Source organism: Typopeltis vanoorti, chromosome 15, assembly GCF_054136105.1.
Source record: "Typopeltis vanoorti isolate ZY-2024b chromosome 15, IOZ_Tvanoo_1.0, whole genome shotgun sequence".
Classification (NCBI taxonomy): domain Eukaryota; kingdom Metazoa; phylum Arthropoda; class Arachnida; order Uropygi; family Thelyphonidae; genus Typopeltis; species Typopeltis vanoorti.
The window spans coordinates 10,697,142-10,985,499 of record NC_143563.1 but is presented as its reverse complement, the minus strand read 5'-3'; the positions used below and the strand labels follow the sequence as shown (position 1 = coordinate 10,985,499).

Here is a 288,358-nt window from a genome sequence, read left to right as displayed (position 1 = left end):
TTGAGGTTATACAATAGACTATTCACCTCCACTTCATTCACCACAATTCCTGTATAATCTATTGGTTCATTATTTCTACAATGTCACCACCCGGATGATATATTCTTGCAAAGTGCTCACTCAGTAACTCAACTATATCAACTGATTCGGTTATCTCCTTACCATCGGCATTCTTTAAAATCATTCTGCCATATACATTTCTGTTTAGGATTCTCTTTAGCCTGCATGGCCAATGTTCTTTCATAATCCTTTTTTGCTTTTCTTACCACACTCGTTACCCTTCTGGCCTGTGCTTTATACCGTTCATGTGCCTGCTGGTCACCTTTCTCCTTAAATTCCCTCCATAGTTTCTTTTTTTGCATCTCAAGCTTAATGGTGTTATTCATCTATTTAACCCCTACTTGATTTATTATTTGGACTCTAGGTATACAGTCAGCCATTGCCTCATGCAAACACTTAACTGCCTCACATGCACTATCAACATCTAGCCCTTGCAGTTGTACATGCCATGGCACTGAACTAATCAAACTCCTAAGCTTGTCATACTTACCAGCCTGATAATTCACATGTACCCTCTCTTAATTGTAAATTCCACACTTTTAGCCACCTCCCAAGTCAAGACCCTATGATCACTCTCACCAGTTGGTGGCAATGTGGTCATATTTGTTACAGCCAAATCCTCAGATGTAATTACTGGGTGACGTACTCTCTAACCCCTAGAGTTTTCCATTACATGCTGTCGCAGATAGTTATCCCTTAATAACCGCATAAAATCAAATTCCTTCTTCCCCGGGTGTCCTCTCCTCCTTCCAATCAATGCGACCATAGTTGAAATCTCCCATAATAATTACCCTCCTTCCACTCATTTCTTCTATTTGCTTGTGCATACTGTCTCCATGATATTTTCCATCACCTGGTCTATAGCTGCACCCAATTGTATATTTTGTTCTGCTAGCTATAATCTTGCATCAAATGGCCTCAAATGTGCGCTTTTCTCCATCCTGCAATTCAGCTTTTATTCTCCTTGGCTGGAGCTCATCAGCTATCATCAACAATACTCCTCTCCCCATTTTATTCTCCCTGTCATTACTGAACACACTATATCCATCGCATTCAATCCCACTAGCTATATCTAGATACTATCCCATTCTGATTTGTTGTCCTTATTTGCTTGGGCATATCATACTCGTTTATACACTCAACTGCCTCCATATGGTTTGCATATCTACTCTCCCCCCTTAATAAATCTAGTTTCCCTGATTCTGCACATCCACTTTATTCAACACTTTCAAGTCTCCTTACACTGAATCCATTCAAATGCAAGCCATCCATCTTATATAGATCCTTTTGCTCATATGATGGGGATGTCTCTTAAATCTTCCCATGTGACATTAAAAAAGGTTGTGAATGGTTGGTGTCCCACTAGAGAATGAGATTGAAAGGGGAGTACTAAATTGTGCAGAATGATAAAAGGAAAAAATGGCTGACAGCTGAATTGGTAGCTCAAGGCAGGTATTATTATTCATGACACCTCCAAGGAGTCCTTGGAGGTGTCACGAATTTGGAAGAAACAGGCCTTGTGCTTTGTGCCATGAAGCACAAAGAGGATAAGTAGTAAGATTAGTGGTTGAAATAATTTAAGCCTGTTCTATTGTTACATATTTAGCACTTGTAGCATAACACATTGTTTGATAAATACTTAAAAAAATTTGTTGCCAAGTTCAACTTGGGTACCTATTCTTAAATTGCTAAACTGGATCAGACATTTAAGGGATTTCAAATAAGTCCATAAATCTAGTTAATAACTAAAATGAATAGGGCAGTTCTTTAGAAGAATGCCAGGAGCTGGGTATAGTTTTATTATGATTTAGTAGTGTGCCTTGTGTTATTGGATGTGAAATTTGAGGATTTCTGTATAGCAATGTTATTGTAGCTTAAATTTAGAATAGATTTATCCTAAGATAGGCATGGAAAAGGTACTCTGCAATTTACCTTTTCAATGTTATTAAACTTCCTGCAGTTGGCTCAAGAATAAGTTATGCTACTTAAAGTATTATATCTGACCTTCAAATGGAGAATTCAGAGAATTGAAATACTATTACATTCTCTATAAAGAAGTTTGTCAGTTGAAGGTTGTATAAACAATAGGTTATTGTAAGTCTACGTTTAAATTTGTTTAGATTGCCATTAGTGTTTTGAGGGGATTGTACCTCTAGATCCTGTCACTCTTAAGCTGATTTTTTTGCACTTTCAGGATGTTTTTTGTTTTGAAAAGTGCATTAGAAACTAACCCTTCCCGTTGTACTAAACTTGTGCATACAGATTACCAGTGTGCATTGTATGTTTGTGTCATTGGTTGCCAGTGTATGCAGAAATTAAATGACAGGTGCTATGTTTGTGGTGCAGAACCATGCACTGGGAACGCGCTCCCTGTTGTACATTAGTTCAGTTTTGGCTAATTGGTTGTGAAACCAATAGAATTTAGCAATTTTCTTTTTTTGAATGTTTTAAAAGGATCCTAATCTAATACTATCTAATCTAATTTCTGATCCACATGTGATAAGCTACTTGACCTATAACAGTGCTGTGTGTAGGCAAGAGGTCAATGCTGCTGGTCACTAATCTAGTGTTCATCACAATGGGGGAAAACAGGATTTTTTTTTGAGTTCAGTAAAGGAATTATTGGAGCCACTTTGGAAAACAGCTCAACCTAGTTGAATGAGCAACATGTCAACCTATGTTGCTTGTCTGATAGTCAACTCCCTAAATGGGCTGTTAGGAACAAGATTAATGTATAAGCTATTATGGACAAACTGCTGCAGCTTACTTGCCAAAGTAACTGTCAGTTTCATGCCTATATGAAAATAAGTTTCTAATTCAGTGCCTAGTAGATATAGTTAGCTTCCATATTATTATATGGGCACATCTATGGAGTCAGATTCAATCTATCATACCTTTCCTTAAACCCATTAACAGAAAAAGCACAACTGATTGGCAACCAGTTCCACTCTCAAAGCAAAAAAATATAGTCCTCGCCCTCACTGACCATACATTTATTCAATCTCCTTTTTCTGGTCCCTCTAGCCAGATGCCAAGACATTTCCCTTGCATCTGTCATATAAAATCCTTTAAGCTGCTTAGTTTGTCATCCTCTTTCTCCTACAAGCCACAAACCTTGCTCTATCCTCATAGAGCACATTCTACAGGCCACAACACTATCTTGGTACTTGCTTCTAAATCCTCTTCTTCTTCCACATCACCAAGAAACCCAGGGGGTCCAACTTTGAGCACAGTAATCCAGATGTGGGCATATCAAGGCCTTATAAAGAATTAAAACTTATCTAATTGTTGTTCTTCATTAGGCAATATCCTCTAAACTTAAGTGTCTACCACCACCACCCCTAAATCTCTAGCTTCATCTATTTCCTCAAGTGCAGTGTGATACACAGCTTATTTATCCCAAAATGCATAACTTTACATTTCTCAACATTAAATTGACACCATTATCTTTTGCCCAAACTGGTAGCCTGTTTAAATTGTCTTAAGCTCTCCACATCACTTTTGATTAACTATTACTCTACCTAATTTTGCATCAGCAGCAAACTGAATATTTCTTTTCAGGTTTTTTCTTATAAATCAAACAGCAATGCTCCCAGCACTAAACCTTGTGGTACACCACTAGTCACCTGCTTTTGCCTTGATTCTGCCCTTCCTAGTACCACTTTCTGCTGCTAGACAGCAGAAAAAGTGGTGCTAGGAAGTCTAGTAGAAGTAGTAATCTAGCAGCCACTCTTTTATCTACTTAACCAGTGTCATATCCATCCCCCATTTGCTCTAATTTGCATAAGTGTTTCATGCGGCATTCTGCAAAATCATGTAGCCATTTCTTTCATCCAACTCGCCTCTTACCAAGGCATGACTGATCCTTCGTATCCATGTTGACCCTTATCATTCTTATCTACCCATTCTTGAATTCTCTTTTACTAATTTTTCTAATAATTTTACTGCCATGCTGGAGATACTGATTGGTCTATAATAGACTATAGTCTTAGAACCCTTCCCTTTATGTAAAGGAATAATTTTGCTCTTTCCACTCCCTTGGAATGTCAGAGCTGAGAGTTAAATTTAACAGCTTAGTCAAAGGCATTGCTAGTTCTCTTGCACATTCTTCCAAAACCCTAGGCCTTATATCCCATCTAATCCCATAGCTGTATTTACATAGAGATTCTGCAATATTGTAAGAACCTCCAATTCCATCCATCTCTGTTCCCACATTAGTGTTACATAGGTTAAAGCAGTAGCCTCACTAGAAATATACTTGCAGAGCAGTCACTCAGTAACTCAACTATTTTATCTGCTTCAGTCTCCTCGTGACCATCGCTAATTAAAGTTGCCACATAATGAAAGAACTCCTTGGGATTTCCTTTGGCCTGGTCAGCTAAATTCTTAATCTGCTTTTGCATTGCCATGCTGGTCATCTTAATCTTTATATACTTCAACAGCATTTTCTTCTGCAGCTCATGCTTAATGATATTACTCATCCATCTAATTCCTACTTGATTATCCCTCCTTTCCTGAGGTATACAATTTAATACTGTTTCCTTTAGATGATCCTTAACTATATCCCATGCATTACTAACATGCTTATCCTGCAGTGTTTTATGCCATGGTACAGATTTAAGCTTCTTCCTAAGCATGTTATTACCTGCTTTGTATTTCCACAAATACCCTTGATAGATCATGTTTTACAATTTCCAAAGTCAAGACTGCTTGGTCACTTTCACCAATTGTAGACAATGTTCTGATCTTATGACCCAAGTCCAATACTCTCCCACCCCTATTCCCCTCACTTGCTGCTTTAAGTAATTATCTCTCAGGTGTATAAATTATTTCCTTTCTACCTAGTGATCTTTCTTTCATAATAATCACTTGAACTGTACTCATTATACTAATTTAAGGCTGCATGCCTTCCAGATATGGAATTCCCTGGCCTGTAACAGCAGCCAACTGTATATTTTGTCTTATTGGTCTTAATCTTATACCAGATTGCTTTAAATGAACAGTCACCCTTTTTCTCCTACTTGTTTCCTATTTTGGTTGCAATTCATCTGCTAACAGTACTTTTCCCCTCATCCTATCTTCCCTGAAAATATTAAATCCTTAACATGCCTAACCTTTGAGGTTGCACTAATTGATACCAAAATCTCATCCCTCTTGTTCCTGATACTTCTAGCATTACTATATAAAAACAGCAACATCCCTTTATTCATCAACCTCTTTACTTTCTGGGTTGACTACCCTATTCAACATTTTTGCTTGGGAGACTAGATTCCTCTCACTTGCTTTATAGGTTGGCTTCACATATTCACTTGCTTCCACCCTAATTGCTTAAGTTTCCCTGAATAGTCAGCATGCTTGGTGAACAAAGCTCTCTAGACAACACCAAAACCATTCAGATACTATCCATCTTCATTATACAAATCCTGTCAAACAGGCCACAGATTCACAAATTCTACATTTCTTTTGCATAATCTATATAGATTATTGGCTATCAATGCCCTCCTTACAGTCTTCATCTTCTTGCTCTTCAGTTTTGCGTCTTCTAACAACTCCTTTACATCCCCCCTCATAGAATACTTTTTGCCTCTCAAATCATTGTTGCCAACCAAGGCAATCATTACCTTTTTTGGATCTGGATGGTGTGGATTTTTGCACCCAGGAAACAAGATTTTGAAATACTTTTATCCAACCACAAAGTACTTCCCTGATTATACAACACTTACATTCTGTTTTACTTGGCAACTCAGTGTGCATTGCTTACAAACTAGCCTTTTTTGCTAACCTTAAGGCTTTACAATATTAAATATATTATGACAGTTTTAATGACAAATTGACTGATTAAGATATTTTTTCTTTTTCAGACCCCAGATGCAGGCAGCTGCATTCTCATTTTCTACTGGAGAAGTCTTCCTAACAAGAATTGGTGTTGGATGATCTGTTTTCATGTGTGAAATGTAAATTGCATGTTATGATTTCTGCCATAGCACTTGGCACACTCAGTCAATGAAAGGTTTTCAGCTCTGCAGAAAGGGAGAAACTTGACTAGTGAAGAATTTATGGAGACATGCAAGAATTATTTCTAATTGAGAAAATAACCCTTGATGTTTCAACCTCTATTGGGGCTACATTACACCAGATAAATTTGAATGCTTTGTTAATCATTTGCCCTAGCTTATTCTAAAAAAAAAAAGTTTTAATTAAAAATATATATAAATTATACAAATATACTCATAGATATAAAAAAAAATGTCTAGTATAACTAGATTAAACATCTCAACCTTATTTTCTTGTTGGGGTTTTGCCATGTTCTGGATGTTATACTGATGGGTCCTCCAGATGCTTGGAATCTTTTTCTGCTTTTAATAGTATTGTGGAGGATCTTTTGAATTTCAACCATTTTTTGTAAAAAAAATTTTGGCTAATAATTTCTTTGTTCAATGCCTGCTGACTGGAGCAAATTGTTAGGGCTCTGTTCAAGGGTGACAGGAATGTATTTGTTTTATAGCCATGGAGCCAATGGTGAAAATATCACATGTTGCTTGGATTTGCTGAATCTAGAGCTTGTTGCTCACTCTTTCATGTAAAAGTTGGGGGGGTGGCATGGCTGAACTATCTTATTTTTGCAGGTAGCATTTATTTTGGCATATGAAGTATGTAGATGAATGTAATGATATTGGACAAATGCTTATCATTGATTGGGACATAAAATTTTTATTAGTACATGATCAAAATGGATGTTTAAGGAATTGTGGGCATCATCCAGGAAACTTGCATTGTGTAGCTCTGCTTTCAAAGCTGTACTATCTGAATAGAGTTCCACTATCTCCATGTGCTGAGGCTGACTTTCACTTGAACAGCTGTCCATTTGCATAGCCTATACCACTTGCTGGGTATGGGCTATGCAAAACTGCATGTAATGCCAACCCAAAGTTACCTTCTGAGATTTGCAGCTTCATTTATCATTGGTATGCCAACAGGTATTGTACTGTAAATCTTTTTTGTGCTGCAGAAGTACCTGTGCATGGATTGTCATTCCCATGCAGGGTGGGCCCTTCACAACTTGCTCTATCCATAGAGGGGATTCTTTGCAGGGTGGCAAAATTTTATTGCAACCAGTTTATTTCACACATTTAAAGAAGCTAGTGATCAGCTGTGATCACCAAAATAAAAAAATAAAAAAAATGGTGGTACAACATGACAAAATTTCATGGAACTAGCTGAGGAATTAGATAACTACCAGATCAACATAATAGGTGACTGAAACAAAAAAAGACCAACACTGGCAAGATCCTTCTGAGCAATAAATACAAAATTCATTCAGGCAATGACAATCAAGGAAAAGGAGTAGCCATAGTATTCAACACAAAATAAGAGGCTAATCTTGATTGGCAGTCAATCGAGTAATGTGGGCAAATATCAATGGGGAACTGGACAGTGGCACTTATTTGTGCCTATGGTTCCACAGAAGGTTCTACTAAAGTAGAAAGTTGAGGAATTTTTTGAGGCTTTAGAAAAAGCAACTGACAATGAAAAATGAAAAGTTGGTCCTTGTTGGGGATCTAAATAGCAGAGTAGGAAATGATTGAGACATACAAAAATATTTTGGGAAAATTTGGAGAAAAGAGCAAAGCTAATAATAATGGCAAATATCTGTTGGATTTCTGCTCAGGACGACTGGGTATTACTAACACCATGTTCCAACATGAAAATGTGCACATTCACATGGAGAGAAGAGGCTAGGAATAAGAAAAGTCTCGTTGACTATGTTATTGTTGATAGTGATGTTTTCTCCCTGGTGCAGGACACCAGACTGTACAGAGGATTTGAAATTGGAAGTGATCACTATTTAGTCTTGAGCAGGATAAAATTGAATTTCATATTGAAAAGAATAACATAAAGTTTTATAGTGAATAAAAGTTGAGCTGCTCTCAGATGTGAACTGTAAATACAGAAAGATTATTGAAAAAAAAATGAGTTTGAGAACAGGAGTCAAACCTTGGAGATTCAGTGGCAAACTCTGAAGAAAACATTGATTCTGCCAGAGAGGCATGTGGTGAGGTTATCTGCAAGGATAAAAAAATTGGAAATCCCTGGTGGACACAGGAAGTTAAAGAGGCAGTGAAGGAGAAGAAAGCATATCAAAAGTTCCTAGCAAATAAGTCAGCTTGTGCTCTTAGAGAATATAGACAAATGCAAGAATGCTAAACAAGTCATGGGAGGACTTTGGCAAGAATATAAAAAATAAATATCAAGAAGGTGGCAAAATATTCTGGTGTTGAAGAAGCTTAAGAATGGAGGAAAGAGTGCTATAAAAGGAGTTAGAAATGAAGGTGACATGAAAACTGGAGAAAAAGATATCCTTGAAGTATGGAGTAATTACTTTGAAAAACTGCTAAATGAAACAAGCAGTGATGATAGCACAGTGGTAAAAAAACACTGACCAGGAGGAATACATATCCATACTTGAAGTAGAAAAAGCCATCAAAGGCTTGAAGTGTGGAAAGGCAGCAGGAGTAGATATTCGACCAGAAATGCTGAAGTATGGTGGTATAAAAGTCTTGGTGGCTGCACTGCATAGTTCAGAAAGCCTGGACAGAGGGATGAATTCCTGATGATTGGAGTAGCGCTCTCATAGTACCCATTTATAAAAAGGGAAATAAAACAATGTGGGAATTAGAGGTATTTCCCTACTGAGTGTTCTTTGCAAGATCTATGAAAGCTTGGTGAAGAACAAGTGGGATTCAGGCCAAATAGAGGCTGTCAGGATCAGATCTTCACTTTACAACAAATAGTTGAGAAAGCATGGGAATATAACAAAGATCTGTATTTAAGTTTTGTCGATTTGGAAAAGGCATATGACAAGGTGCCAAGAGATAAGCTATTCAATATGCTGCAGTTATATCGTGTTAATGGGGCATTATATGAAGCAATACTTAGTCTTTATTTGAGATCTAAGTCATCAGTTAGAATTGAAGTACTGGAAGATGGTTTAATATTAAATCTGGTGTGAGACAAGGATGTTCATTAGCCCCTCTGTTATTCATGATCTATATGGATCACATTATGGAGGAAAGTGGTATTAAACATGATATCAGAATTGCAGATGTTAGCTCTTTGCTTTATGCAGACGATGTTATTCTTCTAAATAAATTGCTAAAAGTTTGCAAGAAATCCATGACTAAATTGAATAACTGTTGTAATAGATATGGTATGAAGGTCAGCATGACAAAGACAATGAAAATAGGTAGAATCATTAAAAATGTCAACTGTATTGTGAATGGAGACCCTGTGGAACAAGTAAACCATTTCAGCTACTTAGGCACGATTTTTACTGAAGATGGAAAATTAAATATAGAAATAGACAACAGAATCAGCAAAGCTGGTATTGTGGGAAGTCAATTGAATAAATTAATATGGAATGAGAGAAATTAGTCAGAACAATAAATTAGCTGTATACAAGACAGCATTCAAACCAGTTTTAACTTATGGATCTGAGAGCTGGGTCAGAAGTAAAACACTTAACCAAAGACTAGAGACTGCAGATATGGGAGTCCTGAGAAAGATTATTGGCGTGAACAGATGGCATCAATGACAATATCATATTAAAAACGAGGATATTAGGAAAGAACTTGACATTTTCAGCATCCAGGAATGCGTTAGCAGAGCTAATCTCAGGTGGTATGGTCACTTAAATAGAATAGGAGAGAGAAGAGTAGCAAAACAAGTGTTCTCTGCCAGGTTGGCAGGAAAACGACCCAGAGGAAGACCAAGATATAGGTGGATTGATACGGTACAAAGTACTTTAGACGATAGAAATATTAGATCTGAGATAATGTTGGAGTCTTGACAAGTAACAGACTGATTTGGAGGAAAAATTGTAGATAGGAAGTTAGTAATGATGTAATTTTTTCATGTAGTACTATCATATCCTGTACACCCCTTGAGGGTACATGTCAGGAATTTGAGTGATCAACTGTGCAGTTTCCCACTGTATGGCTGCCTTGTTCAGTTGTTACCAATTCCTATAGGGAGACTTCTAGCTCTTGGAATTTCTCAGTTGGTAGAGCAAACGGTCTGAGCCTAAGTCTGACCAGCTGTGTTGTGAACATGCTGTACAAAGGATGTAGTTTGTGTGTGCATACTAGGGTGAATAATGTACAATATGGCACAGTACTAAACACTGAGCACATGAATGCACATTAGTAGAGCATGTGTAGTCTGCATTTTGCTGTAGCAATGGTGTTCATGTTGGAAGATTTATTGAGCAATATTTTTGTGCATATGGGGGGGGGTTGATAGAGTAAATAGTCCAATCCTACATGTTTGTGAGCAATTTGCTATTTCAGTAAATTTATCCAAGAGCAACCAACCTCTTCACAGTGAAGGTCACTGCATGTGCAATTTCTGGCCATTGAAGAGGGTGGTGTGACCATGACCTTCAATAGTGATTGCTACATAGAATGTGTTGGTTCTGTTCACCCAGTATTTGCATCGAATGTCATGCAAAAAACACTTCATTTCATGCACAGGTAATCCAACAGGATGGAACAACCTGTTGCACATCACATGGTTCTAGAGCCTGTTGATCAGAACACTTCTGCTGGGTGATCACCAGATTAGAATTCGCCCTGAAGCAAACTATTAATTGCCTCTGATGGATTATAAGACAAATCTCCAATTGCTCCTTTTTTATTACAAGAGAAACATTAATGCAAAATGATTAAATAATATTGTTTACTTTATAGATATTGCACAATAACACTAAGCTTCAATATACTTCCTAGACCAACTAATCTTTCTTAGGTCATTGCTGTTTGCAAATAATTTTCAATCAGTAAGTTTGGAAAAACTTGCTACGCCAACAGGAATTGGTAGCTGTTAGCATAGTGACTGCTCATCATAATAACAGCCTACTGCAATATGGCTGAAAGAGTGCCCTTAAGCTGCACTGTGAGGCAGGCTGCCTTTGTTACACCCTGTTGACAGTACTATCCTGGGAAGCATGTTTCAAGGTTCACAGAATTACTGTTCCAATCTCATCACCTGATGCATTTCTTTTGGGATATGTTGAAGAAATTAGTATTCCACCTTGAACTAAAGAATGAAATTTCAATGTCACAATTCTCCAAGAAGACATGTGCTAAAAAGCCTGTCTTGAAGGTGTGATTTGAAGCACATAACCTACTGTCATTAATGCTTTATTTGGCCAAGATTCTGATAATTGTGGATGTACATACTATGCATAAGCATATTTCTTTAATAAACTCACTTATTCCATAATATTGTAGTTACTTAGTACCTTTTTTCTACTATACTATATGCTTTTTACTTTTCTCCTTATGGAAAAATTACATCTACATTCAATACATCATACAGTGCCCCTTGTAATTTTGAAAATGGTATTGCTCTGCATATTGCACAATGTATTGTCAAGTTTTGCAGCATTTGGATCAGTGAGTGATGCTCCACAAGAACTTATACATACATGGATACTTTAATTTTGATAATTTTGATTGCCTTTTATTGCATGAGGGTATTTCCCTGGTGGTCCATATGGTTGATATGGACCGCCTAAGCCTTTACAAGTTTATAGTGATAAATGCAACACCTGTGAGCAGATGGATGGGTGACATGCCTAGCAAACATCTGGTATGCATAACCCCAAAAAATATGAAATTCAGAGGTAATGTGGTAGTCCTCTGTCATGCCACAAACATTGAACTGTGGTATAAGAACATTGATGCAATTTCTACTTTTCTATGGGATGGAGCATAGGCTTTTAACAATGCACTGTTATACTCCTATGGTTTGTGCACATCACCACACTTGACTAGCTTCCATAAAGCCCCGAACTCAAACTTGTTATGGGGAAGACACCCCTTGACTTCACCTGGTGCATCCAGTTAACCTCACAATGCTGAGGATCTCATCACCTGCCTACAGGAATGGGCCAAAATTCTTATTGCTATTATATGCTGTGGAAAGTGACTGCTGCAGGCTGTTCTTCATGAAAGTGTATAGCTGATTTATCTTAAATAAATATTACTATGCATTATGGTAAGGATAACTACCTAGACTAGTTTGACCTTTATTGATGTCTAGGTAGTTATCCTGTCCATAATGCATAATGGAAACCCAGTTGAATACAGAAATTTACTGTACAAACAATTAAAATAAAAGTTTTAGACCTTTATTTAGGTTTATTAACCCGAAATGGGTTAATAAACCCTTCTCAGAATCCCATACTCGAACCAAAAGACGTGCTGTCACAGTGAGATGGGTCCCCCAAAGGGAAATTCCAAGGATTTCCATACTAATATATATATATATACACAGAATAACAGCAAACCAAGGACTGATGGTTGTAATACACCCCTGGTTTTTTATTAATCTTTGTACTGATTATGGGCAGAACTACCCTTATACATCACATCCAGTCATGAGATATAGCCTTTACGAGTGTTTTACCCTATGTCTATTCTAGTTATCATTCTTTGGTGGCAACATGTCACCAGTGTCTTGTAGGGCTCTCAAGGAAATAACTTTAATATCCTGCATAACCCAAGCTTTTCTGAACTCTAAAAGCTATGTAGAGGTGGTGGTGCTGGTAAATCTCAGTTGCCCCATGCTCCTCTTGTATGTATCTTACTAACTAGATCTTCGTTATACTTGTAATAGTATAATACATTATTATAATATAATACATTATTATATTATGGCTATAGGATAGTAGGCACCCTGTTCCCACCACCTGGGCGTCAACTACCCAAACGTCATCTCTTTAAACCTCCCAACCGGCCGGTGTGGATGACATAGTCAGCTCTCCCTAGCTTTTTTCATGGATCAAAACTTCGTCGGCATTCTACCTTTTATCATGCCATTACCTTCCACCGCCGTTAATCTCGTTACGGCTATTCTATAGCATTAGTGGATTAACTGTTGCTGAGTGACCTTTGTGTCCCCTCCCCCTGTCTTTACGTCTATTGTGTTGCTTAGAATTTCATTTACTGTCCTAAGTTATTTGACCTTTCTTGCCTCTAAAATGATTTATTTTGTCTCTTCCCGAAAATTGAAACCAATTTCACATATGCGAAAAAAAAATCAATCCTGAAATGCCCACTGATCAGCTTTTGCAATGAATCTATTTAGTGATAGTGAATTTGGTGTATTTTATTCTACAAATCAGTGCACCGGAAGAGATGCACTGATTGTTCTTTCACTTTATGTATAAAAATTGAATAATTTTTTTTCGAATTTTAAAATTTTCAAATGTTTGCTTTGAAAATATTATGTCAAATATTTATATTTTTAAATATTTATTGAAATAAATGTCCTTTTTTCTTTCGTTTCTAGCGAAATAGCATTATATGGATCATCACATTTCAGATTTAGAAACGATTTTTTGTTATTCATAAAGACAAAATAAAAAAAAATGTTAAAATGCTAAATTGCCTTACTCGGTTTCCGATTGTGTCTTTTTGGTATCAAAAATTTATATCCAATGATATTTTAGCAGTGATTCTTCCCCTTCGTCATTTATTTATTTATTTGTATTATGCATATTACGACAATATCTAGTGCATAACTTCGTAGATATGTTGAAAATATAATGTGAAAAATATCATATACGGAATGATTCAACATTTTTGCTCATTTTGAAGATTTTCTAATGTCCCCCCCCTCCTTATTCTCTCCTGGAACTGAATTGCATAACTACTCTAAATTTCTATACAGGTTTGAAAGCTTTTCTAGACAGCATTCAAAATCAGTTACTTAATTTTACCATTTTGACAAAAGATATACGGCAATCAGATTGTATCGTGAAGCTTCTAAATCTGTTCTATTTATTTGCAATCTAAAACCAGCTGTTCTACTGCCCGCTGAAATTATGTGAAATTTTAGAAATAATATGCTATATTTTCACCATGCAAAATTGTTTATATGCATACCACACAAAAGAAAGTTCAGTAGTATTATTTGTGTTTGTTTTTCTTTTAAAAAAATCTAAATATTACTTCTGCTGCTGGAAGCTATTTCTGAAATAATCTACGTCTTATAAATACTTGGTAATTCTACAAATCAGTGCACCGGAAGAGTTGCACTGATTGATCTTTCACTTTACGTATAATAATTGAATAATTTTTTTTCGAATTTCAGAATTTTCAAATGTTTGCTTTGAAAATATTATGTCAAATATTTATATTTTTAAACAATATTTATTGAAATAAATATGTCCTTTTTCTTTCGTTTCTAGCAAAATAGCATTATATGGATCATCACATTTCAGTTTTAGAAACGATTTTTTGTTATTCATAAAGACAAAATAAAAAAAAATGTTAAAATGCTACATTGCATTACTCGGTTTCCGATTGTGTGTCTTTTTGGTATCAAAAATTTATATTCAATGATATTTTAGCAGTGATTCTTCGCCTTCGTCATTTATTTATTTATTTATTTATTTATTTGTATTATGCATATTACGATAATATCTAGTGCACATCCTCGTAGATATGTTGAAAATATAATGGGGAAAATATCATATACGGAATGATTCAAAATTCTTTTTCATTTTGAAGATTTTCTAATGCTTCCCCCCCCTCCTTATCCTCTCTTAGAACTCACAGGTTTGAAAACTTTTCTAGACAGCATTCAAAATCAATTACTTCATTTTACCATTTTGACAAAAGATATACGGCAATCAGATTGTATTGTGAAACTTCTAATTCTGTTCTATTTATTTGTAATTTAAAACCAGCTGTTCTACTGCCCGCTGAAATTATGTGAAATTTTAGAAATAATATGCTATATTTTCACCATGCAAAATTGTTTATATGCATACCACACAAAAGAAAGTTCAGTAGTATTATTTTTGTTTGTTTTTCTTTAAAAAAATCTAAATATTACTTCTGCTGCTGGAAGCTATTTCTGAAATAATCTAAGTCTTCTAAATACTTGGTAATGTCCTCTTAGCTGGAGGAAATGTTGAAGGCTTATTACTCTCAGTGCTATTGAGAAGAAAGGGGAGAACACTAAAGTGCTCCAGGCTGTAGTGCAGAATATGTCAAGAATGTCTTGTTTCCTTTTCGATTGTTGATTACCTATATTCTAACAGAAATACTGATATTTCGTTTACATGCTTATACATTATTTATGCCAAAATAATTGCTTAATTTATAATGATCAGTTTCACTTTTATTATCAAAAATTAGAAATTAAATCATACAATTATCTTGAAAAAGAGGATTTGAATTATTTTCAAAGAAAATGTGCATATGCGTTTCATAATCTTCTTTTTTTGGGGGAGGGGTGGGGGATATAGACCTAAGCAATCTGCGGATATTTCAGATAATTTATTTCATAAATCGTTCGCAAGACAGCTGTTACAAACGTAAATTACTTGGGGAACATACCCATTCATTTTAGTGTAAAATAGTAGCAAAGGTTCAGTTACTTTAGATATCTAATCTAGAAGAAAATGTTATGTCTGCTGAGATTAGAATCATACGTGAATATTTTTTCTGACATGATTTCTCTATTTGTTATAATGTAACCAATTTCCAGATTTTTTCCCTCCTGCAGACTTCATGTTGTATGCAGTGATTTCTTCTTTGAACTATAAGAAAAAAAATCAGATAACAGGAGAAAGATATGTAGTATTTTCTTTTCCACTGGCTGAATTTACAATGTTCTTTCTTTGTGTTTTGAAGAGAAACTGCAAATGACTTTTTTCTTACTATTTTTGCCATTATAATATCTCATATAATTATAAGAGTGACATTTTACCGTTTTTCTCCCACACGAGAAACAGAAATAAGGTGGTAATAATATTGTTGATTCTGCCAAACTTCATTGTGGCAGAAATATATATATATATGTATATATATATACATATATATATGTATGTATGTATATTTGGGGATATATGTATGTATATGTGTGTGTATATGTATGTGTGTGTATGTATATGTATATGTGTGTGTATATGTATGTGTGTGTATGTATATATATATGTGTGTATATATGTGTGTATCTACATATCTCCGAAACAAGAAATTTGGAACCCATATCACATCAATGTTGAGTGTTGGCAAGGTGAAAATGTTCCCGTTATTATTTATATATTTCATTTATTAACTAGGGGAGCTATGCCCCCCCCCCCCCCCGTGTTCCGGTATGGTAGACCAGTTCTCCTTCAATTGTGATAACTCGAAAGGGGGTTCAGCCCCTGAATTCTGATGACTCGAATTTTGAAGTCCTGACACTCAGGGTAGCCCTGAGTTTCAAAAGGTTTCAATAAACATGACATAAAAAGCTTATCATTTTATATATATATAGGGTAGATTTTATTTCATTATTTTTTATTGTTTTGATGAAATACTTTACCTGGAACACTCTTTCCAGTTTCTCTGTGTCATAAAAAGAACTTAAAAATTAGCCTTCAAGATGAAAAAGAAACAGTGCATTCGGGTATCCCTCTATCAATATTTGTAGTCCTGAAAAGGACTGTTTTGATGGCCTTGAAAACAACATTTTTTATTTCATACTGTTCAGAATTTAAAATTCTTGAACAGCGTGGAACACCTTGAAGCAAGGATAAACACACAAAGCAGTTTTACACTCAGGGCACCAGATTTTTGTTTCCTTTCTGATATTTTTTTTTATTACATACATAATATTTGCGTGGAGGTTTTTTTTTTATTAGCCGTTGGTGATAGATTTTCAGGATAATGGTTGGGGTTAGCAGCGTTCAACCTCAGATGTCTGACAGGACTTCCTGTTTTTCTGCTTGCTGAAGAAGGTGCATGTGCATGCAGCAATGCTTTCGCAATTTCTATTCTGTATTCTAGATATGTTATGGTAGACAAACATTTTTTCTTGTACAGGAGGAAACTATTCCAAATAACAAAATCCAAACACTTCAAAATTCAAATAACATGTCCAAACACTTTTTTGTAATATTTTTTATGCTGTTTCCTCATTACAGAGTAGAATGATAGCTGCTGATCGCACCTGTCGACTCAACCCATAGTGTCGTTGTATGCACACACAGCAATGGGTTTTTCTTTCTTCAAACCATGCTTCTCCACGGATTCCGCTGATGGATTGTGCAGGGAAGATAACAGAAAAACATCTTTTTTGTCTTTCCAACGTAGTGCAAAGACTTTCCCTCGCTGATAAGTTCGGATTTCCCTCTTCGATAGCTTTCCTGAAGCCAGATCTGGAGGCATATCTCGCCTTTTTGCATTTACAGTACCATAACTATCTGTAAGATGCTGTCACAGCAAATCAGCGAGTTCAGGACACATATATAGTAATTATCCATTATAATACAGTAACCTTTCCCCAGTAAAGGGTCTAGTAACTGCATTACTGCACGCATCGACAAGGGGAGATCCGAATATTTATCGTGCTCGATTACAGTTTGCTTTCCCGTATAAGGTTTGAAATCCCAAAGATATCCACTTTCCGATTCGCAAAGCACAAAAAATTTTACTCCATACTTCGCTTTCTTTTTGGGAATATACTGCTTACATTTCACTCCACCTTTGAATGGCATAAGGCTTTCATCGATACTCAAGTCTCTCTCAGGAATGTAGAGTGATCTACATTTTTGACGGATTTTCATCAGAAAATCATAAATTTTGTTGAGGACTGGGCAAGGATGTGTTGCCTGATCGTATTCTTCCTTATTCTGAAAATGCAAATACTTCATGATGAGACTGAATTGTTTTTCAGTCATAACATCACGAAACATTGGCGTGTTCAGAATCCAGTCTGTAGACCAATACATTTCGAGAGCTTTCGAAACTTCGGGTTTTTCACTTTCTTTATTCTGATATTGCATTTGAAGGATGACAGTGATTTTAAATATTAATTTCACCTGTATCCGAATATCACATAATTTCCTGATTTATAATAATCAGGAAATATGTATATTGTCTGATTTATAATTTGCTAATTTATAATAATCACCACATAGTTTCAGTATCGAAAAATTAAAGTTATGTGGAACAATTACTAGAGAAAAATAACGAATTAAATAAAAACTGTACCTATGTTTCATAACAGTTTTCGGGTGTGTGATAGTAATGCAACGGGGGGGGGGGTTAAACTATCAGAGGCGAAATAAAGTTCAATTCTATTGTAAAATATGGAAATGAAATTTCACATTTGATATACATATTTTGAATGATAAAAATAAGCAAATGTATCGCTTACTTTAAAAATTGGAGAATAAAATATCTGAATTATGCAGAAAATATAAATTTAAATCATAACTGTTAATTTCATTTTGTAATGACCAATTATACAAGGAAACCAAGAAAGTGAAAGTACAGATTACTATACAACGTGAAGAAAAAATTTAGTAATATGATTAAAGAATTTCATGTTATTCTCTATAAAGCAAAGTTGCTCAAGCGTGTCCTAAAGGAAATCTGTTAAGTATTATTCGATTTCGATGATTTTGTACAAAAATAAAATTAATATAACCTGGAACGTCGGCAGCCGGTTTACTTTTCTTTTTTTAAAAGAATATTCCAAATAATTATCGTGAATTAATTTCTTCGAGAACAAAGAAAAATCTTTTGTCTAGTAGCGATTAGAAAAAAATTAGCGCAAAAAAAATAAAAAATTAAATTAGTTAAGTGAAGAAATTATGCAAGACTTTTATTTTGTCCAGAAATTAAAATTGTATTGTACAATAAAAAGAGAAAACAAATATAAATAATTTCTCTATTTTTAGTCTATCATATATAACTAAAATCCAGTTCACCAGCATGGAACAAGAAAGTCCGTTTCTTGTTATAGGCAACTGAGAGGCAGCTACGAACGGGAGATAATCCGATTAACCTTTCTCTTCAGCATGAGGGTTTATCACACCTAATGGACATGACAGTCAAATTGCACTTCTTATCCAGGTTCTTTAAACAGGTGGGCTGAATCTTATCCAGATTTAGTTGGACGTCTATAGACGTCCTAGCCGGTAGGAAGGTTAATCACTAAGTCTGGCCTGATGCCATGGTCTTCATTTGAACAACCGCTTTAAGAACAAAGGTTGGGAGACCAGGTGGAACCACATTATAGGACCATCATGGGTTTGCATAAGCCAGACTTAGTGATTAAAAGAGATGATGACGTATGGGTAATTGGTAGGCAGGGCAATTCGAGGTCAATTCGAACCCAGGGAGGAGTCTGATGCCATCCCTTACCCAATCATGCTGGGGAGGCACCACATTTGACTCTTAAAGGAGTACCATCTACAAAACACGAGATGGGCATCTCTGATGCCCATCTCGTGTGTTCTGCAGGTGCTGACTCAATTAAGATACCTTGATAATGGGACCTGCCTTCTATATTAATATGCTATATAGAGTATCTCTGCAGAAAGGAGATGATAGTTTTAACTTCGATTCTGAACAGGTGTGGATCCCATCTAAGTGATGGACCGTGAGCCTGCCGTCCTTCACCCTCGCGTGGAAAGTAGGTGTCAGGCAGCAGTCGAAGCAATGATCTCACAGCTGAACGGATAGCCCTGTCCATTCGGGACAGCCCTGAGATGTCATACCAACTTGTGCTAAAAGCGAGGTGGGAGATAGTGGGAAAGGAGAAACAGTCTTTGCTGGGGCATGAGAGGAGCTTTCCTCAAAGAAGCAATCCCAGCTTTTGACATGTTAAGTCAGCCATCTTATCTCTGTAAAGAGTTTATAATCCAATCCCATATTCTGCAATGTATGCAACAGTCTTCCATCCTATATATTTTTCAAAAGCCTTAGCAAAAATTCAAGAATATCATGGTATATCCATTGTCTAACTGAGTTAGACAATGGATATACCATTGTCTGAGACAGAATCACAGCAAGCGGCTAAAGCATGACCTTCCCTTAGTAAATCGATGGTTTTCATTGCAAAGGAGAGATTCTATCAACCATTTCTGCATGCGAGTCCTAACTTTTCCACCATTCCTGAGATATTGATTAGTCGATAGTTGGATTGGTCTTTGCACCAGCCTTGTGCAATGGGCTTACCATACATTCTTTCTATGCCTGTGAAATCTTCCCTGTTCTTGACGCAAATAATATATATTCTGGTGAAAGGAATAGCCATTTCAGCTGAAAACGAAGCAGATGCTGATATCATGTCAGTCCATATTGCTGAATTCTTATTCAGTTTATGCAATAGTTCTAGTACCTCTTAATACACCCGAGTTTCTTCATTCACTGAAGAGCTCGGGTGTATTAATTCAATGAACTCAATGTTCCATAGACTAGATGGATAACTTTTAAGTAAATGACTGCTCATTAGTTGATTATTTCTGCATCCAGTAGTTATTCTTTCAAATCCATTATTTCATTTACTTGCATAACGATACAATTCTGTTGGGTTGTCTTTAATTTGGAGAGCCAGTTTTTTTTGTACGCTTTCACTGCAACACTTGCGACTCTTCTGCTTATATATATAATTATCACAACTGACATCCTTGTGCACGCAATATTCCTTCCACATCTCTTGTTTAGATTACACAAGATTTTCACTTCTACTGTTGTTCGAATTCTAGGAACAGATTCTGATAACTCATCATTTAAGTATTTTTTTAAACACTTACCACGCACTACGATATCCTTCCCATCTAATAATTCGCACCCATCGTATTTGAGTCATTTTTTCGTAACTAGCAACCGATCCACCAAGTCTATAACACCACCCTACTTTGTATATAATTTTAGACTCCAGTCGTACCAGATGGCTTCAGACTTACTGCCACATGATAAATTGTTACTAGTATTGCAGTCGTAGGTCTCAAATCGAACTTGATTCAAGACACTTGATATCATTATTAGCAGTATGCCCTCCTCTCCTGTCTATTGTTCCTTAAAAAAATTACTCTTTGCACTCGAGGTCCAATATATTATATTAACCAAGCAATAAACTACTCCTTTGTTTCTGATACGCCTAGCGTTCCTGTACAGAAAATTACCTGCATGCTCTTTCGGATACACTTATCCGTTGTCAGCATGACAGTATGTAGTTCCTTATGTAGACACCGTTATACATTCTTGATCAGAACTTGATCTTCATAATCATTTCCATTATTAGGTTAAATAACATTGTTCACTCTCAGATTCTCGCGATTTCTCCCACCATAATTCAGTTCCTGACTCCATGTGTTAGGTCATATTAATAATTTTTCAACTCTTGATGCCCAACGCGTTTAAGCATAGGCAATCCAATTTTCCATCAAACTTAACTCCACACATCCAAAAACTCTCATTCTTTCTATACAGCCTACACATGTGATCATAGCCCAATAGATTACCTGTCACTTTAAGCAAAATATAGGGGAAGTAACATCACTGCCATTCCTGTCTGTTCTTATCAGCTGTAGATGATTGACTCATTCATGAGAAGTAGATATATACTATGTTAAAGATACCAAGCAATTTTATAAGTAGTTTTTTAATCCTTTTTCCCGAGTAAGCAAACAGACAAGTCAGTCAAGTTTGAGGCAACTCGTTGCAGATCGGAGCTTACTCCAAAGGTGGAGTAAGCTCCGATCGCTTTTCTTGGTATTTTCCCAATGCAAAGCACATCTCCTTGTGGAGATGTATGATGCTATGCATTAAAGGTAATGGTCACTACCCAGACCGGTTTCGACCTTTATTGAGGTCTCGTCAGTGGGAGCCAGACCTAAAAAAAAAAAAAAAAAAAAAAAAAAAAAAAAAAAAAAAAGCCAAGTAATACAGAGCTTTAGATCTGGCTCCCACTGAACGTGTTTTTCCATACGTAAAAGGATGGATTTAGCAGTTTGGCCGTAGTATGGCTTTCCACAATCACATAAAATCTTGTAGACTCCTGGAAACTGAGTGGGAAGATCTTTCTTACAAAAGAAACAAATTGAAAATGAACTCCTTTTTCTTAAAAAGACTTAATAATGGTTTCTCTCCTAATAAGATAAATTTGTTTGTCACTCAACTGCTTCTGAAGATCCTTCTTCCCCCAGATCCTTTATTTTTTTTTGCCTTACATAAGCTCTTTCACCAAAACTAGCTAAAATTCTCAAGAAATTTAACTGCAGAACTTGCTTCTCTATGCTCCCAAAACATCGCTCCGTACTTAGTAAAACTAAAGAGAAATATCTTTCCATTCAGTTTCCAAGAGTACGAGATTTTGTGATTGTGGAAAGCCATACTACGGCATACTGCTAAATCCATCCGTTTACGTATGGAAGAGCATCGTAGAGATTTCCTACAACAGGACTAGAGCCAGTGCTCTCTTTAGCTACGTTCTTTTTCTGCTAACTCAGATGAAGGCTGCCAACACATTGCGGACCGGACACAACGTCTAATATCCATGTGTGCTATGACGAACTTGAAAGATTTTCGAATCTAGAGAAATTACATTAGATTCTTCCCATATCAATAACAGCCTAAGTTTCAATCTCTCTGATGCACACATTGCCTCTTCAATACTGGCGCACTCGTGACAACACGTAGTCAACTTTTATTTGGATCTCAAGCTCGCATTACTGTTTTCAAAACGTACTACTGTCTTTTGTGCTAGTACTGTTAATGCATTTTTTATGTTTTGTATATTTCTTTGATTGTGATACCTGAAGTTGATCCATTCAACAAAACTAGTATCTTTTTAAATAAACCATGTCACCTCTTTATCTCTCAGTATCATTTAAACTAATTAATATATATTAATGACATTGGAAAGAATTTGACATGTAACATGCAGCAATTGCTGATGATGCCAAGATAGATCAGGTGATTAGGAATTCTGCCGATATGCAGTACTTGCAGAATGATTTGAATAGGCTGGAATTGTGGCCATGTAGAAATGGCTGTCATGTCAAGTTATGCACTGTGGTGTGATTAGATATCCAATGTCATATATTATATTGGTGGGATTATATTTGAAGAAACTGAGCCGGCTAGGGAGATCCTGAAATGTTGTTAGCAAGTTGAAGTTCGTGGGCAATGTAACAATGATTGCAATGATGAAACGAACTTTCACATGTAAAGATAATGTCATTTTGCCTCTGAGGCATTGATAAGACATCACTTTGACTATTGCCCACAGTTTTGGTTTCCATGGTGATTCTGATAGTGGGATAGTGCAAATGAGTGTCAAAAATGACACCAGGATTGTGGAATAAAAATTGAGAATTTGCAGGCTGCAAACAGGAGTGATAGGAGAAACTTCTGAAAGGGTTATATGGAATTTTTCATTTTATGGAGGATGGAGAAAGGATGCTGTCAAGAAAGGGGTTGGGGCTAGATTCCTTCATAGCAATGCCTGATTGTAATGGATCGTCATTGGGTGTTCAAGTAGTGTGAATGGATTAAAGAACAGCTGACAACTTGAGCGAGTAGTATGGTCTCCATCGACGAGTTCCTGACTCCTTGGAAGTCTCTTAATGATATTGAAGACCGAAATTGATCATCTTCATGCAGATGAGAATGAAGTGCTGTGGATCTTGTTACCGGAATGTGCTTGCTAGTCAAGTTTTACTATCAACAATGTAGTAACGCTAAATGCTGTAATTCGGCGTTTGAAGGATGGTAAATGTCCATAACGATAGCAAATCTTAGAAAAATTATGATTTGAAAATAGGGGATCTTTAGCAGTGAGGACAGTATGAGGATGCAAACGGATTAGTCCTGAAGTTGAAGTCGGTCAATAAACTTTGACTTCCATGGAAAAGACTATTAAGAGTCGGATCTTACTTTCAGCAACTTACTGAGAAATATTACACCAACTTTAGAATAAACTGCATGAAGCTGCAGGAAAACAAGAGCCTAAAAGTGAAATGGAATTAAGGATGAAACAATACCAGTTCTCTTAGACTAACAGGTATTCAAAAAAAAAGGTCAGAATTACTACAGTCTCTATTCCACATTACATGTCACTCCAATAAACAGTGAAAAGAAGTGCCAATACTACTGTCAGAAGAGGTGGAATAATGCAGTGCATATGGAACAGATGAAATAAGAATATAAGGTGTCAAAGTAGAAATTTTCTTTATACAGCTCTGTCCACAAGTTTCACTTGTGTATGAAACAATTCTGATCCATAAAAAAAGAAATACATGTTGACAGCTATAGGGCAATGTCTCCAGTTCTACCTCCACAATCAAAAACACTGAAAATAACAATAAAAAAACAAAGCAAGCAAGATTTAAGAAAGTATGCTCCACAGTCGCTCATACATAAACCATATTCAAAATACAAAAATATCATCCCAATTTTGTTATTTCTCGATTTCGAGAGAGGCAATTGACGTTGTACAATAGGGCATGTTGGAGCTGCATGAGGCCTGCCGACAAGTAACATGCTGCCCGCCAAACTTTGCAACCAATGAAAAAAAATCTTTTTTTTTAAAGATATTTAAAAAAATATTTCCACTTAAGATTATTTTATACGTCAAACTACTCTGCAATTTCTAAAGGAAATATTCTATTTGTCATTTCAAAAAATCTTCTTACACCACTGCATAAATATCGAATATTAACGTGCAAGACTATGTACGCGGCTACATCTGCTGACCACAGCAATCGGGGTCTAGCCGTTAGCAATTTTCAAGTCGTAAGAAAGTATTTTATTCATAATAAAGAATTTATATAAACCCTTCAACCAGTAGGAGTAAAAAACGACAATTTGAAGAACATCGTAGTTCACAAGAAAAATGGGAGTTCCAATATTTTTGTATTCAAGGGGGAAAAAAATTATGCCTGATATGTAGAAGCTCTATTGCACTTGTGCAAAGAATGTCATTGCGATACAAATAAAGAAAACTATGACGATTTGTCAGAATTAAAGTTCACACTTCAAAATCAACAGTGTATTTACCCAACCTATTGAAGATAATAGAGCTACCGTAAAAACCAGTTATTTGTTATCACAATGATTTTTACAAGAAAGTCAAAATCATTTACTGAAGGGGAATTTATTCGCGAATGTATTACCGGTCATTATGGATCAAATACGTATCCTTATGCGTTTCTTATCCATCTATTTCAATGTAATATCAATGGTATTACAATTTTAATGTGCTCTTCGCATCCATGATAACTTTGACGTCTTGGTGGTAGCGTGGTTAACACTTTCATTGCGAAGCTGAAAATTGGAATTTCGTGTGGTGGCCAAATTTTTATTTAGTTTGCAACGTCCACGCGATAACGCGTGATCGGCCGTTTGGTGAGAACTCGTATCGCGTGATTGGCAATGAACATGTTGAAGTGTCCTGATCAATTAAAGAACTTTAAAAATATACGCTTATCTCGAAATACCATTTGCTAACAGAATTGATATAGTCGGGAACTTAAGGAATCAACTAAAACCAATGCCAACATTTGAGACCTTTCAATTGATGAAAGTACAAATGTACAGGATATCGCTCAGCTGGCTGTTTTTATTCGTAGATGTGAACTTAAAAGTGAAGAACTTCTAGAAATTATTCCTATGCACGATAGGAATAATTTCTAGTACTTTGAGTTTTTTTTATCAAAAATATCAACGGACCACTGGAGTTGATATTTTTGACGCCTTTATGGAAGTTTGGAATAAATACCATTTACCGTTTAGAAAGCTAGTTTGTCTTGCAATTAATGGTGCTCCTGCCATGACTGGTGTCGTAGGAGTTTTTGCAAATTTAAAAGAAAAATGCAAAGAACAAGGTAAAATAATTTTCAACATTTTCATTGCATTATTCATCAGCAAAGCATGTATATATATATATAGCTCAGAAGTGGCGTTTGCACTCTACAGCGCTTGATCGCACGACGAAAGGCGTTCGAATCTAGTCGCTGACTAGAACTTTTCTAAGCCTTTTCTCTACCGGTTCCAGAGTTAGTCGATCTCTGGCACGGGCTAGCGGGTTTTCCCTCGCGGAAACTCGGGTTTTTCGTCCCATAAACTCGAGAAAATCGGCCGTCGAACCCACACTATTTTCAGACATTAAAAATATTGTGTTAGGGTTAGGGACCTCCAGATGGCCGCACTTACTAGCCGTCGCCTTCACTGCGTGCCGATTAAATAGTGATAACCTTGGGCCAGCTATTTCTGATTGGCTACCACCAGTGGGGATTGAACTGCCCAGTCAGTCTCCAAAAGTTAGATAGGGCTGAAAAACGGTCTTGCTTGTTCCCTATACGGGAACATAAAGGCGTTAGCTGATTTTTTTTCTTTGATTTATTCATCAACCAACACCATGCTTCAAAGTTTTAAATATTGGATTGAACATGTCCTAAAATATACCAGTAAAATTGTAAATTATGTTCGTGCGCGTGAGCTTAATCATTGTCAATTTAGTAACTTTTAGAAGATGTAGAAAGTGAATATAGAGATCTACCTTATTATATAGAAATTAGATGGCTTCACTCAAAGGTTTAAAGCGGTTCTTCGAATTTCTGGACGAAATTACCATTTTTTTTTAGAATCGAAAAATTATGAATGTGAAATATTAAAAAATGATCAATGGATAAAGGACCTAGCTTTTTCAATTGACATTACAAGTTACCTTAGTCAATTTAATCTTAAGCTGCAAGGCAAACGTCAAGTAGTTACTATGTTGTTATTTGACAGTATTAACATTTTTAAACAAACTATTACTTTGGAAAATTCAAAGAATTTCTCATTTTGAATGTTGTCAATTATTACAAAAATCACCGAAATTTGGAATTTTCAGAGTAGAAAATGAATTCGAAAGAAGATTCTAAGAAATATGAAAATTGGTTTCACCTATTTACTTCTCCTCTATCGATTGATGTTAAAACTGGTGATGAGAATTTACAGTTGGAATTAATCGAAATTCAGTGTGATTCCACATTGAAACAAATATATGGATGTTGGAATTCAAAAATTTTATAATTTATCAGTCGATCGATATCCCAATGTATTATGGTAGCACATTTATGGGAACAACTGTTTTCAACTTTAAAGAATAATAGAACTGCAGAAAGATCAAGATTAACAGACCAGTATGTGCAATCAATCTTGAAAATAATTACAGATCAACAAAATCAACCGAAATTTGAAGATTTCGTTAATGAAAAATGTCAAGTTTCTTCAAAAAAATATGAATAATTTTATTTAAATATGTAAGCTTTATGTATTTTTGTAAGTTGTATTTTGTACTTGTACTCTAATCTGTTTCCTCTTTACTTCGAGATTTTTTTTTCTGTTGCAGCCCCGCAGCTTGATGTATAAGTCTTAATTTGGCGCTTAAAGTAAACGAGTTAGACATGCCTGCTGTAGAACATAATGCAATTGTGCAGACATTAAAATACGGGGCATTGAACAATCATTAAGTTATAAAACATACAGGCAACAAAACACAAATTACACTTTTTAATAAATTCCTATAAACAACTCTAGGGAGAGGAGTAAGACAATGTTATCTTTCCATTCCTTTTACAGCAACTAGAAAACATTCTGACAAGTGAAGGTTTAAGTATCGAGGGAGAGAATCGTAAAATATCCATCTTTACTGAGGTGGTTCTGATATCAGCTATATGAATTAAATGAAAGATTTGTACTGAGGCGTCTTTTTTTAACAAAGGTGCACAGGATAAACGATTTATTGCATTCACATACCAGTTTTGTCCAGAGCTTTTTAAGCATTTGTCCAGAGCTGTCATATTTAAAATTATTAGACGTAACTGAAAAATGCTGACATCACGGGTAGTTTGATCTTGAAATGATTGCCTCTTTCTGCTCATACACAATTGGTCCATGTTGATATAAACTGCTTTGCTTAAAATTATTCCCCCCAAAAATGACTCCCAAATTCTTTCTTAAAACCATATAATAAACCACCAGTTAGAATGCGAGTGCAATTTTCAAGATTATTAAATTAAATTTTCCTCTTTTTAAGCATTCAGAAGCCGCTATAGCACGATGGAAGTGGCGTTTGCTTCTTTAGCGATTCCGTTCTGAGTTCGAATCAAAGAACTCTAAACGTGACGTTTTCTATTTCTTGGACTGGATCCCGAGAACGGGCAAGTGCGCTTATTTTTCAAGTTAAGGCTAAAACGATCTTGCCTACACCCTATATTGGATACTTTATAGAAACAGCAGCTGACTGAGAAAATTATTGCATTTTCTGGATACTTCGGTGGATACAAAGATGGTTCCAACACTGTAATTTCAAGACTCAAAGGGTTTAAAACGAACAGTCATGTTATTGGCTGTGCTGCTCATGTTCATAATGGTGTACGGAGAAGTGCTGATATTTTGCCTAATGATATCGAAACAACTGTAAATAAAACATTTCATTATTTACACACCGTAAGCGCAGAGGAATTGCAGAATTTCTGTGCATTTACAGAAATTGAATACAAGCATGTTCTAGGTAGTGTACAAAAAAAAAAAAAAAAAAAATTAATCTTTACTACCAGTTGTGAAAAGCATTGACAAGTATGATGGACTCAGGTCTTACTTTTTATTACAAAATAAATGCCCTAAATTAGTGGTTCCCAAACTTTTTCGACGCTTGGCGCCCTTACTTCAAATTCTTACAAATACACTTTGAGAAATAGCGAATAATATTTTTTAATTAAAGGGTTAGGTAAATATAAATAAAACACGTATTTAAGATCACAAAAAAGTTATTGAACAAATTCAACTAATTATCATTAGTGGGATGGATGAGCCTGTTGATCACCGCACATTTTCTCAAATCTTGGTTGATTTTCGCGCGATACTTAATTTTTATCACAGCGCCCATCGAAAATCCAGCTTTGCACAAACAAGAAGTTGCAAATGGGATTAAAATTCTTTGAGCTTTTTCACTCAGGGGACATTCATCTTTTACTGATATCCAAAATTCAGTTAATTCCATGCTGCTAAATTTTTTTTCAACTTATTGTCGCAAGACAACTCAATAAGATTCGCTTCTTCTACAGCAATAAATTTAGTGGAGCACTGGCATTAAATTGATCTTGAATCAATGCAAATTTATCGATATTATCATTTAGAAAATATTTCTCAAACTAGATAGGGTGTGATAAGTGTTCTTCAAAATTGGATTTCATACGGCGGAAGAAATCAACGCCATTGGAGGTCAAAAACTGTTGCAACAAGGGGAAATATTCTTTGCCTCCGTCTTCATTTATTTTTCTTTTCCATAGTTATATAGTTATTGTTTTATATATAAAAGCTGAAAATTTCTCAACCGACTTTAAAAGGTGCATGTTGCATCCCTGCAGGAAGAGATTCAGAGCATTCATATTTTCAGAAATATCACATAAGTATGCTAGTTTTACCAAAAAATCTTCATTCACAAAATGTTTGGTATACTTGGTCTTCCTCTTTAAGAAAAATATAAATATCCTGTCGCAGTTCAAACGTACGAGACAAAACATTACCACGAGAGATCCGGTGCAAAGTGCTATAGTATAACAAAAACGTCTGCTCGGATCTCATATCCTCACATAGTTTTTTTGAAAAACCTTGCCTTCAACGGCCGAGTTTTTATAAAGTTTACTATATTCAATACATATTCTAAGACCTGGTTCAATGTAGGACTGAGATATTTTGACGCGAGTGCTTCCCTGTGAAAATAACGCAATGGGTCCACAGTGCATCAGGGGCTTTGCTTCGAATAAGGGCCTTCAATCCTCCATAACAGCGGGACATAAAACGAGCACCATCAGTACAGACACCAACGCACTTAGTCCACTTCAAATTATTTTCGGATAAAAAATTATCAAGGATCTCGAACAAGTCTTGAGCCTTAGCACCAGCAGTGATACTTTTACAAAAGAGAAGGTCTTCTACAATATTATTACTATCTATATAAACCGTACATAGCAATTCAGGTGAGCATCATCATTATTATCTGTGACCTCATCCAGCTACAACGCAACTTCCTTCCGTTTTATTTTTTTCAATTAATTGATCATTGAGTCCTCTGCTATGTGCTGTATTCTGGGACCGATGGCGTTATTGGACAAAGGCACTTTTGAAAGCAGCTTCCCAGCAGACTCGCCGATCATAATGCTAACCATATCTACAGCAGCCGGTATAATGTATTTCTGCGATGGTATGAGGCTTCTTACATTTTGCGACTCTGTGCCACCTTGTAAGATGCTAGCAAAGCATTGCTTAGTGTTGACGCCTGCTTATAAAAACTACCTTTTTGTTGATTTAACTTTCTGGTAAACTAGTCACGAGATGTACTAACGATGCTGGGATGATTGGTTTCTAAGTTGCGTTTCAACGTACTTGGTAGCATGCACTCTGGTGCCAAAACTGTCATGCACAGTATACACTGTGGCCTCTGTTGACATAAAACCAAAGTCCAAATAACTCTCATCATATTTCAAATATTTACGCTTCTTCACATTCTTGCCACTATTTGACGGTGTGCCCTCTTTATTTTCTCTCTCACAACGCATTTTACTGTTTAGTAAAAACCGATCCATTTTTAAAAATACATACGAGAAGAAATACTTCAAAAACTTCACTTGACTAAATCACAACAATATTCAGTTGATACAATCTCACAAACTAATTCAACACTAAGACCGCAGGAAACCGACAGCTATTTATATTTATAAAAGAACACAAAGTACCGAGAAAGTTCAAGAAACTTCATTATTGTAGAGCGCCATTAACCATTCGTAGAGGCTTCTGCAAACAGCTATTACTAAGGCTAGTTATTACTAAGGGAGTTACTGGTTTGCACCAGGTCCGCTAGATGTCGCGTCCTATCACGCTGAATTGCAAATGGAAATAAAATTTGTAATTGCGGCGCTCCTGTGAGGAAGCCGCTACAAGATCGCCGCGGCGCACACTTTGGCAACCACTGCTTTAAATTGTTGAAATCATTTTTCAGTCACCAACAATCAATAGTTTGGCTGCATTTCGTGCAAAGCAAGCTGAAAATATTTTCAGCAGCAATAACAAAAATAGAAAGGGAAAATATTTCGGCAACTGCAGTGGTAGAAAAATTGGAACTGCTCAGACAGAAAATTATAAATAGGAAAGCTAAGCACGTTCAAACATTTAAAATGTCATCAATTATTTCAGAGGTCAAAGATGAGGGAGTGATGAAAAAGAATTTTTAGACACTACAAATTTATTTTATGATACTTTTCTTGAATATTTAAGCAAATAGACTTATCTCCAGCCATTGAAAGCATTTTCACTGGATTAAGTTGCAAACTCTACTAACGTGGACTGAAGTTGCAAGCAGCCTAAAAGCATTCGCTGATGTTGACAGCAAAATATTCAATATTGTTGATGAAGATGAATTATTTGATGAAGTCAGCCATATATAAATAATGCTGTGAACTCCGAGATGGAAGAATGGAAGGACAAAAATGCTGAAGTGGACACAAAGTAGTGTAATGTGTTTAAAGTGCTCCAAGAAAAAAACATCCACTACAAAAACATACTGCCAGTTATTTTTTTTGTAGCAATCCCAAGAACAAATGCAGCTGTAGAGAGAATTTTTTCTCTCACGAGTTCTTTGTGGTCTGATGAAAAGAACTTCAACACCAAGACTGTGAAAGCAATAATTGTGTTCAAGACCCACTTTGACCTTTTGTGTATTGACTTTTATGAGTGGATTTTGAAAGAACCAATACTTCTGGAAGAAATAATGTCTTCATATAAATACAGACTGGCCATAACTTAACTTTCCCGCTTTGGAGGTATCTGTAGCTAAAACTAATACACGGAATGAAACTACATTTTATATTAATACTTTGGAAAGCATGGGGAGATGAATTCTGCGAAAAAAAAAAAAAAAGATTTAGTACAAAAAGTTGCCGATAGGGGAATTTTGGCACTGGCGGAGCCGAAAGTAGTCAAATATTTTCAGTAAACGCAGGTAAAAAGGATTATGCAAATTTTACTGTGCATACTTTCACTTAAAAAGAGATTAGGAACGTTCAGGCAGTTATTCGAATGACTGCGAATTGTGTGCAATATCTTGCGGCCCTACAGATCCCATGTCAGCTGTAGCACTAAGAGCTATGATTAAGAAGTTTGAAGAAACTGGATCACTAGGAGTTAGACCTGGCAGAGGATGGAAAGCAGTGCAAGAAGAGACAGTAAGAGACATTGCTATGGCGGTGTTCGATGACACAAGGACCAGTACTGGTCCAAGCACTCATGCCATAGTTTGCAAACTTGATATGGCTTATGGTACAGTCTAGAAAATGTTACGAAAAATGCTTCACTTCTATCCGTATAAGTTCAGTCGTATGCAAGCACTAACCACCGCAGATTATGATAAGTGCATGACCTTCGCTCTAACGTTTCTTGCCCGAATGGAGGTCGACAATGACTGGCCTTTGAAGAGTATTGCGGGGGAGCTGAGGCTCATTTTTATCTGAATGGGTCAGTTAACACTCAACTGCAGAATTTGGGCATCTGAACATCCCCAAGCGATCCAGCAAGTACCGCTACATTCTCCAAAAGTAAGTGTGTGGTGTGGTTTCACAACCGATTTCATAATAGGACCAATTTTTGAGCATATTACCCCTACAGGTCCTGTAACCTGCTTCACTACTGGAGAGATTTATTGACGAATGCTGGAAAATTTTGTCATTCCTGCATTGCAGCAAAGACAATGTTTGGACTCCATAATTTTTTATGCCAGATGGAGCAGGGCCACACATTGAACGTTCAGTACAGCGTGTTTTACGCCACCATTTCAGTAATGAGAGGGCTATCAGTCAGTTCTTTCCGACGGCATGGCTGCCTCGATCCATGGATATCACTCCATGTAACTTTTGGCTGTGGGGGTATTTGCATTGCATGTCTTGAAAGAGAACATAAAACGAGCTATTATGAACATCCAATCCGACTCCTTATGTCCAGCTGTAGAGCATGTCGCACACAAGATGCAATTTGTTGTACACAAAAAAGGTCAACACGATTTTCAATATGCTATGTGGTCCAGGGGACCCTGATTCTGATGAATAAAACATTATTTCTTATGAGTTCAATCGCTACATTAATTTCTGTGTCTCTCGCAAGTTGTTTTAGTTTAATTATTATTATTATTATCATTGTAATGCACCAAATATCCAGCTGGAATGAGTGACATGGCACTCGCTTACACCGTCGAAATGTTATTCCATTTTATCTGCCTTTAATGTAATTATCTGCTTGTTTTCGGCTCCGCCAGCGCCAAAATTTTCCCTATTGGCGACTTTTGGTACTAAATCTTTTTTTTTTTCGCGAAAATTAGCTCCCCATGCCTTCAAAAGTCTCTATATAAAATTTGGTCTCGTTTCATTTATTGATTTATCTACAGATGCCTCCAAAGAGGGAAAGTTATTTTATGGCCACCCAGTATAATGATAATGCTGATACTCCATAATTATATTGCACACTTCAGGCCTGTGTACTGTAATTATAATTATATGTTATTCCATTTTTATGTAGAGCATACCAGAAGTATCCCATTTTTGCCCCATTTTTTAATTGCTGAAAAATTCAAAATATCCCTTTTTTGATTTGAAATTCTGGTCACCCTAATTATATATATCTGATAATATTTACATGGGTATTTTAATGAAGTGAAAAGGCTCATTGTGGAATGCGTTTAATAACCAGTAATCACACAATATGAATCATACCTCTCCTTGCACTCATTCACTTTCAATTCAGAGATGAAATAAGAACTAAGAAAGCTGAGTAATTTAGTCATGTTGGGAGCATATGACCAGTTAATCAAATGAGTGCTTACAAACAAAACTGATAAGTACATGCCCACAGGAAGACTCCTGGATAATGGATATGATGATAAAAGATCTACGACAGCTGAATGAACACTACATTAGATGTGAATGAGATTTAGGTGGAGAAACTTACTGATGGCAGTAAGTCCATTAAACTGTTGAGGAAGAGAAATGGCTGGATTATACGCTGCAGAAGAGGCAACTGCATTGAATTTTTTGAACAATTTTAAAACAATGTTTTCTATCATAGTGACAGGCTGCCTGAAGAACCACCATTCTAAGTTTGATTCTGTCAATCACCACAGGAACTTTTAAATTCCTTTCTTCGATCGGTTCGCAATGAGAAAATGGTTTTTTTTTTCTAAAATACGTGGTTTTAATCCCATAAATGAAAATCTGCCATAAAACTCAGACTATTTCAGACAATAATATGTATTTTTATGGACCACGGATAGCAGTATTGTCTGGCAGTTGAAAAAAAGATGAATAGATGAATCAAAAAAAAAAAAAAAAAGAAAATAGATTAATTTATCAAAAAAATAAAAATAAATAAAAAGGAAAAAAAAATCAGCTGACGACTTTATTCCCTTGCCTACACCAAGTAGCCCCATTGATGATACCTTGCATGTAAAAAGTACTATGTTTGTGCAGCTTCTCTTACTATGGACAAACAGGAAGATATCTCAATAAACATTTATCTGAATATCAAGATCATATCTATCTTATCAAACCTCACAAATCTAGCCTGGAACAACATGGGATTGAAAATAACCTCAGCCAATGTTAAAACCAAGCTGTTACATACACTGCTTGGAAAGAAGTCAATGCCCACCATAGTGTGAGAAACAAATAGCCATGTCACCCACGTTAATTATTATTATTATTAGTCATCTCCAGGGAGTCCAAAGACTCATCAAGGGGGGGGGGGAGCAACTCTACAGCTCTGCTTCCACCACTCACAATCCACCAACTGACTGCAACTACAACGGCATCTACCACCAACCACCACCACTAGTATTTCCACATACGATCACAAACATCCATGCATATGACGGGATTCGAACCCGCAGCCTCTTGACTGGCGAGTGGACATGCTAACCACTCAGCCATCCAGGCTGGCATAATAAGATGTAGGACCTCCTTTCACTGTGATAACTTCAGCAATCCTATGGGACATACTTTACACAAGCATACAATAGCGATCAATGGGAATTTTAGATCATTCTTCCTGTAGGCATGTAATGAGGTCCTGAACTGTTGTGGGGTGAACATCCCTTGACCTCACCCATTTCATCCTACAGATTCTCAATACGGTTGAGATCAGGGCTATGTGGAGACCAGTCAAATGTGAAAACTTTCATAACCACAAAATTACAGTGGCAGCCTTATGAAACTATGCATTGTCTTGCTGAAAGAGACAATGGTTAGTTCCATAGAAATGCCAGAAAATAGGAAGCATTGCACTGTTCAGAATGTTCAGATATCTCTCGGAGTCCAGTGTGTGTGGCACTAAAATCAGAAGTCCAATGTCAAACCAGGAAAAACATGACCATATCATCACTGTAACTTACGAATTTCATAGTTGGGGTTACACACTCCGGTAAGTGACATTCACCGGGCATCTGCCGCATTCAGAGCTGACTACCTGCTTTGTAGAGGGGATAACGTGATTTTCCACTCCATTAAACAGCTTTCCAAGCTTGCATGTCTCAGTGTATACGCTCTCTGCACCACTAAGGACAACACTGTATGTTGGTTTGGTAATGTGTGTGTGCGTGCAGGGTTTCGTATTGTAGTCCTACCATGGAAATCCATGTTGTGAGCCTCAGTAGTGAATGCTTTTGAGCAGACTCGTGTTCCAGTCAATGCCCGGAACTACGTATTCAACGTATCGTGGTTTTTATATATTATGCGTTTTAGCATCCTACAGTCACATTCCATGAGTGTGGTAGGTCTTCCATTGGTAGCAGTTGTAATTGACCCCATGCACTTCCATTTCAGTATCACTGATTGTTGATCCGGGATGGCCCATGTTGTCAACAATTTGCTGAACAGATTGAGCTGCCACATGGCTCCCTATCACAACACCTCTTTTAAAGCTCATTAGTTCCCTTTATGCAGCTATTTTACTTGAACAGTGCACTGACTTGGGTGCATCATATTCCTCCAATCAATAACAAACAAGTGACTCGCTACATGGCACAATGCATCTTGCCCATGGGGGTGTCCACTGAATTCTTACCAAGCAGTGTACATCCATATATAAATATGAACATTTATACAAAGTAAGTGCTGAAGCCCTAATTCGTTGACCTAATCTAAATTGTCATGATTGTGTTACTATTTCACAAGTGTGTATAATTTTATTATTATCATTATCTGACTTCTATGGAGTCAGGACATATTGCAGAATGTCGATACTCTCTTGTCAAAAGATCATCAAACCGTGTCTCGAACCCATTCATTTTGTGTACTTTCAGGCAATGCATTACATTTACCAATCACTCTCCATTCAAAGAACCTGCTTCTCACTCCCCTGCTCATCCCTCTTTATACAGCTTCCATGGATGGCCTATAGTTCTACCCTTACCCCTCTACTCTTTGAAATATTTTCTCCATATTAATCTGGTAACAGTCCCACACCAACCTATATATTTCGATCATATCTCCTCATTTATTCCCTCTGTCTCTCCTCATATCTGACATTCCATAGATTTGATACTTACCATAAACCTTCTCTGGACTTTTTCCAACACATCCTCATCCACCGAAATGGGTTTGAGGTTTGATAAGCTGAAAAGGTGAACAAATGTGTGCATAGTAGTCCATACGTGTCCTGATCAAAGCCTTATACAAGACACTCATAATACCACTTTGCTTCTGCATGTCAATGTCCTCATTATCATCATCCATTGGGATGTTATTACAATTTTAACAATCTGACCCCTAAAGTCTCTGTCACCACTCTCATATCTTCATAATTTCTCCAATAATTATATACTCTGCATCCCAACCTTGCTACCAAATTTCAAGACCTTGCACTTTGCAACATTAAATTGATAGCTACAAACATTTACCTACTCAGATAGTCTATTCAGATCCCCCTGCAAGGTCACAATGCCTACTCAACTTTTTATTGCTCTCACCAACTTTGCATCATTGGAAAACAGCTGCACATCTCAGTTATCCAGTCTAATGTCATTAATGTCATTAACATACAAGTTAAACAATAATGATCCCTAAACAGATCCTTGTGGCACTCCACTAGTGACCTTCCTCTTTTGGGATACCATTCCTTCACATACCACCGGCTGATACCTCTCTGACAGCCAATCGGCTATCCAAATTATCTACCTTTCTAGTTTGTTATCTAATCCTATCTGTTTCAATCCTAATCTAGCTTGCCATTTGGCAGTTTATCACAGGCATTTGAAAAATCCAGGTACACTAATATATATGCATCTCCTTCATTGAGTGAATTGTGACTAATGCATAAGCCGATTGCTGAACCATGACTTCCCCCTAACAAACCCATGTTGATCATAAAGAATACTGCCCTTATCAACCCACTTCTAAATGCTAATTCTTGCCAACTTCTCTAATACCTTAATAACAATCCCAGACAAAAAGACTGGTCTATAATTTGTAACTTTAGTCTTATAAACCCCCATTTGTGAAATGGAACAATTTGCCCCACCTTCCATTCCTTAGGTACTTGCCCTGATGCAAAACTCATGTTAGTTGTCGCACCAATGGCAGTACCGTCAACAGGGTGTAGCATAGAGGCAGCCTGCCTCGCAGCACGGCTTAACAAGGACGCTCATTCAGCCATATTGCGGTAGGCACCGTCGCTACAATAACAATTCCTGTTAGTGTAGCAAATGCGGAAAGAAGTTTTTCCAAGCTTAAACTGATTAAAAATTATTTGCGAACCGCAGTGACCTAAGAAAGATTGGTTGGTCTAGCAACTATATCGATAGAAGTGGACAGAGCTTATAATTTAAATTTAGAAGAGCTTATAAACAGTTTTATTGTGCGATATCCCCATAGAGCAAACTTTTAATTAATATTATGTAATTGTTTTGCATTAATGTTTCTCTTGCAATAAAAACAAAATAGCAATTAGAGAATTTCTTATATTTTTGTCTTATAATCCATCAGGGGCATATTTAATTGTTTGCCTCAGGGCACGATCTGATCTGGCGATGGCCCTGACCAAAGGTGTCATTAATTCCATAGAGCATTCTCTCAAGACATGTGGGATATCTGATAGTTGAAAGAGGAGGTGGAATGTCTTGTGCATGAGAGCAGAAGTATGAAAGATAAGATTAGGAGAATGGAAGAGATAAATGCAAGGCGAATCAGAGTAGGAGAGAGAGAAAATTTAGGGAGTATGAGTGAGAGGTATGGGGGTGCTAGAAGAGGAGAGAATGGAAACGGTAGGAGAGATGGAATGAGAGAGAGGTATGGGAATGCTAGAAGACGAGAGGATGGAAACAGTAGTAGGAGAGACAGAATGAGAGAGGGATATGGAAGTGCTAGAAGTGGAGAAAATGGAAACAGTAGGAGAGAGGGAATGAGAGAGATGTATAGGAATGCTAGAAGAGGAGAGAATGGAAACAGTAGAAGAGAGAGGTATGGGAATGAAAGAAGAGGAGAGAATGGAAACAATAGGAGCGAGGGAATGGTAAGAGGTATAATGTATGGCGACTCAATGATCCGTGGTATTCAAGATAGGATGCGTGAGGAGTGTTTGCCAGGAGGAACAATAGAAAGGGTGGCTATGGCAATTAAGAGAAGTGAAAGGGTGGATGAGATGATTGTGATGGTAGGAACGAATGACTTGAGTGGTAAGTCGGGCAGCGAGAGATATGATATTTTTGCTTGAGACTGTACGGAAGAAAACAGAGAGAGGAAAAATAGTGTGCGTGTTGCCTAGGTATGATAACGATGAGCTGAGCAGAAGAGCGGTGATATTGAATGGCATAATAGCGAGAATGTGTGACAAGAGAGGACTGGTATATGTGGATGCTTGGAGTGCGTTTGAGGAAAGAGAGGAATTGTATGCGAGAGACCGTTTACATTTGAATGAGGAAGGACGTAGGCATCTGGAGAGATTGTTGTTCTGAACGAGTCAGTGTGTCCCAGGGAGGATGATAGCAGGGGTGGCCTCTTGTGGGAATGGATACTTGGGAGAAGGGAGACAATGTCAGGTAACACTGAGCCCAGTGGAGTCTAGAAGGGATAATGCTGGGTATAGAAACAATGGCATTTATATGCTTTATACTAATGCCAGGAGTATCCAGAATAAGGGAGAGGAATTGCTGGCGCAGATAGCATCAGCCTGGCCAAAAATTATTGCGATCACTGAGACGTGGTTGACAGAAGGGGATATAACAACAGGAATAGAAGTCGCTGGGTATAGCATTTTTCGTCAGGATAGGAGGGGAAAGCATGGTGGTGGGGTACTGCTTATGATAAGTGATGACCTATGTCCTCTAAGAGTGGAGAATTTGGAAGGAAGTGAGACAAATGATTTTGAGAGCGTATGGTGTGAGGTAGAGGTAGGCAAGACAGGATATTTAGTGGGGTGTTGCTACCGACCCAGGAGCACAGAGGATGGGGACCAGGAGATATTTAGACAGCTAAGTTTGGCAAGTGCAAGAAGAATGATTGTTATGGGAGATTTTAACTTCAGTAGTATAAATTGGAGAGAGGAAGATGCATGTAGCAATAGGGGAATGGAATTTCTAGAATTCTTGAGGGACAAATGTCTTAGGTAACATGTAACAGAGGGAACAAGAGGTTCAAGAGTTTTAGATTTGGTTATAGCATCAGAAGAGTTGATAATAACTGAGATGGCATCTCTCCCACCAGTTGGAGAGAGTGACCATATGGTTTTCACTTGGAAAATGAATAGACATGCAGGAGTATCAAAGAGATGGGAACTTATGTGGAATTATAATGCAGGTGATTATAATAGTCTTAGACATCAACTTTGGGAAGTTTCATGGAGGGAGGAATTGGAATGCCGGGATATCACTAGTGCGTGGGAAATTGTGAAAGAATATTTGTTATCAGCAATGGTAAGTTGTATACCACGAGTGAAGAAGAGGACGCAATTTGGAGTAAAGTGGATGACAAACAATATTAAACAGGAATTGCATGCGAAAAAGAGGCTATGGAAGAGATATAAGGAGACAGGTGAAGAGATGCATGAGGAATATAAGACACAGGCCAGAAGAGTGACTAGTGTGGTAAGGAAAGTGAAATTGGAATATGAGAGGAGATTGGCCCTAAGATCCAAAGAAAATCCTAGGGAATTTTTTAGCTATGTGGCCAGTAGGAGGAGAAATGACTGTGGAAGAATGATATTGTGGGATAAAAATGGGAATAGAGTGACTGATGCAGAGGACATAGTGGAATTGTTCAATGAACACTTTATTGGAGTATTTCATCCTAGAGGAGTCAGTTTTAATGCTAGAGGGATAGGACTGGTTCGAGGTCTGGAGGTACAGGAGGAGAGTGTGTTTCAGATACTGAGTACTCTGGATGTCAGTAAAGCTGTGGGACTGGATGGTATTTCACCACGAGTTTTGAGAGAATGTGCTAGGGAATTGTCAGTGCCTTTAATGTGGCTTTTCAATGAAAGTCTGGCTTTGGCAAAAGTGCCCAGGGAATGGAAGGAAGGTAAGATAGTGCCATTGCATAAGGGTGGTAACAGACTGGAAGTGTCTAATTATAGGCCAGTCTGTGTGTCATCAGTAGTTGTTAAGATCTTGGAGAAAGTAGTGAGGGACCGTATACAGCATTGGGCAGATGAGGGTAATGTTATCTGTGAGAATCAACATGGATTTGTGAAAGGACACTCTTGTTTTAGCAATATGCTAGCCTTTTATAATAAAGTTACAAGAACATTAGATGAGGGAAAGGCATATACTGCAATTTTCTTAGACTTGGCGAAGGCATTTGACAGGGTGCCACATGATAAGCTGATATTTAAGTTGCAGCTCATGGGTCTGGATGTCAGATTGGTCAACTGGATTCAGGATTGGCTGTCTGATAGGTATCAGAGAGTTGTGTATGGTGGAGCAGTTTCCAGGAGGCAGAGGGTTACAAGTGGGGTCCCACAGGGCTCAGTACTAGGACCTATATTGTTTAACCTTTATATCAATGACATAGCCAGTGGATTGCAGGGGGATATTCAGTTGTTTGCGGATGATGCGAAGCTGGGAAGGATTATTAGTAATAGTGCAGATGTGGTACCCCTGCAAGAGGATTTAAATAAGCTAGATAGATGGGCAAATGAATGGGTTTATCGGTTTAATGCAGCAAAATGTAAGGTCGTGAGGTTTGGGAAACATTAATGGGACACTGCATACTTTATGGAAGGAGTTATACTGGAGGAAGCAGGGGAGACAAGAGATCTGGGGTTGATGATTGATAGAAACCTGAAGTTTAGGGGACATATTACAAAGGTGGTGAAGGTAACACAGAGGATTGCTGCTATTATGAGAAGGACACTGACCTGCAGAGATAAGAGGGTTATCATTCCGTTGTATAAGTCTCTGATCAGACCACACTTGGACTATTGTTCTCAGATTTGGTCCCCAGGATTTGAAGGGGATAAATTAACTGTGGAAAGGATACAAAGACGGATGACAAAGATGGTTTCAGGACTGTACAAGGATAGTTATGAGGATCGGCTGAGAGAATGTGGACTGCAGAGTTTGGTGGATAGAAGAAGGAGAGGTGATATGATTGAGACTTTTAAACTGTTGAGAGGTGGTTACAGGGTTGACACTGGGGAGTTCTTTCGCTTGGTTGAACAGCGGGAAGGAGTGATGACAAGAGGCCATCCCTGGAAGTTACGAAAGGAAACTGTGAGCAAGAGGGTAAGGAGTGGTTTCTTTGTGTGGAGAGTGGTTGAGCCGTGGAATGCATTGGCTGATGGAGTGGTGGGAGAGAGAACGGTCAGTGAGTTTAAAGAGTGGTATGATAGACTTTGTGTTTCTCAGGGGGGGGACCTCCCCTCGATGAGTCTTGACAGACTTTATGTCTTAGGAAGGACCTCCCTTGATGAGTCTTTTGACTCCTTGGAGGCCTGAATAATAATAATAATAATATACTGTCAAATCCTATTGCCTCATTAACATCAGGTTTATTTAACTCTTCATATACTTTCTACTCATTCATTATCATTCCCTCCTCTGCCATACCCTATACACTTCAACTTCTCCAGATGTTGCCTTTGCAAGGATGAAATACATTGATAAAATAATCATTGAATAATTCAACTATATCCTCCACACTGGTTACCAGTCCGCTAGGGTTATCAACCAGCATCCTCCTCCTGTTATCATTTTCCCTTCTACTTGCCATATATTGAAAGAACTCAATAAGATTTGTCTTAGCTTGATTAGCTAATTTCTTTTCGTACTTCACTTTTGTTGCCATATCTGCAATTATCCTGAACTGTATTAAATAAATTTGTAATTTCTCATATTTTATTTTCATCCTGATAGTTTTAATCCATGAAGACGCGATTGTATACATACAGAAATTCCAATTTAACACACTGCTCTGTATCTTTATTCAAATTACTTATTGTTGTTCATTGGTTGTACTGATGTCTTATGAAACGTAAGACAAAATATCTGAATAATCAATTTAATTTTTACTGTGATTAAAATTCTATAGTTATAATCTCCTTACTTCTACAGGTGATTGTCCTCATCATTGCCAGACTTTGCTGTGTTTTCTTCACAATATTGGCAATTCATCCTCCAAATTTTTGGTCCTTATTCACCATCACTCCTCAGATAGCAACATTGAATTAGCAACCCTACTGCCATGCTCATTCACTCAGTCTTTTCAAGTCATCTTGTAAAACCACAACATCTGCTCTACTACTCACAGTTTTCCCCAATTTTTCATCTCAGCATTCAACTGAATATTTCCATTCCAAGCAAAATGTCAATCACAGACAAGTGGATGATGTCTGTGAGGAATATTTCCTGTTATCTACCTTGATAGTCATTTGTGGACCATAGGAGGAAGAATTACTAGGCAACTGTTTCAGAACAGGCAATTTAGATGGTAGAGATAAGAAGTACCTGTAGTCTTCAATATCAAAGAGAAGCATTAAAATAGTTCAAAGGTAGGCAATTTCTAGTAGAACGATGCTGACAAATTTCAAAATGGGAAATTTGTCAGCATCAGCCTGTGATCCCATAAAAGTTGAGAAGAAGTAGAGAAACTTTTGGAGTCATCAGAGAGAGAGAGAGGGGGCAACATGCACAAAGAAAAACAGGATGGTTCTTCCCAGAGATATAAACAGCAAAGTAGAACATTAATACCAGACATATAGGAGTCATTTGGGAATATTTGGAAAAAAGAGCAAAACAAATAATAATGGTAACTGCTGTGTTTGTGCTGAAGCCATAGACAGCTCACCACCAAAATAATGAAGATACACAACAAAGACGTTCCTAAGAAATACACCTGAGAGTTCATAACACACAGTCTTATAAACTAAGTTAAAGTTGATATCTTTACTTGGTTCAGTATACATGTGTATACAAGGGATTTCAAATAAGAAGTGATCACCATTTAGTTGCGAAGGATATCATATTTAAAAGAAGAATGTGTAGGAAAGTTTAAATGGAATTGCAATGTTTTTCTCTATTATTAGTGATAAAAACAAAAAAAAGTCTGAAAACAAGATTCAGACTGGAGACCAGTGGTAAAATCTGAAGAAAATGAATGCTGATTGATTCATCTATGCCAAGCATGTGATGAAGTTGTATCCAGGGATATAAGAATCCAACTTCAGTTGTGAACTCCAGAAGAAGTAGTCTTGGAAAAGAAGAAATCATATTAAAAGTGCTGAGTAAATTAGCAGGTGTGTATTCTTAGACAAATGCAGCAAAAAACATAAGGAAGGTAAGCTATGTGTAAATATAGTCAAACAAAAAATCATAGGAAGACTTTGGCAAATAAAAGATAAACATATCATGATGGTGGTAAAATTTTCCAGAGGCTTTTGAAAAAAACAACTTAGAAATGAAGGAATAAACAATGAAAAGGAATCGGAGGATAAATGTGACAAAACCTGAAGATATTTTGGAGTCTAGGGTACTTTCAAAGATTGTTAAATGATAGAACAGTTGTAGAAAATATTCAAGAGGAATGCTCATACTCCTCATTGCATTCCTCTTGAATGCAAACTAGTATTTATCCAATGTCATTCATATTTCTCCCATTAGTCTAATGCCAGAGTTCTTCTGAAAAGAGATGTTATCTTTCAGATATCTCAAAAGGTTACAAATTACCTTGCTTACTTAAAATTTTATTCTTTCAGCAATATGGAGAATGTGGTAGAGAATGTAGTGGAAGCAGTGAATGATAGTGCATCAAATACAAATAAGAGTTTGAAGGAAGTGGTCGAAAGTAATAATGTGGATGATGAGATGGTATCGTGGAAAGAAATTGCATGCTTATGCAGACTCCTTAACAGAAAAAAACGTGAGCTCAAGTGACTGGAGAAACAATTGGTGTGTGGTACATAAGGATGGAGAATGAAAGAAAGAGTGAATGGAAAACACATAAAAGTGGGAGAAAACAGATAGTATTGTATGGAGATATGATAAGAAGTATACTTATTGAGAAAGTGATTAAAGCATGTTTTCCAGGTATGAAGATAAAGGATGTTTGTGAAGCTTTAAGTTTACAGAAGAAAGAAGCAAACAAATTAATCGTTTTGGCAGGCACAAATCATTTGAAAGGTGAGAAATATGCAATGAGAGAATATATGAAAAAGTTGTTAGAAGAAGCAAAAATGAAAAGTAAGAAAGTAAAAGTAAGAGTTGTACAATAAGCGTCCTCCCGTTATGAGTCTTCGGATTCCTTGGAGGTGTCATGCATAATAATAATAATAATAATAAAGATTGCAAGTCTGCTGCCTTGGTATGATAGGAGAGAATTGAGAGGAGCCACGATTACCAATGAGAAGACTGTGCAGGAGGAATGTTGGGCAGTTTATAGATGTGCAGAGTGAATTTAATGGATGTAAGGACCTGTATATAATGGACTGCACTAGAATGGTTTTGGAATTAGGTGCTTGGAGAAAGTGTTGTTCAGTGAGAGTTTGGAAGTTCAAAACCAGGGAAACTAGAGATATTAGGGGGAAGCAATCAAGTTTCTAGCTACCCCTGGGATAGATAACTACGAGTGCAACAAGGATTATGAAGAGCTGGGTGCAGTTTATCAGGTTTGGAATCTGAATGGGCATGCAATGACATTATGTAAGGGTAGTTGTGGACCCAAGGGGATATTAAAATGCATATACATAAATGCCTAAAGTATCAGAAATAAAGGAAAGGAGTTTTTTTTTGCATTGGTCACCTCAACTCGGCCAATAACTTTTTCAGTGAGACCTGATGTCAGAAAATGATGTAGTTACTGGGATAGAATGTAATGGATATTGTATTTTCAGAGAAGACAAGAAATAGGGCAGGAGGAAGGGTATTATTAATGATAGCTGAAGAACTTCAACCAACAAAAAAAAAGAAGTCAAAGGAAGATTGTAGATCTAATGGAAATGGTACATTTCAGGCTGTCTGGTGTGAGATAGAAACCAATAAGATAAAATATATTGTGGTTACCATTATAGACCTGGGGGAGACAGAAGAAAGTGTGGACAAAATGCATCAGAAGATTAGCACAATGAGTGCAGGCCAAGCAATTATCATGGAAGGCTTCAACTATGGTGATATAGATTGGAAGGAAGAAAGGGCATGTGAAAAAATGGGAATGGAATTTATACAGTTACTAAGGGATAATTACTTGAAACAGCATGTAATGGAAGGGATCAGCAGTTTAAGAGTCTTGGATCAGTTAATAGCATCAGAAATCAAATCTAATAAGTGGTATCAGTGAAACTTTTTACAGATCCAGAAATGAGCTGTTATGTTTGTATACAAATGCTAGAAGTGTAAGAAACAAGACAAATGAGTTGCATTGATTGAGTCTGTTCACCCAAAAATTGTTGGATTAAGTGAGACATGGTTGGATGAGGACAATATCCTGACAAGAATAGAGATGTAAGGGTATGATGTGTTCCGTGAGGATAGAAAGGATAAAAATGGGTGTTACTGATGACAGAGAAAGAGTTATGTCCATACAAGGTAGAAATGAAAGAGGCAAACAGTGGCAGTGGTTTTGAGGCAGAATGGTGTGAGATGGAGGTGAACAGAATGAAATACTTAGTTGGATGTTGTTATAGAACTGGTAATGTGGATGGTAGTGACCATGAAATGTATAAGCAAATTAGCCTAGCAAATAAGAAAAGGGGTGATCATTATGGGCAATTTTAATTATGGCAGTATATACTAGGATAATGAGATAGAAGCTGGAAGTAAAGAAAGGATTTGAGTGGGAACTACCTAAGGCAGTGCACCTGAGGATTAATGATCTTGGATTTGATCATCTCATCAGAGGATGTTATTATAAATAAGGTGTCAAATCACCCTCCAGTTGGTGAAAGTGACCATAAAGCGATTACCTGGGTGGTTGCCAGCAGTGTGAAGACCTCTGTGAGGGAAAGGGTATATGTGGAACTACAAGGCTAATGATTATGAGAAGCTCAGGAGACAGCTTGCAGATGTAGCATGGAATGAGGAGTTGGCTGGAAAGAAGATCAATCTTTCTTTTAGTGTTACACGGTGATCAGCATTCATTTTAGAAATTATGGACTTTACAACCGTGTTATAAATAACTCTTTTAATATCCCGATGTTCATCATCATCATCATCAAATTCCTGCCATGTACCCTCAAGGGGTGTACAGGATATGACAGTACTACATGAAAAAATTACATCATTACTAACTTCCTATCTACAATTTTCCTCCAAATCAGTCTGTTACTTGTCAAGACTCCAACATTATCAGATCTTATATTTCTATCGTCTAAGGCACTTTGTACCGTATCAATCCACCTATATCTTGGTCTTCCTCTGGGTAGTTTTCCTGCCAACCTGGCAGAGAACACTTGTTTTGCTAATCTTTCCTCTCCCATTCTATTTAAGTGACCATACCATCTGAGATTAGCTCTGCTAACGCATTCCTGGATGCTGACAATGTCAAGTTCTTTCCTAATATCCTCGTTTTTAATATGATATTGCCATTGATGCCATCTGTTCACGGCTATAATCTTTCTCAGGACTCTCATATCTGTGGTCTCTAGTCTTTGGTCAAGTGTTTTACTTCTGACCCAGCTCTCAGATCCATAAGTTAAAATTGGTTGGAACACAGTTTTGTATACAGCTAATTTAGTGTTCCGACTAATTTCTTTCTTATTCCATATGAATTTATTCAATTGACTTCCCACGATACCAGCTTTGCTGATTCTGATGTCAATTTCTATATTTAGTTTACCATCTTCAGTAAAAATTGTGCCTAAGTAGCTGAAATGTTTTACTTGTTCCACAGGTTCTCCATTCACAACACAGTTGACATTTTCAATGATTCTGCCTATTTTCATTGTCTTTGTCTTTTTATTGCTGACCTTCATACCATATCTATTACAACAGCTATTCAATTTAGTCAGAGAATCTTGCAGACTTGTAGAGGATTTATTTAGAAGTATAACATCATCTGCATAAAGCAAAGAGCTGACATTAACATCTCCAATTTTGATATCAGGTTTAATACCACATTCCTTCATAATGTGATCCATATAGATAATGAATAACAGAGGGGATAATGTACATCCTTGTCTCACACCAGATTTAACATTAAACCATCTTCCTGTACTTCCTTCAATTCTAACTGCTGACTCACAACTCAAAGACTAAGTATTGCTTGATATAATGCCCCATTGACACCATATAACTGCAGCGTATTAAATAGCTTCTCTCTTGGCACCTTGTCATATGCCTTTTCTAAATCGACAAAACTTAAATACAGATCTTTGTTATATTCCCATGCTTTCTCGACTATTTGTCGTAAAGTGAAGATCTGATCCTGACAGCCTCTATTTGGCCTGAATCCAGCTTGTTCTTCACCAAGCTTTTCTTCCACAATTCTTCTCAACCGTTTCTCAAGTATACTTGCATAGATCTTGCCAGGAACACTCAGTAGGGAAATACCTCTGTAATTCTCACATTCAGTTTTATTTCCCTTTTTATATATGGGTACTATGAGAGCTCTACTCCAATCATCGGGAATTCGTCCCTCTGTCCAGGCTTTCTGAACTATGCAGTGCAGCCACTGTAAGACTCTTATACCACCATACTTCAGCATTTCTGGTCGAATATCATCTACTCCTGCTGCCTTTCCACATTTCAAGCCTTTGATGGCTTTTTCTACTTCAAGTATGGATATGTATTCCTGACTGCATGCCTGGTCAGTGTTTTTAATCACTGTGCTGTCATCACTGCTTGTTTCATTTAGCAGTTTTTCAAAGTAATTACTCCATACTTCAAGGATATCTTTTTCTCCTGTTTTCATTTCACCTTTATCATCTCTAATTCCTTTTACAGCACTCTTTCCTCCATTCCTAAGCTTCTTCAACAACCTCCAGAATATTTTGCCACCTTCTTGATATTTATTTTCTATATTCTTGCCAAAGTCCTCCCATGACTTTTGTTTAGCTAGTTTTACACACTGTTTAGCTTTCTTACATTTGTCTCTGTATTCTGTAAGAGTAAAAGCTGACTTATTTGCCAGGAACTTTTGATATGCTTTCTTCTTTTCCTTCACTGCCTCTTTAACTTCCTGTGTCCACCAGGGAGTTCTGATTTTTTTATCTTTGCACACAACCTCACCACATGCCTCTCTGGCAGAATCAATCAATGTTTCCTTCAGAGTTTGCCACTGAATCTCCAAGGTTTGATTCCTGTTCTCAAACTCTTTCATTTTCTTTTCAATAATATTTCTGTATTTTAGTCTACAGCTTACATCTGAGAGCTGCTCAACTTTTATTCGCTTTAAAACTTTCTTACATGTTATTCTTTTCAATATGAAATTCAATTTTATCCTGCTCAAGAGTAAATAGTGATCACTTCCAATTTCAAATCCTCTGTACACTCTGGTGTCCTGCACCAGGGAGAAAACATCACTATCAACAATAACATAGTCAATGAGACTTTTCTTATTCCTAGCCTCTTCTCTCCATGTGAATTTGTGCACATTTTTATGTTGGAACATGGTGTTAGTAATAACCAGTCCATGTCCTGAGCAGAAATCCAACAGATATTTGCCATTATTATTAGCTTTGCTCTTTTCTCCAAATTTTCCCAAAATATTTTTGTATGTCTCACAATCATTTCCTACTCTACTATTTAGATCCCCAACAAGGACCAACTTTTCCTTTTTCATTGTGTCAGTTGCTTTTTCTAAAGCCTCAAAAAATTCCTCCACTTCTACCTTAGTAGAACCTTCTGTGGGACCATAGGCACAAATAAGTCTCATTGTCCAGTTCCCCATTCTCATATTTGCCCACATTACTCTACTTGAGACTGACTGCCATTCAAGAAGATTAGCCTCGTATTTTGTGTTGAATACTATGGCTACTCCTTCTTTTCCTTGATTGTTATTGCCTGAATATAACATTTTGTATTTATTGCTCAGAAAGATCTCACCAGTTTTGGTCTTTTTTGTTTCAGTCACCCCTATTATGTCGATCTGGTACTTATCTAATTCCTCAGCTAGCTCCATTTCTTTGCCATTCAGGCTTCTTACGTTGATAGTACCGATCTTTAACTCTGGTGATGTTGAGTTGGGGTTTGTTTTCAGATTTGTTCCAGTAGCTGACTTTTCGCTGTTCGCCCTGGTTCCCTGGCGAAAACAACGGGGGCCTTGCCCGATGTTTCGATCTTCATATTAAGATCATCATCTGGAGCATATACAAATATACAGGAAGCTAGGTTACATTACATACAGTAAGCTGAGTAAGCTACAGTAAACTTATCCTGCATATTTGTATATGCTCCAGATGATGATCTTAATATGAAGATTGAAACGTCAGGATATTAAAAGTTATTTATAACACGGTTGTAAAGTCCATAATTTCTAAAATGAAGAAATGGATGAATGAAGAGATTTAGCATGCAATATTGGATTGCAAGGAGATATTCAGTTGTTTGCAGATGATGTGAAGCTGGGAAGGATTATTAGTAATAGTGCAGATGTGGTAGCCCTGCAAGAGGATTTGAATAAGCTAGATAGATGGGCAAATGAATGGGTTTATCGGTTTAATGCAGCAAAATGTAAGGTCGTGAGGTTTGGGAAACATTAATGGGACACTGCATACTTTATGGAAGGAGTTATACTGGAGGAAGTAGGGGAGACAAGAGATCTGGGGTTGATGATTGATAGAAACCTGAAATTTAGGGGACATATTGCAAAGGTGGTGAAGGTAATACAGAGGATTGCTGCAATTATGAGAAGGACATTGACTTGCAGAGATAAACAGGTTATCATTCCATTGAATAAGTCTCTGATCAGACCACACTTAGACTATTGTTCTCAGATTTGGTCCCCAGGATTTGAAGGGGATAAATTAACTGTGGAAAGGATACAAAGACGGATGACAAAGATGGTTTCAGGACTGTACAAGGATAGTTATGAGGATTGGCTGAGGGAATGTGGACTGCAGAGTTTGGTGGATAGAAGGAGAGGTGATATGATTGAGACTATTAAACTGTTGAGAGGTGGTTACAGGATTGACACTGGGGAGTTCTGTCACTTGGTTGAACAGCGGGAAGGAGTGATGACAAGAAGCCATCCCTGGAAGTTACGAAAGGAAACTGAGCAAGAGGGTGAGGAGTGGTTTCTTTGAGTGGAGGGTGGGTGAACCATGGAATGCATTGCCTGCTGGAGTAGTGAGAGCGAGAACGGTCAATGAGTTTAAGGGGTGGTATGATAGACTTTGTGTTTCTTAAGGGGGACCTTCCCTCGATGAATCTTGACAGACTTTATGTTCTTAGGAAAGACCTCCCATGATGAGTCTTTGACTCCATGGAGGCCTGAATAATAATAAGAATATATACAGGAAAGAGATAACATAAGAGAGATAATAATCAGTTCCATAAGAATTACAAAGAACAGGCAAGGAGGGTGGCTTGTTTGGCAAGGTAGCAAATGTGAAGCATGAGCAGCAGTTAGCTAATGAAGACAAAAAGAATCCTAGGGAGTTCTTTAGATATGTAGCCAGCCAGAAAAAAAAAAAAAAAGATTACGGAAGGATGACATTGATTGAAGAAAATGGTATAAGAACAACTGCATAGGATATAGTTGGGATATTTAATAAGCAATTCATAAAGGTATTTCATTCTTGTGAATGTGACATCATGGAGAGTTTGAGAGCAGTTGAGTGTGAAGAGGAGCGACTGACTGTGAGTAAGAGGTATATGGAGAATTGCTCAAATTTCATATTAATAAGGCTGTGGGACTTGATAACATATAATCATATATTTTGAAGGAAGGTGCCAGGGAATTGGCATCTGCCTTGACATATTTAATATGAGTCTTGCAGTGGGGCAGGTTCTAAAGGAGTGGAAGGAAGGCAAGATTGCCCTGTTTCATAAGGGAAGTGACAAAACTCAAACATCAAATTATAGGCCTATCTGTGTGTCAGATGTTGTGTTAAGTGTTGGAGAGGCTGATAAGAAACAGTATCAAGAATTGGGTTGACAACAGTGGTATTATCTTTGATAGACAGCATGGATTTGCTGCTTTGCTAAAGGGAAGTCATGTTTTAGTAATCGACTTATTTATTACAATAAGGTGATGGCTTCATTGGACAAAAGAAATGGATATACAGTAGTATACTTAGATTTTGCAAAGACTTTTGATAGATTACTGCATGATAAGTTGATAATCAAACTAGAGCCAATGGGGTTGGATATTAGATTAGTGAAGTGGATCGGAGAATGTTTCTTATGGGTATCATATCACTAAGTTGTGTATGGGGGCAATATCCTGTAAGGGGAAAGTCACTAGTTATGTGCCACAGAAGTCTGTTTTAGGGCCTTTGCTGTTTATCCTATATGTTACTGATATTGGAGAAGATTTGGATGGGGATATTTAGTTCTTTGCAGATGAATTAAAGGCAGGGGTGAATTCTCCATGCTTGCTATGCAAGCTCATTAATTGAGAAAGAAGTAATATTTATTTGTTAATAAATGCATGCATTTATAAGCATTCCATTTAGGCTTTTATTTTTGTAGACAGAAGACGTCTCAAGCTTGCATGGCAATAATTGAGCTTTGAGTTGTGTATCATAGGCCGATGCTTGCTCGTCTAGTCAAAGTTACCTTGGCTTGCTCAGTTGTAGGAGCTTCCAGGGCTTCGAAGCAGCACTGTGATTTCATGTGAGTGCACAGCCATTTCTGCTCCCTTCAGGTCATCTTATACACAGGCCATATGCAGTCAAAGTAGCTCTCACCAGTGAGCTTCAGCCAGCCTTTACAAGTGTGAATGTTGCTTGGGAAAATTAAGTTACAACCAACTTTTTTATGATGATGTTATTGACTAGTTCATAAAGAAGAACCGTAGGGTAGAATTTGTATTCAAGTAGCTAAATTGAAAAAGATAGAATATCATTTGTAAAATAAATGTTGTATTTGTACGATTAAATGTACATAAATTTCGAAATATATAGTTTTAAATGGTCAGTAATTCATTATTTCGCTAATCAGACTTCAATCACCCGCTCACTCCCTGAATGATAACAAGAGCAAGCATGAATTTCAAGACCAGCATTCGCACCTGATTAAAGGTGGGATGAAGTATGAGCAGTAGAACAGATGTTCTGGCCTTACAAGAAGACTTGAATAGATTGAGTGAATGGGCATGGGAGTGGGGATCCAATTCAATGTTGCAAAAGTAATGTTTTAAAATTTGGGAAACAAAGACGGGATGTAGAATTTACACTTTGTGGGGATATATTGTTGGAGGTGAAAGAAATAAGAGATCTTGTGGTGATGGTTGATAAGGGTCTAAAGTTTAGAGGACGCATTGCCAAAATTGTGAGGACAACACAACGAATTCTGGGGAATGATGCAGAGGATACTGACTTGAAGTAAGGAGATTCTTGTTCCATTGTATAAGGCTTTGATTAGGCCACACAGGGGCATCTGTGCACCAATTTGGTCACCTGGTTTTCAAAAGGATGAAGAGATGTTGGAAAGGGTCCAAAGATGGCTTACTAAGGTAGTTTCTGATTTTTGGAATGTCGAATACGAGGAAAGGTTGAGAAGATGCAATTTCCTCCAGTGGATAGGAGGAAAAGGGGTAATATGATAGAGACATAAGTTGGTAAGGGGTTGTTATAGTATCAATGTTGAAGAGGTTTTCATAAAGTAGTGGGAGATTAGGGGAGAACAAGAGGTCATCACTGGAGGCTGTATGAAGAAGGGATGACCTTCCTAGTTGGGTCTTTGACTCCATGTGGTCTTAAGATAATAATAATAATGACAAAAACAACTGCAGTACAACTTTACCTATGACTGTGGAAAGTGACCATGCAGTCTTGTCCTGGGAGGTTGCTCAACATGTGGAAATTTCGATTAAGAAAGGGTTTATACAGAACTACAAAGCTGGTAATTATGACAAACTTAGGAGGCAACTGGGAGCCGTGCCATAGCATAAGAAACTACATGGAATGGATGTCATTAGTGCATATGAAGGGGATCAAGGATTGTTTGAGAGTAGCAGTATCAGAATGTGTATCCAGGATCAGGAGGATAAACTGAAGAGAGATTAAGTGAATGATTAGCAACATAAAGCAGGAGAAGAAAAAAAAAAAGTTGTGGAAGGACTATAAACAAGGTGATCAGCATACCAACGAGCAATATAAAAATATAAAAAGTATAGTAAGGAAAGCTAAATCAGATTTTGAGAGAAAAGTAGCTGAGCAGGCCAAAGTAAATCCAAAAGAGTTTTTTTTTGGTACATAGCAAACAAGAAAAAGAATGATTATGGAAAGATAACTTTACTGGTGATGGTGGGAAAGTGACACAAGCAAAAGAAATAGTTCAGTTACTAAGTGATTACTTTGCAAGAATATATATATATATATATCCAGGTGGTGACTTTGCAGTTACTGAGGTGACAGACTGATGTGAGCATTGAGTTAGATGAACAGGAAGTACTCAGTATATTGAAAAATATCAATGTGAATCAGTGGTGTGCACTCAGGATTTAATCTTGGGGGGGGGAGCCAAGTTGAGTAGATGATTTGAAAATACACACTACACATTGCATCCGACCTATGACTGAGCATCTTTGGTGATTTTTATTATTATTATTATTATTATTATCATTACATAACACCTCCAGGGAGTCCAAAGACTCATCGATGGAGGGCACCTACTCTACAACTCTCCATCACGACCACTCCACCAACCGCAACTACCTTCATCATCTACACCAACATCATCTACCGTTGAGCACCAGCACCACCATTGCCAATATGTGATACCCACGATCTCCTATGGCTCGGCTTGGGCAAATGAAGTAGTGCTCGGTCCACCCGAGCACTACTTCGTTTGCCTTGCATTCACAGCACCTGTGATTCCTGAGAACTACAGGGTATTCCCACCTTACGTGACCGCTAATTCATAAGTAGTATAGAAATAGAAGACATGACACAACATAAATAAAAAAATGAATTTTAATTAGGATTTTGGAAAATTTTCTAGTGTTGTCTTCCTTTTTCTTTTCGGAGGCAGGGTGCACCACTGATGTGAATACAGCAGTGGGCCTGGACAGAATGTCTGCTTGTGTGCTATGAGAATGTGCAATTGAACTGGCTAAGTTCCAAGGGGGTGGAAAGAGGGTAAGAGAGATGTGTGATAAGTATTGTGTTAATAGAGAGAGTGGGTTTTCTGCGATGGGTCTTTTGACTCCATAGAATGTCCATATAAATAATAATAATAACAACTTAATGAGTAGACAGCTTACCAATGTATGGATTGCTTTGAATTGAATTATGGCCACAATTACATAAAGGCTCCAAGACAGAAGTGGCAAATGAAAATACCACTTAGTATCTCTGGAATGATAGCTAAAGTTTTGGAAAAGTTAGTTAAAAGTAAAATTTAGAAATGGGTTGATAGGAATATGATACTTTATAGAGGGTAGCAAGATGTTGTAAAAGGTAGATCCTGCCTCAGTAATTTATTCACATTTTATAATAAAGTGACAGCAGAATTTTATAAAGGAAATGGCTATATCATGATGATACTGCTGGACTTTGCAAAGGCATTTGACAGAATACTGCATGGTGAACTATTATATAAGTTGGAGAAAATGGGAATGGATATGAGGCTGGTGGCACTGATAGGGGTGGGTGATAGGCAGACATCATAGGATTCTGGAGTGGAATCAAGGTGAATGAGGGTGATAGTAGAGTGCCCCAGGGCTCTGCACTAGGACCACTACTCTTTAATTTGTTTATTAATGATATAGCCAAAGATTTGAAGGGACATTCAGTTGTTTGCCAATGATGCAAAACTAGAAATTAAAGATGTCAAGAAGTTATATTCTAGGTTTCATCCTTTATCCAAGTGTAATTAAGCAAACACAGTTTGCATGTGAAGTCACTTCACAACTGGGCTACTTATATATAGAGGCTAATGACTACATCAATTGCCTTAGCATCCCATAATGCAATGCACATATCCTTATGGGCATTATATATGTCTAAGGACAAGATGCAAAACTAAGGAGGGCAATAGTGATAAAGGTGATGTAGATATCTTACAAGATGATTTAAATAAATTGGCAGTGTGGACAATGGTTGTCAATTCAATATTGTAAAATGTAAGGTAATGCACTTAAGGAAGCAAAGTTACACATTTCATATCATATTGATGGTACTAGTTTACATGAAATTGATGAGACTAGAAATGATGGTGGATAGAGGATTGAAATTCAGAGGAAATACTGCAAGATTTCGCAAAATAGCTCAGAGGATTACTTGGATGCCGAAGAGCACATTGACAAGTAAAGATAGGGAGCTTATTATTCCTCTTTATAAGGTTATGATTCAGCAATATGTTGATTACTGTGCACAGATTTGGTCACCTGAGTTTCTTGGGGATCAGGAGGTGGTGGAGAGGCTTCAGAGACAAGTGACCAAGCTGGTGACTGATCTGTGGAATGTTCCTTATGAGGATAGATTGTGTGGGTTTAGCCAACAGGCAGAGGAGAGGGAATATGATAGAAACTTATAAGTTACTAAAGGGATACTATAAGACTGACACAGAAGAAATTTTTCAATATAGGGGGAGTAGGGGGTAAAGGTATGCAGACTAGGTTCTTCATTTGAAGAACGGTGAATGAGTGGAATGGATTGCCAGAGATGGTTGTGAACACCCCAACAGTCAATAGGTTTAAGGAGATGTATGATAGGTATTTTGTTAATGGAGAGAATGGGTCTTTCGACTCCATAGAATGCCCATATAAATAATAACAACAACATAATGAATAGACAGCTTAACAATGTATGGACTGCTTTGAATTAAATTATGGCCTAAAAAATGAAGGTTATGAGGTGGCATATGTCTACTATGGCAGTATTTTTTGGCTAGTTTTTGTGAGATTAAAAAAAAAACGAGTTTCCAGAAGGAAAAATAATTCTAACAATGTATGGACGAGATATAGTCTCTACATTGTACATCAATATTTGAGTATGGAGATTTATCTGTATATGGGAGTTTGAGTTGAGTACTTAGGCTAGCCATTCAGGATAACTTTCGACGGTCATCTCGCAATGAATGCACCAGTTCTTGTATGATCAAGTTGAGCAGCATTGAGCTCGGTTAGTACCTAGGAGAGTACCCACCTGGGAATAACGAGTACTGTTGGCAGCTTTTGCCGGGCTGGTTGGCCGAGTGGTTAGCGTATCCGCTCTCCAGCCAAAAGGCTGCGGGTTCGAATCCTGCCGTGGGCACAGATGTTTGTGATTGTCTGTGAAAATAATAGTGACAATAGATGGCGTTGGTGTAGTGAGGTTGAGTAATGGAGGCAGAGAGTTGTAGAGTAAGTGCTCTACTTTGATGAATCTTTGGACTCCCTGGAGGTGTCAAATAGGCTGGCCAAGTGGTTAGCATATCCGCTTTCCAGCCAAAAGGCTGCGGGTTCGAATCCCGCCGTGGGCATTCATCTTTGCGATTGTCTTTGGAAATACTAGTGCTTGGTGGTAGATGCCGTTGGTGTAGTTGTGATTGGTTGGTGGATTGAGTGGCAGAGACAGAGCTGTAGAGTAGGTGTCCTCCTGCGATGAGTTTTTGGACTCCCTGGAGGTATCTAATAATAATAACTTCCTTGGAATAATAAGTTCTTCCTTCCTTTTACACCCATATCCTAAATGTTAACAGCTCTCTTCTTAAGGAAATCAAGGATTAATTCTGCATAACCTCTGTAAGGTTTGATCCAATTTCTAAATGTGCTACAAACCTTTTTTAACTATTGGCAATAATCACTTGATCATATTGAGATGACAGATGAGAATTGTTCAATTTGTATCATATTTTGTTCTTCCATATAAATACTGCCACTGTATAAAGCACTAGTCAGACCACACTTGGAATAGCCAAATCTAATACTCTGATTAGATTTGGTCATTCGATTTCATTGTGATATGGAAACAATGAAAAGTTCCAGAGAAGAAGTAATTAAGGCAACAATATCAGGATAACTCTGGAATGTTGGTTATGGAGAGAGTTTAAAGGAGTGTAAATTACAGTTTGGTAGATAAAAGGAAAAGAGGTGATATGATAGAGACATTTAAGTTAGTGAGATTTTAAAGAATTAATACATAGGACACTATAAAAAGAATAGGAAAAGAGAGGTAAAAAAACCATTGAAGTTGTGTGAAGGGTGTGTAAAGAATAGATTTTCTATATGGAGAATTGTGGGTGAAAGGTACAGATTACCAGAATGCATTGTGAATGCAAGGAGTGTTAAGGATTTTAAGATTCAATATGATGAATATGTTATTAGTTGAGTGAACCTACCACAAGTCTGCTGACTCTATGGAGATTGGCGTAAGAATATTTTTAGTGTTAATTTAGTAATAAAACATATGATCCTTTTAATTGTTTGTAGTTTATTTTTAATGGCATTAAAATCTTAAGGTTTGTAATGTATACTGCTCTGAATAATATCTCACTATTAAACATCATACAGGTCATTATAATAAATTTAGTTTAATCCTTTATCCAAGTGTCAGCAAACAAAGTTTGCACCTGAAAGTATCTTCAGGACTGGGGTAAGGTAGTACAACGCTGGGTGACTCGTTGCAAAGGTGGAGCAAGCTAACAGCACTCCTATCTCAATATCTCCCATAATGCAAAACACATCTCCTTGCGGATATGTATAATGTTATGCATTAAGGAAAGGGCCACTATCATACAGGTCACTTAAACAGAATGGAATAGAAAAGGTTAGCAAAAACATTATGCAAAGTGGAGATGCAATGGGGGGAGGAAATAGTAGCAGAAATTTTGAGGGAGATAGATGTAAGATGGAGGTAGATAGAATGAAATATTTAGTTAGATGTTGCTATAGCCCTAGCAATATGGATGGCAATGACTAAGATATGTACAAGCAAATTAGAAAATAATAAAGAGGTGATGTGACTAATTATAATTAAGTTATATAGAACAAAATAAAGAGGTCTGAGTTGTCACTCAGACCTCTTCTGTAGTGCAATTGGAAGAACAACGGTATGTTGCACCCTTCGATTAGAAAAGGCCTAAGTTCATTCTCATCATGACAGGAGGAATCTTTATATGGACTTTTTCAATTGAAGGTGAGCTAGCCGATCTCATGTGGAGGTAGCAGGGCAGGGTTTTTTTCTCTCGGAAACTCAGGTTTTTCCATCCCGTATACAGACAAATCAGCCCTTCAGAACACACGGAACTTACAGACAAAAAATACTAGCTACGGTGGTGGTAGTTGTAGGCAGTAGATGGTGTTGATGTAGGTGATTGGTAATAGAGGTTCTGTGTAGTAGTGAAGATGGAGGGTTGTACAGTAGGTGTCCTCCCATGATGAGTCTTCGGACTCCTTGGAGGTGTGACGAATAATAATAATAACTACCTTGGGAAGTAATAGAGCAAGAGGAGACTTAAGGGTTAAGCTTGGATTTCATCATCTCGTGATGATGTTAATTACGAGATGCCAAATCTCCTTCCAGTTGGTGAGAGTAACCATGACGTGATCATTTGGATGGTAGTCAGCTTTTAACGACTTCTGTGAAGAAGGGATATATGTGCGTGAAGTTATAAGGTGATTATGAAAAGCTCAGGAGACAGCTTGCACCTATATCATGGAACGAGGAATTGGGTGAATAGAAGCTCAATGCTACTTGGGTGATATTCAAGAACTATCAAACGAGGTTAAACAAGATAGGTGTAAAATGGATGAAGAGGTTAAGCATGCAATCTGGAGAAAGAACATTATTTAAGTAACATAAATGGTATTAATTGATTGCATGATTAGCACAAAGAGCAGGTGAGGAAGGTAACTCACTTGGTAAGGTTAGCAAAAGTGCAGTATGAGCAGCAATTAGCCAATGAAACCAAAAAATCCCAGAGACTTCTGATATACAAGGTGGAATCAAAAGGTTTCGAGACTAGGTTTGTAACACGCCAACAGATGGCAGCACAATCACAGAGTCACAGGGAGCACCTACCTTCATAAGTCAGTGTGCCAAAAGACATCATCCTGTGTACATTGGGAGCTGTGCAACTGATGCTATTCTGACCACCTACGTTACCACATCTGCGATTTCATCATGGACAGAAAGTTAGAACAAAAAGCAAATGTGAAATTCACGTTTGAAAAAACGTGAAATTCGAGGATCATTAGCAGTGATGAAACTTCAGTGTACGGGTACGACCCTGAGATGAAGCAACAGTCTTCATAGTGGAAGAGCCCATCATCTCCACGACCGAAAAAGGTGAGGCAGGTCCGCAGATCGACCGAGTGTATGCTCATTGTCTTTTTCGACATTTGCGGCATTGTGCATCAAGATTTGTTCTCAGGAGCTTGACCATCAATAGTGAGTTCTACTGCCAGGTTTTAAGGCATCTGAGGGAGGACATTCGGCAAAAGCAACCAGATCTGTGACGTGTGAAAAACTGGATTCTCCATGACGAAAATGCACCATCACCGAGCTCTCCTCACACGCGAGTTTCTCGCCAGAAACATGATCTCACTTCCGCGCCCACCCTACTCGCCAGATTTGACTCCTGCAGACTTCACCCTCTTCCCGAAGATGAAGATCCAGCTCAAAGGTCACCGTTTTGACACCATTGCAGAGATCCAGCGCAATCGCAGAAGGTGCTTGACATGCTTTGAAAAGACTTCCAGGACACATTCCAGAAGTGGCAAGAACGCTGGGAGTGCTGTATTGATATGCAAGGGAACTATTTTGAAGGTGATAGTGTGCAAACGTAGATATATAAAGTAATTTCTCGTAAACAGAGCTAGTCTCGAAACGTTTTGAGACCACCTTGTATATGGGCTAGTGAATTGAGAAAACTAAGTAGTTGGTGAAAATGACAGAATAACTGCTGCAGCAGTTGGGATATTAAATGATATAATTCATAAAGGTATTTCATCTTTGTGAATGTGAAATCATGCCAAACTCGAATGCAGTGATAAGAGATTCATGGTAAGAGAGCAGGTGTATAAGGAATTGAGAAAATTTTATGAGGTGGTAGGACTAGATGATATATCATTGCATGTTTTGAAGGAATGTTTTAATTGTTAACTGCCTTGACTTGTTCAACATGAGTTATATATTGGGACAGAGGGCAAAATTGTTCTGCTTCTAAGGAAAATTAGAAAACTGAGGATTCAAATTACAGGTCAATTAGTGTTGTCTGGATTTGCAGTGAGCATTGGAAAGGTTAATAGGACTAAGATGGAGAGCTGGGCTGCTGTCAGTAGCATCCGCTTCAACAGCATAGGTTTGCTAAAGGAAGATCATGTTTCAGCAATCAATTTACTAAGAAGGTGACAAATGCTGATTTTGCAAAGACTTTGATAGGTTGCCACAAAGGCCTCTAAATTCTGTATGGATTAGTGCACTGGATTGGAGATCAGCTGTCTGATAGTTATCAGCAATATACTGAAAGAGGAAAATCACTAGTAGTATACTCTGAAGGTCTGTTTTCAGGCTGATGTTGGGAAAGGTTGGAGTGGACACATGCAGTTGTTTGCAGATGATGCAAAGTTGGGAAGAATTATGAGGAGAAGAGAAGGTATTTTGGATTAAAAGTGGATTGCAACAGACTGAATGAATGAGCAAGAGAATTGGGTTATAAAATTTCAGAAGCAAAGATGGGAATATCCAAATGGTAGGGATGTCTTAGGGGAACTGGAGATATGAGATTTGGGGATAATAGTGGATAAGACCTTAAAATTTAGTGGCTACATTGCAAAAATTGTGAGGCATAATGGCTTTATGGCAATGATGCCGCGGACATTGAGATACAGAAGTTAGATTATGGTTCCATTGTATAAGGCCTTGATTAGTGTGCAAAGATTTGGTCACCTAGTTTTCAGCAGGATGAGGAGATAACAGAAATGGTCTAAAGACAAATGAATAAGATAGTTTCTGGTCTCTGGAATGTTGAGTATGAAAAAAGATTTGAGGCAATGCAATTTGCTGTCGGGTGGACAGGAGAGGAATATGATTGAAACATAAGTTGGTAAAGAATTATTACAAAACTAATGTGGAAGTTTTTCACAGAATACAAGGACACATGGGGAGAACAAGAGGCTATACCTGTAAAATGTACAAGGAGGGTGTGAGCAGATAGTAAGCTTTTTTTGCATGGAGAGGAGTGGATGCCTTACCTGAGTCAGTTTGATGAGTTAAGTAACGATGATGAGTTAAGTGACAATGCCTTGACTCATTATGCTAATGCCAGGAGTATACAGAATAAATCAGATGAATTGGTGGCACTGATAGCATCAGCCTGTCCAAAGATTATTAGGATCTCTGAGACAGTGGCACACTCATGATTTAATCTTGGGGGGGGGGGACTGAGTAGTCAATTTGAGAATACACACTATGCATTGCATACGACCTATGACTGAGCATTTGCAGAGATGGCTAATTCATAAGTAGTATAGAAATAGAAGAACGACACAACATAAATAAAAAAAATAATTTTAATTAGGAAAAGATTTTTGGAAAATTTTCTAGTGTTTTTCCCTTTTTCTTTTGGGGGCCTGGGCCCATCCCCCCCCCCCAGGTGCACCACTGCTAAGACATAGTGGGTGGAAGATGAGATACTGATAGGAATAGAAGTAGCAGGGTATAACATTTTTCGACAGGATAGGTAGGGAAAACATGGTGGTGGAGTACTGCTTATGATAAATGATGACTTTATGTTCTCTCAGAGTGGAGGATTTGATGGGCATTGGCACTAATGGTTTTGAAAGCCTGTGGAGGGAGGTAGAGGTGGGCAGGAGAAGTGGGGGTGTTGCTACAAGCCAGAGAGCATGGATGGTGAAGAGCAGGAGATATTTAAGTAGTTGAGCTTGGCAAGTGCAAGAAGAATGATTGTTATGAGAGATTTAGTAGCAGGGTATAAATTGGGAAGAGGAAACTGCATGTAGTAATAAGGGAATGGAATTTCTGGAATTCTTGAGGGTCAAATGTCTTCCCAAAATTTTTCGTCTGTAAATTGTGTGTGTTCTGAAGGCTGATTTGTCTGTATGCGGGATGAAAAACCCAAGTTTCCAGGCCCTGCTACCACCGTATGAGATCGGCTAACTTACTTTCAACTGAAAAAGCCCACATAAAGTATGGTAAAGTCCTGATACCAAAATGGTATCAGGACTTTACAATGTTAGTTATGAAGATAGGCTGAGGGAATGTGGACTGCAGAGTTTGGTAGACAGAAGGAGAGGTGATATGATTGACACTTAAACTGCTGAGTGGTAGTTACAGGGTTGACACCGGGGAGCTCTTTTGTTTGGTGGAAAAGGAGGAAGGAGCAAGGACAAGGGGCTATTCCTGGAAGTTGTGAGCAAGAAGATGAGAAGTGGTTTCTTTGCATGAAGGGTGGTTGAACTGTGGAATGCATTGCTTGATAGTGGTGAGAGAATGAACGGTCAATGAGTTAAAGGAATGGTATGATAAACTGGTTTCTAGTATCTCCCATGATGAGTCTTGTGATTCCATGGAGGCCCAAATCATAGTAGACTATGATTTGGACATTGAGACTTTCCATGATAAGTCTTGACTCCATGGAGGTCTGATGATGATAATAATATTGAGACTTAAACTGTTGAGTGGTAGTTACAGGATTGATACTGGCGAGTTCTTTTGTTTGTAAATTGCTAATAAACAACATGAGGCAATTCGGCAACATGAGGTAGACTCAAGTTGCTGAGTCAATAAGCCAATAGGGATAGCCATAACTTTAACTTATATGCTAATGATACTGGGTAATTTAAATGAAATATGCAGTTGTTTGCAGATGATGCAGAGCTGGCGGGAATTATGAGGAGAAAAATGGATGTTATATGCAGAATATACAATGTTTGATGGCAGGAAAAGATCTAGAATAAGATCAAGATTTAGTTTGATTGATGTAGCTGGTAATTCCTTAGATAACCAAAAAAATGCAAGATCTGACAGTAACAGGGTCCTGATAAATAAGAGATTAATTGGGAAGAAAACTTCATTGGAAGTTAGTAATGTAAACATAATCATCAGAACTTCATAGTATTCTATACATCTCTTGAGGGTACATATCAGGAATTTGTTGACCATAATAATTACTAGTTTTATAATGTCACAAGGTATCTTTCCATATCTAATGGTTTGACATTTTGGATTTTAGCATAAAATATTTATAATCCAAATATCACAGCTGCTTATTTCCAAGCACTAGCTTACCAGCTCTTCCAGTTAACATTTCTGTCTCTAAGTCTGCATAATTTGATTTTAAACTTTCTTAAATTAATGCAGTATTGCATTGGACTGTTTTCTTTAAAATATAGAGTAATGTTTTTTATTGGGAAAATTTGGTTTAATTAAAGAAAGCAGATTTTTTTAAACTCAAATTTTGAATTAAAAAAAAGTTACAGTGAGTGTTTCCTTATTAGGCTATATGCTATTAGTTTGTATTTGATTTTGATAAGAAGCCAAAGAACTGAACTACTGCTAGTTGTGTCAGTTGACAAAGCAACTAAGACAACCAACTGAGATGGGTTTTGTATGCCTCCAAATTGCATATGTTCTTTAATTGACAAGAATAACCACAAACTTTCAATCAATAGGATATCATTGCTGTTAGAGAGATGTTTGGAACTTTCACCTGCATTAGTAAAAGTTGGAACTTAATTATTAAATCAACCAATTATTTAAGAATTATCTGGATTAGCTTATAGATGGCTAAATTTAGATAAATTTGTTTCCAATTTGAATAAATTTTACTTGAACTAATCTAAGTGATTTTTCTCATTTAGTTGTTTCTTATGTAATTCTGAAAAAAAAAAAAAAAAAAAAAAAAAAGCTATTAAGAGTTACTTATGCCTCATGTTTATTTTATTTAGACTGTCCAAAAAAAATTATCATCTGCCTTTATTGCCAAGTATATTCTATGCCTTCTCCCTCCAACTCCAAAAAAAATCAGCTACTAAATACCAGTCTGTTATGTTCATTTCAGCAAAAGCAATTTGAAATAACTAATTATAATACCTAATAAGCAATGATTTAAAATAACTAACCAACCAGTGACTTTTATTGTCCCAGAAGAGAAAAGTACTAATGATGTGCCATAGGATCTGTTTAGGGAGCAATAACTTTAATTTACATGCTAATGATATTGGGCAATTTAAATGAAATATGCAGTTGTTTGCAGATGATGCAAAGCTGGGGGTAATTATGAGGAGAAAAATGGATGTTATATGCAGAATAAATAAATAATCTACGGTTCTTCTTTGTGAACTGGTCAATAACATCGTCATAAAAAGTTGGTTGCAACTTAATTTTCCCAAGCAACATGCACACTTGTAAAGGCTGGCTGAAGCTCACTGGCTAGAGCTACTTTGACTGCGTATGGCCTTGTTTAAGACAACGTGAAGGGAACGAAAATGGCTATGCACGTGCATGAAATCACAGTGCTGCAGTGAGGACCTGGAAGCTCCTACAACTGAGCAAGCCAAGGTAGCTTTGACTAGACGAGCAAGCATCGGCTTTCGATACACAATGCAAAGCTCAATTATTGCCGCGCAAGCTTAAGACGTCTTCTGTCTACAAAATAAAAGCCTAAATGGAATGCTTATAAATGCATGCATTTATTAACAAATAAATATTAATTCTTTCTCAATTAATGAGCTTGCACAGCAAGCAAGGAGAATTTGCCCCTGAATGGTTGCATCTAACATCACAGGGATCTGAGTCTATGCACCCACTGAATTGAAAGAATGATAATGTAAACCTCACCATTATCATTCTTTCATTTCCTTCCTTATATCCTAATAATGCTTCACTTTTCTTTTTACTGAGAATAAATCCATCATGTTTTGTACTATTCCCAGACTAGGTGATTCTTCCACCTTTCTGGCACCAGTGCATGTCTGCTTATCCAAGGATGTTGCATTGATATCACTATCTCCTTGCAAAGAAGTCAGGCTTTCCAGGAGTCCATAAAGTATGGACATTCTACATTCCTACTGATAATATCTCTTGCTAGTTTTACTGCACTTTTTTTGGTAGCCAACCTGTCAATTCAACCTCAATTAGTCAGGTGGGTACTTTGTTTACATAGGCGGTGTTTGAGATGGCATGTACTTTTCCTTTGTGCTCTAATAGTACACCAAATTTCAGTTGTGTTTGTATCACTCATCTGTCAAACCTTAATGGTTTATTTGGCTGTTCCTAACATGGGAAAGAGATGCTGTTTGCAACTATCCATTATGGATAAAATACTACTATTACCCGTTGACACATGTGAGGTATGCAGTATTTCATTTCCTTTCTACCATTCATATCTGAAAAGTGCTCTCTTATCATCCATATTCTGAACTCTGCTTAAATACACAACTTACTACAAGGTTAATTCATAACCTATGTACTATTAAAATACAATTGCACTTGCCTGAATCAATAATGGGGTCAGAAGGATGCAGTTTTACTTTGGCCTATCTAGTGTCCATTATGTTACATCAATGTAACTTAACATGCAGCTGTTTGAATATTTGTTGATTTCTTTCAAACAAGAAATAAAGAGTAATTTTATAGTATTTTATTAAAAAAAACTTATTTAAAACGGAGAAAAAAAAACACGATCTAAAAATATGTACAAAAATGAAATTCAGGAACCATGTAGTATCACAGCTCATCTTGAATGTATTCGTGGTTGTGAAACTGTACAATATACAAAATTTGAATTTGCTTTACTTGCAGCACTTCAAATCAAATGTCAATGTTATTTTATTTTGTGAACTCACTGTGATGGACTTTTTCTCCATAGTACTTCTGGTCCCATTTGTGACCATTAAAAAAAGTTAAACGTAATTTGTATATTAATTTGCATTATAGGAATGTTAATGCCACAAGAAAAAGGTCTTCAAGCTGGAAAAAGTCATCAATTTCCTGACATGTTTTGAGGTAGCCTAATGTCGAGCATTAATTATTTTATGATATGAAAAAATGTAGATATATACATTGCTGATCAGATCCTTTGATTGGTTGGCAGATGCCAAATGTTCATCACTGGTAAAATATTAAGGAATGTAAACTAGAAGCACCCATTTCAATTCCAAAACAAAAAATGTTCTTGTCTTTTACTCATTCCATTCAGATTTTTTAATGGTCACTACTTTTGCTATGCAGCTGAAGCAACTTTAAACTGAAGAAATATGATCCTGGAACCAACTTATGGCTCACTGGGTATCCGATTCTTGACATCTTTTTACAGTATACTGCACAGCACTCTTAATATCATCATATACAGGAACATTTCCAAGTCTGGCAAAATCACACAGATATTTTCGACCACGGTTGAAATCCTTTACTGCCTCGGAAGTTAGCTGAAAGATTAAAAAAAGAAGAAATTAGGATTTTTTTCCCCCCATATCACATTGTTACATCACAGGTTGTTATATTACACAGATATGAGCCAGTAACAACTGTGGTTGGTATATAGCAAACTAAAAAAGTCATTAGACATTATTTTCCATTTGCTGATTCATACAAGTAGAAAACTTTGAATATGAGAGGTATATACAGGATGTTCCAAAATTTTTTATGCAAGGTCATCCATCTTTATAGGAAAAATATATTCTTAGCATTAATATTCCTCGTTTCTTTACAGTATGACCAAAGACACTGAAGAGCTAGAAGAAAATATTCTGAATGTATGCTTCCATGATAATTTTTTCTATGATAAATGTCCAGTGTTTTTCATTTTTAAAAGAATTAATGTATATAAATTTCCTCTGTACATGACTCTGTATATGGGAAGGGTATCACAGAGAGGGAAGGTTACTTGTATGTGTGTGTGTGTGTTTGTGTGGCGGGGGGGGGGGGGGGGGATTCCTGCAGGATTCCACATTAGGACTATTACTGTTCAACCTTTATTTCAATAATATTCTTACTAGATAGAAGAGATGATGTGAAGCTAGGAGGCACTATTAGTAATAGTGCCAGTGTTGTAGCTCCTTAGGATGATGTGAATAAGATGAAAAGGTCGGTAAATGAATGGTGATATCCATTTAATCCACCTAACTGTAAGGTTTGAAATTTGAGATCCACAAATGAAAGGCTATATACTCATTTGGAATTATCTTCAAGGCAGGATAAAAAGGATCTTAGAGTGAAGAGAAATCTGAAGCTCAGGACACTAACCAGTAGAGATAAGAGGATAGCAGTTCCATTGTATAAAGTCCTGTTCAGATCACATCTGGATCACCATGATTAGATCTGCTCACTAGGATTTGCTAAGAAAGATTATATATATAGGCAGATTACAATGGATATCAGTATTGTGGAACACTGATTATGAGGATGCAATTGCAGAGTTTGAGGTATTTACTTAGTTAAATAAGCTGTTGAGAGAGATTGAAAAGATTTTTTCATATGGCCATTCCTGGAAGTTATGCAAGGGAGCAGTGAATTTTTTTTTTTTTTTTTTTTTTTCATGGAGTGGTTGGAGTACAGAATGAATTTCCTGAGTCAGACAGTGAAGGTTTAAGGAGTGGTGTATGATACATAGTCTGAGGTAGACATCCCACAGTGCGTTATGACTTTTTGGATGTCCTGAATAATAATTGTTAAGTAGCAATTTGAATAATAAATGTGTAAAAGTAAAAGAGCCTACACAGCTTAATTGGCTGGCAATGATGATGTCCTCAGAAAAGCCTGGTTCAAATGATCCCACCTAAGATACAAAGAACCATCATGAGAGCTTTATGAGTGAAAGTGAGTTAGCCAGTCTCATATGGTGGCAGTACCTTTTCCCATCCTTGAAACTTGTATTTTTCATCCTGCATGACAGACAAACCAGCCAGAAGACATACTAAATAACAGACATGGTTTCCTAGACACAGTATTAATTGTGTCTAGGAAACCAAGTTAATTGGCCATGACACTATTGAGCCTCATATATGGAGAAAATGTGTCATGTTGTTATGATTCTTACAGGGGTTGCACAATTGCACAGTAGTGAGAAAAGTAGTAGGAACACAAAGTTTGTATCCTAATTAATTTGTTAGGATGTCTATTCCTGCTTTTCTGAAATACTTGCAATACTTGACGGTAAGGTATAACTCTAGATTCAGGAAAGATTTACCAATTATTAACAGTTTAGCAATTTAATGAGCAACTACATAATAACATGTAAATATCCATTGAATATTTACATGTTTACAAATTTACTCAGAATATCTACATATTTACTCAGTCAGATGCCATAACTGGAACTGAGTGCAAAGGATATAGCATTTTTAGGAATGACAGAAGAGGATGGGAAGAACTACTAATGATATCGAATGATTTGAGTCCATTTAAAATACATGCATGAAAGCAATAATGGTAATAATATCCTGTGTAGCACTGAGTTTGAGGCTAACAGGATGAAATACATGATAGAATGTTACTACAGACCTGGAGGTTCATTTGATAGGGATAAAAAAATGCACTGCCAAATTAACCTGATGAGTAATAAACAAGTAATTATTATGGATGACTTAAATTATTTGAATATCACTGTCACCAGCAGTTGGTGACAGTGATCATTCCCGATTTATCCTACTGACCCTAGGGATACAATCTGATACTGCATCCTTTGAACATCTATCTCCCATGGATAATAGGTTTTTGAAGGATGAAGGTATGATGCACCACTAACATTCTTCACTTGCAGATTCTTATGCCATGGGACTAGTTTAATCTGTCTCCTAAGTTTGTCATAATAGAATAACATATGCCACAGTAAATAACCTTTTTATTATGTCAATATTGTGTCTTATGTCTCATAAGGCATTATCAGTACAATGATTGACAACAATAGGAATTGAATTAAAAAAAAAACAGTAGCACGCATGCTTAAATTGCAATCCCTCTACGTATACAGTCACATGTTCATGGATTAAACCTAATAGGCTGAAATTAAAACTAATTAAATTAAATTAAAATATAACAGATAAATTTATTTCATTGTTATCTATAAACTCAACCAAATTTGCAACTTGCTATCTTCTCCAAAAGACAAACTCTCACCAATTTGGCTTCGTATATACCTGGTATATATGAAGCCAAATTGCTAAGCTACTACATAGATCCATATATAAACATGAACATTTATATAAAGAAAGTACTGAAGCCTTCATAGACCTAATCTTAATCCGAACGACTGTCTCACTATTCCAAAAGGTATGGGAAATTGTTATCCTCAATTGTATTAAATAAATTGACCTGTTATATTTGAATTTAATTTAATTAGTTTTAATTTCAGACTATTAGGTTTAATCCATGAACGTGTGACTGTATAAGTAGAGGGATTCCAATTTGCTACTTTTTTTTAGATTCAATTCCTATTGTTGTATGATCATTGTATTGATATCTTATGAGACATAAGATGAAATATTTACTTAATAAAAAAGTTATTTACTGTGGCATACATGTTATTCTATAGTTATGGATACTCCACAGGTTTCATTATATAAGAAAATAATAAGCTTGTCTCCTCAACTAGCTTTTTTTTTTTTTTTTTTTGCTTCTTTCAAGAACTTTAATATCTTCCCTCATACCAAACCACTGTTGCTATAGTACTTTTGTTACAACTTTTTTTGGTTTGTTATGGTGCTTCCAATAGTAAGAATTTTAAGCTATATATCACAGGAGAATGCATTTTCTAAATACAAATGCCAGGAGTATTTAAAATAAGGGTAATGAGTTCGTGACTTTCTCAGATTCAGATGGATAAGGAAAGTGGAATTAAGACCTGATATCAAATCTAGAGATGCTAAACTCAGGTCTTTACTTCCTGCAGATGTTATACCCCTAAATAAATCTGATAAAAGTCTTCAGAATTCCCTAATATAACTGTAACAATTTTGGTATGAAAAGCAATAAAAGATCAGACTGAAAACAGGTAGAAACACTGAAAACATCAGCTGCATCCTATCCTAAATGGTAAACTTATAGAACAAAATTTATAAAAACATTTCAAAAATTTAGGCACAATTTTTTAGTGAAGACAGCAAATGGCAGGGAGTCAGCCAAATAAATTTAGAGGGAATAAGAGAAATTAGTCAAAACACAAAACTAGCTGTATATGCAAGATTCTGTGTATCCAATTTTAACTTATGATCTGAGAACTGAGTTAGAAGTAAAACAGTTGATCAGTGAGAAACATTAGACATGAGAGTTCTGTGGAAAATTAGGAGAATAACCAGATGCATCAATAGCAGAACCATGTTAAAAAATGAAAATATTAGAAAGGAGCTTGACCGCATTAGCATTCAGGAATGTGCGAGTAGAGCTAATTTTAGATTGCATGATGAGTTTAACAAAATGGGAGAGAAAAGATCAAAGCAGGTGTCTGATAACATTCCAGAAAAAGATCCAGAGAAATTCTCAACCTATGGTACGCGTACCACTGGTGGTACGTGAGCCATTGCCAGGTTGTATGAAAACAGATTTACTTACTGGTACATCTAATATCTTGAATTAAATATAGTGGTACGCCACTGGAAAAGGTTGAGAACCCTTAATCTAGGTGGATTAACATGTAGAAAACAGATATAAAATCTGACAACACTGGAGTCCTGATAGATGACTAAATTTGTAGGAAAATTGTCTTCAGGAAGTGGGTCAACTTTCATGTACTACTTATCTGTACATATCCCTTGAGCATACATATCAAGAACTTGATGTATTTCAGTAGCTCATTTATGAATATTGCATTAAAAGTGTAACAGTTAATGAGTTAAATATTTTTTCTTATTATTATAAAGTTTTTATGATTTGGACTACCTGTGGTGTATTATTACCTTAAAAATGATAAGAATTAATAAATGAAAAATCAAGCAGTTAAAAGAATGTCCTATTTTTTGATTAACTGAGATAGAGACTCTTACCTTTTCATCATCTATGCAGACACCTTCTTTAAGATATTGAACACACAGAACAACATTATACTTCTTTCCCATGCAAAAGGCTGCCTGTAAATATATTTATCCATCAATTTCTAAAAAAAAAAATGAATGTCTTTCATTTGAAGTAGTTCTGTTTAGCTAGATAACTTTCATGCCATTATCCAAGGTCAAATATTCAGATAAGCAAACTCAATAAATGGATACTAAAAATGCATAACATTATACTCAGCTTGCACTACAAGCTGAGTATATTATGGGAGTATATTACGGGTCGATTCTATGGAGTTTTTGGCTGCGACTTTTCAGTTTTTTTGTAGTAGGTAAATTCATTTGAATCACTGTCACATGTGAAATATATTAAAAAGGCTGAATAAATTTTTTTTTTCAAATATATAAAATGACTTAAGTTACTCTTTCTAATGAAAAAAATTCAAAATGTACTACTAAAATATGTTAACTATATGATGTATATATCTACTCTCCATCAACATCTGAAGAGTCATTTTTAAAATGTTTTTGTATTAGAATGCTTTTGACTTTTTTAAATCCTGGGTGGTTCAATGATGACAAAATTAGAATCTGTTTTCATTTGGATAAAAAGTAAAAATGCTTCACCTTCCAAAGGAAGAAACCAAATGCTCTGTATTAAAAACAAAAAAAATCAACATTTCAGTATGATTGGTAGCATGAGAAGAGTGACAAAAGCCACAAATGAATATGGAAGAATAGTATAAAGAGTTTCTAATAAGAAGATGAAAAAGAGAAGATTCTATATTGGACACAGGATATTATTATTTATCCCAAGATCCCAGGAATCAAAGACTCATCTAAGAAGTCCCTTTGCCATACACAAAAGCTCTTCATACTGTGCCTTAAACACATTCAAATTCTCTGCAGACACCACACTCTCAGGCAAGGTATTCCAATCATTCACAACTCTGCATGCAAAATACCTGGTTCTTTCCCTTGTTCACATCTTCCAGGGATGGAAGATGTGAACAAGGGAAAGAAGCAGGTTCTGGACCCTTTCTAACATCTATTCATTCTTTTGAAAACCAGGTGACCAAATCTCAGTCCATATGTGGCCTAATCAAAGCCTTATACAATGGAACAAGAATTTCCTTACTTCTACAAGTCAGGGTCCTCTGCATCATTCCCAGAATTTGTTGTGTTGTCCTCACAATTTTGGCAATGTGTCCTCTAAATTTTAGATCCTTATCCACCATCACCCAAAGATCTCTTATTTCCTCCGCTTCCAACAATACATTCCCAAGCATAAATTCTACATCCCATCTTTGTTTCCCAAAGTTTAGAACTTTACATTTTGCAACATTTAATTAGCATCGCCATTCACTCATCACCCAACTTTACATCATCTGCAAACAATTGAATATTCCCCAACCAAATCTTTCCCAATATCATTGACATACTGTTAAACAAGTAATAGCTCTAAAACAGACCTCTCAGACACATCACTAGTGACTTTCCTCTTCTGGGATATTGCAACCCCATTCACAACTTACTGATACCTATCAGATAGCCAATTTCCAATCCAATGCACTAGTCTAATATCCAATACCCATCTGCTCTAGTTTGACTATCAACTTATCATGCAGTAATATATCAAAAGCCGTTCCAAAATCTAAACATACTACTGAGTATCCATCTCCTTTTCCAATGAAGCCATCACCTTATTGTAATAAGCAAGCATATTACTAAAACATAGCCTCCCTTTAGCAAATCCATGTTGTCTATGAAAGATAATACCACTGTTATCTGGATCCTGATTCTCATCAGCCTCTCCAACACTTTAATCACAACATCTGACACACAGATAGGCCTATGATTTGATGTTTGAGTTCTGTCACCTCCCTTATGAAGAAGCACAATCTTGCCTTCCTTCCACTCCTTTGGAACTTGATCCAGTGCAAGACTCATATTAAACAAATATGTCAAGACAGATGCCAACACCCTGGCATATTCCTTCAAAATACATGGTGATATATTATCAAGTCCCACAGCCTCATTTGACACCTCATTTATAATAACACCTCTGATGAGATGATCAAATCCAAGACCCTGAATCCTCGTGTGCACTCTGTTACATAATGCCTGAGGTAGTTGTCCCTCAAAAAACTTGTGAAACTTATTTTCTTTACTTCCAGTTGTTTATATGTATAATTTGATTATACATTTCATGATCACTACCATCCACATTACCAAGTTTATAACATCTGACTAAGTATTTCATTACGTTCACCTTTAATCTCACATCATGCTGCCTCAAAACCACTGGCACTATTTTCCTCTTGCATTTCTACCTTGTAATGACATAACTCTTTCTTTATCATCAATAGCACTATCCCCTTCCCTTTTATCCTTTCTATCTTCACAAAATACATCATGCCCTTCCATCTTCTATTCCTGTCAGGATGTCATCCTCATCCAACCATGTCTCACTTATTCCAACAATTTTTGGGTGAACAGACTCAATTGATGTAACCATTGCATTTGTCTTGTTTCTTACACTTCTAGCATTTGTATATATAAACATAACAGCTCATTCCTGGATCTATAACAAGTTTCACTGATACCACTTATTAGAGATCCAGGAATGAGCTATTATGTTTGTATACAAATGCTAGACATGTAAGAAACAAGGCAAATGCAATGGTTGCATTTAATTGAGTCTGTTCACCCAAAAAATGTGGGAATAAGTGAGACATGGTTGGATGAAGATGACATCCTGACAGGAATAGGGATGGAAGGGTATGATGTATTTTGTGAAGATAGAAAGGGTAAAAAGGGAGGGATAGTGCTATTGATTATGTCGTTACAAGGTAGAAGATGCAAGAAGCAAATATTGGCAGTGGTTTAGAGGCAGTATGATGTGAGATAGAGGTGAACAGAATGAAATCCAACTGTTTTCCCTTGATCCCCTTCCCTTTTTGTCTACACACCCATTCCCATCCTCTTGGAGCATCAGCCTTTCTCATGCTGCGTTCCCTTGTCCAACCTGAGCCTCCCTATTTCCCTCTTGCACACTTACCTCATTTTCTATATTTATACTATCTGCTTCTTCATTCATAACCATCACTCCAATCTCTCCTTCCCTACTCTCCTGCTCTTTCACATCACTTCTTACTTGATTATATTCATTCTCTGCACTCATTTCTCTACCTTCCAGAAGCAGCAGTCTCTCCAAATGACTCACACCAAAACCATTCAAATGCACTCTGTCACTTTATACAGTTCAATTCGTCCTTCAAACTCATTCCTACATTAACACACTGCACTAATTTCTCCTCACACATTTCTGCTAACATATCATTCACAATCTTCACTCTCTGCCTCATTTCATCACTGTCATATATGGACAACACACTGACTACCTTTCCTATAACACTATTGTCTTTTGTTTTTCTCAACAACTTCCTAATACAATCTTACATATTCTTTATTACCACCACCACCACCACTCTTTTTGCTCACTTACTCCTCATATCCAATGCCTCAATCACTCTATTCATTTTACCTCCAGGAAAACAAACATCGCATCTTCTCGTTCACCACACCTCTAATAATCAAATCCCCATACAAAGCTACTCGCAGGAAATTATATCAAAGCCATCAAATGCTAACTAACTAAGAAAGAGTAAGAATTTAATTAGGAAAAACATACGGTTATAAAAAGTGAAATGAATGGCAATTGGAGATTAACAGTTGAGTTTGTTAAATGTAGATGTGGATTTGTATAGAGAAAATGGAATGTCATTGAGGTTGTAACTGAGATGACATTTGTGAAGTGAATGTTATTTAAGGTAAGGTGAAAGTGGGAGGGACATACAACGTGCAGAATGAAATTCTTTGGTAAGACATATGCATGGAAAATTTACGTGAACTCCTCCATAACCTGTGACCTCATCTGTGCCTTCTCCCCCTCTCTCTCTCCCAAAATACTACTTATATTAATTCCCATAATTTCTATCTGATTTGGATCAGGTAGTAAACAATCTGAAATTGTTATCACTAGTTTAGTTTAGTTCAGTCCAGCACATTATCTGCTAGTCTACAGAGTAACCATTTAATAGCTGTATATTTGAAAAAGATACAATGGTGGGATTCTCCATGATATCTGATGTAACTCTGAAAACTTCATTCATACTGCATGTTATAAGAAACATGAGAAAAAGTAACTCAAATTTATTCTAGTCAAACACAATTTTTAATTATTAAAGACTTGAATTAGCATTACAATGAACAAATTAATTCATCTACTACATTCATTCAAGAACTAACAAATAACAGATCAATCTGGAAGATAATTGAATTGATAAAATGAACAAAAAGTAATTTTATTCAGTGATTTACAATTGGATATTATTGAAATCACAGCTGTATGAAGTCAATATATTATTCTATTATTTACATGTGCTCATTGGCTGGTTTGTATGTTTTTATTAACAAACCTTCATGAAGTCAGACCTGTAGAAGGTCCACTCAAATGACTATCATTGTCATTCGATATTACCTTAAAACTGCACCTCATTCACAATACATACATTCTCATAATGTATTCCACTTATCTCATTTTCCATGTAAAAAACATTCCTTCCTTCCTTTTTTGTTCACTATTCTTATACAATTTCCAGAAATGGTTGCTTATTCTTTCCTTCTCTCCCTTCACTATATATATTAAAGATACCAAGAAATTTTATACTTGGTTTTAATCCTTTTCTCAAGTAAGCAAAACAGTTTTGCACGTGAAATATATTCACGTCTAAGCTACTTGTATACAGAGGCTAATGACTTCATATCACTTGCCTTAATATGTATCCCATAATGCAAAGCACATCCCTTTCAGGCATTTATAATGCAATGTATGACTTCTGCATTACTTTGACCTTGGTATCTCCCCCGGGTCTGGCTCCCACTGACGAGACCTCAATAAAGGTCGAAACCAGTCTGGGTAGTGGCCCTTCCCATTATACATTGCATTATACATGTCCGAAAGAGGGGGGGGGTGAATTGCATTATGGAATACATACTAAGGCAAGTGATATGAAGTCATTAGCCTCTATATACAAGTAGCTTAGACGTGAATATATTTCACATGTAAAACTTTGCTTTGCTTACTTGAGAAAAGGATTAAAGCCAAGTATAAAATTTCTTGGTATCTTTAACATATAATACACCCCAAGGTAAAAAACTTTCTATATATATATATATATATATACACACACACACACACACACATAAAATCTGATAAACTCCTCATTAGCTTAAGTCTCTATCATATCATCTAAATGCTAATTTGCATTTCCTCAACTTCACTGCATACTACAATGTTTGTAGTTTACATGCTGCACTAGCAATTTAATACTTATGGAGTTGCTAAGCATAGTAGATATAAATATTTCAACCGCACTCATGCTAATACTTGAATCAACCTCCAGTTCAGTTTCTGGGAAAAAATTCCTGCCACCTCTCTGAGTCAGCTAACTCACCTCCAACTGGAAAGCTATTATAAAGGGTCCTCATCTCAGAATCTAAATCTATACCTTTCTGGTAAAAGGCCAAGTGCTGCCCTGTCTTCGCAAGGCAGCACTTTGCATTGTGAAGGCAGTAATTTATAAATATTATGATTCGATAAAAGATTTAAAGTATGAATATGCTTATGAATATGAATGTATTACTTAGTATAGTAAAAAAAAAAAAAGTTATTTCATAAATTTGGTCAAGTTTGTTAAATCAATCAAACAAAATTTTACTTTTCTTAATGCCTTAGCAAGAACATTATCTGTAGTATTTTAAATTAATAAATAGTATTAAGTGAAGCTTACCATTGTCATTTCCACTAAACCCCAGGAATTGTCTGCAATGACAAAAAGAAGAATGTTACACTGCTCTACAGCGTGCAGTTCAGAACTCAGATTACTACTCTTTAACTTTCCAGGACACTTATATTCCAATCCTACCTGTCTGTATCAGAAAACAAATGAGATAATTCAACTAAAAAGTAAGGCATTTCAAGAAAATTTAAGTTTCTTTAAAGAAAAAATTAATACATACTTTTTTTTTGACAATTAACACATTCATACCAGGAAAGGACAAATCAACATAATATTCAGCTGTACTTGATCTTGGGGTCAGATGCAAGAATTTGTATAATATTTCCAGTGTAATGGGCATGAACACTACAAATCATGGGGTGTGTTTTGATTAAACCAAAATTGAAAATCCCATATTTAGCTGGTATATTTAAATTGCTAAAGGTAATTTACGTTAATCATCATCAAATTCCTGACATGTACTCTCAAAAGGTGTATGGGATATTATGATAATACTACATGAAGAACTTACATCATTACTAACTTCCTATCAACAATTTTCCTCCAAATAAATCCGTTATCTGTCAAGACTCCAACATTATCAGATCTCTTATATTTCTGTCTTCTAACGGCAATTTTTACTCTATCAATCTACCTATATCTTGGTCTTTTTTCTGCAACCTGGCTGAGAACACTTGTTTTGCTAATCTTTCCTCTCCCATTGGTTTTGCTAATCTTTCCTCTCCTGAATCAGGTAGTATGATTCAGGAGGTAATCATACTACCTGAGATTACCTCCTGAGCTAATCTCAGGTAGTATGATTACTTAAACAGAATGGGAGAGGAACACATTCCTAGATGCTAACAATATCGAGTTCTTTCTTAATATCCTCGTTATTAATACAATATTGCCCATTGATGCCATCTGTTTACTCCCCCTAATCTTTCTCAGGACTCTCATCTGTGGTCTCTAGTCTTTGGTAAAGTGTTTTATTACTAATCCAACTCTCAGATCCATAAGTTAAAATTGGTTTGAATTTGAACACTGTTTTATATACAGCTAATTTAGTGTTTTGACTCATTTCTCTCTTATTCCATATAAATTTATTCAGTTTGACTTCCTACCATCGTTAGTACGAGGTGTGTTAGTAGAGGATTTGACAAAATCGTACCAACCTGGTGCGACCATCAAGGATGTAACTGAGTCTATTAGAGAGCAAAAGGAAAGGGTGAAAGAAATGATTGTTGTGGCAGGTACGAATGATTTGAAAGGAGATAAAATGGAACTCATAGAAGACCTGAATGAATTGTTTGAGGTAGCAAAAGAAAAGAGTGAGAGAGTTAGAATGATTAGTCTTTTGCCATGGTATGACAGGGAAATGTTTAAAAGGAGGGCCATAATTGCGAATGACTTTATGCGTGGGTTATGTATGACGAGTGGTGTGGAATTTGTGGACGTGTGGAGTGAGTTTGATGGGCGAAAGGATCTGTATAAGATGGATGGCTTGCATTTGAATGGTTACGGTGTAAGAAGACTTGAGAAAGTGTTGCTGAATGTAGTGGATGTGCCAATTCAGGGAAACTAGATTTGTTAAGGGGGGGGGGAGTAGATATACAGTCCTTAGGGAGGTAGTTGAATGTAAGAATGAATATAATATGCCAGAGCAAATAAGGACAACAAATCAGAGTGGGATAGTTAATATAAGGCATCAAGGTAGGGTTGGGGCTAATGGGGGTCTTAAATTCATGTACACTAATACTAGGAGTATTAGGAACAAGAAGGAAGAGTTTTTGGCCATGGTTGGCACTTCCAGACCACAGGTTATTGGTATTAGTGAGACATGGCTGACTGTAGAGGATATAGCCAGTGGGATTGAATGTGATGGGTATAGTGTGTTCAGGAATGACAGAGAATAAAATGGGGGGAGGAGTATTGTTGATGATAGCTGATGAGCTACAGCCAAGGAGAATAGAAGTTGAACTGCAGGATAGAGAAAAGAGCACATTTGAGGCCATTTGGTGTGAGATTGTGGCTGGCAGAACTAAATATACAATTGGGTGCTGTTATAGACCAGGTGATGGAAAAGATGGTGGTGACAGTATGCACAAGCAAATAGAAGAAATGAGTGGAAGGAGGGTAATTATTATGGGAGATTTCAACTATGGTCGAATTGATTGGAGTGAGGAGAGGACACACGGGAGGAAGGAATTGGATTTTATGCGGTTATTAAGGGATAACTATCTGCGACAGCATGTAATGGAAAATACTAGGGGTTAGAGAGTGCTTGACCCAGTAATTACATCTGAGGATTTGGCTGCAACAAATATGACCACATTGCCACCAACTGGTGAGAGTGATCATAGGATCTTGACTTGGGAGGTGGCTAAAGGTGTAGAGTTTTCAATTAAGACAGAGTACATGTGGAATTATCGGGCTGGAAAGTATGACAAGCTTAGGAGTTTGATTGGTTCAGTGCCATGGCATGTACAACTGCAAGGACTAGAAGTTGATAGTGCATGGGAGGTAGTTAAGAAGTGCTTGCATGAAGCAATGGCTGACTGTATACCTAGAGTCCGAATAATAAATCAAGTAGGGGTTAAATGGATGAATAACACCATTAAGCTTGAGCTGCAAAAAAAGAAATAACTATGGAGGGAATTTAAGGAGAAAGGTGACTGGCAGGCACATGGATGGTATAAAGCACAGGCCAGAAGAGTGACGAGTGTGGTAAGAAAAGCAAAAAAGGATTATGAAAGAACATTGGCCATGCAGGCTAAAGAGAAACCTAAACAGTTTTTTAGATATGTAGCAAGTAAAAGGAAAAATGTACATGGCAGAATGATTTTAAAGAATGCCGATGGTAGGGAGGTAACTGAATCAGTTGAGATAGTTGAGTTACTGAGTGAGCACTTTGCAAGAATATATCATCCAGGTGGTGACATTGCAGAAACGAATAAACCAGTAGATTATACGGGAATTGTGGTGAATGAAGTGGAGGTGAGTAGTCTATTGCATAACCTCAACGTCAATACATCTGTGGGATTGGATGGTATACCAGCTCGTGTTGTACGAGAAGCAGCTAAAGAATTGTCAGTACCCTTGACCATTTTGTTTAATTTGAGTCTCGGGTCTGGGTTAGTCCCGAGCGGGTGGAAAGAGGGGAAAATAGTTCCACTGTATAAAGGTGGTTCCAAGACTGATGTTGTAAATTACCGACCGATTAGCATATCAGGAATCATTGTCAAGGTCTTAGAGAAATTAGTCAAGAAAAGAATACAGGATTGGATAGATGAAAATGGAATATTGTATGGGGGACAACATGGTTTTGTGAAGGGTAGATCATGCCTCAGTAACTTGCTCACGTTTAATAACACAGTGACGGCTGAACTGGATAGGGGTAATGGGTTTACAGTGATACTACTGGACCTTGCCAAGGCCTTTGATAGGATACCACATGGAACCCTAATCAGTAAACTGGAGCAGATGGGGATAGATATAGGGTTGGTGAGATGGATAGGAGGGTGGTTGAAGGAGAGATACCAGAGAGTGGTTTATTCAGGAGTGGAGTCCAAAAGACGTCTTGTGACTAGTGGAGTGCCACAGGGCTCTGTTCTTGGACCACTGCTTTTCAATTTGTTCATCAATGATATTGGAAAGGATTTGAGAGGAAGTGTTCACTTGTTTGCTGATGATGCAAAGTTGGGTAGAGCAATTGTGAGTGCACAGGATGTCAAAATTTTACAGGATGATTTGGATAGTTTGGAGGACTAGGCTAGGAAAAATGGATGTCGGTTTAATGTGGCAAAGTGTAGGGTTATGCACTTTGGGGTGAAAAGAATAGCAGCAGTATATCGCATTGGTGGAACTGTACTCCAGGAGATTGATGAGGCCAGGGATTTGGGAGTGTTGGTGGATAGGGAGTTGAAGTTTAGGGGGCACATTGCAAAAGTGACTAAAACAGCTCACCAAATCACCTGGCTTCTGAAAAATACTTTAACATGCAGAGACAAACATGTTGTTGTTTCTCTGTATTGAGCCTTGATAAGACCCCATCTGGACTTCTGTGCCCAGTTATGGGCACCAGGGTTTCTTCGTGATGGGGAGGAAATAGAGAGGGTCCAGAGACGAGTGACCAAGATAATAGCAGGTCTGTGGAATGAACCTTATGAGAATAGGTTGAGGATTTGTGGGTTGCAGAAATTGGACGATAGGCGAAGGAGGGGTGATATGGTTGAGACATTCAAATTACTGAAGGGTTTTTATAGGATTGATCCAGAAGATATTTTTGAAAATATGACTGGTGGTGGGAGGACTAGGGCCCATGCATGGAAGCTGGGCAAGAGCGTGGTTGACAAGGGTGTTAGAGCTAGGTTTTTTACTTGGAGAGTGGTGAATGAGTGGAATAAGCTTCCAGAGTCTGTTGTGGGTGCTACGACCATGAATGAGTTCAAGGCAAGGTATGATAGATACTGTGAGAATGTTGAATAGTTGTTCTTGACATGATGTTAGGGCCTCCCTCGATGAGTCTGTAGACTCCTTGGAGTTTCCCGGAACAATAATAATAATCTTCACTAAAAATTGTGCCTAAGTAGCTGAAATGTTTTACTTGTTCTACAGATTCTCCATCCACGATGCAGTTGATATTTTCAATGTTTCTGCCTATATTCATTGTCTTTATCTCGATATTGCCAATTTTCAAATTTCAATTTACAACAGCTATTCAATTTAGTCAGGGAATCTTGCAGACTTGTACTGGATTTATTTAAAAGTATAACATCATCTGCATAAAGTAAAGAGCTGAGATTAACATATCCAATTTTGATATCAGGTATAATATCGCATTGCTTCATAATGTGATCCATATAGATAATGAATAACAGAGAGGATGATGTACACCCTTGTCTGATGCCAGATTTAATATCAAACCATCTTTCTGTACTTCCTTCAATCCTAACTGTTGACTTATAACTCAAATAAAGACTAAATAAAGATTACTGTTTGATATATATATATATATGTTAATGCCCATCATAAATGCACACCATGTGGTCACAGGATGCAGCAACTAACCAATTTATGTAACTTGAAATGGAATTACATTGGAGATTTTCTATATCATTAAGATAGTTAATAAATAAATTTTATAAATAAAATTCTACAAAAATTTGAAACCTGGTATGTCACGTATGTAGAAAATTTTGTAAAAATGTGCCTGCCCAACATGAAAAAGACATAATATATAGTATGATCAAGTGAGTTCCCATTTGATACATGCTATGCATCCCAGCATGAATGTGTCAATACTAACATTTCTAAGATGACACACTTGTTTAGTTTACCTGATAAGAGGAACAGCAAGGTTCTCTCGCCACCCACATTTTTCAGAACCAGCTAAGTACACCAACTTTGACTGAGAAGGTTGAAAATTACTTGGATTCACTGGTAATGGATTAAAGCAGGCTAAAAAAAAAAAAGGCAACATACAAAAAATGTTACTTCTTTGTATAGGTTTTCATTATGATAATAAAAGGCAGGACAGGTGCTAAGCTTTCTAACACATGACAAAAAAATGATTTGGAGCATTTTAATTAATCATCTTTTATGAATCAGCCCTTTTTCAATTTGGCATCTTGAGCAAATTCCCTTACTTTTCTAGCCTTAGCACCAATCCTGATAGAAGCAGCTAGAAGTTGTTAACAAAGTGCCAGAAGACAGAAGTATCTTCTGACAAGTGTTAGCAGCTCACTGTAGTAACTTACAGAACATACAAAGAATAATATGCAGATATGAGATTGGGTGACATGATCTCACTTCTGGATTAATTATCTCATTATGAAATTAGTTATTTTTACAGTACTTTGTTATTTAAGATAATTATACATAAAGTTTCATTTGGATCAATTTTCAAAATCAGTTTCAAATCTTGAAAATAAATTTGGAAATCAAAAATACTTTTATTTGTACAGTAATAATAGTGCAATGGCTGGAGAATGATATTCAGCTGCATTGATATACAAATTGAGAGAATTATTTAGAAACAGCATTTGCTTTCTTGTCTGTTTTGCAACAATATTTGAAAAAAAAAATTGGTGTGCTATGGAAAGATGAAAATGGTTACCAGTTTTAATTTTGAAAAGTGTAGACTAGTGTACTCTGGTCTACAGTAACTATTTGACTACCACACTTACTTTATATGTATGATCCTATGTACAGTCTCATCCAAAAAATCAAAATATGTTGGGAACATTGAGAATTTTGACATAACGGTGGTTGTTTAAATTGAACTTTAAAATTACTATCTACCATTTTTCCAGGTGCTTCCACACTTTTAACTTTTTTTTTTTTTTTTTGGTTTTGGTTTTGAAAGGCCTGTGTTTGAATCTTCTCTAGGATAAGGAGCATTTTCATAAATGTTCTGATGACACTTTACAAAAGTGTCAAAGAAAACAATGAATCACTGCAATAGTGAAAAGATAAGGAAGTGGGCTTGTCCAACATACAGTGAATGGTCCACATCCAAACTACTGGTAGTTTCAGATGGGCAGTCTGAATTTCTGTATATGAAAAGATGGTGGAGAATGTCAAGAGATTTAAATGAACAGGACATTTCAATTTATGAAATTTTGAATCTGAAGAAAGAGAAACAACTGGAATATGAAATGTTCAAGTTTGTTGAATGAAAGAAACGAAGAACACATAATAAACATTATACATCACTTTTGTAATCTAAAAGAGATTATTTTAGTTCCAGCAGGCCTCCACAAAAAGTCTTGATTGTACATTCCTCACATCTTGAGATTTTTTTTTTTTTTTTGTACAAAAGGGAAAACAGATACAATGATAGGAGAGCATGCACTGACAATGCAAGAATTTAAAGGACAGAGTTAGAGGCACTGTGGGTTCTAAGACAGATACCCCTACATTCTACTCCATGGAAGTTACATTATAAAAAATTATACACAGATTGGACTATCACTGATTTAGTTATGGAAATAATTGCATGTAGCCATATTTTATGAGTAATTTCTGCTTATGTTTAATGGCCATGGCAATCACATCTTCAAAGCAAATTACACAAGAAAACCAACAAAAAATAAGCCATATAGGATTTAGTGAAGGCATTTGATAGGGTACCACATGATAAGCTGATATTTAAGTTGCAGCACATGGGTTAGGATGTCAGGTTGGTCAACTGGATTCAGGATTGGCTGTCCAATAGGTATCAGAGAGTTGTGTATGGTGGGACAGTTTCAAGGAGGCAGAGGGTTACAAGTGGGGTCCCACAGGGACCAGTACTGGGACCTATATTGTTTAACCTTTATATCAATGAAATTGTCAGTGGATTGCAAGGGGATGTTCAGTTGTTTGCAGATGATGTGAAGCTGGGAAGGATTATTAGTAATAGTGCAGATGTGGTAGTCATGCAAGAGGATTTGAATAAGCTAGATAGATGGGCAAATGAATGGGTTTATCGGTTTAATGCAGCAAAATGTAAGGTCTTGAGGTTTGGGACACATCGATGGGATGCTGCATACTCTATTGGAGGAGATATACTGGAGGAAGTAGGGGAGACAAGAGATCTGGGGTTGACGATTGATAGAAACCTAAAATTCAAGGGACATATTGCAAAGGTGGTGAAGGTAACACAAAGGATTGCTGCAATAATGAGAAGGACACTGACCTGCAGAGATAAAAGAGTTATCATTCCGTTGTATAAGACCCTGAACAGACCACAGAGACTATTGTTCTCAGATTTGGTCCCCAGGATTTGAAGAGGATAAATTAACTGTGGAAAGGTTACAGAGGCAGATAACAAAGTTTCGGGACTGTACAATGTTAGTTATGAGGATTGGCTGAGGGAATGTGGACTGCAGAGTTTGGTGGATAGAAGAAGGAGAGGTGATATGATTGAGACTTTTAAACTGTTGAGAGATGGTTACAGGGTTGACACTGGGGAGTTCTTTTGCTTGGTTGAACAGCAGGAAGGAGTGATAACAAGGGGCCATCCCTGGAAGTTACGAAAGGAAACTGAGCAAGAGGCTGAGGAGTGGTTTCTTTGCATGGAGGGCGGTTGAACCATGGAATGCATTGCCTGATAGAGTGGTGAGAGCGAGATCGGTCAATGAGTTTAAGGAGTGGTATGATAGACTTTGTGTTTCCTAGGAGGGACCTCCCATGTTAAGTCTTGATAGACTTGTTTCCTAGGAAGGACCTCCTGTGATGAGTCTTTTGACTCCTTGGAGGCCTAAATAATAATGACAATCATTATTATTTAAGGAATAATTTATTGTAGTAGGTTTTATTATTCCAATTACCACAGGATATCCAGGGAACCATGAAAGTCATTGTGAATTTCCTTAACTTTTGAGCATACCTTTCTCCCACTACTATGCAAAAACACTGTCTCTAACTCTCTAACTCCTTATTCACCATTCCCTTGTGCTACTTCCAGTGAAGTTCAAATTAGAGCAATGCACTACAATGAAGCTAATTAAACAATAGCACTGTTCATCATAAGAGACTCTTCATACTTCAAAGTCAGGATGTGTACTGTTAAATATCAATAAAAAAAATTAAGAAAGAAGGGAAAACAGTTCCACTGTATAGAGGAGATCCAAGAACAGAGATTACAAATTATAGACCAATAATTAATAATTTCTCAGAAAGGAGATTAAGATATTTTAGATGTTGGATAGATAAAAGGAAGAATTCAGGAATGGTGTGGACATGAATATGATACTCTATGCAGTGGATAGCATAGTTTGGTGAAAGGCAGGTCTTGTCTAAGTAATTTAGTAACTTTTTATAATAAAAGTGACAGTTGAGTTGGATAAAGAAATTGGCTACATGATATTATGTTGGAGGTTTAATGGATTTTTTTACAACACTCAAAAAGAATTAAAATAGAATTTAATACTTCCTATATTTCGTCCTAGTCACTAGGACATCTACGGGGATTACAAAAACAATTAATGTAACATGCACACAAAAACTTACAATACTAAGCCCAACCACGTGGGTGACACTAAAGTCCTATCTAGGTGGAGCGACCAATAAGGGTGGTAGTAGGTGGCCTGGAATGTAAGGTGGGACCTCTGGTGATGAGTGTTTCCCAAATCTTCGGAAGCTTAATGCAACCGTATTTATTAAGATTTGTTTGGTTTATGAGAGCTGCTGCTTCTAAGAAAAGTCTCTCTTTCTTGAATTTGCTGTGGTGGAGCATGGTGGTTTTCTTCCATGATACTCTGTGGGTGGTGTCCAAAACATGGTCAGCCAAGCCTGAATGGCCATAGTTGTGTTTAACGATGTACGACTTGTGTTCCTCCAGGCGGATGGATGCTGATCTGCCTGTCTGTCCAAAGTACGCAAGCTTACAGGAACAGGGTACTTTGTAAACTCCAGGCAGAGAGAGAGGAGGGAGCTGATCTTTCATAGAACGGATAAGGGTAGCAAGTTTGCGGTAGGGCTTATATGCTGTGTGTAGGTTATACTTTTTTAGTACCTTGGCTATTTTTTCCGAAGTGCCTCGGATGTAGGGTATGGTGATGGCATTTTTAAAATCTTGTTGACGAGAGGGACGGGGAATGGGGGAGGAATTGATTCTTTTTTTGATATTGTGTTCGCTGTAGCCATTGGAGAGGAAAGTTCTGTGTATGTGGTTAAACTCAGTAGTGAGGGCGGTTCCAATGGAACAAAGATTGTGAGCTCTCTTGGGAAGAGTTTTAATGATGCCATATTGTTGCGAGGGGTGGTGGTGGGAGAGTTTGTGAATGTATCTGCCGGTGTGTGTGGGTTTTCTGTATACAGTGAAGGCAAGTGTATCATTAGGCAGGCGTGTGACTAAGGTGTCTAGGAAGGGTAAACAATTGTTCTTTTCCTTTTCCATAGTAAACTGGATTCTTGGATGTAGGCTATTGAGATGACTGAGGAAGGAGTCTAATGTGTCTGGGCCATGAGGCCAAATAGAGAACACATCATCTACATATCTTAGCCAGATAGACGGTTTGAGTGGGGCTGAGTCTATGGCTCATTTTTCGAAATCTTCCATATAGAAACTGGCAAGGGGGGATGAGAGGGGGGAACCAATGGTGGTTCCCTCTATCTGCTTGTAGATTTTGTTCTTCCAAGAGAAATACCCAGATTTGATGGCATAGGAAAAGAGATCTAAGATGTCAGAGGGAAAAACGTTTTCTAAGAGAGATAAAGTGTCAGTTAAGGGAATATGGGTAAACAAAGAGGAGATATCAAAGCTTACTAATATGTCTGTATTATTCAAGGTTAAATTTTCTTTACTTTTCTTTCTTGAATTTTCTTAACCCACTTTAAAGCCCTCACAGAAAATTTAACCTTGAATAATACAGACATATTAGTAAGCTTTGATATCTCCTCTTTGTTTACCAATATTCCCTTAACTGACACTTTATCTCTCTTAGAAAACGTTTTTCCCTCTGACATCTTAGATCTCTTTTCCTTTGCCATCAACTCTGGGTATTTCTCTTGGAAGAACAAAATCTACAAGCAGATAGAGGGACTTGCCATGGGTTCCCCCCTTGCCAATTTCTATATGGAAGATTTCGAAAAACGAGCCATAGACTCAGCCCCACTCAAACCTTCTATCTGGCTAAGATATGTAGATGATGTGTTCTCTATTTGGCCTCATGGCCCAGACACATTAGACTCCTTCCTCAGTCATCTCAATAGCCTACATCCAAGAATCCAGTTTACTATGGAAAAGGAAAAGAACAATTGTTTACCCTTCCTAGACACCTTAGTCACACGCCTGCCTAATGATACACTTGCCTTCACTGTATACAGAAAACCCACACACACAGGCAGATACATTCACAAACTCTCCCACCACCACCCCTCGCAACAATATGGCATCATTAAAACTCTTACCAAGAGAGCCCACAATCTTTGTTCCAGTGGAACCGCCCTCACTACTGAGCTTAACCACATACACAGAACTTTTCTCTCCAATGGCTACAGCGAACACAGTATCAAAAAAAGAATCAATTCCTCCCCCATTCCCCGTCCCTCTCGTCAACAAGATTTTAAAAATGCCATCACCATACCCTACATCCGAGGCACTTCAGAAAAAATAGCCAAGATACTAAAAAAGTATAACCTACACACAGCATATAAGCCCTACCGCAAACTTGCTACCCTTATCCGTTCTACGAAAGATCAGCTCCCTCCTCCCTCTCTGCCTGGAGTTTACAAAGTACCCTGTTCCTGTAAGCTTGCGTACTTTGGACAGACAGGCAGATCAGCATCCATCTGCCTGGAGGAACACAAGTCGTACATCGTTAAACACAACTATGGCCATTCAGGCTTGGCTGACATGTTTTGGACACCACCCACAGAGTATCATGGAAGAAAACCACCATGCTCTACCACAGCAAATTCAAGAAAGAGAGACTTTTCTTAGAAGCAGCAGCTCTCATAAACCAAACAAATCTTAATAAATACGGTTGCATTAAGCTTCCGAAGATTTGGGAAACACTCATCACCAGAGGTCCCACCTTACATTCCAGGCCACCTACTACCGCCCTTAGAGGGCGCTCCACCTAGATAGGACTTTAGTGTCACCCACGTGGTTGGGCTTAGTATTGCAAGTTTTTGTGTGCATGTTACATTAATTGTTTTTGTAATCCCCGTAGATGTCCTAGTGACTAGGACGAAATATAGGAAGTATTAAATTCTATTTTAATTCTTTTTGAGTGTTGTAAAAAATCCATTAAACCTCCAACATAATGTCCTCACAGCACTTAAGCCTCTACACAAGAATGGCTACATGATAATGCTGCTGGACTGCAAAGATATTCTACAGGACATCACATGAAACTATTAAATAAATTGGACCAAATGTGGATGGACTGAAGTTTGTGATTGAATAAGAGGATGGCCAATGGATAGACATGAGAAAGTCATATGAGAAGGTTGAATCCATGAAAAGGAGAGCAACTAAGGGTGTGTCACAGGACTCTGTATCTGGGTTGCTGGCATTTATTTTATACATCAATAGTACACAAAATAAGTAAATATCCAGCTGTTTGCTGATGTTGAAAAACTGGATAGAGCAATAATTAAGATTAGCCAGCAAGATGATTTAAATAGGCTTATAGCATGGACAAAGGATAATATATGCAGCTTAATAAGGCAAAGCGTAAAGTTACTCATTCTGTGATGAAAAGATTACAAGTAATATACTGCACTGACAGAACCAGACTGCAGGAAAGTGACGGCACTAAGAGGTATGGAGATTCTGTATAGAGAGCTGAAATTTAAAGGATGTAGTGCAAAAGTGATCAAAATAGCTTATTAGATTACCCTAATGGTGAAAACACACTGGCATGCTGTTGTTATTATCCCTCTTTATAAGGCTTTGATAAGGCCACGTGTAGATTATTGCACACGGATAAGTTCCTTGAGGATGAGAATGCAGCAGAGGATCTAGAGGCAAGGAACCAGGATAGTGACAAAGCTACAGCATGCACCCTGTGAGGATAGACTAACAGTTTGTAGTTTAAAAAATCTAGTTGACAGAAGAAATGATATGATAGAAACTTATAAGTTATTAAAGGAGTTTTGTAGGATTGATACAGAATTCTTTTTCAGCACATGACATGGGAAAGAATTAACAGTCAATCTTGGAAGTTGTAGTTAGTGTAGTTAAGAGTGTAGTTAGTAAGGATGTGAAGACTAGATGAGTTTGAATCCATGGAGATGCCCATGTAAATAATGTAAAAATTATAGCAAAATGTTTCACTATTAAAGAAGAAATATTGCTGTACATAACTAACATAAATATGAATGTTAGACATTTCAGTATGGGATATATATATATATATATATATATATAAACTAACTTACCTTCTTTATTATGCTGTTTTTTTTCTGTATGCTTTCTGCAAAACAAATTAAGATTTATGAGTATTTAAATATCTTCACATAATTTTGACAATGTACACTTCAGAAAACTGAGTAAACAATATTAATATACTGAAGCAACAATTTATGCTTATAAATTTAAAGTTTTTATTATAATTTGCTTTCCCGTATGATATACACTTGAAAAATCTATCCATCCAGTGCTTTTTTCCTGGAAATAAAGGTGCCGGTACTCACCATGAAGATGTTATTACAGCAACCTTCTACACTTTTAACATATCCTCCGATATACCCTCGTGGTCTCTAGATTGCTTCTTGCTTTTGGTATCAACTACAGAATGATGACCTCTGAGCAGCCATGAGTCCACATATTTGCTAGGGTTAAACTGAGTGAGAGGAGGTCCTATTATCCTGATGAACATCAATGCAGAAGTTGTCCGTACAAGTAGAGATGACCTAGATGAAGTTACTATAAGATTCGTCTAAGAGAAATCCCTTTCACATTCACTGGAAGCTATTGCAATTGTGCCGAAATTGTGTTTTAGAGGAAGTAGTATGTCCAGGACTTTATTTTCTTCAAGATATTCACGGAACCCACGAACTGCTTCTCTTTCATTTAAGCGAAATTTGCATGCTAACTTTTTAATTTCAGCTTCACCAAAGGTCAAGTGTTTTCCAGAATTTTCTGGCCAATACATGGAATCTAAAATCTTAGCACAATCAGGCAAATCAGCATCATCTCGGTGCTAGTTTTCTGTTTCACAGGATCACAAGCAGATTCAACAATTTTTTTTTACTCGTTGGCATAAAGTAACTACTTATTTTACTCATTTTGACACTGATTGCACTGATTTAACTTATATTCTCTGTCCAAAAAGAAACCGAACTTTTCAAAAATAGAAGAAACTAATTGCACCACCTGTTGTATCTTTTTGTTGTCAAAAGTGGCAACCTTTATTAGTGTTATGTCAACTGTTTATGGCATTTGTTTCATTAGAAGCTGAGTCATAGTGCCAAGAGTGACAGTGTGTTTTGACGAACGGTTGGAAAATCAGTTTCAAACAGAGCTGAGATTGACTTTTGTATTAAACTTGGTAAACGTTTTACCGAAACACATCAAATGCTTCAAAAAGCATACAATGATGAATGCATATCCCATGCTCAAGTTTACGAGTGGTTTACATGATTTCAAAGTGGTCGTGAGATGCTTGAGGATGACGAAAAGCCGGGCCATCCAAAAACTGGACTGAGCGAAGTTAACATCCAAAAAGAGAGTGATTTCATCAATGAAAACCCGAAATCGTCCATGAGATTGATTGAAGATGAATTGGGGATTCCAAAATCAACTGTGCAACACTTTGACCGAGAGTTTGGGCCTTTGTAAATTAAATTCACGAATTGTTCCCCACAAGTTGACCGACGACCAGAAAATGTATTGAATTGAACACTGTGATTTTCCGACGTTCATCAAAACACACTGTCACTCTTGGCACTATAACTCAGCTTGTAATGAAACAAATGTCATAAACAGTTGACACAACACTAACGAAGGTTGCCGTTTTTGACAACAAAAAGATACAACAGGTGACGCCACTAGTTTCTTCTATATTCAAAAAGTTCGGTTTCTTTTTGGACAGGGGGTGTAGAATAATTCAAAACTCACGTGAATACCTGCCTGTTGCAGATTGAATATAGATACTGATAAACTGATAATGGAAGCAATCGGAAGTGAATACAACTTCCTGTTTCTGGTTGCGTACTAACCTATGAAACAGGAAAGCAGGTTACCAACTTATAGTAATCAAAATTGAAAATTCAATTCATGAACACAGTACCATCTACTTGAATATTTATAATACATTTTGCTGTCAATAAATTGCAAAGTTTTGAAAACTTAAGAAAAAAGGTGCCGGTACTACATACCACCAGAAAAAAAGCACTGTATCTATATATATATATATATATATATATATAAAATGGAAAACAAACATTATTCTAAACTTTCTCATTTTTTTTTTCTTAAATAATATGTACATTTACAAACTGAGGGTTTAATTTTTTTTGGAAGGGGTGGGGAGAGCAATATGACATAAAATAAAAACATCCCATAAAGTTTTAATCTGTAAGTGATAGTCATGAGGAATATTAATCTTATTTCTGGATTCACTCTTGACTAGAGGTGCAATGATCACAACTGCTTTGTATGTAGTTCTCTTTTATACAGCTGTATTTTTTTAATGAACCTCTGCTTTTTTTTTTGAAAAAATGTTGTCCATATATTTAAGAAAAATGCAAAAAATTACTTTTTATTTATTTATTTATTGTTCATTGTTTTGTGTATAATTGAAAAAAGGATGTATAATAATTATTATTAACATCTGACCTCCTTGAAGTCAGAGACTCATCGTGGGAGGTACACATTATCATCACACACAAAGTTCACCCAACCATGTCTTAAAATGATTCAATGTATCTACATTCACAACACACTCAGGCAATGCATTCTACTCACTACCCACTCCATGCAAAGAACCTTCTCCTCACTCCTCTGCCCACACCATTCTTATACAGTTTCCAGGGATGGCCTCTTGTTCTACTAGCCCCCCCCCCCATTCTATGAAAACTCTCTACTATGTCAGCCTGATAATAACCTGACTAACTTATGTCTCAATCATATCCCCACCTCTCCTCCTCCGATTCATGAGGTTTTGCAATTTATATTCTCTTAATCTGTTCTCATACTCCACTTTCCAAAGACCACTGACTACCTTCGAGAATCTTCTCTGGACCCTTTCTAAGATATCCTTGTCCTCTGCATATTTAGAGTACTATCTTCACCAATAATTGCACCTAAATCGGTACATCATTACATAAAAGTTCTTTACTGATAATGAAGTTAATGTTTTCAAAGAATTGTTCCTGACTTCCATCCTTGTAACTTGTAGTATATCCAGTGATTTAAGTTATTTGATGGCAACAATTAACCACACATTTCACTATGGAACAAGTAACTGATTATTGAAAAATAACTTGAATTATAGGACTTTGATACAGACATATCTGCATTACCCTGCAAAAGTTGGTCACCAAGGTCTCTTTACTTTGGATGAAGATGGTAGAAAAGTGACAGAAGCAGAAGAAATAGTTAAACTGCTGAGTAATCAATCTGCAAAAGGCATCTCATCCAAGTGCCGAAAATATAGTATGTAATACCTGTCACATCAGTGTGAGAATAGAGAAAGATGCAGAGTTGTTTAAAATATTCAGAAATATCAATGTGAAAATAGCTATAGGATTAGATGGAATATAAGCCCATATGCTATGCAAAAGTGTAAGAAAATTGGCAGCCCTGATCAGGTTGGTCTCAGCAATGGCAAGATCCCAGGGAGTAGAAAGAGGACAAGGAATAGTGGTTAAGGTACAGAAAAAATGGTTAAGGACAGAATTCAAGAATGAGTAGGAATATGATTCTGTACAAGGGAGCACACAGAACAGGCTTGTGAAAGATAAGCCTTGTCTTAATAATTTACTACGACAAGGTAAAGTGATAATTCAGTGGGATAAAAGTAATCTATATACTATGATACTGCCAAACTTTGTGGTAGCATTTAACAAGATAATTCACATAGCTATTATGTGCAAATTGTCAGCAACATAGTGGATATGAGGCTGGTGATGTGGATAAGAGGATGGCTGATGAAAAAAAAAAAAGACATCAATGAGTAATTGTATGGTAAAGCAGATTCATAGAGAGAAAGCAGGTCACCAATAGTGATTCACAGGGCTCTGTACTTGGACAGCTGTTTGATTTGTACATCAATAATAAATAATCTGTAGTACTTACAGGCTCTCAAGCACCATGACCAGATTGGCTTTTATATTTTGTTTTTTAATGATGATTAGTCATCTAAATGTTTCTTGCATGTAAATTGTTGTTTTCCGGCAGATAACTGCCACCATCTTGTGGAATCAACACACTAACACTCATTGCCTGAAATAATCCATGGTCTAAGGCCCATTTGAGATGCAGAGATAAAACTCTGAGTTTCCAGAAGGGGAGAACCCTACTTGCCTGTGCCATAAATCAACCAACTTGGAAAACAATTCAAGAAAGGCTTAACATTTTTTTTTCTAATTGGCAGCTAAAATAGCACTTATAATGGTCTTTCAATGGGTGAGCATCATGGATGCAAATAGCATTTCCATTAAGTACGCTAAGCACATTAAGTACATTATTAAGCCAATTCAATGTAGCAAATGTAGGGTTATGTACTTTGGAATGAAAAGATTGCCAGCTGTGTATTACAATGATGATACAGGACTGGAAGAAACTGAGGATGCTAAAAATTTGGGGGTGACAGTGAACAGGCAGTCAGAGTTCGGAGGAAAATTTTCAAAATAATTTAAAACAATTTAAAGAATCACTTGGATATTACAAAACATTGCCTAGTAAAGGAAAGATAGTCGTGATTCCTCTATATAGGACTTTGATACAGACATATCTGCATTACCCTGCAAAAGGTTGGTCACCAAGGCCTCTTGGGTATGAGAAAATGTAGTCTAGGATCCAGAGTCAAGTGACTAAGATGGTGACAAATCTATGGAATGCTCCCTATGGGACAGACTGAATGTTTGCTATAAAATTTTGTGGATAAGTGGAAAAGGGATATGACAAAAACATAAGGTACTAAAGAGGAGAACACAAGGCTTCATTCCTAGAAATTATGTAATAGTGTGGTGTCAGGAAAATTTTCTGCTTGGAGAGTAGTGAATGAATGGATTGCCAGAGGAATCATAAATGCACTATCAGTGAATGAATTCAAGAAGTATAATAAGCACTGTGAATAAATACTATGTGGTCTCTTTGCAAGGGTCTAGATTCCACTTCACAGAAATGACCATATAATAATTTAATTAGAAATACTTATAAAAATAGGAATTTCTAAATATAAATTAGGAATTTTGAACTTGGAAACTCTTCTGAATCAGACAAATTTGACTATCAATTAAATTGGGCAGAAACAAGATACATATGTAGGTCCCTGTGCAAACTACACTGTTTTTAAGAAAACTAAAATCTAAATTCTAAAATCTGAAACTAAAACCTAAAACCTAACAATATCTAAATTGATATCTGTGTAAGTCTTCAAATGAATCAAAGACTGAGAGAGACAAAAACACCATCTACCTAGCAAATAACAAACAAATTTTTGAAGAATACCAAACTAAATCCAAACTGTGTTGGACTATTCTATGTGTTCCTTGAGAATACGAAGAAAGAAATATAAATTTTGAAAAAATTCAAGGAAAATATTAAAGCTTTGGAATGCAAGTAGCAAGCTAAAAAATGTAATCTTCAGAGCATGGTAAACCGAAGGAGTAGAGAAGACATCAGGGCAAAATGAGAGTAGTTTATAGTCAGATATTGAAACCAATTAAAGGATAGAAAAGAAAGAGATGAAAGGGTAAGCACATTCTTAAAAACTGTAAAGACATGGCAGCATGGCAGTTCATTCTTGCACATGGAACATATTATTATTATTATTACCCCAAGACCTCATGGAGTCAAAGACTCATCTGGGAGGTCCTTTTATCACACACACATCTCATCATACCGTGTCTTAAACACACTCAAACTCCTTGAAGACACCACACTCTCAGGCAAGGCATTCCAATCATTCACAACTCTGCACGAAAAAAACCTGCCTCTCACTCCCCTACTCACACCCTCTTTATACAGTTTCCAGGGATGACCTCTGGTTCTCCCCTGATCTCCCACTATTCTCTGTAGAACTTCTCCACCATTGATCTTATAAGGTGACTGGAATGCTATGCTAGAAAAGGTGATAACTGACTAGCAGTGAATGAATTTACAACATATGAGACAACAAAGCAGACATCATTCACCAATACATGAAGAATCCAGGTGGTTACAAAATAACAATAATCAGGATTGTATTTTGAAATAACCTACCTGACTTTACATATGCTAGTTCTACGTTTAGATAGAGGACTTGACTTATAAACAGAGTGGCCAGATTGAACAAAATTCTGCACAACATGGTTTAGTGCATCTTCAATGTTATCACATTCAAAGACTTGATAGTGATAGGCCAGCGTTTTCAGGCAATTACGACCTTCTTTTAACTCCTCATATTCCCTGAAAAAACAAAAATGGATATTACTACTGCATGTACCTAAAAAGACTTTCCTTTGTAATAACATAAGTAAAATAACTGTTCATTTTTTTAAATTACTATACTTTTTAGTGGAACTTAGAACTATAGCTCAGAAAATTAAAAAGTACACTTTGGAATACTGTTCCAGGTGGTATGCTATTCAGAAGGGACGAATTTTCATGACAGATCTCCAAATCTGTCAGTATGCCAAATACAGCATTTCAAATACGTGTAGCATTGAAATGAAAGCCAGGGAAGAAAAGGACGCAGTGTTAAAGAGGAGAAAGGACACATATAGCTAAAATTATATCACTGAATTTTAGCATACTAACCATACTCCCTCCCTTATAAAAGGATTACTGTCTAAAATTACAGATAATTCTTGTTCAGCTACAATAATTTTCCATTCATTAGACATAACTGCCTGTTACCATCTAGTAAATTAGCATGATGTGTGCAAGGATATATCAGTTAATTTCCATAGTCTACTATACATGATGACAGTATGTATGTGTGAGCTTGTTTCTCTTTGCAGAAGAAAAAAAAATCCAACTTAGCAGGAAGCTGAAAAATAAAGTTTAATCATGAGAAAAAAAAAAAGTGAACCACCTCCTCTCATCACCAGGTAAGTGACTTGTCATATCTTCATATTTGCAAACTTTATTCAATAGTTATGAAAGGCATTGTATCTATAAAATGCATCATAACAACATTCATCATCACTGTCACAGCATATTACAGATCAACTTTTTTTTTTACTATCCATTTTACTTAAAATTCCAGTTTTCTGGCATTTCAAGTATTGTAAAATGGATTGTACTCACCACCTCTATGGCAATGCATTCCACTTCCCTATTCAAAACACATCTTAATAAAGGTTGAAAGGCTCCTTGGCATTCACATTTAGTTATATTTTAAAGTAACAAACAAGAGCAGTCAGTAATTTTTTTCTAATAAAGATTTTTCTGATTTCAAAGACATTAACAGATTAATGAGTTAAGCTTTCTGTAGCTTGAAGTTACTATGCTTTTGTGTCTGGCTAATACTATGTGCAACCTTTTCAATAAATTATTATTTAATTACTAGTTTCATACATTTTTGTGTATACTTCCTCAGATTAAAAAACAGAAAAAAAAAAGATATACATAAAGAGATTTCTGAATTAAAAACTGTTATTATTCAAATTAAACTTAAACCAGATGACAATCATAGCAAGATGTTACAATGTGCTGTATAAGATAAAATAGCTTAGCTATGGACAGCATATATAAAATACCTGCATATTAATGAATCAGGCTATGAGAGAACTTATACAGCACACTGCAATAATGAGCATGTCTGACATCTTGCTACGATTTTCAACATCCAGTTGAAGTTTAATTTGTATAATAACAGTTAATTCAGAAATCTCTCTTATGTGTATACTTCTCTCCTGTGTATACTTTTTTTTTATATTTATTAATCTGAGGAAGTACATGAAAGTGTACCTTGTAATGAAATATACAAGGTACACTTTGGAACACTGTTCCAGGTGGTATACTATTTGAGAAGGCAAATTTTCATGACATCTCTAAATCTATCAGTATGTCAAATACCTGAAGCATGGTAGTAGTGTTGTGTGTAAGTGGAGTATTAAGTAGTAGGGGAGACAGAGAGATGTGTGCAGTGGAGTGGTCTCACACCATAAGCTCTTGGACTCCTTGGAAACATAAGTAAGAATTAGTAATAATGAGTTATAATTTCTTTTAAAATAAGTTGCACGTGGTAATAGCCAGGCATAAAAGCATGGACATGGAAACATTAACAGATCACCTTATGGCAAAATTATATCATTATTATATTATGTGATACTTTCAAGGTCCAAAGACTCATCATGGGAATGCACTCCATTCAACTAAAACCTCCCTACACACAATACCACAATCCATCAACTACATGCAGCACCATTTACTTAGTATTTTTTTATAAACTGCGTGTGTGTGTGTGTGTACTGGGGCTGATTTGCTTGTATGCAGAACGATAACAATGTTCTAGGAGAAAAAACCCTACTTCTGTATGAGATCAGCTAACTTGCCTTAACTGAAAAAGCCCATATAAAAATTCCTCTTGTCACAATGAGAATCAAACTCAGATCTTTTCTATTAAAAGGCACAATGCCCCATTATTCTTTCAATTGCACTACAGAGGCATTTATTTAAGCTGCAAGAAATAAACTGCAATAATATACATTTAGCAGACTGATATCTGTAAGCTAATAAACACAAAGTATCATACATAAAGAAGTAGTGTTTAAAAGAAGAATTATACTTGGAGATTTCACAAGACTGAGTTATTAACTTGACTATGATGGCAGACAGAATTGAAATTTAGAGAATAAATTGCAGTGATAAAAAGGATGCAATGGTTTCAATGTATTAAGAACACATCTAGAATGGTACACACAGATCTGGTTATCTGAACTTTAGATTTTAAAGAACCTCCAGAATAGTACAGAGATGATTAAATAAAGGTTCTGTTAGGACCACACTGTCAGGAGAAGGGACTGAGGAAGACGATTTCATTTATATTCTCATCTGGGCATCACCATTGATCCGGAGACTTATCGCAGCCTAACTAACTAATATTCAAATAATATCAATCACACCTCTCCTTGCTTATTTGCAGAAAATGCATTCACAACCACTGATGACTTGGTTTCTTTATTCACTGCTCTCCAAGTGAAAAATGTTCGGTTAACTACTTTACTCACATGACTTGCACAACTTCCAAGGATTACCTCTTGTTCTCTCAGTGTCTTAGCCAATATAATATTTTCCTAAGATCTGACAAGGTATTCTCACCAACTTAGGTCTATCATATTCCATTTCCTCTTACTCCTCTGCTAAGCACAATGCCTCAATCTGTCCTTGTAACTAACAGTCCACAGTCTTCCAAGCTGTCTCAGTCACTCATTTCTGAACTTTGTTTCCTTATTACCTAAAATATCCTTGTGACACAATCTGTACTCAGAAATCCAGATGCAGCTTAATACATTATCACTTCCTTATTCCTGGTTGTCTGTTATTTGCATTAATCTTCCTACTGGCCAAAGTGGATTAAATATATGAATCACCTTACAAATTTTAAGGAGGAAAGTATGAGAGCTTTTTGTCTTTCATTTTATAATTATCCTAATTTACTATAAATCCCTTTCTGCTTGAGCCATAACAGAGTTGAGATTGTTTTACTTAACTCTAAGTAAACTGTGTTACTTGGAATTTCTTGTCAAAATCCATCTTTTGATCTTTTAATGCTTTTCTTTACATTTATTTTGTTTGTTTGCAAGAGATATAATTTATTTTATTACTTGTGCAAATTCGTTTTTATATCTATTTGGAAATATGATGACATGAAATCAAATATAGCAACAAATTTATTTATTTATGGAAGATATTTGCAATATTTTATTCAAGTCAGTGCAATGGAAGAAGTTATTTTATTTTAATAAAAAGAATATGGAAATCATTTTCATGCTTTTTCAAGTGCTAGCATTGAAAATAAATTTGCCAAACTTTTTTATAAATGTTTCCATATAATATTGAAATAAATGTAATTTGAATACTCCCTCCCTCCTCTTGCAAAATTCTAAATATATCTAAAATATAATAAAATGAGGATATTAGGAAAGAACTTGACATTGTCAGCATCCAGGAATGCATTAGCAGAGCTAATCTCAGGTGGTATGGTCACTTAAATAGAATGGGAGAAGAAAGATTAGCAAAACAAAATTAGAAAACGACCCAGCAAAGCTGGGTCGTTTTCCTGTCAGGTTGGCAGGAAAACGACCCAGAGGAAGACCAAGATATAGGTGGATTGATACGGTACAAAGTGCCTTAGACAATAGAAATATAAGATCTGATAATGTTGGAGTCTTGACAAGTAACAGACTGATTTGGAGGAAAATTGTAGATAGGAAGTTAGTAATGATGTAATTTTTTCATGTAGTACTGTCATATCCTGTACACCCCTTGAGGGTACATTTCAGGAATTTGATGATGATGATGATGATGATGGTTGTCTATCATTGTGCTTACAGTTTTAGATCATTATTTTGCTCTTATGAGCAAGAAGCAGTGTTAAACCGTATCATTTTATTTCCAAGATTTTGAGTCATTTTTAAATAAATATCACAAATTTATATATTTTTCAGAAAAACCTAGATAATGGTGCAAATGAGAAACTTATTTTTTTTTTAATTTTTTTTAGAATTTCAGTGATAGTATCAAATTCTTAACTGTTGTAAATATATAGATGAAAGTGTCTGAAACATGCATATATGTGAATTAATTTAACTATTTTTATTTTGAGGTAATTTAATCACATCCCCCCCCCACACAAATACCTCTCCATACCATGAACTGAGTTATAAATAACCACTTTTTATCTAATTTTGTATTGGTTTGAAAATTTTGAGAGGAATATTAGTTATGTAGACTATTTCTTGGTAATTTGATTATTCCAGTTATTTCATATCATCAAAAAATTTTAGGAGATAACAAACAGTTCAAATTATTCTAATTTTTACAAATATTCTCCTGTATAAAGATTGTTTATGCCATAAAAAAAGTTAGTTTTGAGTTAGTTAGTTTTAAAAGTTAATTAGTGTTCATTTTCCTTAATTTTCCTGCTGTTCAGTCACATTCATACTTGTTAAAATAAGTACTTGCTCCTTTATCATTCACTGGAAGCTTCTCTAGGGCAGGAAGGATTGTTAGCTAGCATATCAAAGATATAGTTGATTCCAGAAATGGCAACTATTTAACATTTTCTTCCTTAAAAAGAGGTCCTGAATGTTAAATGGTTGCCATTTCTGAAATCAACTATATCTTTGATATACTAGCTAACAATCCTTTCTGTCCTAGCAGCTTCCAGGGTAGAAATTACTGAAAAACAAAAGAAAAGAAAGTACACCTCTCAGAAGGCATACACACACAAATCTGAGTGATTCAAAAGAAAGTCTTAATATTAGAAATATTGTGCTCAAACATTGATACTAATATCTGTCATGTGAAATAGTAGAATGAATATATAGATCATATAAAAATGATCTATGTATATCAGATAATAGAATTCATAACAACATAAAAAAGGCAATAGTAATGAAAAGATGTTTTTTTTTTTTTTAAAGTGACTAATCACCTCCTGTTAAGCAAGATAATCTCATAGTGGTTGAAGAAATTCACTACAGACTAATGACTTTCATAAATGAAATGAAAATTACTTTAATGTGCCATTTAGAACTCGTTTCAGCATTTCCTTCCTTCATAGGTTTTTAAAACATAGCCACATTTTAAAATCTATGAAGAAACTAAAATTATATCAGTAAAAATGGAAAAGTAAATAAGAGAGAAATAAACTTTTTTTTTAAAAAAAATTACCTTTCAGGTATTAGATCTATAGTTCTTTCAAGATCACGCAAAACAAGTGCCAGTTTCTTTTGTGCACCTAAATAAAGAAAAATTTTAAAACTTTGTTAAAACATAAAAGAATAAAAAAAGCATCAAAAAGTACAACTAACAATTTTTCAAGTATTATAATTGCACAACCTCCAGTGAAGTGACATGGGCAATGAACTGCTTCTACAAATCATTTCATCACCATTAAATAATATCTCTTGTTTATTATTGTCATACTCTGCACTCACCACACTCATGTTAATATTGTATACAAAGACTATGCTGTATAGACCTTTAACACCTTGACTACCAACTACGAGATAATTCGTAGTAGGCGATCTGGCTGAGAGGATGAACTACAAGTTATCTCGTAGTTGCTACACTTGCCTTTTGTTGTGCAGCTGCAAGTATATCCATAGTATATAAGAATAACTAGGGATAGTTGGCTCCTCGGAAGAGAACAAAAAATCAAGGCTGACGTACATGAACAGAAAATTTGTTCATGTACGTTACAAAATTTATCTGTTGCATTTGAATTTCTCATTCCTTCTTAATTGTAATGCACTGATGTTTTGTCATACTATTCAAAATGAAATATCTGTTAATTCAATTAAATATATAAGTTACCTTTTTCACTGTGGTTATATGTTTCTTTTCAATATAAATTTTTCTCCCCATCCCAGGTTCTAACTACATTTCTTCTTTCTGTTCAAATAAAACTCCATCTTTTGATCTTTGGTGACCCTTCATCCCACTACAGATGTATTCCAATCAAGGCCTATACCATTTGATAACTACTTTCTTGTTCCCATCCTGTCAACATCTTTTTTACTCACTGCAGCACTCCTGTGTACTAACTGTCTTTACACCCATTCCTAAATGACATTTAGGAGTGATGTCTTTACATTATTCTTAAATTCCTGATTTCCTCTACTTCCTGCAGGTCAATGCATCCTCATATGCATAAGAAATACCTTTCACTCTTTATATTTTTCTTTCTGGACATAAAGGATGATCTGATATGTGATAAAGAAAGAAGCACTCAAAGAATAAGTCAAGCAGAGTAAATAAAGAAAAGAAATCAGTGATATGAATAATGGAAAAGCATGAGAAAGATCACAGAATGAATTTTGGAGGAGGTAAAGGGAATCAGAGATCTGGGAGTGGCAGACAAAAATCGGAAGTTCAGGGGTCATATTGAACAAGTTATCAGATCAGATTATAGCAATGACTTGAAGGACCATGATGTGCAATAAGAAGATTACAGTTCTATTGAATAAGGCCTTGATCAGGCCTCATAATGTGCACTCTCCATTTAGTTTTCATGAGGATATGTTAGAAAGGTTCAGAGAAGATTCGAAAAGGTGGTAACTGGACTTTGGAATGTCTTGTGAATAGGAGAAGAAGGAATATGATTGAAACATATAAGCACCAGGTTAATGTGGAAGAAATTTTAAGGATGGGAAGGGGGTAGAACAAGAGGCCACCCCTGGAAACTGTATAAGAAGTAAATAGCAACTTCTTTGCATGGAGAGTGATTGGCAAGTGAAAATGTATTTCCTGAAAGAAAGTATGGTGAATGCAAACGCATTGAATGAGTTTAGGGTACAGTTCGATGAGGAAGTACATGCTATGTGATAGCATGTACTTCCCCATGATAAGTCTTTGATGCCATGGAGGTATTACTACTATCTAACATTAGTAGTAGTAATAATAATGAAGGGAAAGAGAAAAGAAAATGGAGAGAACAAATGCAGTGAAAGATAGTTGGAGGGAGAAGCAAAGGAATAAGTGGAAGTGCAGGAAAGATACAAGGGTTTTTTTTTATGTGAATCCCTCCCCCCCCAAAAAATCTAATCCTGTTGCATATTAGTACCATGGATGTTTTGAGAGTAAGGTAATCCAGAAAATATGCCTTGCCCTAGAGAGCAAACATAGTACTTTATCAAGCTTTCACATCTCTAATAAGTACAGTTGCAGTCGTGTACTGGGCAATGAAAATCATATCATCTAAAGGATTTCACAAACATTCATGCTATGGTGGGTCTCTATTCTTCAACCTGTGGGTATGAATAAGTCCCACCATCGCTATTTTTCTTAGCCAAACAGGTCAGTAACAAAAGAAAAATGCATGTACAATAAATTTTTTTTTAGATTTTGGAAAAAAAAGTATCTATGAAGGCGGGAAGGGGATCTGGAAAGTTCCGATAAACACCTAGAACAAAATAACATTAAATCAATTGATATATCCACAAGAAAGAACATAGGAGGATATAAGAATATAAGAACATGTTACCTTTATAACTCTGCTACTAGTATGTTCTTTCTTGTGATTATATCAGTTACTTCAATATCAGTTTTGTTCTAGGTGTTTATCAGAACTTTCCAGACCCCCCCCTTTTAATAGGATGATACATTATAAATTACTGTTTATATTAAGAAGTGGGGATGAATAATTAACTGACAGCTTGGACACAGGGATGACTGACTAGTGATGAACTGGCAAGATGTGTATGGGAAATGGGAAGAGTGATGTTCTGAAGAAATGTGATACTGCAGGGTTCTGTTCTAGGACTGGTGTTATTTAATTCATACATCTGATTATTGATGTTATGTTTTTGAGGAGATATAATTGATTGTTTGCAGAGGATGCTGAACTAGAGACAGAGCAATGACAGCTCTGATGTGATGTATTTTTGTCAAAGAAGAAAAAAAAGATGAGATGTATAGGTGGAACTTTAATCATGGGAAGTGGATGAGGTGAAGGATCTTGGGACAATAGTAGATAAGGTGAAATTTTAAGACCACATGCAAAAGTAACTCAGAAAATTGCTACAGAGAATAAAAAGCAGTGACAAATCAGAATAAGGTCAATTTGATTTAGTTGCAGTTACAGCTGTTTTGCAATTAAGTTTTAGTCGAAACCATCACATCTGCTAACTGCAGATGTTCTTCAACTGTATGTCTGTTTTTCAGGATGAGAAATCAGAGTTTCAGGATTAAAAAAATACAAGAAATCTTATTTTTAAAAGGGACCTGTGGCATAGTATAATTATTAAAAACAACACGGAAGTCCACAGTAATAACTTTGATTAATAAATAAGGTAGATATTTCGTACTAAAAATAATAGTACATCTTCAGTGTTACGAACAGATAGGAATAGAATACAAGTAACAAATATTCGGTGGATCACCTATTAAAATACAATGTTGTCGCGAGCTAGGAAATGAAAGAAATTAATAAATAAGTAATATTTAAGATAATTAGTTTTTTGAATGCGATGTGTTTTATTTTCGACAAACTGGCCGTTCTGTGGAAAAAAGAATTAAAGAACATCAATATTATATTGATTACAACAAACCTCAGAAGTCTGGTCTAGCACAACACAGTATTACCACTACCCATAATATCCAGTGGGATAAAGCTATTCTACTTCATAGATGCAGGTTCAAATATGAACGCCTCTTTAAAGAAAGTTGTAAAGCTTTTTTACACCAACCGAATTTAAATCAAAATGATTGCCTCTCTCTCTCGAAGATCTGGGAGACTTTTATTTTATGTAATCATTAAAAAACTAATTATCTTAAATATTAATTAATTTCTTTCATTTCCTAGCTCGCGACAACATTGTATTTTAATAGGTGATCCACCGAATATTCATTACTTGTATTCTATTCCTATCTGTTTGTAACACTGAAGATGTACTATTATTTTTAGTACAAAATATCTACCTTATTTATTAATTAAAGTTATTACTGTGGACTTACGTGTTGTTTTTAATAATAAGAAATCTTACCATTCCCCAGGTGAGATTAAATGAAAAGTCCTTATAAAATTTCCTAGTGTTCCAAGTAAGATTTGAACCAACAACTTTCCAACTGAAGGGCAAATGTCATCTCATCCTGCAAAATGTGCTATGGACGTTGAACATGCAACATCTGAATTTCTGAACAGATCAGGTTGCCTGAGTAAAGGATCCAGAGGCAAGTGACAAGTTGAGACATGTGAGAATAGATTGAACTGAATGTGTATGACAAATAAAAGATTGACATTTATAACTTGATGAGAAGCACTTACTGAATAAATGTAGAGGAAATGTTATATGGGAGACCAGACAGTGTAAAAATGAGAAACTGTATAAAGGTGTTGTAAGGAAATGAAAAGCAGATCTTCTGCATAGTAAATATGGGCACTGATGCTAATTGTTGTAAAGACAAAATATGATAGGTCTGTTGTCAGTAGTGAGTAAAGATCCCCAACAATTTACCTTGTAACTCCATAGAGACTGAAATAATATAATAATCAAAAGGAATATATGTAAGTCTGCATCTTTCTATTCCAAATGCATAGCTCAGTGATACTCAGTATTCATTATTTGGTATCATAAAATACAATGTCCATTGTGTTTGTGAAATTTTGAATATGTGGGATGATATAAATTTTTGACCATTTGTTTTGTAGGCTTCAGCTGGTTAAGATAATAAATCTGATATTTTCCTTAATTTATTCTCTCTTTATAAGAGAGAAAAATATAAAATTATTAAAATCTGTTTAAGCTTATACAGTAACATATGACAAAGCAAATAGACCTACCTGTCAGGTAAGCCACCTCGATAATAGAAGCTACTGCTTTTGTAAACTTGTCAATTACAAAAAACAAGACCTTTGCATTCTGAAAATAAATGGATTTTTTTTGTATAAATTCAACAATTTGATTCCACTTTACCTTTCATATACAAATATGAAATACATAACACACCACAGAATGTTAATCTCTGATTTGTATTTGTGATGCTAACAGAAAATAAAAGTGGTGGGATGGTTAAGGCACTTTTGACAAAAATGGAATGGCATTTCATCCCACTTCAAATACTAGTAATATTCATCCAACATATCCATTTTTATAATTTCATTTTTATGACATTAGGCAACACATTAAGCAAAGGGTTTGATGCAAACAGTAATACAATGATAGCAGTTATCAGGAAAAGTGATTGCACATTCAGGGTTATCAAAGCCCTATATTTAATCAGTTAGTTGCTAGGTGGAAAAGCAAAATGATACATAAATAAAAACTTATTTACTTAGTTAAGTAGATAACAAGAAGATAAAGAAAAGCAAACAAGATAAAATTCCAACTTAAAATTCATAATGACAAGAAACCAATGTCTAATGATTACTCAATTTCCAAAAGATGTGGCAATAACTATGAAGTCTATAATTCTGATACAGTATTTTGATAACTTAAATTGAGTTAGATATCTTCACAGACAATCACTGGAAAGTTCAAAACTTGAACTGAGAATGCAGTTCAAGTTTGAGAATGGAAAACCTACAGAGCAAGTAAAATATTTCAGCTATTTAGGCACAGTTTTAGTGAAGATGACAAATACATATGGAAACAGACAACAGAATAAGCAAGGTAGATATGGTGGAGAGCCAGCTGAATAAATGTATATGGAATAACAGAAAAAATACAGAAAACATTAAACTAACAGCAGTACACAAACATGGTGTTCAAACCAATTTTAACTTATGGATCTGAGAGCTAGGTTAGAAATAAAAGATTAATCAAAGACTGGAGACTAGATAATTCTGAGAAAAATTAGTAGAGTAGACAGATGTCAATAGCAGAATTATATCAAAATGAATATATTAGGAAGAAAACACTTGACATTTTTAGCATTCAAGAATGTGTGAGCAGAGCTAATCTAAAGTTATTACTTAAAGAATGGGAGAGGTAAGATTAGCAAAACATGTTTGATGCCAAAATGACAATATTTCCAATATTAGGAAATTGACAATGAGGATTGTGGCTACTCTAAAATGTTTTTTGTTTTTTTTTTTGCAAGTCCAAATTTCCAAACAGCAGTGGCTTTGGAAATTTGTTGCTTTATTCCAAGTTGCTTTATTTTTCATTTACCTGATTTAGTGGGCAGAGTTACCTGGGCATTTGCTATCACAAAATTGTTTCCATGCCCAGCAGATGTCAATCTGAAATATAATCATTTCTGTGTCGTGATCTTCCACCTAGTGTGAAGGGGATCTTTAACATATCATTCTTCAACATTCACAACCACTTCATTGTCAAGTCCTCAATAAGCAAGGTGATGGTGTGGTATTTCATCACTCAATGAAAAACAATTGAAACAAGAATATAATTTCTTGTCTAGCGTAATTTACCCTGTAATCAAGCAGAAAAATTTTCTACATTTCTACTCTTGTATAATCTTTGTTCTTCTCTGCCAACACGTTTCTTTAACCATAGTATGAGAGACTACATAAAAGAATAAGGCACTTGATTGATTCCTGCATAGAATCCATAAAACAATATCAAAATTATGCAAGATACTAGCAATCTAACAAATAAGGTTTTCTTATCCATCACAATTTCTTCGAAATAGAATTAATTCAAACAAAAATTAAAGCCCTTTCAAAAGTAATTTTATACTAGAATGACTATATAAAGAAATATGTAAAGTTTTGTTAAGGAAATCAGCCATATTGAAATTTCCCAGTTCTGAGAAATTTATCTTCTTAAACAGACCAAGGTTTTTAACAAATATGTAATTTCTTTGCACTTACTTCTGTTAGGCTCGAAAAGTAGTTCTAACTTAGTCAGAGGAGAGCGACTACATTGGTAAGTGATGTGAAAATTGCTCCCTACATTGACAGATTGAGAGCTTGTGGATTGCAGAGGTTGGTTGATAGGCAGAGAAGAGGGGATAGAAACATTTAAATTACTAAAAGGTTTTTATAAGATTGATGCAGGGGAAATATTTCAGCTGTGTGATAGTGATGGAAGAACAAGAGGTCATCCCTGGAAATAAGGAAAAGTGCAGTTAACAAGGGTGTAAGAACTAGATTTTTTGTCTGGAGGGTGGTGAATGAGTGGAATACATTGCCTGATTCAGTTGCAAGTTCTTCTTCTGTAAATGAATTCAAGAAGAGATATGATAGATGTTTTGATAGTTTGGGTCTCCTGTGATGAGTCTACTGACTCCATGGAGCCAGCGTGGTTGGCCGAGTGGTTAGCATATCCGCTCTCCAGCCAAAAGGCTGCAGGTTCAAATCCCGCCATGGACATGGATGTTTGTTATTGTCTTTTGAAATACTAGTGGTGGTAGGCAGTAGATGGCATTGTTGTCGATGCAGTGAGGTGGTGGAGACAGAGTTGTAGAGCATGTGCCCTCCCTCGATGAGTCTTTGGACTACCCGGAGGTGTCAAATAATAATAATAATAATAATAATACCTGTAATAATAATAATACTGCCAATCCACTTGTCATAACGATGGTGGCATATAAATTCTTAAAAAGGTTGGACAAATTAAGTACAAGGCACTTTATAAAGTGTATAAATGTATCCACTTGTGGACATTTACACATTCAATTGTGGATTCTATCATGCATCCATTTATGGATGCATAAATGATGGAATTGTCCTTGGGCAAACCAGTTAAAGTTGCTAGCCTGATGTAATTTAAGTGATGAGAAGATTATTTAATATTTTTGGTTATCTTTTCAGCTGTGTTTTAGATAGAGGGATGGGAATAATCTTGCTTGATCTTTAACATCAAGGATAAGGGAATATGCAATATTTTACCATTCACCAAAAGGGAAAAAATTCACCACTCAATAATAAAAACTTTGCTATAACTGTATTCCATACGAATTTCTACACCCTATTATAGTTTTAACAAATCTAATTTAATAGAACAGTTTAAACAGTGGCAGAAATTAAATTTACTCCATGTAATGTAAGTGCAGAAGTGTCCAACAATTAAAAAGTGTATAAACAAGTTACTAGATAAGTCAATCTCTGTAGTGGAAATAAAAGGGCATGTTTTTTTTTTTAAATATAAAGAGTGCTCATCAATATACAGAGTGTTTCAAAATGAACTGAGCATTTACAAATATTTATTGCTTGGTAATAAGGTTTCATATGAACATGTAGTCTAAACCAATTTATAAAGGAACTATCATGGTTATTGTTATAATCTTACAAATGTTCAATATACTATATGTTCATATGAAATGTGGTTACTGAGTAATAAATATTTAAAAGTGTTCAATTCATTTTGGGACATGCTGTATAACAAAGAATAAGGAGGAAGTATCCTACTTCACTAAGTTCTTTTAAAAATTCAATCATTAAAATGAGGGAAGAATGGTTGGAATTATAGCTGTGAATTACTCATCTACTTGTATTAGGCCAGTGTATCATGTCTCTTAATGCATATGTTCATTTAGATTTATGATGCATAAATTTAACATCCCGAAAGCAATTTGCCTGTTTGCAAAATGAAAAAAAAAAAACAAAGTTTCTGATGGGGAACTCTGCTATCACTACATAAAATTACTTAACTTACCTTCAATTGAAAAGCTCTTAAGATTCTTCACATTCTGGACAAGATTCAAACCCAAGCCTTTCCAACCAAAAGTGCATCATCAACAGTGACAAAACTCAGAGGAGAGAAGGAAGACAAAAACATACAGTTCAGTTACAAATTAAAATAATATCACAGCTGTGTCCCTCATACATCTTTGTAAAATGGATATTCGGGACAAGGAATTATTAAATATAGCTATTAGTTGCAGGGACTGAATGCATAATATAAAAGTTTACTGGTCATCATTAAAAATGACACATTAAGTCATTCAAATGAATGTTATCAGTATAAAGGACAGCTTGTTTAAAGGATACTATTTGTTTGAAATAATGATTAAAGAAATAAATCTTTAACAGCTTTTACAAATAATTTTTTTCAAAAAACAAGAGTTGGGAAAAAAAAAAAAAAATCACCTGTTTGGCTTCAGTTTCTCTTTCTATTAATTCTGGTTTCCACTCCTTTACTTGCTAAATTATTGAAATAAAAGTATAACCTATATTATAAATTTAAATATATATATATATCACTTTATTAAATTACAGTAATTAAAGGAAATTATTAAAATTTCATTTAATTACTGTATCATTAAAATGTATCAGTTATTCAAAATACTTAGTAACAAAAATTTGCCTTAGCACAGATTTATTACAAAACTATCTTTATACTTTGAAGCATTTATCTCACACACACACAATTACAGTGAAACTTATACACATGAATATCAAATATTACACTGTAAGTGTTGGCAAATCATTTAAGATATTACAATACCTTTGGAAAATAATATTTTCTCTGAAAACTGTGAAAGCTGTTTATATTAAGAATAGGTGGAAAGGCTCAGAAAACAGCCCATATTTAAAACTTTGGAAATATATATGCTTGACTGGGAATCTTGCCTGAAACATTCAATAGAGTTAAATTTTAATTCCAGCATTCAGTTTTTATTTCCTTTTTAATGGATAGATACAAGAATTCCACTCTCATCATCTAGAATTCAATGTTCTGAATTATGTAGAGCAGCAACTTTAAAAATTTTAAACTCGATATTTGAGCATTTCTGGTTGAATATCATCTACTTCGAGCTGCATTTTCACATTTCGTGTTTCTAATAGTTTTTTTTTTTAAACCTCAAGTATTGATGTGTACTCCTTATTGCTTTCCTCTGGAATATTTTTTGTCGCTGCTTCTGTCACTCATTTAACAATCCTTCAAAGTAATTATTCCAGATATCAAGAATATTTTCAGTTTTTACATTATCTTTATCATCTAAATCTCTTCACTGAAAGAGCCTCTCCATTTTCTCTATTGAAACAGCATCTAAGTTTTTTCCCCTCCAGAACATTTTGCTACTTTCCCATGTCTTCCATGACCAAAATATTCAAATGGCTTTTGCACATAGTTTAGTTTCAATTCCCCAAAATACAGAGAAAATTGTATCTATTATTATTGTTATCATTATCAACAGACCTTCATGGAGTCAAGAGACTCATTGTGGGAGGTCCCATTCTCATAGACACAGCTCATTGTACCTAGACTTAAATGCATTCACTGTGCCCCTGCACTCACTACACTCTCAGGCAATGCATTCCAATCACCCACCACTCTCCATGCAACAAATCTACTTCTCATCCCCTTGCTCACGCTCACCTTATACAGCTTCCAGGGACGGCCTCTCGTTCTCCCCCTGTCTCCAGATATTCTATGAAAAATCTCATTCAACCTAATCTAGTAAATATCCCTTACCAACTTATATATCTTGATCTTATCTCCCCTATACCTTCTGTCCACTAGGCTCTGTAATTTGCATTCTCAAACTGTCCTCATATTCCACATTCCAGAAACCAACTCAGTGAATCATCTCTGGATCCTCTCCAACATCTCGTCATCTTTTTGGAGACCAAATCTGTTCACAGTAATTCAGAAGTGACCTGATTATTATTATTATTACAGGTATCTCCATGGAGTCAGTAGACTCATCACAGGAGACCCAAACCATCAAAACAATATCTATCATATCTCTTCTTGAATTCATTTATAGAAGAAGAAGAACAACTCACAACTGAGTCAGGCAATGCATTCCACTCATTCACCACCCTCCAGGTGAAAAACCTCATTCTCACACCCTTGTTAACCACACTTTTCCTTAATTTCCAGGGATGACCTCTTGTTCTTCCATCACTATCACACAGCTGAAACAATTCCCCTGCATCAATCTTATAAAAACCTTTTAGTAATTTAAATGTTTCTATTATATCCTACTGTTCTCCACCTATCAACCAACCTCTGCAATCCACAAGCTCTCAATCTATCAATGTAGGAAGCATTTTTTACATCACTCACTAACTTAGTCACTCTCCTCTGAGTGACTAAGTTGGTGATTGATCAAAGTCTTATACAATGGAATCAAAACATGCTTACTTCTATAAGTCAGTGTTCTCTGCATCACTCCCATAATCTGCTGTGTCACTTCACAGTTTTGGCAAAATGTCGACGAAATTTAAAGTCCCTGTAACAGTCTTTCTTTTGGAGGTCTAGCATTATGAATGCAAAAGTATTAACTTAGTTATTTAGCAATCAACAAAAGAATGCGTTATTTATTTATTAATAATAATTATTATTAATAATATTTATTTATTAATAAAGTTATTTATTAATCTTGGTTATTTAACAATCAACAAAAGAAAATGACACTCTCCAGAAACAATGAGTTATACCATCAATTGCTCTATGTGTTTAATATAAAAACATGGCATACTCCCCTATTGGAAGAATTTATCTTTCATTATGCAGGAATTTTATAGTTAGAGAATTTTTAAACTCTAATATCAGTACAATGAAAAACATACACATACCCAATATGTATGCCTAATTACATATTCCCCCCCCCCCCTCTTTCAATACTCATATAGCAAATGGGTACTTACAATACTTGCCAAAACATTCTTTTGGCAAGTAAAAATTGTGCTTCCATGGTTTACATACTTAATTGTCAAACAGAAGTTAATTCTTCACTGAAATTTTTTTTTTAAATATGAAATAAAGTTAAAAAATAAATGTATGTGTTTTTACATTATGAGAAAATATCAAGGATAGTGAGGGAGCTTGCTCCACCTTTGATATGAGTTGCCTTGGTGTTGTACTACCAAGTGGTTACTTACACTTGGATTTGCCAATAGTTTTTCAGTATGAAACTCATAGATCTTAGTCCTAGTTCTTAGAGTTTCGCTTACTGGCAGATAAACATCAAAGGATTTGTATCCCCTTCATTATAATTTTTGTACTATTTTAATATAATAAATTAGAAACCGGTTATGGTCAAGAATAAATTGATAAATAATTGCTGAAAGTTGCAAATGCCTTTGCAACCTTCACAGTTGTAAAGGCGTTCTGCAGATTAGTGGTATAGTGACCACATGATGAGAACTAATAAAAAAACTTTTTTTAAAATCTAAAATATTCTACTAGTTTAGTGTGCTGCTAACAGGTGTGCTTCTTCAGGAGCATGCTTATTTTGCATAAAAGTTACTGAATAGCCTTACCAAAAGAATACAACAGATGTAATTAAAATGAACAATGAAAGCATGCGTATTAGCTGGTTTTATTTCTCTTCTATAACATAATGCATATAACCATTGCTGTAAAACATGACAATAATCTGTTGTGTTCTTTCCTCTGTAGTGCAGTCAGTTTGAAAGATTGCCGTTTAGTTAAAAACACCTTCATTCAAATCCTATCTAAGACTTAATAGAACCTTTAGAAGGGTTTTTCAATTAAGGTGACAGCTATTCTCATATAGCATTGACAAGGTTTTTTTCTCCAGAAAATCTCTAACCAGAAGAACACACAAATTTACAGACACAGCCAATGTAGATAAAAATAACTACCCTATGGAAGAAGTTTTCTAAGAGCCAAGGCATTTGACTGTAACAGATCATTAAGCTTAATATGTAAGGGAAGATGCAATGAGTATTCTTTCCTTGCTTATTGACATTATGTATTTTATGTCTCTGTCTCTAGCTATTTAACTCTTATGTAAAAGAAGCAAACTTCACAAAGTGTACCTAACAATACTAGTCATAAATTTTATTTAACCAAAAATATTTATCGGTTTTTGTCATGTAGTAATTATACTGGTAATTTAAAGAAAGACTTTAAATGTTTACTGATTCTAGATGAAATTCAAAACAGAGATATTTTCTATTACAGAGAACATTAAGAATGATAAACAGACACTACACATACTGCAAAGTATATCCTTCTCAGGGGAAAGTTCAGACCTATCAGATTTTTTTCTAGGATGTGCATTCCACATATGAGTAATAATTCCATATGTGAGTAATATTTCAAAATAATTTTTTATAGTAAACTTTATGATTTAAAGTAAACTAATTTCTTCAAAACTTACAGGATTAAAATAGCTAATTTGCTTGCTTTCTAAGAAGGGAATGGCTATCTTTGTTCTCCACGTTGTTGGATTGCAAGAACCTCCAAGGAATACTGGAAAATAAGATACTTATATGAAAAGAAAACTAAATTACATTTTAATATTTGCTTAAGAACTGATAGAAATAAAACCCAGTTTTATGCTGAGAATTTATTTTAAAAGAAAGTGTTTTTAAAAAAGTAAATAGATATAAATGTTAACCAGTCTAACTGCAAATGAATATAGAGTAATTTGATTATTAAAAAACGTCACATACCTTGATGGGAACTTGAGTCTATAATAAAAAAAAAGGGTAAATTAATAATTTATAATGCAAAGAATAGTTGTAATAAAATTTTATTTTTATACCATAAATGGCAACAAATTAAATTATTTATGCTATTTCCTTTTAATTCCACATTTTTATGAACCTTTAAGTGAAAATAATTTTATATTATATTTATTTAACAATATATATGACTAAATATATAATTCATTCAATCTCACTCCAAATATGAGAAAAATAAAAAAGGAAAAATTAAATTATACTTACTTTCCCTTGTTAGTTGATATGGTTTCTTTATTGGTATATCAGGAGTAGAATTTCTTCGAGATAATCTACATAAAAAAAAGAAAAAGACAAATGTCATCTTGAAAATTTTAATAGGCATGCTAATTAAAATTGCTTTATGCCAAAATGTTGTATTTCCAAACTTACGTTCTTTTGCATCTAACAGGACTTTTATTCAATTTTTCTTTAATATGCAATTTCAACCGTTTTTGCCTTGTTTTTGAGTTTGCTTTTGTTTTCCTGTTACTCCATATATGATGTGTCATCCTGTATTCTGCAAAACAAAAAAGAAATGAGATTAGGATGAGGCCAATAACATGAGGGATAACATATTGCACAACAGTGTGCAACCATTCAAAATGTTGATTTTGTTTTTCTGAGTCAAGTAAGTATGAAGATCCAGTAAAGCACAAGAAACCTGCTCCTAGCAAGACTTTTTTTTTTTTTTCATTCCTTAAAAAGGTATGAGTGTAATTTATTATTTTAAAATCATAACTGAAAACATAGATAAAATGAAAATGGATATATATATATATATTTTTTTTTTTTTTTTTTTTTTTTTTTTTTTTTTTTAGGAAACTTGGACTTCAGTTTATTCACATGATTAAGAAACTTCTATTGAACACAGTGCAAACAGAGTGACTTCTCACACTCCTAAAACTGTTCTCTTTAACATTTTGAAATGAGAAAATTTTATTTATTTCACCAGCAGGTGTTATTCAGCATGAATAACACCTGCTGGTGTTATTCCTGTTTCTATGATCACACAACCAGGCCAAATATTCCCTAAAACAAAGCTGTGTTGCTTCATTATACCACATCAAAATATCAACAAAATATAGTCCTTCAGTTCCTCTTCCCTTTCATCTATTACAATATTCATAATTAGCATAAAAGAGAAGAATCTTCTGCAAGTAGTGAATAAATCCTGGTGATCAATGAGTCAACTTCCAGCATTTAAGACTGTTTTACATATGCAGTCTATAGCAAATATTGTTCTATGGTTCTTAATTTATACTATTTCTACTTAAACCAATGAATTTTCAGAAGCATACTCATTGTCAGTAAACATTAGAGTTATTTAAAGTTTCTAAAAATATACTAAAATCCCAAAAAAATTTTAGGAGATTTCCCTTCCCTAAGAAATCAGGAAAAATAAAATGTTACGACATTCTATGTATAAAATTTGCAGATTTTAGATCTGGAAACCTAACTGTACAAATGAAAAGGTTTTTTTTTTTTTTTTTTTTTTTCCAAGCCAACTTCATCATGCCACTTGATTAGTGGCATGAATTTAATTTAAAGAAAAAAATGAAATGTACATTGATTATTATTTTAAAAAAAAATGGAATTTAGGCATTTTACAATAAAAAAAGAAAAATGTTTGATTATAAATGTTAATAAACATTGATTAATTCTACTCCACCTCAACAAAAAAAAAAAAAAGCTATATATACAAAACTTTAAACAGAATTGTAGTTATCCAGGTCATACACAGCACTTGAGGTTTTGAACCTGTGTGGGTGTTTATAAGGGGGTTTTCTTTCAGTATCCATTCAGATCTACCCTTGGTAAGATTCCAGTGGAATCAATCATTATTTGATAATATGAAATAGTTGTCCCACACTAGTGCAAACCAGACATGCTTGGTCTGATATGCCAAATGTCCCTTTCCTACTTACAAGCTGCGAGTTCAAATTCTATGACTGTTTGAAGCCTAATATTATTTTGATGGTAGATGGTTTTCATGGCGAAGTACAGAGGCATGAAGTGGCTTAAAAAGCACCATGCTTGATCTCTGAAGCAGGGTTACTCAGTTATCTAATATTTAGCTTCCTTACAGAAGCTTTGTGATACACAAAGATGATGCAGTGGAAGGGGACCAATCGTTCAATGCTGTTGGCACACTCTCCCTCGATGAGACTTTGGACTCCCTGGAGGTGTCAAATAATAATAACAAATCACAGAGATTTTTTTTTCTGTTTTGCATTATCTAAAATTATTTCATTTTGAAATCTGCTTTTATGTACTTCACTTTACTACTACTGCATGCAAAAGCTGCAAATGGAATGTCCTATTCTGCCCATATAATGCCCATCTCCACAATTATATAGCTGGGTCTCTAAACGAAAGTACACAACTAATACAAAACACGAAGAGAAACATTTAGATGTGTGGGCAAAATGTTGAAAAATGGAAAATTGGTCAATGGCATAAAAAATATATCTAGGTCATACTATCCACAGATCTCTCACTACAGTCTAGACAAATTTATGAAATGCTTCAAAAACCTTTATAAAATATAATTTCTAAGAATCCCTTGAATGCAACATGTCTTTACAGTAAGGATGGCCCTTTGCTAAGAACTATCCCAGAAAGTGGTATAAATGGAGGGGGGGATAACAATAAATAAACACACCATGCATATATTATTTTTGAAATTAACTTAAAAATAATCCCAGAAAAAGAAAAGTCATTAACAAACATTTTCTAGAATTAACTGCAATTACAATATTACGAAAATGCAGGTTAATCATTTTATTAGTATAGTTAAATACCTATTTCACTTGCTCAAAGTGTAAAAACGATCGATCATGCAAACAGAAAACTAAAAAGAGAACCGATTTATTACCTCTTTTGAAGAGGTAATAAAAGGTATGAGCAACAGGATGGCTAACACATCGATGCTAGACGTTTAAATACGGCATTAAGGTTGGTCCAGTTCTCCAAACCGTGTTACATCTATCAAAATTACCCAATTTATTTCTACTTATCTGAAAAGACCATTTGCAAAATGCAGGAAATCGAAGGCGGAAGGGTGTGCAGTTTCCTTTTAAATTCTGGACAGGCAATTTGTGTATCATCACTTCTCATTTATTTCAAGATTATATTCCAAATAAACGATTAAAAAGTGATTGTGTTTTAAATTAAAAAATAAATAAAGCGGGCCTTTCCCCCTCCTCCAGAGAACGTCGGCGACCCTTAGCTAACCTTCTGGAAATCGGCTGGAACCTGGACAATACGATCTAATGGCCGCCTTGTATTGAGGACAACACAAGAATATGACAAAGCTGCGTATTTCTAATCATATGTGTAGTAGTATATCGTGCGAATTCTACGGTAGACTCATTTTTTTTTTTTTTTCCTTTTTGAAGGCTGGAACTACTTAGTTGTGCTAGGGAACTTGGACTGACAAGACACGTTATTTCTTCTGCCAGTCTAGCACCATAACATTATTATTATTACCTGCTTGAAAGAAAAAAAAAAAAAAACAGGGACTCGCGGAAGGACACTCCACTCTACACAACCCACGGTCTCCACTATTTATTGTTAATCCTAACTAAATTTTTGGCAGCCAATCTCTTTCCCTCAGCCTTCACTAAAGTGAACCTAAGTTATCGATGAATCATGACTTTCGGAAGAAGAGAGAACGACATCCGGTTGCTGCCATTCCATTGTACTAAACCCTAAAACTCGTATATGTGCGGTCGTATTTTTGAAATGCAGAATTAAAAACTAGAGTTTCCGGTTATATTACGATATAAGGGGGCCTTATGGTTCATGTATAGTAATGTCAAGAAGCATTAAGAATTAATACGAGTTTTCGGTATTCGTTACCATAATTTGGCCAAAAATTTTCAGAGAGAGAGAAAAAAAACAACAACAACAGGATGGGTCTTGATATTAGTGGAGGAATTCTTTATGGGAGCAAGGAATAAAAGTATCATACCGGCAGGAAAGCAGTAATATCATAAGAGGAGTGCACTTCGAACTGCAAGATATATCAACCAAGCAAAATCTGAAATTCTCAAAAACTTTATACAGGCCTGCAGGTGCAAACTTTCCCATCAACCAGATTTCTAATTTTGTGTCAACCACAAGAGGCGAACTTTCACCTCTATCGGCATTCAGATTTTTTGTAATTTAACATATTACGGACAGACTTGCGCTTGATAATAGAACTGAAAATAGAAGAAAAGTATTAGTGCAAATCAGTACTACATTCGGTACCTTAATCTCATAGCAGGTCTCGAGCACATTATAATTGGAATAAGCCCTCCCCAAATTCCTAGAAATATTTATAAATATCAACTTCTGTTCATGAAAAATTTAGAGGCTTTATACTTTCCGAATCAAATTGCAATGGATTTAGCTCGGACACGAAAGTTTTTGGGCTTATTATCCTTTTTATCCTCAGCAAATAAATATTTATCGTTATCTGTTTGATATTACCCTTTGTGTCATGGCATTTGCTGTTTCTGGTTAACCGATTGTTGTATTCACTTTGCATTCTGTGACATTTAACTGTCTTTTATTATTATTATTATTCCATACTGATAATGTAATGTTAATTTCGGTATGACTGCTAATCATACTGAATTATCAATAAAGCTGTTTAACGTATTTTTATATTACGTTAAATTCATTATACCAACCAATAAACACATCGGATAGGATACTGCCTGGAAATCCGTTAGTAAAGCAGATTAAATATGATACAAAACTGATGAAATAGAATAAGAGGTGAATGACAGATGCAGACCTCGAGAAGAAGGCAAATAACCAGTTGTGTAAATAACCTGCTGGGAACTGTACATCCACTGAGAAGGGGATTATATTCTTTGGTTAACCGAGCTCTCAACCTATTTATTCACTAGAGAATCAATCAGCATGATAATTAAATTAGAGCGGAATGCAATCGTTAATTATATTTTAAATAGTTACTGATAGATCAACTGCTAAAATAAAATAAAATAATTTCATAGTAAACGAGGCGACTGCTGAATTCCAATCGGTCACAATTTTTTTTTATCTTGCTGACAGAATCTAATATGAGGGTCTGTCTATGGAAAAATAGGGGACTCTGGCAAGTACAAAATACTGTTTTGATAAAGATAGCGAAACTTCAAATAGCTTTAATGTTCATTCTAAACTATTTAAAATTAACATAAATTACGTCTCTTAAAACGGTCTCTTAGCCTAAGAGGAAAAATCTTGTCCTGTATGAGGGGTGTAAACGTTTATCTGTATAATTTATCTTCAGATGAAATTAGCTTTCCGCCTGAAAGGTGGCAACCATATGAATTCCATGAATTACCAAATATCTAACTGATATCTTTCCAACAGCCATAACTCTAGGCTAACTCCGTGTTGGGAAATATTAACATCAGGTGAACCATATGCTGGAATACCACCATAGTGCACAATCAATATGCATGAAATTCAACCCTACATAGCCATCTTGTATGTCTTGTGTGTATTCATACTCAATGTATCATCTCCTCTCCTCCATTTTCTCATATACTTGATCTTTATACATTTTTAATATACATAATCAACACACTAGGTCAGCAGAAAAATGACTTTTAGAAACCTGGCGTTTTTATTATATAACTAAGCTAAATGACTGTAGCACACAAACAAGTATGTGCAAATAAATGATAGAGTTATTTACCCATTGTAGTGCAGTGAGTAATACAGAGGACTTAGATTTTTTTTTTAATCGAAGTCTTTTCATTCAAATGACATTCTCCATCCAAAGAGCTAGTTTTCATCCAGATAAGTTCAGTCTATAATCCGTTGCCCAAGAGGAGGGAGGGAGGGACGATGAATTTATTATATTCAGTCTAATTCTCTTCTGTATTGTTTCTTATTAATGCTTTTAATACATTTTAGTTCATCTAAATGTAATAAACTCTATGCGCCCGATTCATGTTTGAACTACAAATATTCGAGATAAATTAGTAAACACCATTAATGATTTTCTCACGAATACTCGATTTCTGTTTTTATTATTAGAACGTTCCCACTTTAACAAAGGACTTATAGTTGATATTACAGCCTACAATCTTTTCAGTCTATAATACAGAATCTGATGCTTGGCAACATTATATACTTGATCCTGAAACGTCAGAGTATTATCAGTCTTCTTATCTCTCTCTTAACTTTGCAACATCAGCAAACAACTGTATACCACTTCAACTCATTTATCATACTATTAATATGCAAATTAAATAGGCGCCCCACGAATCAAGCCATGTGAAACCAGATTTGTTATCGTCATTCTGTTTATTACTTTATAATTTTTTTTTAACTGCTATTTGACAACCATATAATCAGCTTATCATTCATTCCCAAACACTAAGATTTAAGTTAGCTAAAAGGCATTGCAAAGTGCACTAACATCACTCGATAATTAGTTCTTATCAAACTCGGTTGTCCCCATTATAAAACTGTAAATAGATTGCTAAGATATCCTCTGAACAGACATGTTCCTCAAATATTCATATTTCTGATCCTAACCAATACTTTTCCAAGATCACTCCAGAAATACTAAGTGGCCTATTAATTTGCTGTGTGCTTCACACTTTGGTACCATACTGGTCCAATGGGAAATACATTACTTTTGTTCCACTCCAGGAGTACTATGCTCGAGTTAAGATTTAATGTTAACAGTTATGTCCAAAAGATATTACAAATCCTTTGCATATTCTTCACACATTGATATTCCATCCAATATCACTTTGTTTGCATTGAAATTTTGAATTATCTTTAAGCCTTCATCTCCATTCTAATTTATTCTGTAGTCCTCATTTTCCTCTCCCATTTTACTTACCACATAAAATAATTACAGGAATTTAATTTAGTTTTCTTTGCTTATCATGCTTGTTACGTTTTTAGTCTATGTTCGGGAATTACTTTTTTCTCTAAATTTCCTACACATTAGTTTCTTTTTTATGGGTTGGTTGGAATTACAGCCGAATTAACTAAGGCTATGAAGAGTGTATGATATCACTTAATTGCATATGATCTCCAGTAGTTTGCCTTATTTGCAGAATAAATAACAGTGATTCTCCAGAAGAAAACCCTGCTACCTCGATATGAGATACTTTAGAGGATTCTTTATTTAAATAATATAAAGCCTTTTTTTATTTTCCAAAAGGAATAGGCAGAACTCCTTTTAGCTCTAATTGACTTTTTTGGAAATGGTTGGGAAAACCCGGTATTATCATTATTACGGGCAACTCCAAGGAGTCGACAGACTCATCGAGGGAGGCCATAACATCATGTCAAGAACAACTATTCGACATTCACGCAGTATCTACATACCTCGCCTTGAACTCATTCACAGTCATGGCACCCACAACAGACTCTGGCAACTTATTCCACTCGTTCACTACTCTCCAAGTAAAAAACCTAGCTCTAACACCCTTGCTAACCACATTCTTGCCCAGCTTCCATGTATAGCCCCTAGTCCTCCCACCACTAGTCTTATTCTCAAAAATATCTTCTGAATTGATCTTATAGAAACCCTTCATTCATTTGAATGTCTCAATCATATCATCCCTTTTCCGCCTATCAACCAATTTCTGCAACTCATAAATCTTCAACCTGTTCTCATAAGGTTCATTCCATAGATCTGCTATCATCTTGGTCACTCGTCTCTAGATCCGCTCCACCTACTCCCCATCAAGAAGAAACCCTGACGCCCATATCTAGGCACAGTAGTCTAGATGGGGTCTTATCAAGGCTCGATACAGAGGAACAATAACCTGTTTGTCTCTGCTTGTTGAAGTATTTTCCAGCAACCAAGTGATTTGATAAGCTGATTTAGCCACTTTTGCGATGTGCCCCCTAAACTTCAACTCCCTATCCACTAACACTCCCAAATCTCTGGCCTCATCAATCTCCTAGAGTACGGTTCCACCAATATGATATACTGCTGCTAATCTTTTCACCCCAAAACGCATAACCTTACACTTTCCCACATTAAATTGACATCCATTCTACTTAGCCCAGTCCTCCAAACTATCCAAATCATCTTGCAAAATTTTGACATCCTGTGCACTCACTATTGCTCTACCGAACTTTGCATCATCAGCAAACAAGTGAACACTTCCTCTCATATCCTTTCCTATATCGTTAATGAACAAATTGAAAAGTAGTGGTCCAAGAACAGACCACTGCAGCACACCACTAATCACAGGCCGTCATTTGGACTCTCTGGTATCTCTCCATCAACCACTCTCCTATCCATCTCGCCAACCCTATATACATCCCCATATGCTGCAATTTACTGATTAGAATTCCATGTGGTATCCTGTCAAAGGACTTATCAAGGTCCAGTATAATCACTGTAAACCCATTACTCTTATCCAGTTCAGCCGTCACTGTGTTATAAAACGTGAGCAAGTTACTGAGGCATGATCTACCCTTCACAAAACAATGTTGTCCCCCATACAGTATCCATTTTCATCTATCCAATCCTGTATTTTTCTCTTAACTAATTTCTCTAAGACCTTGAACGATTCCTGATATGCTAATCGGTCGGTAATTTACAACAGCAGTTGTAAATTACCGACTTGGAACCTCCTTTTTGCAGTGGAACTATTTTCCTCTCTTTCCCCACCCCCGGGAGTAACCCAGACCCGAGACTCAAATTAAACAAAATGGTCAAGGGCACTGACAATTCTTTAGCCGCTTCACGTACGACACGAGCTGGTATACCATCCAATCCCACAGATGTATTGACATTGAGGTTTTGTAATAGACTATTCATCTCCACTTCATTCACCACAATTCCGGTATAATCTATTGGTTCATTCATTCATTCCTGCAATATCACCACCTGGATGATATACTCTTGCAAAGTGCTCGCTCAGTAATTTAACTATATCAACTGATTCGATTACCTCCATACCATTGGAATGCTTTAAAATCATTCTGCCATATACATTTTTCTTTTACTTGCAACATATCGAAAAAACCGTATGGGATTCTCTTTAACCTGCATGGCTAATGTTCTTTCATAATCCGTTTTTGCTTTTCTTACCATACTCATTACCCTTCTGGCCTGCGCTTTATGTCGTTCATGTGCCTGCCGGTCACCTTTCTCCTTAAATTCCCTCCATAGGTGTTTCTTTTTTTGCAGCTCAAGCTTAATGGTGTTATTCATCTATTTAACCCCCACTGGATTTATTATTCGGTCTGTAGGTATACAGTCAGCCATTGCCTCCTGCAAACACTTATATTAACCGCCTCCCATGCACTATCAACATCTAGCCCACGCAGTTGTACATGCCATGGCACTGAACCAGTCAAACTCCTAAGCTTGTCATACTTACCAGCCCGATAATTCCACATGTACCCTATTTTAATTGTAAATTACACACCTTTAGCCACCTCCCAAGTCAAGACCCTATGATCACTCTCGCCAATTGGTGGCAACGTGGTCATATTCATTACAGCCAAATTCTCAGATGCAATTACTAGGTCAAGCACCCCTGACCCCTAGTATTTTCTATTACATGCTGTCGCAGATAACTATCCCTTAATAACTGCATAAAATCCAATTCCTTCCTCCCATGTGTCCTCTCCTCTTTCCAATCAATGTTACCATAGTTGAAATCTCCCATAATAATTACCCTCCTTCCACTCATTTCTTCTATTTGCTTATGCATACTATCTCCACCATCTATTCCATCACCTGGTCTATAGCAGCATCCAACTGTATATTTTGTTCTGCTAGTTTCAATCTCACACCAAATAGCCTCAAATGTGCTCTTTTCTGTATCCTGCAGTTCCACTTCTATTCTCCTTGGCTGTAGCTCATCAGCTATCATCAATAACATTCCTCCCCCATTTTATTCTCCCTGTCATTCCTGAACACACCATACCCCTCACATTCAATCCCACTAGCTATATCATCTTCTGTCAGCCATGTTTCACTAATGCCAATAACCCGTGGCCTGAAAGTGCAAACCAAGGCCAAAAATTCTTCCTCCTTGTTCCTAATACTTCTGGCATTAGTATACATTAATTGCAGAAGCCATTTGTCCCATCCCTATTTTGATGCCTTATACTAACTATCCCATTCTGATTTGTTGTCTTTCGTACTCGCTCGGGCATATTACACACATTCATACATTCAATTGTCTCCCTAAAGTCTGCATATCAACTCCCCTTCAATAACTCTAGTTTCCCTGATTCTGTACATCCACTTCCACTTCATTCAACAACATCTTTTCAAGTCTCTGTACACCAAATCTATTCAAATGCAAACCATCCATCTTACATAAATCCTTTCACCCATCGAACTCACTCCACAAATTCCATACCACTCCTCCTGCATAATCCACGCATAAAGTCATTAGCAATTATGGCCCTCGTATACTCTTCACTGTCATACTGAGACAACAGACTCACCATCCTAACTCTCTCACTCTTCTCTTTTGCTACCTCAAGCAATTCCTTCAAATCCTCTCTCATAGCCATTTTGTCTCCTTTCAAATCATTTGTACCTGCTACTACTATCAGTTCTTTCACCCGCTGCTTTTGCATTCTAACTGACTCGCTTACATCCTTAAAGTTCGCACCAGGTTGGTACGATTTTGTTAAACTCTCAACTATCACACCTCTTACTAAAGAATCTCCATATCCATTGTTAGTCTGCACCGATTGCTAAGCCTGTGCATCAGGAAGAAATTATGGTTGACTGCTGCCATTTGGTGATCCTAAATCCTAACAGATATTGTCTAAGTTCAACGGCTAATTTTTCTTATATTACTTATTACATTCAATGCAGTGCGTACAAAAATGTCATTATAGAAACATCGATTGCGATAGCAGTTCTCTACAATGGCGACAGTATGAACTTCACGAATTTTATTTGAAGAAAGTTTTATATATAGTATTAAAGTGCTTAATAATGTAGAAAAAAGGAAGTTTCCCTTATAGAACATCTATGAGGATTCCATAAGGAAAAGGTACTTTTCTATCAGTAAAAATTTGCAAGCATTTTTTTTTTTGTAAGGTAAAAATGAAACTAAAATCTTAGTTTAACTAAATTACCGACAAATAGTCAAAGCATGTTTATACAGATAAGGATATAGGCGTTACATTTAACACTTCCTTGTCATTTCATCTCGAACAGATGTAGTAAAGCACAGATTTTTTTTTACTTTATATTTAAGAAAAAGATATCATTTTGCATTTATTTTCTATTTTGAGAAAAGCTCAAAATGCAGTCTAACTTAGAAATCTCTGTCGCTCATTTCTCTGCAATCACCACTTTAATACCTATTCTGAAAAGTTAAGAGTTAAAAAAAAATATATTTTTAATAAGTAGACCGATTACCTTCTACTTAAGTATTGTACATCATGTGGCATATGCTACAAACGGATTTAGAAACCAATTCCAGCACTACTCTCCCCTAAGTCTAAACAGACTTTTATATAATGGCGTAATGCTCTTATATAAAATATTTAACAGACATACTGATTATCACCTACTCCAAGATATAATTCCATTTAATGTTCCCTCCAACTTTTTTTTTTAAATCTCCAACAACCATTCTTTCCACCGATCTTTTTTATTTTATTATTATTATTATTATTATTATTTTGTTGTTGCTGCTTCTAACCCTTGGATTTTAAGAGTCGAGAATGGCTATTCTAAACATTTAAATATCTTTACTACTGACAACTATTTTATGGGAACATAAAATATGGGAATTTTCAAGTTGTGCTTGTTATATTATGTACATTCTGGATGTATTGTGATATTTTAATAGGCTTTACTCATACAGATGGTCATAAAGAAACAAATAAAATATCTGTGTCAATACTGTGTCCAAATTTTTGTTAACAATCTAGATGTAGTAATGTTGTTAATAACAAAGAATACAGGAATTATCATATCAATGAAATCACGTGACTAAGGACTGAAATATGTTGCTTTTTTTTTTCTTCTTATTTTGAACAAAGTTCAAAATTCTGTGAATATTCTTGGTGCTAGCAACTTTCACACAAACAAGAGCTGGTATATACTACTGTATCAGGGGTTAAATAAAAGAAAATATGACAACTCCTATTTGGTCAGAGCTTCATGTCCAAGATTTTAAACGCCATTTTAGTTTTAGGTGGATGAACACACCCACGACAATTATAACTTTTCTTTTTTTCCCCATCATCACCGAATTCAACCCTCTATTATTACGTTCATTTTTATGTACTGTAATCTGTTAAATATATATATATATATATATATATATATATATATATATATATATTGCTTTGAATATAATAAAACGAATTTCAGGAAAAGATAGGATTTATGAAAGTCTGGAAGCAGGAAATCAAAAATTCAGCCCTGAGATCTATATTTCGCCTTGAACACAGATGCCCTCTCTGAGACAAGTTAACAACTTCAAAGATTATTTAAACTGCAGGCTATTTAAAAGAAAAAAAGCTACACAGCAGTTGAGAAACGAATCCTTTTTCTGACTTATGAGACGTGGAAAAGACACATTCATCGTTGAATGAGAGGCATTTTTTACACTTTCAGCAGACTTCGATCTCAAGGTTCTTTGGAACAGTGTATACAACACCCTTCTGTGGAATTCGATGGTTCTCTGTCACCTAACTTTCAAGGCTCCTTAAATGGCTTAGACCTTAGATGCAACGAAGACGTTAAAAGGAACTTATCCGTCACATACGACGTCACGCTAAGCTGTTTTGATAGGTAGCTATACAACATGCTGCCACAAACTTCTCGGGCAGGAGACTTCGCCTTCGTAAGAGCAACGCTCTCTGTGAAGGTCAGCATTTCGGAGCTTTTAAAAATGCAAGCAAGAAATAATATCTTTCTCACTCCTCCTCTCTCTTATTGTTCTCCTTGAACAGCTGAACTATGCACAACTGGGATCACATTATATATGCGTAATGTGATACACGTGCAAATCGTATAACAAGTAAAAATACGGAGAAAGTAAAAAATACAAAATTGCACATCAAATGCATTTAATGCTAACTTTAAACACCTCAAAAAAAGTCTAAATTCCATTGGAGGAACTATTCTCTTTCTTCCCCTTCAATCTCCCTCTCCAAGGGGAATATTTTCACTTTCTCAAACTCTTACCAGTATGTTTCAGGAACAGTCAGCTTTTCGTTAAGGAGGAGGGAGAAGCAAAGTCATTAGAATGCCTTCTGGCGGTTCAATAAGGTATCAAAGCTGTTTGGTAAAATCCTAAAATATAGGATTAGGTTCTGCATTTAAAAGAATATATCTTTTAAATGCAGACGATTGTGTGAATTTCTGCATATTATTATCATTTTTTTTTAATTAGCTAAAAGAAAATTTTAAGTCAACATGTTTAACCTAATAACTTAGATTTTAACTAAATACAACAGTAACGTGCTCATGATCCAAAAAACAAAAAACAAAAAAAAAAAAAGCAAATAGATACAGAATAAAGATAGCATTCTTATCTTTATCCTCTATACATAAGTGATATGATGCAAATCCATTATTAACGACGTCACAGCTTTCAAAACATATGGCGTATAATACCTTTCGAAAGATGTAGTAACTGACAAACATGCGAACTTTTAATATAGAGTTAATATCAAATCTACAGGGAAAGAATGTAATTCTGTACTGATATTTAAGAGTCAAACTCATTTTCAAAATTAACTTAATAATTAAAATGCATTATACAACACAGAATTCATTGAATCCAACTTTTGATGGAAAAAAAAACAAAACAAAAAAAAAATCAGTTCTTTGTTGTTATTAAAGGGCAACAGAACATGATGCAAACAAGAAAAAATACATAAATAAGAAGACAAAAATTTTGAGTATTAATGATAAAATACACGTTATATATTATTTATATAAATATAAATAATATATAATAATAATATAATATAAAAATATAAATAAAATGTGTAAATAATTTAAGAGAGATTGATTTTATTTTGTAATGTAACTTTAAATTTGAGATTTGAGAATAAAGTACGGCATGGATATCTGAACGTGTTTGCTGAAGTCATTGCGCGGAGTGAGGCCACCTGCTTACTGACAGGCTTGCATTGGCTACAAAAGGTTATATGCTTGATATCTATAGCGTACGATTTTTAATAGTCGGTAATTATATTTAGGAATTCGACAATCCCTGTGAATCTACATACAGTCTCGTCAAGAAACATGATCGATGTAGTGAATATGGCCAGTCTAAAATGAGTTTCGAAAATGAATACAGAGATAGGATCAACAGATACAATCACAGGAAGACTACTTTCAATGTTCTTCAAAAGGTAAACAGTTTCAATGCCCATAATTATGTTTTTAGTTAGATCTTTAGTTAGATCCATTATTTTTTGATCATTTCAGACCTAAATATTGTATCTTTTGCTCACACCAAGTTACGTTTTTTTGTAAGAAATATCCTACTTAAAATGACAAAAATTTTGGAATTAAAATGTAGTTGAAACAGGAAAGAAATAACGTACTCGTAGAAATTACTTACGGAATACTAGCAACAAATCATAAAGCAGTTGATAAAACACGTAGTTACTCAAGCGCCACCTGTCAGATTCAAAGTTCAGAGAGATAAATGTCACTTCCTTAAAAAAATTTGCAGTGCAGTATTTTAGCTTGCCGAAGTCACTGAGGGTTATTGTAAATTCTTTCTCTCTGCCTTCCATATATATACACGGCGCTATCGGAAGATTAACAGATGACATCACCATATTTGCATATGATTGATTATATACACCTACTTTGTGTTATGAAAGCTACTCTTAAATGGCATCGTACATGTGATATCCTCTTCTACTGAAATTAGATACTATTTATAATTTGTTTTTAATCGTAATCAAAATAAACTATTAAAATAGAATTCACGACAGCATAAGATCAGACTGACGCACTAGTTTTGAAAGGCATTAAAAAACATACTCAATTGGGATAATAGGTCAAGGTTTCCGAATAACGGAATTTTATGAATGGAAATCTGTATCCTGATGTTTACTAATTAAAGTTGTATGACGACTCTACTTGTTATCGTTGGTTAAAGGATCATTTCCTGTTTTCATTCTGACAGCTGAGCAGACAATAACTATTGTAAACAGTAATTTAATAAGTGATGATTTAAGCTTTAAATTACATTTGTATTATACAGCAGATTACAGTGAATCCGTTATTGATATCACGTATGAAAAACAGCGAATTTAAATTATCTACATTATATAATGCGATTATAAATTCAGTTATGTAATGATTATCTAGTTATTTCTATAGCACAATAAAATTCAAATTCTGTCGTTTGTTTTAAAACCGTTTGCTGAATATTTAGTATTGCTGGACGTAACACTAATTTGCAGTTCGCATACTTGTAAATAAGACGAGTATTTTCCTCAAAGTGCTTTTTGAGTACAGTAGTGATTGATAATAGTCACCAAGGCTCAATGGAATTTACCTTTCTGCTTGAAGTTTATGTTTGACAGTTTGTTTTGGATTTGTGGCCAAAGCAAAGTCTGGGGTCAGTATAATATACGCGTATCTGTAATTTTCGTATGTTTTTCTGACCGGTCTGCCCATTTTGTGGGATGAAAACGTTTTCACAGCCAGTCAGGCTTTACTTTACGTTTTTAATTTGAGATTTCATTTTTATTTAAATCATAAAAATGAAATTTCTATTCGCCAACTAGTGGAATTTTTTCTAACCCTTTCTTCTGCCAGTTCCCGAGTTAGTCGATCTTTGGCAAAGGCAAGTACAGTAGGTGCCTCTAAGAAACTCTGGCTTTTACTCCTCTTCTCCGTTGCTCAATAAATCGATTGCAGAACTGGCATTTCAGTGCCATCTCGTGGCCTTAAAGCTATTAGGATTTAGGGTCACGAGATGGCGGTACTTGTCAGCCGTAATCTCTTCCCTGAAAACCTTAATTGAAAACTTTGAATTCACTTTTAGTGACGACCAAAGGGTGGAGACATGCTCACTACTTATCTTGGAAAAGTTAAGGGTAAAGTTCTTTCTTTTGGGAATAAAAAAATGTTAGAAGACATTTGATTTTTTTTATTCAGCAAAAAAATAACATAAGAAGTATACATGCAATGCTGATTGTTGAAACTTTTTTTAATTTATTGGTAAACGTAATTTCTTCCCCTCCAAGTACTTTATTAGAAGTTATTCATTAAAAATAATTACTGGGAGCGTGTGTATATAGTCATGAATTATTTTGGAGTCATGTATTATGGCTGAAGCATTGTGAGAAGTTCAAAAATTTTCATTGATTTTCAATATTAATATTGTCTCCCTAAGTTTGTCAATCGAATACGATTACTAAATATATAAATATGAGTAATGAGACAGAGTAAGAGGGTTTCAGTTTTTCTACTATGTTTCACTATTCTCCTAATGTAATAAATCTTCAACAACTTTTTATTTTATTCCCCAAAGGTCGTAATCTCTTTCGCTCTATTTTTAAGGGGAGGGGGGAATCGGTATATATTTTTTTTCTGAATAATAAACAGAATCCCACATTATATATGCACTTTATTTTTTTCAAGTAATATTGAGATTTCTGATTAACAATACTGATACATTTATACTGTTTTTCCGTAGACATTTCCAATCGAAATTATCCTTAAAACCAGAGGAAAGTGGCGTAACATGAAAGAAAATGATCATATAATATATAGTTTACTATTAAAAACGAAACAAGTAAGTATTAATAATAAACAGAATCACCCCAAATACACTAACTAAAAATAAGGGGTAAAGAGGGAGATCAGTGTAAGCAGATGTTCTCCGCTACTCAAAAAGAGAACTTTCAGACAAGCTCCAGATATAATTGAAGGTTGCTGATAGCATTCAAGGAACTAGGTGACTACGTTATAATTAGGGCCCGAAACTGGAATGACAAGCATTCGGCAAGAAGTACAAGCGACGATATTCACAAAATGTACAAGCGACGATATTCACAAAACTTGTCAAAGTTTAAAAGTCAACTAAAATGACAAGAGGTTACTGAAAGTTCAGAACAATTTTTGAAGTTGTGGACAACAGGTAATTATTTGTTTCTTAGATGTCAACTTTAAATTGTATTTTATGAGTAGTGTTTTGGAAATATTGAACTAGAGATTCATATTAACCAGTACTAGATCTAAATTATATTAATTTCAAAAAGGTACATTAAAAAGAAACAAAGGATTTACAAAAATACTTAAATATTTTACGTAGAAATTAATTATATTTAAATCGTAAAATCGAATTTTTAAAACTTCTATGACTTTCAAATAATTTCTAGATCGCTGGTACCATGGGTGGGTTAGAAATTAGGTTATGCGTGATTCTGCAGAATATACTAAATTGTATAACTGGGGGAAAATAAAAAGAAAAAAGAAAGAAAGAAAAAGAAAGGCAAGGTGGACTAAATGTACCATTGCAATAGCATTTACTTTAAACTCATAACTTTGATTTTATTATTTAGGACTGGTTGAGCCCTACTAATGAGGGGTTAAGTACGTATTTTATGACTGTAGATCCTTGTGTGTGTGTGTTCACGGCCGGTTTGCTTGTTCTGAGGGACGAAAAACCCGAGTTTCCGGTTGAAAAAACCTCTAACCGCACCTTTAATCGAAAGAGACCAGTTAAGAATGTAGCAATGGAATGAGACTCTCAAGGCAAGAGTTCTACAAGTATCACGTTTAGATGAAGATAGCCATCTATGAAAGGTGAACCTCATTTATATTTGAACTGGAACACCGGTATTTGGACGGGAATCGAATCCAGGTCTTGTCGAACAAAGGGCTTCGTCTATACCGACTGAGCTACTGAGGCTCCTAACTGATAACATGACCTTCCCACCACACCACAGCTGTTCCATTCAAGTTACGGCAATTCCTTACAATTTTTCTACGTGTATTAAAAAACATATCCTACGTCACTTCCTTTTCGATCATTATTTCCTGTTCTTTCCCCTTTTTAACGGAAACTGTTATATTTCAATGGAAGCTAGAAATAATTCTTAGATCTACAATTCTTTGTTTAAAAACAAGAATTTCAAAAGATTTGTAGGCTTCTCAGAGAGTCATAGTTCATAAAACATCCGAAAGTCTTTAATTTTATTGACTGAAGGAAATCAATATTAATAGAAAACTGAACTCCATGCAATTTGTAGATGTAATAATGGAATTAGATTCTCGAGGCAAGAGTTCTACAAGTACGTACCATGTTTAGATAAAAAGTTTAGAAGATAGTCATCTATGAAAGGTGAACCACATTTATATTTGAATTGTAACACCGGTATTTGGAAGTAAATATGAAACTTATTTGTGAACAAAAGATAATTCACAGTTCTTGAACTCAGGGAGGAAATGTCGTATGAAATAGTAAAACGAATAAAAAAAGGGAAACAAAACATTTTATTTCAGAATGATCAGGACTGTGTAGCACATGCTATACGATTTTAATGTATCCAAAACTAGACCATGACTTACTGCGTGATTATGCAAAAAAGGAACTGGTTAGTTGCAACTACTTCCCACTTCCCGTGTTTTAAAAATAACGATGCATTTATCTGCATGTCTGGTGCTGCAATGATGCAGCGTGTTATGAATATGAATTTTCTTCAAAACTGAAGAAATACATCTCCTTGACAACAAAATGGCAAAGATTAAAGTAACTCTAATATTACACACGCCGCTGTTAGATTAGTGGGTATGTATTAGAATTTCTACTTTGCTTGAACAGCATGGTGAAATACCATCCGCTATTTGCAATCGCATATGCTGATAAATTACGAAATACCGAGTGATACTGACTTCAAGAATTTTTTCTAACACCCACTTACTCCTGTGGGAAAAGGGAAACAAAGCAGTTTTGGTTTCAGAAAGCATGGTATTATGTAACATGTTCTATAGCGTCTTAATACTGTATAATAACGCGGAAATTAGGATCAAAATTATTTCTTGATTATAGCGGACATCCGTTATTAAGGGAAATTTTCGAGGAACATGAACCCTTATAAAAGCAAATATTGAATTCCAAGGAACCTCTGTGGATATGGGCGCAAGAAATAAAAATTAATGAAATGATTTATAATGTCCTGAGTGAGTTCGATTTCAACACCGTCATGAAAATGTTTTCAAAAAATGTCCACATACGTGAACAGTCGTATAACGACCATATTTGAGTCCTTTCCTAATAAAAAAGGAACTAAATGAATTCCAGTTATTTCAGTAGATAGTCCTAAGGAAGTATCCTGGGATTTTTAGCTGTAAGAAATTTATGGGAGTGTCGGAAAACTGGTCTTCACCTTTAGTCGTCGCTAATAATTGAGTTCGTGACTGCCGATGATTTTGAAGAGCATCTGGGAGAGAGTACGACCGATAGCCATCTTGTATTCCTAACCGTAGCTCGTACTGCTTTACACAATACACAAAAGAAAAGCCTCCCAAAATATAACTGAACATGTTTTGAGAATAGTTACTTCTTAGACTAGTTTTGTAATTGTGAGAAAGAATAGTCTTCCTTTGTTTCATAACAAGGACAGACTCCTTTCTTTAACTAGAAGGTGCAGGCCCTCATTGTCATTAGTAATTAGCAGAATATTATAAAACATTAGAAAAAAAAAAGTCAAGATCCGATTGATCATGACCAACACTCAACTGAAATTCTGCTTTTCACAAATTATATAATACCCACCCTATTTTGGGAGTTCATAATAATGCCGAATCGATTTATTTGACTGCCTATTTTGACTTAATGAAGGTTCGCTATGCTGACTTTATCACAATGAATCGCACGTTTACCTGCCCATAAAACAGAGATGCTTTATACTAAACAGAAAATAAAGAAACTACTATTGAGTTAAAAAATGAAATATTCTTTTAGATGGCTTACTAGCTACACTCGGTGAAAATGAATTTCAGCACTGGCGGCTTGTACATAAGCACTGCGACACTGCAGCACCCCAAGGAAAAAACGGAAAAAAAAATTATTTGTGTTTATAAATAATAACAATGCTTACAACATTATATAAATGCAATACAACATGCTAAAGATTGCAGCTTATGTTTCGACATTGATTGAATAGTAAATAATTGGAATTGATTGATTAATGCTTTAGATTACGAAACAAATGCACCGCGATCTAACGCAGTGTCGGAATTATCACGTTCGGCCAATTGCGACGCTAGACTGGCGATATTCGTTTGCATTTGTCATTGCACGTAATAAGTGAATCCGACACTGCTCATTGAGCAGTGTCGCTACAGATAAGTTGTAATCCTTGTGCGCGTTATTTCTGTGCGAAGTGTTTATTATTGGTGTGTGTTCATGATGATGGTGAAATATTTTTAATAAAGCAATTTTTTAATATGTAAATTTACTTATTAATAAATTGGTTACTGATAAGGAAAAAAATGAATTCTTTTTCTTATTTTCTACATGCACACCCCTACTTAAAAGTTTCACCGGCCGCCACTGAATTTCAGTCCTTTCCATTTTATCTTTTCCAGATTCAGCACTTATATTTGAATATTTCAAACGCTGAAATATAATGCCGCGTTTTTATAATAAACATTAAAAATAACAGTACCGCCTATCTACAATCCTAAATATTCACTAAAGCTGGAGAGTCCTGATGCGCGCGCATACGTCTATTATTTTTTTACATTATCAACTGATCCCAAGCTGCGTATTAAAGTTATCAGTGGAAAACAACTGATGCGATCTTACTAAGATCGGATGATGGTAATGCAACTGCAGATAGCTCCAGTGTTATTGATAGACGAGGGCCAAGTTACGACATGAAATCATCACTTTTATTTGTCAACTAACTGAAATTAATACTTTTAACAGTTTAGACGTATATTTTCGTATCTCAAGGAGAACACTTTAAGCCTAAAATTTGCATCTGAAAAGAAATAATTATGCGTTCAGATGAATATTAAAAGATTAACTGGTGTGTGCATGTAGGCGTCACCAAGGACGGGGTGTTTCCTGATTTCGAGCAGTAATGAGGTCAAATGTTTGGCCTACGTGCTCTGGGAACAATCAGAAGCTAAAAAGCAAGAGGAGTTGACATCACCCTTGTATGCTTACCGACTTCTCAACAAGACAAGTTGAGGCAACATTTTTTAAAACCGTTTTTTTTTTAGTATTACGGGACTATCTCCGGTTAGGCGGGGGCTCTCACCCCCCCCCCTTATCGCTACTTCGCTCTCCTTTGTTTTTGGAGGGATTTCCCCATTTCTATGACCGCTGATGACCTCTTTATTCTTGTGTCCGCTGCAGTCACTGTGAGAAGGGGCGGCCCAGGAGGTTTTTATCGTTGGACGACGCGTTTTGCAGAGTTAAAAAAGGCACCGATGCAATATCTGACCTTCCCTCCAACGGGGTCCTTTGTTCTCCCGCCACTACATGGCCTTGGGACTAATGACATTTGGAGAAGGACAGCAGGATGCCTCTTTGGAAGTAGATTCTGTTCTACGTGTGTGGTAAGGAAGATATTCGTATGTTCAAGGTTCACTGCCCAAATATAAGAATTTTGACAAGTGTACTGATCAGATAATAACTTCGAGTTCTAGAAAACAACGGTTGATTTGGCCTGAGGGAATCAATATTGTAAGATTACTTACTGGTGTAAGTGGTTATGAAGTCCCGAAGAGGATTTGGATTACTGGTTTAGCACTCCCGATCACTGCATTTTTAATTAACAGTTGGAAATTAATTACCAGATACTAGTCCTATTAAAAAAAAAAAAAAACTCATAGCCTAACACTCAAATGCCGGATTACTAGAAATATAAGGGAGTTAAATATTTATTAACACTTGATGAAAATATTTTATTCATATTGATCCCTCAGGAGAGGTTGCAAAACACATAACACATCGGTGCCGCGTCTGAATAAATAGTTAAGCGAAAAGGAACCTACTGGATGTTTTTCTCGAACGTCTGGAAGGTGCAGTCTTTGTGGAACATCACCTAAGAAATGCTGTTTTCAGAGGACAGAGAAAAGGTTATTTATATATAGGAGGATGAGAATATGTAAAGTATGAAACTATGAGGCAAATAGCACCGGCAAAAAATTTTGAATGCAAGCCATTCGTGATATCCAGGTGATTGATAGTCATTCGTGGTCATTAATCACCACCGAATTTGCAAAGAGCAGAAGTGATTAACATGGTAAGTATCATTCTACTAAGCAAGGCATCTTTGCCGAATACCATGAAAATATCCAGAGTCTGCTATGCAATGCTAGTTGGTCTGGTGGTGATCATAGTGTCAGGATTTATACGACAATTGCTGATTAATTAGTAGTCCTCTAGGTGGTAAAGAAGATGAGTGTTGAGAACCTTCGTTAAAAAAAAAAAAAAAAAGACAACGGGAGATGATTTTATGACTGACTTATCTTTTTTCTTTGAATGGGCTACTTGATGCTGTATGATAAATTTCACATGATTTTGACCGATTGTTTCTAGCTAATCTTGATAAATGACTTGGTCGCCTATACAGAAGTTGGAGGAAGGAAGGAGGCCAACCTTCTTTGGATGATGTTGATGATGGAACTTCATGGAAAAGCAGAAGTTGTGCCCAATTGGCTCTGATAAAGAACCAAAAGGCCTGCCAAGGATTTGATATTCTAGTAGGTGGATGGATTAAGTCGTTGCTGAAAACACCTCAGGATTTCTTCCAGCTTGGTCAGTGGAATTAAAAATAGGGTTGAACTGCTTTGAATAACTACCAAGACTATCAAAATAATGAGATGAATATATTATATATGTATATTCAATGGTTAGTTTGTTTATTTTGAACAAGAAGTAATTTGACTGTACATATTGCGTAGCCAGGCAGCGTAGTTTATTGAAGAAACAAAATCAGTCTCGATTTTTTGACCATATCTCATATTTAAGGGCCATATAGCCTCCGTAGCTCAGTCGGTATAGACGAAGCCCTTTGGTGGGAAAGACCTGGGTTCGATTCCCGTCCTTGACGTTAGGAACCCTTATCTGCTCTCTTTTGCCTAAAGGTGAGTTAGCCGGTCTCATAGGGGATAGAGGGTTTTTCTTCCCAGAAACTTAAGTTTTTCGTCCCTCAGAACAGGCAAACCGGTCCCTTGAACACACCCACGAGAGTCAATAAATATGTCCGTCCCCCAGCGGCAGACCCGGTTTGGGGGTTGTACTAACAAAAGTTGCATCAATTGTAACAAGCGGACCCTGTATTAGAAGCGGGATAAACGCGCAGAGGAAGATCTCATATTTAAGGGACATAAAAAGTTCTGTGAACATGATCTGATTTTTGAAAATATGACACGTTCCTACTGTGATATTATTTTCTTTTGCTTTGGAGAGATTTGTTTCACATTATGCTTCAACCTGCTGAATCCTGGAATCTATGGAAAGAGTAGATCAACTTGTCTGTTTCATAGAAAACTGTCTTTCCAAACTCGATCTCACAGCTGTGAGTGAGGTCAAAGGTAGGCAGAAATGTTATTAATTTTATAGATAAATGTCCAGCGAATAAGTGATATACTGGCATTCTTTTGATAATACATTATTGTTTCTCTCATTTCAAAACTTTCGCGAATTTCATTGTCTTTTTCTGTGGACTGTAATTGATCCCATAGGTGACAGAACCTGGGATTTCGAGCGACCATTTTTACACCTGGTTCAATGTCAAATTTTTCTTTTTAAATTGCTGTTCAGTATTACGATGGGGCAACTAAATAATGAGACAAGTTGATTATCTATATCGATTGCATATTCTGGGCGGTTTGGCTGTTTTAGGGTAGAAAAAATCCCAGTTTCCAGGAAGCAAAGGAAAAAATGAAATATATTTGCTTATATTAAAATATATTAATTATAAAGCATCAAAATTATGAAAACATATAAAATAATAATGATCCAAGCTCATCACATCCAGATTAAAAAAAAAAAAAGCTTTCATATTATCGGTAATCGATGCGAGTTAATAACACATCGTTTTTTTGGTGGGAGATGGGAGGAATGATAAGAAAGAGTAAACACGATATTACTAGTATGAACTAGTCTAGAAGTTTCTTTATCTTCTTAAAGATAAACTGGACAGTTATCTCCATAGTGTATTGCGATACTGTGGAATCTGAAATAGGTTAAAGATATATTATTAGATTACACGTTATTTCTGCTACAGGCTGCAACTCTACCCCCCCCCCCCAACCCCCGCGAAATTTTAGGGTATTAGGGGTCTATTGTGCGAGAATGACCTATTTCAGTCATTTTTTGACCAACAAGAATGACCAACGAAATGACTACCGGTTCTTTATTTAAGGGAATGAAAAATAAAAAAAAATAATAATAAAAATAAAAATAAATAAAAGGAGGGAGGGCATTCATGGTTGAGACTATCAAGCAACACTTAAACAATACGATTGTAAACATTGATAAATAACTGAAGTGTGATCTGTTCGATACATATCAGATAGAGTATCATTGTGGTTCAGCCAGCAGCTAATATTAGAAACACTAACAGATATACATGTAATTATGATTTTGCTTCTTAATCAAAGATAAATAAAAAAACAAAAAACAACAGCACCTTTTTTCAAACTGCATAGTTTCAATTTGTTTGGGAATGCTACTAGAGGGCGTTTCAGATAGTTGAAAACATTCCATTATTGTAAACTTTGCGTGTGTTAATTGTAAATTGCAACCTTACAAATTAGACTATTTTTTGAGCTGGCCAGAACTGAATGTCGAATAAAACGTTTAGTCATTTTTATGAAAAAGCAAAGTGACTGTTATTAAATCATTATCTGTACAATAATCACAAGATTTGTTGAAAGAGTCACATTGGTCATGCATAATTGAAGAACTTTTTTCGCAATTCCTTTTATCAAAATTCTGAGGCTTTACGAAATATGTTGAAACAAAAAATGCAAAGTCAGCAAAATGATGCACGGCTATGGCAGCCTTGAAAGACATTTCAATGCAAGATTGGTCTCCTTTGAGGACATAAGAATACATTCCTCAGAGAATAGAACAAATCGTGACTTTTCGTTTCGTTAGTTGAAATGTGTTTTGCTTTTGGTTGTACATCAAACATTTTCGATGGTTTTGTTTTTGCACAAGATTAACAGATAAACCTGTTATAGAACTGACTTTTTTTTTCACGTCGTTATGTTAAAAGATAAACGCCTAAAATTTGCAATCCAGCTGTCAGATAAAAAAAATATTAAATTTTAGTAAATAGTCAGTTGAACAAAAACTACTGATAACCACATTAGGGACGGGAGAATTTAGTTTATGAAAATATATAGGCAGATGTACTGCATATCTATTTTTATATGTTATCATATGAAAAACTGATAAACTAAAAATTACATAAAGAAGTTAAATTTCAACAAAATCATCTAGCGTTATCGTGTGTATATACTGCACTTATAAAATGGTTTGCAGATTTCTCTCACACAAACACAATTGAGCTCATTACCCAAAGTCTATCGTATGCTCATCATTTTTTTGTAACTTATAAACTTGCTCATGACAAGTTTTTTGGTCATGAATTTTTTCTTTCTTCCCCCCCCCTCTCTCTCTTAATATTCATGTTTATGCGAGATTACAACCATTTGATAATTTTAATAATAATAAAACAGACTTGTATTTGAGGATTTGAGAATGAAATTGTCGTTACCGATCCCTTTAGGATTGATTAATAATACTAAGCATCAATTAATGCAGACCAGTTGAGAAGTCACACAATATTTTAACGAATGGCTTATTTACAATAGTTCATTAATAGTCGAATTAAGAAACAGAGACTTGAACGCATAAAATTAGGAGATTAAATTTTGTAAACATATTTTAGGCAACCAACGAAACTGCTGTTTTCCTAAGTGTATTTCTTGCCAGATGAAGTAATCACTGTAATCATTATACTGATATAAGATGATGCATGAGCTAGAGTTGTGTGAATCAGGAGTATACACATTAGGCAATCATAACTAGCAAATAAATCTTGTACATTCCCTCTTAGTAGGCACAAAGTTTATATTTTCTCATTCTGTTGCATCTTCATTTTTTTTTCGGTCCTATTTAACAAACTTAAAGAAACGAAGAAAAAAAAAAAAAGCGAGATTCCAGGAACTAGGCACCTACTTAACTCCAAATGATGTGACATCTCTGACTGATAACCTTGGCACTGCGAATGGCTTTTGAACAGGATACATACAGTACAGTATAGGTGGCAGTACATCTTGTGCTCTTTGTCAGCAGTCAACTATCCCATTCAGGAAATGCCTCCTCTGCTGTGGCAATAAACTAACCAAATACAAACGTCAGTTCGGAGCAGTCGCATATTTCTTAATCATAATTAACATAGGAAGCGATAACATGCTTGACTAATCCATTAAAGTGGTGTCTGCATGTTTTAGCTACATCTGCAGCAACTTCTCTTTAAGGACTGGGGGAGGGAAATTCGTATTCGGGAGTTGAAGTTAATTTTAATCAAGTACTAGAATTTTAAATTCTTTCCCTTTGCTGCTCATGTGAATTTGCTTAATTTTTATTTCTAATCAAATTAGCAATTCAAACAACCTTCTAGAAGGAATGAAATAAGTAAAAAAAGCGTATCCTATTTTCTCTAGTCAAGCCCTAATAGACTGCATTCTTTCGATTAGAAACATTAAATACGAATCTCGTAAATGATGCGAGGAGGTGTTTTTCTAGATTTTTTTTTTTTTTAAGCGATGTCAAATTAGCTGATCTAAGACCGCGGTGATAGTTTCAAACCAATCATCCTTGCTCCATCAACGATAATCTCGCTTGAAAGATTACATGTTATTGGCAATCTCTCTCTCTTTCTCTCTCTCTCTCTCTCACTCACACACAATATGCATCTGTAAATAGCACAAGATAATAGCATAATAGCACAATAATAGCATTAAAGTAGATTTTCTTTTATCTTTGTAATACAGGCTCAACTCTGCTCTATGTTACAGTGATGTCGTGTGCCGTAATGGCGCCTTATATCCTAGCGTTCAGTGAAGTTATGGAATGAAGACCTATGTAGCCCTGTAAAAATGGTGTTTGCATCCACAGTGCTAGGCCGTCAGAAGAAACACTGTTCGATCGTAGAATTCACAATCTTTAATAGTGTGTATATTACTGTTAGTAGAATTATGTTAGGGACTACGTTATGGCAGAAACCATTTGCTGTGTACTCTCCTCCCAGAATGCCATTTAGCCAATCGCAGTTATCTGTGATTGGCTAAGAGTGAAGATTGGGGGAAAAGCTAGTTTTCCGAAAATGTTAATTAAGGCTAAACATCATTGTCTGATCCCATTAGAGAGTAAAAGTCGTTAGTGAATTTAAATTTAAATTATGGAGTCTCTCCTTTTGGCTAATGGCTCATATCTCCTACTTTCATAATTAGTTCTAAAAAGAATTGGTAAGTATTTAGCCTATCGAATAGATAAAGAATGGCAGTAACTAGAATTGCTTAAGATTCGAAGGCCACGAGAAACTACAAATTTCGTAATTATACTGCATGTAATAATAGATAATGAGTTTTAATGGCATCAGTTATGCTGTCTACATCGCCTTAGTTGAAAGTCATAGTGGATTCCAACACACACTTTTAATAAAGAAAAGTCAAATCATCTTCTGGACTTTAACTAACATCACACAAAAAGCTCGCGAGTTCAGTGAAAGAAAAAAAGACCCCCCTCCCAAAAAAAAAAAAGCTCAAACGTGAAAAGCGAAGCGTGTTGGAAGGATTCCCAAATGGAGTTTTGTCAGTGCAGCAGGCTAGAGCTTGGTTGTCAAGTTCCGTTTCCTAATCACCTTTAAAATGTAACATATTTCATCAAACTAGGTTTATTTTCATTTACCAATTACCTTATCTGCTCTTCACATGTCAATAACAAAAACTGAATCCTTCTATAGCAAAATATAAGTAGATTTTATTCATTGTTCTATTACGGTTTTTAATTTTATGTAGATATACCTTAATATTTTGTACTCAGAAAAAACAGAATATTTTTCCGATTTTCATGTTAACAGACTAGAAAAGCTATGTCAAATATGATCTAATGCTAATTACATTTCGACTGAAAGCTGGTGGTTCAAATTCTCGAAGCCAAGTCCGTTTTTTAGAGATTTTTTTCAGGATAAGATATATTATATTACAGATGAGACAGACTTTCTTCAACAGAAAAATCGGTGTATTTTTTTCCCTTCTTGTAAAACGCAAAATTCAGTTTAAAACTTACGCAGTTAGACATAATTATAGACATAATCATAAAGACTGAAAAACAAACAACTTTTATCGAGAACATTTTCCTGGTTACAAAAGATAATATTCTCCTAAGTAAACCATCAAATAAAAGAAATAGGATAATAAGTAAGTTTACTTTAATACGCTTTTACCTCTACAACAAACAATTGGTTATGACCTCAATAATCATCTGTCCATGTATTGAGAATGACAAACGACTGCAAACTGGATGGGATGTCCAGCATACGTAATTCAACACATTCAAGCGAAACATTTCACGAGCAGTTCTTTCACCAAATGTAAACAAAACCATTCATTTCTGAAACTGCAAATGTCATCCGTAGTAATTCTTACCTGCCAACGGTATCCACACAAGGAAATTCATCTCGGCGAGTTGAGCGGCAACCCCTCTGAATGGCCTGAACAGTGGAAAATAACGGTAGAGCAAGCAACTCTGCCAATTGTTATTATCCCCTACTATGACGTCATAAAAGTAGTGGTAAAAAACTTGGCGTGTTCTTTTAACAAAGACTTTCAATCAGGTGATAATTATCACTACGTTTAGCCATTTTTCCCTTGGAAGGAAATCCCTTTAGGATACCGAAACCACAGAAACATTTTATTATCATTAATATTAGCGTTAATGTTTGATGTGGGGAAAAACTGAACATTAATTATTTAGAATCTGTGGGAGGGATAGGTGACGGAAATACTCAACTGTTCCCATGGACTGCACAGTGTGTTGGTCAGTAGCTTTGATAATTAACTATCTCTTTGCGTGTTGTCCGGATGGGTTCGCAAGGTGTTGTTTTCTAATAACAATGCCTTGCGCTTTCCCTCCAGGTGACGGTTAAATTTTACGAGTTAAAAAAAAAATAAAAATAAATAAATAAATAAAAACGGTTTCCTCAGTATTGAGGACAGATGGTAAGACATTGTTGATCAATGGCTGATGTCAGCAAGGTGAAGCAACTGGAAGTTTTTATCAATATAGACTGCCAACTTTGAGGTAAATCTGAAGTGGGTATGTTGGATCCAACCCAAGTTAAGTCATCAGAGAAGTGACACTTATCGCTGTGACATAGCAACAATGGTAAAGATAATACTAAGAACTCGCTAATTGCTGGGGATTATAAAAAAAGAAATCGCTACTGTGTTGCATCCAAGGTTTCTTGTGCAACACTTCTAAATAGGTAAAGATACGTGACAAAAACCACGTCCATTTGAAGCATACTTCATTGACTAAGATGGAACTTGTAATATGTAAAAAAAAAAAAAGGGGGGGGTAGCATCAAATGATTGCACTGGTTACAACAGACTTCGAGGTGTGGTTATTTAACATAGTGATATCCGATGACTTAGAAGTGGTAACATCTGAAGCGACAAAACATCATCAGACCTTAGAAATCCGGATTATAACCAGCTTTCATCTCATCTGTTTATCCTACATATTCTGTTCCATTTAATTTCCTGTTTTAGATATTTTTATGCATTCGTGAATTGCGGCAATAGTATTAACAAACAGTAAACAGATTGTTTCTAGCAATATTACGTACAAGTATTTCAGGTTTTGTATGACATGCATTAGAGTCTGAAAGTCATAAATATTTTAACGTCAGTTACGCTTTAAAATTTACTTTTTACATAATTTAAAAGTTACTTAATTTTCAAATACTTTCAAGATTGATGTTTCTTAATTTTTAAAACTATAATCTTAGTTTTAAGTATTGAGTATAAACTGTAGTCACAATTTAAAATTCAGAAAATTCAGGTGGCGTATCCATGCTTCATAATTTGGACAATATACGGTATATATGTGTGAAATAAATTACAAATATTGATAAACATTTCACCGAGAGGTTGCGCTAATAGGATGTGGCAAATTATGTTAGGTTGGCGATTTCTATGTAGGTTTGACTAAATAATGAAGTATTTCTATCTCTGTGTCCTAAATATGGGTTTGAATTATAAAACATTAAAACAATAATTTATGCTATGTAATTTTAGTTTATTTCTTTCTAGCATTTTTATGATATCATTCGTTCAAATTTACGTAACGACTTCATACTTTGGACAATATACGGTATATATATATGTGTGTGAAATAAATTACAAATATTGATAAACATTTCGCCGAGAGGTCGCGTTAGTAGGCAAATTTTGTTAGGTTCGCGATTTCTATGTAGGTTTGACTAAATAATGAAGTATTTCTATCTCTTGTGTCCTAAATATGGGTTTGAATTATAAAATATTAAAGCAATAATTTATGCTACGTAATTTTAGTTTATTTCTTTCTAGCATTTTTATGGTATCATTCGTTCAAATTTACGTAACGGCTTTTGAAAGCTTATTAAATTGGGCAAGGAAGCGTCTCTAGTTTTTCTGACATCCTCTTCCTAGTGACAAACTAACGCACAATGAGAACAAACTACGTTCAGCTGTACGTACTGTTTGTTCTCGTGCTTAAGAACAAACAGTATGTACAGCTGTGGTTAGGAATACAGGGGGGGGGCTAAATAAATTGCAATAATTTAAATAATATTTTAAAGTCCACAAAAATGAGTTATTTATTTTTTATTGAACGAGAAATTTAAACTAAGTGCATCACGAATAGTGATTACAAATATATTAATTAATAGAACAGTCTCATTAGATTATCAGAAAAAATCTAAATATGTCAACATTTGTATACGTAATATGTCAATATGTCAACATTTGTCTGCGCACACTATATACGTAAGACTTATTTTAATAAGAGTATTTCTGCAAGAAATGAATAGACATGGTATTGAAATTACAACGATAAGTTATCATCTTGTGAAACCATCATTGAGTTAAGAATCTATGAACAGTTTCATTTATGATTTTGCAATATCTGTGAGTGGGAAGAAATCGTGTTTAAAAAAGGCGTAAAATGATTCCAACATGTTTAGTACCGCGGCCAAAAGAGACATAATGACAGTAATTGGCAGATGTCATTCATCGAAAAATTACGAAAAGACCCTGCAAGTATATGAAATGGTCCGTTTGTCATTTTTCCAAGCTAATAATTCATTGTTTTTTTTTTGATGTACCACGTCACTGCATATAATTGGCGTCTTTGTCGCTGAAATGATTCTGTCATAACTTCCATCCAATCAACAGAGTACACTTCTTTCGTTGTTTGGCTACTTATAAGAGAGAACTGCTAAGAGTTGATTTGTCCCTTTGATCTGTAGAGGTTAGCAGAATTGTCTACTCTTAATTGGCAGGATACTTTTGTATTTTAGGTTTGAAGGTTTCGTGGATCGGGTTATCATTAAAACAGGGATGCTGAATCATACACATTTATTCTATACACAATAACGTTTTACAAAAAACTTTTAAGATATTAAAGGGGTTTTTATAAAATTGATGCAAGTGAAATTTTTCAGTATATGACAAATAGAGAACAAGGGGCTATCCGTGAAAGTTGTTTAAGAGTGTGCAGACCGGATTTTTTATTTTTTATTTTATTTTATTTTTTTTGCCTGGAGAATGGAGAGTAACTGGAATGGATTGCCAGAATTGGTTGTGAGTTCTCTGACAGTGAATGGATTCAAGGACGAATTTTAATGAAATTGGGTACAAGCATATATAAATAAAATTACTATGATAGGATTTTTGTGTATGATAGTTGATTTGGGTCTCCCGCGATGAGTCCGCTATGGAGATGCCGTAAATAATAATAATAATAATAACGAAATTAATGTCCATGCACCCGGTGAGTTAACGATTAAAAAAAAAAAAAATGCGTACAAGGTGTGTTAAATTGTTTATATTTTGATCAGTGGCGGCTCGTGGATTGAAATCGTGGGGGGGGGGGGGGGGGGTGCTGCAACTTACGTAATATACATACACACTGTAAGTACAGTATATACATGTTTGGATAAAATATCAAAATTATGGTAAAAATTTAAAAAAAATTAAACATGAAAAAATGTTGTTTATTATCAATAAAATTACACAGTTTCGTATAATTCAAAATGACTTAAAAATAAAATATATTCTTCTTGTTTTGTTTCATGAAAAAAATATTGTTTATTATCGATAAAATTATACAGTTTACTATAATTCAAAATTACTTAAAAATTTTCGATTTTCAATTTTTGGACATTACAATTAAATCTTTTAATTGTAATGTCCAAAAAAAAAAAAAAATAAATAAATCCTTTAATTGTAATGTCCAAATATTTAAAGAGACGGAGTAAACACGATAAGCACTACGAACACTCTACTACTGGCGCAAATTGCATATAAACAACAGTGGAACTGCACGACGGACAGTGCCGCATTATGCTAATACGCGCGTAGCAATATGACACTGTGGTAAACACAGTGCTGCTAGCGTCCTTCGCCCTCCTAAGTGCTACAAGATGGATTTTTATTATTTTTTATGCAAAATAAGAGAATTGTATAGGATTGTTGATGAGAAAATTAAATATTACAAGCAAATATAAATAAATTAATAAATATATTTATATATCGAGAAAACTTGGGGGTGCTGCAGTTCCGCAGTGCCTATGCACGAGTTGCCCCTGATGCTTACATAAAAATGTCGCCTTTATTTATTTACCAATTTTGATTTAAATTAGACGGATAGTTAGTTTAAAAATTCGAACGTCTGGGAAAGATGCTAACTAATAGCTCTGTTCGGACTAGACGAATTTTAATGAAATTGGGTACAAGCAAATATAAATAAATTAATAAATATATTTATATATCGAGAAAAATTGGGAGTGCTGCAGTTCCGTAGCGCCTATGCACGAGCCGCCCCTGATTTTGATTGTAAATTTACAACAAAATCTAAACGAATCTGAAAGCCTCCGTAGCTCAGTCGGAACACACGCACTTTATAGACATAGAGAATAGGGATAAACCATCATATTCCGTCGGATCTGGTTTCAAAAACTTGAATGGTTTACGCAAAAGCGTAAAACAGGAAGGAAGAAAACGAGGCTACAGTGCATTTTTAAAATATCTTTTATTATTATTATTATTATTATTCCATAACCATCTTAAATTTGAAGAAAGCAACATCTAAGACACTTTCACTGAGTAATACTTCTTCAGAAAGATTACAATCTAATGAGAAATTCAGAAAAAATGAACGAATTATGACTTTCATGCTTCCACTTTAAACACACGCTGATTGCAACAGCAAAATTATTCTTATTTCACATGCAGAGATGCGCACGCTATTGAAAAATCTTATACCTTCGATTTTTTTCTTCTTATAATATCCGAACAAAATAAACGGGCAAAAGCGTATTCCGAGATTAATGTTCAAAAAAAAAAAAAAAAAAAAAAAAAAAAAAAAAAAAAAAAAATTCATTCATCCTTTTCGTTTGCAATGTCTGGAAACCAAGCAACAGAAGGACACCGGATGCAAACTATTTTAATTTGCATCTCTGTATTACGCTAGAATTTATTATGATACCGAGAGATGTCCTTCAACTTGGTCGAACTAAATAACTGTCGCTTCTAGTAATAAAATTTTAATATTTTTGTGCCTCCAGCCATTTTATAAATTACAACCAGAGAATGAGGAAATACTAATAAAAATTTTTTTCAAAATTAAGAAAATAATACATTTTTAACCCTAAAATACAGTTGCGATTATTTGATTGACAATAAAAAGTTAAAAAATAGTTCTTAAACAAAAGATAGATTAGGAAACCGAATTGATAAAAAAACATCAAGAAAATTTCTTTCATCTGAACAGTTCAAATCAAACATAGCAATGGTTTGATATTTAATCGCGATGACTGTAGAACCACAATCGATTTCTAAGGGATATTATATTTCATTATATATTGCAGACTAAACAAGACATTTTTCTGTTGCATGACTATTATATTTTGGCGCCATCTACAGGGAGTTTGACACCTGTTCAAAAACCTGATAACTCAAGTTCATTTTGGTATTCTTGCAAAGTATTTATTTAAAAAAAGAAACAATAGTTTCAGTTGCATGTAAATTAAGTAGGTTTTAAGGTAATTTATCAAAACAATCATTACGTGATTGCTTTCGATAATTGAATAAAGCTAACTTTCACATAAAAAAGGTTGAATATAATTGTGTAATCAACGGCTTAGAAACAGCGTGAACCAAATAACATATTTCATATTCATACGATTTAGCAAAACTAACCACTCAACTCTGCTTTTATTGATTTCTATTTACGTCACATTTTACGCCAACACAACCAGAATATGTCACCAGTTACATATTCTGTTTGTAATGTCGTATGTATTTTTCATTTTATTGCAAAATCAGGAAACATCCGATTTTGCGTTGTAACTTTTTAAAATCAAACTAAATAATTGATTACGAAATAGTTTGTAACTTACTTTGACGAGATATTTTTGTCAGCAAATTTTCTTTCCAAAAGGGCTCCTAAAATAGTAAAACATTCTTTAATTTTTTTAATAAAACGCTAACATTATTAAGCCTACAACTGACATTAAAAAGTTTTACTCTATTCCAGCCAGAAGCGCATGCACCAATAACAAATTTCGTCTCGCGCAGATCTGGCAAGATGAAAGCTAACAATAGATCCTCAGTCACAGCCACGTGGGAGGGCCAATCGATGTGCACCTTTAACTTTTTTTTTTGCTTCCAAATATATACTTCCATCTCTTTATAAACAAGACTTAAAACTTGGCATTGTTAGCGTTATCTTTCCAGAATGGTTTCTTAAAAATAAAGTGAAGGGATTGCCCACAGTTCTATTTAATAGAGTGATGTATATCCCCACATGTAAGGATATACGCTGTGTCGTATAGAGGATATCCCAAAATAGTAGCGGCGGTAATATTAAAACAACTAGGCTACGCGCTCCGTGACCTCCCCTTGGGTAACGGTGAATGGGGTGGATTTAAAGGAGGGAGATGAACGGAAGTTTATAATAGCTGAAGTGGCGTAAGATTGTGTGTTCCTGTATTTTGAAACTGGCGAGTAGACAGTTTGCATGTGATGCACTCAAAACTTCCATGCTAACAATATGAACGTCAAACTTAGGATGTACACACGACAGTGACGCACCCAGAGGGGGGATGGTCCCCTTGTCCCCCCCCCCAAAGAAAAAGGAAAAAAAACACTACAAAAATTTCCAAAAATCTTTTCCTAATTAAAATTCTTTTTTTTTTTATTTATGTTGTGTCTATACTCCTTATGAATTAGCGATCATTGCAGATGCTCAGTCATAGGTCGTATGCAATGTAGTGTGTATTCTCAAATCGGCTACTCAACTTGGGTTCCCCCTCCCCCCACCAAGATTAAATCCTGAGTGCACTACTGACACACGACCAAGAAATTTACGCCAGAAACAGATAATGGTTGTTCTTTCAGCAACTAATATTTAGTGCATTAGTTGCCGACTTACTATAATCTGATAAACTCTTAAGAGATGGGGGCCCTTTTAGTAAACATTCGGGGGCCTGTTTGAAGATGCTTACTGACCAACTTTACCTTTTCAACACCATTGCGATAATGTTGGACACAATATTATATCCATATTTATATCACGAAAGAGTATAAATATGGATAAAGCTATTCACTCTCCACTGGGTGCTGTTCACGCTAAAACTCTCGACCTAGAAGAGAAAGAGAGAGAGAGAAGGGGGGGGGATATTTCTTCTATGTTTTCGACCTTCATAAATCGCACTCGAAAAACTGCTTTGTGCCATTTGATTACAAGGCCTTAGATTCTTATTTTTGCAGTGATGCTATGAAAACATTTCTTATGAGGACCATTTTAACTGAAGTCAGTTCTGTGAGGAAGATCTATATTAAACATTGCACTATACATCTCCAAAAATTTTCTTTATAAACATATTGGTATCTCCCCGCCTCAAAAAAAAAAAAAAAAAAAAAAAAGTTAGGCCATATTATACGATAATTTTGTACTTTCAGTATATGTTCATTGTAACCATGATAACCAAAAATTCTGCAAAATTCTCCAGAAAGAAATGAAAGAACAAATGTCTTCAGTGTAGTAGGTAGAACCAAATAATGAGTCAACGATAATTGTAACTTATATACTCTTCCCCCCCCCCCCCCGAATAGTGGGAGGATTTTAAAGTAGAGTTTAGGGATTACACCTCAAGTATGGAAACTTCAGATGAAAAATACGCTGGAAAATCTGAACTTTTTGAATGCCGAGGAATCTCCATATGTAACATGTTTATGCCAATGAAATTAATTATTTGGATGAGAGAAATTCGAAAGTTGTATAAAGACCTGAAAATTGCTGAATATATATATATAATGTTAAAAATGCCAAGCTCTTTAAAAACTGGTTTTACTCCATTTCCCAAGTAAGCAAACAGACAAACAAGTCAAGTTTGCGCCTGCAAGTGTTGCAAGTCTAGCTGATCCTGCACGTAGTGCAAGACCAAGGCAACTCATGGTAAAAGTAGAATAAGCTCTGATAACTAATCTTAATATTTACCCTTAATGCAAAGCACATCTCCTGGAGGAGATGTATGATGCCTTGCAATGGCCCCTTCCTTGCCTTTAATGCAAGTCATCATACATCTCCTCCAGGAGATGTGCTTTGCATTAAGGGTAAATATTAAGATTAGTGATAAGAGCTTATTCTACTTTTACCATGAGTTGCCTTGGTCTTGCACTACGTGCAGGATCAGCTAGACTTGCAACACTTGCAGGCGCAAACTTGACTTGTTTGTCTGTTTGCTTACTTGGGAAATGGAGTAAAACCAGGTTTAAATGAGCTTGGTATTTTTAACATTTATTATACCCAAGGTAAAATACTTTCCACACACACACACACACACACACACACACACACACACACACACACACACACACACACACACACACACACACACATATATACAAAAAAAAAAAAAACAGGGAATTTCACTAGTATTGAAGTGCTTGAATACTTAACATTATCAGCATGCAAAATTAATACAACCTACAAGGTTTGATTTTACTGTATATATGTTGCTAACTGTAAACAAAGCCTCTACATAATTACATGTGCAGCATTATCTTTGTTTGCAGTTCAGTTTACATCGATCAGACTATAAACAAAGGTGCTTTAAATTCAGTACAAGTCTTACCTGCCTTCTAATGAAGTATTGCACAACGCAGTCTACCGGGGTCAGGATGAACTCTTGGAGAAAACCGGGAAGGATGGGATCAGTGAACCTTAGCAACTCCTTCTGCCAGAAATGTTTTAGCGTTTATCGGTAGGAATATACGTATTCTCAGAAGCAAGCCAGTTACTGCTGGATCTTTTCTCTTTAAATGACAACAATGCTTTTCCCCACTGTGTGTCGCTTATATCAGTCATAAAGGGCACGCCTCCTCCACATTACACAGCTGCAAGCGAGCTGTTTGAAAATGACTAGCACGTACTTGATCTCACGTTCGTGTCTGCGAGGTGAACAGCCAATGCCAGCTGAGGACGTTCAAAGGGCGGGAAAGTGAAGTAGTGCAGCCAAACGAACAAAGCTATTCAACGCGAAGTTAAATAAATTTTCAGGGATCAGACTGTATGGCTACTGGGGGGTAGACAGAAATATTAATGTTGCGTAGGCCCCAAGGCTCAACTCCACCTGAATCTGGGAGTGATCGAGGGTTAAGGTGTAGAAGTGGGAGATGGAAAAAAAAAATAAAAAAATGGGTGGACATATAAGGCGTTGATGCACGGATAGAATATTAAATCCCCACGCTCAGGTGAGAACATAAACAAATAAATAAAAATGCAATTTTTCTCTTAAGGCACAAGCGAACAGCGGCAATCTCGAGCCTTGATGTGCAGCTGTATTTAATGTGGGCGCAGAGCTGATAAAGCCTGCAAAACGTGGGTTGTTCGACCTTAAGACATTACGGAGATTGTTAGTTAAAATCGTAATAAAGTAGGTGCATCAGGCCATGGAGTTGTTGTGGTCTTCCTGTTAACAGTGTTTCAGTTTATTTCAAGTAATTCAGTCTATGATCCAACAATTTCTTTAATTTACTAAATACATTGTTTCTTCAAGGTCGGCAATAGTGTAACTGTTTCTTTTTTCTTTTCCTTTTTTTTTTTTTGGTCTGTCAAAAAAAACAGCTGATAATTGAACGCCGTGATGGCAGGAGAGGATGTCGTCGTTTCAACCCAGCAAGATAAAAGCAAAAGCAAAAAAAAAAAAAATAGTGTTGCGGCTTGAAGAATGAGGAACAAATTGCCTGAGGTCATACCAGTACATAACTGCCTTCCCAAGAGAATTATAAACTGTGAATCAACGGCGGGTGACTGGAGAACGTGCTTGGCCTCATGTAAACAGCCTGCATGTCGCTTAGAGCGTAGAAAACAGACGCAATGAAAAACTGTGCCGAAACGCATTTCTTTATTGATAGCGTTGTTACCAGCTTTCACACAAATATGAAAGATGGGGTTGAAACTGAAATTAAATCTTATTTCTGTCATGCTTGTACACAGAAGAAAGAATTGCGACGATTTGGATTTTTAAAATTATAATACAAAGAAAATAAACCTAAAAGTTTTAGGGGCATGTTTTTCCCTTAAAAACATTGTCATGTGATGAACATATCGACTTTATTCTTAATAATAACGTTCCACCAATTTGCAAATTATAAATTGCAAATTATAAATTTTCAATTATAAATTTTTCTTCGACGTATGGCAGAGCTAGAGATTAACAAACAGGAGAGGATAAAAGGGGGTATTAATCCTCTTTAGCGTCACCGTCGAGCAATGTAGAGACAAATGCCCTTGCGATCAGAAGAACCAAATTCCATGCCTCTCGTAGTATGCTAGCCATTTTCATACACAGGGGCGACTCGTGCATAGGCACAGCGGAACTGCAGCACTCCCAATTTTCCCCGATATATATATATATATTATTTTTTTTTTATTTGCTTGTGATATTTACTTTTATCAACAATCCTATATAATTCTCTTATTTTGTATAAAAAATAATAAAAATCCATCTTGTAGCACTTAGGAGGACGAAGGACGCTAGCAGCACTGTGGTTACCACAGTGTCATATTGCTACGCACGCAAGCATATGCACGTCATAGTGAGATGCGAGCTATTAGCGTAATGCGGCACTGTCCATCGCGCAGTTCCACTGTTTTTTATATGCAGTTTGCGCCAGTAGTAGAGTGTTTGCAGTGCTTATAGTGTTTACTCCGTCTCTTTAAATATTTGGACATTACAATTAAAGACATAACATTTGTTATAGTAATTTATAAGTAATTTTGAATTATACTAAACTGCATAATTTTATCGATAATAAACAATATTTTTTAATGTTTAATATTAAAATATTTTTTTTAATTTTTACCATAATTTTGATATTTTATCCAAACACGTATACCCTGTTCTTACAGTGCGTATGTATATTTCGAAAGTTGCAGCACCCCCACGATTTCAAGCCACGAGCCACGTTCATACAGGAGATGACAGGTTCAGAAATGTTTTAACTATAATCCATATTTAAAATTTTAAATGTTATTAGTGAACTGTCCAAGTCAGTTATATCAATTAAACAAGAAATGTTAAAATAACTAATAAATATGGTTCCTAATAAACTATTACTCTTTTCGCCTAAAGAGTAATAGTTTATTAGGAGGGGAGAGATGAGTAGACAATTTCAGAATACACACTACGCATCGCATACGATCTATGACTGTGCATCTGCAATGATCCCTAATTCGTAAGTAGTATAGAAATAGAAGAAACGACACAACATAAATTAAAAAATGAATTTTAATTAGGAAAAGATTTTTGGAAAATTTTCTCTGTTTTTTTTTTTTTTTCCTTTTTCTCTGGGAAGTGCCAGGAGCCCCTTACCCCCCCCCCTCTGAGTACGCCACTGTTCTTAACTATAGACACAACAGATCCCAAGAAGAAAAAAAAAAAACGAAAAAGATAAACAGTACACACTTCTGCTAATATTAATTAAAAAAAAATTACTAAACGAAAGCTCTTGAAAATCTGAAAATTCAATATACTCCATCAGTACATTTTGTCAGTTGCATTGCTATGGAATTGAAATTAACCCAACTCGGACAGAACTACCTGTTAAACCGGTTGTTTAACAGGTGATTTCATTCAGCGTTTTTTTTTTCTTTTTTGAAACTTCCTTTTTTTATTTTTATATTAAAGGAGTTAGCAGACGGTAATTTTTTAAAAGTATGTTACAGCTTGCAGCTTTTCAAGTAGGACAGTTGTAATTAATTCATAAAAAAAAGTTTGATCAAATTTTCAGTTAATACTTTCTCATCAAATTATGAAAATAATAATAATAATAATAATAATAATAATAATAATAATAATAAAGAACCGTGTTCCAGAATACTAGAAAAATCATCCGGTTGATATGAATGCACAATATATATATACTTACTTTTCCCTATTATTCTTCGCTCTTGCTTAACTCAACGTTTATTCTGATAATTATAATAATTATTCTATTATTATTCACTTGAATTTTGAAGCTGATAACAATACCAAATGTCATGACCATTTTTCGTACCCAAACGTAGTGCGTGCAGTTTTGATGTATCCCTTGATGGTATCAAATTATAGAAGACCTTCATATTTTTCATTATTATTATGTAAAATCAGGATGATTGATGACCGCAGTATATGCTAAACCGGCTCCAAATTGACTTCTATCGCATTCGGGAACATGAAATATGGTCATTACTCAGTGTTGTATAATTAGATAGAATACTATCGTTTATCTCATAATTTCACAAAAAAAAAAAAAAAAAAAACTTATTTTGTAGACGTCCAAGAGTTATAAAATTCCTCTTGAAAGATCCACTAAAGGCTCATCCATAAATTACATAACTCCTGAAAGTAGGATTCTGCATTCTATCTTGATGCACTGTTTCATCAAAAAGATCCGAACATCCTTCATAGTAGTGAATGTAGCTACATCACAACCATGACTCATACAGATATAAAAGAAAGAACGCAGTCTTGTAATCTTCATAGACAAACATTAACAATAAAATGGGCCCTACCGAATAGCTCTGAGACGTTCAACGTGACACTATCATATCATACCTTTGCAACAACTCAGTTCGGCAAATTTCTACCCTACTTCAGCTGCTCCAATTAAGTATAATGATGTTATTGTGAAATGGAAAACGACTAAGAGGAACAACAGCACAATCGCCACCTGGTAGGCCACGTGAAATCACAGAGTGGGACAGCTGAGTGCTGAAGTGCAGCAACATACAAACTCTAGTGGAAAACCTTCCCAAAGATTGTTATAGCAACAAAGGGTGCACCAACTCCATATTAATGACGTTTAAATTAGAATGATAGTTGGTATGAGCAGGGGTCTTTATATTTATGATCAGATAGTGTAGAAACCAGGGGCGAATGCTGGTCTTGAAATTCACGTTTGCTCTGTTATCATTCAGTGAGTGATTGAAGTCTGAGTAGCGGAATAATGAATTATTGACTATTTAAAACTATATATTTAGAAATTTATGTACATTTAATCATACATATACAACATTTATTTTACAAATGATATTCTATCTTTTTCAATTTAGCTACTTGAATACAAATTCTACCCTACGGTTCTTCTTTATGAATTGATCAATAACATCGTCATAAAAAAGTTGGTTGTAACTTAATTTTCCCAAGCAATACGCACACTTGTAAAGGCTGGCTGAAGCTCACTGGATTGAGCTACGTTGACTGCTTATGGCCTGTGTTTAAGCAAGAGTGAGACGACGTGAAATGGCTATGCGCGCGCATGAAATCACTGTACTGCTGCGAGGACCTGGAAGCTCCTACAACCGCGCAAGCCAAGGTAGCTTTGACTAGACGAGCAAGCATCGGCCTTCGATACACAACGCAAAGCTCAATTATTGCCGCGCAAGCTTAAGACGTCTTCTGTCTACAAAAATAAAAGCCTAAATGGAATGCATGCATTTATTAACAAATAAATAGTACTTCTTTCTCAAGTAATGAGCTTGCGCAGCAAGCATAGCAAGCATGGAGAATTGGCCCCTGGTCATGTAATAATAATAATAATGATAATAATAATAATATGTTTGTATGTGTGTGTTCTCCTGGCTTTGCATAGTTGCAAGATGAAAAGCCCCAGGTGTCTAGGAGAAGAAATCCTGCTACCACCACCTTATGAAACAGCTAAATTCAACTGCAGTCGAAAAGTTCCTGATAAAACGGTCCTCTTACGTTCCCGTAAGAGGACCGTTTTAACTGATCATGAGTTTCTGTAGCATCCAAGGATTTCGAGGACGCTACAGAGACTCATAACCAATTCATATCCATCCCGATATTGAAGGAATAAAGATATGCTGACAATTTGGAACTTAATGATGGGCACAGCATAATGCAATTTTACTGAATATTAGATTTATATATATAAAAATACCGTTTAAGATATTTTATTGAAAATTATGTCTAAACAACCTGTAATTATTATACTGGAAATGAGGAAAAGGGCGTAGCGGGTAATAGCGCCTGTGGCATTAAAAAGTTAAGCTGGCACTGAGCCCAACAACGTTGCTTCAAACATGAACCAACCGTCAAGGCCACATTTACCATAGTATGTTGTTAAGAGAAGCCAGCTGAAAACAATGAAATAATACCTCGTATAAATATATCTGAAGATCGACTAAAAAAGTAACATTAAAACTTTTTTTTTATTTTTTACTTAAATTCGATTCCGGAATGAGTTGAGTCCTGATAATTATTCCTTAATCCTTAAGTGTCTCCCAGGCAGTGGCGGCTCGTACATAAGCACTGCGACACTGCAGCACCCCAAGGAAAAAATGAAAAAAATTAAATTTTGTTTGTGGTTATAAATAATAACAATGCTTACAACATTATATAAATGCAATACAACGTGTTAAAGGTTACAGCTTATGTTTTGACATTGATTGAATGGTTAATCATTGGAATTGTTTGATTAACGTTTTAGATTACGAAACAAATGCACTGCGATCTAACGCAGGGTGAGAATTATCGCGCCAATTGTAGCACGTTACGTAACATTGCACGTTACAAGTGATTCCAACACTGCTCGTTTGGGCAGTGTATCGTATGCTTGCGCGCGTTATTTCTGTGAGATACGAAACTTTTATTATTTGTGTTTGTTCGTGGTGAGGGTGAATTATTTTTAATAAAGAAATTTTTTAATATGTAAATTTATTTATTAATAAATGGGTTACAAATGAGGGGGAAAAAAGAATTTTATTTATTTATTTTTTATTTTGTATATGCAGCACCCCCACTTAAAATTTTCACCGGTCGCCACTGCTCCCAGGTCTCCTTATTTGTCTCCCAGGTATTAATCATCATATGAAGTCATATTTCCCAATCTCTGCCGTTCTGATAACCTTTGCTACGAAGGAAAATCGACTGGAATTTATCAATCGGAATGGATACGATTCAATTAGGAAACCGAAGCCATCGACTTTCTGTGAATTTTTGGTCAACTCTCTGACATGCGGCCATTTTGAACATGGCAGGTGTTGAATCAATTTTCGTTTATTTTGCAAATACAATAATTTGGTAATGATACCTAGAAATGAAAGTTAAAATATGAAAAGAAATCAAAATGAAAGAGTTCTGTAAAAGAAATAAAATATGAAAATTGAAGATGAAGATATTCTGGATGTCTGGAATAAATACTTTGAAAGACTGTTATATGAAGCAAGTGACGGAACAGTAATAGAACAAATTCAAGAAGAATGCAATTAGAGTATACTACTTCGAAAGAAGTCAAGGAACTTCCCAATAGATAAGGTGCATCGTACCATATAAAGAGTCACGTGTTTATAGATTTATAGTTTACAAATGGGAAGACTATGAATGCCAAGTTCCGGGCATCGACTGGAACACGAATCTGCACAAAAACGTCCAGAACTGAGACTCACAATATGGATTTCCATGGTAGGACTGCAAATGCAATTCCCGTATTATCCGAAGAGCAACATGCAGCGTCGTCTTCAGTGGGGACGGAGAAGTTTGAAAAGCTATGTTATGGAGCGACGAATCACTCTACGCCCTCTACCGAGCAGATTGATGGGTGTGGCGGATGCCCAGTGGACGTCTCCTACCAGAGTGCGTAACCCCAACTATGAAATTTGGAGGTGGCCATGTGATAGGAGGTGGTCCTGGGTTGGCCTCGGGCCTCTGTTTGTGGTGCTACGAACATTGAACTCCGAGAGGTAACTGAACATTCTAGACAATGCTTTCAGTTACCTCTCGGAGTTCAATGTTCATAGCACCACACCAGGCTTCTACTGCTGTAATGACTGCGTGGTTTTTGGACATGAACGTGACTACACTCGATTGGCTTCCACAGAGCTCTCAGCTCAATGGTATCGAACATCTGTAGGATGAATTCGAGCTTCGGGGGGAGGTCAAGGGAGTCTGTCCCCACAATGGTCCAGGACCTCAGTACATGCCTACAGGAAGAATGGTCCAAAATTCCCACTGATCGCTGTCGTAGGCTTTAGGAAAGTATGTCCCGTGCGATTTCTGTACAGTTATCGCAGCGAAAGGAAGTTCTACATCTTATTAAAGTGGAATGGATAGTCGGAGAGTGAAATGGATAGTCAGCGATTTGTTCCTCACTCGTGGTGTCCGTTGACTTTTTTTTTAGCAGTGTACATATCAGGCAGAAAACGCCATCAAAATTCTGAAATGCGGAAAGGCAGCTAAGTGCATTATATGGAGGTATAAAATTAAAACGTTCATGTTCCAACACCCTAGCTATATTGAATAATTCACAAGATATGGCGAGAAGATCGAATTCCCGATGATTGGAGTGGAGCTCTCACAATACCTATCTATAAAAAGGAAAATAAAACTGACCGTGAGAATTATAGAGGAATTTCTCTAAATGAGCGTTTTAGGTGAGATTTATGTAGTATACTTGAGAAACGGCTAAGAAATATTGTGGATGGGAAGCTTAGAGAAGAACAAGCTGGATTCAGGTCAAATAGATATTGTCAAGATCACAATTTCACCCTAACACAAATAGTTGGGAAATCACGAGGATATAACAAGGATCTGTATTTACTTCATCCATTCCTTATGAAACAAGGTGTTTATAAAAATGTACTGTTCATCTTTTGCGTACAGTTCGAAGATACTTGCATGTCAGGACATGTTAATAATGTGGAAGATAAGTGAAAACATAAATCCGGATTAATCTATCATAGAACCAACTAAGGTCATTTATGCTATGCCAGAAAACAAATGCCGTACAAGAATGATAATTGCTTTGAAAATTCGAGGAAGCTTCGGAAATGCTACACACACACACTATAAATGGAATTACGATCAAGGTATCATCTTACACAAAGTCTAGTCATCGTTCGCCAAAAATCACAGGCACAACAGACCTTGGATATGATGCACATTTTGTTTCGAACACGCACGCATCCATTGTTAAATCACTTCTCAGCCAATGGTTCGATTCCCGTTAGCTTCGATACAGTCAACGTCTCTTATCGTGTAACTTATGTCTAAGAAATCTCAATAAACAAATCGAATTTTTAAGTTTTTCTTCTGTTAATCTAGAGTCATGGAAGTTATCAAAAGGATGCCAAGGAACTGTGCGGAATTTTTTATGAAGCGCACGTCATGTTGGTTGGAAAGTGGACAAGCTATCAAACCGCAAGAATATTAAAGAAAAGAAAATAATAATAATCCTTTGCACCTGTAATTAATCTTTTAAAATTGCCGATTACAGTTTTATAAGGATAGTTATAAGTTAAACCTTTATACATCTTATGAAGGTTTATAATATATATATATATATATATAGCTTAAAGAAGATATTTTTTGATATAGCTTAAAGGTACTTTATATATTCATTTAAAAGACGTAAAGTACATCGAACAAACCACCTAGCATAACGTTCCAGGATATTAAATTCATATATCCATGAGGCATGTGTGTGTGTGTGTGTGTGTGTGTGTGTGTGCGTGTGTGCGTTTGCCTTAGTCGCCTGAAGAATAATTAAAACCAGCAACTGACATTGCTAACAAATTCAAAACTCATTAACATATGGGGGAGGGCCCTTCTTTAGTTCTGATCACACTTTCCATGAGCGTACCTCTCAATTTCTGAAAATAGAAATCAGATATTTCGTAGTTTTTTTCTCTCGCATGATACCAGTCCAAGTATCATTCGTGGACTTTGTGTCACCAATGATCACCAAGTATCATTGGTGATCTGGCCTCCACAGGACTTTCCGTTCTTCCCAGAAGTGCTATTTTGAGTTGACATCAGGATTCTGTACAAACAACACGTTTTTGCACATCGTATTCCTTAAGTCATATCGCAATAGCCTTCGAAGCAAAACATGGTGCAACAGTGTGTTGAAAGATACAGGATCTGTTCGTCAAACTAACAATGTTGAAAGCACAATTATTCATAGCTGTTGCATATCCGTCGGAGATCATCCTTCTAGGTATTACAATGAAAAGTTCAGGTCCATACCAAAAAAAAAAGTTCCAAATCATTATACACCTCATCCATCAAACTTCATCCTTTCGATGATGCACCAAGGCATTCCACAAGCTTCCGTCACACCCACACTGGCGCATCCGGTCGGAAAAGGGGTGTTGCATGATTCTTCGCTAAAATCACAGACTTCCAACACTCTACGAATCGTTGATGTAAAGAACAATCATGATGCTCTCTAGCACCACCTTAGTACATTAGCGACATTTTTAAATTTCGTTTCTTAAAGATGGGTTCGCATCTCGTTTAGGAACAAGCCGTATACTATATTATGCAATTCAAGTTGTACAATTCAAAGTACAGTACCATACAATACAATTCAATATGTACAATTCAATGTACAATATTATACAATACCGTTCAAGTATGACTATCATTTTCTGTTGATAATTGCACTTATTTTTGGCTATTTATTTTGTTACAGTTAATAAATGTTTCCTTATGGAGTAAACAAATGGAGTCAAATACATTTCGGATAGTTTTCGTAGTTTATAATAAGTTACTGGTGTTAGTGATAAAGTAAGTTAGTTTGTGTATTTATGTGTAACCAAGGGCCGTAGCCATACTGGTTACTAGAGAATTAAATTAGTTCGAAACAGTCACTGCGAGTCCCGGGACTGACCATATCTATGAGGGTTCACCTTGCACGGTTTGATTTCATGTACATGTTAATATATTAGGCTCTTAAGTGAATGAACTAGTTAGTATATTGATACCTTAATTGGATATGATATGTGAATTATAATGATTCCTTATACTACACGCTTGAATTAATTGTCAACATTGTTTAGTCCCATGAGGTAGTCTCTCAATCTTTTTCTGAATGCATAAGCTGAGGTTATAGATTTGATTTCATTTGGGAGTTTATTGCAGCTGCTTGTCGCGAGGTATTCGAAGGATTTACGAAACATTTCTTTATTTGCCTTGGATACTACCAGCATGTTCCGGCCGCAGTGTAATCCATAGTCTACATCAGGGTTTCTCAAACTGTGTTCCGCGGAACACTAGTGTTCCGCGGAAGGCGAATAGGTGTTCCGCAAGAAGTTCTGAAATTTGTCATTTTAGTTTTCTAAGCATTTTTCATGAATAAATATTTTATAGTGGAAATATTCTGAGGAGAATAATATTCGTGAATATGTCCAAAAGCTCAGACCCAGAACACCTAATGACATCTGTGTATCGTTAATTTTCACACATCGAAACGTTTCAACATTTGGGAGAGGGAATGCTGCTGTTTATGACCGGTCATAAAAATTGCCTGCAAGCCCATTACAACAATTGGTGTCATATCTTCTGTTCTCAAAACTGAAAGAAATGACATCTGTGTAGCAAATGTCAGTGACCAAACAGCATATTTTTAAACACGGAAGTATTCATGAATTATTGTTAATTTTTACACATCGAAATCTTTCAACAATCGGGAAAGAGAATACCGCCGTTTATGACCGATCATAAAAATTGCCTGCAAGCCGATTACAGCAATGGGCGGCGTATCCTCTGTTCTCAAAACTGAACGAAATAACATCTGCGTTGCAAATATCAGTGACCAATCAGCAAGGAAGTATAAAGAAAAATTTTCCACTGAAATCGAAGATCAAGGTAATCGGTATCCGGTTCTCAAATCTATTAATACTGAATACTTTCTTCGCAAGTTCGTATTGCAGTGTGTAAGCGCTTGTTCTGAAACCGGAGTGCCGTGATTTTTTTTAAAGTAATAGGAATACAGAGTTAAAATTAATATGAATAAGAGACAAGGCACTTTGTTTAATTTTGGTATTAAGAAATCTCTTATTGAGGGTGTTTGTGACGAAACAGATAGTGAGTCATCCACCTCAAGCCTACAAAGATCTCCAGGATGTACAAAAGGAGGGGAAACTACCAGCACACAGGAGAAAAAGTCTGCATTCACTCGTAAGTACTTATAATAATATTATAAATATATTTGGTGATCAGAATGGGATATGTCAATGAAAATCAACACAAATTAATTTAATGATGTTTGCCTGAAGAAACTACGACATGCTACAACATTTCATTAGTCCAGTGATTGATAACTAGATTGATAGTCAACATGCCACACTGTATACATAAGTATACTAATACTCTTTATGATTATGCCATAATTAATTATTAATACTTATGTTAACGTATGAACTTTAAAAAAATTTGGAAAGGTATTTACGAGTAAATTTCTTGGGACCGGGCCCTCGGGAAAAAAAAAAAATCAGCTAATGCCTTGCCTTTTTATTCCCGTATATAGGGAGGCGAGGCGACTTTTAAAAAAAAGAATTCTTCTTACTCTTTTAACTACTTTTATAATTAATATCTGATTTATTTCGAACTGTTTAATTTTTGTTACTGAACATTTTATCAAATCATTCTTATTACAATTGCTTTTACATTATTTGATACGGTTTAGTACTTTTCTCACAAGTATTGTTACAATTCATATTTACTTTTGTGTGTTGCAGTCTTTTTTCACTATTTTGCATTATTCATTTACTTTTATATTATTCGACATTCCTTATTTATAATCTTATTGTTTTTCATACTAAAGTTACCTTTACAACACAATTCTATTTGTTTTTATTAATAGTTCTGACAAATATTGGAATTTGAATATTATTTGAAACAATACCCATGGATTCTTGTTTAAAGACAGGAACTTTAACACAAGGAGGAGCAAGTACTTCTGCTGACACATCTACTCGTATGATTGGAGAAGATATGGAATTGCAAACGCGGTTTCTTCAAAAGCTAATATTAAAGAGCAAGAGTCATCTAAGAACAGACCAAAACGGAAGTACCATGAAAGTTATTTAAATTATGGATTTACGTGTATTGGCAATACACATGCTCCTGATGTTTTATGTAATAAAATACTAGTAAACAGTTCTTTGGCTCCAGCTAAATTTCGAAGGCACGTCGAAACGAAACACACTGATTACAAAGGAAAAGATATACATTTTTTTAAGAGACGACGTGACTCGCTAGAAAAATCTAAACTTCAAATGGCTACAATTGCTACAACTGAAAATGCAACAGAGGCGTCTTTTCGCGTGAGTTATCGCATTGCACTTCATGGTGAAGCTCATACAATTGGTGAGACGCTAATTAAGCTTGTGTAAAAGACATTGTATCATGCATATTAAACGAGCACGTTGCTAAAAAATAGATGCAGTACAATTATCAAATGATACTCTTTCACGCCGCATCAAAGATCTTTCGGCTGACATAGAAAAAGAGCTAATTCATCGACTTAGACTTTGCAGTGAATATTCATTGCAAATGGATGAATCTACAGATGTCGCAGAACTCGCTGTATTACTAGTGTTTGTTCGTTACATATTTGATAAAAGTATTGAAGAAGATTTACTCATGTGCGAATATCTACAAGAAAAAACTACCGGAGAAGATATATTCAACTATATTAATAATTATATTACAAAACAGGAAATCGGTCGGGAGAAGTGTATTGATATTTGTACAGATGGTGCTCAAGCAATGGTAGGAAAGATGGAGGGAGTTGTAACACGTATCCTGCTAGTAGAGCTACAAGAGCCACCAAAAGGCATTATGTTTTGCATAGACAAGCACTAGTAACAAAATAAAGAATTCGTACATATTTAAAAATAACTTTGGATGAAGCCGAAAAAATGATCGACTATGTAAAATCTCGACCACTTCAATTCAGATTATTTAAAATTTTGCGCGATGAAATGGGTAGTGCACATAACGCACTTTTATTACATACTGAAGTGAGATGGCTATTCAGAGGAAAAGCATTATTGAGGCTTTTTAAACTTCGTAGTGAGTTAATGGTCTTCTTGATGTCACATAATTTAGGACAAAATTTTATTGAATTATTAAGAAATTCTTCATGGTTGATGAGTCTTGCGTATCTAGCAGATATTTTTACAAAGTGCAATGAAATTAACTTATCATTACAAGGAAAGAATATTACAATTTTTAACATAAAAGATAAAATTGCATCTTTTGATTGGAAGTTGCAATTCTGGATTTCTACAGTTGAAAAGAATAATTTTGATTGTTTTCCCACCTTGCATGAATTTTTGACTGAAATAAATTCTAAAGTAAATGAAGAAGTATTTAACGTAATTTTAGAACACTTGCATGACTTGCAATCAACCCTTTTGCAATATTTTCCAAAATCCAGTGAGGACAATTCCTGGGTTCTGAATCCATTTACAGTGACAGCTAAGCCAGCAGGCTTCAGCGCAAGTGACTAAGAAAATCTAATTGACTTAATTAGTGACTCTGATTTAAAACAAAAATACAAGGAACTGCCAATAAATGATTTCTGGACAAGCGTGTCAAAACTAGCTATTTTTGTTTTACTTCCTTTTACAACGACATATTTATGCGAAGCAGGATTTTCATGTTATGCTGCAACCAAATCAAAGTCCAGGAACAGATTCGACGCCACACCAAATATGAGAATTCAACTTTCTAATATTGTGCCTGATATCAAAAGAATTTGTAATTCAAAGACCCAAAAACTTCGGAGTCAGTAAGAACTTAATTTGCAATATACGTTTTACTATTTTTATGTGTTCTGTTTTTACTAATTAACATTTGACAATAAATGATTATTTTTTCTTAACGCTTAGATTACTCATTTATTTTATTTATATTTAACCTAAAAAACCAGCACACAGGAGAAAAAGTCTGCATTCACTTGTAAGTACTTATAATAATATTATAAATTTTTGGTGATCAGAATGGGATATGTCAATGAAAATCAGCACAAATTAATTTAATAATGCTTTAATTGATGTTTAATTAATTATTAACTAATAATTAACTTCCAATCATTAATAATTAATTAATACTTATTAATTAACAATAAAATAAGCTGAATTACCAATTAATACATTACAAAATAACCAAGTTGTTCCGTGACCATTTCAGGATTTGTGAAGTATTCCGTCGTAGAAAAAGATTGAGAAACCCTGGTCTACATTATATACCAAGAAACTTTCAGCGTTCCTTTTTACGTATAATAGACAACCCAATACTTATTTCAACATAGCGGATACATTTATGTATTTTAAAAGGTTAGAATTCTATTTTAAATAAGATGATTCCGAACGATCAAGTTCAAAATTCATATTTCTCAAGAACGAACACTTGATTTTTACTACGAACAAGAAGCATTAATGCAATTATCAGGTTCATGTCCAGTATCACAGTATCAGTATACATGACACTGGACACGAACCCTTTGTCCATGTTCACGCATGCATAGGTGAACATCCGTGAAAATTGGCAAACGACGTGTTCAAACACTTTGAAAAATGCACGATTGTAGAGTACCAGTTGAAAGGGTGGCTGTATCTAGGAAACAGGCTGTTCGTGGAGTGCTGTAGTTAGGACGTTCCAAAAATAGAAGAATATTGGGCAGAACAGTAGCCGCCGAGGCAATGGTGTACGCCTAAGCCCCGTCGATGCTCGTGGCAAACAGAGGTTGTCCCACTTCGTGCAAGTCCATAGACAAAAAGTGTGGAACTGATCATGGGGACAAATGGCGGTGTCTCCCAGGCCACAGTCCATCGAGCTATTAGGACGATGATCATGATATTTTGACTGGACTATGTATATGATATCACTTCCGTGTTCTGGTTAAGAACAGAGAGAGAGAGAGAGAGTGAATAACTATATTTTGTGTTGACCGGATACAACACTGCTTGATTGTCTTCTGAAAACTAAGTTTTAAATGAGTGGTCCGATTACTGCAAGAAAGTTTAATTCTATTTTTGCATCTCTTGGCCAAATTTTTATGACTGCTATTAAAAAGATTGGTCCTTCATAAGTTAGAAATACCCCTTATCGCGTTAAGGCTTGGGCATTTGGGAATTTAGAAAGAAACAGCTAAAGAACAAGAAGTTAATATATTAAGTCTTTCTCGTAAGTGTGTTGATTTGCAATTTACTCTTTTGTAGTCGATATTTTGCATTCCTGGTTAAAAAACTCAATGAAGTTAGTAGGTCTTGAAAACATACACTGTAGCTAGCTGTTTCCTAAATGCATGCAACATGATGGTATCGTTTCACATCTAGATGGTATTTAAAATCTACCCTTCCAGAAGCTGAATAAGATGCCGATTGACCATGAAAATTGGACTCTGGAAAGATGGAATGAGGTCCATTGAAATAATGGTGACACGGATTCAGTAACAAGGTGGAAAATATTTGGGGCCAGAAAATGAAAGGAACCTGTAAACATTTATTATCTTTTCTTATTCAACAAATATCGTTTCTAGTTGAAGTGGATGATTCCTCTCCCCTCCTTTTCTAGAAGGTTTGATAATTTTTGTCTGGGTTTGGAGGAATAGTATAATTAAAGATTTATGTGCTTTGGTAACGATGTTACATCCTTGAGAACTTCATTGAGCGTGTCACCCTGAGGACTTTAGATAAGACTATATTGTATCGTATCGCATCCTTAAAAGCAATTTCCTGAATTGATGTTGCTGACAATTTTCTAATTACTAGCAACACTACTACATTCTCAGAAACTGGTCTTAACATAGCCCAAGAGAATAACATTGCAAGCCACAAAAAAAAACAAAAAAACGAAGGTTTTTTTTAGTTAATTGGAGGTAATAACCTCACATCATCACCTTGACCAGCATGAAGCCCTGACCTCTTTTTAGTGAACCATCTTTGGGTCTAGTTTGGAGGGCTGGAATTTAATCATTGTCAAAGCGAATGCTTGTGGCTAATGAAACATCATTCCTGTGAATGAACAGTAAAGTAAAATGCAACTAACGGAAACAAATATCAAGTATTCTCAGAGGAACAAATGCAATCGTTATTTCTTTTCTTTCTTCTAGTGTTACACAGTGATCAGCATTCCTTTTACACAAATTATGGGCTCTACAACCGTGTTATAAATAATTATTTGAATTTCCCGACGTTTCGACATTCATATGAAGGTCATCATCTGGAATATACACACGTATATATACGGAGACAAGGTAAATTACATTTCACACAGTATGCTGAAGACACAATGAACTGATCAACGGTTATTTTACTGGCCTGACCTCTAGCGAAAATAAAATAAAATTACAATAAATAAATGAAATGAAATAACTACATCAAAGCTATATTCTATTTAAGACAATATCTCATATAGATAGTTTTGTTACAGTAAAATGATGTCCTAATTTAACACGACAATTGTTATATTAGATTTAAGATCCTGGATTATGTATATTCCTATTTATAATTAACTCTTAAGGAGAAAGGTTAAGTGAGTAGAATATGTGCCTTCCATATGTATGGGAGTTTTAGACCATCATTATTGTTAAGATTAGGGTGGTTGATAAGATTTTGACAGGTCTGCTTAAATTTATTCATACCATGTTTTGGCGTGATGTAACCAACAGGTGCTTTTCCAGTCAATTCGATGTAAAGTGTTCAGTACATGATCATAAAGACCAGCTTGACCATAGTCATTATATTTAATGTGTCGTTTATGTTCCTTTTTTCTGATAGGAATTGTGCGTCCTGTTTTCCCTATATAGGGCAAATTACAGGTGCAATGAATATGGTATTTTTTTTTCATTTATTTATTGTAATTTTATTCTATTTTCACTAGAGGTCAGGCCAGTAAAATAACTGTTGATCAATTCATTGTCTCTTGAGCATACTGTGGGAAGAGCTGGAGAAGTTCTTTGTCAATGCTGGAATCACGGTGATGAGTGAGATACAGAAAAAGTAATTGACTGACACGAGAATTTTTGTTGTTTTGACAGTGTTTAGACGAGAGAGAAAGCAACCTACTGCTTATTCACCACCCACGCACGCTTGCTGGGATGAAATAGTACCCCACTATCTGTCTAATTCTATCCCTGCTTGCAACTGTTTATTTTATCATCTGGCTTTTCTGCGGGTTTGCACGTTCACGGCCGACAGTGACAAAGATAAAGCCGGAACTATGCTACCTACGCGTGGTTAGTATTACGGCATTCGTGCACTTGGTTCCCATGGGCACAGCTCTTAAATTACAACAATACTCGAAGACAGGGTTGAGCGGTGAAGGTTATCAACAACGCTCCCACTCGGGACAGTCAACAAAACCTGAAAAACACGCTGGAGTTCCTACACCTATGCTTACTATTTAGATTTGTGTCTTTGAGTTAACGGTGTGGACATTTTGCTTGCATGGATCACCGGCTTTCCTTAACCCACATTAGGAATAAAGCCATTTCACTTAAATTTGATTTCTTTTTATTTAGTAATGACTCTGTGAAGAACTGGTGGAATAGTTTCTCAGACAATTTCTCTTCTCTTGTCATTCCAATCAATGATTGAAAACCTCCATTCTAATAATGAATTTAAAATAGCCAACGAAATAGCAATACGTACAATGGAACCAGAACTAGTCTCAGTCCTAAATAAGGAACGTTCTCAGGGCTACATAATTCGGAAAAAACATTAAAAAAAAAAAAAATCTTGCCTAAGTGTGCTAGTACTCTCGTCTTGACACTTGTAATCATTTCTAAAGAAAAAAAAAAAAAAACGCTACTTGCGGAATTGAGTATCTGTAAGTTGTTGTTTAATAGTATGCCAGTCAGATGTACTTCTTTGTGTTTTTAAGAGGGGAAAAAACTGCCTTCCGCAGGAAAAAAATCATTCCCATTACGTATGACACTTTTTACCTGTGCACTCTAGGGATCCTGGTGCCCTGATGCAATTTTAAGTTGAGCGCAGGGGCGAATGCTGGTCTTGAAATTCACACTCGCTCTTGTTATCATTCAGGGAGTGAGAGGTGTGTTTGAAGTCTGATTAGTGGAATAATTAATTACTGACCATTTAAAACTATATATTTAGAAATTCATGTACATTTAATCATACAAATACAGCATTTATTTTACAAATGATATTCTATCTTTTTCAATTTCGCTACTTGAATACAAATTCTACCTACGGTTCTTCTTTATGAACTGGTCAATAACATCGTCACAAAAAGTTGGTTGTAACTTAATTTTCCCAAGCAACACGCATACTTGTAAAGGCTGGCTGTAGCTCACTTGCTAGAGCTACTTCTAGTGCGTATGGTCTTGTGTTTAAGACGGCGTGAAGGGTGCAGAAATGGCTATGCGCGCGCATGAAATCACAGTGCTGCTGCGAGGACCTGGAAGCTCCTACAACCGAGCAAGCCAATTTAGTTTGACTAGACGAGCAAGCATCGGCCTTCGATACACAACGCAAAGCTCAATTATTGCCCCGCAAGTTTAAAACGTCTTCTGTCTACAAAAATAAAAGCCTAAATGGAATGCTTATAAATGTATGCATTTATTAACAAATAAATATTACTTGTTTCTCAAGTAATGATCTTGCATAGGAAGCATGGAGAATTCGCCACTGGTTGAGCACCCCCTTACTTTTTTTTTTTTAATGTACTAAAAAGTTAATGGTCAAAAAAAAAAAAAATCAAAACGCATATTTTTATGTAAAATTGTGTAGTTCGAAAAATACTGGACAGGACGTCTATATATACATCCAGCAAAATGTGGATCCAATGCAGGGCCGATCGTAGAGTATCCGCTTCCCCTAGGCAAAGAAAATTTAGGCGCTCCTAGACATTGTCTCTCTCTCTATATATATTTTGTCATACTCACAGAAACATAAGCCTCGAAGTCTTACCTCCGACCAGGCGATGGCCTAGTTTGCCTAATGATAAAACCGGCCCTGATCCAATGCACGCTGTTTGTTGAACATGGATAAGAAATGTGATTGCTGTTTGTGGAAAGAACATGGATAAGAAATGCAATTTGGCCCTCATGTCCAATAGAAGGTGCGATAATCCTTCACACTGAAGAGAGCAGTTAACCAGATTATCTCGCGATTATAGCTGCGTTACAGTTGCCTACAGCAAGAAACGCAGTTCCTCGTTCTATGCTGGGTTAACTGTACTTCTAGTTATATTGGGTAGACTAAAAATATAGAAATCGTTTTTTATTTTTGTTTCCTCTTTTTATTGTACAATTTTTAATGCCAGGACAAAATAACAGATCCTTGCATACTTTCTTCACTTAAATATTGCATTACCTTAGAAAACAAATGCCATTTTTTAATTTTTTGTGCTAATTTTGTGTAATCGCTTAGTCAACAATGCATTTTATTTGTTCTCGAAGAACTGAATTCAAGATAATTATTTGAAATATTTTTGGAAAAAAAAAAAAAACGGACTGTCTACGTTCCACATTATGTTATATATATATATATATATATATATAACATAATGTGGGGCTTATATAAATATATATATGCCTCAGATAATCTCATCATAATATATCTTTATTAAAGAAATAATAATTATTAAAATGAGCACTCTACCAATAATAATAACAATTTGTGCCCTCCCACGACGAGTCCTTGGACTCCCTGGAGGTGTCACATAGTAATAATAATAATCATTTGTTTCGTTTTTCAACTGCGAGTTCGTTTGAAATACTAATGAATATAATTTTGCGATATTTTAAAATTAGCTTTGAAATAAGAATGTAATGCAATTCAACATGTCTTATTCGTAAAAGCAGAAAGAGTTGTTCTCAAACAGCAGCAACATATCTAAATCTGTAAGTATAACAACGTGATATGCATATTTTCCTACATCGGAGTAGTGCAAGGTAAAATAAGAAGTAACGTTCAAACTTTATTTATTGCAATAAATTTTGCTTGATAGCATTTTTCAGGATATTTTAGAACAGTTGTTTAACACAAGCGCGGAAATTAGCACGCAAATAATTTCTACAAAATTTTTCTGTAACACATCTTCCAAAATGAACACACACACACACACGCACACACACTCTCGCGCGCGTATATATATATCTTGGAAACAACTTGACTTGGAATTTCCCAATGGAGGAAACTCCACGTAACACAAGTTCACTCTTCTAAGTCAAGAGCTCATAAACGTTACAAATCCGCTAAAGTTAGTCATTCTTATTATTTCCGACGTTGACAAAAATAGCAAGAAAATAATCACGTGCACTTTCTTTTCTTTTTTTTATTTGGAAAAGACATTGTACCCACTACTTTTACTACAATTTTACACTAAAATGCATGAGTTATGCTCCCCGAGTAATTTTCAGTTGTAACGATTGTCTTATGAACGGTTTTGAAAATAAATTATTTCAAGCATCAGCAGAATGAATAGGTGCGTCCCCTCCCCCCCTCCCCCTAAATAAAGCTGAACGCTTATGCAACACATACGCACCTATTTTTTTTTTTAATTCAAATGCTGTATTTTTTTTCTCTTAAATACCTGCATCAAATAATTTGTACATTTTCGATAAACATTGCTGATGTATTCTGCACTCCTACTTGAGGCTCTTTAGTGTGACTTCTGAATAAATGGTTGTTCTTTCTCAGTAGCATTGAGAGTAATCTATGCTTTTAGCCTACCTCCAGCTGAGAAGATTATTGTCTAATATTTCTAAGACAAAAGTTATTTCCAGCAGCAGTAAAAGTCGTCATATTTGAAATTTTTTAACTTTCTTTTTTGTTGCATACATGTAAAGGGGTTTTATATGGTGAAAATATAGAATAGAATTTCTAACGCTTAGAATAATGTCAACAAACAGTTTTGAACAAATGATTGTAGATTGCAAAGAAATAGTCCGGAATTAGAAGTATTTTCTTTGGCGGATAGATACAGCAATATTACTGGCTTACTTCTTTTGTCAAACGGTGAAATAGAGTAATAAATATCGACTACTATCTGTGAAAACTTTCAAACCAGGAGAAAATTCGATAGAGGAGTAGTTATTTATAATTAATCTATTGAACAAAAAATTTGGTAAGACATCATCATTCCTGTCAAGGATTTAGGCCTAGAGTGGCCTGTTCTGGCCTTAGAAGTCATCGTTGAATCTCTTAAGAGGATGTCCTGGTTTTCTTTTTCTTAATGGTTTGTACTTTAAGGCTGGTTTTAAAATGATTACTTTTGGAATAATAATTTTAAAATTATTAATTAAAATATTAAATAGTATTAATATTAATTAAATTTGGTAAGACATAAAATAAATACTTAAAGAAATGCATACTTTCTTTGATCTGTAAAGCCTTTTTTTTTTTTTTTTTTGCTTTATAAAAATTTAACAATTTTTGCAAAGCCAAAAGTTTAGCAGTTTTTGTTAAATTTTGAATCTACTTACCTCAGTGTGAATTAGCTACACATTCACTGTATGTTTAGCCATCAAGAATTCGATTAATTATAAACGCCCAAATGTCACTTCCTAATAGAGGCTAAGTACACGTGCACGCCTCACGTCCTGAGTAGCGAATGCATGTTCCATGTTAAAAAAAAAAAAAGTCGGTAGTGTAAGGGCGCCCCCTGTAATGCGACGCCCGGCTTATCTAGCTTCCGCCAGCTCTATACTACACATAGCGAAAAACAGCTTGCAGTTTTTGCTAAATGTTATTAAAGATATTATTAAATTATAGATTATGTTATTAAAGTATTTATTACAATATATTTAGTGTATATCGACACTTAATAAACGCTAATATTGAAGTGTGTTTTTATTTTATTTTTTACTTCTCACTTCGGCGCTCCTTGAAGAAGGCTCCCCGCTGCAATGCAGCTCCTGCTTACCGTGTTAAGTCGGCCCTGCTTTTCACAAATACTGTAGTTGTATGCTTATTCTCATTAGTGGGAGTGGGCTAAGGGTCTGAGAACTTTGCTCATAAACATTCTTCGCTTCTTATGCAGATGTTTCCAACTAAAGGCACTTCTGTGAATATAAGAGTAAGCAGTGCCACTGGGCCTCTTTTGTGTGCACCTCCCACCATCAAAACTTAATTGCTATTTTCCTTCTTAATGAGATACTTTGCAAGCTGATCATTCGGTCCTGTATACTATGTTTTTTACACCATTAATTTTACACCATTTTACACAATTAATCTCTTAATATTTCAACTAATTTAATTATCAATAATTAAAAATAAAATTAATCATCAGATTAAAAAATAGCGACTTTCTTTACACGTTTCACATACGTGCAAAAACGATTAGAAGCAAAACAAGTGTTACATCACAAGTCAAAGGCAAGAAAAGTGCGACACGGAGTGACAGATTACGTTTGTGAGGAAAGAAATATTCTAAAGCAGTTTCCTAAACTTTCATACCCCGTCCCCTTAACCCTTCTAAAATTTTAGTAACACCTGGATATTTATTTTTTTAACATTTACGTTATAATAAATTGCAAACATGTAAAACACTTTTTCAAAATAATTAAATACGTTTGCAGTTAAACGAATCAAACGGTAGGAACAGACCTTATAAATTTTAAATGTTCAATAATAAAAGAGTCATCACCGTGGACCGTTACAATTTTAAGATACGAATGATACGGGAATTCAGCGGAGAGTTCCGATCGCATCTTTCGATCGGATAATGGGAATGATGCGGAGGGGCGCTGACTTGTAGAAGTAAGGATGTTATAGTTCCATCGTTTGATGTTTTGATTAGGCCACATATGGATTACTGTGCACAGATCTTGTCACCTGGTTTTCCAAAAGATTGGAGAAGATCCAGAGATGATTGACTAAGGCAGTTTCTGGTCTTTGGCATGTTGAGTATGAAGACAGATTGAGAAGATGCACTTTGCAGAAATTGGTGGATAGGAGGAGGAGAGGAGATGTTTGAGACATAATCTGTTAAGAGGTTATTACCAGATTAATGTCTAGGAGGTTTGGCATAGAATGGGTGAAGATAAGGAGAGAACAAGAGGTCATCCCTGGAAGCTGTATAAGGAGGCTGTGAGGAGCAGGTTTTTGTGCATGGAGAGTGGTGAGTGATTGGAATGCATTGCCCGAGAGTGTGGTGAGTGCAGAGACAGTGAACATATTTAACCCTGCGGAGGTCGCGGTGATCTGACAGATACATGCAAATTGCTTAATATAAATATTCTTACACATATTCAGTGTATAGCTTGGAGGTCATGACTAGCTGCGCGTGCGTATGTTACCAGTGATATTCCGCACCGTTTTTTGCTCAGTTTGGTTTGTGAAGGTGCGTAAAGGTTTGTGATATTTGACAGTATATTGTATCTGAGAGATACCTCGAACTCCGATGTCAGTATAGTATTGGTTTAGTTGTTTTTTTCCCCCTTTGCTTCTTTGTTCAATAATTTCTAGATTGTAACTGAAAATAAATAAACCATCGTGTATTATATTTGCAGTTTTTTTTTTTAAATCGCATTTTAGCACATACTAGTAATGAATGTATTTAGTCCGCGCGGTTAGCCTAGTGCTTTGCAACCATATGCCGGGGGAAGGAGTGTCCCGGGTTCGATTCCCGTCGAAGACGTGAGGAACTTGAGGATCTTCCTCAGGCATAGCCAAGTTAGCCGGTCTTGGGCGCGTGCAGTAGGGTTTTTTCCCGCCAGTTTATCTGGCGTTTTTCATCCCGCAAGCAGGCAAGCCCCGTGAACATACGCTTCTACAGCCAAAAAAAATATTCCCCCCCCCCACCCACCCAAAGGCAGACTAGGCGACAGGTCGGTTGGGAGTGGTACTAATAAGTAGTCGCATCTAAGTAACACGCGGACCCTGCATAGGAAGCGGGGAATAACGCGTAGTGAAAGAAGTAATGAATGTATCTCTCAGATACAGGCGACCTACGCTGCCGTTTTTTCGACAGCGACCTCCACAGGGTAAGGCGCGGTATGGTAAACTGCGTATGTGTGATGACAGTGGGACCTCCCGCGACGAAGTCCCACTTTTTTTTTTTTTTTAAGTGCTATATCTACAGACTTTTTGCGTACCCCTGGTGGTACGCATACCACACTTTGGGAAACACTGTCAACAGCCTCACTGTGTGTAGTAAAGTTACTCATTTCCAGTTGCATAGTGAAAAAAATGCATTTGGTCTTCATATCCAATTTTAGCCTAAAATTAATTTCTATAATTTTCCCTTTAAGCCTTAAGTACAAATTTTCAGCATAACTCGTTCAGCAGGTCTTGAGTGGTTTTATGAAGAGGGACAGAATTACAGACCAATGGACTGGTGACGAAGCTGATAGGTGTTTGCATACTAGCCTAAAAACGATTTTAAAGTTTTCAAAAAATCACAGTCCTTCGAAATAAATAAACGATCAACAAATGGCGAAAGATTATCATACCTTGTTGACCTAAACTGCTGAATAAATTTATAGATAATTCAGAGAGAGAGAGAGAGAAAAAAAATGCAAACCCTTTGTTTTCAGTTGTTTGCACATCGGTTTGTAAAGTATCTATTTGTAAAGTATCGATGTATGCAGGGCCGATCCGAGAGTATCTGATGCCCCTAGGCAAAGAAAATTTAGGCGTCCCTATACATTATCTCTATATATTTTCCCCCGAACTATGTAGAAAAATCTGGTGCCCCGAAGCTTAGCGCCCCTAGGTGATTGCCTAGGTTCGCCTAATGATAAAGTCGGCCCTGGATGTATGCAATGATAACAAAGATTTAAAACAAGTAAATTCAGTGCACCCACTTCATAACATGTGAACGGTTCCTCCCCCGATATTAATCTTTGAACTCCTGCAGATTGCACAGTAAGATCTCTCTTCAATGTACCCAAATAAACAGTAATCTTTTCTTCCAAACCACAACCAACCAATAGCAATGTCTCTCTGTTCCCAATTTCTGCGTGAGCGAAGATATTATACATGCCATCTAATAATGTATAACGACTAGCGTAAATTTTGTTCAAAATACTTTAACAAATAGAGCAGTGCTTCTAATTTATTTTATATTATTATGCGTTTTCCTGGCAGCATCTGCACCATCATGGCTTCTCCAAAATACCTCACTGATAAAGTTTTTTGTCTCATTTCCACATTCTGGCCAAAGTGAAAAGTCATCTGTCTTCTGACTAGATGTCATTCGCTCCAATAGAGTGATTTATGGGAGGTATTTAAGCGTATCTTGTATTACTAGGACGCCATAACAACAAACAAACCGACCATGACATAAACTATAATATGGTGAAACCATATCTGCAAAGAGCCTCATATCTTGAGAGGAAGTTTTAGCATTTGCGATTAAATAGCAAAATGGGTGCATTGTTTCCTTGCCTACAGTACAAAGAGAAAACCAACAAATACAGGAAACTTTGCCAAAGCTTCGAGACACAGACTGCTGGCACGCATTGCTGTAACTAGTCGCCAAGCCAGCCATCTGCAATCACTGTCTCTATTAACATCTGTTATACATGATATGTATAACAAATGATTAGTAGTCATGGACCTGCTACCCACTGATGATGTCATTGCCATCTTTTGTTGGAGGCGTAAATTAGGGTAAACGATATTTGAATTCCCAGGGTAGAGTTTTCTCTTTATTAAATCCATAATATTACAGATAGGATTCTAAATTAATGAAATTAATATAAAATATAATAACCCAGTGATATTCTAAGCAAGGACATTGAACAACTAACCACCGAAGGTTCTTATGGTCAGAGTGGAGACACAATATTAGGAAAGTCCTGCATTTCACTTGAAAACAAGCCCAGCTAATCACTACAAGCTCAAGCATATCTCACGATAATCGCAGTCTGTTCTGCATGGGATGGAGTCTTCCAGGTAAAGGGTTAGAAGGTTCTTTCAATATTCAGGCATGTTAGTATTAATATCATCGTGTAAGATACTGATGTCATCGTCTCACATGTATTACTAGGACGTATTGAGAAAAGTGGTATGCAAAATGCTGAAGCCTTGGGAAAAATGCTTAGAAGGAAATTACCTCATGGATGATTAAGAACGTGGATAACGACGAACTGGTCTTGCTTTAAGAAAATAATGATAAGTAAATAAAAACAAATCAGTATACAAGATATGATAAAAGTTGTGACAAAAATTACGCCACTCAAAGTCCTATACTGGTTCCTGTATAGGACTTTGTTATGTTAAATTTGATTGTGACAATTACTGTTTTCATAATCAAGCTAGCCAATAGTTTCAGTAGCTAGATTAAAGTCTACACTCCGCTGATCGCATCGTATTTCCTCTTTCGCTTAACCACACTTGTTAACTTGGTTTGCTAAGCAAAAAATATTAGTTTCCTGTTAGCAATAACTAACAGTGAGGCCATGTTGTGTCTTCGCAGTTAGTTGCTTTTACCATGTACTTGAAATGGGTTAAATGACGAGGTCACAATTCCTGACGACTGTTATTTTAACCATATTCCTTTTACTCTTGGGCAATACTCCATAATACGATTTTAAACTGAGTGTCTGTCTGAGGTATCAACAAATGGTAAACAGACCAATTTAAATTAGATAACGCCATCCTTTGGCGAAAAAATAATTTTATGGCCTTCTTCAATTCCATACCAGCGGTTGCTCTTTTATTTTATACAATATTACACAGAAAAAAGTTATATTAGCAAACGTGGGATATCACTGACATTTAATGCAAAGAATACCCACTAGACGGGGCTCTAATTTCAGATTATTACACCAAATACGTACCGTGACCAGCAAGTAACATGAACAGATTGTTCTACTTAGTTGGACAGAGCTGTTAAAATAGTTCACGTTTGAAAATCCAGGACTTCAACGAAGCGGAAGGGACTTGTTCATTAATAAATCGTATTCTGATTACCGTATTTTTCGGACCATAAGACGTACCTTTGTACATAGAAAAATCGACTTAAATTTGGGATGCGTCTTATGGTCCTAAGGTAACATTAAAATGCGAATCTTTACACTGTACCAAAGCTGTTAACGAAGTTCAATTACTGGCGCAATGTTAAGAAAACGAGTAAGTACGCCACTGAAGGTAGGTACCTAAGTTATCTCGCTGCATGTGGGTGAATCACCGATTTAGAGCGTCAGTAGTCATTAGTGCGTAAATATATATGCTTTTGTACAGTTCATTTGAATTATTTTTTATAAGTCGTTAAAATTTTTATCTTAAAATTAGAAAAAAATAGTGTAAAACAAAAAAAGACTTTCACATAACGTGAATTATAAATTAAATGTGATAAATTGTGCAAAACAATATGGAAACATTGTAGCAGAAAGACATTTTGGTCCACCACCAACAGAAAAATGGTTCGTGAGTGGAGAAAACAAGAGGAAGAATTAAAACTGCTATGTAAACATAAGAAAACATTCCGTTCGCACCTAGAAAAATGGCCAGAATTAGAAGTACAAATGAAAAATTGGGTAACAAATCATCGAAACATGGGAATGTCTGTTTCCACGAAAATGATAATTTTTGAAGCGAAACGATGAGCAACTGCTAATGGAATTTTAGATTTTACTGGATCACCGTCTTGGTGCTTTCGATTTATGAAAAGACACGGGTTATGAATGAGTACAGAAACCACTAGCCCAAAAAATGCCGGCTGACTATGAAGCTAAAATTATAGAATTCCATAGATTTGTCATCTCAGCGAGAAGGAAATTTAACTTTGAGCTTAATCAAATTGCGAACATGGATGAAGCGCCTCTAACTTGTGATGTTCCTTTAAATCGGACAGTAGATTCAAAAGGCACCAAATCAATAGTGATCAAAACAACAGGTCACGAAAAAACTCACTACACTGTAGTTTTAGTTTGTTGCGCGGACGGAACAAAACTAACTCCCCCCCCATGTTAATCTTCAAGAGAAAAATGTTACGGTGAGATGAAATTCCTCGTGGCATTATTATCCACGTTCGAGATAAAGGCTGGATGGACGAAACAGGAATGAAATTATGGATACAAAAGATATGGGCAAAACGTCCAGGTGAGTTGTTTAAAAAGCCTGCGATGTTAATGTGGGATCAATTCAGAGCGCATAAAACAGAATCAACCGAGAAGCCTCTAAAAGAAATGAATACAGAATTAGCTGTCATTCCTGGAGGCCTTACAAGTCAATTACAACCCTTGGATGGATCTATTAATAAACCATTCAAAACTTTTATGCGGGAAGAGTGGAACAAATGGATGGCAAAGCCAAATCACGATGTTACAGCAAAACAGGACGTATGAAACGGCCAACAATTTCATTAGTATGTACCTGGGTGAAAAATTCATGGGAAGCTGTGAAAGAAGAGACGATTATAAAGTCATTTAAGAAATGCGGGATAAGTAATGCGATGGATGGTACCGAAGATGACGCAGTTTTTGAAGGGAGTGACAACAATAGTTCAGACGAAAGTAATACGAACGATGACATTAACGAGACGAGTGATAGTACCGAGAGTGAAGATTAACTGAATATTGCTAATACAAATGATTGTAACAATAAAATAAAAATTACGGTAAGTAAGATTTTGCAAATATCTTTATATAATAAAATATTTTTTTTCTAAAAATCATCTCATAAATTTGGGATGCGTCTTATCGTCCGAAAAATACGTTATATTTACTCTTCCTATACTTCCATTGTGCCTGTTGACATCGGTTACTCCGAGTAGTTATGTAGTGCAGTGTTTTGTCATGTTGTTATTTATAATGCGCAATATTTTAACGAAGTTTGAGGCTAGCAGGGGACAGAACCAGTAGAGGATAACCATATCCTAAATTAAAATTGATATTCTTTTTCATTATAATCACAAACCATACCAGGGGCGAAATCTCCATGCTTGCTATGCTTGTTGCGCAAGCTCATTAATTGAGAAAGAAGTACTATTTATTGGTTAATAAATGCATGCATTTATTAGCATTCCATTTAGGCTTTTATTTTTATAGACAGAAGACGTTTAAAGTTTGCGCGGCAATAATTGAGCTTTGCGTTGTGTATCGAAGGCCGATGCTTGCTCGGTTGTAGGAGCATCCAGGTCCTCACAGCAGCACTGTGATTTCATGCGCGCGCATAGCCATTTCACGTCGTCTCACTCTTGCTTAAACACAGGCCATACGCAGTCAACGTAGTTCTAACAAGTGAGCTTCAGCCAGCCTTTACAAGTGTGCGTGTTGCTTGGGAAAATTAAGTTACAACCAACTTTTTATGACGATGCTATTGACCAGTTCATAAAGAAGAACCGTAGGGTAGAATTTGTATTCAAGTAGCTAAATTGAAAAAGATAGAATATCATTTGTAAAATAAATGTTGTATTTGTATGATTAAATGTACATAAATTTCTAAATATATAGTTTTAAATGGTCAGTAATTCATTATTTCGTTAATCAGACTTCAAACACACCTCTCACTCCCTGAATGATAACGACAGGAAGCGTCAATTTCAAGACCAGCATTCGCCCCTGAACCATACTAATAAATGACCGATCTGGTCAGCCAGAAAAGTTAATGTACTTCCTCTCGCAGAGTTTTACGGACTATGAAAAATAAATATAAGAATACGAAAAATAATTTAAAAAAAAATCATTTTTTTTTTTTTTTGTGTTGTAAATCCATGGTTTACATGGTCGTCATCAGTTCAAAATCTAATACCCAATTTACATTTACTTTTTTTCTTTTTTTGTTGATGTTCTAATTATATAAGTAGCTGAATTGTAGTTCCAATTCAAATTCCCCTCTCGCAACGTGTAATCTGAAAAGAACTGAGTAAGCAGACCGATCAATAGAGATTTCATTGTTTACACATGGTGGCGCTCGCACACGTCTACATGTTCGTCTATTCTCATTCTACAATTCCCACGGTCCATTTCGAATACAATATTGCGGAAGCACCCGATTGTCCGACGTAGAAGTGAAACCTTTTTTTTTTTATCCGCGCGTCCGGTCTTTATGGAGGACTGAACTAACAGGAAACTGATTTTAATCTCAAGGATTTATTCAGGTTAGGACTGCAAAGAAAATCTTCACCATGAGTGGGCGCTGATGAGGTCCTCTTTGTCTAATTTTGTCGTTCTTCCTCTCCCCCCCCCCTTTCACAATAAGATGAAGGTCCTCTCAAAGTTAGCAAACCGCATGAGGGTCCTTTCATTCTGATATTCTCAATGATTCGTGACTGAGGTTCTCAGCATTTCACGAAATTCTTGATGGGTTTATTGTGACAAGAAAAGCTCCTAAATTTGGATCTCAAAGTGGATACATTTTGCATCAGCTGGATTTTAAAACAACACTCGATATATTGATTTTAGAATAGGAGATATTTTATTGCGTACAATGAATGACTTGCAGATTTGCTGATTACCGCGAAGTGATACATTACACTTCTGTGACATCAGTGAAAACCTTTTGCGTGAGATCGTGTTGTGTACATACCATTCGAAATTGTGTTTTCGCGCAGGTAAACATAGTACCTTTCGGGTTGGAGAGTTGTTCGGATTTTGATTCCGCTTGTAAATTTAATTACGAAAAAACTGCAGTTTGAAGGTGTACAAGATAAATCACGTTTCTTAGTTATTTTTTCCGTTGAGTTCAACAAAAGAAAGAGGATGGGATTATTCTTTTGTTTGATGGTGTTCCCATGATCCATGCTGCTGTGATAGTTAGTGTGCATAGAATGCTTAACCTAGTGAAATGAGGGACTCCAAAAGAGCACCGAAATCATGGTCATTTTTATAATAAACATATTAATTTATTATGCCGCTCTTGCCCCCTCCTCCAGCAATATGATTTTTGTTGTTAACGTCAATGTTAAATTCGGAATTGAGTTCTTTAAGGCGTTAAAAGGCTTTGAGCTAACAAGTGAATCATGCTAGCCCAGCGGTTTCGAATCATCGGCTCCATTTCAGCTAAAATATATCATAAAAAAGGATTCTATTGTGGGCTATTGCGAAATGCCTTTCCTGATAAGAAATCTGTACTATCTTACCTCATTAAAAAGTAATTTATTTACAAGTTATTTCCCCATGTGACTCCATCGGTACCAATTGCTTCCATCCCTTTTAAAAAAAAAAAGCTTCTTTATTTTCTGAGAAACTGGCCAAGTGTAACTTGGCCGGACACAAAGGGTAATTTAGCCCCCAGTTTCAAGGAAGAAAATTGAGCAGTCTTTCTTATCTTGTGGTCGGTAGGTAATTAAAGACAGCAGATGAGGTTGCTGTCTCCAGAGAAATCAGACGAAAGGGAAATACCAAGTGGTGCAAGTCTGCAGGGTGGGCTGGGGGCAGCGAACGTACAAAAATAAAATAACAAAAAAAAAACAACAACAACAAAAAAAAAGCAATGAGTGAATGAATAAATAATGAATTGACACGTTAACAAATTGCAGTCAGATACCGAATTCGAATACTTCTACAATTTCAGTTTTTTTTTTTTTTTTTCAGTCATTTTTTTCCAATTCATTTATGATCATTAGAACTCTTGTTCACATACATGTTCACTTATTTTCACACCAGGTGTCCTCGCGTTGAAAAGCAGATCGGATATATTTCACTACCATTGTTATCTTTTGCTTCTGCGCTTTACGTCTGATTTCCGCTTGGCACAATTTACAGAATATAAAACATTTCCTGTTTATAGAAAATTCTATTCAATCAGTTCGATAAAAGCAAACACGAATTTAATGACTTGTACTGCGTATCTAAATAACCACCGAACGATTTCATAACAGTAGAGGGATGCAATATCTCATGGAAATGACAGTAAACGAAGTTTTAGTGAACATTTATAGTCTCTTGTCGATGTTCTCCTATAACCTTTATTTTTCAACAAAGGTCAAGAGGTGTGTATGTGTTTGTATTTATTGATATTCAGCTATGCTGGCTGGAGGGCAAGGACCTCAGTGTAGGTCATGTTTGTCCTTCTCCAAGATTAGTGATTGTTTTTAACTCGGTGGACGACGTTTATCTCTTGCTTGAAGTCGACGAGGTTATCAAAGCAGAGAATGTTTGTTCGTTCAAGCAGTCACAGGAATGTGGATTAGCTTGCTATCTTGCACCCAACATAAACAATCCAGAACTTCTCTCATTTTAGCTTTATGTTTGTATTTCATGACGAGCCACTAACAAGGCGAAACGGACAGAACTACCTTCGACGATTTTTTAAAAAAATCTTCAAGAGATGATCAGCTAAAAGGTGAATACTGATGTTGTATACCTTCCCCGCTTCCAAATAATTGTTCAACCAACCTTTACATCTACCAGTCATTTCTGTAGTTATTTTAAAGGGGAAAAATGACCAAAGGTTTAATTGCACAATTCCTTGCAATCTCCTTCAAGGGAGGGGATTTTAACACATGCGGATGTAAGGGGTAACGAGTACAAATTAGACCATTTGTTGTCTGAGTTCATTACACCACATCGCTACACCCCGAAAATTCTTGGAAGCCTGCTGAGGTTTCAATTGCGCCAGGAAAACACAAAACACCATGGAGTTGGAAGAAGTGTTCGGACTATTGGTTAATGCTATGGCAAATTAATCTTCTTTCTTTCATGTCAATGTAAAGATAAATTTCAACTTTCACTTTCATTTGTAGACACTAACATTTGATAAAACTAATATTTGATTACTGCCGCAAAATCACACCCGAATTTGATCAGTTTAATAATAAGACTGATATAACATTTAATGTGAACCAAACCGGTGTAAGGAGTGTTCTTGTGTGAAAATATTCTTTTCGGGTAAATTAAAGTGGCATTATCATCAGCAATATCATCAAGAGATACCAAAAATGTAGCTCATTTTAATGCTAATCCCATAATAAGATAGTTTCATATGTATGAATATTTAGTGTCATGATTATTATCGGTCTTCCAAAAAATAATTATTAACTCACTTCACTCCCTCGCACATCAGGCGTTCGCTATCTGATCCGTGCCTCTCGTAGATGTTACCATAGGCGTTGTTCGTCTGAGTATACGATCAACCATAAATGATGTCATTTTTCTCACGACTTTTGGACCCACTCTATCTCAGATTGTCACAGAGTATGTGACTCTTTTCTCCATCGATTATCATGTAAAATTTAAGAAAAAAAAATTATTTGATTTCTTCAGAATTTCAACATAGGTTCAGTTCTCTTTTTGTGACTTCAGTAAATTCATGATGATATTATTCACAAGAGACTTGTGAAATCATTAGATACATCAACTACTAGATTACGTTTGAATCTAGCACTATTCAGCACTTTTTTTAAACGATTTTCAAGATTTCGAACTTATGTTAGCATACTGCGTTCCTAATCCAAAAAAGATTTCCAGAAAAGTGATTGAAGTTTATTGCAAATTGACATCATTCTAGATATCTTTCCTTCTCTGAAACAAATTTCCTAATTCCCTTTTAAAGATGACATGTCATTTAAAGACAATCCCTTGCATATGTCATCATCATAACCTATCAAGGATTTAGGCCTAGAGTGGACTGTTTCGACCTTAGAAGTCATCGTTGAATCGGTTTTCTTTTTCCTAATGGCTTGTACTTTAAGGTTTGTTTTGGTAATCTTTCTGTTTTCATTCTTTGAACGAGTTCGATCCATTTATGTTTATTTTTTAAAATTTTTTTTCTATTTCTGATTCCTGGTTTAATTCTTTTATGATTTCTTCGTTTCTTTTGTGATCCAATAGAGTATACTTTGCGTTCCCCCCCCCCCATAAACTTCACTTCTGCTGTTATTAATCTTCGTTTGTCTTTTTATTTTATTGTGCAGATTTCGCTTCCATACATCAAGACTGGTAGGGCTAATGTATTGTATACTTTTAGCCTGGTTTGTTTTTGAACTAGGTTTGGTTTAAATATAGAGTTAATTACACCTGTTATTTTTAAATATTTCGCAATGTTTAGGTTTAAACATTTTTCATTTTCATATGTAATCATACATCCTAGGTAGTTAAACGAATTCACCTGTTCTAAAATCTTGTTATCTATTATTATTTTAGTTCTTACTGGATCTTGTCCTTTAAACGCCATCGTTTTTTTTTCTTTTTTTCCTGTTGATATTATCATTCCATAATCTTTGATTATCTCATTTAGATCTAAAATAGCTTTCTATAAGTTATGTTCAGAATTTATAATTATTATTTGGTCGTCGGCAAAAAGGAGAGTGTTTAAGTTCACAGTAGGAGAAAGTTTAATACCTTGATGGAAATTTTTATTCCATTTTATTATTATTTCATTTAAGTAAATATTAAAAAGAGTTGCTGAGATGGGATATCTCTTGTCGGACTCCTTGGTTTATCTCTCTCGTATACGATCGCTCATGATTTAATCTTATTTGTATTTGATTATTTTCATATATATTTATGATCGCTTTTAGAAGATTATTTGATATTTGTCTTTCTTTTAATATGTTAAATAAAATGCTTCTTTGCATATGTAATTCCAACAAATGCTGTGAAAATTCGAGTCAATAATCTCTAATCTGTTTTCATTTCAGCTTCAAAATCTCTGCTAATTACCAACCCTTTTCGTTTCCTGCTGCTTTTTGATTTGTGGATAGGATAATCTCCAAATATTTCTCATGTTCATCTAATTCTTGGCGTACTCACTGCTATCCTACAAGTTTTTAATCTTTCGGATGAGACTGCCTTATAGTGACAACAACAACAACAACAACTACAATAAACGAAAAATAAGTGAAGAAAAGTCCTATTATTTATCGGAGAATATGCTTTATAGTACAGAAGTGGTTTCACCTGCTGCTACATCCTGTTGTGCAATGCATGCAATACGAGTGATTATAGGCCCTCTTAATTAAAACGTGAGTTAAAGGGGGAAACTTTTTCATCCACAGAAAGTTACTTAAATAAGTCAGTTACGAAACCCAAATTTTTGAAACGTATTTTAGGAAGAAAAAATCCATTTCTCAGAAATATATACAGGGGTATCTCGCTAATCCGAACCTCTTTAGTCCGAACCCTCCAGTAATTCGAACTGCCGTTTGAAAAGAAAAAAAAAAGTTTTATTTATTACGTATTATTATTTTGTGTACTATTATTTTTATTTAATAATTATTATTTTAACTATTATTATTTATTTTATTATTTTACAGTATACGGTATAATTTGGTTAAAAATATAAATCCAGATAAATCCACGCGTATAAATCCAGATGTTGAAATTTCAAAAAAAAAAAAAAAAAAAAAAAATCACAGATATTACCGAATGGATTACAGGTAGAACCAAAGTGAATTCGGAATCAAATCAGATGCTTAAATTATAAATATGACGCTACAGAATGAATTAGAAGACGACGTTGAGGATAAAGAACTCGAAGAAAAAAAAAGTAAAACATGAAGAAGCGGTTCACAGTTTTAATATGGGTATAGAATAGAATTTTAATATGTGTATAATGCATAGAATATATAAAATGTAATTCTATACATTCTTAAAATATATTGAATACATTTTAAGAATGGCAGGGCTGGAGGAGTCTTCAGTTGGAATTAAAATTGGTGGAAGAAATATTAATAAGTTGAGGTATGCAGATGATACCACCTTGCTAGCAGAATGCAAAGAAGATTTGGAGAAACTTATTATGAAAGTTAAAGAAGAAAGTGCTAAATATGGTCTTAAAATTAACCTCAAAAAGACAAAAGTTATGGCAACACGTGAACTTAATGACTTTGAAGTAGATGGGGAGAAAATGGAAGCCGTTAACAATTTTGTGCTCCTAGGATCTCGAATTGATACAGATGGTTATTGTACTGAAGATATTAGAAGAAGATTATTACTCGGAAAGAAAGCAATGACAAATTTAAGCAAGATATTTAAAGATATTAGCCTCGCAACAAAAATCAGAATCGTGAAAGCAATGGTATTCCCTGTGGTACTTTATGGATCTGAAAGAAGGAAGATAGATGCATTTGAATTATGGGTTTAGAGATGCTTACTAAGAATACCATGGACTGCAAAGCAAACCAATAAATCAGTGATAGACAGAATAAAGCCAGATTGCTCCCTTGAAGCTATGATCATCAAGCAAAAATTGTCATACTTCGGACATATTATGCGAGCAATGACAGTCTGGAGAAGATGATGATGCTTGCTAAAGTTGATGGCAGCAGGAGAAGAGGAAGACCAAGAATTAGATGGGTGGATGGAGTTAAAGAAGCAACTGGAGTGCGCTTGGAGGTTCTGAAAGACATGGACAGGGACAGATCGGAATGGAGAGCGGATGTTCGTGGAGTCGCCGGGAGTCGGAAACGACTCGATGGATCATAACACACATAGAATGGGCTAAGCAGAATGATACGCCATTTCACAAAATTTTATTGCTAATGCAGCTCCGAGAAGAAGCATTCGAAAAAAGTTTCTTTCGCTTATCTTCCAATAAGCGAAAGAAAATCAGTGACTTTTTTTGCAGAGAAATAAAAAAACTTTTGTTTTGTATTATTTTGTGAAACTTTTTTTGTATTATGTACAAGAAAATTATATTTTTTACTCAAATTAAGTTAGGTACTGAAGTATGCAATTTTATTAAATCGGAATCCTCAACAATACAGTACATAAAAACTATTTTTTTTTTTTACTAAAATAAACTTGTGTACTGTATTATTTTTTAAGTTTTACATTACAGTACAGTAGCTTTTTTTCTATCAGTCTTCATTTATTTACAGAATTAAATTGATGCACCATTAGAATCTGATTATTTTGGTCTTTTATCTCGGGGGGGGATTCGCTAATCCGAACTTTTTGCTAATCCGAACGAGGTTTTTATTAGTTCGGATTAGCGAGATACTACTGTATGTAAAAGAATGTTACATTTGTTATTCTTTTCGTTTTTGTTTTATTGCTTCCACGAAAAGTTATTTGAAAATCTATAGTACATTTTGTACCATAGGTGGGCTAAGGATTTTTTCTATTTTTATCATATTTATATATTTTGTATTTTTAATGATTATTTTTTTTTTACATAGTCCTGAAATCCTGCACTAGAGACCAAATGAACTTTTTCAACTGCTTCAGGCCTACAATAAACGGTGCAGCGATGACATTCATCTCCCACCCCATCTGTTCATTATTATAACTTTACCTTCTAAACATAACAGAGGTGATTTTAAGGACACATACTTAGGATATTTAGTTTACTTACATATGATCATAATCATCGTTTTGGTGTAACGATCTTCAACGACCCAAGTCTCTTGATTACAAAATGAATACGTAATACGCGTATTAAAAAAAAAAAAAAAAAAAGGTTGGCCTATTGAGGGACAGAAGATCCTACAGTTTGTGGTGGCATCTGGCCAACAGTTCTTTTGTTGGCTTGTTGCGACAAAAGCAACAAAACAAGGGTTGCAGTTTTGTTTCGGCAAGCAAGATTGATTAGATCCAGAAATAAGCTGCAGTTTTTTTTATGTTTTTTTTTTTAATTTTTGGTGGCTTGTATTGTGCGTTTGGATGAATATGAAGTTTCTCAGTTTATGTAAATAGGCAATGCATGATACCATCAAGTATTATTTCGTTAATAAGTGATAATGCCAATAAAGTCCTATAAAGGCTCCTCGCTTCGTGGATGGAATTCCAATCCAAGTTTTATCTAATCAAATGGGAAATATTGCATCGTCCTCCTGCACTATAGACACACTGCTTTAGATACCAAACATAGTACTTCTCGATACTTTAGGCCAGGGGTGGCCAACCTTTTATAGTTCATGCGTCAATTTTTTCATTTTTAAGTTGAGATGCGCCAAGCAAACTTATACCACTTTTCAGCCCTTTTAAAATATGATAATATGGATATATTTAACAGTTATGCATAAATGATTTATTATATATATGGTAATATAGACACTTTTAGCAGTTTTAAGAAAAGGATTTCATATAAAGACAAGATAGACATTAATTAATTTATTGAGACCTTTGAAATTGATAAGCTTGTAGTGTTTGGAGTTAAATCAGTTACAGAAAGCATCAAACAGTTTTTCAAATTTGAATCAGTCAGTCGCGACCGTAGTTCTTAATCATTTTCATTGATGAAAATGCTTGTTCGCATCTGTATGTAGTTCCAAAACGACAGATATAACTCTGAGCAAATTTTCTCAGGTCTGGAAAATGTTCACAGGGCAACGATCGCCAGAAATTAATTATATCAGAAGCATCTGGGAGTGATGGAAGTTCATTAAATTTCATTTTCAATAAAGAATTGGTTCTGAGATCAATATGTTCCATTTGTATGTTACTAGACATCAAGATTTTTTGTTCAGTAAGTGAAAAGGGGTTTATAAATGCACGTATGCAGTCTTCTTCGGCAAAATCGCTAAAACGACTGTTAAAGGACTCTTGCAGTAATCTGAGTTTCTCAGTATATTCCGTAAAGTTGCCATTATCTTCAACAGATTCACTACGTTCTTTTAAATGTGGAAATTGACTTAAATCCCCGTTTTCTAACTGGGAGATGAACAGTTTTAATTTCATTTTGAATGCACTGATGTCATTTACTAAACTAGGAAAAATTTGTTCTTGCCCTACAGTTTCAAATTTAGATAATTGAGGTGGTTGGTAACATCAACTAAAAATGCTAAATCAAATAGCCATTTCTCATCACACAACAGGGCTTTTTCCTCATGCAGCTCATCCTTCTCTTCCAGAAAATTACGTACACTTTCTTTCAGATTCCAAAATCTACTGAGAACTTGTCCTTTAGAAAGCCAGCGCACCTCACAATCAAGGATGAGTTCACCATATTCCATATCTAGCAGTTCACAATATTCCCTGAATTCTCTTCTGTTTAACCTTCTTGCTCTAATTTTATTCACACACTTTACAACTGGTATCATAACATGCTTCAAATTTAGAGTTTTCCCACACAGAGATTCTTCATGAATAATACAGTGATACTTTAGTAGAGAACGACCTAAAAACCTTTCAAGTAAAGTTAAAGTTCCAGAAACTCTACCTACCATTGACGGTGCTCCATCAGCGCAAACACTGATGAGCTTACTAGAATCTAGTTGTTGATTTTCTAGACATGACTTTACTTTGTCAAATATGTCTGACCCTCTTGTTTTTCCATGAAGTGACTCAAGACCGATAAGTTCTTCACAGATGTTAAAATTACCATCAATTCCCCTTATAAAAATGCTTAATTGGGCTACATGTCAGCGGATTCGTCCAAGGCTAAAGAAAAGAAAGAACAAGCATGAACATGGACTTTCAATTGCTCATTAACATCATGAGAAAGTTCTTCGATGCGTCTTGTAATTGTTTGCTTGGACAGAGCAATTTGGTTTACTTTTCTTTCAACATTCTTATCACCAAGACATTTTGCAAATTTTTCGAGACAGGGCTTAACAACTTCCTCTCCATCAGAGAAAGGCTTGTGTTTTTTAGCCAACACAAAGGCAATTTCATAAGACGCCTCCAACATTGCCACACTTTCACAACTTCGTTTCACAAATATATTTTGTCTCTTTTTTATTTCTTCCTTTTTCTTAACCACATATTCTTTCCGCAACTCAGACCCAGGAACTAACTTCAGTTTTTCTTCTAATTCAACTTGATATTTTATAGTGTCTGTTAAGATCATGTCTTCTATTATCTGAGAGAGTGCTTTCACAAACAATGCACAACGGTTTTCCTGAAGGACCCGCAATAAATAAGAACTCATTTTCCCACATTCATTAAACTGGCGTTTGCTATCACCTTCTGCTTTTCTTTTGCTCATTTTATTTTGCAAAGTAATGGGTAACTGACTGTAAAAAAAAATTATCCCAAAAAATAAAGCTTATTATTAAATAATTTATTTAAATTATTAAATTATTGAATAATAATTTAAATAATTTATTTAAATTATTTTATCGTTTTTAACATTATGAACATTCAAAAACAGTTCTACAAGTTTAAGATAAGATTCCTGTTTTCATGAAGGCCAAATACAGTTCTATAAGTTTAATAAATCATATATATATATATATATATATATATATATATATATATATATATATTTTTTTTTTTTTTTTTTTTTCATAGAGAGTTTTCGTCTCTCTCTCGTAATATATTGAACATAATATTTACGAGATCGCTTCCTGCCATAAAACAGTCGATCAGCTGGCAATCACACACACAACCCAAACATCCTTATTACGAAAGCTTTGCTGATGATCAGTTAAATTTTAGGAATAAACCTACTATACGTAAATAAAAAGGAAAGATATTGTATAAAAAAAAACATAAAAAACACACACATACAAATACACTGAATAATTGCAGGTTTCAGTAATCAGCAAATTAGTTGAGCGAGAAAGAACTTGACATACGCGTTCAAAATGAAAAAATTTATTTTTAAATTTACCGAACTATATTAATCCTTCATGAAAACAGAAATCTTATCTTAAACTTAAAGAACTGTTAATAAAAACATATAAGTTCGAAAACATGGGATTTTTCAGTCACATCGAATCAGAAGTTCATCGAATATATATATATATATATATATATATATATATATATATATATATATATATATATATATATATATATATATATATATATATATATATATATATATATATATATATATATCGTACGTATAGAATTTTTTTTTTTTTAATTTTTCTCTGGGGTTCAGTGCGCCACTTCTAATCATACGATGCGCCATTTTGGCGCATGCACCATAGGTTGGCCACCCTGCTTTAGGCCTTCCATAAATAAACGGGGAGCTGATTCCAAACTGGGATTCCAAACAAATGAAACCCATGTACTACCTAAACGTACTAACGAACGAACTTTTAAAGTTACCAGTGATTCGGACATAATATAAGAAAACACGTAAGCTAAGTGAAAACCGTATAATTATTTACTGAGAACCAACACAAAATATTTCGAAAAGAAAAACCCAGTTTGTTCTCAGTAATACTAGACTACACAACGTAAGTCAGCTAACTGTTCAAGGTAAATGCAGGATACCGATAATGTGCTTAACAGATTGAAATTCCTTCAAGCGGAATAAATTACAGATTATGTGTAACACAAATCACACATTTATGAACAATAAAAAAAATGAACTAATTACATCAGCTTGGATCAGAATTTTATATTTTGGCATATATGAAACATCACTGTAATTCAAATTCGGGCAATGTAATAGGACCTCAGAATTCTCGTTAAATTAAGGCCATGCCTAAAACGACTTCTATGGAAGAGTTTAATATCCTTCCAAAAAACCCTATGGTCAGTATTGAGACTATGCTGAACAAAAACCGGATATTCCTGTGATGCCCACCATAGATGATGTCCTAGTTTTCAATATTCCCTTTTCAATGGAAGGCCAGTTTGACCAAACTGCGAGGTCAATTCACGAGTTACCTGTACAAAAAGAGGACGTAATAGTCTCTCCTTTTGTGCTTTGTATTCCAAAATACAAAAGATTTGACACCACTTTTAAATCTGCTAAAAAAGTAGATTAAGTCTGCTATCTCAGTTTAATCGCTTAAGAACTTAAGTTGAAAGAAAGGTCAAAAAGTTCTCTATCATTAATCAAAACTGCGTTTCAGTTTAAGAAGCCAGGTTAGTTGGCAGTCACATTCCATTGAGTCACATTCCATGCACGAAAATGGGATTGGATGCGATGAGCACACAAAGTAAACAGGAGGTAATACTTCCTGATGCAATCATTTACTGCGATCGCAGTAAATGATTGCATCAAAAAAGAATTTAGGTTATATCAGTTCTTGTTTGCCTTTTGTAGTGTACTTTGACCTGACAATACCACCTTCTTAGAATAGAGTGATGCAATATTACAAACATCCTTTGAAATAGCAACTGTGACCAGCTTCATTTCATCGAAATGGTTATTGACGAAATTATGATATTTCATCTATGTATGCACGTGAAACATCAACAAACGCTTGGTACCCATTCTCAGATAGGTTTGTAGTTACTGAATTTTAGAAAACGAGACTTTGTTTCAGAAATTCGAATCCACATTCTTGGCAAGTCTAAAAGAAGCATCAGAGTCCATTTCGTCCACCAGGATATGACAAATACTGTGTATACCGAGAAGTCCGTTTTTAAGAGTGACTTGTAGGCTCGGCCAAATCAATAATTATTAAATATAGGAATATTTTTCAGCTGTAACATGAACTTCTGTTTCTTACTTTCAGGTTGCTTTGGTCTTTTCTTCGATTATGTAAATAATGCATCTGCCAATGTAGTGTAGATGTTTCTCGGGTAATGTTACATAAAGTGCTGCTTAACAATTATAATAGATAATGTTCCTATATTCGCTCTTCGATTTTGTGAATATCTTTAGATGGAAGGATGGATATCATCGTCCACTGTGAGGATCACCTCCTTGCTTATTGGCGGGATAAGTAACTTGAAAAAGTTCCACGTTTAATCTTGTATAGCGCAGGGTCTCTGGATAATGTAACTCTTACTCCCAGTCCCAACTTTAAAATTTGCTTTAAAATATTTTTTATTTTATATTGGTATTTAAAGGATTTGCTTTAAAATTGCACATTTTCATTTAAACAGGGTATCGCTTCATCCTGTGCTGCGAAATTAATTTCCACAGCCATTCTCCCCACAATGGATTGTTTGGGGTACGGTCGCTTCAATGGTCATGGATGTTTGCGAATATTCTTAGCGATGATGCTGGATCGAAACTCTAGGCATTTTGTAATCCAGTATATTTTTTACTTTTTTTTTTTTTACCATTGATCTGATCTGAAACTTAAAAAAGTAAAACTCTTTTGTGAGTTACTGTTATTTTTTGCATAATGTCATGCCAACATTGATCAATGTTGAAATTGTAAACAGTAATTATGTCATTTGCGCAGGCAAAAATTAGCAGAAAAGATTACGAATAGGAAATATAAACAAATAAAAAGATGAATTTTATGTATATCCTACAAATACTTGAATTGACAAGAATATATATAGAGAACGAACTCAGTGAAATATTTAATTCTTGTTTGAAACCTTTCCAAGAAAGGTCATATATTGGTATTGTAAGTGGGCTAAGAATTACATAAATTGAAAGTTCCCTAGAAACCAAACTTTAAATCTGTTTTTCAAGCCTCCAATATTTACAGACTGTGGTCTCACACTGGAGATAAGAACCATTCGCAAACATCCATACCCGTCCCTATTCATATCCATAACAAGTTAATCTAATGTTGTGTATAGTAATGTGTATACACACTATTATGTGACGTATTGGGCCTTCTTCGGCTGAGATAACCACTTGTATCCCCTCTTGGCATTCTCTCTACTAGACTACGGATATCCTGAGGTATTCTGGACCAACTAGATAGAATAATTTCCTTGAGGTCAGCGACCGAGAGAGGCACTGGCGTCGACCTGCGATGCTGCTTTCCACATGATCCCATAAATGTTCGATGGGATTCAAATCAAGAGAATTATGTGGTCAGGGAAGCACACTAAATGCTCGGATATGCTCTTGGAACCATGTTTGCACAATGTGAGCCATGTGACAAAGATGTGTCACATAACTGTTCGAGTAAATATCTTTAGGCGATAGTTGAATTTCATTGCCCAGTGTAAAACCACCATGCTACTTAGTGGAGGCCAGAAATTGCTTAGAAAAGTAATTTTTGGTCTCTAAAACAGGTGAACAACATTATATAACCCTTAGCTCATCCACAATTTTATTATTTGATAGGCTTACAACCATTCATATGGGAAATTAACATTAAAACAAGCAACAACAACAACAACAACACTACTATTCTCCATCATTATACTTTGTCATATTTTGTAATTCTACTTTATTACTTATAATAGAAATGCTTATTTTATTTTGGTAGCGCGATATATTTATTCGGAGTCCTCCAGAGTAATCACACAAGCAAGCACATTTGTTGGAAGCAAATCCTTGTTGAGTGTAGGTGGCCCAGAGCCACATCCTGTTCATTAACAAATGTTAGACATAGTTTCATTGTCAGGTGTTTGCTAGTCTTTCTCATCGTAATTTCTAGGAAAGAAAAGGTGAGTTAAGGACTGTAATCTAATCAGTTCTTCCTTATATAAAATTACCCTCGCACAAAGAAACGACTTAGTCTATAGGTGGTCATTAAACATTAATCATGCTATAAAGTTAGCTGCCGAAACAAAGCGACCACATTTACTGTTTTGTATTCAGTGAAAAGCTATTACTTAATTCTTGGAGACCGCATTATTTCATCTTACACTGAGACCTGTGAAAAGATGTGAGTCAAAAATACCACATTTCTTCTCTATTTGGGGTTATTGCACAATTATCAGGTTTCGTCATATTCAACAAAATACTGCTTAGTGATGGCAAAACTATGCATTGTTTTAACGAGGCTCTGGGGGAAGTTGAGTGTGAATATTGTGCATGGTGTAACCAGAAAAGAATTACCGATCAGTTTTGCGGATATCTGCATTGCGTATTTTATATTTCCTGTATAAAATAACGAAATCATGAAATGACGTTTAAATTAATATAATGTATGAATATTCAAGAAGCAGCTTATGAATTCGACAATTTTAAATTTAGTGTAATTTAAATTAAATATTATGAATAATTAATTAATTAATATTAATTACATAATACTACTAATAATAAAAGGCAGACACCTTGTCTTGATTTTTCATGCTTTTCTAGAGGGCAGTATGGTCGGTATTCCTTCACCAAGTGGTGAAATATTGCATTAATTGCCAAGTAAATATATCAATAAATTATGAATATTATATGAATACTATGGATATTTTATGAATATTATGGATATTATATAAATATTATGAATAATTAATTAATTATTAATTACATAATACTACTAATAATAAAAGACAGAGACCTTGTCTTTCATATTCATGATTTTCTAGAGGGCAGTATGGTCGATATTTCTTCACCAAGTAGTGAAATATTGCATTAATTGTCAAGTAAGTAAATCAACAATTTTTTTTTTTTTATATAAAGTGCAAATTATCTTTAACTTTTTTTAATATCTTTCAAAAATAAAAACTAAAAATGAACATGCAAATATTGGGATAAAATCAAGTAAATATTTGAACGGAATTATTTAAACAAATGTTTGGATTTTGGTCTTCGCATAGTTACATTTTTCATAGCAACGGTGTTGGAGATCGACTTCTGCCAATGTAAGCGGAACATAAAAAACAACTAGTGAAATATTGCATTAATTGTAAAGTAAGTAAATCAACAAATTTTTTAAAAATATAAAGTGAAAATTATCTTTCATTTTTTTTATTATCTTTCACAAATAAAAACTAAAAATGAACATGCAAATATTGGGATAAAATCAAGTATTTGAACGGAATTATTTAAACAAGTGTTTTGATTTGGGTTTTCGCATGGTTACATTTTTCATAGCAACGGTGTTGGAGATCGACTTCTGCCAATGTAAGCGGAACATAAAAAGACATTTTTGGCACCAAAAATTCGTGTAAAATATGCGATCTGTTTCCTTTTGAATAAAGAAAAATTACACAATAAATCACAAAACTTTTCATTTTAAATTAAATAAATAGATTAATTAAAATAAATGAGATAGAATGCGTGAATACGTTTTTAAGTTACATTCTGTAGAAAATAAGCACTTGTAAAATGTACTTGAAATAATCTATGGGTATTTTCTTCCTGCGTATTTTAATTTGGAAAAGTTTTTCAAAGACGGATTTTGAAGATAAAAAACATCGGCTTCCGTTAATTAGTGTTGCATAATATTTGAACTTGGTGAGTGTTAACTGAGTCACAGACAGGTGGTTATGTAACTATCAGAAAGTCATGCATTGCAGAAAGTTATTATTTATTAAATAATCAAATTTGTACACACACACACAGAGAATACTTTGAATAAAAGTATTGTATGCGTTGTATGTAATCACGAAAAGAAAAAAGAAAAGTAAAAGTCACGATGACGTTAATCTCGCCATATTGACATCACTCGCAGATATTAGCTGCGTTAATTCTTTCCTCATAATTTCCGCTGTATTGATTTTTTTCGTGAAGAAACAGTCTAATTTATTGTATTTTAACACGACAGCATTCGCAGCTTCCCAAGAGCTACTATCAGCTGAAATCATGCTATATGAAGTCTTATAAAGACTTCATTAAAATATCGAATAAGACAATGACGTCATTTTTGACTATGACGTCATGTGACGTCATAGACTTTGAGCAATGCAATGAAGAAGAGTTAAATTTGGATTGCATGCTAGAGGTCTTTCTTCATAGTATCTCTCATAGTGAGTTGTTAGACATTCTAAACGTAAAAATTATTAGAGCATCGCTAATGTTCTAAATGCTGCACATTTTCACATTACATTCATTTCCTAACTCTGATTTCTTGCCTTTTTTAAAAAAATCTTGCGAAATTTTTAAATCCGGCAATAGACACCAGGTTGCGTTTTTCTTCCGTATTATCAGCAGAAGCTGAAGGGATGAATATGCCCCACAAGTCAACAGGAAGTGCCTCAGCGAGTGGTGATTATAAGTGACGTATAGTGTCATTCAGCCCTAATGAGGCCCGAGGTCAAAAGAAGAGCAGCGCATAAAAGGAAATGCAAAAAACTTATGCCAAATGGGACAAACATATATTGTTTGTTTATTCATTTATTATGTAGTATCACTCTGCTTTCCAATTTATATTATTTTAAGTAAACATACTGGTTTCTGAATAGTAACAGACAATCACCATTCAAAAATCAAACAAAATATCGAATAAATAATAATAAATATATTTTTTAAAAATTCCCAGAATATTTTTTACCGTTTTTCACAATTTGATTGTCCTCTCACTTTCAAGTAGTTTAAAGCTGTTCCATTGTTTTTGTTAACCATACACATATAATAGGGCTGATTTACAATCTTCCTGAATAGCACCTGCAACATTTTTATTTTTCATTTTTTTTCTCCCCCCCCCCCCTTCCCCCTAATTCAAGAACGCGTGCGTCAAATAATGGCATCGTAGGCGTTCGTGCCTCCTCACTGAAGCAGCAGGCTCAGGGTCGACTTGTATGGATATTTTCTTTTTCTGGCGATGTTGACACAGATGGTTTGCTGACGTCACTGTAAACAGCAGTCAAGAACATATTTGTTTAGTGTTTAGAATATTCACGCTGGTTGCTTAGCAACGGCGTTTGGATTCTGGTTTATTAGCAAATGCAATATCTTCGTTGTTGACATTCGCAACGTCTCGAGCAAAAAGACTGATAGTTTATTCATGATTTCGTAGAGGGCAGTATGGTCGATATTCCTTGACCCAGTGAAGGATAAAGTCGTGATGGAGCTAATATTATGGACTTTTATCTCTTCGCTCTATGAGCGAGAGAGAGAGAGCCTTGCACGTGTTTGATGCCTGATTTGTCTCGCGTGTTAGTGGGCATAGTTCAATAAAAGCTGCAACAGTTGCTAAGCAACACCAAATTGCCATTAGGATAATGATAATGTTTTTTGAATTCAGCTGGTCGACAGGCTGTCAAGAACAGTGCAAACAAGAAGACAGTTCATGTTACTCGACAGAAGGCTGCTGACATCAACGATTGTTGTCAGATACTACTGGGTTTCATACGCGCGTATACATGATCACCCCTGGCAACAGATGTTTGTCTGTTATATTTTCGAGCTGACTTGTGGAAAATTGCAACCACAATACGAACGATGATGTTACAGATTTCTTCAGTACTATTTGTAACTGTGTTTTTGTGTTTCGGCACTGGTCACAGACGGTGATGAAGCAAAATAACGGTTCTATCTGTTGGCCGTTCTGGGTTGTAAACACCCACACGTCGGGAACATTTTGGAGGAGCAGATGCGTGAATCATATATATATATATATATATATATATATATATATATATATATTATTTATTTATTAGATTTTTGTAAGGTGGCGCTTTTCAAATTCGCTGTTTTTTTTTTAATGTATTTATTTATTTATTTTATTTGATGCTTGCAGGTAAAGGCTTAGTCGTCGCCAGTCATGCATTACACAAAATATTATTTAAGAGTTTCAACTGATATGAGTATGAAGAGAAGAACGGAAAGATCAATACTATAATAGTTATCTTCTGTATGTTGCACATGCATTATGAATCTCATTTCAGTGTTTTTTGCAACTTCTTGTTGCACTCAAAAATGAAACAACGTTTTGGAGAACACAGCGCCATCTAGTATCATAAATAACAACGAAAATTGAAAATTCAACCGTCGATCTAGGAATTTGATTATTTTTGTCAAGCAATTTTTGTCTGTAAAATTCTCTCATCGAAATGAATTCAAAGCCGCAAAAAGTATTTTCAAATGCTGTAACGTCAGCTTGTATACCACAAGTAAGCTATTTGTGCACAAACATTTTTCATTCGAGTACTTTTTTTTTATCTGTTTTATTTGCGAGTCAATTGCTTTATGGCAAGAAAAACATATGAAAAACAAGAAAAATAATTAATAGATAAATAGTTTTATGTTAACATTTAACGCAAGCTATACAAAGTAAATAAAATAAAATGATTTTCAACTTGCATTTGTCATTTTGGTGAAAAAATTGTGTTTAAAAAGATATCATTTTTCCAAATATGCACTCTAAATTAATGTGAAATGTGTTAAAATATTTTCATTATTTAAGATATTTCAAACGACCTAAATACTAATTTTTTGTATTATTTTCCAATTGCTTTGCGGCACAAATAAAATTGTAAAACACGCTCGAATTCCATGCTGTGGCAGTTTGAGCTTCCACACGATATAAACTGACAATAAGCCCAAGATGTGCTATTTCATGCAGCATTCAGGCGACATCTAGTGGCAAAATGTTCAAATATCCAGTACTTTGTGCTTAAAATCTAAAATTATTATTATTATTATTATTATTATTATTATTACTATTATGGAAAATGAAACCATATTACATTTTTTTAATCAAAATTTCTCCTTTTTTAAATATTCATCTCCGAAACTTTAAAATTTTATTGTCTAGATTGACTAAAGGAACTCTTCAACTAAAAAAAAAGATCCATCCAAATAACAGCTAAAATCTTAAAAAAAAAAAAAAAAAAAACCGACTACAATAAAAAGAAGTGGGGTCATGGTAAGTCACCAACAGGTGCCATAAAATTTAATTTATTGTCGATTGTTATCAGAATAATATAGGAGGATCTCGTTTTAAATGGAATGAATGCGCAAAAAATGATATTTCACTTGTTTACCTTGGGTCGATCCTGTTTGTTCGTGCTTATCACAGCTCTCCACTGCTATCTAAATCAGCATTTTTTTTTTTTTTTGAGATAGAGAAAATATGATAAACTGTCTGATCTATGAACTATGTCAATGTTTCTCAACCTTTTACGCACCACATCCCTAACGTCAAAAAAGTTGATATAAACTGTAATCTAACCTAAAAATTAAACGAACTGGTAAATGGAAAATAAATTAATTATAAAAAACATTGAAATTGGCGCATGCGTAGAACTGCATTCATATTCTGTTTTGGCCGACCGAGGAATGATAGACTTTGTCATTATTAAAGTTTTTTTTTTCTTTTTTTTTAATCTTTAAATTTTAGTCATAAGATTAAGGGGATCTTAAGAAAAACGTGTTACTAGCCAAGAAGTCAAAATTACTTCACAGGAACCATCCTGTATTAAAATTTCTGAAGGTCAACAATAGCATTGGATATCGAAGGTCCATGACATTGTCCAAACTGCTAACGCTGACCTAGGCGGCAGCTCTGTAGCTCCTTCGCTATCGAAAATGCCTCTTGGTTAGAAAGACCTGGGTTTCGAATCTTGTTTCGAAAATTCTCCTTTTTAACTTTATATGCTATTAATGAAGAAATCAATTTATTAATTAATGCGATGATTCAGGCAATGATTTTTACGACATATTAATTTTTATTATATTTACATTTGTCATATTTTTTTGATAAAATATCATTAATAACAGCGATGGTTATTTAAATGAACTTTAAATAATTTCTTTTGTGTTGCTTGTAGGCTAACATGTCCCGATTTCTGTGATGCCATTTGGGATTTTCGAAAATTTGGCAACAGGACTTGATACCACGTAAGTCGTTACTTAACCTTAATCTCTCTTGACCTAATCTGAATTTATGACTTCAAATTCGGCGACTTTTCATGGTGAATAAAGAAATATAAAGATTTTTTAATCTCCTACACAGATATCAACAGAAACGCAAATTAATGAAGCTACTATTTGCTGGTGCAATGAGTTCTATAAACGTTTTCGAGTGATTTTGCATTACTGAAGGTGGAATAGAGTGCTTGACCATTCAGAATACGATTTTAGAAAGAGTCACAAAAATAACTGTTCAGAAAATAGGGACTTTGCCACGACAACATTACGTTAGCGTATGATACAATTTTTGAAAAGTAAAAATAAAAAATAAAAAAAAAAAAACACCCTGAACACATATAGCTTAAAGTGATTTTTGCTTCTTCCCACCTCATTTAACAGAAAGTAAAATCCCAAACTTGATTATGCTGACGCAAGCGAAATGCAAGGGTCACTTTTAGTAATGACGAAAAGTGACACCAGATGTCACCAGAATCGGGCCCTGGGTATGTGATGAACCAAGAAACCAAGACATTTAAAATTTGATCCAATTTTGGAATATTTTGATAATCAAAAAAGCAAGAATTTTTTTATAATTACTTTTTTTTTTTTGTAAAAGAATAATCAATAAAACATGTTATTTCGTTTTTAATATTGTTTAATAGGATATGTTCTTGATACCTGATTATCATAAATTGGGGCCCACCAAAATGATTCCAATTTGGCTCCGCATTTGCTATGGCTGAGACAGACTAGAATTCAGGAACAAACGCATTTAATTTCATTCAAAGCACGTACAGTATGTGGTTTGAATCGGATTAAACGAATAAATACGTTTTGATTTTCCTCATCACACTTCTTTTTTGTTGCTTAAGCCCCGATGGCATTCATATGACGTCAAACATCACGTCATCAGTAGACAGAATATTAATATAATTCTATTTCCATAAAAGGAGCTAATTTGGAAAGCATAGCAGAGATCCATCATCAATGCCATCGTCTGGAGATACCCTGAGTAGCACGGATACGGAGGGATCAATTATTGTCCCCCAAGGAAAAATAAAATAGGAATAGAAGAAGAAAAATAATTAAGATTTTAAGAACCTATTTATGTTAACAACTCTATTATATATATTGTATTTATTATTATATCTTGTATTTATTATTATATCAACAACTTGACGTCAATCTACCCACATGGCGCAAGCTAAAAGTAACTAGAGTGTATTAAACTGAATTGGGTTAGAGTAATATTGGAATGGCAACATTGAAAAAACTATTAAATAAAGTAAGTGACAACTATGACTTATATAATCCGTTTTTATAGCGTTCAAAAATTATTAACTCTTGAAAATTTTGAAAGCAAACAATTTGAGCGAGCAGTTACTAGGCATGCCGCTACCTTTTTGACTGATGTGAATTTTCTGCACTGACTCGCTCCTTCTTCATCCTCATCGATGATGAGGAAGAAGAAGGAGCGAGTTTGTTTTGAGCACCAGCACAAAACAAACAACCGAGTTTATAATCCTGCTATCGTTTATACATGGAGCTTCACGTGTTATGTTCGTACAGTGCATCAAAGCGAACAAAAACCCAAAGTGGGCGTGTCTACGAGGGTGCATACATTTCCAAGTACACTCCACAACAAAAGTCTCATAGCGGGAAATTTAAATAGTTTTAACTAATATTTGTAATTTTTCTATTGAAAATTTTGAAATAAAATTCAATTTACTATAATTGAATTATAAACTGGAATTATTGTACAAAAAATATTTATTTTAATTTTTTAATTAACGTAAATTTTAAATAGAACCATAATATAGATTATTATTTGATAAATAGGTTAACATTATTTATTTGCTTTATCGTATTCGGACTCATCTCTATATTATTTTGAAAACTGAGACAAAATAAATTTCGATTGACCCCAAAGCATTATGCGATCTACCAGTAGATCTCATAATGGAAGTGTTGGAAGTTGTTGAAGAGTGTAGTATAAATAAAATATCTGATGCAAGAGGAACAGCAGCATGCATTCTCCAAGCATGGCCGAATTAAAGCATAAGCTAGATATGCCACAGCTTAGAGCCTGACATTTAGCCTTGGAAATAGCCATAGCATTAAGCCTTTGAAAAACTATTAAACTTAAAGATGTCTCAATCGGGGGGGGGGGGGCTCTTAAAAGTTGTAGCCGAGGGACACAGCAACTTTAAGTCTTCCTACGTCTAAGCCGCTATCAGCAGGTATTTTCTTATAACCAACTTAGGCACCAAATACTTATTTTCTTTTAATAATATGCGACGTTTTTAAATAAGCAAACATGATTCTTGAACGTTTTTTTTTTTTTTATTTTTAGGAAGTAAATTTTTAGAAATCGATGGACGGTCAGTCTGCACCTTTCATCCATCACCTTACATTAAGGATTCGCTTTTTCGACAAAAAGAAACAAATACAAATAGATGTCTATCTCGTATTCCTAATTTCAACTTGCATTTTATTTACGTCTATCGCGTGCTTCATACAATGGATTTATTTTTTCAGGTGGAGATAAAAACTCGAATTTCTTCTAGGAAAAACAGGGAAAACAAAGCACTTACCTAAGAGCCAAAGACTAAATTTTCAAAAATTAAAAAAAAAAAAAAAATCAATGTTAGAAAGATGTTTAAATTTATAATGATTCTAAATGAGTATAAATCTATAATGAAGTGAAATTATTTGATTTATTTATTTAAGTTAAAGGATATTACATCCCATATTGTTTCATAGCCGAATAAGAAACTCAAAGAGTTTCATGCCGAATATAGAAACTATATAAAGTTCGGCGAGTCCAAGCGTAAGCAAATACCTGGATACTGCAACTCATAGTCCATCGGATTGTGCAACATCGGATGGACTATATGTTGCACTATCTAAGTATTTGCTTACGCTTGAACTCGCCGAACTTTATATAGTTTCTATATTCGGCATGAAACTCTTTGAGTTTCTTATTCGGCTAAGAAACAATATGGGATGTAATATCCCTTAACTTAAATAAGTTCACGTCACCGAATTGAAGCCTTTGGCTCTTCATATAATTAATTAATTAATTAATGAATTAATTAATTAATTATTCATATCGTTTCATAAATAGACAACCGTGACTGTTTTAATATGAAAGTACTTTTCATGGAAAGTATTAATTAAAATAAGCATTTTATTTTTTTTTTTCTTTAAAGGGAATTAATTATATCAGGTGCTTTATATACATGTATATTATACATACAATTCGAATAATTTCTCCAAGGGAACGTTTGTACGTTATAAAGAACAATGTATTTATCCGCTGTAGCATTTCCAGCCGTTGCCATAGCAACAAAGTACACGTACATTTCTAGAGCGTGAAGGTAGACTTTTCTAAAATACTTCTACAGAGACAATATATTAACTCATACAAACAACACCTACTTGATATACTGCAACCACAAAGACGGAAGACCAGATCACAGTCGCTTAAGATGCCGTTAATGTATTTGCTGCAGGGAGTTGTCGGTTCGACACCAGCAGTATGAATGCGCGAAAGTAGTCACGAGACTGTATTGAGGTTTCCAGGTCAAAAGGGTTATTCGCCTTGACTCTCATAATGTCACGCCGTGTGTGTGTGTACGACGGCATGGATCTATGGTAATCGATAAACGTGCTAAGCAGGAGAATGGTTGGGAATAATCACTTCCGTTTTCCACCGTTTCTGAATTTTACACGAAAAAAAAAAACACTTATTTTCTTGTGAAAAGATGCCTGCATTCTTTTTCATAAAAAAGTTTATCCCAATTTCTAAGATAAACCTTTCGATAACGTTTGTTGTTATTATTATTATTATTATTATTATTATTATTATTATTATTATTATTATTATTAATGTGAATGAAATCAAAATTATAATCTTAAATTACTTTTGGATCTTAAAATATGCGCAAATATGCAACATAGAACAGCTAAGTGTCCCGAAGTGGTATTGCATATAAATTGACTTGATTTTTATATTTCACTTATTATTTGATTGCAGAAGACTCACTTGGTATTGCCTCGAGTCCAGTTTGTGTGTGTCTGCGTGTTATAAAATAAATGAAAATTTGAATGGTTTTTATCTTTCAAAAATTAAAGGGAGAAAAATAATTTTGTATTATTACAAAGAAAAATTAAACTAAAGTGATTCAACCATCAGCTTTTCTGTCTTTTGTTCTTTTTTTTTTTTTTTAATTGTTATTGCAAAAGCAAGTCAGCCGCCTTGGTAATTTATAAACAAATTCTTTCCTTATCTTCGAAGAATTCAACTTCTACATCGTTTTAAGTTACGATAAATATCATAATTAATTTCTGAAACATTATTTTTAAGTTTAAAATCCATTAAATTTTAAATATGATTAATTAATTACCACTGCAATAATTTCTTGCAAAAAAAAAAAAAAAAAAAAAGAGAGAGAGAAATATTCAAGAAGCAAAACAATCCGCAGACGACTTTTTTGCGTTCTCATGGCAACATGATCGTTCTCATTACATGTTTATATCTGAATGAAGTAGCAGGCAGGTGATATGTTAAAAATTAACTATTTTTTTAAAAATCAAAAGCAAGATATAGTTGCAAAGATACGGTCATAAATAATGATACCGATTTTAGCAAATTCTGGAAATTTTCCATTGCTTTTATGTTTGTTATTTGAAATCAAGGACGGAGAATCGAAGTCCACTATTTGAACTGATATTAAAAAAAGGAAAAAAAAAACTATACATATACATAGTATTCCGCTTTTGTTGACAAAAATAGAGGACGAAAATACAAACATGCATTTTATATATATATAAAGATAAGAAGCTATTGATGACATGGTGTAAAATAAACATGTTATCCTTCAGATTAATTGAACTAATACTCTTTATCGATTAAAAAAAACAAACACATTGTAAAAATATTAAATTATAATTTAAATAATTTCACTGTTGGTATATCAGAAATAAACGGGTATGTTTTTTTGTGTTAGCTTATTTTTATGAACGGCAAAACTGACTTTTAGTGACTAATGTCTTTCATTTTTGTCACGTTTGGCTAAATTTGTCCTTTTATTTTTAAACTTCAGTAAGGTTAGGTATTTGATTATTTTAGAACACAGATATGGTCACTGGCATTGAATGGTTGCTAGGATACGCTCTCTAAGTTAAACTGTTGTATGTCAAGGCCTCGGTGTGACATTACCCATACACAACAGAGGCCTCAGTTTACTTCGTTGACAAGGTCGTTCTGGGTTCTATTGCCGTCGATCGTCTGTACGATGACCTCATTTTTGAGGACATCGGAGTCATATACGGTCGCAAGCATCGAATCTAGGGTAACAGATGTAGCTGCCACCGCGAATATAGGTCATTCCTGGTAGTTCAAGGTCGGTGCTGATTGGAAACAGTATTAAACTTTTACCTGAAGAGAAAGTGGGGACATAATTCTAAAAGGAAGGACGCTGAGATAGACGGAAAACAGTGGAGGACATGGCAGGGGTATATGTGTCGCAAATCAAGGTTGAATAAAGGTACTTGTGTTTCACGCCGTTGTGATTCACATTTACAGTGACAGAAGATGACTCCTGATGCGCTTAAACTGCAAGAATTTCCATATAAACTACTGGTTTCCTTTTATTTTTAAACAAACAGATATTTTAAACATGACTAAAATGTGTGTGTAATGGGAGCTGAAAATTTTCCTTTAATTGAAATAATACAGCACCATTTTCAGTAAATTAACTTCAGATAAGGTTAACTAAAAGCATTAATACTACTATATTAAAATAGTTTAAATATCTGACATAAAAATAATTATTATATTATTAATATTTATTGTGTTTCTCAAAATATGTAAGTATCTATTAGGTTGGTTTTTGCTCGTCAAGTACGGTTGGATTATTATTATTATTATTATATTTACATGATACATGTAAATATAACTGTCAAAATATAATTGTTGAAACAAGATATCATTTAAACAACAATTTGACTAGTGATACAGAACAATTCAGATTCTACCCAAAAATCTAAGAATTTTCTGTCAGGTAGCGTCAATATGGACTGTTCCAAGTAATGATGTTTTTTGTAGGTCATATGAGGTCACTTCGTTGATGTTTAATTGCTGTAAATAGTTGGATAGCTTCTTTGAAGTTGTACCAAGTGCACCGATAACTATTGGGATGACTTTGGTTTGTTTAAGCCACAGCCGGCCAACTTCGACTGTCAGATCTCGATATTTAGTAATTTCCGTCCCACATATCGGTTATTTCGTTCCTTTTTGCAATCGGATTTGTTCACATGTTGCTTTTAGAAGGCCCTCTTGTGCAATTGCTTGAAGCATTGCCTCAGCGCCATTGTCGATGTAACTTCTTAAACTAATTTCTTCTTCTTCCACAGTCTGTCTCACTTGCAGCAGATCCCGTCCCCTATTCTCCTCGGTAGGTACAACCGGTCAACATCACTTTGTGGATGTCATGCATGATGTAAAGTCATTAGTTTTCTAGTTTTGCGGTCCAGTTTGTCCAGGTCTTTTTTGTCCAATCTATTATGCCAGCTATGCATCGAATATCTGGTATAGCCCAAGATTTCATTGCTCTAATTGTGTTTAATCCATTTAGTTTTGTTTTCGGAATATTTCTAAAATTTCTCTTTGGGTTTGTAATCAATTCCAAAATCTACAGATAATATCTTATCAAGGGTGGGAAACCGAATCCAATTTAAGAAAAAACAATGAAATCGAGATTTTTCTCTTTTGGTGTATTCTGCTGTTGCCTGTTGTTTAACATTCGAGTGGAGATTATTATTATTATTACTTTTCATCATTTTGATAAAATTTGGCAAAATACTCCGACTACATAGAATTTAATGAAATTTTGTATTTAGAATCTTTACTAAACTTTGTCCACTTACCTCAGTTTTGGTTGCCATGGGACCAGATTAGTGGCAAACTTTTTGTACTGCAAAACAATCCATCAAAAATGTGCCTACTATGATCACCAAGCCAAAATGCGATTATGAAACTCGCCTTTGATTTTTTGCACTAAATTTATTTATTTATTTATTTTTTTTAGGCATCCTTTGGTAATTTCATGAAGGCACAAAATTGTGTGTTTTGTATTTTAGAATATTAATTTTCGTTTCCTATTTTGGTCTGCAATAAGCAATGTGTGCATTCTCTTTCGCGATTCATGCACTGGAATAATGCAAGTTTTGACGCGAAATGCTTGGCGGTAAGAAAGAAGAGACTGGTTTCTGAGACGTTTTGCCCAGCAAATACATTTAAAATGCTCGTGATCCATTTAAAGGAATTTTTGGTCATTTATTTCGCGGCTCACCCTTACAATTTCTCCAAACGCTTATTACAATTGCTTAATGTTTCATTTGGCATACATTCGATTTCTGGTTTGTAAATAATTATAGGATACCTGGGGACAATGACATCGCCGGTTTGGTATCAATTTCAATTCCGTGTTACAAATGAAACCCACTAATGTGATCATAATAATCTTTAATGTTTGTTGCATATTTATTTTTAACTGGGTCATTCTTTACACGATTGAAATCCAGAAGTGGTTCTTTTTTTCTGCTCTTAGTAATTTTTAATCTTACTTTTAATTAAAAAAAAAACTGGAACGGATTCGATATCTGCTCTTGGGTTACGTTTTTGTTTGCAAAATACTATTTCGAAATCGTTTTTGTAATCATGTATTCAATCTCGTTTCTGGGTTTTCATCCGGGCTATCTCAGTTATATAGTCCTCTTTTTGGTTGTTGAAAGAAGGTATCTGCTATTATGGAGCATTTTACTCACAAAAATCAATTTAAGATTTAAATCCTATGCTTTTAAGTCTCCCATAACAATCAGGATATCATCTTTCTTTATTTGTTTTATAACCTTTTGCCCCTCCCCCCTTCCTGAACCTCTTCATCACAATGGCTCACAAGAGGAGCATATATGTGCAGAATACCAATGTCAAAAAGTTTTCCCTGCAAGTTTGATTAATATTCACTTACAGGCGAATATCCAAGAATACTTTTAGCGATTTCTTTTTTCACCATTATCCCAACATCTAGCGTGTTCTTCACTTCCTGTATAGATAAACATAAAGTTATCCCTTTCAATTTTTCTATTTCCTGTCCCCCTTGTCTCATTAACTCCCATTATGTCTCGTATATTCACATTCAACATCTCTTCGTCCGCGCGGTTAGCCTAGTGGCTTTGCGCTTCGCAACCATATGCCTGGGGAAGGAGTGTCCTAGGTTCGATACTCTTCAACGACTTGAGGAGCTCAAGGATCTTCCTCAGCCATAGCCAAGTTAGCCGGTCTTGGGCGTGGACAGCAGGGTTTCTTTCCGCCAGTTTATCTGGTGTTTTTCATCCCGCAAACAGGCAAACCGGTCCGAGGACACACGCGGATTACAGTCAGGAATACTGACCCAGCCATAGGTCTGATTCGTCAGCCTATGCCGGTTCCGGAGCCCGGATAAAAATTGGGGGGAACCAGATGGTACCGTGAACTCCCGTATAAAGGGGGAACGCTGTATCATCACACGGAATTTATTTATTTAATATCTCTTCCATTAAGTGATCAAGTTTATCAATTTGGTAATGCGTTCTAATATACCAAATAGTATCGAAGCGTTTATTTGTAGTTTTCAGATGAACTTAATCCAATGATGATCTAAATATATATCAGAGTCTGTCGCGCGGGGTTCTTGGGTTCTTCTGCATGATAAAAACTCTTCAGTCTGTGATCTGTAATGTGCAGTAAATAGATAGATATGGTTAAGTTCTAATCTCTTCCAACTCGCAGTATTATAGCCATTAAAGCCATTTAGATCATGCAAGTAAGACTGAAAATGAGCCTTTCTGACATCATTTGTCTTCAGCCTCAAGCCAGTGCTAATAAGAGCCGATTGCTTCTATCAGGATTTGCCATTGCCCGAGTTAGCAAAATTTGAATTCAAGGCCTTCATGGCTACTGTAGTGGCTAGGGGATGAAATATCCCTATAATACCTCGCCTTTGCAGGCATTCCTCTCGCACGATGAGGACATTTGGATTCAATTTTTTTTTGGGAGAGATATAAAAGAAAATAGAGAAATATATATCCCAGAGTTAAAAATTAAAGTAGAAAACCAGATTATAGAACAAGACAAATGTTATATTTATTTAGGACACTTAATTACACAGGATGGATTTCTCTTTTGAAATCCATGAGATCTTTAAATGAACTTCGGTATGTCCACATCTCAAAAGCGTCATGCAGCTCTTTTTTTTTTTTTGTTTGATGTTCATATTTCCCTCCATAGAGAAAACTAAACCGAATAAAACATCAGCTCTGCTGTGAAAGTCAGAAAAAAACACAGATGCCAGTTCGATTAACCCTGTCAAATATCTTTGACATAGGGTTAATAGGACACACTCAACCAGGATAGCAATTTGCTACATTCCAACAAATGTTGAAAGAAAAACGAAAGAAAAAAAAATGGATGAGCTTATTATTTGCAGTTAATTTATAGTATTAGCCTAATGGCAAAGATACAGGTATGTTGTAATATTAATTTGTTTTCCTGCCAGTAAATGATGGCAAAATTGAAAAAAAGTTGAGAAAATTTGTCATAGATGAGTTTAATGATGGTTGCCGACAGACACACAGAGAGACTAAAAGAAAGAGAAAGAAAGAGAGAGAGAGAGAGAGAGAGAGAGAGAGAGAGAGAGAGAGAGAGAGAGAGAGAGAGAGAGAGAGAGAGATGAATGACCAGAAACTACAGACGTGGTGACTGGTCAAGGACAGCTAACGAGGCGACCTCACTGGCAGACAGGTTTGCTGGTTGGCTTCTAGAGATCGGTAAGGAAAGTACGTTGAATAGAACACTGCAGACGGACTCCCGTCGGATTATATTAAACTATGTTACCATACCAATATATCGGCACATCTATCTGGGGTAAAAAAAAAAAAAATAAAAAAAAAAGTTTCTCAATAAATAAAGAGATCGTTAAAAGTTGTTTTTCTACTGTGCAGAGCTTGGAAGATTGTAGCGAAAGAGCGATATAATTGAAATGTATACCTACGTCCTTCTAGATGTAAAAATACTAATTATATATATATATATATATATATATATATATATATATATATATATATATATATATATATATATATATATATAAAACATTATTAATTGAAATAATGTTTTTAAAAATATTTATGAAAATTGCAAAATATTAAACAATTATATTTAAAATAATATTGGCAAATATACCTTTTATTTATTAATATAGCGTTTATTTTATAGTAGTGATGGAGGAAATTATTTCAAATTATTAGCACTTTATTCAGGCGTATTTTTTCTGGTTCCGGACAGATATTTCCTTGTTACAATTCGAGATTTTTTTTTTTTTTTTGATGAAAAAAAAAAAAGGTTTCAAATGATTAGCACTTTACTGAGACGTATTCTGCATTATATTTTAATTTCTGCGTTGTCCTATTATTAATCTTTTTCCATCCTTATTTTTGCTCTTCTTTGTAATAGTAAATTTAAAAGCGAAAGTAACACAAGACCGATTAAACCATGCGTAATTTAGCAAACAACTCCAGTTGTGTGATGACCAAGAAGGAAGTATCTAGAAGGGTTGGGCATCAGATGACGAAGGTGAATAGTTTAATATATAGTTGATGCATAAATAAATAAATTATCTTCATTGCTGTGTCCTTGAACGTAATTTTGAGCTGTGAAATTAAACGAGTTAAAATGATGTTTGTTTATGTAATATCATTACTCATGTACGAAAAACTACAAAAGGGCCAAGCTGGAAAAATCCCATTCATATGAATATTTCTAAACCAAAGTAAACGGTCTAGTTTTAAAAAAAAAGTTTGAAAATGCAAATAAGTGCTTTTTAATTCCTTATTTGCATTTTCAAACTTTTTTTTTTTCAAGATGGCAGCCAGCCCCTTGACGTGTAACTTTTGCTCCATTTTGTAATCTGCTGAGGGCTCTCGGTTGAATCCACAAAACTATTCAATCGAGAGCAAAGCGTTTGTTAAAATTTACCTCCTAGCTGCGCAAAGATCATCTGTTTCATTCTGATAACAGATCTTACTGTCGCCATGGGAAAATGAGTACTATTTTAGACATTATCATAACTTAAGAAATAATAATTATAATATCTTAAGTAGTTGTAGTAGTTTAGGGATTATAATATCATATTATGATGTTAGAATGATGAACAAGCGTAGTCAATTAGTAACGACAATGTCTTGGTTGAAGACACTTGGGATGGAATCCAGTTTAGGAAGCGAATAACTTTTCTAAGGACTTTTTTCCACTGAAGGTCAGTTAACCGGTCTTGTGTGGAGGTAACTTGGTTTTTCCTCTGCAAAACAGTAAACCGGACAGACAAACGCATTTAATAGACATAATAAGCCGTCTTCACATCGTCTATTGCTTCAGTAATTCAAAACAATGAAACTCACATTTCTATATTCTGCCCGCCTATCAATTATTTTTTCATTATCTGCGGAGTTTTTTTTTTTTTTTTAATCTTTCTTTTCAATAGGTTGAATAATATGTTGCTCTTAATGAGAGAGAGAAATTGTATTCATGCTTTCTTATATAATTAAGAATAGTGAGAGTTTACGAAAGTGGGCTTTTCCCAATAGGGGAAAGAATGTGCTCTTTTCGAATCGGTAAACGTCGATAGCAACCTTGACATCCTTAAAGATTTTTGTTTCTCAAGAAAAAGAAGGAAGTTTCAACTTAATAAGCGATCACGTGCTAATTCTGTAACAGAAAATTGTGTAAGAGTTGAATCACTCATTTCTATTTCATGTTTCCAGCGAAATCTTGTGACAAAGCAAAAGTGAAATAACATTTTGATTTTTGTGTTATCATTCATCTTCTCTCTGTCTTCTCATAAACGCATTCGCTTCCTTTCTTTTTATTCAAAATGACAGGTGAACATCATTATATGTATCATGCCATTCTTAACTTCGTCTGATTCAACTTACTGCTCATTCTGCCCATATTTATCCAATAATTGCTGGTTCAGTTGATAGTTGAGAGCATTTCTGTTATCCAAAGAAGAACATGCCCGGATGTTTGCAAATGTCTTCAGATTGTATATGAATTTCATCTACCGATGACTGGAAACCTGAAGTGGATTGATAAAGTAGCATATTTCGTCTTTAGAATAATGTTTTGAATTATCTAGCTCAGAGGTCGGCAACGCAGTGCCCGCAATGAATTTTTAGTGCGCCCTCAGAGAAATTATCGTAAACTGCTTTGGAGTTCGCAGCGGTAATTTTGCAGCGTAGATCGCAGTGTATCTGAGAGATACATTCATTACTAGCATGTGCTAAAATGCAAGAAAACATAAAGAAAAAACACTGCAAATATAATACATGATGGTAAAAATTAAGTGGATATTGAATCCAACATCATTTCATAGCCGAATATAGAAACTGCAAGAGTTTCGCGCCGAATATATAGAAACTAAACGTTTCGGCGGATGCAAGCATAAGTAGTGCCTTATGGGCAACTCGTAGTAAAGGTGGAGCAAGCTCCGACCTCTTTCCTTAGTATTTTGTATAAATGTAAAGCACATCTTGCAGAGGTCAGCAACCTTTTTAATATGAAGAGTGCAATATAAAATGACACGCATTTTTTCTCTCATTTCAGGGTTAGAAATTCTATGATTAGTTGTTTTTAAGAAAAACGAGATTTCAAATTTCAGCATGATTTTATTTACCTCGCTTTTACAACATATTTTTGTCACATATGAATGAATATAAAATACCATAAAAAATAAAAATAAAAAATGAATACAAAAAGAATATTCATGTTAACAATTTGCATGTATCTGTCAGATCAGATGCGAGCGCCTTGCTTTATCAATCATAATGGCAAATGCATTTGTTTATTATGCACAATAGTGCGCTATTTCTAAAAAAAAGTAATATAGAAAGACATTTCAAAACCATTCATGCCAATTGTAATTTTAAGTTTAATTATTTAAATCAGGAGGAGTCGGCAACGCAGCGCCCGCTACGTCATGGCGCAGGCAGTATTGCGCCCTGCATATTAAAAAGATTGCCGATCACTGATTTAGCTCTTAGTCTCTCCACAGATCTATGCACTACAGGATTACAACCACTTTCGTGAATATATCGCTGAGTTCATTGATATAAATATAATTAGAAATCAGTAAGGGTTTGTTATGGAAAACATTGCCCAAATGATCACCAAATATCACTCTAAAAATGCAAACAATTAGGGTTGATTAGGAAACCAGTACAATTGTTCAAGTGATTTGTGATAGTTGCATTATCACTTTAATAATAACATAAGATTTGAATGGTTTTATTATGTGTAATATTTGCTTATTTTGTGCATTCTTGCCCATCCATCTCGAATTCATTTTTTGGATTTCTTACTGACTTATTTTTAAAGTATTACTAAAATGACAATGTTTCCAAAGACTATTTTGTTCTTAAAAAAAGTCTAGATAAGTTTTGATTGACTTTTGTTATGATTGTTTCATGTAAAACTATGCATAGTATATCTTTCGAAAAACTTCCATGGGAATCATTGGAGACAAATTAAAAAAAAATAAAATAAAAAGTTCCATTTTGCAATTTAGTTAATGTATGGCGAATTCAGTCATCCTCAGAGCGGGTGAAGCCAAACCCGTTTTTCACTATCTACTGTGGGACTGGCGTTTGCATCCATAGCGCTAGGTCGCCGGGAGAAAGGCATTCTAAGTTCGATTATACCAGCAGAATAGAGGACCTTTTCCTAAGCCTTTCCACGACTGGTTCCGAGTTAGTCGATCTCTGGTACGGGCAAGCAGTTTCTCCCCCTGGAAACTTGGATTTTTCATCCCTCAATAACACCGACCATAGCACTCACATTATTTCAGTCAATAATATATTAAGTTAGGATTATGGCGTTGAAGTGGCATCACTTGTCTTCATTACTCTCTTAACCTGATGTCATTAAAATTAGTTAAAGTCCTGGGCCAACTATTTCCGATTAGCAAACGGTGGAGACTGACTATCCCATAGTCTCCAAAAGTTATATATGGTAAAACAACCTCGCCTACTCACGTATTGAATAAAACCAGCCATTCCAAGAGTCTGTAATGAAGAATGACAAAATGAATCTAATGAAGTTTTTATTAAATAAACCTGAAAAATGAATGAAAAAAGGAATTGAAAAAAAAAAAAAAGGATTATGCTTCCATACACTATGTATCTAACTTGTTGAGTTCAATTCAAATATGATTTCTTTCTCCCTTCCAAATTGCATTTGAAGTCTCATAAAGCATAATGTAAAACAGAAACGGTCTTGTAACCATGGTTGAGCATCAAAGTAACAAGGCTTGGTACATTTGTTCTTGTAAACATTGACGAATGGACTCTGCTCAGAACACTGTACGATGTGCTTGAAGGGGAAGAATGCTGAACACCATTCCTTTCTCCTTCATATTTATTCTAATTTATCTTACAGATTTATCCAGAAACTTATACAAGAGTAGCTTCTTGACTAGTGGACATCATTGTACATTTATTTACTAGTAAATATCTCTGTATTGTCCACGGTAGTTAATAAGATGCGACAGATCCATACACAAACAAGATCTAAGGTTACCCATTGAAAACAAAATAGTTGGATATTTTCCATTGTTTATATTATACATCACACTATCATAAGTTCTGAAGTCTGCGTTATTTCATATTATTTAGAGCATTCCTAATTAAAACCTGGAGCGTGAAATAAAAAAAGACACTGAATTCCTTGTGTGCTTAATGCATAAACTTTGATATACTGTATATGTACACCCTCTGTCCAAAAAGAAACCGAACTTTTCGAAAATACAAGAAACTAGTGGCGCCATCTGTTGTATCTTTTTGTTGTCGAAAGCGACAACCATCATTAGTGTTGTATCAACTGTTTATGACATTTGTTTTATTAGAAGCCGAGTTATAGTGTCAAGAGTGATAGTCTGTTTTGACGAACGGTCGGTCGTCACGATATTCATGCAGTACGGGACGAATTCTCGCTATCAATCGCTTGTAAACTTTGAGATAAAACTCAGCATTGACCGTTTGGCCAGGCGGAACGAATTCTTTGTGGATAATGCCATTGGAATAGTAGAAACAAATCAGAATTGTCTTTACTTTTGACTTCTCCAAGCGACTTTTTTTCGGATGCCCCTCTTCTGGTGGGCATCCGAAACCACTCAGCATTCTGGCATTTTGTTTCGGTACTCAGAACACCACGTTTCGTCACCAGTAATGATCGTTTCAAAGAAGTCTGAGTTCTTACTAGCGGTTTTAATGGGGGTGATTACAGTGTTCAGTTCGATACTTTTTTGGTCGTCGGTCAACTTGTGGGGAAGAAATCGTGAACAATTTACGAAGGCACAAACTCTCGGTCAAAATGTTGTGCACAGTTGATTTTCGAATCCCCAATTCAACTTCAATCAATCTCACGGACGATTTCGGGTTTTCTTTGATGAAATAACGCACTTTTTGAATGTTAACTTTGCACAGTCCAGTTTTTGGACGGCCCAGCTTTTCGTCGTCCCCAAGCCTCTCATGACCACTTTGAAATCGCTTAAACTACTCACAAACTTGATTACGTCATAAGCATTCATCACCGTATGCTTTTTGAAGCATTTGATCGTTTCGGTAAAACTTTTACCAAGTTTAACACACAAGTCAATTGCAGCTCTCTGTTTGAAACTCATTTTCCGATCGTTCGTCAAAACACACTGTCACTCTTGCCACTATAACTCGGCTACTAATGAAACAAATGTCATAAGCAGTTGACACAAATTAATGAAGGTTGCCGCTTTCGACAACAAAAAGATGCAACAAGTGTCGCCACTAGTTTCTTCTATTTTCTTCTATTTCGTTTTGGACAGAGGGTGTAAAGCATTCTTTAATAATGGTTAATCAACTTCTCGATTCCACCTCAGAATCTTTCACCTGAAAGATACATGTTGTCATCCTTATAACTATGTTGCGGATGCACGCAGTCCATCCCTAAAATAATATTTCATCTCATCACATCTTGGAACTCATCACAAGCAAGAGTTGAAACAGAGTATTGAAGACAGAAGACACCTTGACAGATTCTTAACAAACAACAGAAGTAACGCATACTACGTCAAACACACTTTCACATGGTCATCTGCAAACTCTGATCGTCTAAGTCCAAATAGTTTCTTGATAATACTGTTTGGCGTACTGATTTTTGTAAGGAAGCTTTGAGGGACTCTCTGAAAACTCACAACTTCAAATGTTCCTGATGACTTCAGCCATAGCTAGTCTATTTGAAAATTCCTTTCTATTAAATGTTGATGCCATGTTCTTTATTCTTTCAGAATCCCCTCTTTTGTTATTGATTTTTTGTGGGCATTTTCAGGCAAGAAACACTGAACAAAGTGGCATTTGTAGAGATTTCTAAGATAAGCTGGCCTAGCAGATGATGACACCTGATGCTAATATCTTGCGCTGCTTCTCCTTTAACAACTGTGCCTCATTTATGGATTGGCTGGTTACTCGACTCAGAATGATGTGTGATATGCAACATTATTTAGTTTTTGTGTATTCTTCTGGCAAAGTAAAGAAACATTGAACAAAGTGGCATCTGTAGAGATTTCTAAGATAAGCTGGCCTAGTCATTGTAAACTCATAGTTGGTAGATAAAATCGACATAGAAAATATGCCCAGTTGGATTATTTTTCACAAATTACGCTTAAAAACCTTCCTACTCGTATTGCAGAACATTTGTTATAACGGGTAGTTGAAAGACGATCTACAGGTCGATATTCTCAAACATCTGCTTGATCATCCTACAAATATTCATTTGAGTTATTTCACTATACATAAATGATATACAACACCGCTTACAGACATTAGACCTGACCTGCCATTTCTGACCTATCAAATATCATCCTCTATAACTAAGGTATACATGAACAGTCGAAACTGCAATGATTCTCTTCTACAAGGGCGCTAGACTTCTGTGCGATGTGATGTTCCATGTCTGAGAATATCAATCTAGAATCCTCTTTTTTTTTTTGGATAGTTTTTTTTAAAGTTTCCTTGTCTCGTTGAGTGTCATCTACTATCTTTACTGCTCGCCATCTAAAAATCATTCTGATCTCTTCGAATTATTCTCACTGAATCTCGACCAATCTAACCAACAACATGACGAAGTCTTCCTAGGTCACTTCAATGTTCACACCTCTCAACTGGTTTTCATTTTCCAATTCCACTAGTGAAAAGATGCAGAAGTATTTGCTATAAGCGATGATCAAGTGCAATTTACTAACCAGAATACTAAACACCCTCTCCACTCTTAGTATGTGAAATTATTGCAGTGTTGGACTATTATTAGTCACATATAATGTGAAAGCATACACTTTAGAGCAGGGGTGTTCAACCCGTCGATCGCGATCGACTGGTCTATCGCGGAGCAATTTTTGGTCGTTCTCTTGTGTATTCCTCCTTACTTACAAATTTAATTAAAACTGAAAACATAATATTTTATTTATCATTATTTTTTATTATTTTTAATTCGCTTTAAGTGCATTGCTATTGTTTATTTATTTTTCGTTAAAATTGTCAAATCAGTAATTTTCTTATAAGTCCGGATAAATGAATTAATTTGGATCAGTGGAAGTCAAACAGCGAGCCAGGTGAATACGATTATAAGCAAAGTGTAAAAACTTGACTGCAGCTTAAATATTGAATATTCCAAAGCACATTACATCGATTTTTTACTTAGCAGTAAATAAGTCCCATGTGAATATTATATAAAAAAATGAACTTTGTTTGTCTCGGTATAGTTTGTATTATATGTTTTTGTAAATAACTCTTTTGATGCTAATTGTATATACTGCTTTAATAAGAATATGTTAGAGTGTTAAAAACAAAGGCTATGTTTTTGTAGCCGAAGCTGTACATGGAGGCATTAGAAAGATTGTTATTGAAACTTGTATGTATGAGAAAGGCTTGCAGGCTCTAAGTGTAAACATCTCCGAAGTCAGTCAGAAAGAGTTAAAAAAACTTTCCGATGGCCGGCAACTTACAATCAAAAGAAAGCGGAGGAGAACAAAAGGCGTGCCGAACTTGAAACTTAAGATGAAAGACTCATATCGATTTTTTGGAGTTGCCAAACTTCATGCGAGGTCTCAGAGGAGCTCTAATAAAAAGGGACTGAAGCAAGCAGAAGGGGTCCCGGTTCCAGAATTGCTGTCAGAGAGGAAGCCTCCCAGTCCAGAGTCGCCGTCAGAGAGACTGCCCGGATCCACGTTGCTGCTTGAGAGAGGAATTTCCCGCTTCCAGAAAGGAGCTTCTCGGTTCGAAACGTCGCTAGAGAGAAACTACTTCTAGGCCGCAGACAAGGTTTCAAATTGGCGAAAGGAAGAGTTCCAATTGCTGGAGAAAAGTTTCCAGGCTAGGTTAATGTCAGACATTCACCAGTGTGTTGCGTTTTCATTACAATTTGATGAATCAAACGACTTCACTGATATTGCTCAGTTAATGGTATTTATTCGTGTGGTATTTCAAGATTATTCAAGTAAAGAAGAACTTTTGAAAATTATACCATTATTGGGAAGGACTAGGGGAGAAGACATTTTTTCGACATTAAATCAAAAATATTTAATGGATGTTTTTGATTTTATTAAGTGATGAATTTGTGAAAGAACACAAACTTCCACTTTTTAAACTTGTATCTATTACTATTGATGGTGCTCCTGCAATGATAGGTAATAAATCAGGCTTCATTTCATTATGTAAAAACGATGACAAATATCCAGATTTTTTAACGTACCACTGTATTATTCACCAACAAGTACCGTGATTAAACACAGTTTAATCACAGTACTTGTAAGTGATTAAACTTGTAAAAGACTTGTAAGTCTTTTACAACAAGTAAAAGATTAAACATAAAAATGTTTTGGATATTACATTTAAAATTGTAAATTCTGTTCGACGAAACGCCCTGCAACGGCGGTTATTTATATGATGATGATAGGGAACTTCTGTTGTACAATAATGTTCGCTGGCTCAGCAGAAGTCAATTCTTAGAAAGATTTCTTATATTAATTAACGATATAAAAATTTTATTGATGAAAAAAGAGATATTTATCCACAGTTGAGTGATAAAAGATGGTTGTTACACTTATCATTTTTAGTAGATTTCTGTACGAAATTAAGCAATTTAAATTTAGAGTTTCAAGGTAGAGATAAAAATTTAATTGATATGTTAAGTTCAATAAAAACTTTCCAACAATCCTTACTTTTATTAAAGAAAAATATAAATGACCGCGTATTTAGACATTTCCCATATTTATTAAAATTTTTTGAACAAAATCAAGAAATGCTTCGCTATGATTTAAAAGAATTTATTCGTGAAATAGAATTAGTTGAGGAAGAAATAAATTCAAGATTTAAAGATTTTAATAAAACTGAAATGATTGTGTCTTTTATCAATAATCCATTTCAAGAAAACTTGAACATCACAGAAATTTCAAATAAAATTAGTGGGCTGTTTGATATAAACCAAGCTGAAGTAGAACTTGAGATAATAAACATTCAGAATAGTTTTCATTTAAAATCAATAAACAATGATGTCATTTGGAAGTATGCACATGAAAAATTCCCAATATTAACTGATATTGCGCGAAAAATTCTGTCGTGTTTCGGATCGACATACTTGTCAGAATCCGCTTTTTCAAATATGACCGTCATAAAAAATCAATTAAGAAACCAAATTACAAATGATCATTTGGATGATTGTCTGCGATTGGCCACTTCTTCATATCAGCTTCACTATGAAAATATTGCGAGGTCCAAAAAATGCCAAATTTCACATTAACTTTTTTTTTTTTTTTCCTGTAACCAGCATTTCCTGTAACTTGTGAGTTTGTAATCAATCTGTTGTTTTTTCTAACTTTGGAAAACCAAAGTTAGAAAGTGATAAATAAATTTTTAAATACACAAATAAAGTTTTTAGTTGTGTATTTTTTTTAGTTGTTTATTTGTGCGTAATCAGATATCTGGTTGGGGGGGGGGGCGTGATCTATATAAGAGAGTAGATCGCCGAATAACTTTTTATAGAAAAGTAGCTCGCGTAGTAAAAAAGGTTGAACATCACTGTTATATACCATTGATTTCTTTTGATCACCGGTGCAATAGTGAACAATTCTCGTGTCCAGTTACCTCCGAACCCTTTTCTAAATTTGTGGGCATCATCGCTCAAAACGATGCTGTCACTTACATGAAATTTTGGTTTGGGTTCCGTACAAATACTTCCAAACACTATCCTCGTTGTGTATGTTAACTTCAGAAGACGCCATTCCGATCGATCGATGTGGAGTGAGTTTACAAGTACGTGCAAGGATCGACAATACTTACGTATAATTTTGCTTTTATTATACGTCATCCATTTGTAGATCTTCGTTTTCAGTGTTCTAATGAACCATTCTGTAATAGGCGCTTTCATTTCGTTCCTCGTTGTATAGAAATGAATATAATCCTTGAATATTGCACGAACTTTCTAGCTTCAAACCTCCATTTTTTGATCTATGTTTAAGTAACATGGCACTTCTTTAAAAATAGATTCGAATGCATTAGCAACAGTGTCTGCCAATTGCTTGTCAGTGTTGAATCCACGCAAATCAGGGAAAATAATCAATGCAAACAAGAAGGAACTCACGCCCCCCCCTCATTCTATTTCTAAGGGATAACATATCTGCCAAATCGAATTGAAAAGTATGCAAAAAGGGTCGGGGCTTTGATTTGATTGCGTTTAAAATTTCTTAATTGGTTTATGTCTTACATAAGTTGCTGTGTTGCTAACTAGCTTTTCACGATTTGAAATCGAAATTTTGTATGTGAAGTTTTGGTGCTGCCAAACTACCAGCTGTATTAGGATTACAGTAATCTTCCAACGTTTCCATCACTAACAATAAGATTTTTTCTGTTTGCAGGTGAAAAGCAAGAACGAAATGACAGTTGATGTTTGATATCACTACTGCTCATGCTTGTGTGCTGTGAAATATCTATTCTCTTATGAGCGGTATCAAAAACAATCAATCGTGGTGAGTGAAATATTACACACGCTAAATAGTACTGTCATTGATGACGTCAACAAAGAACGGCCCATTTTTCTGTATGCTAGATTTAGTGCAAATAAACAACTCATATGTATTACAAGGGTCGTTGATGTGTTCACCATATTTAAGTTTTAATAATAAAATAAGTTATGGTGCCATCTCTTGGCACTAAAGTAAAAATTTCCATAGTCAAAATAAGGGATGAAATACTGTACACTTAAATCATTTGAAAACTCGTGCCGCCACTTGTAGATAACCCCAAATGTACTCAGTGCTGAACCCATTACCCATAATTCCACACTCGAAGCAAATACCCAACACACGTAATCTCCATCTGACATGCACGTGACATCACCAGCTGGGTTCCACAGGGCGCTTCCCAGAATTTCACATTAAAACCAAACATCGCGTCCTAAAATTACCCATAATGCAACACTCCAACCAATCTACAGAGGGCACTGATACACGCAGTCAAACGATAATGCACCAGGATACAGATGACGTCATCAATTCTTAATCTCAATCCCTATGCCACGTAATGTCTTCGGCCATGAATTCCAACAACGCAATCATACCTGAACCTCATAAATAAAGTTGAACAGGGATTTATCGACGGATACATTGAGATCCTCGAATAACTCCGGTTATTCGAGGTCACAGAAACGCAGAGATTTGAATGGTTTCTTCTGGCATACTTTCCAAATGAGGGACCAAAGAGTTCCGCCTACTTCTACATCGTAGCTGACAAAGCACTTGCATGCACGATGATCATTTGTACCGCTTTTGAGCTACGGATAGAGAAGCAAAATGTGCTATGTCACATAACATCTGCTGGTTATGATCATAAATCAAGGCATTGATATTGAAATCACTTCCTCGTTTACCTGAACAAGAAGAAATCGAACGTCTTTGGAACAAGCTAGACGAAATATTCGGAATTCTTCACGTCCTACTTGACTAGGAAGCCAGAGGAATGTTTCTTTTCTACAGTTGATATAACCCTGCCTAACATACTGTTACGTAAGGTTCAATTAATTTTCCCAATCACATGTAGTGTTTAGATTCAAATGAAAATTCAAACTTAACTTTTTGGAGAAATAATGTATAATGTTTAGAAATATGTTATAGAAACGATATTTCTTGTTAGCTTTTATCTAATCCGCTGACACGGGGTAAACAGATTTGCCAAAAAGGCAGAACAATTATCAGTGTCCAATCTGTGATGTATACTGTAGTTTGCTTGATTTGTTTTTCTGTTTAGCTAAATATTTCGAGTTCGAATTTTCAATAAAAGAGTAACTTCCATCATCGTTAAGCGCGAAGAATTTTCAAACGTTATACTGTTGACAACAAAATTTTTTTTCAGATCTGAGATGATGAATGTAATTTTAACGATGAAATTCTTCTAGCACAAAACCTAGTTAGTTCGCGGTCTGACAACAATACATTTTTGTACTCAGCTGCGTTTCACTGATGACATTTTAGTTCACTATCAGAGTATAAATAGAAGAACATTTGCCCACGATGAACTGAGATCTGTGGAGAAGAAAGGAATGGTGAACACAAAGAAACCTGAAGGTTTTTCCAATCACTGGAGTACACATCGGTACTCTTCTGAACTGTGGACCAGGTAACCTTCCCCAGAGCTCCGAAACAGACAGGAATGGAGCAGAAAGCACGCGTAAAGAGGAGCGGCTGGTCGAGGTCGAATTATTCTCTTCGAACCTCGACCAGTGTGCTCGCTGGACAGCAGCACACAGAGGAGTGGAATTTAGGACGTGGAGAGGAAGAGGTAGAAGACACGCGTGGGTTGGACGGATTCAACTTTGCTCGAAGTCATTGTGTGGTAGCAGGTGGTTGGGATTTTAGCACGTGAGAAAGGCAAAGAGTGCCGAAATCTTAGGCACACGAAGACGTCATTTCTGTTGGTTGTTACAGGGAGGTGAGGGTGGAGTGACGGACGGAAATCTTTCTGCTAGGAGTGTTGTTGGTTGGGTGGGAGGACTTTGGCCGTAGTGGGAATTGAGCTGAAGTCCTTGGGATTTTCACAATGATGCATTCCATGCTGGAAATTGACGTCTGTTTAAGATGAAATTTTTCTGCTTGGAATGATGACAATAATTGGCTTAAAGTAGCAGCAACCATGCGAAATATTCATGGATAGTATGCACACGATATTTAGTAAATACTAATATGTTAATAAAACGAGCACTTGATCAGATGTACGTGTTACCATTTCATTTGTTTTATTAACGTCGACAGTGTCATTGCAATTTAATTCATATGAACTACTCTCTTCTGGAGAATCTGCGATTCATATCATTTTGAATACCAGAACATCATTATATGTTTTTAATTAAAAAGGATTGAATTTGTTTGAAAATTTTTTCGATTTATAAAAACAGAAAATGTGCGTAGATTTTCCTGGTGGGATTTGGACTTTTTTCCTAGGGTTTTTTCCTCCAGATAAACTGGATGAAAAAACCCTACTGCCCACGCCCAAGACCAGCTAACTTGGCTATGGCTGAGGAAGATCCTGAAGTTCCTCACATCTTCGACGGGAATCGAACCTGGGACACTCCTTCCAGGGCCGCATTTATACTTTTTGGAGGCCCGAGGCCAACATCCTTATGAGGCCCTCAAAAATAAGCATTTTTTTAGTTTATTGAAAATAAAAGTCAACATTTCCATAATAACTCATTTTAATAACATTAGTATACATATATTTGCATTTTAAAAAAAGTATAAAAATAAATCAGTTCAAATTTAAATAAATTTAATAACTAAAAGTTTTTTTTTCTGGCTTTGGTTTTAGCAAATATATCTATAATGTCATAATTGATCGAGTCCATTACATCTGATTCAATGCATAATAACGACAGGTCACTTGTTTTATTTTGGTGCAAGTTGCTTCTTAAATAATTTTTTATTCGTTTCAACACTGAAAATGAGCGTTCAGCACTTGCATTTGAAATAGGCATCGTCAAAAATATTTTTAAAATATTTTCTACGTTCGGAAAAGTAGACCTTAACCCATCAATATCAGTCCCATAAGTTTGTAAAATTTTATCAATACTAATCTTGTACTTGTCTTGATGTATATCTTCCTTCAAAAATATGTCAAATATATCTAAGATGTCGAAATAACTTTTTGTTCTTTCATTAATTTCCAAAATTAGCTTATCGCAAATGACATTAAAAGTGTTCACAGCGAAATTTTCTTTCCCATGTAATATAATGTCATTGTTAGATTGTGAAACTTCGTCACTCATTTTTTTTTCGTTTTTAAACTCTTTCCTTTTCATCTTTAAATTTTGTCTCATCTGTTAATAAATTCTCTTCTTCATTTACAGCAGCAAAACTATTTCTTATATCTAAAATAAAGCCAACTAAAGAGTGTAACAAATTATTAGCTAAAAACAAATCCATATCGGGATCTTGTAGAGATTTACTAGTAGCATTTATTCGTTGTAAAATTTTGTCCCACACAACTGTTAAAATTGCTGTTTCTGGTTTGTCAAAATGTTCAGCCAATGATGAGCTCTCTAATTTAGAAATAGGTTTTTCATGAGGAGAAAGGGATAGTTCAAGTCATGCGTCTTTAATTTGTTTATATCCACGTTTCAAAGCCAATATAGCGTCAGCTCTTGCGGACCACCTCGTTTCACTTAGTCTTTTAACTGTTAAAGATTTTGTTTCCTAAATATTTAAGGAGTATACCCCATCTTCTTGTTGAAGATGAAAAGTAATTATATACATTTTGAATAAAACAAAAATATTGCACTGCTTCCGGACAAGATTCCGCAGCATAGTTGCAGATTAAATGTAAGGAATGACTAGAGCACGGTATATAATGTGCAGAGGGACTACGTTTTTTCAGCTTGTAAACCTGTATAGATACCTTTCATATTGGCAGCGTTATCATAGCTTTGCCCTCTGCACATTTTTATATCCAAAGATAATTCTTCTAATTTTTTTAATACTACCTCTTTTAAATATAAGGAATTATGTTGTGTAATTCTGATGAACCCGATAAATGTTTCTCTAATGTCAGAATTTGAGGCATCATACCTAAATATCATAGCTAGTTGGTCATTATGGGCAATGCCTGGCGTTGAATCGAGTATTATTGCAAAATAAGCAGCTTCCTTAATTTCTGATATTAACATTTCTCTTGTTTTTTTAGCTATTAACGCTATGAATTCATCACAAGTACGGTAAGAAAGATAATTTGATCTGCCAGAACCACAATTGGCGTACATTTTCAAGTGATGTTTTAAAAAATCATTAAATTCACTTAAATAATGTAAACACGATAAATAATTTCCCAAGAATCAGAAAAAATATCATTTGTATTTCCTCTAAATGCTAGCCCTAGTTTACTCGGTAACTTAACGGTAGCTATTATTCTTTTTAAAACCTCTCTCCAATAATTTTCTTCAGATTGTATTTGTTTGATCAATTCGACTATTTACAGAACTTGATTTTCTTTTGCAATATGTGCACATCGCTCGTATATGCTCAGTAGAATGATCCTGATCACATAAGGTTCGTGTTATATTTCCCCAGTCATTAAACCCTTCATTAAGCTATTATTTGACTTAGAAAACAATTTACAAACAAAGCAGTAAATTGCTTTGATGGTTTCTGAAAAAATTAACCACTCTCGTTTCTCCTTTGTTCCATTCGCCTTTTTACAGTTAAAGTGTGATATATTTACATTTCTGGCATATATTCTATTGAGTTCTGTGTATTCTTTTTTTTTTTTTGTTTTTAATTTTCGATTTTACCAACATTCTTGGTCATATTTATTAAAATATGCTCGATAAACGGTTCGTTAACAGTAAGTGGCCACACTGCTATATCGGTAGGATAAGAGATAGCTTGCTTGCTGGTAAGTACAGACTCCGATTGAAAATTTTCTTCAGAATCCTCTTGATTTGTTTCATGTACTTCTTTCTCTCCTTCTATGTTTTCCACATCATTTTGATGTTCTTCATTTTCGCTTTTATCTCCTCCTGATAATGAAAAGTTGGTCGATTGGTAGAGCCTCTGCTACTAATGACTCACAAAACGTTAAGCAAGTTTGAGCGTGGTTAGTAGTTGGAAGGGGTTGAATCGTTCGATGCTATTGGCACACTCTCCCTCGATGAGTCTTTGCCCTGGAGGTGTCACATAATAATAATAAAAAAAAAATTCCAAGAACTGTGAAGTAAAACTTCAGTTCTACGAAATTCTTCATTTTCAGAACGCAAGAAGGACAAAATTGCCCCCTTTTAACTATTTAGCTGTTTTTCATAATGTTTTTCTGTAAGTCATTTTCTTTTACTAGCTCCGGATTCAAATTTTCTTGGCATCATTATGTGTATTAATCTATTAAAAGCGAAATAAATATTTATTAAATCCAAAATAAACATATAAATAAAATAAACAATTACATTAAAAGCTTAAAAAATACAAAAATAGAAACAGTAGTATCTTGGTTTTGTTAAAATAAACGGGTAACAGTAAAATAAGAATAATAATTAATTGAATAATATATTCTTACCGACTGCGACAACTACTTTAACCATATAATTAGGTATATACACTTGTATATAGTATACTGCTTTGCAAGTACTAGCCAAATAACGGTAACAAACTACTGTATCAGTTTAATTACAGTTTTTTGGAATTTCCTTTACTGTTCTACAATATTTGTCCCTTTTTGGTGCACAATTTATTTATTATGTCTCTTACCAAAAATATAAACGAATTTCACATGTATACAATTAATATTAATATAAAAAAATCTTGGTAATATTAAACTAGCAACCTTGTAAGTCATTTTATATAAATAAATGACTAACGTATATCGATGGATTATAAATAATTATGCAACTTCTACGATACTTTATATTTAATATTAAATTTTCTAAATAGTTTAAAATCTTTTAATGTAATTCTAAATATATATATTATTTACACTTTTAAATATTCCATGCAATTGAATCATAATTAATTTAAAGAAAGATGTAATTAAAATCTTTCTGTGAAAGATTTCAATTGCAGTGTTGATTATTGATTTTGTTTGACAAGCATCACAGTTGCTACAAAAATTCTGAATACCAAAAAATATTAAAAGGTATGGTAATAATTCAGTATAAGGATAAAAGTTTTTTTTTTTTTAAAAAAAAGAATTTAAATGCAATCAAATTAAGCTTGCTAATCAAGGTAAAAATTGGAACTTCATGAACTGTAAAGTTTAGATATTCTCCCTAAAAATGAACATTTTAAATTTACGTAATAAAAATTACAGCAAAAAACATCATATTTATGGAATTACAACATTTATTTATTACAAGATTTATTCAACTCCAGCTTTAATTTTTTTAAGTTGCAGTAATAAGCATAATAATTCCAGCTTTATTTAAAACGTAGAGGCAATAAATATTAATGATAAATTGCTATGCTCGCTAACATCTTTTTTACTTGACATTTTACCCTAAAATGACTAGAATCTTGATGCACAAAGAAATGAACTGAAAAATCAATTTAATTTATAAATAATAATAAACTTGAAATTCAAATGCTCTATTTATGTGATATAGAAATTGCTCTTACCCAACTAATTAATACAAATAGCAGCAGCACACAAAAAACCTCTGTTGCCTCTGGAACGTGTTTCAAAATGATCGCAAAAACTTTCTTTAACTCAAAAACTTATTTACTCTGTTTACAATATCCACTTAATAAACTTCTAGTATACTTGCAAAGAGGATAGCTAACTCTCTATTAAGTTACTTTTACAAACTGCATATCAACATCAAATATGCCAATAGATTCTCTTAATGACACTTCTTGTTACTGTTAATCTAAATCTTAATTGTCCAACTAAAACACATTATAAGAGGAATTGTACAAAGGTATATAACTTACAAAAGCTCTGTATTGCACATTCAGTCAAAGGTCATGCACAAAAAGTTCTAAGGCAATTCTCTCATCTCAGATCTTGAGCTTCCCTCAGGAAATCTGGCTTCAGAAATATCTCATCGGGAAAATAGCGGACTGTGAACTGCGCCCTGCGGTACTCATATACAGCTCCGGGTTATTCTCCCACAGCAAAAAGAAAAACTTCCGAGCGAAGGTGCCTCGGGTAATTTGCCTCGCCTTTTCTCCTCTGCTTGGGCTTGCCAAAAATGCCTGGATGACTGCGTCCTTTTTCTGCCACCTCCACTAACTCGAATTGCCGCCAACTGTCAACCGAATTCCTCTCTAGCCTGGAAGCTTTCCTCTGGCGATTGGAACATCTCCTTTTGGCAACTCGAAGCCTTCTCTTAAGACTGAAACCGGAAGCTCCTCTCTGGCAATGTCTGGAAACGGCAAGCCCTCTCTCTCTCTCTCTCTCTCTCTCTCTCTCTCTCTCTCTCTCTCTCTCTCTCTCTAGCGACTTCTGGATCCGGGAAGCCCTATATGCTTGGCTCTGTCCCCTTTTATTATGCCTTCTCTGAGACCTCGCACGAAGTTTGTAACCCCCGAAGAATTCGGCATGATTCTTTCATCTTAAGTTTCAAGTTCGGCCCGCTGTTTGTTCTCTTCTATGCCTTCTTTTGATTGTAAGTTGCCGACCATCGGAAAGTTGTTTGAACCTTTCTGACTGACTTCGGAGGTGTTTACGTGCAGAACTTGTAAGCCTTTCTCATACACATAAAATTTAATAAACAACCTTTCAAATGCCGCCATGTAGATCTATTACATACAGCTCCAGCGAAAAACATTGCCTTTGTTTTTAACACTAACATATTCTTATTAGGGAAGTATATACAGTTAATTTCCAAAGAGCTATTTACAAAAATATGTAATACAAAATATACAGAGACAAACAAGGTTATTTTTTACAACATTCTTATGGGACTTGACCTAAGTAAAAAATCGATGTAAATGTGCATTGGAATATTTAAGCTACAATCGAGTTTTTACAAAATTGATAAAAACAATAGTCTAAAAGTCCAGGTAGTCCAGCGAAAACCATCTGTGACAAAATGAAAGTAGTTTATTTATTTAAAAACACAAAAATACAAATTTATTAAGTATATCTTTATAGAGTTCATAATTAAAACGACTCTAATAATAATAATAATAATAATAATAGATTTCTACAGATGTGTCTCATCTTCTTTTGGTATTATCAAAATTATCAAGTTATTCTGAAGTATTATGAATCTTTCTATTTCATTATTATTTCTTCAAATGCGGCACTTTTACAACAAAGCTAGCTAAGTTATGTTGAATATACGTGTTCGCAAATATACTCAAAATCCCTTTGACCTAATAAAAAGGCAGAATGCTGATGAAACTTCATCAGCATATCTGTTAAAATGCAATTAACTCCCCCCCCCCCCACCGTTAACGGATTATTGTAGTTATGTGCACTGTATTTCTTGGATTGACCCTTTTTTGCTGCACAATTTACTTATTGTGTCTCTTCCCAAATAAAAACGAATTTCACATGTGCGAAAATAAATAATGAAAATGTTTGTTTGTTTGCATTGGAAATATTATGTCAAATATTTATATTTTTTAAATAACATTTATTGAAATAAATATGACATTTTTCTTCCTTTCCTTGCAAAATAAGATTATATGGGTCGCACATTTCAATTTCAATCCAATAATTTATATCCAATGGTATTTTATCAGAGATTCTATGCCATTGTGTTTTGCTTAAAACTGCAACAGTACAATTACTTTGGAAAAATAACGAATTCCAATAAAAAGAAAGTGTGTCTGTGTGTGGTGATAATTTTGGGAGTGGGGAGTTAGCCATTAAAGGCGAATTAATTCTGTTATGAAAATTTTGGAAATAAAATTTCATTTCGACGCATGCACCTACACATGTTTCAAAAAGATAAACTAGGGAAAATATCGCTACTTCAAAACTGCCGCATAATATCGAAATTAGATGAAAATACGTACATAACAGTTGACTTCATAACTGCCGTTTATTTTGATTTGTAGTGAGTGATTAGGGGCGGAACCAAGAAAGTTGAAATGCAAAAACCTACAGATTACGTTATAAAAATTATGCATTACATGATATGATTCAAGATTTACGTATGATAACTAACCTTCGAACTAAGATTATGAATAAAATAGGAAACTTAATTTGGAACAGATGGAGGCTGTATTCATTTTTAGATTCGGATTTTCATGAATTTATAAAATAATTGTTTGATAAAAATAATTATCTTCAATCAAGTTCTTGGAGAATTTTAACATGTATTGGCGATTAAAATAATTAGCAAAAATATTGATAGTGACATTGATCTTCCAAAGTGATACAATATGAAGTGAAGAAAGTATGAACGAATTTCTTATTTTGCGCTAACATTAAAAACTATAATTATACGATAAAAACAAGCAGCAGCAAAATGAATATAACTCATAGGTATCTGGTCTGATATAACTTAGATTCCGGTTCCCGAGCAAACGGCAAGCAATTGCGTTTCTCGGTGTAGGCCACAGAACTTAGCTACTACGTACGCCAGGTAATGTAGTTAAGTGTTCTTTTCAGCGTGAAGGATTATCGCACTTTCTAATGGACATGATGGTCAAACTATACTTCTTATCCATGTTCTTTCAGCAGGTGGACAGAATATTATCCAGGTTTGCTGGACATGTATATATATATATATAAGTTCAGCAAAAAAATGGTACGCACTTAGATACATGAATTTTATGGAATACAGAGTTCCTGTTAGTTTTATATTCTATGGAAAGAACAACGTATTTCAAATAGAAGCGGGAAGCCTCACAAATGTTTCAGCAGCTTCTAGTTTTTATATTCTGAATTTAATATTTAAAAATAAGTATTTTATTTTGCAACTATAACTACGCTGTTTTTTATTGTTTTTTGTGAGGAGTAAGGTTTTAAAATGAGGCCCACCTAGAGAGTGAGGCCCCATCTTGCGCCTAATGGTAAATGCGGCCCTGACTCCTTCCCCACGCATATGGTTGCGAAGCGTAAAGCCACTAGGCTAACCGCGAGGACAGTTGAATGTTTATTAATATGGTGAGTTAAATCTGTAATCTGGTGTGATTCTTTCATAGACTGAGTTTAGTCCATTTTTTCAGTTAAGCCTAATTCACATGTGCTTCACAATTAGAAATGCATTGCCAATAAAGATGACAATCTGTGACTGAGAAGTAAGTCTCATTTTAAAGTGGCTCTTGGTTATTTTCTTACTTTGTCTTTGAAAAGGGCATGATTGTTGTAGTCAGGCTAGTAGGTGCATCTCTGACCAGAACAGCTGAAATTTCACATGTCAGTCGAGGAATAGTCGACAACGTTATATCAGCATGGACGTGGATACGACAAACATCATCAGCGATGTGCAATAGTGGACAAAGCCTTCACGCCAAGAGAGCGAAATTCGAGCATTAAGGCACTGTACCATGAAAAAAAGGCAAGCATCATCTGAGCAGTTTGGTGAAAAATTCAATACTGGTCATGAGAAACAAATTTTAACAAAATATCTGCGCTGGGTACTACACAGAGCTGGATGTCACTGTCGGTTTGTTTTTCACAAAGCCTCAATCACTCTCATCGTGACATGGTTTTGGGTCCAATTCTATTGGAAGGCAAAGTGGATGTTCCACTTAATTTTTCAATCACAGGTGATTATCACATTTTCACACGCTTTTCTCCTTCGTTGCCAGCACATTTCAACAGTATAATACTCCAATTCATCGAACAAAGTGACCAGACAGTGCTTTTCGGAACATGACAGTGAGGAATTCTGTTTGCCATGGCCATTCAAATCACCAGACCTAAATTTTCTACAACATTTATGGGGAGTTTTGGAGCGAGCTCTCACGTAACGTTTCTCATCTCCAAAAAACAAAGGCGAATTGATCAAATTTCGCATCCATGGTTACCTTGACGTATATACGACATGGCCGGTTATTATAGGCTATATACATAGCAGGTAGTTATAGGCTCACAAATGGCGCTATTTGCATGTATTCTTGTCGTTCAGAGTTATTGAACAATCTTGTAAACAACCCACTCTTTAAATCAATGATATATCATTCATCAATCTGCAAGCAATTGTAGACTCGATATGCAGTGGTGAAATAATTATTTCAAAAGGACAGCTTCGTGTACTCATAAAGGTAGCTAAGCTCTGAAGATGAAAGAATTAGAAGACGTCACAAATGAACAATGGTGTGATTCTTATATCTCGCAACAGGAAGTAATTCAGCAAGCTTTATAAGTTCAGGAATCGCCTTGGAGTGCATCAGCCAAGGGTATTAGCAGAAGAGATGGGGTATGTCGAAGAACTGCAATTAGACGTCAATTCACATTCTCAATTAGTGCCATCTATGTGGATGGAACAGTTGATGGATGGAAACAGAAAATGTGTTGGTATATACTTATGATCCATCTCAATGTGATGCATTTACTTCAGTTGCATATCACCCATTCACTTATGCTAAGGTTGAGATATTCAATGCTCAGTCTTACCACATAGCATCAGAGCCTGGTGGAGATAGTCAAACATTATTTCCCTGTTTTCTACCCTCTGATCCATCTACGCCCAATCATATCTCATAGTACTCAGTACAAGTTATCAAATCAGGTGCCCTGCTGTCTTTTGAAGAACCCCTCTAACATGACCTGTTGTTGTTCTTAACATCAAATTAAAACTATACTTAAAATGTGTAGTCATACCAATGCTGGATCAGTAGACATGCATTCTCATCTTCAGGAAGATTACAATTTTAGCTTTGGAGCACTGGCCCTGCCTTTTGCTGCACAAAACAAAAACATGGTTAAGAGATGGTTAAGAAGACCAAAATGAGGGAAGCCTAGGAAAAGATTTCTTTGTGACTCAAAAGTAAATGTATGATGGAAAAGGCGAGACAAGAACTATATACCTAGTCACAACAGGGATACGCAAGGATATTAATGATGCAGAAGTGCCAATGACAAGAGAAAGGAAATGAATGCTGTCTCTGCCTACATCTCCATTAACTCTAATTTCCCTTCGTAATCCATGTGTAAACACTGGTGTAATGCAGAAATCATTTTCCAATGTTCAGTGGTCTTCAGTGTTCAATGTTCTTAGTGTTGGATGGATCGCGATCCAGAGAAAATACAGTAATTGACAGATGATGATAACAACAGACAATGTACCTTCTGATAGAATGCATTCGAGTATTACTTTAAATCCACATTAGAAGCAGTCTGGTCTTACACTGTTGAATCAGTTGACATTTGATCTCATCTTAGACTTAAGTGAATAGTAAGAAACTTGAGTTCATTGCTCTATACTTCCTGAGTTTTGTATATTCCCTCAGAATACTTTATTACTTTTAATACTTTAATAATAATAATAATAGTTCCATGATGTGTTAAGATACACCAGGGATGCCTGTTATCGGTGGATCAGAAATTAATATAATATGTTCTAGGGATTCTTCTATGGATCCGGACATAAATGCGAGACGGGCAGAGATGAAAAGTGTGCCTGTTGAAATGAACAGGTTTGCAGTATGCATGGAAGAATGAAGAATCGAAGGAAGGATTATCACTTGAAAGTGTAACGAATGATTCGATAGTGCCTGTATATGGAGATACAATTATTAGAGATTTGGTGAATGAGAATGTGTGTAAGGTTTGTTTTCCCTGAGGCAGAATGTGCGGAGTGATTGAGGCGTTGGATGAGAGGAATAAGTGAGAAGAAGAGTTCGTAGTAGCTGTAGTAGGGACAAATAATTTGGATGTGAACAAGGAGCATATCAGACTGGATATAAGGAGGTTGTTGGAGTATGAGGATAACTGTGTCGTAGCGAAGGCAGTCAGTGTGTTGCCGAAATATGATAGTGATTACGAATGCTATGTTAGTAGAGCTGTGTGAGGAGAAAGGCGTGAATTTGTGAATCTTTGGAATGAATTTGAACGATGAATTATATGTATAAGGAAGATGGAATGCATTTAAATGGTTTTAGTGAGAGTCAGCTTAACAGATTGCTGCTGGAAGAAGGATAAAGAATAAAAGATCTCAAGTAGTGCAGGGTTACGTGAAAGAGCAAGAAGGGTTAGGGGATCTTATAAATAGAGCAGTTTGTAGCATGAGTGAAGAAAATGAGAAAATAGGTTCCCAACACAGACAGCGGAACGTCAGGGTGGATGGAGGATCACATTGACTTTGGATTTAATTTAGGAGTATAATTTGATTTGAATGACGTACAAAGCTAAGTTGAATATCATTAATTTTGTCATGAGGTCCATCATGTGATCTGTCTGAATGGACCATATGATAGACCATTAAATCCAATCTAATTAGCGACTATGCATTGCTACAGAATATAGGCTTTATAATATACTGCGTACAGTCTATGAACTATGTATAACGCATTGCATATTCTGCATTCCCTATGATATATGCTGTATGCTACGCATTCAGCATATATAATAGGGAATTACAGGAATACTCCAAACATCTGGATTTCTATTTTCTGTGCAAGCCTTCTGAATTAAACAGTGTAACCACTGCAAAACGTTTCCACTTCGATATTTGAACACTTCTGCTAGAATATAATATACTTCATTTGCCTTTCCGCCTTTCAAGGTTTTGATGGCTTTTTCTGCCTCGAGTACATCCGAACAAGCGAGTGCATATCAAGTATTGGTAGCTACTCATCTGCTGGTTTTTCACCGAGATCCATTTGCCACCAAGGAATGCTTTCATTAGCAGTGTGCAAAAAGGAGTTTTTGAAGTTTTTGATGCCATCTATGGCCAAAGAAGCAAGAAACGGTACAATTTAAGTAGTAGAACTTTGACTTGCACTCGCTATTCCACCTAAATAGAATGAAAACTGGGTATAAATATCAACTAACAGTGTTTAGTAAACAAATGAATGAATAAAACTGCTCATAGTAATTACCTGTCAGTATCATAGCAACATTATTACGGGATTTATGATAAAAAAATATTCTACTCATTATTTAAATTAAGGGGATATTAAATCTTAAATCCCACATGGTTTTAAAACTGAATAAAAAACTCAAAGATTGGAATCAGAGAGTTTCATGCCCAATATAGTAAACTATAAAAGTATCGCGATTACTAGCGTGAGCTAATGCACGTAGTACAAACTCGGGCAACTCGTAGCAAAGGTGGTAAAGTTCTGATCGCTATTCTTGGTATTTTCCATAATGTAAAACACATTTCCTAGGAAATGTATGCTGTTATTAATGGTGAGAGGTCACTTCCCAGACTGGTTTCAGCTTTTGGTATTAATTTGGTCTAGCTACTCACTGGTGAAGCCTCAAAAAAGGCTGAAACCGGTCTGGGTAGTGACCTCTCACCATAATAATATATCAGCATAGAAATTATCCTCTGAGTTTTAATTGCAACTTTTGCTATGTGACCTTTGAACTTTAAATTCTTATCCACCAATACACCGAGATCGCTTGCCTCCTCAGTTTCTTGTAGCATAACCCCGCTAATATAATATACCGCTGGATCGCTAATCACGCCAAAGTGCATAACTTTACACTTACTAAGATTAAACTGAGAGCCATTTTCGTTTGCCCAGATTTTCAGTCTATTCAAATCATTTTGTAATTGCTGAATATCAGTAGCATCCCTGATTGCCCTGTCTATCTTCGCATCACCAGCAAACAATTGCAAATCTGATGATAGACCCTGCTTGAAGTCATTAATGTATAGATTGAACAATAATGGCCCAAGGACTGAACCCTGAGGTACACCACTGGTTACCTTAAATCTGGCAGATTCACACCCACTGTATACCACTTTTTGATATCTGTCTGTTAACTATCCCCTGATCTAAGTCAATAGATTATGTTACAATCACATATTCTCCAGTTTACGCAACAGCCTATCGCGTGGTATCCTATCAAATGCCTTACAAAAATTCAACATTATCATAGTGTATCCATTTCCTTTATCCAACTCGGCCATAACATTGTTATAAAATATGAGCAAATTGTTAAAACATGACCTTCCTTTAGTAAGAATGATATATGCACGTAACCACAAGAAAGATATTTACTTAACCAAATATTTCGGTCTGGAAATAGCAGACCATCTTCAGTGGTATTACAAGAACAGTTTTAAAAAATACAAGCTAGAATATTAACAATAGAATATTGAAAAAAAAAAAATTAATGAGTAATCTTGATTAGACTTTCCCAGATTTTTGATATAGATATACAGTCATTACGATTCAGGTTGGGACGATGGAGCAAGGCCTCCACGCTTTCCTTGAACAAACGTTCGAACCTATAACGGGATCTATGTAAGAGGCGAGTCCTGGACCAAAAGATGCTGTGGTCAGTTTCAATCCCGTGTTGAGCCAATCCAGACTTTTCAGGTTTGTTGTGAAGAATGGAGGATTGATGTTCTTGGATTCTTTTTTCAAGAGAACGTCCAGTCTGTCCAAAATAGGAGAGATCACAGTTGCACGGAATTTGATAAACTCCAGGAAGAGATAAAGTTGAGCGTTTGTCTTTAGGTGAAAGAAAATGAGAAGACAATTTGTTAATAGGTGAATAGGTAGTTGTTAAATCATATTTCTTTAAAATTCTTGCGATAGGTTCTGAAATACCGGAGATATAAGGAATAGGCACTCGACGTATTGAAACTTTGTTGTTTTGTGGAGGATTATAAGAATTGAGAAGATGTTGAGTACTTTTTTTAGAAAAGCCATTGAGTTTCATGTGTTGTTGGACAGTAGAAAGTTCTTTCTGTAGATAATCAAAAGTAGAACAATTAGTTTTGGCTCTTCTGATGAGGCATTTTATAATTCCTGTTTTTTGACATGAATGATGGGCTGATTCTTTAAGAATATAACGCCCTGTGAACGTTGGTTTCCTGTATACTGTAGTTGTAAGAATGTTTGAAGGTGACCGGATGAGGAGAACGTCTAAAAAAGATAATTGGTTGTTTTCTTCTATTTCCATAGTAAACTTTATACGATGATGCAAGGAATTAATACTGTTTAAAAAAGAAGGTAAAGAGTTTTTGCTGTGAGGCCAAATAGTAAAGATGTCATCTATATATCTTACCAAAAAGGATGGTTGAGGGAAAATGATTCATGGAACTAGATTCATGGAACGTGTACTACGCATATCCTGATGATTCTAAACAATACTTTTATCGGTGATCACGTTCCGTAACTGGTACAAATCACTTGGAGAAATATCAGTGAGAGATTCACTTCTAAATATTATTCAAATCCTTTAACGAAGAGAGTAACTTCCATCATCGTTAAGCGCGAAGAATTTTCAAACGTTATACTGTTGACAAAAGAATTTTTTTTTCAGATCTGAGATGATGAATGTAATTTTAACAATGAAATTCTTCTGGCACAAATCCTGGTTAGTTCGCGGTCTGACAACATACATTTTTGTACTCAGCTGCGTTTCACTGATGACGTTTTGGTTCACTCTCTTAGTATAAATAGAAGAACATTTGCCCAGGATAAACTGAGATCTGTGGAGAAGAAAGGAATGGTGAACACAAAGAAACCTGAAGGTTTTTCCAATCACTGGAGTACACATCAGTACTCTTCTGAAGTGTGGACCAGTTATCCTACCCCAGAGCTCCAAAACAGACAGGAATGGAGCAGAAAGCACGCGTGAAGAGGAGCGGCTGGTCGAGGTCGAATTATTCCCTTCGAACCTCGACCAGTGTGCTGGCTGGACAGCAGCACACAGAGGAGAGGAATTTAGGACGTGGAGAGGAAGAGGTAGAAGACACGCGTGGGTTGGACGGATTCAACTTTGCCCGAAGTCATTGTGTGGTAGGAGGTGGTTGGGGTTTTAGCACGTGAGAAAGGCAAAGAGTGCCGAAATCTTAGGCACACGAAGACGTCATTTCTATTGGTTGTTACAGGGAGGTGAGGGTGGAGTGACGGACGGAAATCTTTCTGCTAGGAGTGTTGTTGGTTGGGTGGGAGGACTTTGGCTGTAGTGGGAATTGAGCTGAAGTCCTGGGGATTTTCACAATGATGCATTCCATGCTGGAAATTGACGTGTGTGAGATAAAAATTTCCTCCTATTAATGTAGACAATAAATGTCTTAAAGTAGTAGAAGCATCCATGGAAATATTCATGGATAGCATGCACGAGGTATTTAGTAAATAATAATATGTTCATAAAACGAGCACTTGATCAGTTGTACCTATTTTTCATGTGTCTTTATTTCACTTGTTGTATTAACGTCGACAGTATCATCGCAATTTAAATTATATGAAGTATTCTCTACTGGAAAATCTGCGATTTGATAATTTCTAAAATTTAAAAAAAAGAAAAGTTTTTTTGATAATTTTAGGGTTGTAAAAATAGCCAAATTATGTTTGTAGCGTTCCTTCATAGAATTTGGGCTTTTGAAACGAGATTTCTGCTGAGTTGTGAGAAGATGGATGCTCTCATTACAAGTAATCTTCACGACTGCAAGGAGTATGTTACCAATCTCGCGCCAATTTTCCTCTAAGTATTCAACACACGAATGTTGCTACGACATTCTAATGGTGTACTATGTGTAGTCTGGATAATTTTTCTACAGATTGGTATTTTTGTATATCTAATTACGTATGAATGCTTTATCGCTTAGCACAGGAAATTTTCTTCCACAGATTTACGATATTTTTATGACTGTGACCTGTGATAGTTTGCAGACCAATTGCACAGTGATACCGTTTGTATTGTGTAAGTGACTTTTATGTGTTTGGTGTGCCATTGTGTGAAATCATGATAGTAGTGTTAGCTAAACTGACTCGTACCAGTGTAGTTGGTTGGGAAAGCAGTTGAATGTTTATTAATATGGTGAGTTTAATCTGATGTGGTTCTCTCATAGACAGTTTCGTAGATGATTCCAGTTTGGCCTAATTCACATGTGCTTCACAATCAGAATTGCATTGCCAATAAAGATATGACAAGCTCGGTAGTTAGTCTCGTTTCCAAGTTTGCTATTGGTCAACGTCCAAAAGAAATGATCATTGAATTAAAGATAGAAGCTCAGCAAATGTGTATAATAGTCATAATGAATATTTTAATAGTAAGAGTTTTGGAATTTCTATCTTAAAGTGCTGTTTGGAATGAATCATTACATCGTTCCTGATTTGTGTTTGAGAAGAGTGTGTCTGCCCTTCGTACAGGTGATGGACAAAGAAATGGAACACTGAGCTATCGAGTCGGATTATCGGTAGTTGGAATGCAGCGCCTACGATGTAGAAAATGTAAATGCACTTGATATGTATATGTACTCCAATGTGTTAGAGACGCGTGTGTGTGAAGGCAACCGGCGGCCGTTTATTGCATGTTAGAATATAATCCAGAAAGGACCTCAGTGACTTTGAAAGGGGGCATGATTGTTGGAGCCATATAGCCGGTGCATCTGTGACCAGAACAGCTGATATCGCACATATTAGTCGAGAACAATCTCCACGTTATGTCAGCAAGGAAGTCAACAGGACAAACATCATCAACGAAGTGCAACAGTGGACGAAAGCGCTTACAACTCTGTTGCAGTAAGCGCTTTCGTCCACTTTAATGCGCTGCACCACGAAAACTAGGCAAACTACTGCTAAGCAATTGTGTAAAAATATCCACACTGCTCGTGATAAACCATTTTCAACAAAATCTTTGTGCTGGGACCTATACAAATTTGGCTACAACGCTCGGGTTGATTTACAAAAGCCTTTGATTACTCCCAGCAACACAGGTCGACTCTAATGGTGTAAACATCACAGGAAGAAAACTACACAACACTGCAGGAAGTTGATATGATTCGATGTTTCCGCGTTCAAAGTTTTTGTGTAAAATGAATAAGCGTTTTTCATCAGCAAGGTGCTTTTTTCCAACTGTGAAAGATTATGGTGTGGGGAACATTCTCATGGCATGGTTTGGGTCCACTTGTATTGTAAGGCAAACAGGATGCTTCATGTAATTTTTCAATCAAAAGTAATCATGTTCATCCCATGTTGACACGCTTTTCTTCTTCGCAGCCAGCCACGTTTCAACAGGATACTGCTCCCATTCATGAAACAAAGGTGGTCACCCAGTGGTTTGAACAACATTATGGTGAGGTGTCCTGTCTGCCATGGCCATCCCAATCACCAGACTTAAATCCCACACAACTATTATGATGACATTTGGGAGGGAGCTCTCAGACAACGTTTTTCATCTCCAAAGAGGAAAGGCGAATCGATCAAGTTTCTTTGAGATGAATGGTGTAAATTACTCCTGTTGAGTTTCAAGCACTGACAGAGTCAAGACTCCAAGAATGCAGGATAGACGTCCAATTCTCCAAGAATACAAAACAGACGCTGTGATAGACGTCCACGACAGACCAACGCCATACTAATTGAAACGTATCGAAGTTTCCATTTTGGTCCATTACCTGTATATTTAAACGAATGTTCCGCTTAACAAAAATCTAAAAGATAGAAAACCAGCAAGTTTGATTTAAATGGAACACTTTTTGTACTCATATATTAGTCGTATTGTGTCAGCTATTTGTAAATGAATTCTTAATGGCAGCAACATTATCGTGTGAAGGATTGAGTAAAGGCTCAGAAAATGGTGCTATTTGCGTGTAGTCCTGTATTTCGGAGATTACTTATTGAACAATCTTATAAACAACACACTCTTTTCTTCAATAACATGATATTCACTGTCATGTGGGGCAGTTCAGTTCCTCAGCAAAAGGTATTAGCACAGGAGATGGTGTCTGTTAAAGAACTGTAATTGGATGTGAATACAGAATCGAATCTCGGTTGGTACCATCTGGGTTGATAGAACAAGTGATGAAAAAATATGTTGGTATTTGATGATCCTCACAATGTCTTGCGTCTAATCCAGTTGCATATCAACCATTCACTTATGCGAAGTTTCAGATATTCGATGCTCAGTCGCACCACATAGCATCAGCACCTTTTGGAGATAGTCGAGCATTATTTCCCTGTTCTATATTCTTTAATCCATCTAAGTACAGTTATATCCAATAGGACTCGGTACAAGTTATCAAATGAGATACCTGGTATCATTTGAAGAACTTCTCCTATCACCTGTTGCTTGTTCTCCACATCAATTTAATACTATACATAAGATACGCAGTCTTACCAGTTCTGGATCAGTATACGTGTACGCTCATCTTCAGAAAGAATGTCATTTTAGCCATGGAGCAGAGCCTTGCCTTTTGTTGCAGTAAAACGAAAGAAGATTAGGAAATGATGCCCTGTTAAGAAGACGGAAAAGAGGGAGACCTGGGAAAAGATTTCCTTGTGACTCAAAAGGTAAATGGGGAAGACAAGACTCGTATAGTAAGTCACAGTAGGATGTACTCCAGGATGCTAATGATGAGGCAGTGAGGATCACAAGAGACAGAAGATGAAAGCTCTCCCGGTCTACTTAATTAACTCAAGTATTCCTTCCCAATCCATGTGTAAACGTTGGTGTAATGCAGAAATTTCCAAATGTTCAGTGGTTTTTAATGTTGGAGGTTACGATCCAGAGAAGATGAAATATTTGACAGATGATGATAAACAACAGACAACGTTTCTTCTGCTAGAATGCATTCATGTATTACTTTAAATGCCGTAATTAACAACCTGGTCTTAGCACTGTTGAATTAGTTGACATTTCACCTAATCTCTGAGTCACGTGATGAGAGTCGAGCTTTAGTTCATTGCTCTATACAACCGTCTCTGAAACCATAAAACACAGCTTCATGAAAGACGCAAAACCTCTGCAACAACTAGCAAATGACGTTAGCCAATACTTTGCAGACCCCATTCAAATACTGCACAGAAATATTCCCCCAATCACAAAACGTGATCCTCCCCTCGGACCACAATAAAAACAGACATTATGGTTCCCAACCATAAAAGAAGCAGAACTTTTCTCTGTAATTTCGTTTTCAGAAAAATAAGGGAACAACATCTCTCTTGGAAGACTTTACAGACATAATTAATACCGCCTTAGACAAAAACAAAATTGCCATGGTAGTCTTTATAGATCTAACTAAAGCATTCGATACACTTACACATCAAACCTTGTTAGAAAGCTGAGGCATGTTGAAATAGACGGGCCTCTTCACACGGGGTTTACAAACTACCTCCAAAATAGAAAGCACGTATTTATTATAACACGTATCGGGTCAAACTGAAGCAGAGAACCAGTAACCTGTGGAGTGCCAGGGGGAACTGTACTCTCCCCAACTCTATTCAACATTTACACGTACGATATTAATCAGCTACCTCTCAAAGGTAAGATCTTCCAATACGCAGACGATACAGCAATAATATCCATCCATAATAACGCAAGCATAGCCCAAACAAATATGCAACATGATATAAATCTCATCATAGACTGGCTCACGAAAAACTCCATACACCTAAACTCAGAAAAGACAAAATTAAGAATATTCAGATATCCATTGACTCGACCAGTTGATAACAAATATATAACCATCCAACATCCACACTCTAACATAAAAAACACACAAAACGTAGAAGCAAAACCACTACAATCACTTAGTTGAAACAGTATGATACCTTGGAATTTACTTCGATGCAGAAATGAACTGGAATAGCCACATAAACCATTTACACAACAAACGCCGAACAATAAGTGGCAAACTTTACAGGTTAAAAGACATAGTTCCCACACGACTAAAACCATTAATATACAAAGCACTATGCCAAAATATACTAACATACGGTATAACAACGTATGCTTTCTGTGCACCCTACAAATTAAATAGATTAATGTCGCTACAGAACAAAATGACAAAACTGATCTTTTGGGAACAAAGAGAAAATAACGACCTTATATACATTGCAATTTCAGAACACAAAATACTGACAGCAAAACATTTATGTCACTATGAAGCTTTGCTAAAACATTATTTCGATGCCAACTACAGGACAGTCAGAAATACATACCGTATAACAAGACCTCAGACAACTAACTATATCACATATAAATACAATGATCACTACGGAAAGGCCACGCGAAACTTCTGCATCCCAGACATGATAAACAAATTACCTTTTGAATACAGAAACCTTACAAACTACAATAGCCTGAAAAGAGCTCTAAGGACATACTATGAACAAGAAACACGCACCCAAAATACCATATAAACAACGAAACACGATACAGTCATCCCTAGACTTACATCCGGGTTCTGTTCCCTCTGGCAGGAAGTAAGTCGAATCGGACGTAAGTCGATATATAAAATCAACAGCAGTAGAGGATTTAGGGACTTTACAGGTTTTACAGGCTTTACAAAACCCTGCCCATAGAAACTAAATATCTCACTATCCAACATTCATCCTCCTATACACAAAGCGTAGAACCTAAAATCACAACCATCACACAGGTGAAAACAACACGCTATCTCCGACTTCACTTCGATGCTGATCAAAGTTGGAATAGCCACACAAACTACCTATATACCGAGCTTAGGATAATAGCAAGCAAACTATACAGATTAAAAGACATTGCCCCAACCCACATAAAAATACTAATCTATAAAGCATTATGTGAAAACATTTTAAGATATGCAATCACATCATACGCATTCTGCGCAGACTACAGACTTAACAGGTTACAATGGTTGCAAGATAAAATGGTAAAACTGATATTCTGGGAACAACCCACTCTTATGCAGGAAGCATGGACAAAACACAAAATATTTAAGGTGATTTAAATTACAAATAACAAGACCACAGTCAACAAACTACATAACATATAAGTACAACAATCAACACGGCAAAGTCACCAGAAACTTCTACGTACCTGACATGATAAACAAACTGCCGTTCGACAACAGAAACCTAGGAACATACAGAGAGCTGAAACAGGCGCTGTATAAATATTATAGCGAGAATGAAAATTAGAGCAATTCCTGTTTCTCTCTCTTCCCCCCCCTCCCACACGCACGCACACACACACACACAAACCTATGACAAACCTCCTCTCAAAAACCATCACTACAAGAACAGAAACAAACACACCCATGTCTAAATCCAACCCTATTGCACAAAAAAAAAAAGTTAAACTGTCATAGCAATTGAAGTCTTCCAAGCACGTACCAACAAACAGTAAAATCAATACCTGGCTTGTGACCATTACAGGAACATAACCATGAAACCACCCCCATCTATCATCTATTATCTTCCTCAGATAAGCTCTGCTAAGCTTCGAGGAAGAAAATTATTAACTTGCAAGTATCTGTTAATCACAATTGTAACATGTTATAAATATTATTTATATATAATTATTACAGCATCTATGTATGCAATTTATCTGAGACATAAAAAAAAATAATAATAATAAATAAATAAATAATTATTATTGTTATTGTTATTATTATGTATATTCTACATTCAAAAATTCTGTATAAACTTTATTGTAAATAAAGTCACTCAATATGTAAAAAAAAAAATAAAATAAAATAAATAAATAATAATAATAATAAAAATAAATAAATAATAATAATAATAAAAATAAATAAATAATAATAATAATAAAAATAAATAAATAAATAATTATTATTGTTATTGTTATTATTATGTATATTCTACATTCAAAAATTCTGTATAAACTTTATTGTAAATAAAGTCACTCAATATGTAAAAAAAAAAAAAAATTATTACTATCTGAACTATATAATTGTAATATAATTGTAAGTTATTGTCATTTTAAAACATAGCAAAAAAATATGTTATCATCATTATTATGGAAATTTCATTATATGTAGCACTTCGTGCTGAACCTTGTAAAATAATATACTGAATGCTACTCAAGATGATAATTGTATATATGTAAATATTCGAGAGATCAATAAAAAAAATATTATTATTATTATTATTATTAATGTAGATTATGTCCTTGGATACCCTAAACACAATGTTAACGAGCACATCAAAGCGTAACTGAAAACTAGAAGATTTCTGTGGCAAACATTAATTCTAGTGTGTGTTGTGAAGAATAGTTTGAGGAATTCCAAACTGAAAACGTTCTCTGGAGTCATGCAAACAAAGCTGGGTGGACAAATTCAGGGTATATGAAACTGGTCTTAAATTTTATTTGAAAATTTGATGATCGTCCAAGACACTCAAGCAGACTCAGAAAGAAAACAGCGGAAATGTCTACACGACAGGAGAATTCGTGGAATTTAGCTCAAAACGATCTATTAGAGAAAAAAAAAAGTAAATCACTTGGAATCGCTAGAGAAATACTCAGGAGGACTCTTATTGATGATCCAAAGAAATAGCCCAACAAGTAAAGCGTAGTCTTCTGCGGTAAGGGTCACAAGAGCCTTAACAATTTGCAGAAATAATTTTATATAATTAAACATTCAGAAATGTAAACTGTTTGCATAGCAGTTTCTTCAAGAGGTCTTAATTTTGTCCTGTTTTCTTTAAGAGCATTAGAAGAATGTCGTCATCACAGAGGAGTCATACGCGAATATCACCGAGAGGTTTGAGAAAGATTTGACATCACGTCGTTGTCGCACAGTTTTGGATAAATTCTGATTCCACAAGGATGATACTGCCCACATCAGTTCTGGCTAGAGAATAGCTCTCGAAACACTTTGAAAGATAAGTGATAATTCTCGTGACTGAATAGGATCTCCCAAGCTCCCATTTCAAGCCTCTTGATTTTTACCCGTAGCGTTATTTGAAGAAATACTGTTTCTTTTAGCTAACAAACCTACAAATATTGCGCAACTAAAAGAAACCATCACAGAAGATTTCCGATCAATTCAAAGCTTTTTTTATTATTATTATTTATGTTCATATTTAAAGTCTGTGGGAAAACTAAATGTCAGTATTATTATTATGTTTTAGTCTGTTTTTACGCGTATCACTAAAATTATAAATTATTTTAGCCTTTAAATATGAATATAAATAAAAAAAAATCAAAGTTGGTCGATTGGTAGAGTGTCCGCTACTAATAGCTCACGCAAGTTAAGCAAGTCTCAGCGCGGTTAGTAGGTGGAAGAGGCAATCGTTCGATGCTGTTGACACTCTGCTGAGGACTGGCCATTCTCACAGGTTTAACTTCGATCTGTAAAATGACGCATATCAGACCTCTGTACCTTCGACGGCACGTGGGGATATGACAAATAAATTCCCGATGAAATAGAATACAAACAGAATTCAGAAAATAAAAGAACAGACTTATAAAAAAAGCAATTTAAAAAAAATGCTGTCCAGTTCTACTGCAGTGTTTATAACAACCAATGAGAATTTTCCATTTCTTTGTTTTTAAGAGCATCTTAGCAACCTTCTTACGCGCAGGGACATTTTACGTTTGCAGATTCACACGCAACGATGTCTACAGTTAGCTTGGAAGTGAAGTTAATCTGCTTGCTGGGTTTCTTGATACAATTCGTAAGCTGTAATAACGAAACAAATGTGAAGACCTTGTTTGTATGGTCTCTGGTGCAAGATGAGTGGGTGTTGAATATCTCCCCCCTTCTAAGCTATCCAGGAGTTTCCTTGCAAGAATGCACTTTTCACTGCATGCACGAAGAAAAGTGTCGAGCCTTCAATTACGGTAACGAGACATGCTTCCTTCTTCCACAAGCTGTATGCGACTCTGCGAAAGCTGCTTTGATACTCCGAAAAGGTTACAGATATTACGATCGCATTGATAAAGATGTAGAGGTAATCTAACGTAATGCTGGTTTGTCTCAAATATATTTAGTTACAATTATTAATGCTGTCGGGTTTTGTTTTTTTACAAATCGATGGCAATTTGTCGGTCGTGATGGCACAAATTTACTTGTGCCCGTGATAATATTATGTCGCTATCTTCAATAGTATGCCACAATCCATCAACCACATACAACGCCATCTATGATATATTTGGTCTGAAAATTATTTTAGTAGCATTTATTTATTAATGAACTTCTAAATGACGTTGAAAAAATGTCGTCATGCTTACAACTAGCAGATATGCTACTTCGCTACAGAAAATAAATTGAAATATGATAATAACATATACTGTAATAGTCTTATTAATGCTATATTAGTAGGCATCGCAACGATAGTAATATAATAATTATTATGATTAAGTGACTCCTGTTAAAAAGATCAATGATCCACACGGAGGACACTTCACTCTACATAATTCATCCTTAGAAATTACTTGAAATCAGAAACCGACAGAACATCACTATTTACTACACTACGACATCTGCCTCCGCGAATGCTATTTCTTTTAGAAAATACTGAAGTCACTTCGATTTATTAATTTGAATTGTAGATAAATCTCATTCTATCGAAAAATCAGCTTATTTCTGTTTTAAGATAGATGAAGTGCAAAGCAACGTTTTCTTTTCATAGCAAAAGCAAGTTACAGCAGAATAATAAGGTCATCAGATTAGCAAATTTGAGGCTAACTCTTTTTTATATGTGAAGATCGAGAAGGGTTTAAAGCCTATCGTAGTGTAGGATTGTCCCCGCGGTTAGCCTAGTGGCTTTGCGTTTCCCAACAATATGCCTTGGGAAGGAGTGTCCTTGGTTCGATTACCGTCTGCGACCTGAGAAGCTTAAGAATCTTCCTCAGCCATAGCCAAGTTATCTGGTCTAGGGCGTGGACAGCAGGTTTTTTTCCATCAGTTTATCTGGGGTTTTTCATCTCACAAGAATGCAAACCGGCCCCGTGAACGCACAGGGTGCATTCATATGATATAGTATGGCCAGGAAGGCAAGGAAACCACCTTGCTCATAGTAATTTCTCTAGATGGTGGCGTATATATAGCTGCTCCCAAAACAGCCAAAAGACTGTAACCTCAACAACAGTGTAGGATTACTCAGATTAAGGTAACTATGAAACATTGTTCTAGAAAACAAAAACGTGAACTTTTTGAGGGATTTCATTCTCTAATAAATAACTTGAAGATTTTACATCGGGCAACTAAATTCGTCTAATACACGATGACCTTCCATAAGCATCCTTGTTCGCATGCAGAGATGTCAGGTAGAGAGCTACTCCAGCTTGGCTTGGTACTTCTTTCTATTCTATCGAATATGGTGCGCAAAATACAAAAACTCACACATAAAATGCTCACTGGTAGTTATCATCTCAATCATCATTTTGTATATACTTTGCGAAAGATGTCACTGACTTTAGGGATCACCTCAAGATGATATTCAAATATTACATAAAGCAATGTGACCTTAACGATAAAAGTGCTTATGTTCGTAGAAGGGTAAATCGGAACAGGTGTTACTCTGAAAGTGATTATAAGCTTATAAATGTTGATCTTTCTTTTATTTTTACCAACAATTAACAATTTTTTCCCTCCTGCAGGTGGTGAACATCAACAGACCTCCTTGCCTGGAACATGGAAGATGCCTACCAACGTGCAGTGAGTAAAATGAGATAGCAATTATCCTGATTCACATAATAATGATGTTAATTGTTGAGTTATCTTAATTGATGAGCAGTCATGTTAATTCATTGGTTCTCTATACTGTAGGTTGTTATTTATACGCTGTTTTCATCCTCGTTAGGTCCAATAATAAACGCAAGTCAGAGTTCTAATTATTTTCTTGGGTACTTTCCTGCTAAGTTGGCCATAGATGGCATCAAAAACTGCGAAAAATCCGTTGCGACCACGACTAATGAAAGTTATCCTTGGTGGCAGGTAGATCTCGGCGACTTCTTTCAAATCGTCTCCATTACCATCTGGAACATACGATACCAAAAGTGTAAGTAGACATCAGCCGTTAACGTGTTTAAAGGATGAAAAGTCGGTTTTATATTTCTGTAACTCTCTTTGAAGAGCTACCACAGCTCGGTGGGTTTCGATGATACTCTTTGATGGGATACGCCTGGAACTTTAATTTGATATATTATGATTATTATCCTGATAACGTTTATTTCACCACCGTTTGAGACATTTTATGTGAAATTTTATACACTCCTTATGGGAAAAAAGATGTTGTTTATTTATTATGGAATAAACAAATAAACAACAATTAAATTCTTCTATTATTCTGGAATAGAAGAACTCTGGTTTTCAATATTGCAATTCAGAAAGAAATATTGGATCGTAGAATCTAATTACTAGTTAGGATGGAACAAGAGATGGCGTCAAGTTCTTGTGTTACATTCTTCCTAATCATAATGATGACCAGCAGTGCACTCAGTTTCAATATCCCTGTGTTAAAATTATGTTGTATGCTTTCTTTGGGATACATTAATAAACACAATTAATAAGCAACAATAATAAACACAATAAGTTTTCCTTTCCTTTGGGAAAGGAAACCTTATTGTGTTTATTATTGTTGTTGTTGTTGTTTTATTTCGGAATTGAAGAACTCGGGGTTTTAATCCTGCGGCTCATAATGAAAATTGCAAATCTCTCCTTGTGCAATAACATTTTCAAGGACATGAAAGGGTTGTTAGACGAGGCGAGAGTGAAGAGGAAAAAAGTGAAAATCTTAAGTGTATTACCTCGATATGATAAAAACGAATTAAGAAGGGCTATTATGGTAAACGATTCGATGCGTAGGATGTGTTGAAGATATGGATGCGAGTTTTTGGATGTGTGGACTGAGTTTGAGGGAAGATTAGATTGGTATAAGATGGATGGCCAACACCTGAATGCATGAGATATAATACAGAGAATCCGGGAAACTAAATTACAGGGTGACAATGTTATATATTTGTTTTAATGACGGGAATGGGCATTATCATTGAAATGAATATGAAGGGAACGATTTTGATTTGTATCCGCCCGGTCGGACCCATGAAACGTGTTCCAAGATGTCTAAACTTCGATGATTAAAAGACATCTAAAGTTGTCCAACTGTGTCATGGAAACTGTAAACAACAGTATACAAAAGTTTCAAGAATATTCATAGAACACGTGTCGCAATAATTTGCTCAAAAACAGTGAAATGCACAAAAAGAAAAAGATGATCGCATTATATGGCAATTCCTCAGTTGTATTGTATGTCAGATATACACAAGGAAAACGCTCTCAATATGGAAAGTATTGACAGCTGCATATAGGTTATCTTAACATTCAGCCAAATAATTAAAAAGAGTAACGAATTCCACAACTTAATATATAAAAAATAAGGAACATTCCCTCCTATGATAAAAGACAGCAAGCCAGTGTAGAGCCAAGAATCTGGCGTTTGTATCCATAATACTAGACTGCCCCAGCTAACATCGGAATAAATCGAAGAAAAGCTTAGAAAAAACTCCTCTAGTCTTCGACCAGAATCCCAAGTTAATTAATCTCTATCACAGGAAAGCACGTTGCTTCATTTGGAAACTCGAGTTTTTTTACCCTGTAAATTCATGAATATCGTATTATTACCGACAAATACACGAATCCTTCCCGCGAAGGTTTAAAGGTTTTAAACATTTAGTACGATTTGTGTATGGTTAAGGCAATCTGAAACACTCACCGGAACTTCTTCAAACCATGTCAGATATTCATTAAGAAGCGTGGTGATCTCACACAGTACAACGAAATGCATCCACCACTAAAGTCTTTAACAAAATATCCAATTTGTAGAGAATACTCGAGCCCCCATCCCCACACACCCTACTCGGTTTGGGTGGATGTGACACGATTCCAAGAATTTGACAATAATGAATGTGTGTGATCATTGTCCAAAGAGGTGTGGGATGGTAGACGCACTCCAGAAAATGATGGGGAATCATCACCATCGCCGTGTGGAGTGGCCAGAAGCAATTCTGGTTTTTCTGCATCATCAAGCTGGTTTGTATTCATATATTTATGCTTTTTCTTCCAATATATATTTGCATGTGTTAATTTACTGATAAACTATTGTCTTATCTTCCCGCAGTTGCCGATAGGCTTCATGACTTTGAGATTAGAGGGGGAAATGTATCCATCAAGAACTCCACACAGAAGAAACCCTTCAAGGACAATCCCTTGTGCAATGTGTTTCCTGGTAAAGGATTTGGAATGGAATCTCGTACTTTCCCATGCACAACGAACTTTATCGTGGGAAGATTTGTTACTGTTCAGATTGTAGACAAAACTCCAGAAATGCTGCATATATGTGAAGTAGAAGTTGAAAAATATCCAGTCGGAAATGCCTTCTCTAATCCCAAAATCCTTAAATAGTACAAGAAAATTGAAGCACACAGGAGCACCTTGGAGAAAGCTGGAAATTTTCTTTCTTTTAGTTCATTTTAAGCTGTGTGTTTGCTTTCTTTGTTTGTTTTCGTTTTGAAATGTTAATGTGCATGATCCACTAAGTTGTTTGAAATAAACTGCAATCTAACCATAAGCTTATGAATTTAATGTTCTCTTCCTGCATTTTTGAATTAAATGACTCAAAAGTGTTCTTTGTCCTTTTTTAGAATGAGTGGTGGGAATACGTTTAATTTTAGAATTAATTAGAATTGTACAACTACACTTTGAACACTCGCCGACAACTCTTCAGTCAAATTCTCAGTGGAACAGTTCCATTCATCTTAATTGAAGGGGAAGGGAGAAATAATTGAGAAGTCAAATTCTCAGTGGAACAGTTCCATTCATCTTAATTGAAAAATCAAATGGAAGCCTGAGGTTTGTCTTAGACTTGAGAGGTATCAATAAGATTACAAAACTATTGATTTCCTTCTGTGTAAAATTGAGGAATTATTGATCTGTTTAGAAGGAGGCAATATTTTACAAAACTGGATTCAAATTCTGGATGCTTTCAGATTCCTTTGAAGAAGGAAGACAGAAAATACTTCGCATTTACTACTAGATGGCAGAAATATCAACTATGTCGGTTACCACAAGGTGCAAGAAATTCTGCTATGTCATTCCAGTCTTTAATGAATTCTGTCTTATCAGATATGTTGGGAAATGGAGTCATTTCCCAATTCAGAATTGAATTATTCAACCATAGAGAAGGAAGCACTAGCAATAATTTTCCCATTGAGAAAATTTACATACTTATTGTTAGGACAACCTATTCAAATAAGATCAGATCAGCAACCTCTCTCATTGCAAAGTACTATGAAGGATAAAAATCAACGCATAATTAGGTGGGCACTGGAACTGCAGGAATATAATATTGATGTGGCTTATATTCCAGGAAAAAGAAATATAGTAGCAGATTACTTATCTAGATCTCAAGGATCTGACGATGATGAATCGTCTAGGAATAACCATTTTAATCAAGATGAAGAGAAATCTAAAATTCATGTTATTCATAACATGAATAAAGAAGTAAGTTCTCAGAAAACTTGACAGTATATAAATGGTTTTAGAAAGTATAAGCCATTCGCACCAGGAGATTTAGTATTGTTAGATGATAAATCTATTATATAAAGGATTGGGAAATTAGGAAGCAAAGCTTTAGGTCCATATAGAACTTGAGAGAGATTTTGTCCTGTGAATTTTAGGATTCAAGATGTCCAAAAATCGTAAGCTTGGTCGCTCGAAGTCAGACTTAAGTTCAAGTCTAGTCGCCGACTGGAGGAACTTTTTCTAAACCTTTCTTCGACCGATTCCAGAGTTAGTCGATCTCTGGCTCGGACAAGCGGGTTTTTCCTTCCGGAAACTCGGGTTTTTTGTCCTGTAAACTCAAGAAAATCGACTGTAGTACCCATCTACTTTTTCCTATAAGTGATCAAGTATACTCAACTCTAGCAGGTGTGTGTTACGAAGTGACCCCATATGACCTACAACAACAACAACAACAAAAAAAACAAAAAAAACAGCATTACTTGGAGCAGTCCATATTTTACGACGCTACCTGTCAGACTATTCTTAGATTCTTGGGTAGATTGAATATTATTCAAATCATTAAATACATTCCATTACTTGTATTTATTTCGATTAATATTCTAATTACAATCTAAATAAATTTAACTGTTTTATATCCAATTACTAAAATTCATATTTCTACATCCTGTCCACTTTCGTCTACAAGATTTTAGTTCCATCCAATGCATTATTGAAAATTAAAACTCAAATTAGAAAGGGAATTGAAGTTTGAATTCCACATGAGTTAAGTTTATATATATCGTAGTTGAATTACATAACTATCACTCTCTCTCTCTCTCTCGCTCTCTCTGGATCTCAAACGTTTGTTTAATTTTTTCGTCATGTGTGCTTTTAGTTTGAAAACACCAAATTGTTTTTAAAGTCTGATGCGAAATGAATTAATAATCAGTTCGTATAAATAACTGATCATTTAATTAAACAGGTGCAGCTTTTTAACAGAGTGAATCAAAGCGAATTGCATTCTGTTATGATTTAGGGCAGGCATATGGCGGTTTAGAATAGAGGAGTTAAATAAACGAATAATAAAAATGCTGACGATTGATGATTTCGAAAACAAAAGAATAATTGAAGAGAAAGACAATAAAATTCACACAAATATCGATTAAATAAAAATTGTAATGTTTATCTTTCTTAGTCTTGCTCTATAGGTGCGATTTGATAATGAGAATGCAAACGAGCCATTTAACGTTCATTATTATTACTTTATTCACATAATTGATACTCAGTCAAACAAAAATATATTTCAAACAAGAATTTGGCTGATGATAAAGAACAATTCAGATTCTACCCAAGAATCAAAGAATAGTCTGACAGGTAGCGTCGTAATATATAGAGTACTCCAAGTAATGCTGTTTTTTTGTAGGTCATATGGGGTCACTTCGTTGATGTTTAATTCCTGTAAATAGTTGGAGAGCTTCTTTGAAGTTGCACCAAGTGCACCGATAACAATAGGGATGAATTTTAATCGGATTTATTTCCTGTTGCTTTCAGAAGATCCTCTTGTGTAATTGTTTGTTTTGCTGTCCAGTTTGTCCAGGGCTTCTTTTGTCCAATCTGTTATGCCAGCTGTGTATCGGATCGCTGGTATAGCGCAAGAATTCATTGCTCTAATTGTGTTTAATCCATTTAGTTCTGTTTTGAGAATATTTCTAACTCTTTTGGTGTATTCTACTGCTGCCTTCTAATATTCCTAGGTATTTATAGTATTCATCAGTTGAAGTTGCTTTTATATATTTCTCTTGATTAAAATTAAAACTGCTAGTGTCATTAATTTTTCTTCGTATTTATCTAAACCAAATTCCATTTTGATGTCCTGACTGAAAATACGAACTGTGTTCAATAAAGAGTCTATTTGCTGGGCCGATTTTCCTTACTTCAAGTCATCCATGTACAATTACAGATACAGATGGGAAATTTTGATATTATATTTAGGAACTTCATATCCAAGTTTTGTTTTCTTCAAAATAATAGACAAAGGTATCAAAAGATGTTGAAGAACAAAGGTGACAAGGAATCACATCGGAAAAGTTCTGATTTAATGCTAATCTTCGAATCGTTCATTATTCACTGTTAAAGTTGTTTTCCATGAATTCATAGCAGCAGCCAGAAACGAACGTATGTTTTTTGCTAATAGCAATATGTGTAGTGATTTTAGAATCCAAGAGTGTCGGAGGAAATCATGTGTTTAATAATTTCAGTTAGTTTTTCGTCTTCTGGAATTTCTGAGAATCATTTTATTAATAAGGATCTGGTCTTTTGTTTCTCTAGATTTTTGAAAATTGCCTTTTTTTTTTTTTTTCAATCTGATAAATCTGCGACGAGAATGCTAACAGCCCATTTGACATTTATTATTATTATTATTATTATTATTATTATTATTATTATTATTATTATTATTATTATTATTAAAGTTCCTTATAGTAAGTAGTATTATTAACTAAATGAATTAAGTTAATTAAGCGAATTTGGGACGTTCTTCAGAGAAATTCTGATTTGAAACTGATTAGATAATATATATATATATATATTAGATAATTTATTAGATAATATATATATATATATATATTATTAGATATTAGATATATTAGATAATATATATATATATATATATATATATATATATATATATATATATATATATATATATATATATATATATATATATATATATATATATATATATATATATATATATATATATATATTATTAGATATTAGATATATTAGATAATATATATATATATATTATCTAATCAGTTTCAAATCAGAATTTCTCTGAAGAACGTCCCAAATTCGCTTAATTAACTTAATTCATTTAGTTAATAATACACTCACCAGGTTAGTGTTCCTCATACGTTGTAAGTTCCATTCAGTTTTTCCCAATTTCATCTCTTTTCAAGAAAAGATAACAACGGAACGCGCTAAAAGAATTTACCGTAAAACTAAGATGCATCTCCTCAACGAAAGAATTTCAGACACTAAACGTTGTTTAGCTTTTTTGTTCAGCACAAAAAGATCCTTAATTCAAAAACTTGAAGAAATTATGGATAACGTTAACTTTCATGATTTTATCATTAGCAGTGAAGCACACGCCACACGAATACAAAACAAGAATAAATATACTCTTATCAGGAAATTTAATAATCTAATAAGGATACGAAACAGATCTGGTCAAAGTGAAGCCAGTATTAATCCTGAAAAAGTTGTAGTGAACAAATCTTCTCATATTTTAACGGATGCGGAAACGGATATTCTTATCAAAGGTCTCAATTTCATTGCCTCACCAAAATTTATCCCTAAAGAATCCCTCCTTACAAAAATAGAAAAGGCAAGTTCACTCATTCCTAATCATTTGGCGAAACTTCTTCGTATTGAATCGATTTTCATTATAAATAATGCTAAACCTCCAACTGATAATATTTCTATGGCTGAAAGACAAGCCCTAAAAATCTAAAACAGAACAGTAACATTATTATTTTACCTGCTGATAAAGGCAATTCCACGATCATCCTCAACTCCGAAGATTACCACAACAAAATGCTTCAATTACTTGGTGATAGTTCGACAGATTCAATTCTTCAGGAAGATCCTACAAGAGAATTACAAAACCGAACAAACAACTTGTTAAAGACTGCGAGTGAACTTCCTCATAATGTTCACCTCTCTTTACGCTCTCTACATCCTCTTATCCCACGCATCTATGGAGTTCCCAAAATACATAAATAAAACATCCCTCTTCGCCCAATTGTAGAAGGAATCGACTCACCTACGTATAAACTTTCAAAATATCTAGCAAAGTACCTCAAGTGTTTCTCCAATAAATCTTCATCTTTTATCAAAACCATCACAGATTTTGTTTCGCATATAAAAGATATTCCCATCAATGAAAATGACATTCTAGCTAGTTTTGACATTATATCTTTATTTACTAACGTTCCTACGGACGAGGTACTTACATTACTAAAGGACAAATTATCCAAAAAAATGTTTACTTTATTAAAACATTGCATTCATTCTGGTTACTTCAGATATCAGGACTCCGTTTACCAAAAAAAAAAAAACAAGGCCTGGCAATGGGCAATCCTTTGTCCCCAGTTCTAGCTAACATCTTCCTTGAAGATTTTGAAACGAAAACCATATCTTCCTTCTCATTTAAACCAAAAGTTTGGAAACGATATGTTGATGATATATTCATTATTTGGAATCACGGGCACACATCTCTCACAGATTTTTTTCATCATCTAAACATCCAACATCCTAATATAAAATTTACTGCTGATCTAGAAAATAACTCCTTAGCTTTTCTGGATGTCATGCTTACACGATGCTCTGAAAGATTAAAAATTTCTATGTACAGAAAACCTACTCATACTAATAGATATCTGCATAATCTTTCTCATCATTTTGCACCACAAAAACTTGGAACTATATCTACCTTAGGACACAGAGCACGTTCTCTCTTGAATGAACCAGATGAACTACAAAAAGAATTAAATCACCTCACTCTTATCTTTAAACAAAATGGATACTCTGAAAAAACGATTAAGAAATTTCTTCTGGATCCTCCTAGGCAGTGCACAACAGAAACTATTAATTTTAAAGGCAGCATCTCCATTCCATACATTAGCACAGTCTCTAAAAAATTAGCTAAAGTCCTTAAAAATATAATATCAAGACGTTCTTCACCACACTTCCTAAAATCCGTTCTCTAATCAGCCATCCAAAACCTACCCATCCCAACCTAAAATATCCAGGTGTATATAAATTGTGGTGCGATTGCAATATCCCTCATTTTGGACAAACTTACAAATCTGTTGAGCAACGTATAGAAGAGCATAAGAAAGACATCTCTTACAAAAGATCTCATATAACTGCGTTATCCAGTCATGTTCTTTTTTCAAATAATCCTAATGATGATCAACAAAGCCACTCCGTTTGCTAGGATTGATCAGAAAATATTTTTCGCTGTGATGATGAGTTTGAGAGGAAAATTGTAGAATCAAGGGAAATCCTGCTGAACCCTGTCCACTTAAACAACAATTTGAGTTATAACATCCCAGATAGCCATGCTGCAGTTATTCAATACTGGCGTTCACGTGAGCCTGCCCGCACACTTGCAATAAACAATGGCACGCCTGTTAGAACAACTTGAAAAAATACAACGTTTTTTATGTATCAGTTATATGTGGCAATTTTTACCTGTAATTTCCAGTTTATTTAGATACTTCAATGTTTATTACTATTCTTTTCCTTTAAGAATACCTGAGGAAGGCTGTTATATGCCGAAACTAGTCGTATTCATCTTATTAAAATCTTTATAAGTTTTCTCAGTTTTTAGTCATTAAATCTAAGTTTTAATATATATATATATATATATATATATTAGGATAACCAAGTTATTTTATAAACTTGGTTATTTTTACTCCTAATCCCAAGTATGCAAACAATTAAGTTTGCGCCTGAAACAAGGTTCAAGTCTAAAGATGGTACAACACGAGGGCAACTCATTGTAAAGGTGGGTAAAGCTCTGATCACTATTCTTAGTATTTTCCCATAATGTAAAGCACATCCCACTAAGAGATTAAGAGATGTATACTGCAATACATTATGAGTGGGGTCACTACCCAGACCGGTTTCAACCTTTTTTGAGGTCTCTTCAGTGAGTAGCTAGACCCTAAATACCAAGGTTATAGTAATACGGAGCCTTATCAACTTTACCTATAGAAGTTGCAACAAGGTGTTTTTATAACCTTGGTATTTAGGGTCTAGCTACTCACTGAGGAGACCTCAAAAAAGGTTGAAACCGGTCTGGGTAGTGACCCCACTGATAATGTATTGCAGTATACATCTCTTAGTGAGATGTGCTTTACATTATTGGAAAATACTAAGAATAGTGATCAGAGCTTTACCCACCTTTACAATGAGTTGCCCTGGTGTTGTACCATCTTTAGACTTGAACCTTGTTTCAGGCGCAAACTTAATTGTTTGCATACTTGGGATTAGGAGTAAAAATAACCAAGTTTATAAAATAACTTGGTTCTCCTAATATACAATATCCCCAAGTTAAAAAACTTATTACATATATATATATAATTACTTGGTAACCCTAATATATATATATATCATTAAAAATAATTATATTTTTCTTTAATATATATAAAATTACTTGGTAACCCTAAATCTCCTCAAAATGTCTCGCCTAATATTTAACATTTTAGTATGGTAAAAATTATTTAGCGTCTTTAGATATTGCTTTTCTTTTTGGTTAATACTGAGATAGCCAGTTATAGACAGAATCTAATACTCTAGCAAACCAGTTCATAATTCGCATACGCCAAAAAACAATGCTAATAAATTACACTGGGTACGTGTTGCTAATTATCTTATCCCAGAAAAATTCAATTGTAACGCTTTCCGAAATAATTATATTAAGATGTAAGAGACCACTGACTGTAATTCGTAAAATTATGTGATTATTACTATGCTTTAAGTTTTTATTATTAAAATAATATTTTATGAATACGAAATCATTGTTCAGAAAAGTACACTTTTTTATTTTTATTCGTTTAGTCTTATTGGCCGTTGGATGGCAGCACATGTCGATAAATTTGCTTAGCAACGCGTAATGGAATATTTTCATTTTCATTTGCATTTGTCGTTTCAGTGTGAATTACGGTAATTAATAATTTTATTAGATCTTCATTTAATAAAGAGTTGTATTGTTCATATTATTTCTTGAATATCTTTTTAAACTTCGGTAATTACCTCCAAATCTTTTCGAAACAACACGCTGTTCAGCCACTTTTATTATAAAAGTAATTAAACTTCGTTCGAAGTCACATCCACTTAACTGCATTTGAACGAAAAGCACAAACTAGCAAGGGATTTTAATTCACAAGTGAAGGGGAGGAAAAAAAAAGTCGGGTCAGTAATGATTTTACGTTACTCGGTATATGGCTCCAATCGCATGTGGCCACCTCTTTGCTTTTGATTAATTATTCGAAGCATGGAACAGGCTACGGAAAAGAAATTAAGAGTTTCGTGTTTGAACAACTCTTATTTTTCTTAAGGGAACCCACCACAACATTTTAACGACGCTCGAAGTGTGTTTTCCCACAGACTGTAAAGTTCTCCACCGCAGACTATTTATTTAAGAATATCTGGGGAAATATTTATCGCAAAGATTTTTAAAAAATCCTAATAAACAAGTTATCTGTCAGTACTGTATTATCTTATGTTTTGGTGAAAAAACTATTTTTATTTATGTATTGTAAATACTGAAATACAACGACATAAACATCAGGGTGTTTATGTTGTTGCATTTTAGAGTTGTATAACACTAGGGTGTAAATCGGACTTCAGAATAATAAATTGTATTGCCTCTTAGCACTGGGTTGGATATTTCAGGTCTTACTGATGGGAGTCCAAGATTTATTTTTCTCTTAAAGATGATAGTATGAGTTAGATTGAGTTGTTTTGATCAATAGAAGAAACTAAGGCTATGACGCAATGTATTATATTTGTTAAGTAAGTGCGTTTGTCTAGTTTGTTAGAGAGAGAGGAGGATTGCGTAGTTTTAGAGAGAAAAGCACTAAGAATGATCATATAGAGCCGAATCAAATTTCTTAAAATCTGTAGCCGACAAAGCGATATATTAACGTACACTGTCGAGTAATTATGTATTTCATGTAGGGTATACGAATATTATAATAACAAAATATTAATTAATTTTGTAAGTTTATTTAATATCACATTCCTTAGAAAAAAATAAGTATGAATATTCTTTTTCTATGAAGCATCAGTATATTTTTAATTTTTAAAGTAAGAGCCTTTGTAACATAGTTGACAACAACGACACTTTCGGTAGACAGAAAGGAGGTCGAAATTCTGTCTGGGTTGCAAGAACCTTTAACAAGGGCTTTTCATTAAGATATCTAACCGCTAAGTATCTTAATTTCAGGATCATTTCTCAAAAGAAGGGAGATGGTGACTATATGCAAAAAAAACATACATAATTACAACACATTTAGTTTCTTCGACCTTACATAAATCTGTAGACCTCTACAGATAACATATTCTCCAAAAAGTATCTTCTTCAGTTCTTGGTGTTGCCTTCGTACGAATACAGATTCTTCATAGCTTCATAGAGTCACCATATCTGAGGGGCAAACTAGACCCCCAGTTTTCGATTCCATCAGAGAGGAATTCCTGTAACTAATGACATCCCCCCCCTATAGTATGATACACTTCATCCACTTTTGTATTCTTCACATTTTTTTTCTTTATATTATTTCTGGAAATAATCAACGTTAACAGAAATATCACTCATCCTTCAGTTTCTTCTGAAATTATAAAACATTTAAAGAAGATGTTTGCTGATATTTATAACATCGACCCCCTAGTCCCCCTCTCTTCTTTTATCCCTTCTAATTTCATTTCTATTTTCATCTTTCATTCTCAAAATTGTTTCGTTTTTTTTTTTATCTGATCCACCCTATGAAAGGTCGCAAAATCTGTAGAACATCACTGCTATGTGTGTGAGTAAAACGGCAGGAATTAAGAAGGATCTGACATATTTCTCGAACAGCCCAAGGTCGTATTCTTTGAGGAAGACAAATTGGGAGTGGATGCTAAAAAAAAAAAAAGAATTTGGTTCAATAAACTTGGAGCTGCACAGTAACAGATATTTACGCAGCACTCTGTTGTTATTACAGTCTTGAAATCCGAAGAAGGAATGATGGCCGCCAGATAAGTTGTAGCCCATTGTTCGTGAAAGTAACAACAGAAGAGATATCAGAAAAAAAAAACTGAACATCCATGAGAAAGGAATTGGAATGAAGCTATGTGCATTTGTATGTATGTGGGTGGGTGTGTGTGTGCGAAAGGGAGAGAGAATCAACTCACCAATTTACTATCTTTTAAATAGCATCAAGAAATTTTAGATTTTGGTGAATGACCTCAAAAACGTGTGAATAGTGTTCCATGGTTGGATGGATTGGGGATTTAAAGTGTTACCTGTTGTGCAGGTGAGAATTAGAGTCGTGATGAAAACGACGCTTAGTTTTTTTTTTTTTGGGGGGGGGGGGTGTTGAAGAGTCTATGACTATCAGAGTCTGATGTGCTTCAGCGAGGAAATGCTGAAGGTGATGTCAATCCGAGAAGATGAATCTGATCATTTTTGGAAATCAGCGTATTATTATAAAGTAAGGAAAAGTGACGTAAGATATTTCGCAGAAGAAATTATACAGGATATGGCTGCATTGAACGCAATAGAATTTTAATAATATCATCTAGATGTGAGAATAGAAATCATGGATGGATAGAAATCTACGTCTAGTAGCCCTAGCGAGAGCCAAAAAGACTCAACTATCATTTAAACAGGAGGACAAATTTGTAGCATCCGACCCTGTCGAAATCGGATTTAGATTTTTGATGATTTCGCAGTTGTTGCCAGAACCCAAGTGCATGGCTGGAGTTTTGGTCTCAAGACATTTGTGCTATGCTAATATTTCTACGAATTGTCTTATCATATTTGTTAGTGAACAATGACTTGGGCAGTTGTCAGGAATTTGTGTTGTCAACCACTAAGAAACTTCTTTCATCGCATTAAGAATTTTTCTATTATTCGTCCTGAGCAGGTGCTTGGATCACAAGAATGGAAATAAGAGTCGAACATGGAAGGTAGGTAGCATTAATGGAAATGATATCTACCCTTTTGGTTCTTTGAAGCAGTAAAGAGCAAGAGACCGAGGAAGATTGAGTGAAAGTTATTCCATAGTGAAGAAAACGTGGATGAGATTACAGTTTGAGTTCTCCTGCTGTATGGCCACTGTCATATAGAAGGAGAAGTGGAAGTTATTAGCAGGAAGGTAAGCATTGTCTAGTATTCTAGTGATGAAATGCAAGATTTGAAGAATGCATATGCATCTACTTCTTCTTGCCTTTAACGGAACTGTATCTTACTCTGTTCCCCTAACGGCAACAGGTCATAGTCAGTTGAGGTGGATGACAGTTGTTGAGGAATAACAATTCTTGTCTGTTAATTGAAAGGAGGACGTCCATAATTCTGTTGCTGTTAAGGCTGTAAATATTTGGTAACGTGGATAAGGACAACACATATTAACTTCTACAGTTTTCGATTAGTTTCTTTTCCATTCCGTCATATGTTTTGGCTTTATATATTTAATAAATAGCTGCGTATTGCTTGAAATGACATTGATGCACTACAACCTTACAAACTTTTCTTATAGAGGTTTTACATAATTGGTAAACCTCGAGTACTTACAGAATTAAAAGCCGTTCCCATAGTTGCAAAAGGCTCACACTTGCTCGCTGATCGTCAGTTGCCACTTAAAAGATTATTCATTCCTATTGGTTAATAAGAAAGGTCGTTATATGGACTTTGATGTAGCTTCATAGGAATCTTCCATTAATGAGGTCCTTCCAGTAATTCCAAGAGATACGTTACAATAATTAAACTCGCACTAGAAAATATTAAAGCCTCAGTAGATGCGTGAAAAGCAATTCTCTTTGGATTGTTGTCTCTATCAAATGGAGACAACAATCCAAAGAGAATGTTGTCTCTATCAAATGGAGACAACAATCCAAAGAGAATGTTGTCTCCATTTGATAAAGACAACAATCCAAAGAGAATGTTGTCTCTATCAAATGGTCATTAAGGAATGGGAAATCGAAACCCTGAGCTCATCAAGGGATATAATTTACTTCAATAGTAATAACTGTTGATTTTAATTTGATACTTGGTTTAACAGCCAAGTATCAAAACTTTTGGAACTCAAACAGTGTCGAAAGTGATTGAGAGTCTACAAGAATACTTACTACCTTCGGAATCGGAGACATCGAAGCAGCTGTCAGGTCAACTTAAATATTTATTTTAGTTTCAGACATAATTTTGGTACTTTTTATTAAATAAGTTGATCCATTATCCATGATTCAGTACTCCTTAACGAAGTCAAACGAACTCTTTTAGACTGTTTTCTTGTATACTTACAATATTCCTTAATTTTGCCTCTTATGATCTCTACGATCGCAGATCTGGAATAAAACAATATAAACGCAAATTACAGTATATTACTGTACTAATATGTTCGTGTATAAAAACTATACGCGTATGCCATTTATGAATATTTAATATGTAGAAAGTGAGATAATATGAAATGTTATAAATTAGACAAAACGTTCACATGATTATTTTAATAACTAAGTTTATTTATTCACCTGCTAGTATGCCATCTTTCTTCAGTATATATATATATATACACACACACACACACACAGTAGTCAATTCCTCCTTAATAACATCGCTGTGGGTTAATAATCATGATATATAGTTCGCCCACCGATTAGAAATCCTTCGACACTTCTGCGCATGTCAGAAAAAGGAGAATCCATTCCGATAATAGGGTAATCAGTCTGTATTGTGGGATGAGTTGTTTATTATTTCCGGTCGGAAAATTAACTTCTCTTTTATGATTATTGTAGTTAACTATGTTGCTTGAATCACAGTCAGAAAATTTTACCTACAAAGCACGTGATTTCGCGTGTTGGCGACCAATTCGGACGTCCTTCATTTCTTTCCCCCTTCAGCATGAATCGACTATTCTTGAAAAGACGCGAAGCAGGGACCTACAAACGGTGGGCGAACTATACCTTTGCTCAGCTCGTGAATGAAAAACATTGCGCCATCTACAGGGTGATCAAAATTAAATTATCCCTGTTTAAGACCACGTGCAGTGCTATCCAGTGATCCAAATTGTGCGAAACTTTTCAGGAATGCATTTTCCATCAAGCGGGAGCGATATCTGAGAAGGGGAAAAAAGGTAGTTGCAAAATTCACAACCAGGGGACGTTGTAAACATAAAATGCATGGAATTTGCATACCACGCAATACGGCAAGTTTCAGGAGAGTTTACAAAGATGGACGCGGGATTCTTTTCTTCATTCTGGTTGTTAATATCGTCCACAGTGATGACAATATTGTGAACTGATTGGTCACTAACTAATCCGTTCACAACAAGTGAATGAAGTTGCTACTGCCTTTGTAGAGCAAGCCATGAATAACAGCGTTGGTTTCTGCAATGATTGTGTTGTATCAAGATAAATGGATGTGCCTTACACGTCTGTCTGGAAAAGTCTGCTCAAGATAACCCTAATACAGGAGTTGCCCCGCAGGATTTTGAAACTAGTCTGGCATTCGCTTTAATATTCCTTGCTCGAGTAGATTTGGACGTAGCAGTGGATGATTTGGTGGGGAGATGTGGCTCACATTCATCTGAACAGAGCTATGAATACCCACAAATGCCGAGTATAGGCTACGCAAAATACGCATGCAATCCAACAAATTCTTTGCATTGATCCAAAATACTGTCTGATGTTGGTTTACACTTCGTTTGGAACATCATTGGGGACATTCGAGGACATTCGGCAGACCGGTGCTGTGACCTGCTCAGTTACTGCCGAGATGTATCGCGATATGATAAACAATAAACAAGTTTGTTCTGATGTAACACAGTTACAGCAGCGCCTGCGTCTAGATTCATTCATTTCATGCAGAATGGGGGCCCCTCCACACATCGGTCAATCCGTACAGGAGGATCAATCTTCAGCCGTACGTTTCCCTCTGCATAGCCGCCTCGGTTACCTGATTTGACCTGTTGTGACTTCTGGCTCTGGGGATTTCTCAAAGATAGGGTTTATTGGGAACATCCTGATATTCCAGATGTTGCGCACATACCGCGTTATTTGCACAACATCAGTCCCAACCAGCTACGTTCTGCCGTTGAACATACTTTGCAAACGACGCAGTTTGTGTCATACCAGAAGGGCAACACATTGAAAAGTACAGCCCGGGAATGCATAATGGAAGTGAAGAAAACTATGTTATTTATACTTGAAATCTGCGTATTTATACAAGCAGAAAAATCACTACCACTACATTCATGCAGCTTCCCTTTGTGGTGAATTTTGAAACTTTTGTCCTCAGCTATCGTTTCTTCATAACGCTCAATGTATTCCCGCAGAGTTTCGCAGCGTTTGCATCATTTGGTGGCGCACAACCAGGGGCGAATACTGATTTTGAAATTCACGCTTGCTCTTCTTATCGTTCAGGGAGTGAGAGGTGTGATGGAAATCTGATTAGCGGAATAATGAATTACTGACCATTTAAAACTATATATTTAGACATTTATGTACATTTAATCATACAAATACAACATTTATTTTACAAATGATATTCTATCTTTTTCAATTTAGCTACTTGAATACAAATTCTACCCTACGGTTCTTCTTTATGAACTGGTCAATAACATCTTCATAAAAAGTTGGTTGTAACTTAATTTTCCAAAGCAACACGCACACTTGTAAAGGCTGGCTGAAGCTCACCGGCTAGAGCCAGTGAGCTTTATTGGCGCCAGTGAAATGGTGCTAGAGCGCGCCAGTGAAATGGCGCGCATGAAATCACAATGCTGCAGCGAGGACCTGGAAGCTCCTACAACCGAGCAAGCCAAGGTAGCTTTGACTAGACGAGCAAAGCATCGGCCTTCGATACACAACGCAAAGCTCAATTATTGCCGGGCAAGCTTAAGACGTCTTCTGTCTACAAAAATAAAAGCCTAAATGGAATGCTTATAAATGCATGCATTTATTTACAAATAAATAGTACTTCTTTCTCAATTAATGAGTTTGCGCAGGAATCATGGAGAATTCCCCCCTGCGCACAACAAGGTCTTAAACAGGGATTCTTTAACTTGGATCACCTGTATATATTTGACAGCACTTTCCAAAACGTTCTACAAGTGTTTGACTGGAACGATATCAAATGGATTCGCAGGGCAGTTCTAGATTAAATGCATCCTCTGTATGTTACTCAAGTCAGTTTTGCACATCTTGGACCTAGCAACATGGTCCATGACTATCTTGAAAAAAAAAACATCGGTCCTAATTCTGATACATAACAATATGTCCAGCATGACTGGTCTGCCTGGTGCCAAGAAGAAATCAACAAGGTTTCTTCACGTGGACTGCAATAGTCAGTTGATTTCTAATAAATGCTTTCAGAAGCTGCCATATTAGTCATCACACACACACACACACACACACACAAGCTCTTCTGGAACATAGAGTACGACTCGCTATCAAGACTTCCTTTCACTACTGAAACAAAAGTCATAGCATTCGCCGATGATGTGATGATAATGATTAAAGGACCCGACGGCTAGACGTAACGGTTAACGAAGAACTCTTTAGAATTGCATAGTGGGCACGTGCGAAGAAAGTTACCTTCAATAGTAGCAAGTCTAAAGTGCTCCACATATCACGTAAAAAATCGATACAAACCTGTAACAGTCTTCCTAAACGGGGAAGTTCTCTAGGTAGCCAACTACCAGGAGTGATAATAGATGAAAAATGTACCTTCAATAATCGCATCTCCTATGTTGCCAAAAAAAGCTTACAAATTGTAATCCTTCTAGCAAAGTCGGCAAGGATTACGTGGGGATTAGGCCAACGAGCGCTGAAAACTTGTAAGACATGAAGAGCATTATAGTCATGTAGAATTTGGATTTGCCTAAATTGCATAAGTTATTAATGGCAGCACACCGGGGCTATACTGCCACTATACTAATAACTTATGCGGCACCCGTATGGAAACAAACACTAAAATCAAAGAAAAATTGACGAAAGCTAAACAGAGTTCGACGCCTTAAACCATACGTATAATTAAAGGATACAGACAATATCTTTCGAGGCAGCTTGCCGTATTTCAGCTCTAACACCGATCTGCCTGAAAATACAAGAATTATCTCTTATGTATGAAGTCAATTGCGGAAGAAATGAAAATTACAACATCGATCCAAATTGCTACGAAAGTCCATTTGACTGCTGTAGGTGGCCTCTCCCAACAAACAGAAGATATATTAAGGATAAAGAACGCTCTGAAAGTGACGAATTCCATATATATACACTGACGGAAGCAAAACTGGAGGGAATGTCGGCTGTTCTTTCGTTGCATATAACAGGCAGTCCATTATACAAGAACACTGCTCAAGACTGCATCCTTTCTGTTCCAACAACCAAGCAGAACAACTTGCTATAGTTCATTCACTAACATATCTCCAGGAATTAGAACTCATCACCTCTCTTCAAAAGACAGGCAACAATTTACAGCGATAGTAGAAGCACTATAGACGGCATAAAAAACCAGAACAACCATATTGCATTGATAGAACAGACAAGAAGTCTGGTTCGAAATCTCACTCTAGAGGGATGGCAAATCAAGTTCTGTTGGGTGAACGCGCATACCTGGGGTAGCAGGAAACGAGAGAGCGGATCAGTTGGCTAAAGAAGCCGCTAGAAACAAATGAATAAAAGTAATAGAAATCTGCTATAAAAACACTTGCAGAAGAAAGAAGCCTAGACTTGTGGGAAGAAGAATGGAAAACATGAAAAAAAAAAAGAAAAAACAGATGAACAACAAAAAATGTTCTGGCCAAGTATCAAAAGCAGTCTCCGGCTGAAAAAATCACACCATTACTGCACGTTTAACCACGCTACTAACGGGACATGGAAAACTAAGACACTACTTACACAGATTCCATATCACCAACATGCATTTGTAGTCCACACCTTCAACAGACTGTTGACCAAATACTTTACCACTGTCAACTACTGGGCGTTAATGCAACACGTCATCACTTCTAGAGGCTAGTGGCCAGTTTTAAAACAGAGAGTTATCGAAAATTATTTCACAGAATTAAATTTGCGAATGAGATCAACTTCCAGTCGTTGTAATGTACCATAAATCACTGATATTGTATGAATTATATATTATAAATATATGCATATATAAAGATATAAATATGAATGTAAAGGTCGGAATATGTACATAAGGATGATCCTCCCTTTCCGTGTGATGATGCACATCCGTGAGTCCCTTTTTTTTGCGGGGAGGAAGGGCATCATTTAAGTCTCCCAAATTTTACCCGTCTCTGGAACCGGCGTAGCTGACGAATCAGACCTACGGCTGGGTATTCCTGACTGTAATCCGTGTGTGTTCATGGGACCGGTTTGCCTGCTTGCGGGATGAAAACCCCAGATAAACTGGTGGAAAAAAACCTGCTCTCCACGCCCAAGACCGGTTAACTTGGGTATGGCTGAGGAAGATCCTTAAGTTCCTCGCGTCGTCGACGGGAATCGAACCTAGGACACTCCTTCCCCAGACATATGGTTGCGAAGCGCATAGCCACTAGACTAACTGTGCGGACATAAGGATGATAAAATATAAATGTATATATGAATATTGATACCAAAATATAAATATAAATGTTAATCAGTACTTGTAAGTTACACGTAATATAACCATTGTATGCAATGCAGCGTGTAGGAATAAATTACTTTCTGGTAGGGTTACTACTGGGAGTTAAACGCACGCACGCACACACACAGAAAGAGAGAGAGAGAGAGAGAGAGACAGAAATCGGTATAAAAAGCATCTATAAAAAGTCAAACCACAATCAAAATCTCCACCTGATAGATGAATTTCATCCCCAGATGTGAAGCAGACTTCACAGTGGATTCAAAAATTTCCTGTTTGGGTTTAGTCTCTAACAACAGGATTCCCGAGAATATTTACTCCTTTAGACTGTCACGACAGTCTATAGTGAGTATAGACTGTCGTGAATGACATGCAAATAATAATAATAATAAGAAGAAGAATGTTCTACAGTCTCATCTTTCTGATCGCATAATCTGCATTTGCTGTTATTATTAATATTCAAAATTTTAGTTTTTATTGCATTCATTTATAATGCCTGTTTTTGAGCATCTAGAATAAACCCTTCTGTTTCTTTTTTTATATATCCATCAAATAATAACAAAGAACGTGCTCTCATGCTTTGAAAATGCCCATACCCACAAGCTGCATGTAAATACTGAGTATTCACAGGCGCATTCAACACATTGGTCGACCATTCGCTGAATTATTTCGGTCTTTTGTTCTTATTCTAATTTTTATCGCACTATCCACACCTATTTTCGAATAACGTCATATTTTCTCTTATTTTTATATTTTTTTTTGTATATTTGTGTACATTTTATTGCCGTTTTTCTCCTCTTGGCAATCCGCTCCCGAGCTTCGGTTCTATATTATAAAATTTTCCTCCTATTGAAACGAGAAGATTTGTGGGAAGTAAATCAGCTTTTCCGCCAATCCTGAGTCTTTTTCGGAAATCAAATTTTTATCTCTTCGATTGAAACGTTGATGTTTTCGTATATTCATTGAACATGTATTCCCCCCAGAACCCAGTTTCTTGAGAAATTGAGGTCTGGGGGGAATACATGTTCCCCGCTGCAAACTATTTCTAAAAAAACCACAGCTCCTATGGATTTAGACTAAATAATTATAAAAACAACATTAAATTCGTTATCATTCACAGCGAATCGTAACTTCTAACATAAGTCGATGACCCCATGTCACAGCACAACTTACTGTGCTGCCACCTACCGTCACCAAAAACAACAGTAAAATAATATGTTAAGTTATGTATGATGATTAGTGAAGGAACAGATCCCTATGGAAAGATATTTGGCTGATTTAGAAGTGGCTTGGAATAAAGCTGACGAATCCTAGAAGTTTTTTTAATTCGTATTTGTACCATCCCTCATAAATACGTGATATATTTTTAGATCCGATTTCACTTGGAAAGGTTCCATGACTGGTCTCTAGTAAAACTCAATGGAATAGCTAACCATTACCCCACCGATCCACAAAATGTAAAATACTGTATCTAAGAATGAGAACATTAACCTAAAATTTTTCATTGATACGTCAAAAGGAATGAATTAAGCATAACCAGTACATCGGGAAGTTCATATGTGGAATATATAGCTGTGGTTGCAGAAGAATTTAATATTATTATAATTTTTTGCAAGTGCATCCTTGAAAAGTGATGAGAATTAGAACTTAATACTACTTGAAAGGAAGGATTTATTGGCATCTTAAGTGATATGGCAGTTGATAAGGTTGGAGATAAGGATGGTATCTCCTTAGGTGGGTGATTTCATGTATATCAGGGTAAACAGTCAAATTTTTATCAATATATAATAAAATAAATAACAAATAAATAAAATTCGTTATTTTGTATAAAATATATGAATATACCAAATGGTGTTCACCGAAGAGTTATAAAACAGTGAATTTATTTAACTTTGAGGAAGATTTTGATATTCGGTATACTAGGGGGTAAGTTAATTAAAACTGATGCATAATGAATATCGTATTTTCCAATGAACACATCAGGATTGTTATGGTATAAATATGAATATAAAAACAACCAAAATAACTAACAAAAATAAGAAAAAAATGTGAATGATTCCTGGAGTTGAAATCATTGCCGTCTTAGATGGATTTATATCTCCTAAGTGAGACACCTATTTTTTTTTAATGATAATATTTTTTATTGATTGCTAAAATATTTATACACACAATAAACATCTTAAGTGACATTGCAACTTATAATTTTACAGAATTCAGTACTAAGTGCTGCATTTTCTACATTGGATTTCAATTAAAATTTTTAATAATACTTTTTTGCTTCTACATTATGTATTTACAACACGCTTTTTTTTATGCTAAAATATTTATTGATTGCTAAAATTAAAATATATAATATTTTATTATATATATATATATATTTATATATATATATATATATATATATATATATATATATATATATATATATATATATATATATATATATATATATATATATATATATATATATATATATATATATATATAATAATAATAATAATAATAATAATAATAATAACCAGAGCACAATAATAATAATAATAATAATAATAATAAACCAGAGCACATAAATAAGGTTTTAAAGTTATGTATAATTGCCGTATAGCAAACGCTAAATGATGTATCAATAAATCCTAAGTAACTTTAGGAGCATTTAGAGATTATTGCATACATATTGGTTTGATTTTTATTCAAACCAATAAGAATAAGTCGTGGAGCAGACCTTTATTTCGAAACTGGTGAAAAGATTGGAGATGTATTAGTGTGCACTTTTGCTAAATAAATACCTTAGTTATAGTGAATATTTTAATTGAACAAAAATATCAATTATAATTACGAAGCAAATTTTCGGCCGGCAGAATGAGCCGTCCGACTGTAGCGAATCGGATTTCATAGATTGTACTCCCTTATATTAGACTAGAAAATATCCTCTCATGTAATAATTCCAAGAAAAAAGAAAGTATCACAGAAGATACCTTTAAAACTTGACATAGTTCTCAAATTACGAGAGTTAGAATTTGAAGATATTCAAATAAAATAAAAACAACGTTATTTTTGAGCAGCTCTGTCCCTATCCTATTTACTACGAACGAAGAGAAACGTGGCAAATATCATGAAAGAGATTTATGTCCTACAACCCTAATTAGATTGTGTTGTTAGCTTAATCGGTTGCAGAAGAAAAAGACAACAGTTATTATACACTATAATTGTGTGCAATATCTATGTAGCAGTAATCAGATGATACGTAGCCATTATACAACACAATATGCAAAAGATTACACATAATAAAGACAGAAATAGGACCTGTTTGCTATATTTTAGACGGTATCTTGAACACATTCATGATGTATGTAGCTGAATACAGTAGAGTATCCACCTGCAATGAACCCTTGGAGATATCACGTAATAATAATAATAATAATAATAATAATAATAATAATAATAATAATAATAATAATAATAATAATAATACACTTCACAGCTTATTATAGATGAAAAAATAATATAATGTACTTTGTCATCACTAATAAAACATCTTGAAATTTTCAGTGCCATCAGAAATGTTAATAAGTTAAAACATCAGTTTATTTAAACACAAGTCGAATAATATATTTTATTTTATTCTCGACCAATTATATTATATCATATTATATATTTTATTTTATTCACGACTATAAAAATAATATGTTATATTATTTTTATAGTCCTTATAAGGACTGGCTTAAAGGGGCGAAGCAAGAATGCCTTCATCTTCCCCGTTATCTGTAGAGGACAGTGTAGGGATAAGGTGTTATGGAGCAATTAAAGCTCTGATCATGGCAGGAGGGTAACAGCAATAGCCGAGCCTCAGTTAGAACTTCATTGCCTACAGCATTGCCATCCATTACCCTCCAAGGGTATTGGATTGAATGAATCAATCACCGCATCTCACGGTCGATTGATTCCCCCAATCCTATTATATTATGATATCTGATATCTTCTGTGGCTTGATGGATATCAGTCCCGTGGACTTTGATCCTTTCATCGCTATGAATGATTCCCGGTTTAAAGGAAGAAATTTTTGAGCACTTGGCTCTCCCTGTGTTGAAAGATTTCAATCTGTGATCAGGGCTGCTTTTGGGGGTTTATATTTCCATCTGTCTTTTTCATCGTAATCTGATGACTCACGAATGAGTAGGTTGGGATGGAGTGATGCCTGAGCAAAGTACTTGGTTGCTATATGGAGGTGAAATGTAAGTATGTCTGTCAGGTTTCCATCTTGATGGAGGATAGTGTTCCTTACAAACCACGGGGCATCGAAGATCATTCGGAGGTTTGGTTTGGATTAATTGTATATCGTTTGATGTTGCAGGGAAGGTGTGGCTCCACGCTGGAGAACCATAAGTTAGTATGGGTCTGATGATTGCTTTGTATATTCTTAATTTGTTTTCTGGACTGACTTTGCTTCTGCGGTTGAGTAGAGAGCAGAGTTGAGCTATTGCTGAGTTTGCTTTGTTGCATGCATGAGCGATGTGGGAGTTGAAGCTGAGATGATTATCTAGTTTGATTCCCAGGTATTTTACTTCTTTTTGCCATGGGATATCAGTATTGAACATCGTGATTGCTCCATGATGGTCTGCTCTCTTCCTTGTAAATAGTACGGCCGTGTTTTTCTCTGCATTGACATTAATTCTCCATATCCGAAACCATTTTTGAAGATTCGTTGCTGTAGTCGTTGTGTGGCTAGGTATGGTCTGAGCGATCTGGTCGGTATCGCCATGTCATCCGCATAAAATGCCATGGTGGTTGATGTCGTGCTTGGGACGTCTGAGATAAAAATGTTAAAGAGTAGTGGTGATAACAGGGAGCCTTGCGGGACACCTGCTGTGATACTTCTTGTAGTTGATCTGAGCCCACGAAGTTTCATTTGAAATTTTGGTCTTTTAGGTCAGAGTCTATGATTTGGATGAGGTTTATTGAGTATTTTTCAGTAATTAGTTTGTGGATGAGGCCTTTGTGCCACACTTTATCGAAGGCCTTCGCCACATCGAGGAAGATTGCACATGTATGCTGTCTCCAATTAAATCCGATAGTTATGTATTCCATAAGTCTGTGGACTTGTTGAGTTGTGCAGTGACCAGTTCGAAAACCAAATTGTTCTTTTGGGATTAAACCTAGATTGTCCGTTTCGCTTTGTAGGCGTTTTAGAATTACTTTTCAGCTATTTTCCCTAGGCCTGACAAGAGGCTGATAGGTCTGTAATTCTGGGGGAACTGAGGCGCTTTCCCTGGTTTGTGGATAAGGATTACATCTGCCTGCTTCCAGCGAGTGGGGAAGTAGTTGAGTCTTAGCATCGCATAGATGATAACCACTAGATGCATTATTGTTTTGTGAGGGAGTGCTTTTATAATTTTGTTTGAAATCTGATCAGGACCTGGTTCTTTTCTGTTATTGAGGTTCTTGATGATTTGGTATATTTCATTTGGAGTGGTATAGCTTGAGTTGTCACGGGTGGTGGAACGATGAAGTGCATAGCGTATTTGCTTGTGGATTTTTTCAATGAAGTGCAAGTCCACATGAGTGTAGTTTGGTTGAAATTGCAGCTCCAGAGAGTCTGCAAAAGCTTCTGCTTTTTCATCATCTAGCTAGACTATACCGTTTTCTCCATGGATTGGTTTTATGTTGGGGTGATTGCTGCGAAGGGTTTTGGTCATTTTCCACAATGAGTTATCTTCAGTTTTTAAGGAGCTTAGTTTCCTCTCCCATTGCTGATTCTTATGGTCTTTGATTGCATATCGGATTGCAACAAACTTAACAGGTTTGTTGTCCTGTTAAGTTCTTGTTTATCCTGAAGTGATAGTGTTACATGGAACCGACGTCTAATCCTGTTTTTGTTACGGATAAGCTTTAGAATCTCTTCTGGGAGCAGGTTAGTTTGAGATGGAACGGTAACGTTGGAGGCTGTTTGGATTGTGCTTTCCAGTTTATTGATCGGTATGTCTACTCCTTTGGGTGAGGAGATAGTTGGGACAGGGCCTGTAATGTTGCAGAAAGTTGCGTTTAACTTCTTGAGATTTATGTAGGACTGTCCGGAGATTGTTTCTGCTTCTCCGCCTAGGCTAAGCAGAACTGGACTGTGGTCGGAGCTAAGATCGTTAATAACCTGTAACTGGAATTGGTGTAGGGTGTTCCTGAAAATGGCTATATCCAGCACGTCAGGTTTGCCCGGTGGTCCGTAGTGTGTTGGTTCAACAGGACCTGCTATGGTGATGTTTCTTGTCATAGCGAATTTGTGTAGGCTCTTCCCATTATTATTGGTGTTTCTACTGTTCCACGCAGGATGTTTTGCGTTTAGGTCTCCCGCCACTATTGTTGCTTCGTTTGTGTCAAGGAGCTGGGAGAGGTCTGAAGCTAGGAATTGTTTGCCTGGGGGGTTGTAAACTGAATATAGTTTTAGACTGCCTGTGTTTTTTGTATATATTTCAATTCTAATTTCTTCCAGGTTTGTGGTTGTTGATTTCTTTATCTCATCGTATCCTATGCTTTTTTTAACAAATATAGCAGTTCCGCCCCCTCTGGCGTTGAGTCTCTCTGATCTTAACAGTGTGTAGTACCTTATTTTGGGGTTGTCGCAAGGCCGAAGATGTGTCTTGTTGACTAAAAGGATGTCTATCTTATATCTTTCAGCACATTCTTTTAGTAATAGGAGGTTGTTGTTTAGCCCGTTAGCATTCCAATAAGCAATTTGTAATAAGTTGGTTAAGGTGACCGTGTTGTCCACTAATCACAGAGAAGACGACTTGTGTGTTTTTGAGGAATTTGTTGGTGTCAGCCTGATCGGGATTTGTTTTGCTAAAGGCTGTTAACATCTCTCCTAGAGTAGTAGCTAGGATTGCTGCGGTAGTTTGGTTGCAAGCTGCCCGTTTGCTATTGATAGAGACTGCAGATGCATATGATTTTTCAGGAGTAACGACCCGTGTTTTGATTTCTGGTGTAATTCGCTTTTGATTCGCAGGGGTAGTGCCTCTTTAGCCTTCTGCAGGTTGGATGGGTGTAGTGAGCATCCCTTGTAATTTGCTGGGTGTGGGCCGCCACAGTTAGCACACTTTGCAGGAGTGGTTCGTGGTTTGACGCAAGTGTGTGAGGGATGGTTGTTACCGCACTTGACACACTTGTAATCCGCTTTGCATAGTTTTTGTGCATACCCATACTTTTGACAGTGATGGCATTGACCAGCTGAAGCCTTTCTTCTGAGAGGCTCGGTCTTGATGACTAAGCTGCAAACTATTTTAAGGTCGTAAATTTCTCTATGGTCTTTACTGATCTCCACCAAGACTAGAGGCATAGGGTGCTTGTCTGCTTGGTACATGCGCGATATCTTAATCGGCTCTAGGCCTTGTGATCTGAGGTCGGTAGCTATTTCTTCAGCTGGTATGGTCTCAGCCAGCCCTCTGATGACCACCTTTAGATTTTTTTCGCTTTTAAGCTGAAATGTATGGTATGGAACCTTTAGTTCATCCATAAGTCTGGTGAGTTGGCGGTAGTCTGAAGTTCTTTCAGGTTGAATCCGGATTCCTTCATCTGTATTCTTGGCTGATGTAAATTTGATGTTTGCGTTCTTCATCTTCGCTGTAATTAAAGACCATTTTTCTTTTGTTCTTAATATTACTGGTGGAATCCTCTCTTTGGGTTGTGCCCTGGAGTCAGTCTTTATTCTATCATCAGGTTGTGCTGTTAAGTCCATTGGAGTTGTTTTATCCAAGGGTTGATGTATTATTTCAGGATCTGCTGCTGGCGAACCCTTCTTACGCTTCTTTCTGCTGACAACCTGATAGTCTGTAGAGTTATCTGAGTCCATTAGGGGCTGGTCGTTAACTGGTGACATAATCTCTCTGGTGTTATCTTGAGAAGTGCTGGGGAAGGGGGTCAGGGGATTGACAGTTCTCTGTTTCGACTTCTTCTATTTGGTGGATTGCCACCTTTCCTGACCATTTCCTTTGAAGTAGGCATTCTACATGCTTAAAGATTGCCAATAGCTGTTTAAAATCGAGCTCGTCGTATGGAGAGTCCATAGTTTGACCTGAGAGAAAGTAGCGGTTTCTCGGGTTTCCCGGGTAATCCTGTAGACTGAAAGTCTACGAGCAAATCCCGTAGACAGCTTACAGTAAGCGTCTACCAGAAAAAAGTTAGTTTATTATAGGTGACTATCCTAAAAACGAGGAAAAAGGAGTTTCGGGAACTTACTTGGACACAGTGCAGCGACCTACCTCCCTAAAAAACAATTCAACCACCACTGGTCCTCATTGCGGGTGGAGCCTGCCTGCCATTAGACCTCTGCATATTTCATACAGAGGGGGAGATAGTAGGTCACGAACTGTGTTAGTTCCAGTGCAATGCGAGCTTCCCGAAAAACCTTATATAAAATTCAACTAGGCAGAGTCTAAAGGAATACGTCCGATCACAATGACAGCAAAAACAAAAAAAAAGATGGATAAGAACACAATGACCACCTACTTGATAACTCAACTCCCACACCCAAAAAATCCCTATTATATATATTATATATATATATTGTGAGATTTATTACAAATTAATTGATATACTGTACATCGATGAATATGAGGGAAAAATCATTTGTTCTCTATAATTTTTAATTCGGGAAATTAACGGAGTTTCGTGTTGATGGAAGCGCCATCTATCTCTCATGTTAAATTATTGTGAAGTGGAATGAATGAAAGCGACACGATACACGTGACATGGAAAGTGTTCCACATGACGCCATACTATCAAGAAGAAAAATTCATATATATATCCATTAACTTAATGTTTCTCTTGGTTTGCGGCATATTTAGATAAACATACATTTAAATTTGAATAGATTTAGTGATAATTATTGGTCGAAATAAATTGAGTGCTTACCTGAGGCTGAACAAAGAGACGATTAGGCTTAGGCATCAGTACCGCTTTTGTAGAACTCGGGAGATCTTTGCTCTGTACGCTGTTTCGATTACTCTGTGGCCATAGTAGGTACAGAATGTTTATAGGGTGATCCATTCGCGCGACTGTGGTTGTAGAATGAGTAGGAACTCAATAAACGAAAATGGATGAGTCGAACGAATCCTGGAATGTCTGATATAGCACGCGATGAAAAAGGAACAATCTCATAAAAAAAAATGTTTCGTATTGCCAGCCTCCATTGATGCGAATACTGGAAACATTCCAAGAAAAGCTATTCTTTGCTTGGCACCAGCTGGAATAAGATAAGGAGCTCGCAAACGTTTGGTAAAGATAATTCGCGGGAAGGAAAAGGCGTTTTATCATTCACTGAATTGAGATCGATGGCAACGTGTTTTTACCCCCATTGCCTCCCACGTACACAAGCACTTCATCTCCCTCTGTCTGTCTGTCCGATTGGGTACCAGTGGAGATTGAATTGCCCACTCAATGTCCAAAAGTTAGATAGAGCTAAACAGTCTCACCTGCTCGCTATACCAGAATAAAAGGCGTTAGCTGATTTTTTTTTATTAGATAAAAGAAAAGAGTGGATTCATGCAGTTGGGGAGATAGGTTAGGGAACATGACACCATATATTCTATGGAGTAAACAGTGCCTCCCAGATACCACCAGTGCCTTTTTTTTTCTAGAACAAAGGTGCAGGAACTCACATCTTGTTAAGCTTTTTATTAAAGAAACTGATATTCAAATCTTAATTTAAATGAAATATAAAGCAGCCGTTTCTGTCACGGAGTCACATAAAGGAATTAAATATCTTCAGTATTTTTTATTTTAGATGTGATGAAATGTAAAATTAAACAAACAAATTAAAATATACAACCAAACACCAAATACAAAAGTAAAAGTAAATTTGTAAAAACATATAATTTAAGAGAAGTTCATAGTGTTTTCCAAATATTTGTCCAATTCTCGTCGAACAAATCGTCTCGACTCCTTTCTTTGTTCTTAGTATCTAAGGCCGAATGCCGTCCTCTAAGTAACCACAGATCAACATACTTTGAAGGATCAAAAAGTCTTAAAGATGTTCCAACGAGTTTGATGAATAAAAGTGCCGAAACTGTTTTAGTCTTCAACGAAGCTCTTGTTGGGGCGATAATTAAATTCATCTTCGAAAATCCCCTTTCACAGTCACTTGATGAAATGGGAATGGTATTCAGAGCATGAACCAAACACAACAGTTTTTCTGGATATCTCTTATCGAGAATGTACTCACAGAATCCACGAATCATTTCTCTTTCATTTAGTTGCAGTCTAATTGACAAATTTGTAATTTCCGCCTCTCTGAATGTTAGCTGAGCATCAATATCTTCAGGCCAATGTTTTTGGTCAAGCAAGAGCCCGTTTTGTTTTCAATCGACTCTTTCAATTTGGTATAAAATGTGTTTGGGTCAATCGAGGATTCTTTTTTGGAGCTTTTACGTGAAGTAAACCTCCACGAAAGTGCAGATCGCATACAGTAGCTGCAGCACATCTACAATAGGGTCCACAATTGTACAAGTGCTTGTACATGCATCGCATCTTCAAAATGATGCACTAGAGATTCAAAATTATTCCACACAGCCAACTGATCGGAAACTAGCTGACCCAGCAAGTACTTAAAATTCCTCCAATTTTCAGCAGCTCAACCTCTAGTGATTCTGCACATAAATGCAACTCTCTACTGTTTTTTGGCGAAGCATAGTATAGGACATAAAGTTTATCAATAAATGATTTAAATCTATCCTGAAATTTCCTTTACAGCATCACTTACTGATAATTGTAGTCTGTGATTAGCACAGTGCCGAACTATAATAGAAGGAAATTTTTATCACAGCAATTTTTTCACTCAATTTTTACACCCTAACATTACAGCAGCGCCATCACATGCTAGAGAAACTAAATATTTTTTAAAATAATCTTCTGTCATCCCATAATAGTTAAGACATTGGAGTAAGGAATCAAATACACTTTTTGCCATTACACTTTCAAGTTCGATCAAGTCCAAAAATAAATTTATCGGTGAATTAATTCCAACATCTTCGATACAGCATCGAATACACACTATGAGAGTGGTTTTATTGCTTATTGTTGTTGATTCAATGAAATTATATTTTTCGATTGAACGATTTCTTTAAACACATTTTTTCTCATTCCTTCACTTACGTGATTCACAATATTAATACATGCATTTGTTGAATGAAGAATACGACCCATTTCAATTCCGTTTAGTTTCTGCAGATCATTAATTTCACTTTCAAAATTATGGAATGATTGGTTTTCCTTTGCTACTTTATATGCAGTTCGAAAAACTTTTGAGTTATTTCTTTTTCACGAGATAATGATTTAAAAAAAAAAAACGTTTCCAAGGGTCTTGTTTTCGGCTTCAGCAACAATTTTTAACGCTGCTTTGTGTGTAGCAGATTCTCTGTGATCGAACATTTTTTTTTTCGAAGCTCATCTGTAGCTTCCTGTCTTTGCCGGAATATGTAATCTCATTGTTGGCCCATTCTTTGGAAATTTTCATTCCCATCTTTGTTTTAATTCCAAGAGTTATAAGTTTTCTGCAAAGCGTACAGCCAAGTTTCTTTTTGCAAATATACATCCATTCATTTTTCGAGCAAAAATCATTTTTTTGATCTAATTTCCAGGAATTCGGCCAGTCATTTTCAGTTTGGCCTTGCTCCTCAAGATTAGCTTGAGATGATTCGAAAACATCAAGCGGCACCATTATTTCCATATTTTTTGACGTCGTGTGATTCCTCCAACTAGGAAGATATCCTTCTGTAGCGGGAATGCTCGCTGCAAGTGCCAAGCCCCTTTTGCGGAAACAGGCCACACAACCAGAAGGCGGGTTTCAATTGACAGGGAACGGCTGTATACTGCGCGTCCCTGCTGCGTTCAACTACGTTCTCCAATCTTAAGTGAACTTTTAAATCATGAGTCTGTATTTCTATAGAAACACTTTAAAAATGACATAACGCAACAAATGAACATATACGAGGAAAAAGAACTGGAGGAATTAATGAGAGTGTCGTCAATAATTAAACGAATAGATCTCTTCTGAATGCAATCAAGCGGTGCGAAACCCCAAATGTAAGATCTGTTTTCTCAGGTGGGGCGGATATGAGATTATAAAGTGCCAGGGTTTGAGCAATAGAAGCATTATTTATAACAAAAAAGAAAACTAAACTTTCTTGAGGTTGAAGAGGTTATGGACGTAATGTGTTTGCTCCAGAATAGGTCAGAAGCGAAAGACAACCCAAAAAGAGAAAAATAATGACTAACAAGGAGCCAAACTGAGGGAAAGTGCAGTAAATGAGGCAGGTTGATTATATATATATATATATATATATATATACAGGATGCTCAGAATTAAAGTATCTCTGTTTAAGGCCTTGTGGAGAGCCATCTCGTGAATCCAAATTCTGCCAAACTTTGTGTCACGTGGAAGCGACTCCATGGAATATTGATATGACGTAATGGGCAAGTGCCGGATGGTTTAAAAAGATGGACTTTGTATTTTCCCCCTTCATTCTAGTTGTTAATACCGTAGAATTAGTGATGACACTAATCTTGCCCCAGTGTGCTTTGCTCGTGAAGCTGTACTACCTAATCAACTGCAATGCTGTTACTGCGCTGTGCGAATTTCGTTGCCTATAAAAATGTCGACAGGTCCACTATCTCCATGTGTTTTGCGATGAATGAATAGTCATTCTGAAGAAATGGGAACGTCGGAATTTAGACCTAGCAGAGGTGGCAAACCATTCAGTTCAAAAAAGTGAATCAAGTTGCTACTGTCGTTGTGGGGCAGCCCATAAATAACAACGTTGGTTCTCACGTTTCTGGATATTGGGGAATACGATAAACCGGCATGTAATCCCACAAATTCGTTTGGATTCACCCAAAGTTATTGTTTGGTGCGTGGTTATCATTGGACCATTCTTATTAGAGGACATTCTCCAGTCGTTGAGCATGGCGCATAATTTTTATTGCAGAGTTTCATAGCATTTAGATTACTGGAAGACCTAGAAGACCTGAAACAGAGATAGTTTAATTTTTGAGTACCCTATATCCACCAAAAAGGTACTAGCACATGAGCACCATATTTTCAATGATATGCCCCATTAAATCAATAAGAATTCCATAATATGATTAGTGGTGCTGCATTTGTGTTTAATTAAAGTTAAAAACATTTTGTTTAGAAAGATTTTTTAATTTGAATGAAAAAAATGTTCAGTCTGCAGTTATTCGCCATAGGCGAGCGTATTTGTTTTATTATATACAAATACAAACCACGAAGAGAAAAGTGATCGTGTTTGGCAAACAGGAATATATACTTCTTTCTCTTTTCTCTATTACTAAGTTCATCATCATGATTATAACCATTTATTATTATGCCTGAAGAAAGAGCAAAAAAAATTAAGAAATTAATTTTTAATTTGGGACGCAGGACGCAGGACGCAGGACATATATGGCGCAGAGGGTGAAGCTTGACGCTTTTCATATTCCCTGTTGTCTGTTTCGGGAGCAGTGATGGGAGAGATTTGTGAGCTATTTTAGCTCGCGCTGAGTGGGCAGAAGTGGTTATTCGTCGTTGGGTGTTAGGATGGCTTTCGGTCTTTTATGTTTCCAGTGGTCATTATCATCATAGTTTCCGCCTTGCTGTATTAGTTGGTTTGGATGCGTAGAAGTCTTCATAAAGAATTTTTCTGTTAGGGAGCGCAGTGGAGAGATGTAGGGGATATTTATGTCCCGGTGGATCTGGGCGTTCCTGATGAACCACGGGGCGTCCAGAATCATTCGCAGGCATTTGTTCTGTAGTCTTTGTAGCTTGAGGATGTTTGTCTTGGAGGTATGGCTCCAGGCTGGGGAGGCGTATATGACTGTGGGACGGATCACTGTCTTGTACAGTAGAATTTGGTTTCTTGAGCTTAGTTTGCTGTGTCTGTTGATCAAGGGGTATAGCTGGGCGATAACTTTTGAAGCTTTGGTGCATGCGCTCTTGATGTGGCTGTTGAAGCATAATCACTTATCGAGAAGTATTCCTAGGTATTTTGCTTCAGTTTTCCATGGAATTTTAGAGTTGAACAGGTTGATGTCTCCTTTGGGGGATGCTCGTCTTCTTGTGAAGAGTATCGTTGTACTTTTCTGGGGGTTCAATTGCAGTCGCCAGTCCTTAAACCATTTTTCCAGATTTAGTATGGTGTCTTGTAGTTTTTTGGTGACGAGAAGTGGTTGACGAGATCTGTCTAGAATAGCCGTGTCATCAGCATAAAGGGCGATGGTGGATGTGAGAGGATTTTGAGGGATGTCTGCCATATAGATGTTGAACAGGATCGGGGCTAGTAGTGATCCTTGAGGAACTCCAGCGAGGATTTTCCGTTGGGTTGAGACTGTTTCGCTGATTTTGACTTGCATCCTCCTGTTGGAAGGTATGATTTGATCAGGTGTATCATGTTTAGTGGAAGGTTAGCGATGATAAGTTCGTAGAGGAGGCCTTGGTGCCAGATCTCATCGAAGGCCTTTGAGATGTCTAGGAAGACAGCTCCAGTGTGTTGATTCCAATTGAATTCTGTGGTGATGTATTCTACCAGTCTATGGATTTGATGGGTGGTGCTGTGATTTTGACGGAAGCCGAATTGTTCTTCTGGAATGATATTTAATTGGTTGACATGATCTTGGAGTCTGATGAGGATGATTTTCTCAGCTATTTTCCCTAAATTGGATAGCAGGCTGATGGGACGGTAATTTTCAGGTAGGTGTCGGTCTTTGCCTGGTTTGTGAATTGGGATGATGTCAGCTATTTTCCATGACTGGGGGAAGTGCTGCCATTTGAGGATGGAGTTTATGATGTTTGCCAGATGTGCTATGGCTTTGCGTGGTAGTGCCTTGATGACTTGGTTAGTGATGCCGTCAGGACATGGGGCTTTTTTGATCCTGAGATGGTTGATGATGCCGATTATTTCGGTAGGTGAGGTAGGCATTATAGGACTTGGATTGACATCGGGACGATTTAATGTGAACCTGACTTTCGATGGATCTTGTATACGTGGCTGATGTTTAGTTTATCATATGCAGGACTGCATTGTTTCTCTAGGTTTCTTGCTATGGCTTGGCTTTGTCAGCATCTGTGTATGCAAGGTGCTGTTCTGCTTGCAGAGGGGGGGAGGGATTTGCGATTGATCCTGAGGTTGTTTAGGAATTTCCATATAGAATGATCTGCTGTGGAGATGGAGGAGAACTTGTTGTCCCATTGTTGGTTCCTGTGGTTCTGGAGAGCTTCTTGGACAGATTTGTTTAATCTGTTGAGGGCTGTTTTGTCCTGGGGAGCACGAGTGTTGTGATATCTTTTTCTTTGTCTGTTTTTTTCCCTTATTAAGTCAATGATTTCTTCCGGGAGACGATTTTGTTTGTGGGTGATCGTGGATACTGTGGCTGCTGTTATGGCTTTATTGATTTGATTGGTGACGTTCTTTATTGCCGTGTCTATTTCTTCCTTGGCTTTTATATGGGGAACCGGACCAATGTGTTCTGGTAGCACTTTCTTGAGTTTTTCCCAGATGATGGAGGTTTGGGGGGGGGGGAGGTGACTGATCTTTGTTCCCTAAGTGAAATAGGATTGGGTTGTGGTCTGATGATAATTCGTTCAATGTTTGAATGCTGTGCTGGTATTTGATGTTGTGTAGAATGGCGATGTCTAGGATGTCGGCTGTGCCAGTTGGGCTGTGGTGGGTTGGTTCACTGGGTCCTGATACGATAGCGTTTTTTTTTAATTTGGTCCTTATCCTTATAAGGACTGGCTTAAAGGGGCGAAGCAAGAATGCTTTTCATCTTCCCCGTTATCTGTAGAGGACTGTGTAGGGATAAGGTGTTATTGAGCAATTAAAGCCCTGATCATAGCAGGAGGGTAACAGCAATAGCCGAGCCTCAGTTAGAACTTCATTAACTACAGCATTGCCATATTTAAAGGTAATGCCGTCTCTAAAAATTCGGATTCGGACGATCCCTAGGCCACTCATTCGTGGGCGAAGGACCGTCCATCTCAGCGTTGGCTCCACTCAGTGATGGCCTTCCACCCACACGCCACCACCGAGCCGAACCGCTCAAATTCCGAGGAAAATAATTCACCGACAAAGCCCCTCAGCGGGCCGTGCCGGAGAACACTCCCCGGAGACTCAAATTGCTCCCTTAAGGCAAAAGCCCTAAGAGAGCGAACTCAAAAACTCTCGAATCTCATCACCCAAGGGGGTAACAGCAACAGCCGAACCTCAGTTAGAACTTCATTAACTACAGCATTGCCATCCATTACCCTCCAAGGATATTGGATTGAATGAATTATTGGGCTCAACTACAGTTTTTCTAATAGTTCTGTTTTGTTAAATAGTGTGTGGTGTTTCTTATATTTTATATATATTTTTAAGAAACTCCAAGATTTCTTTAAATATTTTATATAATAATTAACGCGTTTTTAATTTCCATTTAGGTTGTATAAGGCACATTATAATATACAGAAAATATTCATCGACATGTCTAAATCGATACGACCTGTTTTACTCTTGATCAAATAATTGTTTTCCACAATATATCCATTACTAATGGAAAGTACATTCTATTTGTATCGGAATGCGGAGGGGGATTTAAATATCCAATAAATGTAAATAATATTGTACATGGATATTTATTTATCGATGTTTTAATAAACTAAGTTAAAATTAAAGTAATTAAATTAAAATAAGGAAATTAAGAGTATAAACATTTTATGCAGTATATGAGCAGCTTGAGCATTTTAGGTAGTAATATATGGAAAATAGATAGAATATTATTGCGACATAGTGCTAAAAGAAAATCATGAAAACATGAACTAATATCAGAGAGAACAGCACTGCGAGTATTTATTTGAAATAAATAAAAAACATGTACTTCACAGTAGAAATTTAAACTGAATTTATTACGATATTTATTAGTTCAAAATCCGAGCCATCTTGAAACATACTTTTTTTTTGACTGCTCTGATGATATAAAATTA

At 35.5% G+C, this 288,358-nt stretch overlaps 2 protein-coding genes and 1 long non-coding RNA gene across 3 annotated transcripts in view; 2 read left to right on the top strand and 1 right to left on the bottom strand.

Moving 5' to 3' along the window:
• Positions 1 to 6,274, top strand: part of LOC150098381 (uncharacterized) — a 7,519-nt gene extending 1,245 nt beyond the window's left edge. The window contains exon 2 of the long non-coding RNA XR_016549440.1: positions 5,922 to 6,274. This is a non-coding gene — a long non-coding RNA (uncharacterized LOC150098381). The remainder of the gene's footprint in view (positions 1 to 5,921) is intronic.
• Positions 6,275 to 66,042: 59,768 nt separating this feature from the next.
• LOC150098380 (uncharacterized) lies at positions 66,043 to 129,576 on the bottom strand. Its single transcript, XM_090405124.1, has 14 exons — positions 129,449 to 129,576; positions 115,287 to 115,413; positions 115,122 to 115,186; positions 114,846 to 114,863; positions 114,551 to 114,642; positions 110,559 to 110,612; positions 106,347 to 106,425; positions 101,735 to 101,801; positions 96,113 to 96,298; positions 90,121 to 90,155; positions 82,584 to 82,704; positions 77,257 to 77,395; positions 71,396 to 71,479; positions 66,043 to 66,844 (listed from the first exon to the last, which is right to left on the bottom strand). The coding sequence occupies exons 2-14, from the start codon at positions 115,403 to 115,405 to the stop codon at positions 66,698 to 66,700; spliced, it is 1,206 nt and encodes a 401-aa protein (XP_090261250.1). The 5' UTR covers positions 115,406 to 115,413; positions 129,449 to 129,576; the 3' UTR covers positions 66,043 to 66,697.
• LOC150098379 (fucolectin-1-like) lies at positions 129,138 to 253,884 on the top strand. Its single transcript, XM_090405125.1, has 4 exons — positions 129,138 to 129,236; positions 251,069 to 251,126; positions 251,272 to 251,469; positions 253,588 to 253,884. The coding sequence occupies exons 1-4, from the start codon at positions 129,159 to 129,161 to the stop codon at positions 253,869 to 253,871; spliced, it is 618 nt and encodes a 205-aa protein (XP_090261251.1). The 5' UTR covers positions 129,138 to 129,158; the 3' UTR covers positions 253,872 to 253,884.
• Positions 253,885 to 288,358: the final 34,474 nt, after the last annotated feature.

Bases quoted from the DNA above. Each gene is read 5' to 3' on its own strand.
- LOC150098380 (XM_090405124.1), bottom strand. From the start codon at position 115,405: ATGACACATCATATATGGAGTAACAGGAAAACAAAAGCAAACTCAAAA. The intron at 110,613-114,550 runs GTAAGTTTTGAA...TCAATAATTTAG, and splicing joins AAATTAGCTATTTTAATCCT to CAAGTAAAGGAGTGGAAACC. The intron at 82,705-90,120 runs GTAAGTTAGTTT...TTTTTTTTTTAG, and splicing joins AAAACAGCATAATAAAGAAG to CCTGCTTTAATCCATTACCA.
- LOC150098379 (XM_090405125.1), top strand. From the start codon at position 129,159: ATGAGTTTCGAAAATGAATACAGAGATAGGATCAACAGATACAATCAC. The intron at 251,127-251,271 runs GTGAGTAAAATG...CATCCTCGTTAG, and splicing joins AAGATGCCTACCAACGTGCA to GTCCAATAATAAACGCAAGT. The intron at 251,470-253,587 runs GTAAGTAGACAT...ATCTTCCCGCAG, and splicing joins GAACATACGATACCAAAAGT to TTGCCGATAGGCTTCATGAC.